Source organism: Enhydra lutris, unplaced genomic scaffold (assembly GCF_002288905.1).
Source record: "Enhydra lutris kenyoni isolate GAN:26980312 unplaced genomic scaffold, ASM228890v2 scaffoldscaffold35, whole genome shotgun sequence".
Taxonomy (NCBI): domain Eukaryota; kingdom Metazoa; phylum Chordata; class Mammalia; order Carnivora; family Mustelidae; genus Enhydra; species Enhydra lutris.
In genome coordinates this window covers 16,905,853-17,144,103 of record NW_019154119.1, presented here as the reverse complement: position 1 = coordinate 17,144,103, position 238,251 = coordinate 16,905,853, and the positions used below count along the sequence as shown (strand labels likewise).

General features: G+C 44.1%; 3 protein-coding genes across 3 annotated transcripts in view; 1 reads left to right on the top strand and 2 right to left on the bottom strand.

Moving 5' to 3' along the window:
- Window positions 1-39,012: 39,012 nt before the first annotated feature.
- On the top strand, window positions 39,013-41,423 carry LOC111154111 (inhibitor of DNA binding 2). The gene is made up of 3 exons (XM_022513503.1): window positions 39,013-39,465; window positions 39,784-39,847; window positions 40,661-41,423. The coding sequence occupies exons 1-2, from the start codon at window positions 39,118-39,120 to the stop codon at window positions 39,838-39,840; spliced, it is 405 nt and encodes a 134-aa protein (XP_022369211.1). The 5' UTR covers window positions 39,013-39,117; the 3' UTR covers window positions 39,841-39,847; window positions 40,661-41,423.
- A 26,679-nt stretch (window positions 41,424-68,102) lies between these two features.
- LOC111154043 (kinase D interacting substrate 220) lies at window positions 68,103-177,522 on the bottom strand. Its single transcript, XM_022513397.1, has 32 exons — window positions 177,387-177,522; window positions 170,604-170,747; window positions 163,040-163,138; window positions 162,154-162,252; window positions 157,397-157,495; window positions 156,338-156,439; window positions 153,408-153,506; window positions 151,266-151,463; window positions 149,148-149,246; window positions 147,145-147,243; window positions 145,519-145,617; window positions 142,597-142,774; window positions 139,112-139,276; window positions 137,699-137,878; window positions 136,506-136,671; window positions 134,343-134,494; window positions 133,867-134,156; window positions 132,991-133,131; window positions 132,008-132,251; window positions 131,755-131,843; window positions 130,189-130,333; window positions 112,238-112,400; window positions 92,480-92,658; window positions 91,122-91,348; window positions 88,544-88,657; window positions 87,710-87,766; window positions 83,455-83,490; window positions 81,762-81,794; window positions 77,008-77,139; window positions 74,975-75,073; window positions 73,725-73,961; window positions 68,103-71,095 (listed from the first exon to the last, which is right to left on the bottom strand). Exons 2-32 carry the CDS (start codon window positions 170,709-170,711, stop codon window positions 69,833-69,835), a joined length of 5,391 nt encoding a protein of 1,796 aa, XP_022369105.1. The 5' UTR covers window positions 170,712-170,747; window positions 177,387-177,522; the 3' UTR covers window positions 68,103-69,832.
- An 18,199-nt stretch (window positions 177,523-195,721) lies between these two features.
- The window catches only part of LOC111154110 (membrane bound O-acyltransferase domain containing 2), a 119,616-nt gene continuing 77,086 nt past the window's right edge, over window positions 195,722-238,251 (bottom strand). The window contains exons 4-13 of the mRNA XM_022513502.1: window positions 227,502-227,597; window positions 216,654-216,709; window positions 215,375-215,429; window positions 209,602-209,785; window positions 205,521-205,713; window positions 205,072-205,175; window positions 201,941-202,005; window positions 200,097-200,229; window positions 197,895-198,046; window positions 195,722-196,127 (exon numbers count right to left, since the gene is read on the bottom strand). Coding sequence (XP_022369210.1) covers window positions 195,902-196,127; window positions 197,895-198,046; window positions 200,097-200,229; window positions 201,941-202,005; window positions 205,072-205,175; window positions 205,521-205,713; window positions 209,602-209,785; window positions 215,375-215,429; window positions 216,654-216,709; window positions 227,502-227,597 — 1,264 coding nt within the window. The 3' untranslated portion in view covers window positions 195,722-195,901. The remainder of the gene's footprint in view (window positions 196,128-197,894; window positions 198,047-200,096; window positions 200,230-201,940; window positions 202,006-205,071; window positions 205,176-205,520; window positions 205,714-209,601; window positions 209,786-215,374; window positions 215,430-216,653; window positions 216,710-227,501; window positions 227,598-238,251) is intronic.

The following is a 238,251-nucleotide window of genomic DNA, read 5'->3' as shown; positions in this document are numbered from 1 at the left end:
GGGGGGGGGGGGGGGGGGGGGGGGGGGGGCGAGCTCGCTCCCCCGCCGGGTGCTGCTGGCCCGGAGCCCGCACCTGCCTGGGCCCCCTCGTGCCGCGTCTCCTCTGCCCTCAGAGCCACCGGGACTCCGCGGAGCCGTGAGAGAAAGAGTCTGAGCAGCTTTCTAGAAACCACCTGCCAGCACGCGGTCGGACGTGGCCGCGCCCCGGGCCGTGCCAGAGCCACCGCCCCCGCGTGGGGGAACCTCGCAAACCGGCCGTCGACCCGGGGAATCCTCCGCCGAGGGAGCCGCCGAAGGACAGTCGAAGGGCCGCGGCCGCCACCCCTCCGTGAACGCGACCGCTCGGGGCAGGAGACGGGCAGGCAGCTCCCGGGGGCCGGCGCCGGGCTGAGCCGCTCTCCCCGGAGCAGCCGGAGCGGGGGCGGATTCAGCTGTGTCCACGGCCAGGCCCCGCGAGGGGCGGTGGGCGTAGGGGCTCCCGCGGGGGTGGGGCAGGGGGACCCTCCCCGGGAGCGAGCACAGGACAGCAGCCCCAGACAGAAATCAGTAGAAGCAGGAAAGCGGGTGGGGGGGGAGTAACAGTTTCCTTAAAGATAGCAGGAGAGGGGTGGAGAAGTGACAAAGTGACATTCTCGTGAGCACCGACAGATGCCAGGCCCCGGGTCAGACGCCTAGCACCTTCCTAAGTGTCTTCTGAGCGAGACCCATGCACCCATTCGACAGATGAGGGAACGGAGGTCCAGACAGGTTAAGACACTTGCCTAGAGTTACCCAGCTCATACGTCCAACACTGGGACTGAACCCATGGAGACAATCAGTGGACCAGTTAGGGACACAGAAGACGGGCACAGAGCCACAAGGGCCTGTTCTTTGGGGCCCAGGTGTCCCACTGAGTCTGTGAAGACCTTGTTCCCCATGCGGGAGCTTCCCCGGCAGAGTGGGATGGAAAAGCACAGAGCTCCCTCAAAGGACACCCGAGATCATGCGGGCCAGAACCCAAGGTCTAAGAGTCATGGGGCCAAGGTCCCAGTGTCCAGGACACAGTGGGCCTCCACTCTGATAACATACTCTGTCCAGCAAAGGATTGCATCTGCCCACAGTTTTCCTGCTTTCGTTTTGTGATCATGAACTCACTGAGCTCCCGTCCAGTCGCGCTCGGAGAGCTGAACTTCGCACAGCCCTGCGACCTCACCCACGTCACACAGAATGTGCAGAGCGAGGGGACCAGAGAGCCGGCTGGCCAAGGCGAGGTCAAGACTGGTGCCCCAGGAGCTAGCGATCGGCCCCTGGGGGCCAGGAAGTGGACGGGCACCAAGACCCAGTCTAAAATCTCTACGACCGACTCAACATCAGCCCCTCACGGGGGTCTCAGAGCACTTATCGGAGGAACGGGGACACGGAGGTGGGCGGCTGGGCACTCGTCCCGTGGCCAAGCTGGCCATTCAAGGGCGATGAGTAAACCCTCCACAAAACCGTTATCTCTCATAGGGAATGACGTTTGGGAGACAAGTTCTTTTTGAAAAAGCCCTAGGGCTAATGCTTTGCATCTGATTTGAGAAAAAGACATTTTCCCCAAAGTGTTTCTGAAATAGAGACAAGACAAACACCTTGACTGAGATTCAGTCATGTTCTCTGTGCCTAATTAATGAGCACCTACCCCAAGAGGTTGAGAAGTGTCGCCTATCACCTCTAGATTTTTTAAAGTGTGAGAACATCAGACACCAGCGCGCTTCTGATTTCTGCTTTGACAAGTCGAGGCAGCAAATTTTTTTTTTTTTTTTATTTGACAGAGAGATCACAAGCAGGCAGAGAGGCAGGCAGAGAGAGAGGAAGGGAAGCAGGCTCCCTGCTGAGCAGAGAGCCCGATGCAGGACTCAATCCCAGGACCCTGAGATCATGACCCGAGCCGAAGGCAGCGGCTTAACCCACTGAGCCACCCAGGCGCCCCAGGGCAGCAAATTTTTAAAATGAAAAATGTGTCACAGTCAAACTGCCTTTCCCTCCCTCCACACTAACCACTGGTAGTCTTCATGAATCCGGAGTCCCACTCTCTCTGGGCACACACTGGGAGGTGCTGGGACAGCCCACCCATCAGACCACATTTTGCCACAGGCACAGCCATTGCCCGGCAGGGAGCCATTTGATAAATGTTGTTAGAAAGCCGGTTCTGGCCCAGGGTAAGCCCTTCACTGCCCTTGGCCTCCCTGCCACCTGCAGAAAGGGGACAGCCCAGCACAGGGACAACACAGGCCTGGATTCCTGCCCACCACACACTTGCTGTGTGAGAATAAAGACACCTAGCATAAAATGCTGATTTTATCTCTCATACCTTAATGGTCATTTTACGGGAATACAAAGGCAGGAGGCAAAGCATGTATAATTAGTGTCTCTGAACTTCATACTTCGGTTTAGAATTTATGTTAAAGGGTGCTGGACTGGGCACCTGGGTGGCTCAGTGGGTTAAGCCGCTGCCTTCGGCTCAGGTCATGATCTCAGGGTCCTGGGATCAAGTCCTGCATCTGGCTCTCTGCTCAGCACGGAGCCTGCTTCCCTCTCTCTCTCTCTCTGCCTGCCTCTCTGCCTACTTGTGATCTCTGTCTGTCAAATAAATAAATAAAATCTTTAAAAAAAAAAAAAAGGTGCTGGACTGTCCTTATCATGTATTAATAGCCTTATGGCGGGGGGCTATACTCCCCTTTAAGGATCCAGGGAGCAAGACTTGTACTCGTAATGGAGTAAGTGCGGACGACTGTGCTCTCTCGGGGACGCTGGGATGGGTTTTGCTGATTTCTCCACTAAAAAGTCTCAAAAGTTTATTTTCAAAAACCATTTACTTTTTGAAGTCCTCATCCTTGGCCATACCTAAAAAATGATCAACTTCATCCAAAATGATGTATTCGTTGTTCTGAAAAGCTGCAGGTGCCCAGGGACCCACTGTGAGATGCACGGAATAAGGCCCCTGAGAAAACAGGTAAAAACCCAGAGCAGGATCAGGAAACACTTGGGAGAAGCTTCCAAGAGTGCAAAGTGTTCTCCCAAGGCAGCCTTGCCGCACCGCACCGTGGCCACACTGCTCCGCCTCACTGGTCCGCGCCCCCACCCCCAACCGCGCCAACCCTGCGCCTGCTCCCTCCACCTCCCGCAGTACTAACCTGTCGTGTTCATGTTCTCCAGCCACACACAAGGCGCCTTCTCAAGACCACGGGGCTCTTTCTAAACCCCGGGGGATCCTACAGCGCAGGTGGTCAGGCCCAGAAAAGAAGGGAACCCAGGAATCTCGAGGCGGCACAAACCGAGGCCACACCTCGCTTACACCATGAGTCCACGGGGGGAGGGGCTGGCCACGCACGTTCCAGGTGTGGAACCCAGCCTTGTCAACACGTGGCTTCCGGGGAGTTCCGCTGGACGGGGAGAAGAAAGCAGCGACCACACGTCAGCGCTGCTCACGGCCTGCTTGCTGGCTGCCACTGCCCCATGTCCCACCTGCGACAGAAGACTCCCCGGGTCCCCAGGGAGAAGAGACAGCCGGGAAGCTGGCCCACGCCGCTCTGGTCCTGCCTGTGAAGACAAAGCTTCTGAGCTTCCCCTTCTAGGCCCTTCCCTCAGGTTGTCCACCATCGTGGCCTCTGTGCAGACCTGCCTTCTGCTCCTGCCTGCCCTCAGCCTCAGTGGGGCTTCTCCGTGTCCCAAATGCCCTCTGCCCACAGGCTGCACTCCACAGCCCACACCCCTGCCGCCAGCACACCCTGATGCGGGATCCTCTCAGCACCTCCCCGTCCCTGGCTGCACTGAAAACGCTTAGGACAGACACCAGACCTCCCTCCTGCCTCCTCCAGCCCCAAAGCACTCCTCCCACAGCCTGCAGGCCTATCTGTCCAGCTTCCGGAGCCCAGCAAACACGCACCTGCCGCATTTGTTCCCGAGAGCCTGGAAGGAATTGTCCCTAAGCCGGAGGGTCACGCGTTCACTGGACAGACAGGCACGAGAAAGCCCATGGCTCTACGTGGAGCTGCTGGAGTCCTGCCACCGGGCGCACCGGCATGAAGGTTCCAGGACCTGCCAGGCCACAGATCCTCCGCTTCCTGGACACGGGCACGTGGGGAACCATTCCCTGAGACATGTCACAAGAAAAGACATCACCCGGTATATTCATTTTCAGTTGCTGCTCTCACAAATTATCACAGACCAGACGGAGTCACACAATACAAATTTATCACCTTACAGTTCCGGAGCCAGAAGTAACAAAGGGGTCTCCCTGGGCTAAAAGCAAGATGTTTACAGGTCTCATTCTCTCGGGCACTTCCAGGGCACAATCTGTTTCCTCGTGTTTCCCAGTTTCTGGAGGCTGCCCACGCTCCTTGGCCTTTGGCCCCTTCCACTGTCAAAGCCAGCAGTGGCCATCAGAATCACATCCTCACTCCAATAGTGACTGTGACAAGCTTAGGGACCCTTGTGACTACACCAGGCCCATCTGAGTAATCCAGGATAATCTCCTCATCCCAGTATCCCTGACTCAACCGTATCTGGGCCATGTCCACGGACTCTTAAGTTCACGGAGCTTAGGGTGTGGGTGTCTTCATATCTGCCGACCTCGGTCCAAGGAAGGCGTTCCCCTGGGACATGCCGTGACTCAGGGGACTCCCACCGTTCCCGGCCAGTGGGGTGGCCTCTGGGCCCACCCTGTTTCATCTTTGTGAACACTGAGCAGCACCGCCTGGCAGCCGTGGGCTTAAGGCCCCAGGGAAGGACCTTCCCGGGAACTGGGGTCCCATGAGGCACAAGCAGAAAGACGGGACGGTCTTCTGGAGGCAGCATTTCTGCTGCTCTGTGAATCACATGAGGGAAAGAGCTGAAAGGGGTGGGTCTGAGGAGTGGCCACAGCTCCATGAGGGAGAGGAGGCTGGAGGCCCTGCGCGGCTCTGGTGGAGGGAAGCCACGGGCAGCAAGGACATTCTGGACATAGAGGAGGGTCTCAGAAGTGGAGGAGAGACTCAGAGTGGGGTGCTGAGCCCTGGGGGCCTCCAAGATGCCAGGCCTCTGTCAGATTGATGGTGGGACAGACTCTTGCCGAAAACCCTGGAGAGAGGGGTGGCAGGGGCGGGGCACTGTGGGGCGAGAAGCAGAGCGGCCCTCTGCAGGGTATGTGGGAACAGAATGGAGCTGGACGTGCCACAGTGGCGAGCAAGGGAGGCTCTCTGGGCGCTGAGTGGCACCGAGGCTCGGCCTCGCAGGACTAGCTCCTGGCCCAGAGTCCAGATCCTCTGAACGCAGAGACATTCTTTAACATTTCAAAACTCCAGGAATCCAGAGTCAGCAGTGCTGGGATGGGCCGGCTTCCTGCCACATCAACCAGGCTATCCCACCTGCCAGAGGAAAGCACCGTCCTCTCCTTCACAGAGCCCGCGAGGCCGTCCAAGGCCACACTGCCGGGTCACTGTGGTGTGGGCTGGCTCCCCTGCTCCTCCTTTGTCCCTGATGACCGCCTGAGAGGGGCAGAGCCAGAGGCGGGACCTGGGCCCCCTGTTTCTTGCCAGGGCCTGCGAGCCTCTTCTCCAGCAGCTTCAGGAGGCCGGGGGGAGGCATCAGGAGCCCCATGCCTGGCTCAGCCGCTATTTCTAGCAGCAAAGCGTCTGCCAGCCAGTCAACCTCCCTGAGCTGTGGCTCCCCCCGCCCCGCCCCCGAGGGTCGTGCTACTCCCACCTCACAGAGGAGGCAGGATGTCCCTGAGCCCTCCCTCCCCCTCACCTTTCTCCTTCTCCTCACCAAGTTCAAATCACGCCAAACTGATCTTCCTGATCAGCCCAACTAATTTCCCGTCCTGGCAGTTTCCAAAGCAAAATGCCTTGTTGTCTGGGGGCCGCGGTCTGAGTTTCCTGTGGTCTTCCCGTGTGGGCCGCATAGCAGCGGGGGCGGGTGAGGAGTGGGGTCAGCCCGAGGACCCTGGCTGGCCCAGCCCATTGCAGTGGCACAAACAGCGTAATGATTAACTCCCCGTCCAGTGCCGTCAGCCTCCCACGCACATTCATGAGATGCTAACCGCTCCGGCTCGCTCCGCAGAACTGGCCGCTCACATTACAAGAGGACCAACATACTTGGCTTCTGAGTCACTCACGGACACGATCTTTCATGCCTTTGCAGGGTGATCTCTCATCAGGAATCACGTATGATGTATGTGTCAACAACCCCTGTGCCAGCTTGACTTCCCTGGGCCTCCTGTGCACCGCTCCTGCCCCGGGGCTGTCTCTTCCTCTCCCCTCTCCCATCCTTGCCTCTAACCCAGATACCCTGGTTCTCCTTGGGCACCACAGCCCCCTCCTAGACAGCAGCCCGCAGCCACAGCCCTTGACACCAACATGGTCCTTTCCTTCCCCCACCGACCCCCTCTTAACACCTCTGAGTCCTAAAGGGACTCTGCATTTTCTCCCTCCTCCGGGGCGCCCGGCTGGTGTAACAGGGAAAGGCCGCTCGCTCACCCTCATTGATCCCTCGATGAAGCGCAAATACTCTAGACCCTCTCAGCTCACTCCTGTGCTTTTGCCTACATTTGGGCTTTGCAAGCTCCCCCTATGGATGGCCCCAAACTTCAATCCCTCCTCTGGTTCTCAAGACCTTGCAGCATCAGGGTCCAGCGGGATGCGGACAGCAGCCCACACCTCTTCAGCCTCCCCCGCGAACCTAATACAGAACTGTTCGAGGACACAGCCGAAACGAGGTGAAAACTTGGTGTATTCCATTTCCCATGGCTACCGCGGCAAGTTCCTACACACCGGGTGGCCAAAACAAGAGACTTACCTTCTCTACAGTTCTAGAAATCCGAAATCGAGGTGTCGGCAGGGCTGTGCTCCCTCAGAAGGATCTAGAGCAGGATCCCTCCTTGCCTCTTAGCTTCTCTGGTTGCCAAGAACCTTTGACGTGAAGGCCAATCCCTCCAGTCTCCGCCTCATCACCACATGAGGCTCTCCCGACCTTCCCTGTGGATGTGTCCAATGACCCCTCTTGTTATAAAGACGCCCACGGTTGGATTAGGACCACCACCACGACCTCCTCTTACTTCGGTTATATTTGCAAAAACTCTAGGCCCAAGGAAAGTCACATTCACAGGTACCAGGGGTTAGGACCTGAACTTACCTTTTTGAGGGACACAGTTTCTTCCCGCAACACTAGTCCCATATCTGCCTAAGCCTAGTTTTCTTACCTTTAAGATAACACCACCCCCGACCCCCCCCCCCGTCCCACTCCCTACCAGGAGGGGAGTGTGAAAGCAAGAAGGTAGAGCCCAGATACTTCCTGGCACAGATTTCTCAACCTTTTTCCGGCAAAAGCCACAAGACTATCTTGCAGGAATAGCTGCGGGTCCACCAGCTGCTTCTCCTTCTTCCGTCTTTCTCTCTTCTGAAAATGTGTCAGAGTGAGAGTACACACTAGACAAAGCCTGGAATTGGTGCTTACTTATACACTTTTTTAAATTAAGGAATCATTGACAAACTTGGCCACTTTACAAGGAATATCAACTTGCTTTGAAACATGGATTGTCCTGAAACAATCCAGGACCATCCGTTGGGGTAGAGCACAGAGTTACTCAACAAGCGTCCGGCCGCCCCACCTTCCACAGGGCCCACGGCAGCAGAGCGGTTCCTTGAGGACTCAGGTTTGGGGTTGGACGGTCGGGCCGAATCCCAACTCCCCGTGAGTTGGCAGGCCGGTCCCGTCAGCCATCTGAGCCTCGGTCTCTCGCCCATGAAACACGAGCACCCACGTCGTGGCGTGGAGTCTGCTTGGGAGACAGGATGCACCTGCAGACACTGGGCGCCGACCCGTTTGCTGCTGGAGTTGGGCAATCCCTTCCCTGCCTGGTGGAGACCCCTGCACGGAGACCGAGGTCGAGGCCAGAGGTCTTCTGTTCAGTACTTGAAAGCCTTGCTCAACTCAACAAGAGGCCATTGGCTGAGTGTTTGCCGGGCCCTTGGGGGCTCCAAAAAGCCACCTGGGGTCAAGTCTCTGCAGAAGCTGGAGATCAGGGACTGGGATCTCAGAAGACTCTGAGCTGTGGTCAGAGCCGACACCCGGCTAAACAGAGGAAATGGCTCCCTGAGGGCGCCTCGTCTCCCAGACATGCCTCCCTCCCCCACCACTGCTCAGGTCTGAGATTTCGGGGAGCTCTACAGTAGAAACTGTGTCCTGGGATTCCTAGTCAGGCCATGACTGCAAACATGTTTCTAACTCCAGTGAATTCAAACTGATTTGTTCTGAAAATGCCACGGGAGGATTTGAGAATTCTAAGACTCCGGGTGGTTGGGAATTCAGACCAGCTGCCTTGGGCCCTCTGCGCCCTCCGCGGGTGCTCCCGCCTCACCCCCCAGGGTCTCTCTGTGCCCAGTTGGCCTCTGAGGGTCCCCCGGCCCCAAGGGTTCCTCTGCCCAGATTCCCTGTTTTTAAAGCATGTTAGAGACAAAGCTGCTAACTTCTTCCTTCCTTCACTGCATTCTCCTCCCTCGCATTCCTAAAATGCTCTCCGCATCTCCGTGGCCCGCATTGCTTCTGTTGACATTGCACGAAATGGGAGGCTTTGGGGAAAATTGATAAGAACAGACGCAGGGAGGAAAGAGGAGAACATCTTGATTGGACGTTGACGTGTGGCCGGTGGGAAATGGTCCTGGAGCACAGGGCGCGTGACGCAGAATCGAGGCTGCGCAGTTACCGACCTCCTCCTTCAGTACCATTCATTCGGCGTCTCAGTGTCCCGATCTTTCCCGCGTGGTCCGGTCCACTTCATTAGCCGCGTGTTGCTTTCTCCATGCGGGCAGAGCTGGGTCGTGTTTTGTTGGTGAAGGAGTTTGTTCCCTTTTATGAAAAAAAAGTTTTTCTCGCTCTGTAGATGGGAAAGTGAACAGACACAGTAAAAGCAGGTTTCTGAACACGGAGAGAGGCAGGAGCACATTTCAAGCTGGTTTCCCTACAGTGACCCCCCAACCCCACCCCATCCCGGACAGGGAGGCACAAGAGGAAACTTGTCCTCTCAGGAGGGGAACAGCTCGGCTGGCTTTTTGCACCTAAGAACATGGCCACTGCTGCTTTCTGCCTGGAGGTGTCTGGCCTGCTGAGCCCTGGTCAGTGACCAGGGAACTGACACAGGAGTCCCCCAAAGGCACAGGAAGGGCCTCTGCCTCTGAGTGCCCAAGTGCCCCCTTAGTGGGGTGGCGTCTCTCACAGCCACGGATTCCTAGCAGTAACAGGCACCTTCTAGGGGCCCAGGCAGGTTCTGGAAACTGATGGCCTTCTGCTCCTCACTGACCAGTGTTAAACCAGAGATGCTAATTTCTTGTCCCGTATTCCTGAATTCAGAATCAAAGAACTGACAGGCTAGAGCCTCAGGGTCTATGGGAAAAGGGATCCTCAGCTCGGGTACCCCCACACGCTACAGCTTCTCTGCCCCCCCTAAGACCGTGAAGTCCCCTCCTCAGTAAAGACTTTCCAGGGCTCAAGCAATCATGGGAAAACCTGACCCCACACCCCCTTTCCCTCCTCTCTGCACACTCCCGTTCTGTGGGTGCAGACGCACCTCCCTGAAGGGGTCCCCTAGAAAATGTCCCCCGGAAACAGACCCCTCTGAAGCCTCCAGGGGCTCCAAAGCCTGGCTTTTAAAGCTCTCCAAAAACTGGAGGCCGGTAATCTAACACTCCTTTCTGATAAGAGCCCCTGCCCTGTCCTTTGCCCAAATACAATGGTCCTCATTAGCTTTCAGTTGGGGCTTTGAACTCCACACAAAACCCTGGCCTCCCCGCCCTGCCCTGCCTGCCCGCTGGAGCCGGCCTGGGGCCCCCGCTGCCCAGTCAGCATTTCCTTTGTTGCCGCCTCTGAAGGTGTTTATAATGGAGCCTTTTTTCTGCCCCATGCGCAGCCCCGTAGGTGAAATCTCAGCCCTGTATGATGTTCTGCTTCCCAAACACCGATGTCTGAGCTGAGGGTAAGCTGCTTTCAAGCAGGACCAGGTTCCAGCGGTCGGGAGGGGACAGGTGAGCTGGAAGGAGGGCCCAGGAGCACTCTGAAAGGCCAGTGGGAAAGAGGCTGGGAAAGGGGGCCACCGGCACCGTTTCTCCCTCTGGCCCCAACCCACCTACAAGCTACAGGCCGTGTTCCAAAAAATCACCAGGAAGTTGCATGACTCCAGGTAAAATACCCTTGTCCCTCAGAAGCCGGGCGTAGACGTCCTGGGGGTCCCATTCAGCCACAGAATTGGATTTGTCCTTGGACTTGCTGGCCTCTCTCACACATGATGTCATCGTGCCTGCCAAGTCCCAGAAAGGGGGTGGTGTGGCTCCAGGGGGAAGAGGGGCCAGACAGAGTACCCCCTCCCCTCTAGACTCGGGGAACCTGGGAAGGGGTGCAGGGCGGGGACCCGCTTTCAGTTAAGGCTCACCCCTCCCTGCCTGGGCCCCTCCACCCGCAGGCCTCCGCTTTCCCTCCGCTCTCCCTCCTGCTCTCTCCTCGCTCCCTGAGGCCTGGCCCCGGGGCCGGTTTGTTCAGTGCGGGAGAGGAGTAGCAGGTGCATGGACGATGGCCCTGCCCCAGGCGGCCGAGGGACAGCAGGCACTACGAGCGTTGCCTCCGTGGGAGCGTTGCCTCCATGGACATTTCTTCCTCGGTGAGACGCAGCACTGAGGCCCTAGGCCAGCTCAAAAGGTCTCCTGTGCACGCGTGTGCATTTTTTTAAAGAAATTCTTGAGAACCCAAATGAATACCTACCCGATAGACTCTCAGACCGCTCCGTGGGGCGTGATGACGTCACGTGCGAGCATGATGACGTCATGTGGGGCTTGATGCGGTCGGGTAAGGGGCGCGATGACATCGCACAGTTTCGAAGAAGATACTCTGAGGCCCGCCGCTCCATAACACGCCCTCCTCAGCTGTCCCTGGGTTTCCCCGCCGCTCCCCCCTCCCCCCACCCCCCCCCCCCCCCCACACACCCCCACCCCCCACGCCCATCCCCCCGCCACCGCACCCATTGCAAAGCCCCAGGCCTTACCTGATGCTTCTTAGGTCGGCGCTGCTCCAGCTTCCTCGGCAGAGGAGGCGAGAGCGGCCGGAGTGGCTGCCTGTAAGTCCGTGCGCTGTCCCAGCTGGGACCGCCGGGTTCTGCGAACCCCCGGATTCCCAAGCCCCAGATCCGCACACAGCTGAGGAGGCACCCCTCCCCGTGGCCTCAGTTGGGGGGCACCACGTACTGGTCTAATCAGTGCAAACAGCCCAACGAAGAACTGTTCAGAACTCGCAGAGTCCCCCTCCACCCATCGAGCTCCTGTCCAAGCTCCTGTCCAAGCCAGTAAGCGTCCTGTAGCATCATCCCAGCAGGGCCGTGCTACCTGCGGGAGGCCGCTAGGACATCCCTGGGTCTCCTCCAGAGCCGCACATGCTGTAGTGACGGCAAACCCGGGCCGGGGAGGAAGACCTGGGCCGGGGAGGAAGACCTGAGCCACGACCCAATTAAATTCTCCACAGCAGACTTTCTCTAGGTTTTTTTAGTAGAAAAGTACATACAATGTGTGTATAACACGTATTTCCTAAGTGAAGGCTTATCCTCCTATATACGGGCAACTTTTCAGCAAGTCCTTATCCCAAAACGCAAGGGGTCCCTGCAGGGATCGTGGAGCATAATTTAAAGCAGGGCAGGGCCTCACCGGGACATCTTACGAGAGGTCAGACCAGGCAGCCGCCGTCCTCTATCAGCAGGGCCCGATCTGCCCACAGAGCTAAGCACACCCAAGCCTCGCCCTAGAGCCTGGCACGTGGGCGTCCGGCGCTGAGCTGGTCCTTCCAGCTACAGATTGTTCCAGCTTTTTCCTCCTCCTCTCCCTGCCCCCCCACAGCCCAATAGCCTGAACTCGAGAACGTCACAGGGAAAGACCCTGAGAGCAACAGCCTTGCCCATCATCTCCCAAGTCCTCAGCACCATCACCGGAGCAGCAGGCGGTCCCCGGAGGCCCCGTGCCCCACGAGCCTGCACCCTGGGCAGCTCCCATCGCCCCAGGGCTGGTGACTCGTCTGGTTCAGTGCTTCTCAGCCAGCGCGATTCTGGCCATCCCAGGGGAAGAAGGCTGCTCTTGGCATTTGAGAGGAGGCGGGGATGCTGCTGAGGGTCCCACAGCACAGAGGCTAGCCCCCTGCAGCCCAAAATGATCTGTTCTGGCCGTGGAGATGAGGCGAGGTGGACACACTCGATCCCAAAGGGAACCACGTCAGGCGTCGGGCTCAGACCGTGGATCCGGGACTCTGAGAGCCCCCATGCCCGGGGGGTTGGGGACAGACCCTCCCAGCCGCTGGTCTGCCGGAGAGGTGAGAAGCTTGGGCTACCGCTGCAGTTGGCAGGGCTCTTTCCACCCCTTCCTCTCTTAGACAGAAAACCTCCTGCTTCCACAGCTTTAAATTAGGAATATTTGGTGGCATGATCATGTATGTTTAAAACCAAACAGAAATTTCCTGTTCCCCAGCGCAAAATAAAATTCAACTTTATAAAAGGGCCTGTAAAATCTCATAATCAAGCCCATTAGCCAAGCAAAATGCTTCAGTTTGATTCTGTGGTGTTTAGCTTTCTTTTCTTAGCACTGCCTCATTAGCCCGCTTCTCCAGCCTGCTTCTCAAAATTGCTTAAAAAGAAAACATACGACTTGAAAGGACAAGATACGAGGGAAACACCCCTCCCCCTTCCAACGTGGAGACTTTGGGGGAGCGGGAAGGTGGGGGCACCGGGAAAGGCCGCACGGCCCCAGACTCCGCGCCTTGCTCCGGCGCGGGGGATCTTCTCCTGCATTTTTACTCCCTGGCCTCATGGCCGGCCTCACTAATTTCCAGCTCTTTGCTGCTTCAGAAGACCAGATTTTCTTGATTAATAACAAAAGGTTTTGTTGGGCTCGGAGCTGCTTCCCACCATCTCTATGCAAACCCGGGCAACACAAACTGTGTACATTAGCATTTCAAGGCACTTCCTACTACTGACGTCCAGAAAAGCCCCTCTTGGTGGGTAAAATCCATTTTGTCCTCTCTTGTGACATCTGTTCGAACTTTTAAAGCCAGAAAGGAAACTAGATAATGCCAGAGGCTTTGATTTACAGCCCCGGCCCTTCGCACGCCGCGCGCTCTCTAAGCATCAACCCTTCCCGGCCTCGCGCGTGTTCCCTGCACTGGGGGGGGCGGGGGGGAACCTCCGGAAGACCTTCTGGGCTTCTTCAGACTTTTCGATGTCTTTTTCCCGATTTCTTAATGACCCCACCAACGACTCCCAAAACTCCCAAAGCCGCCAATCTTAAAACGCCACGTTTTTTCCAAAGAAAATGTAAATGTTGATGGGCGCCCTGCCCCTGAGCTCCTTGTCTCTCCCCCCCCCCCCACCGACACTGCGCAGGCTTTAGGGGCACGAGGAAATGGAGACACTCGCTCAGGCGGTTGAAATACGGCCACCGAGGTGGAGGAAAAGCCCCACAAGCCATGGGATAAAAAGGGAAAGACAGAAGCCCATCAGATGGCCGCCGCCTCCTCCCATCTGCGCCGTGAGCTCTGGGGTCCCTCACACTGGTCAGCCCCGAAACAAAGCTGAAGGCAGATTCCAGCCGGTTTCCCATTCACTATTCATTCAGGGGTCCGTCCGCTCCACATGCATTCAGCCAACTGCTGTGTTAAATCGGGGCCTTCTCCCAGGATTGGCATGATAATGAAGCCACGGCGCTGCTCTCTGAAAAGACCGCCTTTTCACCCTATTGAGGTCCGAAAATTATCTCATAACATCACAACATCTGTGCACAGGGCTCCTGCCTTTTGGAGCTGGGCATCCTCGTGCATTCCAGCCTCCCAGGGGCTCCCCGTCCCGCTCCTTCCCCCGGCCTGAACTGCGGTCTGGATGCTGAGTGCCCCCAAAATTGCCGTTTGATCATTTCTGGGATATTCAAGGTGGGCTTCAGAGGTAAAGTCTAGCCCTGGAAGTTGCTGTCCGAGAGCCTTATAATTACCCGGGTAAGGAAGTCACACCAATAGCAGGGGTGCTTGGTGGGGGGACAGGGAGGAAGGAGAAGTTAGGAATGCATTTTGTTGAGTCTCTAGCAAATGACATTTGCTCAACTAATAAGTATATCTGAACTTTATTTAAACTGGCCCAGGTCAATAAAATCTAAGGGGACTGGTGAGGTTGGGGGGATTATAGACAGACTAGACCATCTGCAACTTATATGTGTTCTGCCTGATACAATGATTTCATTTAATTTGATTTGACATTTAAGAGGCTTTTTTGGAAGAGAAAATGAATATTTCTATATTCTATTTGCAATAACCTCACCTGACTCCACACACAGCCAAGAAGAATAAATGTCACATTTGTGGCAGACGGTCGTGGGCCCTCTTGGAGGCGGCGCCTTGAGGCGGCAAGCCGAGGGCCCTCAGTGAATGTTCCAGGGGCCGATCTGAGGGCCCACGCAGGCTCTGAGTGCTCGGGTTGATTTTGTTTTGTTTTTTCCCTGTGTCCAAATTCAAGTGATGTCCTGGGTAGAATGTTCCTGGCCACGTATGAGAGAGACAGAGGGCGGCTTGTGCAAACAGGCATCCAGGAAGCCAGACTCGCAGAGACACCAGGCCAACGTGACCCCAGCCCCTCACTGATGCCCCGTTCTCTCTTCAATACTTTTCAAAAGCCCTTAGGTCAAGTTCGAACTGTTCTGACATCACAAGACCTGGAAATGCAACTGTGGCAGATAATTTTCTTTCGGCCATCCTTGAAAGAAAAAAGCTATCTGCTTGCTGACCTCTCGGGGTCACAGGCTCAGGAGACAAGAAAACAGGAGGCAGAGGCCCCTGGTGGTGACAGTACTCCTCTGGGCCTCTGCCCAGAACACGGGGATGAGATCCACAGGACGCATCTCGGAAACATCTCCGAACCGGGCCCCCACTCATACCCTAGTCACCAGCTGGGCTCACCTGGGAAACCACACCGGCCCCCTAAAACCAGATTTCCTGAACCAGCCGTCTCCTGATTCAGCCTCCACTGGGCAGCCCAGCCAGACCCCTGAAGTCGTGCCCGGCATACTCACAGCCTGACCGGCACCTGGATCTCACACCTCTAGGCCCCAGAACTGTCCAAGATTCCTCGCTGTTACACAAGCCCAGTCAGTAGTTACTTACAACAGACCCAGCAACCCCATACAGGGTCTGCAGGGCCGAGGGGATCTGCCTATGGGGGCCCATGCCCGAACTTCAAAACCATGTCCTGAGCACTTGGGACCCCAGAAATCCCACTGCAAGTGGCCCAGCAGGCCTCCCCACTGGGTGTGTCCCAGGCAGGAGGACCCCAAGACCAGAGGATCTGTAGTGGGCTGTAGGTCTGGAGTTTGGTTCGAGGACTGCTTGTCAGGCCCTTCATGACTACACAGACCCAAGGCCAGCAGAAGAAGGGTCGGGGGGGACTGTGGGCCAAGGGCCTCTGCTACCCCCTGGCCCTGGACCCCAGGAGCATCAGAGGTGGGTCTGCCCCTGTTAGTGGTTTGCCCTTCTCCTCAGGGCAAGAGTATCAGGGCCGAGGGAGGGTCCGTGGCAGCCTGTCCTGGGCCTCAGACGTTCTTCCCAGGGTGACAGGGACCTGCAGATCCAGAGGAATGTTCTCATTCCCTGCTTCCCTAACTCTCTCCCCCTGTGTATTACTTAACCAGGACTTGCTTTCCCTCACAATGGAGCTGTGCCCTCAGGCAAACAAGCTATTGTGGTCATGGCCTGCCAAAGGCCTTCTGGACACCACCTGATAGTCAGCAGCCCGGGGCCGAGCTGCCTTCCTTGAGAAAGCCCGGCAAGCATGAGCCTCATTGTGGGGATGGGGGCACCCCCACAGGGCCTTCCACACAGCACCCTCCTTGCCCGAGTCCAGTACCTTCCACAGCCTCCACAGACCGCAGCCGCCGGGAGCTGAGATCTGTCTTCTCACCAGAGCCCACCCCAGGCAGACTCTGCCTGCCAAGGCCATGCCCATGGCAGCCACGTGGCAGGTCACGCAGGACCGGTGGCAGCCTCCTATGAGGCCATGAATGGTACGGGGGTTCACCAGAACCCAGAACCCGCAGCTGCCCTGCCTCATCATGCCAGCGAACCCCTCTTCCCCTGCATGCCCCCCGCGGGCTTCCAGGCCCCCAAACCACCTGGCAGGAGCCGCAGAACTGACCACGGCAGGGTTGATCGCCTGGGGCGGGGCCAGGGCTCCACAGGTGGGGCCCCTCCGGGTCATCCCAGTGCAACCATATCACCTTAAGCAGGAGAGCTGGAGCTGCTCGGGCACCAGCTCCGTCCCCCTCCTTCCCGGGCCTGACGGCTCACTCCCACGGCTTGCCCTCCTAACGGAACCTCGCCCGCGACCACCTCCACCAGTGCGAGAAACTCACGGGCCCGCGCCACCGCAGGCAGCCTGTGGAGAAGCGCGGGGGACCCGAGCAGGCAGTGGGGACTGCAGCCCCGGTCGGGCCATCCCGGTTCCAGACTCTGAGCCCCCGGCCTCGAGGAGGGCGTTTGCTGTGGGGTCGGCATTACGGGGGAGCACTTTGCTGCAGAGTCCTCCGTAACCAACGCGTCGCGGCGCAGACCTGAGTCATTCTTGGATGCCAACTGACCAGTGTTTTTGTTTTCGTTTTTTGCTTTCCCATTTTATGACCTTCTGAAATCATTGCTCACTACTTCTCCGGAAGTCCAGCTTATAATAGCCAAATGATCCGTGCCCTGTAGTCTCATTATGAAACCTATTTATCGTCCTTAAATATCCCAGAGCAATAAAACTAAAAATATGATCCAGTTATTTTGGCTGGAATTGACAATGGACTTTCCACAGCATTTAACTTCCTCACTCCTCTGAGCTGAGTTTAAAGGAAAAAACATATGTACAGATCACCCCGAAGTTGTACTTTCTGAGAAAATGTCAGATAATCATTATTTCCCCGCTTTCTGTCCGTATCTTCCCTGGTCCGGGGCATTCTCGTACCCGAGTCCCCTTCCCAAAAGTCCCCTGCCTTTCCTTACAGAGCGCTCCCTCCCAGTGCAACTCTACCTGTGGTTTGCAACCACTTATCTCCCCACCAGCCAAACCCAGTCATCGGTTGGCAAGTATTTGATGAACGGGCCGTCCATGGTCTGTGCCCTCCAGAACGCCTCCTGCACCCCCGCCCCCGACCCTTTCCATCCAGCCGCAAGACTTCCTGTTATGACATTCCCAATTTTCCGAATTCCTGCACTCCCAGGCACTACCACCTCTCCCAGCCTGGTCTGCTCCACAAGCCGCCCATCGCTCACCCCCTGCAATGGTCCCCTGGTCACAGGAACAGGGGAAAGGACTCAAACATGGCCAGTTTCTTTTTTCAAACTCACAGTGTATTAATACTTAGCAAAACCATGTTGGCAACCAGCAACTCCATTTTAAGCATTCACTGCGTGTCCACCAACCACGCACTAGGAAGACCATGCAAGACATGAATGAAAAAGCCTGGCGCCCGACTTCAACGAGCTCCCCACCTGGTGAGGAGGACAGATGTGGGTGTGGGGAGAATTCACACTCGGGGAGAACAGGGTTGAGCACACGTGCTGTGGGGGTGTGGCTGGGAAGAAGATTCTCCAAAGGTGGGAAGAACTATAAAGGCTTCATAGTGAAGGACACTTCTGAGCTGGCCCTTGAGGGATGGGGAAATGGCACCAGAGGAGGGAGCAGGGGGACAAGGCAGAGGGGTCAGGGGAGGCCTAAGTGAGGCTATTTCCTTTCCCTCCATCAGGACATCTTTGCTAAGGTAACAGTAACAGTTAAGGGCACAGTGGCTCAGCCTCCGGTCAGGACTAGGGGGAGGGTTTGGGAGGCATTGAGTCCAAAATTGAAAGGGATGTCCAAAAACCCAGCAGTCAAGAGAAGCCATACTTAATGTAGTATTTAAGAAATCAAAAGTAATGCAAAATCCAGGGTGAGCAAAACATTTTTTATGTAAAGACAGGATCAGTACTGCCGATGTCTCTCCCCTGTTTCTGGCTAATTTTCACTACAAAAATGCAACTGTGTTAGTGTCCACAGGTATGGCTCTCAGTGCACCTGCTTCCACCGAGAATTCCCTTCATTGTATTTCTGGGGAAATAAGAGAAAGGGGAAAAAAAATACAAGAAGACAGTTGGAACTAAAAACTCATTCTTTTCTGTCTTGGTCTCCAGCAAACTCTTCTGTCCACAGATTCCCTCCACCTTTCGTAAAATCAAAGTACTTTTAACTACATACTTCAGTTCAAGAGCTGGGAGCTTTCCTTCACATGGAATACTGTTCAACTCCCTCTTCCTCTGTTACCCAAGGAACCAGTAAATGCACACGCCAGAGGCTTCAAGCTGGCCTGGGACCCAGCGGATGCGTGTGCATCCTGCCGGAAGCTGCAAGCTGGGCAGGAAACTGCAATCACCAAGACGACTGGGCTTCTGTAGAAGCTTCTAGAAGCAAACCAGGCCTTATCAAAGGGAGGTGCATGGGGGTGAATCTGGTAATTAATTGCATTGTAGGTTTCAAAGGAAAAGGAGGAGGCCACCCAGCTCTGTTAGTGCCTCAACCTTTTCCCTAAAGGCACAGACAGAAATCCGAGAAGCAGCCACTGGGCAGGTCCACCAAAGCCCATCCCTTTGGGAAAGGAGGACACCACAGAAAGCCTGCTCAGCACTTACTCCTGACAAGTTACGGTCAAAACCCTTCCTCCCTTCCCCCGGGACTTCTTCCTCGCTTTTCCAGAGAATTATCATCTTGGATGAAGTTTCTCACTCTTGGATCCTAGCCAAAAAGTGTACTTATTTTCAGAGTTTAAGGAAGATTTTTACATTTTTCTCTCATAGGTTCCAGTTTCAACTCACTCTAAACAAAACTTAGCAGAAGCAACTAAATATTTAAAATGCGCGTTTCAGTCAAAAGTGAATCAATGCCATTCTGCAAGCCTGACAGTGCCGCACAGGAGAGAATGGTTGGTGGGGCGGGGGAGGCTGCTGAGAGCCACGCTGCCTCGAGCTCTGCCCTGAGGGAAGACAGGGACGCACCTGTTTACCAGATAGTTCTCTTGGGACCCTGGCAGCAGCCGCCGTGGCTGGCCACACACATGAGCTGATTTGCTTTCTGGACCGCTGGTTAACTCGTGTGAGCCAGGAGCCTGGGCTCTCTCCATTCAAAGCCCACAAATGCCCACTGAAGCAGAACATAAAGGGAAAAGCTCAGAGGAAAAGGTTTCTCCCTTCCGTGACCCTGAAAGAGACCCCATCTTAACCCGCGGCGCTGGATGGAAAGATTTAGACAAAAATCACAGAACCGGGGGGACAGAAGGTCATGCTCAGTTTCCGTGGCGTGATGGAGAGCCCGTTCCTCGCGAAGTCAGGAGAGCTGCACTAGAATCCTGCAATGTACCTGCCGTATTTCTGAGGTCCACTGGGACCCTCAGTGTCCTTGTTGGAACAAGCACTGGGGCTGAAGGAGTGCACTACGTGCCCTCCCTCCTGCCTCCGGCTCACAGCATCCCCCATTCCCGGGCCAATGCCTCTTCTTCGACTCCTTCCAGGCAACCCCTCCATCCAGGCCGCATGGATCTCTCTGAAGAGCCAATCTTCCCTTGTTCCTCACCTGCTTCAGAATCACCCCCGAGCACATCCGTCGGTGCCAACCTGCACGGAGCACTGGAGCCCAAGGGGCAGGATCCACACTCCGAGCCCTGGAGGACGCCGGTGGGAGCGGCAGGCTCTGCGACGCCCTCCCCGCTTTCCTCTGCTTGAATTCCCCTCCCAAAGCTCAAACCACCCCAGGGAAAATGACAGTGCTCCCCTGCGGAGCAAGGAGCACATTAGGTATTTCCGACAGGCCCCTGGCAGGGGCCGTGTCACCCAGGACCTCTGCTCCTGCTCATTGTCACGGCTGCCCTCCACGCCCGCCGTCTTGGAAGGCCCACCTTCTGGGGAAGTCTCGTCTCCCACCCCACCCACCCTTCTCCGGGGTCCCCGGCCCCCAGCAAGCCTCTGTCCCAGAACTTAGCACCTGCATCCCAGCTTACACCTCTGCTCAGCCGCCTCTACCACGAATCTGCATCTTCCTCTCTTCTCCCATCCCAGTAGTCGCCACAGCGCTGATGCTCACACCCTATGAGTGAGTGAGTGAATGAATGAAAACATCTGTCCCACGTGGGCGCTCAGTGGTTGGTTTATTGTTGAGTCTCTTCTTAACAATACCCGACAACGAAGTAACTTTTGGCTGCTCCTGTGGCTTGGGGACTCGGAGTTCCCTCCGGGATGACTTGTCCAACCATGTCTTCCCGCCACAGCTCTCGCTCACGCTCCTCCGACCACAAACACAGCGGAGGGGTGAATCTGGGTGCTCCCGCTTTCGACTCTCTCCATCCGCCCCGGAACCCCAACCTTCTCACCACATCTTAGCGCTGACACTTCCCACCAGCTTGTTCAGAAAACGGGAGGCCTGATGTTCTCTGCAGGTAACGTCTTACGCATCCCCATCAGAAAGGAGGCTTGCGCCTGACTTCCCAGTGGCCCTGCACGACCCCTCTGCTTCGGGACCAGCTGGCACGGAGGTCTCCCAAGGCCGCACACCCCCCACATGTCCTCCCCTGGATGGAAGCAGAGTAGCTCCGTGCAGAACAGGAGACAGGCAGGTGGGTGCCTTTTGTGATCCTTGATGTTTCCCGATCACTCCTGACCGTTCCCCTATTACATAGCCTCAATTCTTCATCTTCAAAAGGGTCATGAACTAAGCAGGAGGAGCACGGAGAAGGCGAGGAGGGAACCGGCCTGGTCCTGACTCAAGGAAGAACCCACAGGATGTGTGAGCAGAGCTGCTTTACCGGGGAGAGGAGAAGCCAAACATGAAGATTCAGTGCAAACATCATTTGAGTGCACATGTCAGGGGCGCGGTGTCCTCCCGGGGCGAGTTCCCAACTTGCTGATCAATCATGGACCAGCTCTGAAAATGCTGACTTCTGTTAGGAGATAAATCAGAAATTTCAGAGCATCGACAGAGAGTTCCCTGGGAATAAACTTCTGAAGGAGTGACATTAAAACTAACAAAAAAGGAAATGTGTTTTCTCCCTCCCTTTTGAAATGACAGCGATAACGCTCAAAATTTAATGAGATTTCCAGCAGCATAGCAGGTATGGGCCGTAGGACGAGAGCAGACACACGGTCACCCAGGCGCTCTCGCTGTACCTGCTTCCCTGCCCGGCGATGCTGTCCTCTTGGGATGTGAGTAAGTCGAGAGCCCCAGCAACAAGCTCACTTTGACCCCCTGTGGCCTTATAAAATCAGCTGCTTAAAGCAACGAAAGGGGCACCTGGGGGGCTCAGTTGTTAAGCCTCTGCCTTCAGCTCAGGTCATGATCCCCAGGGTCCTAGGATCGAGCCCCGCATTGGGCTCTCTGCTCAGCGGAGACCCTGCTTCTCCCTCTCCCTCTGTCTGCCGCTTCCCCTGCTTGTGTGCATGCACTCGCTCTCTCTCTCTCTCTCTCTCTGACAAATGAATAAATAAAATCTTTAAAAAAAAAAAACCTCTTTAAAAATTAAAAAATAATAATAAAGCAACGAATTACCAGCCAACCTTTACACTTTTCTATCCCTGCTTTCTGGGTACCACGAATCCAGAGAGGACATGTGTCTCCCCAGTCAGGCCCTCCAATGGTCCAAAGGTGCCACATGGCCAGCAAACCTGGTGGCTCTGGACCTCTCCAGGCCAAGGTAGAATATTCTGGAGGTAAAAGATTTGTGTCAATTAAATAAGTCAATCAACGTTTGACATCATTCTTCATTCCAGAGAAGGAAGTAGACACATCTGGGTCTTTCTGTTTCTTATGATGGATACTGGCGAGTGGGTGATGTTGTCTTTCATTTGTTATCATTTTATTTCTACAGAGAATGAAGTAAAGTCTTTCCTTTGTTCATTCGATGAACACTCATTGAGGACGTTTCTGTGTTTGGCTGGGCTAGGTGCCGGGGCACAGCAGTGAACCAGAAGTAGCGAGCAGATCTGGAAGGAGCTCACTGTGTCTGCTGTGTGCCGACTGCTCGCCCAGAGGGTTCTTCACCCTGTGGGGGCACCCCACATGGGGGGGCGCGTGACGCGGGAAATGGCCTCTTCTGACAGAAGGCTGAGGACACAAAAGGTTTTGCAGATCTCAGTCTGAAATGGGAGATCTTCCCATGAGGCTGGGGAGTGGCTGAGATCGGGGGATATGCAGGAACTCCAGTGTTCTGAGCAGCACACTTGGGCCTGCAGGGGAGGCCTGGAGACACTTGTGAGGGACTGAGGGACTAAGGACTGAGCTTTGAGAGGCACAGATGGTGCTTGGAAGTCAGGCTGAAGAGGTGACCAGTGGGCCACTGTCCATCCTCCGCCATCCCTCCCGACACTGAGATTTCTTAATGTCCCCCTCCCTGTCCCTGGAGGCCACTGGGGGAGTGGGAAAGATCTCCCCCCTGGAGATACGTAGGAATAGAAAAGTTAACCAGTTCAGTAGCTAATCTGGAAGCATCTAGTCTGTGATGGTCCCTGAGGGGGACAGGAGATGAATAAGAAATGGGTCTCTCGCCAGGGAGTCACTGTGGTCTAGCCAGGTGGATGAGACCCCCGGAGGTGTAGGCGCAAAAGAGGGTACGGCCCCTGCCTGAGGACAACCGGAGGGGCCTCTCAGAGGAGAGGATTTGAGAAGTAGCTCAAAGGCCTCCTGTGAACCGTCGGGGAAGAGGCATTCCAGGACCTTCGAGCAGAGGTGCAGGGTCACGGAACCCAGTGACAGAGACCGGAGGTGACAGCAGGATGGGGGCTTCCAGAGGAAGTTCTGCGTCTTTCTGTCAGCTGGGGGGAGCTGTGGAGAGGCTCAGGGCAGGAGAATGGCCAGATCCCAGTTTTGCTAGAAGAAAATGACACCCTGATGACCCCATCTGACACTAAGCAGATCCCAGCCTCCCAATACCATTGCTTTGGAGCTTCGGGCTTCAACACCCGAATCTGGGAGGACACGAACATTCCATCTGTAGCAGGAGAGATGCAGGAAAGCTCGGAGCTGACATTTGTTTACATTTCCAAAGGGCTGCAGGAGGAAAGAAAACACTGATTTAGGAAAGATCATGACTTCATAGAGAAGTCCCATGCTGTCTGTCCCCATCTATCAGTGATGCTCCTTCTGGTAAAGCCGGACATCACCCCTAAATACGATTTTCTCTCCAGAAGCACACGCAAGGGAGTTGCTGCCCGTTAAAAATTAAACAACAAAACGGAACACAGACCCTGTGAGTGTCACCGTTTTTCTGAAAAGCAATCAATTACTGGTTTTCTCTTGATCTCTACGGGATCGAATCACACTTGGTATCATTCCCTGATGGTCAATATCCACTCGTGAACGGTTACACTCGTCTGTGCCTGGCTCTGATGTCCTGCCTTTCTGTACTAGCTTCAGATTCTCCAACCTTCCTTTTCGCTCGGGATTCCTCGCTCTGCCAGACATCTTCCAATACACCCTCCGCCCTTCTCACTGCCCCTTTCCCTGTGATATGGGACCAGCTGGAGCCACTGATCTCTCATTTTAAAATGAGAGTCGCTGGGGCACCTGGGTGGCTCAGTCGGTTAAGCATCTAACTCTTGGTTTTGGCTCAGGTCATGATCTTGGAGTTCTGGGATCGAGCCCCACGTAGGCTCTCTGATCAGCGAGGCGTCTGCTGGAGATTCTCTCTCTGCCTCTCCCTCTGTCCCTTCCCGCCCTCCTCTTCTCTAAAATAAATAAACAAACAAATCTTTAAAAAGGTAAAACAAGAATTACTGAACAGAGAATGGAGAATTTTCATGATGCCAACTTTTGACGTCATCCCTGTGTGTGAACCCTTGAGCTCTGTGCCACACACAGCATACATAGCTGGGTACAGGGTACAGGGGACATGCGGGGACCTGCTTTCCCGGCACTCGTTAGAGGAGAACATTCCGAGGGTGTGGGCTGTACAGAGAACCAGAAAGGTTGGCAGGAGGGAGAATGAGTGTGTGAAGGCCTCAGCGCTGACCCTGAGCCTGAGGTGGAACCTTCCTTGCCCGCCCCTCATGACAGGTCCAACGCCCCTGGGGACCCCTCCGCTCGCAGACCTGTCGCTCTCATCCCTTACTCCCAGACCCTTCGGACAATCAGCACACAGTCAAGACATTCAAACAAAACCAAACCAAAAAACCCTTTTCCAGTTTTCAAGCTCCACTTTATGACCTAAAAAGCAAAATCTTTCTGAAGCACAACAAGCCACTTCAGCTAGGAATAAAAAAATAAAAAATAAATAAAACTTTAAAAGGCAAGGAATCCAGTGTGAGTTCTACGTCACATGAAGACCAAACACGGAGAAACCATCCTGGGCCGAGGAGGCCGGCGCTGACAGGCTTCCGAGAGGCGGTCCTTTCCCTGAAGGCTTAACTCGATGGCCCCAGGAAGGCTGAGGGGGAACCAGCAGCGAGCTCCCCTGGACTTCCCGGGAACCGATGCCAGCGTGACCCTGTGACCCTCCTCGAAGGGTCTGAAGCACTAATGTCCCCTTGCAGAGATGGCCCCACGTCAGAGCCTCCGCGTCCTTCTTAAATCGCCATACTGTCGTGCCACCGACAAAGAGAAAGGACAGAAGCTGAAGGTTTGCTGAGCTTAAAAAAAATTGGGATAAACTGTACCTTTCCCCCCAAATAAATGAAGCTGATATGACCACCGAGGCAGCTGCACCAAAAGCGTTTTGGGCTGTTTTCCCCCTCCCCAGCAGGCTGCTGGTTTCCAGCCAAGGAGGACATACCTCCCTCACCCCCTTTCTGGGGACACGGAGGCCGCTTGTCCCACTTCTCTGCTCTCCGGGCCCCAGACCGCCTCGGAGCCGCAGCTCCCGGCCTCGGCCTCAGGGAAACAAGGGCTGTCTGCAGCCTCTAGTCCGGGTGTGAGGAGATCTGGGCCTTTTTTTCCTGGTGCGCTGGATTTACAATGATTTTGCTCAGCAGAGTGGAGGTTTACTGTATACTGGCTGTGAGCTCTCCTGAAAAGTCAGGCTGCTGAGGCCGACCCGGCCCGCAGAAATCCTGGGGAGGTCAGGGTCACAGCTGGCAGGGCCAGAAAAGGCAGACCAGGGCCCCACAAGTGGCTGACGCACCCAACTCTTACAAAACAGCGAAGACTGTATTTGCCAGCACTTCGCCTGCAGAGAACAGCAGGAGGAACCGAAGTGTGGCTAGAAAGTGTAGGAGATGAAAACGAAAAGCAGAACATGATCACCATCCGAACACAGAGATCAGCTCAATTTGTTTTATTTTGTTTTGTTTTTATTAATTATGTATTTAATTTACAGAGAGAGACCCAGCGAGGGAGGGAACACAAGCAGGGGGAGTGGGAGAGGGAGAAGCAGGCTTCTCCCGCGCAGCATGGAGCCCAAAGTGGGACTCGATCCCAGGACCCCAGGACCAGGACCAGAGCCAGAGGCAGACGTTCAACCACTGAGCCACCCGGGCACCCCTCAATTTGGTTTTTTAAAATTTCATTGTTTGATCTGTCTAGTACTGTGTGGTTTGCACTCAAAAGTGAATGAACGAATTGATTTTGATGCTGAGCGGCGGTGTTTTTCAATGGGACATGCGTGAGCTTGAGTGGTTATTTCCTGGAGTACTTTCGATGTCCCCAAACACCAGAACCTTCCTTACATGACCAGATGGCCACTTCTCGTCACCATATGGTTAGAACGATCACCCGGGGGATCGTATCTAAAATGTGGGTTCTGGAGTCACATTTTTCACCTCTGCTGAGAAGCTGGGGGCCTGGGGAGCTTAAAGCCCAACCCCAGGATTGTCTAGGAATCTTGTAAAAAAAAAAAAAAAAAGAAAGTAAGTAAGTAAATCCTGGCTTTATTCCTCATCCCAGCCCCAGATTCTTATGGAATAGTTAGGGGTGGAAAAGTCTACAAACCCATGTTTTCCAGAAGCTTCCAGATCATTCTAGTCAGGTCTTCTCTGGCAGTGCTTTCAAGAACAAAATGGCAAGGTCTCATTACCACCAGCATGACTCTCAACCAGACATGGACATGTGGCCTGTGGGGTCTGTCAACCTCCTCTACTTGGGAATCATCCTCCTCACTGTTTGGCTGAGAGAAGTAGGACAGCACATCCATCACCCCTGGCTTTGCTCCCCGATCCCACATTTAGTGGCTCTGTGACCTCAGACATGTTACTTAACCTCTCTGAGCCTCGGCTTCTTACTCATGTTAAAATGGAACTGCTAAAGCTGAAGGCACTTCTCTCAGGTTGTAGTTAGAATTTGGTACACGCCCAGGTTTTGCTCATGGGCGGTCCCTACGTCCCTAGGAAAGTGCCTGGAGCATACTAGGTGCTCAGAGAACATTTACTGGATGGACAGATGGACGGACGGATGGATGGATGGATGCCCCTGAGCTCCCCTTCCTCTGCGCTTCCACTCACACTGGCTGCAGGTCCTGAGCTTGGAAAACCTGTCTCCTTTCCAGCCTGAGGTCAGATCTGATTGCTCACATGCCAGCGACGTCCTTCTTTAAAACCAACTTTGTTGTTTTATTACCGACATGTTTTCATCAGATCTGTTTGCATGTTCATTAACTCATGTAAACATTAATAAAAGAAGCAAGAAAACACCTTCCTACATGTTTCCTTTTGCTTTCTTTCAGGTGTAAATTATAGGAACGCACAAACGTGATACAGGCCGACGGACCATCCTCTCTACGGGGCTTCTAGAGGACAAGAGAGGACACACAGATGCCAGACTCCCACGTCTCCCCTTCTCCCCCCGGGCTGCTCTGCCTTCTGCAGAATTCAGGGGACCTCAGGTAAGACAAAGCTACCAAAGTCCCTTCCTGAGACAGGGCTGTGGGCCGCAGAAAGTGCTCGTGAACTGTAAGGGGATGTTCCAAATCGTCCATTTCCTCCTTCTCTGCACCTTCTCTCCAACCTCGCCTGATCACCTGCCTTCCTCCCCCGGTGGGCCACGGTTCTGTGACAGCCCATGTGTCCACAACAAGAAAGTCTTCCCCGCACTAAAGATCATCGCGAAAGAGATAGGCCAGCAGACCCCAAACCACTTTATTTTCTCCCTGATCGTCCAACCAGACTTGGGTTTCCGGCCTCCCCGTAGTTAGGTGTGGCCGCGCCACTGAGTTCCAACCCAGGGCTTCTCAGCCAGGGTGATTCTGCTCCCCAGGGGACATTTAGCAATGTCTGCAGACATCGTCGGTTGTCACAACCAGAGGAGGGGGCAGAGGCCAGGGAACATCCCGCTCAGGGCAGCCCCACAACAAAGAACGGTCAGCCCGAAAGGTCAGGAGGACGGAGCCTGAGAAACCCCGATGGAGCAACGGTGTTGTGAGCCGGCTCCAGGCCTGATCCATAAAAACCACCCAAGTCGCTCTCCGTGGGCTTCTCCACGCTCTGTCTCGTCTTCAGGCTGGGCGTGGATGAACCCAGACACCCGGGAAGCTCATTGCCAGGGGGCGGAGCCACGAGGATGGGGAGGGCCTGCATCCCCCAGTGGCGGCTTGGAGCAGAGCTGCCTGCCCACCAGGAACGCCCACTCTGGCCTGGAGTGAGAAACTTCCAGCATGTGGAAGAGATTACGCTTTTCTGGGCGTGTTTGCTGCAGCTGTGGTATTGCCTTAGCTCAGTCACAGACACATTTGCAGTTTCTCTGAGACATTCTCCAACGCTGTAGACCAGCAGACATCCCCTGGGGGATTTCTGGAAGCCTGAGTCCCTCCACCTGGGAGAGGGGCACGGGGTAGGGGGGTGCATTTCCTTGGAAATCAATTTACAACTGACACTCCGAGCTCCCCTGTAGAGAGAAATGGGGCTGGGGTGTCTGTGGACCTAGGGAAGCCTGGTGAGGGACTTTTGAAATTGTGTCTTCGAAAGAAGCCCTCTAAGGGTCATGTTTGGCCATTCTGGTCCCAGAAGGACTTCAGATTAGAAGTTTCACACTCCACATTTTCAAGTTTAGTTAAGGATGTTTTCTCTCATTCAGTTATCTTAACTCGCCAAAACGGAGCAAAAAAGAAATGCAAATTCCTGTTTTTTTTTTTTTTTTTCAGATTCGTTAACTCTGTCAAGAGGCGTGTTTGCTGCTGTCCCAGTGATCGTTTATAAAGTATAGGTTGTATACCAAAACCAGTATTCTTATTTCCCTGGAACGACCGCTTCCGTGGAGGCCCCGCGTGTCCTCTGGCCCAACTTATGAGCCTTCGGACTCCTCCAGGTGGCCAGTGGGACATGCAATAAATGTTCAAAAAATCAGTTAGGGGGAATGCCGGCCAGTCGCGGCTTCAAACTGGGAAGGGATATCAGAAGGGCCAGGCGCTCTCCCTGGGTCACAGGCCACCCACAGCGCACTCAGAAGGCTGCTGCCCACAGGGTGAGCTCGGGGACACTCCAGCCCAACACAGCATGACCTTCTCCCCGAGGGCCATCCTCAGGGCACAGAAGCCCATAAGAGAAGCCGAAGACACAGCGAAGAAGGTATCATTAGGAATATTTTACTTCCAAGTGCCATGTTTCAACCTGTCATGAAATGCCCGTGGTAAAGATTTCCTTCTTTCAAGCAAGCATGTCTCCCAGGGGCAGAGTGGATCTGAGCCGCCTGCAGAAAGCTTTAAGAAGGAACTGGGCACACAGATGCGCATTGAAGTCAGACGGGCATGGGGGCCAGACCCTGGCTTCCCCATTCCCCACTCCCCAGGTTACGAAGCAGTTTCCTGGCCTGTGACAGGGAAAGCCGGGGGGGTCCCCCCTCTGGGGGTCTCCAAGGGTACAGCAGGGTCAGGCCAGACCAGTGCTTACTCCAGGCCTGAGGCAGAGTGAGAGGGTGCCCCAGGAGGCCCACCACGGGGTGCAGTCCGGGGCCTGGTGGGGAGCTCCATCCCACAGCTCCCAGGCCCTGCGTGCTCAGCCCCGTCACGCCCCCACCCCTGCATCCGTGTCAGGGAATGAGCCCTAACAGCCCCCCAGCAGTTGCAAGGCCACATACAACATCCAGACTCGCTCCCCGCATGAGTCCCCTCGCCTGTCCTCCCTCCAGAGGCGTTCCCTGGTCCACGGTGGTTTGACAGCGACGAGAAAAGCACCCTGAGCCTCACTCTGACTCCCAGGTGACGCCTGGGCCCTGTGGCGGTGGGCTCACCTCGGCACTCGGTCACTTCTGCAAAATGGGAATGATGATCTCTGCCCTGCTGGGCCACGTGAGAGTCACAGGTAGGGTCCTTGTGTCTGCATGTGCTTCAGAGGCAAGCTGTTGCTCAGAAAGATGCCATTTCATTAAATAATTTTTTAAAGATTTTATTTATTTATTTGAGAAAGAGAAAGAGCTCAAGCAGGGGGAGGGGCAGAGGGAGAGGGAGAAAGAGACTCCCCACTGAGCAGGAAGCTCAATGTGGGGCTCCAACACAGGACCCTGGGACCATGACCTGAACCGAAGGCAGATGCTTAACCCACTGAGCCAGCCAGGCTCCCGGAAAAGATGTCATTTCAAAGGTAACTGCGGGAAACTTCACTCTAGCTTGCTCTTTCCGCAGCTACGGGGAGAACTTCAGCTCCCCGAGCCTCGGGCTTTGCGGGGCTGGAACGGCTCTGCTTCAGTAGGTCTGGACTGGAGCCTGAGACTCTGCATTTCTCAGCGTGCCCACGCGGCTTACTCTCAGAGCACACTTCGCTGAGTGCAGCTTGGAGTTTAAATGTTCTATCCCGTCTGCCATTGGATTTAACCGTCAGCGCACTGGTGCAGGAGACAGGAACCCTGGGCTCCCGGTGACCCACCTGAGGACACACTGCAGCCAGTGGGGACAGATACTCGATGAGCATAAATAAATAAAGGGCTGGGGCAAAGCCACCCCCTCAAGGCCAAGGGCTCAAACTCAGGGAGGGGCAAGCGGCCAGAGCCCTCAGGGCCCTGAGCCCCACCTCAACCTCCCTCTGGGTGATCCCCTAACAGACACACACACACACACACACACAGAGCACGGGCAGCAACCAGAAGAGCCTCATCCCTTTACAGCCAGCGAGCATTCTGCTCTTCTGCATTTCCGCAGGGGCGCCTCCCCGGGAATATGGGCTCCCGACTTCAAAGCAAGACTTAATGAATTGTAATAGTACCAACAACTCCTGGCTCCTTTCTCAGGATCCAAAATGGCCACACTGGTATAGTGTCTCGGGGAGAAGACGGAAGCTTTTGGGCCATTGCCAACAGCTGCTGCCTGCAGGGCTCTCCCTATCCCCCCTCTTGGTACCAGAGTTAGAGTCTTTGTCCCAAAGTGTCTTCTGAAAGGTAAACAGTATCCCAGGGGTCCCTGGAAGCTAAATCAACAAGACGGTGGGACAGACAGACTCGTCCTAACTAGGGCGACTGATCGCTCCACACTCAAAGTCTTCATGTTGTATGGAGAAAAAAAGTGAAAATCTCCTTAAAATCTTGGTGATGAGCAGTGATACTGGTGAGATGCTTCAGCCATACAGTTTCTGGTATGTCTGGAGGCACGGATTCTTACTCTGTAGTCTGCTCCCAGTCACCCTCCACTACCACTCAGCTCTCCCAACCTCCCCAGGGCCCTAGAGTCAGTTGGACCACTTATCCTACTCGGTTTGGGTTCAGAACATATAGTTATCACATGTGGTTATAGAGTCTATAACTTAGGGAAAAGTTGGTAGGGATTCTGATTACTTAAGAAAAGACCTACAAGGGGGCCCCTGTGTGGCTCAGCTGGCTAAGCAGCTGACTCTTGACTTTGGCTCAGGTCATGATCTCGGGGTCATGGGATCGATCTCCGTGTTGGGCTCTGCACTCAGCAGGGAGTCTGCTTGAGAATTTCTCTCTCCCTCTCCCTCTGCCCCTCTCCCAACTCACACATGCACGTGAGTACTCTTGTGCAAATAAATAAATAAATCTTTTTTTCTTAATTTAGAAGATAAAAAATAAAAAGACCCACACTATATACCTGAATATATACTGGACACCAAAATGTCAAATAAAACATCACTCAAGTCTTTTAAAAGTAACACTCTTGTTGGATGTGGGATACATAATTTTATTATTTTATGCACTGTAAGTAATTTGTTGTTATAAAACTTCTTGGGGAAGAAGCCTGAATAATCATAAGTAATTACAGTTACAATACATATGCAAAATTATACTTAGAAACTTTGATCCCCGCTCCCCCCCACCCCCAAATGGCCCCATTTCTCTTTTGGTAGCCATATAGTCATCAGTGTGACAAACCACTCGAAAAGTTAGTAGCTTCAGACAACACTTTCTTCTCTCCTAATCTTCTTGCTTGGGCCCTAGGGAGCAGTCTCACTTGGGGTATCTTGGATTGGGGCAGTCAAGTAACAGCGGGGGTGAGTCAGCTCAATGCTTCTCCGAGCATCAGAAAGGTCTTTCAATGATCAATTACGAACATGCTCCCAAAAAGGGGGGAGAAAGGAGAAAAAGAAAATATCAAGAAAGAAATAGAAGATATAAAGAACCAAATCAAAGTTTTGGAGCTGAAAAATACAACAGGCAAAACAAAAACTCATTGGATGAGCTCAAAAGTGAAATGGAGTGGGCAGAAGAATCAATACACCTGAAAATAGAACAACAGAAACCTCCTGACCTGAACAACAGAGAGAAAATAGACTTAAAAAAAATTTAAAATTTAAAATTTAAAAAAATTTAAAAAGCATAGTCTCAAAGATCCCAGAGGGACTATAGCCAAAGATCTAACAATCATGTCAACAGGATCCCAAGAGAGAAGAAGGTGGGGGTGAAAAAAAATATGTCAAGAAATAGTGGCTGAAATTTTTCCAAATTTGGCAAAAGATTTAAACCTACAGATTCAAGAAACTGAGAGAACCCCAAACTGGAAAAGCACAAAGAAATCCACACCAAGATACATCATAAGCACACTTCTAGAAACTAAGGACAAAGGAAACAGGCAGAGACAAACGCCACATTATCTACAAGAGAAAACGCAATTTGAATGACAGCAGATTTCTCATCAGAAACCATAGCAGCCAGAAAGAAGTGTCAGGACATATCAAACGTTAAAAAAAAAGAAAAAAAAAAATGTCAACCCACAAGTTGAGATACAACAAATATATCCTTCAGAAATCAAAGGGCAAGCAAGACCTTCTCAGAGGCAGGAAATCTAAAAGAACATACCCTAAAAAACAGACTTACCCTAAAAAAATGTCTAAAGGACACTTTTGAAACACACACACACAAAAAAAAAACTGATAAAAGAAAGACTATTGGAACATCAAGAAGGAAGAAAGAACAAAGTAAAAAAGTAAAAATGTGGGTGAATGTACAGACTTTCTTGTCCTCTTGGGTTTTCAAAAAACAAATGTAGCGGTCCTCAACAGGTCCAAGATGGCTCATTCCCACCTAGTAGACAAACTGCACCAGCTGCAAGCTTAATCTGTGAGGCCAGACGACCAGAAGCTTCTCAGAATGTGTACAGTTCACCACTTCCATCAGCAGCTCCTTAGGACGCTTGCTGAAAAAGCTGTTCCCTAGGCTGCTCAACAAGCCCACTGAGTCGGAATTTCTAGAGTTCTGGGCTCCAGGACTCTGTGTGTAAAGATGATTCTTTCATACACTAAAGTTCGAAAAGTCTTCAGATCATTTGTCAATAAAGGGTCAAGCTCAGTCACTCAGAGTTAAACTCTTGAGGAAGGTGAGAACAAAGTTCTTTACAAAGTCCTAGCTGTGGGCAATCAAGCCTTGCAGGACTGGAACAAAATTCAAGGTAAAAAAGTAAAAAAATGAATCAATAGCCCCGCCGTGGGGTCAAGGTCACACACTTCTGCATAGTCACAGGGTGATGTCCTAGGGAGTGTGGGCCCACAGTGGGATCTGTCACCATCTGTGCCTCGGTTTCTCCTTCTGTAAAACCTGGACAGCATCTACCTTTCCTAACTCATGGGATCAGGATGAAGAGCAAAACAGGTGAGCTGTGAATGGCTTGTAAATTATTAGTTATTCTACCCAATGTGAATGTTTAACCTCCCCTTAAAGAGGGCCATTGTGTTGCCCTTTTTTCTTTGAAATGGAATGTTGGTGTTCTTCAGACTCCGGAAAGACAGGCATGGTTAAATAAAATGTACGACTTAATTCACCCAGTCTTTCCTCCAGTGTCCAGCACAGATGGCCAAGGCCAGCACTGAGACAGATGAGGTCCCACCTGCCACAGGGTCAGCGGTGTTGGGAAGATGGCAGGACCCCCAAGAGCCGAGGACAAGAACCCAGGGGCTGCTCCTCCAGGGGTCTGCAGGTCCCCGCAGGCCTTGGGGTCCCCAGCACTCACCTCCCAGAGGAAATGGGAGATGACCCTCCAGCAGCCAGCCGTAGCAGTGACAGGGGACAGGTGTGCATGGGGGAGTGGGGCGGGTTGCAGAGCCTCTGCTAGATTTCACTTTAGCCTAGAAGGAGGAGGTCTGTAAATTGACCTTTGGAGGGTCGGGGGTGGGGGCAGAATCTGGGAGTGAAAGCTTCAAGGTCATGGGTGGGGGTGGGGGAGAGAAGGGTGGCCTATTTTATAAACAGAAATTTCTCCACCAGCCAACCTGAGAGGGTTAGAATCACCCGAGCTGGCGCCGCCTGGGTGCCACCAGGCCCTCGGGCGATGGACAGCGCCGGCCTCCCGTCACAAAGGGGCTGCGCTGGGCCCCAGTCCCGGTCCCCGCGGCCGGCCAGAACCTCGGGGAGCAGCGGGGAGGCCGGGGGAGCCGAGCGCGCACGTGGTGCGGGGCGGGCGGGTTCCTCCCCACTGAAGTCATGGACTTGGCGCGCTGCGTCCGGGCGGGCGCGCGAATGCGGCTTTGGCCAAAAAGGGGTTGGGGTGGGGGTGGCGAACGCACAATGTGTTTCTTGTTAGGGACCCACAAGCCGGGGCTCGGGTGTTGCTTTTGGTGCCGCATTATAATAGGAAGATGGAGCCGGACCAGCCCTCCCTTGTCGCCGGCTGCAGAGGGCTGCTGCGGGTTCCCACGGACGCCGCTGAGTTCAGGCGCCGAGGGCGCGCGGCGGGCGGCCGCCGGGGATCCCCGCGGTGACCAGAGCTCCCCGCCGGGACCGGACCCCGCTACGCGCGCCTCGTGGCGCAGACTCGGCGACGCCTGCCCCGCGCCCGCCAGATCGCGGGCAGTCCGGGATTGTTTTCTAAGACCTTATCTCTTGCTCAAGTTAATTTTCTTTTTTAATTTGGTGACCGGAACAAAAGTCACAGGACGATCCTCTGTGAAAGCCAAAGCAGCCACCAGTCGGGGCACTTCACAGCATTTGTAACTAAATATTTGCTGGGCCGGTCGCTAAACAGGCCCCTCCGCCAACTTCCAACTCCTAAACTCTGCCTTTTTTTTTTTTTTTTTTCTTTTTCTTCTTTTTTTTTGAACGGATCTGAAAGGTGATCTCCCTTCTCCCTACAAAGAGATCAGACGGTGGAAAGCAATTGGATTTAGCACGGCGTTTTCCCCCGTGCTCTCGGGATCTCTGGGCAAACAGGACCGCGCGCCAGATCGTAGAAGGAATTAGGGCAGGATCCTGGCGGGCTGGGATGTGTGTTAAGCCACGGTGGTAGCTGAAGTGCTTTGTTAATGCAATTCATTAGCTGCCTGCGACAAGAAGTAGAAGAGGCTAGGCAGGTCTTCAAAAATACCCAAAGGGAGAAAAATAAACATCCTCTTGTTTGCTTTTTGTGGCTTTACTCATTTTCTTCCCCTCCCATTGCCCCTCATCTAAGGCTGTTTTAAACCCAAATTCGGTTATCTGGTTTCAGGGTAAGGGCTCCCTCTTGCCAAGGTATTAAATAAACAAGTAAAGCCAAAAACTTGAATCCTTATGTAATCCAGATGCTGTTTCCTCGAAAACCACAACAAACTCTGCGAAACCAGATAACAGGATCAGAACAGTCGTGCCCCCCCCCCCCCCCCCCCCCGTTTTAGGGCCAGCGGCAGACATCCTAGTTCAGGAGCTCCTGTCCAGGACAGCGATAAATAATTGCTGCTAACACTCTGAACTGCAGATGAGCACCCTTGAGGGATCCGGATGCCGTAAACTGTCCCGGAATGTTGGCATCTGGTTCTTAAAATGGAACTTTCCCTAGAGATAAAGCCGGGACAAAGCCGGGACTGAGCCGGCGTCTGCGTCCGCGGGCTGGCTTGGAAGTTTCTGGCCTCTCGATGCTCCCAGTTGAAAACGCCGCACTGGAATGGGGCTGAGGGAGCCGGCTTTGTAGTGGTAATGAGGGCGCAGACGCGGGTCGGCCGGCGCGTAACCGCTCGGAGCCGCGGACCCGGCTGCACATCCTTCCCCTCCCCCGGGGCGGAGGGCTGGTGGGGGCTGTTCTTGAAAAAGCGGATGGTTTTTCAGTGCAACCTCCAAGGGTTCCGCGGAGCCAGGCGGGGGGAGCGGGGACAGTGGGGCGGGGTGGGGGTCCTTCAAATGTATTTTTAGGAGTCCAGCATCGAGGTCATCCCCGCGAAGATCCAAAGGAATAAATAAACCTCGCCGTCCGCTAAGACGGTCACCTTCTCCCCATCCGTTCCTCCCTCGCGCCAGCCCCACCCTGAACGCCTCGGTTGCAAAAACAAACAAAATCAAGCAAAACCTCTTGCTTTGGCAACCTCTAAGCCACGTTATGCCTCTGTCGGCAAAAGATTTCTTTCTTCTCCCTCTCTCGGCTTTTTTCTTCTCCCCGGACTCCCATCCCGCCCCCCCTTTCCTGTTCTTCTCGGTCCTCTTTCCTTGCCCCAAATCGCTCGAAACTTAAGACGTGCTGCGGCTGCAGGTGCGCGCGGGCCGGGGGGCCGGGCGGTCGGGCCGGGGCGAGCCTGGGACGGCCGGGCCTCGCAGGCATTGATCAGCTGGGCGCGCGCGCTGAGTGACGGCGCCGTTGCCATGGCAGCCGCCTGAGCGGCGCCGCGAGGACAAGGCTGCAGGGCGGCGTGAATGGGCGGCGTCACGCGCCTGGCGCCAGAGAGTCTGCTCCGGGGCTCCGGCTCCGGCCCCGCCGCGGCCTGGCCCGCGCGCCGCCGCCGCCGCCGCCGCTGCCAATTCATCACCTGTCAGGGATCACTCGGGGGGGTCACGGGCCGGAATGGACACAGCTGTGAGAACAAAACCAGGGGGAAGAAAGGCGAGCGCTCCCGATTGCGCCAGATGTGCGGGGAGGACCTGGAGCCCCCCCCGCCCCCCGCCCCCCGCAGGCTCCTCCCGCCCCCCGTTGCATCACGCGGGGATTGCAAAGGCGGCCCGGAGGCCCGGCGCGCCCGGCCCGGAGCTGCTTCTGATTACGGCGAGGGGCTGGACGCGCCGGGAGCCGGCTGCCGGGCCGGGAAGGAGGCTGAGCGAGCGAGTCCGGAACCCGGTCAGGGGAACTTCCAGGGTAGGCGTGCGGCTTGAAACGGGGGGCGCCCCGGTGAGTAAGCCGAGGGGACGGTATCTCCACCCCCACCGGAAGCCCTTCACACCTTCCCGCCACCCACGGATCGAGCAAATCCAGGGCCCTTTCTGCAGCTGGGACCATGTGAACTTTAGAGGCCTCAACTGCGAACCCACAGAGACACCAATGGACAGATTTTTTAATGCCTTGTACCCCCACCCCGAAAATGCTCCAACACCATTTTCTCCAGGGAAGCATCATCTTAAAGGTAAATTCGTCTTCGGCTTGCAGACACAGATGCCCTAGGAACTCAGGCCTTTTTTTAATCATTAACTTATGCGACCTCCTAATCCCCTTAAAATGATCTTTAAATGAACGTCGAACCGGGCAGCGTGCCGTTCGAATCCAACACGATCAGGCCGACCGGACTCTGACATGGCCGCTAAAGAAAGAAACCACAAAACTTTCACCATGTTGAGCAGTCTCACGGCATCAGGCTACAGAAAGCGATCATGGGAGAAGACACTGCCTTCATCAACTTTGCGAGTGTGCAAAGTAATACCGTACAACGCTCATTACGAACCAGCCCGGAGCCTGGCTGCTGGGGTAATGAGGCTGGCACGGCTGTTAACATACGGTGTCCTTGGAAAAAGCTAGGAATGCGTCAGTATGGCAGAGCTGCAATGTCCAAGAATCACAAGTAATAATTTGAGAATCCCAAAGATGTTTGTTTACATTGGCTATTATTGTAAAATAGTCAAAGTATAACATCATGAACCAAAATAGTGTCAAAACAAAATCTGTTCCACTGTGGCACGTATGTGACAGAAACACATGCACACAAAGTACATCAAAAGGCTCGAACTGTGGGGGACTCGGGATTAAATCATTTCCAGACTTAATATCAGAAGAGAGGCTGTTCATCGAACACTCGGGAACAGGGTAGCCAGCAGCTTTTGCCACAGGACAGTCCCTCAGCCGAATCCTATGCTGGTCAGGAAGCTGTCCACCTCCATCCTCCAAAATGAGGTGGCTTGGTTTTCTCAAAGTGACAGGCACCTCAGCAGGACCCACTGCCTCCCTAAAGAGAAACCCTGGGGCAGGCACGCGGTTGCAGTTGGTGTCAGAGACTGACCCACCGGCTGAGAAATTAATCATTAATTGAAGGACAAACTACAGGTTCCCCATGATCAAGCTTTGCTTTTTCTCCTCTTCTGCCCCCTTCATCTTTCCTAAATGCAAAGAAGGTGACGACTAAAAAGCCTAGTAAACAAGATGCTGACAGCAATGACGTTTTTCCTTGGGTTTTCGAGCTTTTTGTATTCTGGGGAAATAGGATTTTCAGAACACAGCTCATGTACTGTAGTCTTCAGTGAGACTAGAATTGTGTGAATTAACTGAAAAGGCCTTAAGTAAGTGGCTGCAAACTTTAGACAGCAGGAATAGCTTCTTCAGGATTTACAGAGGGAAAACAAGGGAAAAAAACCAAACGTGAAACTGCGCCCAGGACGAGGGCTGAAAAGATTTCCAGCGTCACCCATGACAGGATTTTTATTTTTGATAGTGTGAAGATGTCGGTCACTGGCTGGGGCCACCTGCCTTTCACAAAACTTTAAAAATACTGTTTAAATGCTGGAATGCGACACCAGAAATCAGGATTTGTGCATAATTAATCACCTCACTTTGCCACCCACACTGCAAGTTCACAGACCCGCAGCCTCTCAAGGGCAACGTATATAAATACAGCTTCGGTATGCAAATTTCCCTAATGATTTCCGATTAATAGGATCATTACAGTAGCCCTGCCTGTTCTAGAAGAGGAACCCTGGAAAATGTCTGGCCTCTCCGAGCTCCTCAGCGATCGGCCCGATTCCAACGAGCACCCATTTTACTGAGTTTACCAGCAGCGCCTCCCGTGTGGCTCCGGGTCGCACGATCCCACACTAAACCTTGTCGTTGAGGGCTCGCGTGGGCGTCTCGTGTTTTGTTGTGTTTTGACATGGCTCAGTCTTATCTTCGGAGACCGAACGCTACACACGTCTCTTGCCGACGGCAAACGTCTCTGCGTTTTTACTTTCTTCAGAAATGCTTCCTATCTGATGACATCCCGTGGGTCGCGGGAACCGTGACTTTCCCTCTGCTGTGCGGAACTCGCCCGCGTCGCTGTGGTTTTAGGGTTCCTGAAACCTCCAGGGCGGGGAAGGCTTCGTCGGGGGACACCCTCGGGCAAGGGTACTGCTCACCACTGGCATTAAAATAAAGATGCCCATTTGGATTCCTGGGGTCTCCCCGCCGTCCCTCCCCCACCGGCCTCCCGGGCCTCTCCGCTCCCCTCCCGCCCCGCGCTTACTGTACTCTATTTACCACCCCAGCTGGGCTGCCGCCCGCCCCGCCCACCCCACGGGGATTGGCTGCGAACGCGGAAGGACCGAGCGCTAGCCCCGCGCTCGCGTCCGCCAATGGGGGCGCCCGCGCGGCCTGATGGACGCGCCGCCTTCCACCAATGGGGACGCAGGGAAGCCGGATCGTGTGCCCCCGGCGAGTGCGGATAAAAGCCGCCCCGCCAGGCGCCCGGCTTCATTCTGAGCCGAGCCCGGTGCCGAGCGCAGGAAGCTCCGCAGGCGGCGGCGGCCTGAGCTCCTAGGCAGCCCGCTCCCTCCCGGTCTCTCCTTCCCCGCGCGCGGTCAGCATGAAAGCCTTCAGTCCGGTGAGGTCCGTTAGGAAAAACAGCCTTTCGGACCACAGCCTGGGCATCTCCCGGAGCAAAACCCCCGTGGACGACCCGATGAGCCTGCTGTACAACATGAACGACTGCTACTCCAAGCTCAAGGAGCTGGTGCCCAGCATCCCCCAGAACAAGAAGGTGAGCAAGATGGAAATCCTGCAGCACGTCATCGACTACATCTTGGACCTGCAGATCGCCCTGGACTCGCACCCCACTATTGTCAGCCTGCACCACCAGCGACCTGGGCAGAGCCAGGCGTCCAGGACGCCGCTGACCACCCTAAACACGGACATCAGCATCCTGTCCTTGCAGGTAAGACCTGCTCCCGGTGCCCCCGCCCGCTGCCACCGGCCGACCCATTGTCGAGACGGCCGCAGTCCGGGACTTACAGATGAGCTAATTAACTTTTGAAAAAAAAAAAAAAAAACCAAAAAAAAAAAATCTGCTATAGATTGAGTCGTGCGTGAAATCGCTGATAAGTTCTGACACGTTAATGCAACTGTGATTCTGAATCTTAGCATAAACGTGTTTAATGAAAGTTGCTGTTCTGTGGGCTCCTTAAAAAAAAAAAAAAAGGCCCTTTCTCCTTAAGATTGTCTAACACCGCCTTTTATCCCCTTTCTCTCGCAGGCTTCTGAATTCCCTTCCGAGTTAATGTCAAATGACAGCAAAGCGCTCTGTGGCTGAATAAATGGTGAGTGTTTGCTCGTGCCTCCCGTTGGTAAACTGCCTCTTGGAGTGTGTGTGCGCGCCCGCGTGTGTTTTTATTTGTGTGGGGAGGTGCTTTGTGTATCTGCAAAACTGGGGGGTTAGTAAATGAATGTGTACTTAGGGGTATTACACGTAGCCCGCTGTCTTCGTAAACCGCGCCTGAAGGGGCTTCTGGCTCTGGTCACTCAAGATCACAGCACATTTTCCTTTAAAATGAAAAAGAAACGAAAAATACCCAGTTAACTTCCTAGGAAGGCGGCTGAGGAAAATGTGTCCTGGCTTCTGCCACACACGTAATGGCCTGGCCCTACTCCGCTGTTGCTCTGGTACTATGAGGTACTAACCTCCATCTAATTAATCTTATTGCCACAAATTCCATAGAGATCCTCCTTCCCTAAAACCGGAGCCCGTGGAGATTGGGCTGGCCAGAGCATTGCCTCCCTGCGCCTGACCCTGTGATGTGGGATTCCGACTTCCCTATCTGTTAACTAAAGGGCTGTTTTCAATCAAATAATTGTTACAAGAAGCAGACTGGCGCCTGTGAGCACAGGCTGTTGGAGATCCAAATAGGAGATTGCGTTGGGAAGTTTTTCCCTTGAGTCTCTGCTATTTTCATGTTTAATTTTCGCTGTCGAGGCCGAGAGTGTGTGTTGCATCTGGACGCCAGGGTTTGCCCAATCTTCGAGTGTTTGGTGGTTAAATGTTCAAACTGCGGCTTCCTCCTGGCGCCAGTCTGCCCGCCTCTGCCCTTAGGTTCCATTCGCCTAAAACGTGCCTCTCCCCCAATCTTTTGCAGGTGTTCATGACTTTTCTTTTTCTTTGCACAACAACGGATCCACAGGATCTTTTCAGGCGCTGAACTTCTTATTTTTCAACCATTTCACAAGGAGAACAACAAGTTGAATGGACCTTTAAAAAAAAAAATGGAAGGAAAACTAAGAATGATCATCTTCCCCAGGGTGTTCTCTGACCTGGACTGTGATATTAGTTATTTATGAAAAAGACTTTTAAATGCCCTTTCTGCAGTTGGAAGGTTTTCTTTATATACTATTCCCACCATGGGGAGCGAAAACGTTAAAATCACAAGGAATTTCCCAATTTAAGCAGACTTTGCCTTTTTTCAAAGGTGGAGCGTGAATACCAGAAGGATCCAGTATTCAGTTACTTAAATGAAGTCTTTTGGTCAGAAATTACCTTTTTGACGCAAGCCTACTGAATGCTGTGTATATATTTATATATATATATATATATATATAGAGTGAAACCTTGTGAACTCTTTAATTAGAGTTTTCTTGTATAGTGGCAGAGATGTGTATTTCTGCATACAAAGTGTAATGATGTACTTATTCATGCTAAACTTTTTATAAAAGTTTAGTTGTAAACTTAACCCTTTTATACAAAATAAATCGTGTGTTTATTGAATGGTGATTGCCTGCTTTATTTCAGAGGACCAGTGCTTTGATTTTTATTATGCTATGTTATAACTGAACAACCCAAATAAATACAAGTTCAAATTTATGTAGACTGTATAAGATTATAATAAACATGTCTGAAGTCAATACCTGAATTCTGAATGGTTTTTAAGATCTCTCTCTCTCTAGTTAATTTAACCCCTTCTCCATCCCTCCCGCCACCCCGGAAGCCTTAGAACTTGGGTGCAGAGAAACTGTTTATCTGATGTGTCGTCTGAGCCAGCACTTGGAGGCAAAGGCCTGCTTCGGGCATTTCAAGAGAGCTGACCCAGTTGGGAAGGCTGTAAACACAAGTTTCTCTTAGTCTGCAGGGAAATATTAGTTCTAAGGCTTGGGGCTGTGTTTCAAACCAAGAAATTGCTGTGGCCTGGACCTCTAGGGGTTAGATCACCCAAAATAAATGTGGAGTCTGGAAGGACCACCTGTCTGAGTAGGTGTTCAGACACTTTTGGAGGATATGAAACTGCTTGTGAATCGGAAGGAAAAAGTCCACAGGAGTTCAGGACATGATTTAAAAGATTTCCTTTCCGGGAAGGGCAGAAAAGACCCCTGGGTGTTCCCTCACTGTTGGCTGCCAGCGACCCTGCGCCAGTGGGAAGTAAAGCTGTAACAGGGCTCTGCACTCTCCCAGCCTCCCAAGTTTCCCCTGTACCTCTTCCACCTGTGGCGCACGCAGCCTGCGCAGACAGGGCTGGGGTGGGGCCCACTTTCCAAGACAGGTGGCTGTTAAATCGCCCTTCACCCTTGACTGCACCCCTGGACTGCTGAGGAAGGAAAAGAGGGAGGGAAAGGAGAAAGGCCTTCTGAGTCCCAGAAAGAACCTGCGGGCTCTTTCCACTGCGGTCCTCACCTGGCAGCTCTGGGACCCCGCTTTAAAACACGCAGTTAACATGAATAGGTGCTTACAATTCCTGTGTAGACACATGTTCCCAGATTGGAAGACACTTCCTTAGGTGTGAGAGGGTGGGGAGGGAGGTTCTGGAAGGCCGGGCCGAGGTGGGTGGGAACCGGAGAAGGAAGGCGGGAGGCCGGGCGGGTGGGGACGGGCGTCTCACCTGGGGCCGCGCTCGCAGGCCCGGCCCAGCAGGTGTTTGGGTGGCGCCGCCGTGTCTGCCCTGGCGGCGGTGGCGTTTCCGGCCCTGACACGGAATCCGTCCAGGGGAGCGCGGGGCCAGGTGTGGAGGGGCGGCCTCGGGCCCGCTGCCCAGCCTCGCCGGCCTCCCGCCTCCCCCGCGGCGGTGGCGCCCGAGACCCTCCCTCCTCCCCGCCGGGCGTCGCCGAGCCGGGCGGGGCGGCCTTGCTCGGCGCCCCCCGCGCCCTGTTCCGCGTCCACGCCGCCGGGGAGCACGTGCTTGGAGCCGCGCCGTCGCGGTGGTTGACAGTCATACCACCGGGGACGCCGCTCGGCCTGCCGCACGGGGGGGGGGGCACCCGCGGCGGCCGCCTTTCAGACCGGGCACCTGAGGTCGGCCTCCTGTCGTCGGGCCGCGCCGCGGCGGGAAGCGCGAGGACCGGTCGCTGCCCGCCCGCCCCCACCCCGTCCTTTTCTTCGGGCGCAGCCCCCCGACCTCCCGTCACCCCCAGCCTCAGAGGCCGGTGCTCGGCTCGCCGCGGCGAGGGGCTCAGACTCGGACCGAGGGGCTTCTGCAGGGGCTCGTGGGCTTCCCGGAGGAAGCGGTGCCGGCGAGGCCCTTTCCAGCACCTGCGCGGTCACCGGGCGCCGGGGGCCGCTTGCCACGTTTGGACGACGACCCCGAGCAGCAGCGGCGTCCAGGAAAAGGGGCGCCTTTCGGAGGAGACTTTCCGCGGCGGAGCGCGGGCCGCCCTTCGGGGTTCGGCCGGTGGAGGCCGGGCGCCACCTGCTGGCCGGCGCGGGGAAGGCGGCTCGCGGGCGGGGGTCCCTGGGCCCCAGCGATGGGGGAGAAATCGCAGGGGAAATCCGGCCTTTTGATAATGAACGTTGGTGAAAGACTGCCTCTCTGATATGTGTACAGTCGTTTCCACGTGTGACTCTTAGGTCGTCTCTACCGCGTCCTAACTTAGGATCCCCTTTTGCAAACGAGTGTCTACTACTAATTCTACACTCCCTGCTGTCTTGGATTTTAAAGCAAGTATCAGACATCACCCCCAGACTCAAAGAGATTATGACTGGATTGTGGAGAGAAATGAATTGGGAGATCAAATGAAAGCCAGAGAGTTTTCCCTTCTCTTTTCCTTACATTTATTTTATTTTATTTTTCCTGAAGTGCTTAATAACATTAACCAGGAGCCCCACTGTTGCATTAAAGGAATATGGGGTGAAACCCAGCATCCTTGTCTTAGTCCAGATCTTGATGAAAATAAGTCAGGCTTTCTCCTCATGCATGACCTGACTCTAGGATGTTGTTGTAATAGAGAGTTTTGATCCATTTTGGGCAGAACCCTTTAATTGTTAGATGGTTTTTTGGGGGGGGTGGATTTTGAATCACAATTTGGGAGCATATTTGGTAAAACATTTTATTCTATTTATTGATTCTACTTTTCTCTAGTGATTACACTGATTTTTCTGACATGAGTGAGCCTTACATTTCTGTACTTAATCCTACTTGAACATGATGTATGATTACTTCACACACACACTGTCGGATTCTGTTAGCCAACATTTTACTTGGAATTTTTTAGAATAAAATACAGCCTTTGGTTTCTTTTCTTGTGCTGTCCTTATCAGGTTTTGGAATCAAGGTCACACTGACCTCAAACAATAAATGTGCAGGTCAGTTTTCATTTAATTGTAATTCTCAAAGCCATGGATAAATCCTCGAAGGTAGGCAAACACGTGGTCTCTCCGCTCTATAGAAACTGGACTCACAGATATGAAGGGCGTAACCAAGGACATACAGCAGTCAGTGCACAGACCCTGACCAGGGTTTTACTTGAATGGTGAAGGGGCTTCTGAGGACAAAGATGTGGAAGTTAATAGGGAAGAGCGTTCTTATCAATAAAGCATTTGTTGTTGTTCAAGGATAATTATTTACGGGCCTTCCACATTGTGGTTGTGCAGCTCCAGAACTCTCCAAAGCCCTGCGAGACTGACTCACCACATACCCTTCCAATTTCCGACACCCTCTGCTCCTGGAAGGGGGCCTCCCAGCCCAGACTGTCTTTCTGGGTGATGGTTTTGCTCAGGTTTTGAACGTCTGTTTCCTCATAAAGATCATCTGAGACAGAGATGAGATTTGTGGAGAAGCCCAACAGGTATTTTGTTTAGTGCTGATACTGAGAGCGAACAGAACATCAGTGTGAGGACCTGCGCCGGGGGGCCTTCCTGAAGGAGGGTGCCGACTCCAGCGTGTGGACATTGACCCAGCAGGAACTGGAGACAAGGTTTCGCTCCCCTGTGAAGCAGGGCGTTTGGAAGTGAGACTGTTCTCGAAGGCCTGTGATCGGAGTTACAGTGTGGACTGAAAAGAAAATTATCCTTCATCCAGGGGCATCATGGTGAGGCCCATCTCTCCCCTGGAACTCAGGAGGGAAAAGAAACATCTCCCTTGAGAATCCATAGCCACAGACCTGCCCTCCTGGGGAATGGAGATTTAAATGTATACTGCCCTGTTCATTTGAGAAATTCTAATGCTGATAAATTAACATAAAAATCGTTCCTGGTTGGTGATACCCACGGGGTGTTTGGAAGGAGCGAATGCAAAACTTATCCAAAGAGAGACAGAAGCCCTAGATACCAACCACACAAAATCCTCATATTCGATGACTTGCTGAAAGTAGGTTTACAATTAAAAATTTTATAACCTACTGAAAACCAGTTTACAGTGAAAAAAATTGGTAGATACGATGAAGAGAAAGATTAGAAACCAAAGAACTGTAGGCTCTAAGGTAAGGGTAACTAAAACGGTTCAAGGGAAGAAATCAAAGAGCTAATTAAAAACATAAGAAAATCGCAAGGTACAATCACTGAAATTGAAAACCCAATGGAAGGTTAAAACACAGATTTAAAACTACTAGAGCATTTCTAGATGGTAACAATGAACATCTGAAAAGGAAATTAAGAAAAGGATTCCAGGGGTGGGGGGCCTGGCTGACTCAGTCTGGAGAACAAAGGACTCTTGATCTCTGGGTCCTGAGTTCGAGCCCCACACTGGGCATGGAGCCTATTTTAAAAAAGTAAAAGTAAGAAAACAATTCCATTTACAATACCATCAAAATAAATAAAATACGTAGGAATTAATCTAGCCAAGGATGTGAAGACTTGCACACTGAAAACTGTGAAATGTTGCAGAAAGAAATTAAAGAAGACATAAATAAACGGGAAAACATCCCATGCTCATGAATTGGAGATTTTAATGCTGTTAAAATGTCAATTCCACCGAAAGCAATCTGCAGATTCAGTGCAATCCCTGTGAAAATCCCAGTGCCATTTTTTGCAGAAATAGAAAAATTCATCCTAAAATTCATATGGAATTTTAAGGGACCCTGAAGAGCAGAAGCGATCTTGAAAAAAGAAGAACAAAGTTGGAGAACGCACAGTCCCTGGCTTCAAAACTTACTATAAAGCTACGGCAGTCCAAGCAGTGTGGTACGGTATAAGGACAAACACACTGACCCATGGAATAGACAACAGAACCCAGAAATAAAGCCTCATATATGTGGCCAAATGATTTTCAACAAGGATGCCCAGACCATTTAATAGAGAAGGGCCAGTCTTTTCAACAAACGGGAGATCTACATGCAGAAAAACAAAGTCAGATCCTTCTCTATCACCACATACAAAAAATTAACTCAAAATGCATCCAAGACCTACACGTAATGGCTTAAACGATAAAAGTCTTAGAAGAAAACATATGGCACAAGCTTCACTACATTGGAATCGACGATGCTTTCTTCGATATGACACCAAAGGCACAGGCAACAAAAATAAAAATTGGACTTCAGGAAAATTTACAACCGTGCCTCACTGGACACCATCAACAGGGCAGAAAGGTAACCCACGGAATGTGAGAAAATCTTTGCAAATCGTAGATCTGATAAGGGATTAATTGCCGGCATATATGGAGGCCTCCTAAAACTCAACAACAAAAAAGCAAACAACCCAATTCAAAAATAGACAAAGGACTCGAATAAATATTTCTCCAAAGGATATATGTGAATGGCCAATAAAACATGAATAGAAGATCAGCATCACTAATCACTAGGGAAATGCAAATCCAAACCGTAAGGACATTTCACATTCATTAGGATGGCTACTATAAAAACAAACAAAACAAAACAGAAAATAACGAGCATTGGGGGGATGTGTAGGAGTTGGAAGTCTTGCGCACTCCTAGAAAGAATGTAAAATAATAAAGTCTTTGTGGAGAACAGTATGGCATCACCTCAAGAAAATTAAAAAGTAGAATAACCATATGCTCCAACAATTCCATTTCTGGTATATATCCAAAAGAACTGAGGCAGGGTCTCAAAGAAATATTTACGTCCATGTTCACAGCAGCGTTATGCACAATAGCTAAAACACGGAAGCACCCCATGTGTCCATCAACAGTTGAGAGGCTAAGCCCCACGTGGTATAGACAGACAATGAAATACTAGCCTTAATCAGGAAGGAAATTCCAACATCTGCTGTAAGACGAACCTTGAGGACACGATGCGAAGTGAAGTAAGCCAGTCACAGAAAGACAAGTATCATGTGATTCCATTTCTCTGAGTGTCAAAATCACAGGGACAGAAAATATAAGAGTAGGTGCCAGGTGGAGGGGAGAAGGGGGAGCTTAATGGGTGTAGAGTTTCAGTGTGGCAAGATGAAAGAAATCTGGAGATGGATGGCAGTGGTGATCGCACCACAATATGAATGTACTTAAAACCATGGACTCGTACACTTAAAAATAATTCAGATGGCTCATTTTATGTTATGTGTATTTTACCAGAGAAAAAAATTTTAAGCTACTATAGAGAGAATTAAAGAACTTGGAAGATGGATCAGGGGAAATAACCCAAAATACAGCACAGAGAGATAAAGGTATCACAGAGGTGAAATCAAGGTAGGACACAGAGTGTGGGATGAGAAAGTCAGACACGCAAGGCAGACTTTACTGAAGGTCGTGCAACAGAGGGGAGTGCATGACAGCAAACAGGCGATTTGAACTTGAACATGAGACATGTCTAAGTGTCAGACAAGCTAATGTGCCACACATACATATGTCCTGAAAATTGAAGAGAACAAGTCCAACGGCACAAGAGAAAGAATTCACAGGTGAAGTAATACGATGGCCTTTACACACAGGAACAGTTGGTATGTTTTGTTTGTACTAAGTTCGTGGAAATGACGTCAGATACCAGCTCTCACTCAGCAGACAGACAGCGGCCCAAAAGCGTCCAGACACTCTGTTGACAAGACTGCGGGGGAACAATCTCATCCATGATAAAATGGCACCACCCATATGTGGAGGAACTGGACACCAGCCAGCAGAACTGTGTATGCGTTTACTCCTTCACCCAGTGGGCAAATGATCGGAAACAACGTAATTGTCCACCAGGGCAGCAGGGGCGGGTCGGAAAATCGGTGGAACATCCTGACGCTGCCTTGTGAAGAGGAAGGGCTCTCTCTACCCTGATGTGGGCCTTCCAGGGTGTAATGTCAAGTGCAGGACAGTGTACGTAGCAGGCTAACTTTTGTGTCAGAGGCAAGTCATAGGGGCACCTGGGTGGCTTCGTCAGCTAAGCAACCAACTCTTGATTTCAGCCCAGATCATCTCAGGGTGTGAGATCGATCCCCGCGTCGGGCTCTGTGCTGAGCGCGGGGCCTGCTTGGTATTCTCTCTCTCCCTCTCCCTCTGCTCCTCCTCCTCCACTCCTGCACTTTCTCTCTCTCCTTAAAAAGAAGAAGAAGAAAACCATAATATATACATAGAGATTCATATCTGTTTGTATTTGCAGAGAAATAAAGTGGGAGGATAAACCAACTGACATGGCTGTTGATGGAGGAAGGCAGAGGGATAAAACAGAGAAATGCGACATCTCTAAAGGAATCTCATTATGTATTTTTGATCATAATATAAAGTTTTTTTAAAATTAAAGAAAAAAGCAACACGTAAATTTTTAAAAATAATAGAACAAATGGATGTAATTGCATCTCAAGTTGGTGGTACACCTGTGACAAGCCATCGGTCACCCCAGCTGGCTGTGGAACACGGCAATTTTACTCACTGTGCCTGCTGGGGATGTTCTAAGGACAAGAAGAGCTGCAAAGAAATCGTAAAGTTCATTCAGTTGTCATATCATCCGTAATAATCTTGCTATTGTTCTTTTTCAACTGGTAAATGTATGTTGTAAGGTAAGTGAAGAAGTAATTACACTTCATGGTTTAGGGACCAAGATTTTCATGTAAGAGAAAGTAGTTACAAGGAACAGTTAAAGAAGAAAAAGCCCCAAAACCTTAGATTTGAACTGAAAATATCAATTTAAACTCACTGTTTCTCTTAAAAAATATTTTTCTAATGTTCCACTGAAAAAACCTAGAAGCAAAGGTGACTTGGCCACGATAAGCAGCCCCCTATACCAGTTTGCGTTCCCCAGGACCATCTACCCCTAGAAGTAAGCAGTTTCTTGGAGAAATGGCTGATTCCCCATCTAGGGCAGGAAGTAAAAATAAAAACAAAAATAAAGAGGAGACGAAAATAGAATAAAACTCTCTGGGTCCCAGGGAAGGTTTCTAGAGCACTGACTCATTTAAAAAAATGGACAATTAAAGGGAAATGAAAAGTGTTTGTCCTGAGAGCGCCTGAGTGGCTCAGTACATTAAGAGTCCAACTCTTGATTTCAGCCCAGCTCGTGATCTCAGGGTCGTGAGATTGAGCCCCGCCCTGGGTTCATGCACTGCGCGTGGAACCTGCTTAAGATTCTCTCTCTCTCCCTCTCTCTCTCTCTTTAAAAATAAAAAGATAAATAAAATTAAACATAAAAAGCGTTTGTCCTACCTTCCCAGTATAAGCTGTATATCAGAAAACCACAAGAGAAGGACAAAATTAGCAAAGCACCATGTGCAGCCCCTCACATCACAATGAACGTAAGAACTAAATCCCTAGCAAAATCACTAGGTGACAGATTGATGGGGGACTCTATGATGACATGATCAGGCTGTTTATGAGGAAATGCTTACTTGAACCTCCGCATCGGTCACTACTAATCCAGACAAAGGATCGTGAGATGTGTCCCATTAGAAGGACATGACATCACTCGTGAAATATTTTTAGGAAAACATGTTTTCTAATAACCCAATTTGAAATAACATAAAGCCTTTCCATCTAACTTCTTGTCTGTGGGAAGTGAGCAGAAGGCCAGAATGGGGCCTTCCTCACGACAAGTGGCCCGGCTTGGTCAACACATCAGTGACACTAAGGGAGGGGGCTTGGGGAGGATAGGGGAAGAGCTGTCCTTGACAACGTAAGAAATATAACAGGCAAATGCAAGGAACGGGTCTTGTTCAGCTTCCTAAACTCTCAACCAGCAAGCGTTCGAGGCAGCTGGAGACGTTGGCACGAACACCGGGCATTACGTGATGTTACAGAATTAGCTCCACGATGTGAAGTCGGTTTTATGTCACACCGCAGAGCGGCCCTGCCTTTTTAAGATGCGCACTTGAGTATTTACAGGTAAGGTGGCATGAGTCGAAGAATCGCTTTAAAATATTCCAGAAGTGGTCATGATTGGTAGGTCAGAAAGTCCTTTCTCCAAAGGTTCTGGCCTCCTGCCATGTGGCTTGGCATCCTTGTTCCCTCCCTCAAGGTTGACCTTGACCTATAGCGCAGGTGAACTCTCCTTCCTCACCTGGCTCAGCTGCCTTGCACCGCCCCCGCCCCGCAAGAAGAGACGCTGCTCTGTGAGCCCAGGGACACCAACGTCTCACCAACAGGCAGCAAAGACAATCTCTACGAGGCCCACCCACATCTTCCCGTCCTTGTCCTCTCTCTCTTCCCCCCTGTCTGAGCAGAGAACCGTACGTGTGTTTCCACATATATGCTGATGCCTTCCTCTCAGAATACCATCCTCGTTTTAAGTAAGCGTCCGGCTACAGACAATGCTGCGGGACGCACTTTGCACAGACAGTGTTCTAACCAAGTTCCATCGGATCTGGAAGAAAGTTCCCAAAACCTCCCACATTCCTTCAAACTTCTACGTCTCAGAAAATCCTACAGAAGCACTGCAAACAAGCGAAAAGGAAGGGCCATCCTTAATGCTCTCATTTCACCAGAATTTGCCAAAGCCTACCAGGGAGGGGAGAAATATTCCAAAAATGCTAACTGAAACTTTAATCCCCTAAAGTAAAATATTTAAAGGAGAAAAACAACAACAACAACAACAACAACAAAAACCCCTCAAATTTAAATTTAATCCATACGGGTTCAGCCAATCCAACTTAAAACTGTCTTGACGAAGACAGAAATCTCGGGGCGAGTTTGTCAGGCCCTGGATTTGCGGCTGACAGTGACTTTGGAGAATCGTCCGGAAACTCGATGCAGCCTGGAGTGTGATCGCTGCAAACTCCAGCTGATGAAGAAACAGTCGCAAATCACCCAGGGACGCGGGAACGTGTCCTGCTGATTTTCCCCCGCGTGCTGTCGTGCGTGAGAACCAGCGCTCCCGCCCGCAGCCGCTCCCGCTGCCCAAGGAGACTCTTCTTTCCAGGGCTCGGGTCCGAGGTGTCCGACGGGTCACGTTTACTGTTCCGTTTCCTTGTGCATTTGCTCCACAAACACTGACCGATGCTGTCTCTGTGCCACACACTGTCGTAGGTGCTGCAGACACAGCAAAACGAGGGTCCCTGCCCTGGTCGGGGGGAGGACGCTCATTCCAGCAGTGAGACCGAGATGCTATACAAGAAAATTCTAGCACATTTATGGGGTAAGTGCTATGAAGGAACTTAAAGTAAGGAAAGCCAACAGGGGCGGCAAGATGAGCCACGGGCTGACTGACTCTTGCTTGGCTCCCGCCCGCCCCGCCATCGGCAACCGTGTGCGCTGGTGGCTCTGCGGAAGGAGAGCCTCGGGGCGGGAGAGGGAGGGCAGGGGCGGGTGTGGGGCAGCAGGACTGGAGCTGCTCCTGGCACTCCGGGAAGCCACACCCAACACGTCTGCCCCCAGCCTTCCTGCAGCAGCCCCCCGCCCGCCCCAGATCCTGTCTGCGGCTCCAGCTCCCAGGCAGACCACTGACCCACTCCCCTCCGAGGCTCCAGCACCGGCAAGCAGCACCTGCTCCCCGTGGGATGTGGGGCCCAGGCCCGGGGCACCCCTCCGGCTCGGAGACCCCTGCACAGTGAGTGGCACCCCTTCCTCAGAGCTTCTGAGAGTGAATTATTCCAGCCCCCCTCTTCGTGTCCTCAGCCCAAGGGTGGAAATGCTCCCTGCGGTAACCACCTCTGGGATACCCGAGAGCTCTCCTCTTGCTTTTTCCATTACCTCGTCGGTGCTTGAAACCTCACTCACAGTTTTTTTTCTCTCTGCTGAAGTTTGCGACCGGACCCTGACTGGTGCACTGGACTCGTGGACCCCCGTGTCCTCTCCTGCATGACGTGAAACCCGCACTGCTCAGAGAACAGATGCACAGGCTCACCAAGTCTTGGATTTAAAATAGAATTCTAGTTATGGGTTAGTTCTACACTACTGCGTAACAAAGTACCCCAAAACCTAGAATCTTAACACAATAAACATTTATTTCCTTGCACAGCTTCTGAGGGTCAGAAATTGGGAGTGACTTACTTGGGGGCCCTGGCCAAGGCTTAGCCACGCTGGGGGGTCAGCTTCAGACTCACTCACACGGTTATGACAAGTCTCTCTTCCTCACAGCTGTTAGCCAACGATCTTAAGTTCCTTGACACCTGGGCTTCTCCACAAGGCTGAGCATGACGTGGCAGCTGGCTTTCCCCAGAGTTAGACAGAGAGAGAATGCCAGAAGTGACATACCACCATGGTGGGTCACAGACCAACTCTGGTACAGTGGGAGGGACCACAAGGGTGTGGGATGTAGGGTGGGGGCACCAGGAGTGGGTGATTCCTGATGCCATCTTGGAAGTTGGCTACACAGGCTGTTTTCACTAGGAACTTTGGGCCCTGGGGTGAGGTGGGATCAGAGCCAGCCTGGGTGTCCCAATTCCTGCGCTGCTGGGGAAAATCAAGAGACTTCTAGACCTGGGCAGGAGCTATAACCCATAGGTCCTACAAGTGGGATATGGCTAAGTCCTCACTGCAGGCACCATTTTAGAAGCTTTTTGGAAACATTTGTTGGAAATGGCAGGGATAATTTTGGCTGTGTGACTCCTCCAGGCATATCTTGCTTTGTCACTAAAACTCTCGATTTAGGAATTATGCTGGCATTTTCTCCAGCTGCTGAGATGTCTAGATGTCAATGGCTTATATGTGTCTTCTGTAGTTATAGCCAATATATTTCAAACTTATTAACCAGACTACAATTAACTTGGCTTTTTAAACCCAAGAAGTAAATAGCATAGAATTAACCACACATCACAGAACATCGTAACTCCTTAAATCATTTTCCTTTTCCCAAATATTACTCCCAGTTGATTAAACACCCAGTCATAAATAGAACCTTAAAGTGAGGCAAATAATATTTCCACTTTCGCAATGACAGGGATAATAATGGCAAATCTGAAAGATTAGATACATCGATACAAATCTGAATGATTAGATACATCAATATAAAGATATATTAGATACTCTTAAATATTTTGGACTTGAAATGATTACTCTACTAATACATGAAATTGCAAGGTGTAATAGCCCAGGATAAAATCCAGGCAATCCTTCCCTCCACCTGCCCCGCCCGGCGAGAATATATATACAGTCTGTCTCGGGGGAAATACTTTAATTACTGGAAAGATTACACACAATCGATAATGTTCTTCAGATCCACCAAAGAAAGTGACACCCTTCAAGTAGTTAAGGAGATAAAAAGATCGAAGTTCTGGAAATGTTGAAAATGCCTCTTGGGCCATTTCCACACATTTATACATAGGATCGTGGTAGCTCTGGTGTAATGTCTATAGAGATAAAGATAGGCGACTTGAATCCTAAATGTTATGTTGATATGCAATCTGAAAATAGTATATATTGAAGATTTTTTATACACTTCCACATTTTCTGTGTAAGGCCTTTACATTCTTAGTTACAGGCAAAGGCCCAAGTTCTCTGAGATTCCATAGCCAAATCATCAGTGAAATAGAAGGAAAGGGGAAAAAAAAAAAGAAAAAAAACCATACAAACCTCTTGCTGGAAGCCATATGCAAGAAAGAAATGGTGACAGTGTCTGAAAAGAAAGCCATTTCTATTTTTTACATCTTTTTTTTTCACTATAGTAAGGGTGTAAATTTTCACTGACATTTTCCAACTCAGTGGAAATCATTCTGGGGGGATGTGAGTGGACGCGATTGGCCACCAAAAGTACATTGAGGGCTTTGGTGGTGAGGGATCAGCTCTGCTTGACTTCACAGGTGTTCCTCCCAGACCGTTTCCTGCCCCAGGCCACCCTCACGGGCACCCCGTGGAACCCAGAGCTGGGGTCGAGCCCGCAGGGAGCGGCAGGCAGCAGGCGGTTCTCCCGGGGGCCCCACGGGCAAGCGACTGCACTCACTCACTGTCAGGCCCGCGGAAGCAAAGCCTCGGGTCCTTTCAGCTCCAGCGCACTATCTGGAATTCTCCTGTCCCGGAAGAAGATCAGGTCTCAAAAATCAGGCCAGAGTGCGTGCTGCATGGAGCAGAGCTGGTTTTCCATCCGTGTTCTGCCACGATGGTACCACAGGGGAGAGTTTGCCTTCCTGATCTCCATACGGATCTGTGGCAGTCTGTGCTTTCCAAAAAGGCTGCAGAAATATTTCTGGTCCCACATCCTCTTCTGGAACCTTGCTTACTCCCACAGCAAGGGGTGGAATCTGTCTCCTGCCCTTGAACCTGGGCTGGACTTTGTGAATGCAAAGGAAGGGATGCTCTGTGAATTCCAAGGCTGGTTCATAAAAGGTCATACAACTTGGCATGGTTCTCTCTCTCTCTCCCTCCCTCCCTCATCACCCTTGGTATGTAGCTGCCATTTCGTGAGGAAGCCCAAGCTGCAGAGAGACCACATGTAGCTGTTGCCACCAACACCTGCCATCCCAGCTCACACCTCATCTGTCACCCACTGGGCACGGGAGTGGGAAAACCCTCATGAGGCCTCCAGACCCTCCCACCATCTGACCACCATCGCCTGCGAGGGTCCTGGGTTCGAGCCCCACCGGGCTCTCTGCTCAGCGGGGAGCCTGCTTCTCTCTCTCCCTCTACCCCTCCCCCTGCTTGTGCTCTCTCTCTCAAATAAATATACAAAATCTAAACAAAATAAAATGATAAATTAAAATACAAGAACCATTTCTTCTTTCAGAGTCAGAAATTTCACACTGCTTCTTCTTCTCTCTGGCCTAGTGCTTCTAGTCCAAGCCCCCCACAGAGTTTTATTCTCATAGATGTTTGCATTTGAAAATTATTTCTCATCCTATTATGCTTTTCTGCAAAAAAGAATATGTGCACTTACATATTGAAATTATAAGTGTTTTTGTTTCCGTTACCACAAAACATTCCTCAACCCTTAAACATTTTTATAAACATTAAGATAATATTTTACAGAAAATAAGATGTGCAAAATTGTTTTGGTTTTTTTTTTTTCAGTGATTTTCAGTATCCACGGATGAGTATTCCTACCGTATAGAATGAGCCAGGGTTCAACATGAATTTTGATCCGTTTGTAATCGTGTAGGTTTCAGTGCCGAGAAGCCCCACTCACACGACGAAGTAGCTGGAGTTGGAAGCAGTTTCCGTAGACCAATGTCTATGCAAGGGACTTGTCCAAGTCACGTGCTAGGAATGGCATAGCAGTCCAGTCTCAGGCGTTATTGTTAGTGTTCTATAACATGGCAACTCGGCTACATCTAGCTTCCATTTTATTGGTAGCAAACAACTGGAAATCACTTGGCTTGAACATCTCCTGGGCAAACGTTCTGGGGACTGACAGGAGGAGGAGAGGGCTTCAGAGGGGGGTGATGGGAAAACGGTCAGCCAGCCTTCCGGTTCTCAACCACTTTCACCTCTGCCTCTAGGGGGCAACCCTGGGCTTCCCCGGGGCGGGAGGTCCGGGGTGGCGGCTGGGACGGGTTCGGCTGGAGGCTCTCTGAGGCCCCCTGCACACCCAACTCAACTCGCATCTCTTCAGGGACCCGCTGGTAAACACAGGATACAGCCCGTGTCTCTGCTTTCCAGACTTGCGTATGTGTCGGCCCCACTCACTGCTGTCACCCCCCCTTCCTCGGATCCTTGTCCTTGCAGGCTGACACGTCAGGATGGGACGGAAGAGCTTCATGTGATCTTCTCCCATTCTTAACTGGTACTGAAGTCACTACGTAGCAGGAAGGGCAAGTTCTTAGACTTACCCAAACTGACATCTTACACTCTAAAGACGAGCCTTGGGTGGCAACCATTTACACAGGGACAGCAAGATTGTTTGAATAGACTCAGTGACACATTTTCTTTATTGAAATTTCCAAAAGTCATTTGGAGGAAAGGCCTCAATTAATCAAGGCTCTTTACAGGAAGTTCTATGGAATACTGTCCTGCTCGATGCTCAAGGGAAATGGGGCTTGGGGTCAGCTCTGTTTGGAAGAGATTGCACACCATTCTCTCTCCTTGGAATTTCCGAATATACATTGAAAGTGTTAATACATTATGTAACAAAGAAACCCATTTGAATGGACTTTCCAAACTCATCAGAGCACGAATCCAGTTTTTTGTGTAATACTTACTAATATCCTCACATAACCAGCCTTCCACGAATGTTCAAGGGAAAGGCTAAAGTCCATGACAAATCTGGTGAAAGATTTTGGTCAGAAACAGCTCAGCTGGGCCCTGGATGTGCTGAAGCCAAAAGACCCCATTCAGCTCTCCGCCTTGTAAGGCAACCTGTGGACCCTGAGCATGTGTGCATGACGGGACGGATGGATTTTTGACTTCCGGTTTGAACCATGCCACAGATGGCAGAGAGACAAAGCAATGTGCTCTTTATTTGGGATCTTGACATGTGTGCTTCGGGGGATATTGGGAATGTTGTAATTTTCCAGGGCAAACTTTGACATTTTGTTTCTGGGTCACAGAGAAAACACCACCTCTCATCACCAATTACTGTTTTCCTCAAATCCATGCTATTTTTGTCCAGTTTCCTTTGAAACACCAGAACAAATGCTAAGCCTTTGAATTCTCCTCTTGTCATTCAAACTCATGGTACAGATTTTTTTTTTAAGTCTTACCTTGTGTTCAAGTCGTCCTTCAGGACACGTGAGTTGCTCTCGAAAATCAGCTCGTCTCCCAGCACTTGTCCCGTTGCTAGAGTCACAGCTCTTACCTCTTGCCCGCTGATGTCACTGACTGACTGTTTACTCGGATTGTCTTTGATATTTTCTGTATTTTGTTTAATCTTCAGGGTCACACTCTCACTTTTGATGTCAGTTATGTCCAATCACATCTCTTTTTATGTATTTACAATTACGTGAAAAATTGACTTTCGAACATGTTCGTTGATGTTCTTCACTCTAACTACTGGTCGACAATTTCTAGTCTAGTCCATAGTAATGCATTCCTCTGTCTCTAAGGCTATTGGAACAAGATTAGTTTGACAACACCGAGGTTAGTGCTGTCGCAGGTCAAAACAAGTTGCAACGTGCTGGAAAACACTCGGACTCTGACTTTTTTAATTTACAAATTAAAGGTGTTAGACTCAAATCTTGTTAGGTCTCTTTGGAGAATTTTATGCTTCTGTATGTTGCTAAGCTCAGGACACTTCTATTTCCATAAATAATATGATAACATTTTTTAAAATATTTTATTTATTTGTCAGAGAGAGAGCACAAGCAGGGGGAGTGGCAGGCACAGGGAGAAGCAGGCTCCCTGCTGAGCAAGGAGCCCAAGGCCGGATTCGATCCCACCTAAGCCAAAAGCAGATGCTTAACTGACTGAGCCACCCAGGCATCCCAGTATGATTGCATTCTATAATTTTTTTAATTCTAAAATTTTTGAGATTCAATTATTTTTCAATTTACTGCAGCTCTTTCTGTAATAAATTCTGTTCACTTGCTACCCACCAAGTTCCAGTTTGACTCTTGCCCCAATGCCTTGCCTGTGGTGGTGGCCGGCTGTGAGAAGGCACGAATGAACACTCCCTTGGTTTGTGAAAAGTTTCTAGGCTTTAAGGGAAACCCAGACAACTGCATTTCAACAGGAGATATTGTGTCAAGAAGGTAGAGCGCTCAGCATGTGAGGAAGAGAAAGCGTGCACCTGAGCACGGACAAAGTGAGGACAAACCCACAAAAAATAAGGATCATCTCTGAGTTTAGTTTTCTGAAGATCTTTGTAATACTCAGGAAAATAGACGTGAGTGGACAACTTTAACCTAGAAATCGATGTGAACAGGAGTAAATTGGGGCCATAATGTGAAGGGTCTCGAGCATCCACGGAAGGTCACTAGATTGGATACTTGGGGTGGCAGGAGAGACATCACCATTTGGGGGCAGGAAATGATGAACTCCGTGATTTTGGAGGTTTCAATGGTATTTGTGGGCAGATAAGGAAGAAGGGAAGAGGTGGGAGGCTGGTGGTAGTGGGTGCTAGTGGCAAGGTGAAGGGACCCTACAGGGACAGCCTAGGGAGACACTGCAGAGAATAGCTAAGAGCTTAGTGACAGATGGGCTGAGAGGATGGGAGAGAGAAGAGGCAAAGATAACTCAGTTCTGAGCCTGAGTAAGGAAATCATTATGGCACCAGTGAGAAGGAGGAAAACATGGCAGGGAGAGTTGATTTGGGGGACATGGAGGATAGTTCCATGTTAGACCAACACGGGAGATGACCACCCATATCTGGGTGGAAAGTTCCGCCGGTGTTGGAGGAAGGGGAGATCTGGAATTCTAGGGGTTGCTGGGCACACACGCGACCTCCTGGCCACACCTGTCACAAGGCCAATGCCTTGGATCACAGCTCTTTTCTCCTGGCATCATTCCAAAATGAAAGGCCCCAGTTTTGGTCTGTTTCCAGATGGCAATTTCTTGTGCTGTCACTCACTGTTGACACTTGCTCCCAGTTCTTGTTACGTTTAAGATTTCAGGATCGTCACAGCAGTCTAGACATAGATATACCCTGGGGGGGCTTTAGAGATATAATAAATCAAGGAGAGTCTGTGCTGTTTGCACTATTCTTCTGAACTACAAAAATACATGTTTTTTTCTAGAAATAACTCAAACCCAGAAATGTGTACATAAAAAGTCCAAACTCTTACACCGGTAAACCAGGAGACATGTAAAACGCCTTCATACAAACACTGCAATAAAAATCGGAAACAACCCAACATCCAATAAAGTAAATAGGGAAGTTATACATATTTATGTAAGAGAATACTATTCTTCAATGACAATGAATTATAACTATGTACAGCAGTACTGATAAACAGTGTTCAATGAAAAAAGGCAGTCAGGGGTAAATATTAAATGATTTTATTTATATGAGATCAAACGCAGGTAAAATTTTTCCAGGAGACATACACAGGTGGTAAAGTCATAAAGGTAAGCAAGGAGAGGATGCTTCAAGCAAGGGAATGGTACTCTGGCTATACTTCCAGAAGAGACACCCAAAAGACTTCTAAGATATCGGCAGTTCCTAATTCTTGACCTTGCTGTAGTTACATTGATATTATTGATATTTGCTTTATTGTTGTGGCACAATGAGAGAGAGAGAGAGATTTGATCTTTGATCCAAGTTCCTGACAGAGCTTCTAAATCCCCTGAATTTCCTGGAGGAGAGGTACATCTTGTTCTAGAGAGATGGCTCTCAGTGGGCTCCTGGATGGCTTCAGGATGGCGGATCTTGGGTCACCAAGACCAAGCAATGATTAGAAGCATGGAACCTCCAGCCCTATTCCCCATCCTCCAGGGAGACACGAGGGGCTGGAGATCTGGAAGATCTCTGGAACTTCTGGAAGAAACAGTGGCTGCTTTGAAGTTTGGATAGTGTCTACAGGTCCTAGAGGAAAGATCACCTTGCTTCCAGCAGTGAGGGACCATCTGCAAGAGGGGTGCTGATTGGTGAGCAGGTCCAGGATGAGCCATTTTCTTGTCCTAATGCTGAAGCCGAGTCTGGCTGGAAGCCGCGCCCTGTGACCACCGTCTTCCCTGTGCTCGGCCAGGCCTCCGGGGGTGGCAGATCAATGCACGAGCCTGACTGAGAGGCTGGCCTTCCATCTCCATGCAGAGCCACGGTCCTGGAAGCCCCCCAGCAGCAGATTGATGGTGCAGCACTTCCGGCAGACTGGAAGTCAGTGGGACCCGAAGAGCAAACAGGTAGGAGACAGTTTCTATTCGAGCTGAACGTTAGCGCTTACGAGGTCTAATAACAAAGAGCTGGTTTCCGCTAGCCAGAAAATGATCCAGAGGAGGAAGGTTGTTAGGAACCGAATGTTCGTATCACCTCAAAATTCATTCGATGGAGGGGCGCCTGGGTGGCTCAGTGGGCTAAAGCGTCTGCCTTTGGCTCGGGTTATGATCTCAGGGTCCTGGGGTCAAGCCTCGCATCAGGCTCTCTGCTCAGCGGGGAGCCTGCTTCCTCCTCTCTCTCTGCCTGCCTCTCTGCCTACTTGTGATCTCTGTCTGTCAAATAAATAAATAAAAAGTCTTAAAAAAAAAATTCATTCGATGGGATTAGTGCCCACATGCAAGTCACAGGAGAGCTTGTTTCCACCCGCTGTCACCCGCGCGAGGATGAGAGCGCGGTGGGCGTCTGCAGGCCGGAATAGCGCTCTGCCAGAACCTGGCCGGGCTGACTCCCCGATCCCGGACTTCCCACCCCAGAACTGACACATAAACTCTGTTGTTTCTAAGCCACCAGTCTGTGGTACGTGCTTACAGTAGCCTGAGCTAAGACAAAGGTAAAGGAAGCTGAAATTCAGTGGAAACAAACCATTCTGGGCAGCCCGAAACACTCGTAATGGTATGACCACTGTGTAATGTCCCCGTGGGTAAACCCGAGGGGGCTGCCTGGGTGACCACAGTGTTTCCACTCTGCGTGCTCAGTGCCTGTAAGCAGAGTTCATGGACATCCTTGCCGAGGCATGGGGATAGCTGGGGATACATTCATGGCTTTGGTGTCAGACCTGAGTTCAAATCCCTGCTCTAACACATAATGGCAAGACCCTGAGCAAGGTTTTTAACTTCTCTCAGCTTTAGTTCCCCTGTTCATAAGACAGGAGAAGCGTCTGCCCCTCCATATTATTGCAAAGAGCAGAGAACTAATGCGTGCAAGGGGCCAACACGTAATCAACTCTGGGGAGGTAGCCCAGTTACCATGGGAGGGAGTCCTCTTTCCTCCATCGTTTCATGTTTCTCTGAAGAAACCAAAGCGGACAAGTAAATGGCATCTGATGAACGGGTCGCAGAGCCAGGGCCACCACTCAAGCCTCGCGACTCTGTTCTGCATTCCTTCATCAGTGGCCGACTGAGCAGCTGACCCCCTAATTCAGTGGTGGGCTCAGTCAGAACGGCTATCTGGCAAGGGAAAATTTTAACACGTGCACGTGCAAGTGTCCACACACACACACACACACACACACACACACACCACTGTAAGAATTTCACCTTGGTCATCTGTACCAAACGAACAGAGTTCAGCTCGGGCGATCCCGTCAGCGAGGATGGGGCAGCCAGACAGGGGACTCCTTCGGAGATTCGCAAGGATCCGCAGTGCCGGGGTCACCTGCACATCTGGCCCACCGTACTGCCCAGCATCAGGGCGGCCGGGGTTCGGGGGAACGGCACAGAGGAAGAACACGAGAGCTTCTCTGGGACACGTGACATTCGTTCAGCTGAGTGTGAGGACTCAGGCGTGTTTACTACTCTCCACTAACATTTTCTCTGACGAGGGAATGGAGAGCAGAAGCATCACAGACCCATGCAGCGCCCAGGGAGGGGTGCTGGGGGAAGAGAGGCGGGCAGTGTGGTGTCTGATGGGAAAATTACAAAATTTAGAGGCAGAAAACAGGGTTGGTGTCTTTCTTCTGTTTACTTGCTGGGTGACCCTGAGGGTAGGGTCGAGGGCAGGATGGGCCTCGCACCCCCAAATCTTCAGTTTTCTCAAAAACAAAGAACACTAATGATGCCAATGTTTTAGGAAACAGTTATAAAAATATAATGCATGTAAAATTATGTAAAAGTTATAACTTCCTGCATTGCAGTTTCCACATCTGTAAAATAGGGCTGCTAACAGCATCTACTTCCTTGGCAGGTTAGAATGTAGCGAGTTAGGCCCATGTGAGCACTTGCAACAGTGTCTGGCTCCAGTGAGCAGCACATTATTGGGCAAATGATCATACGAAACTAGACGGTCACCCAACCGCCGTCTCAGTGCACTGTCTATCCACTATTATCGACACATCTCTTGGCTTCTCGCCACTAGTGACTAGTTGTCATCATGAGATACGGAGTCCAGTTTTGCCCATTTTCCCTTCCTTTCTGAGGAGGCAGTGACCAGAATCATTAAAAAAAAACCAACTCTACTGCAGTAGTGATTTTTAAATAGATACATATTACTTCTCTATGAACAATATTAAGCCATAATTCTGATCAACAATAGGATATGAAGAAAAATGCAGAATGGTGTTTAGGATTATAATCTAACACAGCACGTTGGTAATAGACACACAGAAGAGCAAGTGTCTGACAGCCATGCAACAGTAAGACTACAAATAAAATTATTTTCAACATAATGTGCAAGCTTTAATGTAGTGGTCTAATTCATGAGTAATAATTATAAGACCGTTTTTAAAAAGTCAATAAATGTTTAACCTAAAATCCAACGTTGTTCCAAAATAATTAGTAGGAGCAAAGATGTTGGATGATAAATAATTTTTTCTCTATAAATTTAAACATGGCTATAGACTTTTTAAAAGATCTTTATCTTTCTAAAACAAACAGAAAGCTACTTGAGAGACCCCAGATCCTATCTTAAAAGGAATAGACAATGATGACGATACAGCAAAGAGAGCTAAAATTAAAATCTATCTTGGAAAATGTAAGAATGGACTCCGCTCTAATTAGCTAAAGAACAATAGTGATAAACGTGGCACAAAGAGTGGATATTCTGGAGCCGCACTGCCTGGGCCTGAATCGTGGCTTCACCGCTCAGTAGTCATGTGACCTTGGGACTTTCTGAAACTCAGTTTCTCATTTGCAAATTGAGAGTAATAGTAATTACTTCATGAAGTTATTGTGAAGATTAAATTAGTTAATACATGTAGAGGTCTTAGAACATCGTCGGGTGCAGGTTTGCTCAATAAATCTAAGCTATTTTTATTATAACAAATGCGTGACAATATTTTAAATATCCAAAATGCACGCAGGAGGCGTAGTCACCGAGAACACAAATATTCAGCACAGGCTGACTTTTGGAGGTCGGTGAAACGTCCATCACCGCCAGCTCGCGGCCGTTGCGGGCGCTGCGGTGCGGCATGACCGCGCCACGCACTACAGTAGCATCGCGCCACATCGATCCAAACGTCTCCATCAACTGTGAGACGGGGCCTTACTTCCTTACTTTAGGAAACGTTAGAGAAAAACGCTGCCGGTTGTCAAAACATTTCAGAAAAGTCAAACGTGGAAACAAAACATGCGTCTCGGAACGGAGGAAGTGCGGGTAGAAAACGCCGGCAAGTGGTCCACAGAGCTCGACTACGACGAGTTCGTTTCAAGACAAAGCCGCGGCCGTGGGGTCTAATGTCCCGCCGACCTCTGGGGCGGGGCGCTCTTTCCCGGGGAGCAGTGGTCCCGGGGGGGGGGGGTCCTGTACCCGAACCAGCAGCCCCCGGCCTGGGGCCAGGCGCGCCCCGGGACCCCGCGCCGCCCCGTCTCACCGCGAGGAGAAGCGACCGAGAGCCGCCGGTCCCGCTGCAGGAGGAAGAGGCCTCGCCGAGCCGGGGGCGGCCGCGCGGCAGGCGGGCTCCGGACGGACCGAAGAGCGCTCCGGGGCAGTGAGACGCGGCCCGCGGCGCCCGTGCTTACCTGGCGGATCCCTCCCGCGGCCCGCGCCGCGCCCGAAGCCCGTTTCGGCGGCGCGGGGAAGCGCGGGCTCGCCGGAAGCCGCCTGCCCGAGAAGCGCTCCTCTCGCGGGCGTCCGGCCGTGACGGGCGCCCGCGGAGAAACCCGCACGGGGTAAGACGTGAGACCGACGCGGCCGGAGCAGGGGCCGCTGTGGTGGAAAACAGACCGTCGCGGCGCGGAGTCCGCCGCAGGGAAGCCCGGCAGGTGTCCCCGCCGCGAGGGCTCCCGCGCGCCCCGGAACGCTCGCTCTTCCCGCAGGGCGGCCGGGTGCCAGCGCCGCAGCCGCCCCCGCCGCTCGGCGCCGCCGCGGGGCCCACAGGGTCGGAGCGAGGGGCCTGGGCCACCCCCTGGCGCGCTCCCCCGCCCCGGCCGCTCCCGCCCGCCCGGAACGCGCGCGGCGGCGCCCGCTGAGGCGGCGGAGGAAGGCGCGCGGGCCCGAGTCCTCACGTCGGCTCGGACGGCGGCGACCCGGCCGGGAGCCAGGAGCGAACTCGCCCCGCGCTGAGCGGCGAGGCGGGCCCGTCGGCGAGCTCGGGCCGCCTCACGAACGACACTTCGGAGCGGCCCGCGGCGGCCCAGCCGCGCCGCAGACCCTCGGGGCCGAGCGCGGAGCCACACGCTCGCTCCCGGCGGACTCGGGGGACACGCCGCGACAGAAGCGACAGAGCCGTGAGGCGGTCGGCGGGAAGAGCGAGCGCGGCTCCCGGACGGAAGAGGCTGGAGACGGAGCCCGACCGGCCGAGCCTGCACAGCGGCCTGTCGCGCGGCCCGCAGCGGGCGTCCCCCTGGCCACGCCGCAGCCCGGGCCCGAGGAGACGCGCTCGCGCTCCGTCCGACCCGCAGATACTTTCAACGCCCTGAGGTGAACATAGACGAAGCATCTGCGTTGACGCCGCAGTTCCGCTAACTTGGACGACGGGCGTCCCCACAAGGTTCCGACGGGCTTCGAGCGCAGGAGGGGGTGACAGACACCCCCGAGCGACACAGGGCCTGGCACTTGGAAGCGACGGCGCGTCTCGGGACGGGCTGGGGAGACCCTGCCCCGGGGGGTCGTTGTAAGTGTCCGGACAGACTCCCGGCGCCCCAGACCGAAAAGCTTCCGGGGGCCAGACAGGGAGGGGGGCGGGCGTGACGCGACAGCCGGAGCGCGGGCCGGACCCGCCGCGCAGAGGCAGAGCCGCGGCGTCCGGGCGACCCAGGCCCGCAGCCATGGCCGCGGCGCAGGCTCCGCGCGCCCCGGTCCGCCGCGGCCTCGGCCCCTCGCCTGACGAGGACGGCCCCGAGGTCCCCGCGCTAACCGAGTCCGAGGTTCGCTCTAAAAGCTGCTGGAGCTTCCGTCCCGTTCTGCCGTCTGAAGAAGGCTTCGAGGCAAAGGCGGATGAATACATGACAATAGAAGAAAACGTAAGATGAAAAGGAGCCAAAGAAGTCAGGTTAAAGGTAGAGGAAGAAAAACACAAAGAACTCAAAAAGAAAGTAACGTTTTTAGGAACACAGAGAGTTTAATGTGCATTAACGAGAACAATATACAGCGTGTGCCTTCTCAGAAACATGCTGGCCGAAACACATGCTAGCAGCGGGAGCTGGAATTTTTAAATAACAATCTAACTTTTTATCAGATATTTGACCAAGAAGATGCTAGAAGATACAAATGCCGGGTTATGCGGAGTTCATTGACATGCTTTTTGCTATGCATTTGGGCTTTCATCTAGAATTTCATAAACAGAAAACTTCATTAAAACCAATTCAAACTTTGCAACCACTAGGAAAGGAAACTGGCAGAGGTGAACATTTCTCTTCTCCAGCAACTGGCAGCAGGTTACCGAGTGGTAGGTAGTATCTTCTTGACCCCCTTAGGTTTGGTGAGGAAGCCGAGCGTGAGAAGCTAACCAAACTGTCACGAGAAATGGTCTAGTGGGCAGGGTACTACGACCTAGCGCCCTTGTTGCCTTGAAAGAAAACAAGGTAAAGAAGTATAAAATATATATTAAAATTAGAAAATGATAGTGGGTAATCAAGACCATCTTAGTTATTTCAAACAGCTTCTTAATTTGAAGAATATGGCGCATGTAACTCTTAAGAGTAAAATGTCATTTATTCAAATTTTAATAATTCGGTTTGATATATTATTTCACATTTTGTTAAGTCCTGGCAAAACTAAGCAAGGGCTCCTGATGTCTATCGCTGGTGTAAATAGCACTACAAAAACCATACTCAGCCTCAGAAAGTTCGGGACTTAAGCGCGTTCTCGTAACCAGATGACAGCTGATGACACCGCCCGGACACATTCAGGATACCGCGTGCTCGGGAACAGTCACACCGCCTTTACCCCACGGCACTGTGTAACTCACGTTTCTGCCAACTTTGTTCCTCACTCCAGTGAGATCAAGTCATCGACATTTCCGTGGGCTTTTTAAAGAGTTGTACTACTAAGAGCCAATTGTTCTTTCTTCTCCAGGACCCTTTTATATTCTTAAAAATCCTTTATTTTCTTAATGCCTCACTGTAATGGGAAATTCAGGGTGGAGCTAATCATACAAGACACCCACGTCCCATTTAGGAAGTTCTCTGCTCTGAGTTCAAGTAAGGCCAAGTCAGTGAAACCTTTCGGCCACCCCAGGGACCAGGGCACAGCAGACTCAGGACGGTGTAAACCAAGACTGTGCTTTACTAGTAATTTTACTTACAAAGCTTTGGCTGTGAAGTGGTTCATTTCCAGCGACGGTTTTAGATGTTCTTACTTAACTCTGTTTCTTAAAGCGGTAAGAATACAAATTCTCTAATTGGTGAAAATTGTGTCCAACAACTGGCTTAAAAACTAGTTGACTTTGAAAACTAATTTTTTACATACCTTAGTTTAAATTGGATCCTCTGAAGATGTATCTATTTCAAAGGCCGCATTTTCTTCCTAGACATGAAAGGGTTTAAAATTATGTAAGATTTTAACTTCTCTTTCTAGTTAATCAGTCTCAACCAAGGATTCTCAACCTTTCTGAAGTGCTGAACCATTAAAAGACCATCCAGTGTGGGCTCACTGTTATATATAAATTTCTATTTTTCAATTAATTTTCATAATTATGGCCTATGCTTGAAATTATGGGGTAGGGAAGGGTAGGCGCACCACCACCTGGAAATTAAAAATACCATCATTTCAAATAGCCCGCCCCAGGCTAGATAGCCCTCACCAGTAACCCCAAGCAAGAAGTTTCCCCGCCTGCTTCTTCCCTTCTGCCAAGTGTCAGCGTAAGTCTAGAAGGGCAGGTAGGGAATAAGGGAACCAAGATGTTCAGTCTCAAGTGTTTGCCTAAGTTAATTTTATCGCACCTTCCCTTTTACCTGCTTTTCCCTCAATGTCACTCATCCACAAAGTGAAGGGGACAGTGACCTCTTTTCTGGGCAGTTGTGTTGATTTACTCAAGAGTGAGCCAGGAATTCAGAGATTTTTGACCTCGGGGATACTTCTAAATAGGCTGAGAATTCCTGGTGCAACCAAAAATTAAGTAGTCTTAAAACCTTTTAAGTTTAGTATTTTAGCCAGAAGAATAAAGAATTTAATTTCATTCAAACAGTATTTTCTAATGGTTAGTATTTGTAAGAAAAAAAATCATGATTAAAATGTATGTTACTGCAGCACTACAGCATGCAAATGATCTAAGGAGTTCTCAAGTTGAGAATTTTAGCAAATAAATTTCTAAAATTACTTGGTTAGGCAATTAAAATTATTGACTGCTAAAACTTACATAATAAAATATAACACAAAAACAGATTTTCCCATCAATTTTGGAAATGTTGATTTCAGTTACAAATGGTTAAATTTCCCAGAATTTGGGCGCTGACCTTACACCCTCAGCACTGTGAAAATTGTATCAATTGAGAGATGTCAATAGCTTCCTTCCATTTCCAGTCTCCCCTGCAGGAGGGCTGTACTCCTACCCACCACTCCACATGTCCAAGGTGAATGACTGGGCTTAATGTTCTGCTACGTGAACAGAACTACCCACGGCTTACGGTGAAGGCAGAACGGTTTATAAAATATGGTAAAACTCTAAGCGACACAGAAGTGAAGGGACTGGCAAGATTAAAGCACCGATTTTCTTTTCTATCATGTTCCACCCAGCTTAAAGCAGAGTTTCGTATATGTGAGGACCAGACTGAGCTATACAGTATAAATAGATACACACACACACACACACACACACACACATAGACGTACAGATTCAAAGGGATGACGGTATGACTCAATATGCCATCTGGCTTGTCGATTTCTGTAACAGTATGAGAAGGAAAACTTTTCCATACTGCTCATATAATAATTAAGTTGATATCCTCCCAGGATCTGGACGAGCTACTTCCTGCAGCTACAGAAATGCCTGGTGGAGTGTCGTGCTGTCGGGCACTAATACCCCACCACAGCACTGTTCAGGCTCGGGGACCGAGGAGCCAAGTTCCCTCCAAAGGACTAGTGGGGCAGCTCAGCACACGTCTGCCAGTTGTGCGACTGCTCCATGAACCTGAACATCTTTCACAAACTGTACACACATACGACAAAACAAACACACAAATTACTCTTTTATTTGTACTCAAATGTGAATCACTGTAGTGAATAAAAATTCATGAGTCAGAATAACATGCAATTTTTTTATTGTTCTCTAAATCTATTTGTACACTTAATACTCTAGTATTAACTTCACAAACAGCGTAAAGAATGTACGACAATGATATTAAGCTGCATCTACTCACCGGAAAAAGAACAAAATATTGCCTCTGAAATAATTACTAATTATACAATACTGTGAACTAAACCACTATAAATACTAAAATGTTAACATTTCAATATATAATGTCAATAACATCCTGCCTTAAATTGGTTAAAAACATTTGTTAAAGTCATGCAAAATAAACACTTTAAGGAAATGTTAGATTATACTCAAACATCAAGACAATGAAACCCCAAACAGCAACTATTCAGCGCAATGACTGGTCAACTAAATAATTTATTCAGTGTATTAATAAAAATCTATTAAGTAAAAACTATCACAAATGTAACACTAACTTTGGGTAATTGCACATTCTACGATCTCACCATCTACGATCTTATCTGTGACTGAGGATATATTGCCAAAATTAATTCTACATAAATAGGCTATGTTAAAACAACAACAAAAAAATTCAATGCATGATGACAGGGTCCACTTCTAGTCCATATGATACTTAAATGTGGTCATTCTCTTAACCCTGCTAAGAATAAATGCAAAGTCTCACCAGTTGTATCTGCTTTTTACCCTTGCTTTGTGACATCTTAAAACTTCTTAAAGTATATCCTTTTCTACGGTCCTCCCCTGGGGTTAGCATGCTAGTTTTGGAAAAGATGAAGTAGATAGATATACTCTACACTGGTATAGAAGGCATAATTTAATTTTACTTGATTAAATATTTCCTTGTCTTTGTCAAGTGACACTGACCTTTCTGATGTAATTATCTCCTCATTCTCTTGACCCATGAGTATCAGAGCCTATTATTACCTGTGTCTCCCTGATTGTCCAGAGAAAGAATTCATGTTTTTCCCTCTCACTGCTAGGCTAAGAAAAGTTGGGTACATGACTTAAAAGAGTCACAGAAGAGACCAGCGTGGGTTCTCAAGCTAGTGGATGGGGTGAGAGCCACGTCTGGGACGTGGAGGCCAGTATCCAGGTCCCAGGCAGGTTCTCAGCCCCTCCCCACGGGCCACTCCCCTAGCAGCTCGGAAAGGTCTCATCACTGGGTCTCTATTTTGAGCACTGTTCATTCACCTTCTTATCAATTTTTAAAGCCCTTGTTAAACAATGTGTCTATTATATACAACACTGGTCCTCTATTTATACAGTAGTCTCTGGGCTACTCCATAACATATAAGTTCTTATATTTTACCCTCGAAGAGCAAAATCTGCTTCTGGTTCATCTAATACCATGTCTTTCTTTGAATATTTGATGAGTGAATGTTGTCCAAAAGGGGTCTCTAGCTTTCCATTTTCTTTGGCAAATCATGCCCTTTCTATCTAATAAGATATTTCTAACCTATTTTTATACTTAGATCTTGTCTCAAAAAATTTTATGAGGTTGTGTGCCAATGCAAGTTCCAATAACAATAGTGAGTTTTAAAGCTTCTAATTACAAAGACAGTGGAGGCTGACTGATCCATCGCCCCTTCTTACACTTTCCTCTGTGTATAGTGTATGCTTCTTTTACCAAAGACCTTCCCATTCATTATTTGTGAATGAAGCGTACAAAGACGGCATGCATGGATGGATTCACTATAAATGTGGGTCAATTTTGTCCCAGGGGTAGGGTAATACTATTCTGCTTTGCTCATTTCTCTTAAAGAATGCTTTCTCTTTCCTCTCCAAAGCCTGTACTATCAGAAGAGGCCACTGCATGGAGCTCTGAAGAATCCTTGGAGAGCCTTGTGTAACTTGAACGCTGGCTTCGCTTATGCGTCATGCTTTTGAGGTTTTCATTCTGAATTGCAGTTGGGTTGGAACTGGAGCCAGGCCTCAGAAGGACTTGGGAAGTCTCCCTCGTTCCTTCCATTTCATCAAAATTTTGATTGGATCTGTTAGCTGGCGCACTGTTGTTGTTCAGAGTCACGGTACTGGGTGTTCGGTTCAGGTTGTAGGCTTTCTGACACGCTGGCCAGTTTTCTTCAGGACTGCTGGCTATCAAGCTACATTCGGAAGGGCTTTTCTTGTCTTCAGAACAAATGGACATCCGAGCTATAATTGGATCTTGCAGGCCGCTCAGGCTATGTGGTATCCCCCGTTTTCCACTGTGGCTATCATCTTCGAGCTCAATGAGATTCGCCTTTTCAAGCTGGGAATCATCAGCCCCTTCATTGTGAAGAGAATGATTGGGAGAACTTTCACTGGATCTCACTCCTGAATCAGATGAGTCTTTTTTGTCAAGGAGGGCATCTGACAAATACTCTTTGGCTTTAATGAAGGTTCTGATCGGCTCAGCACTGTGTTCTGGAGACTTTGATACTCTCTCTACCTTCCCTTCCACTTTTTTATCTTTATCATCTTTGAGCAGTGGAGTATTATCTGACTCTTCTGTCCCAGATTCATCCTCATCACTTGGAAGTTTTTGATAGCGCAGCCCACCTCCCTTAAGCTTCAACTCTGTCTGGAAGAGGCTGGACCTTTCTGAGGACTTCTTGCCGGGGAGCAGCTTACTGCCTGACTGGTCAGACTTCTCATCTTCTTCCGTGATGGGATCCAGGGGTGAGGCATCATTAGTGGAAACCCCTGATGACGAATAATCTATAACATCTCCCCTCTTCATTAAGAACGACTTCCTTCCATCATCTTGCTTTGGTTCACTATCCTTCCCTTTCTCTGGTTCTAGATTAGAGTGAATGGAGCCCCCTGATGAACTCTGACCCATATAGTACGTGCTATGTGGAGAAGATCTGCCGCTAATTGTTGTGGAACCTGCACCCCCTTCTAACTGAGACATCTGAGCAATATATTCTCTATAGGCATCTCTATACTCGGCCTGCACCTTATCAGTAAGCTTTGAAATTTCAATACTGGAATCCTGGGAATTGAGACTCGAAAGACTTGGGGTTCTGCGAGTTTGTGACTGTGAAGACAGAAAAAAATAAATTTAAGATTTCAAATAAGCAAAAAAAAAAAAAAAAAGGCATAATAAATATCAACTTAGGAAATATATATGTACACTCGGAATTTTTAAAGTCCTCAAAATACCAAATTCTTTTAAAAGAATTCTACATAACACAGTTTAATAAAAAGCTGTGATCTTATGGATAATTTCACTGTTATTAGAAAGCTTTATATAAATTTTAATAATGTTAGTTTATTATTAATATTTAAAGGTATAATTAAAGGTTATATTAACAAATAATCTTAGCACCTATTTTTATAATTTTAAACTTTTAGCTTTTATTTAAGGCAAAAGTCACCTTCATTGATAAAATACAAAAACTCCTCTTAGAAAAGACAAAGAAAACTAAAGGTATATCTCAAAAACAAAATACTCAAGTCTTCAATGTATGTTAAAAAGAACCTTTCTCCGATGAGCACTGGTTATTGTATGGATGTGCTGAATCACTATATTGTGCACCTGAAACTAAATTACACTGTATGTTAACTAACTGGAATTTTAAAAAAGTTTAAATAAAAAAAAAGAATTATTCACTAAATATCCTTGAAATTTAAAAAAAGGAACCTTTCTCAACTTGTAGGACATGTTTCTGTCAAATTTTAACAGTATGAAAATGTACTCTAAATGCCAAAAATAATAATTGTAAAGGAATAAAGTATAGGGAGCAACAGAAAAGACAAATACAGGATCCAAATGAACAGAAATGGAAGCCATGAGGCCAGCAGTTAGGTCCCAGTAAACAGAGAAATGAAGTATTCTTAAAAGTTTGATTTCCAATGTGAAGTTTTAGGATTTGAATTGCTTTAGATCTCAGAAAAGCTAATAAGGGAGGAGTAAAGAATACAGATTAGGAAAAAGAGAAGGGAAATGGAAGAAAAACAACAAAGGAATTCTACAAAGGGATAATAGTGAAGGCTGAAGCAAAGAAGCAGAAATAAGGCCCAGAGTCTTCCTCCCACGGGGAGAAAATGGCCCATCTCCTTGAGAAGGTCTCCTGCGAGTGGGTTCGGACTTTTCAGAGAGCGACCTCTCCGCTCTCAAATGCAGTGTGTACACACCACTTCGGGTACCCCAGAGGTCTCAACAATTCTCATCATGAGACCCCAGAGGTCTCATCTCTCATCAGAGAATCACAGGACGATGCCAGTGCCTCTCACTCTCGTTCCCACCAGTGTGTCCAGCAGGGCTTCCAGAGGCTCCATGATGTGTGAGGTCACAAGAGATTTAATGCAGAAGCAGATATGGGGGGAGGGGGGAGTCTGATTGCCTTCTATTAAGCCAGGCATCAAAGAGATTTGCAAAGCAATCCCATTTTCACTAAAGTTTGTCTTGTTTTGGAAGATATTCCCATTTCTCATAAAAATGCTATTTATGTTAACATGTAAGTGGTTTATTTTTAAATAAACTAGTAAGTATTTTTAAAGTTTCTCAGTTTTTATTTCTAATGTAATATACAGAATAAAATTTACATAAGCAAAAGCCCTCTGGGGTCTTCAGTCATTTTTAAAAGTACAAGGGGACTGAGATTACAAGACCATTGCAGAGCTGTTGCATGAATGGGAAGGCTAGGAGTTCCCAGGTCACGGGAGGAGATACAAGTGTGGAAAAGCAGAGAAGAGATTTCTTATGGAATGCTAAAAGGAATCCCAGGGAAAAGAAGGGAAGCACTACTGCAGAAACACAGGGACAAAAGGGTCAAGTGTGAACTTATCTTCTTATAAAAGAAGGGAATTTTTTCTCAGTCAGTACCCAATTATAAAATAGTTTCCCAACATAAAGAAAAAGGCACCTGATAATATAAAAACATAATGACAATGACAAAAAAATGTTTTTAGTACCAAACCAAACCCAACTGCCTTAAAAACGGTAGACCTGCCAGGGGCTGCTTTCCCTAAACACGGCTCCCGTCAGCACCACTTCTCTGGAGCTACTAACTGCGTTTCCTCCCTGGCTTATCTCCTCTCTTTTCTGCATCCTACTCCATTTTCCCCTAGTTTATTTTTCTTATTCCCTCCTTATTCTTTCTCATGTGTCTCTCACTTTCCTCTTTATTCCTGATCCTCCTCTGGCTCTTGTCTGCTAAGAACATCCAAAGAAGAAACTCACCCACACCTGGTATCAGTCAACAGAAAGAAAATGAATATCCACGAACACGGGGTATTGGTACTGCTCAGATTACAGATTACACTGCTCAAAGGGATAACGTATGTGGCAATTTTCCAGTACAGATGTATCTTAGCCACTGATGAATGAATTTAACAAGAAAACAGCAAGTGAAGCCTGAACTCTCACCAGCCTAACCAAACCAGTCCAGTTCCCATTTCCTCTCCATGCCATTACCCTAGTTTACTGCTTTGACAGTTCTTGCCCATTTCCAAAATTATCTTTTGTTTTGTTTTGTTTTACTCACTGTCCTCTTCAGAAAAATACAGTTCCTTAAGAATAGGTTTGGAACCCTCTGTCTTGTTCCCTGAAGTACTCATTAAGTATTTTCCGAATGACTACATAAACGCACCAACATATTCTCAGCGAATTAAAATTGCCCTACTTCTCTTCGGTAATATGAAAAACGACATTTAATAAATACCTGCCAACTTAGATTACTGTGACGTGGGGCACCTTCATCTAGGCCAAGTGTATTTAGTTCTTCGAAGCTGAAGTTCAGTGTGTAGGGAGTTTGACTGGAAAGCTCCGTATGCGGCAATTCATTGTGTGAAGAGCGACGAGCGGATTCGCCGTGAGGAACTGGGCCACTGTTGTTTTCACTAAGTAAACGTGGGTCTTCAGGGACCACTTGGTTTTCCGCATTTCTCATTTCTAGTACCTTTAACAGAAGAAAAAAAATAACGTTAATATCCACACTGACAAATCACATTTTAGAAGTTTTAGAAATCATTTTTAAAAATAAAACATTATAAAGTTATTATAATGAAAATGAGAAAGCAGACTTCTGAGTTTCTAATGAATCTGAAATGTATCTGCTTATCTTTCATTTCAATTATACTAAAAGAAGTAATGGTAAAACCATCATATACATAGCACACTCTAATTTGACCATTACGTTATTATTACTTTAGTTTAAAATTTAATTGGAGAACGAAACAGGATGCAACTGTAGTGTGTCAAAGAGAACCAAAGCTGGAGAGTAGCTAATGTGGTAAAAGCAGATTCTGATCAGAAACTACTGCAGTGGGGGGAAAGAGACGTCAGGATAGAACGGGCCTCAATCCAGAAAGCAGCATGGACGAGAGGGCATTTATAGCAAGCTTTGGGGTGGGAGTCTCTGGGTAGAAAATTGCTAGGAGGAAACATCAAGGTTAAGGGGGAATTCTGGCTGAACCAACTTGACAGGATTCTCGCTGAAGGCAGGCCAGGGTGATCAGATATCAACTCCGGGGTGGTGGGGAATGAAGAGTTTGATCAGGGACCAAGGATGATCAGACAGTGAGGGCGGGGGGTTGTTTCTAAACTGACTTAACATGATCTTTGTTAAAACTGGGTGATGCAGGCCTGACAAGGACAGACACCAAAGTCGAGGCCTAGAGGCCTGGGGAGGCTACTAGAGGCAGTTCAAAGAGAAAGCCTTCATCAATGAAAGCATGGAGAATTGGCAGGTCACCTCTTTACCAAGGTTCCAGGTGAAATACCCAAAGAAAAGGTTGCCACGTGCTGCTGTGTACATTGTGCATAACATAATATACAAGGGCTGTACTTAAGTATAAAATGCACTTGTTACAGGTTTTTTAAAAATACAGAAAAATAGCAGTTTGGACCAGTAATGATAGCATTTGCCTCATACAATATTATAAATAATTCTATAAACATAAAATATCTTACTGTGCTTCTAAAAAGGTGCCAGTCCCCAAAGTTCATACTCATCTCTTTCTTCAGTTCATCGATGTTACACTGAGCTAACACACGGCCATTTATGTTTGCCTGAATAAAAATAAAGGCAAGTATAAAGACAAACATAACAGGAGATATCTCAATTATTAGTGATTAAAAAGTACATTTACATTTAGTACTAAGAAAGTCATTACAGACTAGAAAATACTGACCTAAACAAGGTTACTATCCTATGTATTAAAATAATAAGCCAACTTACTTTGAACATCAGCTACTCTTCAGCTACTCTGTATTTTTCCAAGTGTCTTAGTCACGCAAGTAAAACAAGTCACTCTTCAGGAACAACCCCAGAGCTAGCCCTCCCAACTATTTCCAAAACTACCTATACTCTGTCATGAGCAATAAACAAAACCATTAGTTTTTCTCCTCTAGTCTCGTAAAATATGAACAGGAACGAAGCTCCTGGGAGGGGACAAAGACATCTGTCCTTATAAGTCTGTCAGTCACAGACAAAGTTCTAAATGAAGTAAACTCCGACAAGCCTCTTTATCAATTCCATTAGATAACTTCGGCCATAAAGAATGTCCACCCACTCAGTCCCCAATTTATTAAATTCACCAAAAATTACTGTGTCACTATTGGGTCTAATTCTAATTTCTGCCAAAGGAGAAGAGATGGAATTTTATTTATTAATAATAGGTGGCTTGCTGATTTTACACAATACAAAACCTGGCTTTGTTAACTGTGGTAAAATGATAGAATACTTGTGCTTAAAACTGATGCAATGTTCAGTCTCCGGGATAATTCTGAAGACATGAGTGTACACAGCAGGCCTGTGACAGAGGTCCTGCTGCAGAAACGCAAGGCAGTTCGCCGCACTTAAGAGACCAGGTGCTAAGATGGGCCTCCAAAGCCAGGGCGCAGGCAGAACTGAGTGGGAAGAAGACGCTGTCATAATGGAAACAAAATTGCCCAGGATTCAAACTGGAGGCCTCACCCTTTCCTGACACTACCCCAACTGCCTGGAGGAGTCAGGTTTGCACCTTGGAAAGGCAGTGCTTGATGCTTTCGCAAACAGGGCTAAGCACTAACCACATCTGTAAGGAAACTGACATAAACGTTCTTTTGTTTCCTAAACGTAGGTTGAGATTAGTAAAATGGTATCTATACATGCTCATAATTCTTTTCAAAACTTATCGGATGCCATTCTTTAAAGTATGCGAACATTAGAGGCTTGTTATTAATGTTCACTGTAGTTCTCTGCTAGGAAAAGCATAAAAAGCATACATAGTAGAAGTATCTACTATAACAGGGACACAGCCTTGTACAATATGGGAAGCCTTCCCGAATCCCGGGCAACACTGTCCAACTTTGCGGTAGCTACTAGAAGGGCAAGAACAGGACCTAGGAAGAAAGAAACTTCCTCCAATGTGTTCGTCTTACAAAGCAGACCAGTGAGTTTCATCAGATGGAACATACTCGTAAGTCCTATTAAGACATGAAAGTAACAGTCTGGGGAAAATGAAGCAAGTGTGGCTTATTCTGATAATTATTGAGTCACAAATAAATAATGCAATAAACAAATACACCATAAAAAGCCTTGAAGGGTTCTGTGCTGTGCTCCGGAGACATGAGTTGCCGTGTCTCTAACTGCGAAGCTCCGCCGAGCTCTGTTCTTCCCACCATGGCATTTTGACTTACATTAGGTCATTTAAAAAATAACATTGTTTTTTCAACTTTGTGGTTTCAAGGCATATAAAAGTTCTTTTAAAATAAATATCTCTGTTAAAAAAAATAACATTGTGATACAGCTACTTTATTTTCTTTTATCCATTTATAAACTCAGGAATAATAGGGCAATTTTAGGGTACAAAATAGTAAGAATCATGTTTCCATTTGGAGCGTTCCTATTCCAACAGAGAATCCAACTTTCAGAAGCTAAAACTGCAGCATTCATTGTCCATGGAGCCCACCCCGCACACGCTCAGGCCCACTTTGAGTTGGCAGGTAAATGTGTACATCACCTTTTTGATGGTTGCGCAATACTGAGGCAGCATACTCTGGTCCAGACCTTCTATTTGTTTCAGTTTCTCGCATACTGCATCCACATTCATTGAATTCAGTGATACCGCTGCTCCTGAGGCTGGGCCTGACCCCTAGATGAGCCACGGAAGAGTACAGCATTTAGTGCCAGATGCACGAAGCACATGAGAGAGAAACACTCGCGGAGTTGCACAGTGAAGTACTCTGATTAATAACACACTTTCAGACTAAAGCTAAAAACAGCAAATGTGTGTAGTATGGGAAATGCCATTAAGGGATAGATTTAGCTACTGTTTTACTTTAAGGAGTAGCTTGTATTATAGCAAATACAGCCTGATCACAACCATTTTTCTAAGAAGACAAAACATTCCATGAATCAAGCACAGGCTAACTTATCAAATGTTCACAGCCTGACTACAGAAGAATAGGGTACAGCCCTTAAGGAGGGGTTTAAAAAAAAAGGAACAAAGAGGGAAAATTACTGATGCCTATATTACAAAAATACAAAATGCAAAAATAAAATCTATGAAATAATTTTTAAGTGCCTATAGTAAACAGTTTTTTTTTTAAAGATTTTATTTATTTGACAGACAGAGATTACAAGTAGGCAGAGAGGCAGGCAGAGAGAGGAGGAAGCAGACTCTCTGCTGAGCAGAGAGCCCGATGTGGGGCTCGATCCCAGGACCCTGGGATCACGACCTGACCCGAAGGCAGAGGCTTTAACCCACTGAGCCACCCAGGCGCCCCTATAGTAAACAACTTTAAATGTCTCTAAGTACTACCTGAATAATCAATGACAGCTAAAGTTTTCAGATCCTGATCATATTTTATATCCAAGGAATTTAAAACTTCCCTTTAAGAATATATACAATAGGGGCACCTGGGTGATCTCTGTCAAATAAATAAATAAAATCTTTAAAAAAAAAAGAATCTATACAATAAACATATAAATATAAAACAATATTACTTCTTAACACATGTAAAAGTAAATACAATCCATTAAAATTTGGTCTCATTTAAAAGAAAAATCACAACAATAAATAATCTAGTATTTACTTAGAAGAAAAATGTTTTCTGAATGTGGTGACATACTACAGAAGTATTTGCCCCGTGGTCCATTACATATGGACCACCTCATTCACGGATGTGGACACTGAGGTCTAAAGAGGTTAAATTTTGGGTTCAAAGTCACAGAATAAATAGTTGGTTAGTAGAAGATTTGGGCCAGAAGCCTAACTTAGCAGTTCTTAACAACTTCCTACTTTCCTTGTTCTAACAGTCTATTCTTGAAAAGTGTAAAGAAACTAGAGCCACAATGGACAGAAGACAAGCCAACCAGCGTAGCAGGTAATGACAACGTTCCAAATGATCTGCCCTGTTCACCGTTCAATCTGATCTTAAAATAAGTAAAACTTATCCTATCCTCAAGGATGTGTACATTTGTATTTTCTACCTTTTACCATTAACAGGACAAAAGTACACCATAACACACCCAAAATGGCCTCGGGGCACCTGGGTGGCTCAGTGGGTTAAGCCGCTGCCTTCGGCTCAGGTGATGATCTCAGGGTCCTGGGATGGAGTCCCGCATCAGGAGCTCTGCTTCTCTCTCTCTCTTTCTCTCTCTGCCTGCCTCTCTGCCTACTTGTGATGTCCTTGTCAAATAAATAAATAAAATCTTAAAAAAAAAAATGGCTAGAAGCCAGTTGTTAAACTTTATTTGTAATGTGAAAGCATAAATGATGCTGTCTTAAGAACTGATAAATAAATATATACACAAATAGTACATACAGAATGTACATCAGTATTACATATAGATGCAGCTAGGGAACGGACCATATTGAACAGGGACTGTAGCATCAATTTTATGACAGGGAATCTCAGCAAGTTCACAAGTATGAGACGGACCCAGAAAAGTATAGAAATTAATGACTTGGAATATCCTGTACCAAACATCTTTAGTCATAGTTTGTTTTTAATGAAATATAAATTTTAAATATGCCATATATTATATGGTCCAAGCTACACTGCTTCAAAAATACTAAGAGCAAAACATTAGTATTTCCATAATTTAGTTTTCATATCCCTAATCATAGTTCGATTTTCTGACTAAATGATATAGCCAATATTCAAGGTATAATTCCTCAGTATCTACAATGGAAATTTAAAATCCTTTGTAAGAATTTTTAATAACCAAACTTGTTTTATCTTCCTTTCCTTTAAACAGCTTTATTGAGTTATAATTCACATACCCTACAATTCTCTCTTTTAAAGTGTATGATTCAATAGTTTTTACTATATTTGCAGAGTTATAAAACCATCACCCCAATTCATTTTATGACATTTTCACATCCCTAAAACGAAATGCCTGTCTCCATTAGCAGTCATTCTCCATCCCTCCAACATCCACTCCCAGCCCCTGTCAACTAGGGAATCCTTCTGTCTCCAGACTTGCCTGTTCTGGACATTTTCTATAAATGGAGCCATACAACATGTGACATTTTATGTCTGGCTTCCTTCATGTAGGATAATGTCAAGGTTCAGCCATGTGATAGCATGTACAAGCACTTCATCCTTTGTATTGCTGAATAATATTTATCTTTTAAATGATCTTTAATACTGCCTTCCAAATATTCTTATTCCTCAACCTGTCTCTTCTCTCTGGATACATTTCTACTTAAGATATTCTTCATTCAAAAACAACAAATGAACAGTTTGATCACCAAAATAATTATCATACTGGATTATAACTTATCCTATATAGAACGAGTCCATAATGATGTAAAGAAATATCTGAATAAGTGAAAACAGATAATTGAATAAATGAAGAATGAAAGACAGCTTTTCCTTATAGAGTTGGATTCATAAATGTGGAAGGAAACAGAAAATTACCATGAAGAAACCACCACAGTCATAGCGGTTGTACATAAGATACCTCAACGTGTACTGAAATTAATGCGTAAAAGTATAAGCAGAAACAAGTTATTTGCAGAGTGTCAAAGTATCTCTCCCAAGATATTTATTCATTACAAAGGAGAAAGTAAAACTTCACAGTGTTGAAATCTGGCAGACGCCACCTTAACCAAGTGATTAAGGTCAGCATTACCAGCATTACCAGCGGTAAGAAGCGGCCCAGCACTAATAAGGACGTGCGGAGAAGGGCATCACATCATTCCTGTGGGTCTCTTATGAGAGGTACTATAACCTCCAAAGACAAACCCAAGTAGAGGAACAGTCTGCAAAACATCTGACCAGTATTCTTCAAGAGTGGTAATTAAGGTCACAAAAGACAAGGAAGGACCAAGGGATTGTCACAGACCAGAGAACTCTAAGAAGTAATTAGCACCAAACACAACTGGATTGGATCTTGGATCAGAAAAATTACATTAGTGGAAAAAATGGGTGAAATTCAAGTAAAATCTATAGTTAGTCAACACAATCGTACCACTTTAATTTCTGCTCTTGAACAGTATACTAGTTATGAAAGATGTTAACATCAAGAGAGTACTATTTTCGTACCTTTTCTAAGTCTAAAATTATTTTAAAGTTTTTTTTTTTTTAATCCCCAAAAAACTCTATTTCTGACAGCGCTGAAAAGGAAAAGTATAATAGGCGTAGAATAAATTAACTCTGCCAGCTTAGGAGAAATGTAAACTTTTAGAGTATCTTATTTCCACAGGGAATCTGGGAACTCAGCAAGAGAGACCTGCTGACTGATACTTCTCTCGTCCTTCGAAAGGGAAAGCTCCATATAACTTTAAAACACTTGTACTTTATCAATTATTTGAAAACATAACTTCTCAAAAAAAAAAAAAACCCACAACTTATTGTTGGGGATTATGTAGAAAATATATATTCCCCGAATGACTTAAAGTTTTATAAGATAGACAAACAGGAACATAAGATCCCTGTAATTCCATCAAAGCTATCATCTGACTCTTGACTAGATTTAAGTAGGGCTATACCAAGATAAAGAGTAAATTATCAATAAATTAAAATATGTGATAATATGCTTCTTTGAGTAGGAGAACTGGTAATTATCTGCCAGGTCTTTCCTCAAGTAATCACATATAATACAACTATTCTGAAACCAAATCAATCTCAGTAACCAAAATAATGATTTTTGGGTGGAAATCTCATCAAAGGAAGGTGAAAAAGTAAAGTGATACAAAAAAAAAGCATACTTAATAATTCAACAGGTAAATTACTAGAAAACTAATTATATTACTTTGACAATACAAAGACTGGTAATACATTCAAGTTTATCATGCATTCTTACTTGAAATATACCTGCTCTAAGCCTAGAACAGATCATCTCAGCAAATAACACAATTTATTTTTAAAAAATTTCTAATGCAGATATTTGAAAACAGAAGATGTTAGTTTGTTTAAACTGTTAAATATAAACTTCAAAATGCATACAAATCAGAATTTCTTCAGGAAAAAGCAAAGATAACAAAACAGACTAGAATTACCTTGATGTAAGTGTATTGTTTCATATTGTAAGTAGATTATAACTACGCTCTGAAACATTACCATGTCGGTAAATTTATGAAATAAGCTTAGCATTGGTTAGCCAGAATGCATGCCGTGCAAAGGCTGAAAGCAGCTATGAACATAAACCCAAGGCACTGAAATAAGCACCGATTTTATCAACAGCCCAGCGTGAAAGTGCCAATGATTGCTTCTAATAGTCTAATAAGAAACGTGAGTAAGATTTCACTGAAAATTTCTGTACCTGTCTTTGTTTGTTAAACCCAGAGTCACACGGCTTTAAGGAAGGAATAAAACAGAATGAAGGAAACGAGCTTAAGTAAAACATCAAACAGGCACATGTAATAAACACAGGCGCCACGCTTGTCACTCCTCAGACTTTCTGTAGCTTTGAACACACCACTTCTGCAGCAGCACAGGGCAAGGAACACACGCAGCTGTGCACGTGCGCGCACACACACACATACAGTAGTTTAATGTCATTAACACGTGCTTGGTAACTTTATCATTGTACTCTCAAAATTCATAGTCTTCCCATTAAACGAATGACGCATGGGCCATACATTCAACAAGAAAACGGAGTAAATAAAACTTGCTCTAAAAGTCAGTTTTTCTACCACATACCAACATAAAATTAACATTTAAATATTCTGATTAAAACACTACAGCTAAAGTTAACCAATTTAATAAGAATACAAGCACTTGGAATTCACATGATCACTTCATAAAATGAACTGTTATCTAGCCACCCTACACTTAATGCTCAGAAACCTACTTTTCACACTTGGGTTTTGTTTCATTGGGCATTTGGCACATGAGAGATACATTAAAACAGCATCTGAAAAGAAAGGCCTTAACAGCCTTATGGCTTTACGCTATATCGGCGAAAAATATCTGCATACCATGATTAACATAACTAATTTTAGTGATGGAGATTTTTAAAAAGCTCCAATTCAAAGCAGATGCCATTTTTCTGTACCCATTAGGCACGGAATTAGGTACCCATTAGGCTGGTGGCAAAAACTGTTAAATAGTTAAACTAATCTACAGAGGACTGACAATATTGATTCAAAATTAGTTTCCAATATTGGGTTTTTTTAATCAATACGACTATTTTTATTTTATTTTCTTATTGTTATGTAAGTCACCATACAGTACATCAGTTTTTGATGCAGTGTTCCATGAGTCATAGTTTCAGTAAAGGACAGGGCTTTGCTGTTTGCTAGCCTAATGTCAGATGTTCTCCTTCTGACCTACTCAGTATCTGCTGTACCTAATGGAAACCTTGCTTTCTAATTTACCTCATAAATAGGATTTGCAGAAAGTTACCACGTATCTCTCTATATATTTGTGAAGACTTGAAAAAAATATCAAAAAGGAGTCCTAATGAAATGCCAGCTTAGTCTAAGATACTAGAAACACAAAAGAAAGCTACTGTCAACCTAGTTAGAAAATATAACTTATTCTTCAAATTACAAGAGAAATAATAATGAGGTCAAAGTTAACAGATGAGGCTTAACCTACCTTTTAGGGCAATCTTAAAAAAAAAAGTACTAAAACTGCAATGAATGTGATTGCTATTTTTTAACTTCTAATTGTACTCTAGGATGTCTGTGATCTCGTTACTGCAATATATTTCTGTGGAAATCTCTCCCATCAATTTTGTGCCAGTTTATTAATTGCTTAGGGAGAAAAGTTTTCTTGAGTTTGAGGCTGGCACAAAGACTTTCAAGCCCAAAGTGCACACAATTTTTCACTATATCATGGAAGTAAAAATAAGTTAATACTTTTCCATACTGAAACAGAATAATAAAAACACATTTCTAATATACTTTAGAAAGTGTGAATGACGCTGAGAAAAGCCACTGAGAGGAGGCCGCGAGTGTGTGTCCAAATCCTACACCCTGAACAAAACCTAGAACGAGCCCATTTCTTACCCAAGGCATCTTTAACTTTCTCGTCCAACTCTGCTCCTGAACAATGAGAAACAGCTTGATTTGGATATACATTTGTTTGCAAACAGGTTAAAAGTTCTAAGCCAGTGGTGGAAATAAAAATTATCTACAGTTCAGCCCCATCTTTTTTTACTTTACTTTTTCTTCTTCTTTTTGCTTACTTATAGCTACTCTGCCAACTGCATCCAGTTTCATGAAAACCAAGACCTTCATTTTTAATACCTTTATTAATTCATCAATTTTCATTGATCTCTAACGGCACGCGGGAAATAAGGATACTGTCATTAATTCTGTCTTTGCACTTCTGAAGTTCTTCACAATAATACTGAGTACTAATTCTTTTCATGCCTTTTTAAAAAATTAATTAATTCTTTAAAGATTTTATTTACTTATTTGCCAGAGAGAGAGAGCACAAGCAGGGGAAGCAGCAGGCAGAGGGAGAAGCAGGCTCCCCGCTGAGCAGACAGCCCAATGTGAGGCTCAATCCCAGGACCCTGAGATCAGGACCTGAGCCGAAGGCAGACGCTTAACCGACTAAGCCACCCAGGCACCCCAATTTTTCATGACTTTTCAGTGCGGTATGTAAGTCATCTAAATACAGCTGCCTGAAGGTATCGAGTAAATCTGTGGCACAGAAGCCTGAGAATGACTGACTTCGGAGCCCAGAGAATTCCCTTGGCAGCCTCTGAACTCAAAGGCTCGATGTGGGCAGGAGTTTCATCAGTGTTGTCCACTGCTGTGTGCCACCAGGATGGTGCCCGGTAGACACTCAACAGATCTGTTGAGCCAGTAAGCGATCACACAGGGACCTGTAGAACTCAGCGCTAAGTAATTCAAGGAAGGATAAGAAGGAAAGAAATGCTGTATCGTTCCTACTTTTGAAGGACTGCTTTTCAGTGAAATACGGTTTCCACCATGAGCAGCAGAACTTAGATAAAAACCGACTCCAGTACTGCTAAGAGCAACTCTGGAAGACCATACCAGAATGCCACAGAGGCTCCCTGGCCTGAGAGAAGCCCTCCCCACTGGTCCTCCCCTTCATGGTCACAGATGCTCGGATGCCATTATTTCTAGCGGGACCTGGACTGAAAGAAAGCACAGGCACCACGTACATTCCCTGGAAAGCAGTCACAACTTTAAAGTATTTGGAGCACTCAAATAGCCCAGAAATCCTTCTAAATTCTAAGAAAGCAAACCAACAGAAGCATCAGCAGATGAAAGGCAGAGTTAACCTACACTGACTGGTGTATCTGTACACTACTCCTACTACTGAGACAGGTAATTTAACATGAAACACTTTTAGTTCGAGTCTTTAAAGCTCCATAAAATTTGGCCTTGGTGTAGTAATAATAATAATAATTAAGTCTTGAAAGTGTCCTAAAGTTGAGTAATCCTTACATCAGACCTATGTGGTAGGTCTGCTTTTTCCAGATGAGGAAGTTGGGCATCGAGGAGGTTAAGTAATTTGTCCAAGGCAAAGCGCTAGCCACCAGGGTAGGGTCTATGGGACTTCAGATCGAACACCTGGCTAAGGCATGCTGAGTGTTAACAGGGGCGAAGAAAGCAGCACGGTCTGAGGAATGGGCTGTGACACGGGCAAGTAGCTCTGGCCCCACATCGGGCACTCCCCTCCTGTGCACCTCAGACGAGTCTCTCAGACCCAGTCCTGAAAGTTCTGCACTGTGGAGCCGAATGAGGCCACGGGTCCTAGTGCTCCTGCGGCCCCTCAAAAGGGAAGGCAAGTCCAGGGTGGGGGCCACACCTGCACTTTTACTGGTTTTATGAACTAGAGTTCTAATTAGTATTTCATTTCTGAAAAAAACTTCTCTGCTTTAAAAGTTTGAAAACCACAGTCCATTCGAGCTCTGATTTCTGGGGAACATATCTTGGGTCCAGTGTTAATCTTCCTCCCCAGTTTTATAAGATTTGGCATGTATTTTCTCTACATAAAATTGTTTTTTAAAGTTAGCATAGAGTCTTGTATTTTACCTCTTCACTGTTGTGAAACACCTGGACATACCTATAACTTATCTGGAAGTCCTTGGCTGGCCTTCACAAGCTATACTCATGACAATGTTCCTTAATGTGAGAAAACCCAATTGTTTCATTAGAATCTACTTTTTAAAGGTTTATCAGAATTCCCTGTGGTAAAAAAAGATGGGACCACTTATGTTGAAAATAACAGTTGGTTAACTCGTTATGGTCTTCTTCTTATTGGTGGTATTGTTTATTTATTTTTACTCATTACTTTGTGTCTGTAATGACAATTTATCCAAAAGCGTTCGTGTAGCTCCTGACTTATCTATAAGCAGCTCTTATCATCAGCTGTTGCATATGGGGGGACAGCTGAATGAGCAAACAGACCTGACCCAGAATCCTATTATCTCAGAAATACAAAACTTTCTACCACAGGACTGGAAAGCCATATGAGCTCCGAAGGGTTAAATAATTTTTATATTAACTACTTCTGTGTTGGTTCAGCTATAAAAATCCTAGACAATGTTTCCAAGTACAGATACTTCACATTTCCACCACTGCTTTTGATCTGGGTTTGAACTAAGTGTCTATTTTTACTAGTCTTCTACCAAACAAATTTTACATGCTACTGTCAGTGTTAATTTCTTAAAAGCAAAGAAAGCTTGGTAAGCACTTATTATTCACTAAGCCAATCACAAAACTATCTTTTAATATTAAAAAGAGAGCAAATAGTACGGTTATTTCACTAAACAAAGGCACTAATATATGCAGAGCACCTTTATCCTTTGTTATTGGGTTTCTAAACACATCACAAGAATTGCATTATTTCCCCTTCCCCAAAAACTCATTTCAAATTTGCTTAATGCTCCTTCACTGGTCCCTGAAAGAAACTACAGATATCTTCTAATTACAAGTGTTTGTCCACATACTCAAGCATAGGAATAGCTACTATTCTAGCATGTCTGTGTCATTAAGACCAATCAAATTCTTCACAGTATCTGATTTTCATCAAAAGTTTGCTAAGGAATTTTAGCTTAGAGAATTGCATTACATGCATGAATGTATGTATGAAGGGCTGACTAAACTAAAAGTCATTCTTGCATATAGTGGCAATGATCCACGCATTAAAGATTCCCCCAACACCCAAATAGAATTATTATGGTTTATTGTGTCTATTATTCCTGGATAATTGGAGTCACTCAAACACTTCAGCTGAAATGTTAATGACTTAAAAGGAATCATCAACTCCTCAATGAAAACACCAAAATGGTTCTCTTTCCTCTCTTACTAACATTAACTCAAAGAAAATTAAAATTTAAAAACTACTGCCTACCCAAATGCATGTTTTAAGTTCAAAGTTACAGATAAGCTCAGGATGTAGTATTTCCCCCACGTTAATTCTGTCAAGCCACACTTTAGCAGAGCTCTAGATTAAACTGATCATGTCCACATGGGCATAACATTCTGCAAATAAATCAAAAGAAGGTAAAATACAAACTGGGTTCCTAAATTCCATATTGAGTAAATGAAGATTTTAAGGCTCAACACAGTAAACATATTTCTTATTAAATACAAAGTCCTGAATAACAAATATACGGAATGATTTCCCGTACAATTTTTTTTAAGAAACTCCACTTTAAGGTGTTGGCCCAAAAAGGTTTAAATAATTCCCTTTACATAATAAACTACCTCTGTTTACCTAGCAATTTTATTTTAATAAAAATACAGGTCAAGAAAAATAGCACTACATTCACACTGGGGTTTCACTAACTGTGGACACCCAGATTAAGGCTGCGTCACTACAGATGCATTCTGGTCTACACCACCGAGCTTCTAATGTCCTTCTGTGGTCTTGAGGGTGATTTTGGATACTTTCAAAAGTATTCCACATGTGCAGTACCAACTGTCGGCTTAAGAAAAATAATCAAAGGTGAAAATATTGCTCAACACTAAGGAACATATGCCACCTACTGACTGCTCCTGAAGGCTGCTAGAAAAATCCTGCCCTTGGACAATAAAAAAAGAGCCCATCCCACGTCATTGAAAAAGGGGAAAAACTGGAGGAAATAAAGTGTAAAGTTAAACATTAGCTTTTAAATTAATCCATGAACTATAACGATTAGTATCAGCTACTCTACGCTAGTGGCCACAACAGCACAGACGCAGAGTTAGGGGACTGCTGTCACCACAACTAGGACAGTTGTTAAGGCTGCAGAAGCGATGACAGGCTCGTGTTCCCACCACAAGACTACTCCGTTACCCGCAAGGAGTCTGTGGGTGAAGGAAGCCCCTCAGCAGCATCCTCCTTGATAACCTCCTAACAACACAAAACAAGAGCATGGGTGAAAGGTGAGGGGGGCAAACTAGGATGACGAATGAACACGATGCTGACATGATCACAGACGACACTGAAACCTGGCTATGAGTCGATTCCCCTAGTGACATTTAAATTTGAAATAACAGTTTAAGTTCTATAGCTTTTACCTTCTAATGTGTAAAAATATATTAACAAGAAATTTCTTTTTGTGAATTGTTAAACTAAGCTGACCATCAGGAACACATAATATTTTACAATGTATTTTGTTTTGGATTAGAGTCAATCATACGTTTAAGTAATTCCCTAATTCTATTTAATTTCTGCTTTAAATTAAAATGCTCTTCCAATATACCCTCGAATTTTTATACCATAGGGCTAACATACATACATATATATAAATACACACACACACACACACACACACACACACACACACAGATACCATGTATGTATATTTTTGTAAAAAGATATTAGAAATTAACAAATGTAAAGGTTTAGTTTTTAGAGTTTTGGTAACAGACACTGAACTCTAAGCCAGAAACTCTGGTTGTAAACAGCTCAACATTTATTCACTGAGGCCGCTAGTCATTTTCCTTCCATAGACATTTGCCAGAAATGAAAACAAAATACATTTTATGTTAGTAAGAGCTTATCTGTCTTAAGACTATTTATAAAGTAAGTTGCATTCTTTTGTTACAGAAAGGAAATAACCAAACTTCTACTGCTGTCTGTGTGTCTTATTAGATTAATACTTTAGTTACCCTTTTTTATACTTACTAGGCCATTGCTCTGATCTCTGGGCAAATTCGTTTTTACTGATGGACGTGAGATGAGGTGTTGGGAGCTGCCAGGGTAATACCTTGGCGTGTAAAGGTAGGGGGCAAAGAATGGCTATGGAAAAAACACGTAACAAAAGAAGGGGATAAACAATTACAGAAATCAAAGTGTGATGAGATTTATCAAATGAAACTAACCAATAAAACACAACTCCAAATTTTTAATAATGCAAGTGACAAAACAAAAGAAAAAGAGCCTTACTTATAGTCTCTAAGATATCAAACCCAAATTTGAGACCCAGTATTTAAATTTTCATATTGTTGATTTAATATAAGGTTTTTTAAGCAACTAAAGTTTCATACCTTACAGTCTGACAAGAGTTTTTCCTTAACATTTTTATGGGCTTACCATGTATCAGTTCCTAAGTGACTTACAAATATTAACTCACAATTTATTTAACAACAACAACAAAAATAAGCAAAATGGACTCTTAATACCATTCTTTTCAAAAAAAGATTAGCCTTAAGAAAGTCAAAAAAAGTCTTAATATATATGAGAACACCCTAGCATGGATTCCAGGAATATTATTACTCTAAGTTCCCAGAGCTCACTTTATATCCTATGCCCTAGAGTGTATCTCCTAAATAAGGTGTGTTTTTTTAATGGGGAATCCATTGTTGAGCGAGATTTATAACTCCGGCATTTATTTGTAGCCAACTTCACATAAACAGGAGGTATGAGATTATATGTGCTAAACATAAAGATTAAAACTCATTAAGCTTCATTACACTGAAATAACATCTTCCCATACCTTTTTACTGCTGCCATTTAAGAAAATTATTCCCCTTTTAACTTTCAGACTAAGAACCTCAAATAACTAGAACAAAAAAATAACTAGATCTAAAAACATGAGAAAATGTTAAGTGTTTTTAAAATGATAAAATACTCTTAAAGCATCACATCAGCCTGATGGTATGGTAAATTAAAAAAATAAGTAATTTTTTGGTTTCAAAACCTCAACTGTCATCTACCGATCAATGAGCCATTTTATGTAAAATTACAGCAGATTTTAAGACTGCTAAATAAAACCCTGCATTTCAACACTGTCTACCACATAGTTAAATTTTACAAGGATGGAATACATTATAAAATGCTATTGTTCCACCTTTTTCTCCTTGTCTGAATAAAAGAATAGAATAACATTCATACGACCTCTATGAAGAGTGCCCCTAATTACAGTTGAGCTTGAACAACACAGGGGTGAGGAGTTCTGATCCCCACCACCCCCCACCCCCAAAACTGTGTAGTCGAAAATCTGTCAAAATAACTTTTGACTTCCCCAAAACTTAATTACTAACGGCCTACTGGCGACGGGAAGCCTTACCGACAATAGTAACAGTCAAATGCACATATTTTATAGGGTTTATGCACTATATGCTGTATTCTTACAATAAAGTAAGCTATAGAACAGCAAATATTAAGAAAAGCATAAGGAAAACACATTTATAATACTGTACTGTAATTGTTTTAAAAATGCTGTGTAAAAGTGGACCCACACAGCTCAAACCTGTGTTGTTCAAGGGTCAACTGTACTTATATGGCCAACACTTTTCAAAACCTGAAAATTTAATTTAAATTCTGGAATTTCTTCATTGCCACATTTACTCTAAACTTTGCTTTCTTCCTAGCTCGCGTGACATTTCCTTAGGCGTGCAGTTGGCTTCTGTGAACACTAACCCCTACGTTTTTCTCAAATTAGACTAAAGAGGGAGACAACAAAAATAAGAAACAGTAATGGACCTTAGCGTACCGTTCCAGAAAGTATAATACTAGGGCTCATACTCCAATATCCTGTAGGAAATATTAGTGCTTAAGATCAGTAGGATGGGTATAGCTCAGGCCACTAAACTTGATAGGGTCTGTATATTACCGATCACTGTACTTCCACCCTTTGCAGTAGAAAATGATCACATTTATACTAAGTAAATAATTATGCACGACTGCACATAACCTGAAATATAACTCCAGAAATGGCTACAGTGCTATTACTTGGCAATAACATCTGAATCCTACAAGTGGTATCTTCTATCATAATCTCACATTTAAAAGCTGTAACACATATTAAATAGATTTACTGAATACAGTGGAAATTTAAGTTTGAAGTTAAATCATTGTTCTAAATGCCAATATAATTATGCAAAATATAACAAATGGAACACTGTTTATGAACAAATAGAGAAACAGCTCCCTTTGTGGCACAGGATAGTCACTGATGACCCGTGGAGTTCACTTCCTTAAAAAAGCAAAAAGCATCTCTAACATTCGAGACTCAGCTGAGATTTAGACCCCATTAAAGTTAAAAGTTCTTTTTATTTTTAAAAAAATCATGTATTTTTTTTCAGCATAACAGTATTCATTATTTTTGCACAAAATCATGTATTTTAAATTCAAACTTAACATTTTTCCTATTTTAAAACTAATGTGCAGTTTCAAAACAATAACAGACTCCACAGCAGAAAACTTCTGGTATTTCCCCCAAACAAATTCTTAGAACGAAAGATTCCTCGCACTTCCTTACCCTGTTGTAGAACGGATGCTGAGGTCCTGTCATCCCACTGTAATAGCTGCTGTGAGGCTGTGGTGACACAACCCCACCTCCAAACGGTCCATTGAAGGAAGTGGAAGAAGAGCAGACAGATGGGGGCTGGCTATAGCCTGACGGGGGTCTAGGTGGAGCTTCGTGAAGAGGCAGTGGAGGATAGGCGAGCCCCCCAATATTAATCTGGTCTCTCGCAGCACGAACATCTGAAAGATTAAACGGTACCCCAGAAGACAAAAGAAAAGAGGACTTCAGTCATCAGTCCAGCTATCACGTCCTCCTTTAGTTATCAAATAGAAACATGCTTTTTTTCCACTCTTGCCAAGGATTCCAACTGACTTAAAGGAGACAGGAAATCTTGACTCATAAAAATCTTGTTCATAGACATTCTAGTGAGAAAAAACTCAACTACTTTGCATAAAAGCTTTTTTCACCATTTGAAAAGTCACCAACATCTGGATTCTTCTCTTCAGTTACCAGAACAGTAATATTTTTTCTCTAACTATTTAAGGTATTTGTGCTATTCTAACAGTGGTTATGATCCATAAGGTGTTATTATTCATAACGATTATTAAATAATCGTTATGAATAATAACTACTAATAACTCACAGTGGTCTAATACTAATAAATACAGTGATTGCTAAACTGTGGGTGTGCAAACTGTATGATTTATCCTTCTCTGAACAAAACAATTCCATAGCCACAAAATACACCTTGATATCAGCCTTAAAACTGGTACCTAAAAAAGAAAGCAGAAGTAGACTGAAACTCTCTCTTCATAACTCTCAGGAAACTCAAGGAAACTCAACGGCGGGTCAGCAGTGCCACACGGCAGATAGTGTGTTTCAGGAACGGTTGTGTGTGTGTGTGCGTGCGCATACAGCAGTGGTTCAAGAACAAAAGAAATGATTCCAGAACTTTAATGTCACCATCCTTAAGTTCCAGTCCACAAGTTTAAGTTAAAATTTATCAAGTAATATAAGGATATCTGTGCCCTTTCAGATAGAGACCCCTATTAAGATTAGTCACAGAAAAATTATAATGGACTGACATCTTACAGTGCTGACTGTTTCTTAAAAGGAATCTGATTGCAAAGAAGTCAGGTATGTGGGTTGAGAAACATTACGATAAGGTGGTTTTACAAGTGACATTTTCTTAGCAGTCTCTAAAGGAGGTCAAGATTCCTAATCCTCAGTTTCATTAACTGTCCTGTGTAGTGCTTGGTTCGGTACTTCTTGGTTTTTCATGGAGCAAGACAAACTCACATAGCTAAGTTAGAAATGCAAAACATCCTGAAGACCAGAGAAGACAAATCACATTCACTACGACTACCCACCTGCAATAATTTCCCGTAGCTTGGGGTCTAGGTTGACAGTACATGGCAAAAAGGTTTTTACATCTCGAGCCACAAGAACTGGGGTCCTTGAAGACAAAAACACTTCAAAGTTTCTTATATCTCCATCTATTTCTAGCAGTGGCTCAACATCTTTAGTTGTTGGAATATTCTTTGATATTCTTCAAACAGGAAACAAATGAAAAAAGGTCATTACTGTCCGTATCAGAAAGGAAAATTCCACATGTACCTTAAAATTTATATATGAAAATAAATAACACATTATACATCTTGTTTTCATTAAAAATTTTCTTAAGAAAAAAAAACTGGTACATACACTACAAAATTACTAAGATAATAAGTGTGAGGTCAGCCTTTGGCCTAAGGCAGGACTGGAGCTAGGAAACAGGAAGGAGAGCAATATATCCTAGGCACTCACATGTTGGTGAGAACCACTCTGTGCAAATTAAATGAGTTGCCATTTTACACACGAGGAGAGTGAGCCTCACACAAACGAGGCAGCCTGCCTAGAGCCACGCAAGCACGCAAGACAAGCTGACTGGTTCTGACTCCGTGCTTATTATGGGATACCACATTTCTTTCTTTGCAAAGAAGAGAAGAAATAAACAATAATTTTTAAATAAATTACATAAAGTAGAAAAAAGTTAGTACAGGTTTTTCCTTTTTCAAAAAAGGTCTTATTCTCTATTTCTTCACTGCTCAGACCCAATCCTGGGCTGGTAGCCAAATATTAAAAGCCATCTGAGGGAAAATCCAGAGAACAAAATTAGCAAACAAGAAGAGAAGAGCATGCTGGTGAGAAGATAAGAAGAGCAATTTTGTCTTCATGAATTTCAGGGAGTCCCTCTCACAGACTCACTCACATATATACAAAACAGAAAAGCCCTCCGAAATAGGATTACTCTTATAGATTAGAATGGCATTCAAACCGATTATTAATATGGTTTAAATGATATGAAAACCTTGGAGAATGGTTACAAAGAATCATTTGCGGAAGTGGCCAAAATTTCAGAACTTGAACAGTTAAAAAGGTAGTTCATCTGTTTGAGGAGTTTAACATGAAATACTAAGAAGAGAGGCTACAAAGATTTAGATAAAAACACACAGCTGACAAGTCACATGAAACAAATTAACTGAATTTCAATGCCAGCTCTGCTTAAACTTGAATGTGAACAGTGTTCTCAGTATGATGAACAATACTGCTGTTCACAAGCCAACAGTCTACTGCTGGTTTCCAGATTGAAGGCTCGATTTTAACCTTTTGAGCTCAATACATTAAGCTCTTCTACTGAAAGAGATATTTATGTAAATGATAATCTTTTGGCAGCGGGCCACTAAAATCATATGTGTCTTTATTTTTCAGATATTTTTCCAAAGGTTAGTATTTAAAGAATTTAAGTAACTTCACTTTTCAATTAAGAGTGAATTTAAATTTTTAGTATTATGAATCATGTGAATTAAAGTTGCCAGCAGTTAAATGGCCCACAGAAAGCATTATAAAACCTCAGGCATCAATGAGCTCCTAGTAAGTTTAAATGCAATTTCTTTCTATGCTACCAATCTAGCAGTACTTGTTAATGCCAACATCAATGTAAGTTAAAAGCATTTTGATTATAAATGACAGTGGTTTAGAGAAAGTCCATATTAATTCCTTGGCAGAAATTACCTAAGCCATTCAAATCACTTCCATTCAAAATGAGGTCTTAAATTACTGGGAAAAAAACTTCCTATTTTAAATCAAAATATAAACAGATTCGAAAAGCATAATTTATGAAGGCATTATTTATCATACTTTATCTAAAAGTAGCCACCTAACAATGTCATTATTTAATCATTGAAGGTTAAAAATAAGACAGATTTTCTTTAAAAACTTAAACAGGGAAAACTCTTAACTGTCTCAGAATTTTTTACCTTAAAACCAATTTAACCCCTAGTAGACTCAAATACTTCCTACCACAGTGAATGCCCAATTATTAAATAATATTCTAATGCACTCTGGAAAGAGATGGAACATACAGACAGAAAACAGCTACTCTGCACTGTAGCCAATGGGTGAGGAACAAAAGAGGAAGTGAAGTGCACATCTGTGGAAACACAACCAAACACCCCGAACACCTTCGGAGCTAACTGTGCTCTCCTGTTCTGTCTTGACCCAGTTAATTCCTACTCATCATTAGTCTCAGTCCAACTTCCCCTCTTCCGGGAAGTCTTCTCCAAGCGCAGGCCCTCATAGCACATACCCTTTCTTGCACACCACCTATCACAACTGGAATTTTATAATCTATTAGTGGAATTATTTTATTAATGTCTACTCCCCCTCTAGACTAGAAGTTCCTTTAAAGCTGGGACCAAGTTTGGTGGTGGTCACTATTCTATCTCTAGCGCCTTGAAGCAGAGCACTGTCACGTCACTCTTGCTTAAATATCTGTAGAGTGAAAAAAATATTTATCTGTAGAGTGAATACACACAAAAAATGCATTATTCCCTAAGAACTCTATTCTTTTATAATAATGTTCACTTTAATTTCCCTTTCTGATATTGGAAACAAATTTATGCTTGGGAAAGTGTAGGTCGATCCACTTTTAGTTAATTTTCATACATGGTGTGAGATAGGGGTCCAACTTCATTCTTTCACATGTGGAAATCTAGTTGGCCCAGCACCATTTGGGGAAGAGACTATTCTTTTCCCCATGAAATGGACTTGGCACCCTTCTCAAAGCTCAATTGGCCAGATGTATGACTTTCCTAGTGTAGTTATTGAATAGGATGCCTTTAAAACACAAGATTACTTTTGCAAGTTTTGAAAGTATTTCTGAACTCTCATCTCTTCCACTGGACTATATGCCTATCTTTAGGCCAGTACCTCATTGTTTTGATTACTGCGATTTTGTAGTTAGTTTTTAAAACTGAGAAACGCGAGCCCTCCGACTTCATTGTTCTTTTTCGAGATTGTTTTGGCTACTCATATTTATATTCAATTTCATATGAATCTGAGGATCAGGTTTCTATTTCTGCAAAAGGCTACTGGAATTCGGACAGGGACTGCACTGAATCTGTAGATCACTTTGGGTAGTACTGACATCTTAATATTTAGTCTTCCTGTTGATGAACATGAAATATATTTCCATATATTTAGATTTTTTTTTTTTAGATCTTTTATTTAGCAATTCACAGTTTTCAATGTATAATTCTTTAACCTCATTGGTTAAATTCATTCCTGGGCGTTTCATTCTTTTCTATGCTATAGTAAATAGAATTGCTTTCTGAATTTCTTTTCAGATAACAATCTGCAGAGGTACAGAAACATAACTGATTTTTGTGTTGATCAGGAACCCGCAACTCTGCTGAATTTATCAGCTCTAGCAGCTTTCTTGTGGATTCCTTAGGGATTTTCCATATATAGGATCATGTCATTTGCGATGGGAGATAGTTTTTCTTCTTCCTTTCCAATTTGGATCCTTTTACTTCTGTTTCTTGTCTAAGTGCACTCACTAGAACTCCACTATAACAGTGAACAGCAGTGGTGGAAGTGGGTGTCTCAGTCAACTCGGGCTGCTGTAACAAACACCACAGACTGTGCAGCTTAAACAACATTTATTTCTCACATTTCATGGAGTCTGGAAGTCTGAGCTCAGAGTGCCAGCTCAGACAGGTTCTGATGAGAACCCTCTCCCTGGTTTGCAGCTAGCTCTCTGGTCCTTCTTACAAGGACACTAATCCCATCATGAGGACTCTACCCTCATGACTTCTTCTGAACCTACTTACCTCCCAAAGTCCTCATCTCTAATATGATCACATTGAGCTAAAACTGCCCCCATGCAGAAGACTGTGCTGAGTGTAAGACAACACTCAATGGAGCAGAGAACTTGTTAGAAAGCAAAGAGTGGTCATGCAGTGGTCAGAGCTGATTCTCAAGACAAGAGTGCACAGCGTCAAGTGTTCTAAGTAATGCCACTTTTCAAAGCTTACAAAAGTAATCTTGCATTCTAAAGGCATCCTATTTCAGTAACTACACTAGGAAACAACAAAGTACTGTATATGTGGCCCAGTGAATACAGATCTAGGCCAAACCTTCAGGTTTGTTTCTGGTTTCAAGTATTTAATGTGTTTGATTTATGGTGCTTAAGGATGGTCCAATTAGGGTTCTATAATACAATCACAAAAGTGCTTGCCTGTTTCCAAATAAACCATTGGCAAAGCTAAAAATGTATTCTTTTCCCAGAGAGCTTATTCTACACATAAAAAAAGTTATTTCCCCCTGAATGTGTACATATCCAAGATGTATATTTCCTACTTGGTCAAAATATTAAGGCAAAGATTACTTTTCTACATTGGAGGAAACATGTAGTCATGTAATAAAAAAATTTTTTAAATGCTCAATACACAAACTCAGTGGACTATCATTAAGACCACAATTTGTGTGCGAGCAGCTGGGCTTCAGCCAGACCTCGCATGGACAGCACAAGATATGACCCTGGTGGCAGAGATACCACTACATCCAGGACCCCAAGCGACATGGCTCCCCGTTCCTCAGTTACGTGCACCCTTCTGAACTGCAAGGCAGTGCTGCTGGCCATGTCTTGTTCATATGTTTCAGTGTTCTTGCTTCTTGCTTTGTGCATGAATAACAGAGTCAGAAACTGAAAAACTAGGACTAGAAATAATGGGAAAATTTTATGACCAAAAAAATCTCCTTCTTGGGATTAAGAGTACACTTACTGCGATGAGCACTGAGTAATGGAGAGAGTCGCATCACTATATTGTACACCGAAACTAATGTAACATTGTACGCTAGTTATATGGGAATTTTTTAAAAATCTCCTTTATATATATTTTCTAAAGCACTGAATTATTTTGACACAGAAGCATTTATACTCAAAAAGAAATGCACCTTAATAATCTCTAGTTATGATTCAGTTCAATCCAGTGGTGAACAACAGTGTGTTCAACTGCTGAGGAAACTTAGTACACACCGAAGTTGGGGGTAAAAGTCTCCCTCTGAAGCTACGTATGAACTTATTACAGATTTACATGTTAGACACTTTCCATTAAAAGCAGTCATTTCTAGGAATACAATACCTACACTGCAATTTGAAATGCAACTTGACTCTGAAAGGACAGAACAGAGGCAATGGCTTTCCTTACATCCAGATTTGATCATCTCACATAAGTCAGAATAAAGCTGTAATATTTAAAAATAAAAATTTAAAGCAATGTGGGGCGCTTGGGTGGCCCAGTCAGTTAAGTGCCTGTCTTAGGCTCAGATCATGATCTCAGGGTGCTGGGATCCAGCCTAGCACCAGGCTCCCTGCTCACCGGGGAGTCTGCTTCTCCCTCTACCCCTCCCCTCTGCTCATGATCTCTCTCTCTGTCTCTCTCTCTCTCAAATAAATAAATAAAATCTTAAAAAAAAAATTAAAAAGTAGTAAAAATAAAGAACTCCTCAAACTCAACACACACAAAACAGACAATCATATAAAAAAAATGGGAAGAAGATATGAACAGACACTTCTCCAATGAAGACATACAAATGGCTATCAGATACATGAAAAATGTTCATCATCACTAGCCATCAGGGAGATTCAAATTAAAACCACATTGAGATACCACCTTACACCAGTTAGAATGGCCAAAATTAGCAAGACAGGAAACAACGTGTGTTGGAGGGGATGTGGAGAAAGGGGAACCCTCTTACACTGTTGGTGGGAATGCAAGTTGGTGCAGCCACTTTGGAGAACAGGGTGGAGATTCCTCAAGAAATTAAAAATAGAGCTTCCCTATGACCCTGCAATTGCACTACTGGGTATTTACCCCAAAGATACAGATGTAGTGAAAAGAAGGGCCATCTGTACCCCAATGTTTATAGCAGCAATGGCCACGGTCGCCAGACTGTGGAAAGAACCAAGATGCCCTTCAACGGACGAATGGATAAGGAAGATGTGGTCCATATACACTATGGAGTATGATGCCTCCATCAGAAAGGATGAATACCCAACTTTTGTAGCAACATGGACGGGGCTGGAAGAGATTATGCTGAGTGAAATAAGTCAAGCAGAGAGAGTCAGTTATCATATGGTTTCGCTTACTTGTGGAGCATAACAAATAGCATGGAGGACATGGGGAGATGGAGAGGAGAAGGGAGTTGGGGGAAATTGGAAGGGGAGGTGAACCACGAGAGACTATGGACTCTGAAAAACTATCTGAGGGTTTTGAAGGGGCGGGGGGTGGGAGGTTGGGGGAACCAGGTGGTGGGTATTGGAGAGGGCATGGATTGCATGGCGCACTGGGTGTGGTGCATAAACAATGAATACTCTTCCGCTGAAAAGAAATAAAAAATTAAAATAATAATAATAAAGTAAAAAATAATTTTAAAAAATAAATAAAATCTTTAAAAAAAAAAAAGGTGGGTCACTTGTTAACTGTGTGATTTGGGACAAATCACGTGAGCTCTCTTGCTGCCAGTCTCCTTATTTCAGGGGGCTGAAGCAGGTCTCTTGGATCCTCCCATAGTCCTGTGGGTGCTCCCCACACCCCGCCATGTGGGAGATGCTGGTTCTTTCAAAGTGATGAAGGAAAGCACTGGCCTACACAGTCCCCTCCACATCTCAGCTCCCTTGGTTTTGGTGTAAAAATGACACCAAAAGCGTAACTTCATCTGGCTTAAAGGTTGCAATTTTGGTAACTACAGGGATGAGACAGGATCAACAGACAGGAAGGGTAAATCACGAAAGCACAAAGAGGTACGTGCCTAGGCTTGTTACTGATAAGGCACTGCCTTCTATTCATGTGTGTTGTGGAAAATGCTTTGAGGAACATGTCCCTTTTCTTATGTACAATCTGATAGGAAAAACATATTTGAAGGTTAAAAAGAGTTAAGAAGAAAATTTTAAAAAGAACTAGCATTTGTAGAATACCTACTATGGCCTGCCATTCTCTGGGCCAGGTGTTTGAGCTAGTTTATCTCATTTCTATCTCCCAACATTCCATGACGTATCATTTCAATTTTTAAAACAAGAAAGCGGAGGCTCAGAGATGTTAAGCTCCCCGCCTGACATTACCGCAAATATAAGTGGCCCAGCTGGAACCTATCTGGCCTGATGCAAAAGCCTGAGCCTTGTTCCCTGCACCGGTTCAAACTGGGTGCCACAGACCTGGTTCAAAGTTCTTAATTAATGATTTACATATTTTTAGCTCCTTAAAATATAACAAAATAGAACACTGTTACATATCAAATCTTACACTCAAGATCAACATATAAGCTTAATATAACAGGTCATCCTGGTTTTTAATCTTTTGCAGACTTTGGAAAAATGGTTTTTTCTCCATCTTCAGGTGCACATTTAAATTCTTTCATTTTCTTAACCCAGTTTTTCTGTTCATAAAATTAGGCAAGCAAGTGCACTACTCCACCCTATGTGCCTGAGTGCAGAGTGTAATAAATAACTAGAAAATCACAATGTTAATTCACGACATGACCCACGTGCCAGGACCTTGTCAGTCAGAGAAGCAGCACCCAACAAACACTTCAACCAATTATAAGAAATGCGAACAACTGTAAGATAATACTGGTGACTGACCTATGAACCCAAATTAATTAAAAACATCCTGCCACTGCAAAACATTTAAAATGTTTTTTTAAAAACATTTAAAAAAAATTTGTATCTACTTAAGATTTAGAATTTTCTTTTTTTCTTTTCTAATTTTATTTGAGAGCGAGCGAGAGAGAGCGCACGTGCGCACAAGCAGGAGGAACAGCAAAGGGAGAGGGAGGAAAAGCAGGCTCTAAGCTGAGCAGGGAGCCAAACATGGGGCTCGGATCCCAGGACCCTGAGATCACGACCTGAGCCAAAGGCAGATGCTTAACCACTGAGCCACCCAGGCTTCCAGGATTTACAATATTCTTTTCTTTTTTTAAAGATTTTATTTATTTATTTGACAGAGATCACAAGAAGGCAGAGAGGTAGGCAGAGAGAGAGGGGGAAGCAGGCTCCCTGCTGAGCAGAGAGCCCCATGTGGGGCTCGATCATGACCTGAGCCGAAGGCAGAGGCTTTAACCCACTGAGCCACCCAGGCACCCCACAATATTCTTGATATTATATTACCAAAACTAAGTAGAGAAAGAGATGTTTAAACCAATGTGAGATTGCAAGGATCACCCACATATTTAAAATTTAATATTCTTCAGCACAGCTCATTTTTCTTATTAAGTGAATTTATTAGGAAATGTTACAATTTGAATCAATTAATTTATATTCATTCTGCTTTATTTACTAGGATTGTGCATAAGATTTGATTTGCAAAAAGGTTTCCACTAGGGGGAAAAGCCTGAAAAACAATACTAAATACTAAATACTAAATACTAAATACTAAATACTAAAGCATGCCTACCCAGTCGCTGCCATGCAAGTGATCAGACAACACCTCAGATGGGAAAATAATAACTTCAAGGTAGAGTAATGAGAGAAGACTGCAGTAAAAAGGTTAAGAGAGGCAAAATAATTCACAACTGACTCAATATGAAAATAGTATCTATCATTAAAAAGTAAAGACCATTGTTTTATATCAAGTTTGTACTATGATATATTAACAAATATTCTGATGAAAGTAAGAGATCCAAGTTCCATAGCTACTGGAGGTACTCACAGTATTGTGAAGTCCTACCAAGCAGGAAGAGATACTCATGTTGTTTCCTTTTAGAAATTTTAAAAATTGTTCCATTAACTATACAGAAGCAGCAAATGTGTTACAATAAAACTCTGAAAGGCAGGCACAGAGAATGGAGGCTCTGAAATCAAAGCCTGCCTATGAATATGTCTCAGATGAAAGCAAAACCTTGATTAGATAAGCTGTCTTGAGAATTTAATTTCGAATAGGTACAGAACCCAAGATCTACAGTAATTAGAATTTAATATTTTTTCATCCAAATACAAATTTTTAAGCAGATCAATTTTAAACACTCCTTTTTCATGTCTACCTTCTTCCCAAAAGCTAATTTAAAAGCATTTTAGCAGGAAAAGGTACTATTTAACTTAATAAAGACTACGCCATATGGTCAGATAACCATTCATTTGCCTATGATCATGATTCTCAGTGCTTATGAATGTCCTGTGAAGCCATTAAAAAATAGGAATGGAAATTAAACTTTAAAGTTTAAAATATTCATATTTAAACTCCGTGTTTTCCTTGTTTTTCTGTTATGGAAAGGGAAAAGCAGAAATGCATTAGATCTTATTTCTTGGCTGAAAATATTAATCATGTCTCTAGTGAAATACCCCCATCTCGTGGACTTCTTGGGTATTGCCAACAGAAGCCGCTAGTAGCATGGGTTTACAGCAGCATCTCCCCTTACTTTACTGTTTCATTTACACAGCATTTTTTGTTGTTTATTCTCATATTTTGAGAAGTCTTAAAAATATTTTGATTTGAAATTCTGAAATCAGAAATCTTTGCTGTAAAAAATAATTTCAGGTAAAAAAAACCCTGATCTCTGAAAGTCTCTATATACAGAATAAATATAAATATTTATAGTTTGGTGGCAAATCTGAATTCTTCAGTAACCGGAGTGCGGTTTTTAAAATATAAATGTGCATAACAGTCTCACTGTATCATAAAATAAACTGTAAACCTTCATAGGTAAGACTTTTTGTTTCACATATTAAAACATACACTTTAGAGAAATCAATTTTTCTATTTCTGTGTTTCCAAATAACCTTAGTAATATACTTCAATTTTGCATGTTGGAGTTAGAAACACACAACTTTGGAATATTTGAAATTCTTTCTTTATTCTACATTACCATAAAATTACTGAATATGGCATCATGAGTTTAAATGAGAAAATATTTTAAAAACCAGTTTTACCCTATTTAAACCAAAAGAAAAGTTACTAAAAAGCTACCTTAAAAAAAATTACAGCCTCTTAGTGCATATAAAAATAGTATAAAGTTAAACAGATGTACCAGCTGTTTAAGTGCCAAATATCAAAAGTGATTTTTTTAAGCATTCCCTACAAAACCTACTGCAGTTACTAGATACAATTAGAACTGAATAAAGCATTTATTTGAGGTTTTACATAAGTTGTTAAGAAGTCTGCATCTTTTTAATAGAGAAAATATTCAATCCTCTGGAAAAATTTCTATCTGCCACTGACACATAACATACCCATTGACTATAATAAAAAAATTCTAAGTATTTATTTGAAAAATGAATAAAACATACCTGGAAATAATAAAATTACTATAGTTCTGTTTTTCTAGTGTCAGACCTACTGCCCCATTGTGTAATCACAGACCATCTCCTGGCTTCCAGAAATAGGCCTGGAGAAGGTCCAAGAGTTATAGCTGTGTGATCTTAGGTAACTGGCATTCTTTTCCTCCCAGAGTTAGTATTAAATAAAACCATCTATGTAAAGTGCTTAATCCAATGTGTGACATATATCGAGGGCTCAACTAATACTAACTAGTGCTTTCATTAGCATGCACCCAGTACATAAAACTCTATAAATATTTGCTTAATGAATGAACCCAACGGCAGTTTAGCATGACAAAAATGGAGCGCACTTAGTTCATAAGGCCTTTTTTTTTTTTTTAAAGATTTTATTTATTTAACAGATAGAGACCACAAGTAGGCAGAGAGAGAGAGAGGAGGAGGAAGGAGGCTCCCCGCTGAGCAGAGAGCCCGATGCGGGGCTCGATCCCAGGACCCTGGGATCATGACCTGAGCTGAAGGCAGAGGCTTCACCCACTGAGCCACCCAGGCGCCCCCATAAGGCCTTTTTAAACAGTACCGACAACAGCCAGCAAGCAGGACCTGGCGTGGGAGGAGCCTGTCTAAAAGTGTGTCAGTACGAGTAATTCCAAACCATGGCATCCATAAAAGGATTATAAATGCAAGAAGCCTTAGAAATGTAGCTGAACGCAAGAGTTTACGGAAACATCTAACAAAAACACTGCTTTCATTTCAGTATCACCCAAAAAAGGTGGAAACTAGTAGGTGTTAACTGAAATATGTAATCACCATTCAATTGTGTACCCTGAGAACTTACTTAGTGCCTGACCCAGGGATATATCCGTGTAGTGACAAGGAAACATTTACCCACATTTAGAACCAAGAACAAGGGTCTATATGAACAGTATTCTCAAGATAAAATGTGGCTTCTCATTCACCACCGGCCCCCAGTCCATGCTTTCCTCAACCCAAATGTCACCATCATATTTCTTTACTGTCTCAGAAGTAATCACAACTGCCTACTCCATACCAAAAATGTCTAGAAGCGAGGAACTCAGCAAGGTTTAAGGAAGGTCCAGTCCATGGAGTGAAGAGTCTAGTTCAGAAAACTAGTATTAAAGAAAGAGCAATGCAAATATTTAAAGAAGGGTAACTATGACAAGCACTATGACGGAAAATACCAGCATACAGTGAACATATCTAGTAAAATCTCGGAGAATGGGGTATGCCTGGTCACAAAAGGCTTCTTGAGGTTGTGGTATGTAAGATGTGAATGAGGTGGGGGAGGGGAGGATGGGCCACAGAGAAATGCAGGTGGAAAGGAGAAAAGCAAGCGGCGGGGGGTGGGGGGGACAAAAGGGAGAAGGCATGAGAATGGGCTGGAGAGCCAGGCTAGGACTGCTCAGAACTCCAGATAAACCTGATCCTTATACACCAAATTTTGACCAATTACTTCTCTTTATCCTCAGAGCCCAAGTTGACACACAATGACCATCATTTCCATCTTATAGTACTCATAAGTCAAATTCAGTATGACTGTACAAGCAACCCACTAATTGTTCTCTACACCTATCAGTCAATGCTATGGAAACCACCTTTCATTCACTCTCAACCGGGGGCTGAAATGTGGGGATTAGAGGACAAGCCATGCAACTGGCAAGTCTAAGGAAAAGGCGGCATTTAAAAAACAATTCAAAAAGCAGCCTTCTAAATCCAACATTTTACTAGAAAATAAAGAATGCAATGATCTTAAGAAACAAGAATCTAATACAACAGGAAAGACATACAGGGAAATCAGTCATACAAATTACTGCAGTTGTTCATTTTAACTAGCTTTCTTCAGTACACTGCAACAAGACTGTAGAGAACACTGTTCGTTTCTTAGCTTTTCCACATTCATCTCTATGGCCATTCTCTATCACTCATTTTATCTTTACTTTATCTTCCCTAGCCCAGGCCAAGTTACACTGATGCAACCAAATACCTAGGCACCGTAGAGCATATAGGGTAGGGATCCTTTTTTTTCAAGACTCCAAACAGATCTCCTTTTTACTCAGGATAAAAAGCCAAAACCCTTACAATGATCCTCCATGTACCATACTCCCCTGACCTCCCTGACCTCATCTCCTGCCTCCTGCCCTTTACTGAGTCCTCTCTAGCCACATCACATCCCTTGTTGTTGCTATTACTGGTACATTCCAGCTACTTTCAGGAGTAGCTGAGGACCTTTGTCCGTACTGTTCCCCTCTGCCTAGAAATGCCTCCCCTAGATATCTGCTTGGGTTAATTCTCTCACTTCCTTTAATTCTTCGCTCAATTTTTACCTTCCCAACAAGAACTACCATGAATGCAGCACTGACATTCTATATAGTAAGGAACAATGTGTTCTGGGAAAAAAGATGGAAACAATAATTATATACAAGACAGTAATTTAATAAATGTGGAATGGTGACAATCCAATACATACAGAGGTCACATCATACCAAAATGATAGAATTTCATCAAGGTTCTAAACAACATATAAAAAGCACCGAAACAACACATATGAAACAGTGTTTGGAATGAGTATTTCTAGTATCTCAAATCTAAGTTAGAAGAAATATCCTTAGTACAAAGGATGTATTTTGTACTACAAAGGAGATGAGACAACTTCTTCACAAATCTAAACTAACTGGTATCCACCTTTTCATGCTACTGAAATCCATGACTTACATCCACATGCAACAGAAACAAACCTGTTCCTAATGCAGGTCAGGTGATGGGGGAGGGGCAACAAATCATAGCCCAGAACATGAAGGAGAGAGAAGGAGGAGGCCAGTGAGAGCCAAGGGAAACAGGAGATAACAAGAAATGAGCGACTTAAACTTAGGAAAATTTTGGCTGAGTATCAAGGAAGAACATCATAAGATAGGAGGTTTTATTATGAAAAATGTCAAGTACAGAAATACCACTACTTAAAAAATTTAAGGATACTGAATTGAGCATAAACGTTTTAAGTTAGATGCCTAGAGTGCCTACTCAGCAAACAGCTATTTCAGCGAAGTGGAACATGGTTACCATTCTAAGGCACTCTCAAAACTTATTCAACTGTTTTAAACAATCAAAATAAAGTATGGCATTATCCTTATCACAAAACTATTCTGACCATATCATCCTGAGTAAATGACTGCTTGAGTCATGTCAAAACAGAAATTTAAAACATTATCTTCACGAAAACTACTTAAATTGATCCTTTAAAAACCTCTATCATTGCTTAAAATGCATACTGAAAAATTCCAGAAATAAAGTTTTATACTAAAATATTTCAATGGTTCTCTAAAACGTCATAATAAAAAGTAGACAGAAAATCTTTATCTATAGTTTTTATTTTACTCCCTTTCTTCTTACTAAATGTATGTTAACAAAAAAAAAAAACCCTCAAATGATCTAGACAAAAGCTTTTAGCTCAACACATAATTGCAAGAAAATTACAATAATTGTACCAATTAAAATAATCTTGAATGAACAGTATGTCATCTTAATGTTCCAATGGTTTATAGAGGGATCTACTTAATTAGCTGAAATTGCTTTCCAGTGTTAGTATCAAATGTCATTTGTTAAAAGTTGAACAATTTAGAAAATAATTTAACAAAGCAATTTTACCAAACACCAAGAACCAACATTTTCTTTTTCAGCTGAATAAAGCAAGCAGATGTGTCATCAAGTTGCTATAAAAATAAATGAGGCTTTTTATGGATTAAAAAATAAATTTTACTACTAGCGTTAAAAATACTATTTTCTGATTGTTTTTATCAAATCAGATTTCTTTAATAAAATAAATGAATATCAATTATATACTGCTGTTTTTGTCTGCTGTAAATAAAAGTTTTTATTATTCAAATGACAAGCAATGGAATCAAAGAACTCAACTATGGTTAGCTAGAAATAGTCATCTAAATTATTCTAAAATATTCCAATATATGTTCTTTCAATATGCTGATCAAATTGTCTTGCCATAGTTTTTCATTCCAAATCATCTTAAATTCAATTACTAAGTCAATTCCTTAATGAATTCTTGAAGATTCTTACTCCATTGTCTTTTTCTCTCTTCCTTAGAGTATCTACAAAATAGACTTTATAAGTATTTGTAGGCATATAAATCACACTTTTTTCTTAAAAAAAAAAAAAAAAAAAAAAAAAAGCTACAGGCACCTGGGTGGCTCAGTCAGTTAAGTGTCTGCCTTCAGCTCAGGTCATGATCCTGGGTTCCTGGGATGGAGGCCTGCATCAACTCCCTGCTCAGCGGGGAATCTGCTTCTCCCTCTGCCCTTACCCTGACCATGCTTTCTCTCTCATTCTCTCTCTCTCTATCTCAAATAAATAAAATCTTTTTTAAAAATCTAAAAATCCCCCAAATCCAATGCATAAATGGATGGCAGGCCCAGCAAGTGCCAAAGTCTAAAATAATGATTAACTTAATGGCAAAACAAAGTTCTGATTATCTCACTTTATCTCCAATATAGAATATTCTCTATCTCCTACTCATCTTGGTTTCTTCAAGAAAAGAAAAGAAAGAAAAGAAGAGGCAAGACTTTAGGAAAACATGTTATGTTCAAATGATAGTATCTAAAATGAGATCAAATTGCTCCTCTCCTTTTTGTATCTTTCGTCTTCCTGCCACTATCCCAGCAAAGATTAAACAGGAAACTCCAAAACTAGTACTTTCTAATTTAAAGTACTACCCAACAATAAATTAAAAGCTCTGTCTCACACAAACATGCTCAGCATCTTCTATCTGGTGTAACATGCAGGAATAAGAAATTCTCTACAAAGAAATTGGACACTGTGGACTTTTTAGGATCTATGTGATTTCACCTGAAAAATTTACTAACCCCAGAATTGCATATTCTGATCATACTTGACCTCCTTGATGGACTGTCCATCTTATTTCCTTCCTGTAGGGTCTGAGATAGCTAACTTGGCCTCCTAGCAATTTCTAGATCTCACTTCTTAACACACTAGTGAGCGCTGCCCCTCCTGCATCCATTTGCTTCATATGTTTTAAAGTTACTGGTACTGACATTAGAATGGATCAATGAACCAAGCGTGGTTTGTGATTCACTCTGCCACCATGAAACAAAACATTGTTTTTTTTTAAGCCTTCAATAAAGCTATGTTTATATACATAATGATTCTCAACTACATGAAGCATGTGCGTAAAGGTTATTGAAATTAGATGAGTTTACTAAGAAGTACAGTTCTTGGATACATTTAATTTAAACTATATCCTTAAGTTAAAATGTTAACAAAGCAACAAATAATTATTATTCAATATTTGCATCTCCTTTCTCCCAAGGGAAAAATACTAGTTCCCCAAAACATCTATTTATTTATTCACTTACTCTTATAATATGCTCAAAAGGATTTCAAAGGTATAATCGCAATACTATTACCAACAACAAGCTCAAGATTTCTTTGCAGTTAATTCTGTCCTTAGGATATATTCTACTAAGAATAAAGAGTCAGAATACTAAGTTCAAAGGTGATTGAATTAATTATTTTCTCTGTGTGGTTATGTTATCAATGTCATATACAGTTAGGATCATTTCTTTCTGTTTTCATTTGATACTAGGATTTGCTTTTATCCATCCTCTTTATTTTGGAATAAAGAGGAGAGTCCAACCACATGAAAACGAAGAGAGGCCTCATCTCCTATCTGTGCATCCACGACAGACAAGGATTCTCACCAGGATCTGGTTTACCCTTCCTCAGAGTTTGTTTTCTATTTTTACAATAAAAGAATACCTACCTATTTATATACAAATGTTCTTATTCCTCCTTCTTTCTTATATAAACACTATCATGTTGTACGTTCTTTCACACTTTGCTATTTTCACTTAACGCATCCTGAAAATTCCTCCATATCAATCACAGAGTTTCTCCTCATTCTTTTCTACAGTTATAAGGTATTAGGGTGCATGTGCTAAAATCCACTCAACCAACGTTCCTATACATGTATGCTTAAGCCGCAGGGTTTTGTTATTTGTGGTGTACACTCAGAGTAAATTTCTGCAAGTGGGATCGCTGGACTGAAAGCAAATATACATGTACCTATTCAGCACTGTATCTCCAGCAACCAGCAGCAGACCCACAAACAATAAACACTTAATATATTTTTGTTGGATTGAACTGAAATATGAATTTCTTTGAGGACTTTAAAAACCTTTTATTTGGGGCGCCTGGGTGGCTCAGTGGGTTAAAGCCTCTGCCTTCGGCTTGGGTCATGATCCCAGGGTCCTGGGATCGAGCCCTGCGTCGGGCTCTCTCCTCAGCGGGGAGCCTGGTTCTGCCTGGTTCTGCCTCTCTCTCTCTGCCTGCCTCTCTGCCTACTTGTGATCTCTGTCTGTCAAATAAATAAATAAAAGCTTAAAAAAAAAAAAAACTTTTATTTATTGTCACAACTCTCCTGCTTCTGTCTCCTGGGGACCCAGACTTTCACCACTTCCCACTTTCTTCATAGAACATGTAGAAGGCCCAGCACCTGAGACTTCAAGCACACGGCCCTTGACATGTAAAAAGTTGATTAGTGTTTCTGTAATCCTGAGACACAGTGTACTTCTAAGCAATATACTCGACTAAAGGAAGGTAAAAAGCCTGACCGGAGTCCCTTCTTTACCCAAACCACAGACTGACATGGACTATATTTATTTGGTTAAAGGTGGGGGGGAAGGGGGATGGAAGAACAACGGAAAAATGTAATACTTATTAGGTTATCTTAGAGAAAGCTGATGTTTTTACGAAGGCAAAGAAAAACTGTAGAAAAAAATAATATAGCAATGCCTGCTTAATAGGTGAGTTGTCACTGGAGTAAGACCATTTATATTAAACATCTTGTGTCTTACACAGAGTATTACTATCTTCTAATATTCTAGAAGGAAATGGAGAACACAGAAATGTAAAAACTTCAGACACTTCATTTTCATCATAAACTTTCAGTGTCTCAAGTATCCCAGACGGGGCTACTGCTAAAGAAAATTCCGACGCTTTGCAGGGCTGTGAGCGGCAGCGCCCTCTGCAGGTGGCCTCTGCAGCCAGCTACTCGGCTCTCCCGCTCAGCGGCTGTGAGACGTTCAGGAAGGGACTCACCTTGTCTGGGCTTCGATTCGCTCAGGTGTAAAATAAGAACCACAACACGGCTTCACAGATTGTGAGAATAAAAGGTGTTAACGCGTAGAGAACAGTGACAGGCACGAAAGTAGTTTACGGTCTCTGAGAGGCCTGGGTGGAAAGAGCTCTGCTACTTACGAGCTAAGCGACTTTGGGAAGCGACCTCAACTTTCTGAAGCACAATCCTTGTTAGTAAGGAACTGCTCTAACCACCGAGCCTTCTCAAGCTGCGAGAGAACTAAGGCCCCGGCAGAGAACCTGGTGCCTGAGGAAGAGAGCTAGAGACACACGCGCCAGAAGGAGAAAACGCGGGTGAGGAGCGACCCCTCCTCCTTACGGAGGACCCCTGTGAGAGAAGCCGCTCTCCTGCTGCCCGCATTTCAAATTTCCTGAACCCGACTGCACTACTCTAGCAACAATACCGATTCACAGACTCTAAGAATCCCCTTTATAGTTCCTAAATGAACGCTCAGTCCTTTCTCAGACATATTTTTATTTACACACAAATAATTTCTCAAGGATAAGCTGAAGTGCCAAAGGACCACCTGTCCATGCTACTTAGCACTTTGTGTAAAAAATACACCATGTGAAGAATAAATCCCATTATATTGGTATGAATTATAATTAAGAAGTTAAAACATTAAAAAAGTTCAATTTTAACTGCTGAATAATAACTGTACTCATCTAGCAAACAATCATAACTACACAACACGTTATGATGTAAAACTTATTCACGAAATAAAACAATATTTTTCTACACAACCAAGAGAAAAACCAATCGTATATCTTATAAGAAAAAGACAATTTCTAAAATATCAAAGAGCAGAAGCAACTCAGTGCCACTTATCTACAGCATGTGGCCATTATGTATCACTGCCATCTGCTGGAACACTTACTGGATAGAGCACACGGTTTAAACAACTTTAGTATAAATTAAACAGCAAAACCAAGAAGAGTTCTTATCTGTAGACTATTACCACACCATTCTCTGTAATCCTAAAGCTAGTTATTTACCTAGGATTTAAAAAAATACATATATGAAAAATGGGGAGGGGCCCCTCCATGGTCCACTTGGTTAAGCAACCAACTCTTGATTTCAGCTCGTCATGATCTCAGGGTCCTGAAGTGGAGCCCCGCATTGGGCCCTGCACTCAGCATGGAGTCTGTTTGAGTGTCCTCTCCCTCCCCCTCTGCCCTTCCCTCATTCTCTTGCCCTCCCCCTTCTCTAAAGTAAATAAAAGCTTTAAAAAATATGGGGATTGGGGCGCCTGGGTGGCTCAGTGGTTTAAGCCACTGCCTTCAGCTCAGGTCATGATCTCAGGGTCCTGGGATCAAGTCCCGCATCAGGGGTCTCTGCTCGGCAGGGAGCCTGCTTCCCTCTCACTCTCTCTGCCTGCCTCTCTGCCTACTTGTGATCTCTCTCTGTCAAAGAAATAAATAAAAAAAAAAATATATATATATATATATAAAATATGGGTATTGAAAAATCAGGAAAAACCATATGTTGACGGTACTTTAAGAAAAAACTTTTGTAATCTCAGAAGTTTTAATATAGGAACTATATACTAAATGCTTTGTTAGAGTTAGCATTTCATTTATATGTTAAAATAATTGTTTCAGTGACACCAAGTTTTATAAAATTGTCTAATTTCTTGGTACTATTTGTTTTCTAAGGGAAATTTATTTCAAGCAGCAGTTGAACACTGAAGGTATTAAGTATTCTGACAAAAAGGATTTTAACTTCATTTCTGAATTGGTAAATTGTCAACTCTTAAAACTTCACATACCTGACATTTCACTGAACCTTAACTGCATGTTATTTAAGAAAAATTTATCAATTTTAGAAGTACTTCAAATCACTGAGCTTAAAGTAACAATAAATTACTGTTTAATGCAAAGAATGTTTTCCAGCTTATATTCAGTTTCAAAAATCCTCCAGATACAAAACTGAAAATATCTGCACTAATGACTTAAAAAATTTAACCTCCTTAATATTCAATGAAGACACTTAGAATAAAAAATAAAATGGAAATAATATTTCAAGATTTGCATTTTGTATGTACAAATACACAAAACTAATAGAACTATTAACTTTTTTTTACCATGTAAGTTACACTGAAAAGGAAAGACTATGTCCAACTGAAGATGTAAATTTTACATTAGATATTTACCTGTGCTAACATGACTCCAAAATTATAATGGAATTAATGAGAATGGTTGAATCCATCCAGAAGTATACATTTCATGCATATTATTTTGTATTCACTTTGCTTTATATGCATTAACTTATAACTGTAAGTTATAAATTATAACTTATAACTAACTCAATCTAAAATAAAGTGAAATATCAAGAGGCCAGACAAAGTACCTTTCATAGATGGTTTTTAATGTCATTTGATCTGGAATACCTTCAGTCTCTTCCAAATATAATATGAGCCATGAAGTTCGGTAAGGCCATTGCTCAGTAAGGTTGATCCAGCTAGCAAGCCTGTCCCAGTTGAAACTAATCTGATTGGCTCTCAGTAATCGTCCTGTAAAAAAAATATAAAAACATTCTAAAATTAATAGATGTGTACTATTATACTAAGTGAAACATTTAGCATGTTGACAATTAATTTAAATATTTAAAAGTTGCAACTTAATTTACATTGCAAATTCAAATCTACTATTTCCAGGGCTTCTATAATCCAAAGAGCTGTACTGGAAAAATTCTAGGGACTAAACACAATTCTGTTTAATTCTAAAGTAATTTTTTGGTGTCATTTGCCACTAGTGTTATAATCTGCTTTGACCATGCACATGCAGGCAAAAATCTTTCAGAACTATGTGTCAGACAGTCTCAACACTGCCCACAATCAGACAGCAGAACATCGATGCACCCGTGACAGACCCCATCCCCTAAAGTGCCATCTCAGCTGCTAGGCAAATGGTACAGTGCATTAGAAGGTGATCGGTTCTATGGAACAAATGAATAAAGCAAGGTATACGTATAGAAGGAGGAAGTATAATTTATATAAGATAACAAAGGAAGTTCCCGATGAAAAGCTGACTTTTAAGCAAAAACTTCAAAGGAGATGAGAAGGCCAGTATACATCTCTCCAAAGAAAGATCATTACAGGCAGAAGCAGAAGCCCTTGGGCAGAAACACGCCTGGCATTTTCAGGACACAGCAAAGAGGTCAGTAAGGGATCGAAGAGCAGGGTAGGAGAAGATGAGGTCAGAGATAGGAAAAGAGGTAGAGAGAAAGACATCAAAAAGGGCCCTGTAATAAACTGTAAGGACTTAATATTTTTATCTTTAGCAAAATGGGAAAATAAGAGAGTTCTGAGCAGAGAAATAACATGACTGGCTTCTGTTTCAAAAGGACACTGTAGCTGCCGCATGGAGAACAGACCACAGAGGAAAGAGGAGGAGCAGGCAACTGCTGTAATGAATACAGATGAGACACAATGATGCGGAGGACAAGCATAGTATGTTACAAACCACAACAAGTGGTTAGATTCTGGATCTGGTCTGAAAACAGAACTCACTGATGTACTACAGATTGGAAGGGGTATATGTAAACATAGTATCAAGGTTCTCCCCCCCCCCCCCCCCCCCCCCCGCCCAGGGAACTGGAAAAAGAGTTGCATTAACTGAGATGGGAGACGATGGATGGATTCAGTTTGGGGCAGGGGATCCGGAGTTCACTTTTGGACATGGTATGGTCTCAGACATGTATTAGACCCCATTAGGTATCAAGCAGGCAGCTGGAGAACAACAAGGCTGAAGATATACATCTGAGAATCTTTTGCATGTAAATGGTATGTAACCCTTTGGGACTAAATGAGATCACCAAAGGAGCTGGTTCAGATAAAAAAGAGAAGAAACAATGACAGCACCAGGGGCATCCTGACACTAAGGGTAAGGGTAGATGAGGTTTTTATGGTACTTATTATTACATGACTTTATATGTTCTGTCTTTACCAACAGGGCAAGAACTTTATCTTGTTCACTGCCTATCTCCACAATACCCAGACTGATACCTGGCATATCAAGATACTCACGATATATTTATTAAATACGTACAAAGATACTGATAACATACTAGAACATTTCCATTGTAGAACATAATCAATTTAATAAAGTTTGAGACCTCACTTAAAGGGATTTAATAACCAAAAATATTGCACATATATTAGACACAACCTCACTTGCAGTTTAGTTTATAGCATGCACCCCAACCTTATTCTAAAAGCAAATTCCAGTATAACTATCGTAACAGTGTTAACACTAGTCAATATTACTAAGTACCATTCAATATCATGCAAAGGAACATATACTTACATATTAAATTTATATTTATGTTTATATGTATTTAAATTTATATGTAAGCATTAACATGGTGAAGAGCAGAATTCTATGCATGGAATCCAGTCACAGGGCACTAATCTCCAATTTTATTGTTAGCATTATTTATTTATTTATTTATTTATTTTTAAGATTTTTTTTTTTTTTTTTTTTTATTTGACAAAGAGAAATCACAAGTAGGCAGAGAGGCAGGAGGAGAGAGAGTGGGAAGCAGGCTCCCTGCTGAGCAGAGAGCCCGACACGGGACTTGATCCCAGGACCCCGAGATCATGACCTGAGCTGAAGGCAGAGGCTTAACCCACTCAGCCACCCAGGTGCCCCAGCATTTTTATTTAAAATGTCATTTGAAAACTGAAACAACTGCAGCATATAAAATGTGAATTTCAACTTTAAAATTTTATTTACTTATTTATTTTATTTGAGAGAGAGAGAGCGAGCGAGCGAGCATGGGCATATCAGTAAGAGTGCAAGGGCAGAGGGAGGTAGATACAGATTCCCTGCCAAGCAGGGAGCCTGAGGATCCTAGGATGATCCTAGGACACTAGGACATGACCTGAACCGAAAACAGATGCTTAACCAACTGAGCCACCCAGGCTTCCCTGAATTTCAACATTTTAAATTATAAGTTAATTAAGATCCATGTTCATGGATTGGAAGACTCAATATTGATATTTTAACCCAAGTCATCTAAAATTCAATGAAATCTGTCAAAATTCCCATGACCTTTTTCACAGAAATAGAAAAACCCATCCTAAAATTCATATGGAATCTGTGACAATGAATAGCCAAAATAATCCTGAAAAAGAAGAACAAAACCGGAGGACTCATACTTCCTTATCTCAAAACTGACTACAAAGCCACAGCAATCAAAACAGTACAGAATGGCATAAACACAGGCATACAGGTCAATAGAATAGAACAGAACAGGAGAGCCCAGAAATAAATCCCCATGTATATGGTCAAATGATTTTGACAAGGGTGCCAAGACCATTAGATGGGAAAAGGACGGTCTCTTCAATAAATGGTGCTGGGGAAACTGGAGATCCACATGCTTAAGAATGAAGTTGAACCCCTACTTAACACCATATAAAAATTAACTCAAAATAGATCAGGTTACCTAAATGTAACTTAAAACAATAAAATGCTTAGAATAAAACATAGGACAAAAACTTCTCAACACCGGATTTGGCAGTGCTTTCTCGAATAGAACACCAAAGGCATATAAACAACAACAACAACAACAACAAAAACAGACAAACGGAACTTCATGAAAATTTTAAAATTCTGTACACCAAAAGGCACTATCCACAAAGTAAAAATGCAACCCACAGAATGGGAGAAAACATCTGCAAATCATGTATATGGCAAGGAATTAATACCCACAATAGAGGGAACTTCTAAAACTCAACAATAAAAAACCCAAACAACTCTATCCAAAAATGGACAAAGGACTTAGATAAACATTTCTCCAAAGAAGATACAGGAATGGCCAATAAGTATATGAAAAGATGCTCAACAGCACCAATCACTAGGAAAACGCAAATCCAATCGACAATGAGATACTACCTCTCACCTAATAGGATGGCTACTATCAAAAAAATAGAAAGAAACAAGTGTTGGCGAGGATGTAGAGAAAATGGAACCTTTGTGCATGGTTGGTAGGAATGTAAAATGGTGGAGCCATGGAAAACAGAATTAAGGTTCCTCAAAAAATTCAAAAATAGAAATACCCAGCAACTCCATTTCTGAGTATATATCCAAAAGAACTGAAATCATGGTCATGGAAAATATTAAGATGCACTCATGTTCACTGCAGCATTATTCACAAGATCTAAAATATGGAAGCAACCCACATGTCCATCAACAAATGAATGGTTAAGCCAAAATGTGATATATGCATACAACAGAATACTACTCATTCTTTAAAAGGAAAGAAATTCTGCATGCTACAACATGAACCTTGAACACATTATGTTAAGTGAAATAAGCCAGTCACAAAAAGATAAATACTATATGGTTCCACTTATATGAGGTACTTAGCATAGTAATATTCTGTAGAGACAGAAAATAAAACAGTGGTTGCAAGGCATTGAGGGAGGGGAGAAAGGGGAATTATGATATAATGGGTACAGAGTTTCAGTTTTACAAGACAGAGAGAATTATGGGGATAGGTGGTAGTGATGGCCACACAACAGTGTGAATCCATTTAATCCTACCAGACTGTGCCCTTGAATATGGTTAAGACAGTAAATTTTGTTGTGTATTTTACTTAACCCAATAAAAAAGAAAAAAATCTGTCATTTGAAAACTGAAACAATAGCGGTGTATAAAATCTGAATGTCAACATTTTAAATTATAAGTTAATTATACTCAGTCATACAAATTAGCATAAAATTATCTTTATACAAAGAGAAAAACCTGAGGTGAAATAAAAGATTTTTTAAGTCATCGAGTTTTAAAAATAATAGTGTACAACCGATGGTTGATTTTCATCGTCAAAACTAATGTAGGTTTTATTAGATATACTTAATGCAAATAAAAGTGGTACACAGCAGTACAAACGTTACGAACACAGTACATCCTTTTGTTTCTGAAACTGAATTGCTTTCCTAATGTGATCAAGTTTATTATCTACTATAAGAAGTTACCTGTCACAGAAACAATATTAAGTAACCTTCTCATGGTCTGAGGACTTATGTCACTGAACCAGTCCTCGGTAACCAGCAGTTTTGTAAGATCAAAGGACATCTGCCGAGTAATGGTCCGCTGCATCTGCCTTCTCCGGTAAGTATCCTGAAAGAGTTTAAGAACAATGAGAATGAACCAATACTTCAAGTCTGAGAACTTAGGGCTTTTTGAGAAGTTATGGTATGTTTATGATGACAACAAAAACAATCCAAAATGTTAGTCAAAGAGGAAGATTATATAACAATAATAGGCATTATTACTGTTATTCCCGGAGGCAGATCTTTACAGAGCAGTTATAAGGTAGTATTAGCAGCAACTGCATCCAATGGTGTGGTTTAACTTCAGATGTATTTTGATTTATTGCTGTACAGGTAGAGAAAGCTAAATGCCTTGAGGATTATAAATAAGCAAAATTTGGTAGAGAATTCAGGTCAAACTCTTATAGGAGTTCCAATATCAGAGGGACCCTGAAATAATAGAGTACATAAACTCTTTATTTCAAGGATTCAGCATTTTGATGTTTAGGTGATTTTTAAATGTATGACAACTACGCTTACATATGGGTAAGAATTAGAGGCACCCCTTCTAGTCGGAAGAAGAACAGGCACAACAAAGGCGAGTTCTCCTCTGAAGTCATGGTGGATGCAAGCACAGGGAGCCCAAGAGGCCAGACTACTAAGAGACAAATTCGAAATGGGAAATGATACCCTCCTAATTTAGTATTATCAATTGTCTTTCATAATAATTTTGCATTCATACTTGTGCACGTTAGAGACATAAAATCAAAACATCAAAATGTCACTGAAAACACGTATAAAATGTCTCAAACGTAATGGTAGCAAACCAGAAAAAGAAAAGAGTGCCAGTGCCAGCCCAGCGTTAAGTGGCACTCTCACCGTCCCGTACCGTCAAGTGGATATCTCCCTATCTTGTAACATGCCCTCGATCTATGTACAAAACAGGGTTCTAAGAGTGGGGTAGGGCAGGGAAAACCTGAGTGTTCGAGGAGAAACTCAGATGGCCGGGCAGGACACAAAATCACTGCGTGGGTGTAAAAGAAAGGGACGGAGCTCACAGACATCAGGGAGGGACGAAGGTCAGCAGGAAGCGCACGGAGCTCTTCTCATACCATGAGCCTCTTTCCCCGCTATAGTCTGGTGGCAATGGGCACCTGGAATGGGTACAACCTGACCTGGAATGGATATGGGGCTTCTCCACCCTGGATGACATCCTCTGGAGAGCTTTAAAATCTCACTCGCAGAGAGCCTAATTCGGCTGCTCTGAGGCAGGGTGCCCGGGAACAGGCCAGGAGAGGAGGGGGACAACCGTGCAATCCACAGTTGCTATGGGCTCCAGGCTCACGTAGTTCCTAAAAAGCCATCTGAAGCCAAAAGTAAATTCAGTAATAAAATATATTGGATGAACTTAATGCAGCATCTACAGCAGCTTATATTTAAGTAGCATCACCTTCGCTCTACTTGAACAGCAGCACAAGAACACGTGGCTCAGAACAAGGGGCAGCTTACCCGTCTGTTCAGGGCTGTTCTGCTACCGAGTTTAGTCATCTCTCCAAGGCTGTTCTGTGAAACTCTTCTGTCAGCATCTTCCTGGGTCCCTTAAAGAATTTGTCGAGAGAGCACCACTGTATTAAAATTCTGTCGTACATGACATATAAAGAGAAGTGAAATACCAACAGTATTTTTCAAGGTAAAAGGTGAGTCACCGTAAAACATTACATAACTATTTCAAACCGAAGTGCCCGCGGAACTGACTCTTTACCTGCAGTATCTGGGCACGGAATGTCCCCATTTGTCGTTGAAGTCACAAGAAATTTTCTTGCATTGCTGAGTCCACGACTATTAAGAAAAACAGGTAAGTGAACTATATTGCGCATATAGTCGTGTCCGTTTATATTTGAATCACGAAGCACACTGTTGAGGTTCTGGTTAATTGCCTTTATGATAATATGTGGATCACTTGCAAAAATGGCAATGAAGGGGCCTTTTGAAAACAGAACTCGGACCTGTGGTAGAAAAAATGTGTACTTATGATACAAAGTTCAAATTATCCAAAACAACAAAGAGCCTCTCAAAATCCATATTATCCTTTGGCGACTATATTTTTTAAATATTACTTTTTTCAAAATATATTTCATATGAAAATAAATTTCATTAAGGTCTCAATCTGGTTGTTCACCATCTGACAATTTTTCATCACCTAACTGTGATAAAACCTAACTGTGATTAAAACTGTGATAAAACCTCCACAGAAAACAATTAACCCTGTCCTATTCTGAGATATTTGTAGCCTACATAAAAGGAAAGATCAACACACACAGACATATTTGTGAGCAGACATGAGGCGCTGGGCACACTGGTGTCTCTCCACAGCTACACACTACTGCTTTACCATGCCTCACAGAGAGCCACTGATGTACCCCGACTTCAACAAAAACTACAGATTCTGGGGGTTCCCTACCGTTGCCTCTGATTCTAACCATAATCATCTGCAAAAGAAAGCTGGAGTCACACCATGGACTTTAGAGCTACTCTGTTCATTTGCTCACACAGCCATTGGGCTAAAATTGTTTAAATCTGTTTGTGATGAGACATTTACTCCTGTTATGCTTTTGCACTTAAAAAAAAAATGGTTGGTTTTACGAAAGAAAAAGTACTATTCAAATTCCACTTGAGAAATTCACAAGTCATTCCTCTCGGCTGCCACATGTGACAAATGTAAGTTTCAGGATGGCTAAGACATACAGTGTCCAGCATCTGGAGTACTTTGTCCTGCTCGCAGGCGTCCAGTCCATCAATGATCACCACCAGCCTTGTCTGATTCTGAGTGAAACTGTCAATGGTTTTTGCCATCCTGGCCATCAACTCTACTTCACACTTAAGAACCTGCACAACAGAAAGGACAGAAGCACTGAAGATGTAAGAAATTGAAGCACATTTCTTAAAAAGCCTGACAGAATCTCATCTAACGGGAAGAAAAGAAATCCCAAGTCCTCACAGCCAGTTCTGGTCCCATGTAAAACTGCGGTGAGTGCTTCACAATTTATAAAGTGACTTTACATAAATTAGAGCCCTTTACCCTTATAATGAGGTAGCCACAGTCATAACCACTTCAAAAGGACACACTAGGCTGAGTGACTTATTTGCCGAGATCACATGCTCTGAAAGTCACTGAATGCAAATTCAAACACCACTTTACAGTTGGCTCCCGATGGCCTGTGACCTTGATCAAAGGAAAGGGGCTATAGATATTCTATGAAGTCCCTTTTGAATCTAAAAGTACAGTCCTATTTTATATGTTTTAGTGGTTTAATGTGCCATCTCTACTGAGGAGCCTATCTTATCAGGCAGGAAACCCAGTGTTATTAGGTAGGTGGTGATGACCTGTGGAACAATCTCCTAACTCCTAGGAATACCTTATAAAAGTCTATTTTATAAAAACCTGTATTGTTTTAATTTTTCCCACTTCAAACATACATTTCCAAAGGGCAAATGTGGTCTAAAACTAAAAACAAATGCAACACTGTAACATTGACAGAGTCCACGCCCTAAAGCCCCACCATCAAGGTCATGGTGGCATACTCACATTCAGTTACTTCCTAATGATCCGTGAGTGCTTACCTTCATGAATCCTTCACTTTTTAGTTTGTGCAGTTTGGAGGCAGCATTATGGAGGCGTTTCCTCTGAGAATTCAGGAGAGAGTCCAGCACCTGCCACCACGTACGGCAGTTCAGCACGAAGGCCAATCCCACTATTGATGCGATTGATATGAGGACAGCATTCACCGTCAGATGTTTCGGGTCGACTCTGAAGATAGCCAGGAGAGTAATTCCAGCAATAATGCAGCCGAAGATAAAAAGGAAGATGACAAAGGATGGCAGGCAACAGGTCTTTTTCCATTTCTTTTTGCCTGTAAGACAGAAAATGGTTTTACCAATTACTTACATACCAAGTATCTAGAAGACCATAAACATGACAGTCATGGCATATGAATTTCTAACACTCAATTCATGTTTTCACAGAAGTGCACTGAATATCCATCCCATCCTCATCCCCTACACATGCACACAGAGGAGGAGGAGTAAGGAAGGCCTACCCTGCGAATCTTCAGTCTTGAATACTCGAAAGAGCCTGGTCGCCAAAAAGCCAAACTCTCTCTCACAGGCATCCGAGAGAGTCGCGATCATTTCAGCCATCGATGTTTCTCCACCTACACTGGACAGCCTGTTGTAATCGGTGAACAAAAACCTTGGGGGGAAAGGGGGGATAAAGTGTTACTCAGATATCTAAAGAAATAAGTAATTTCCACTTATGTCATCTCTGTATCATGTGACTACATTTTCTTAAAGTCTCTTTTAAAATATTGTCATTGAAGTTCTGAAGAGGGAAAAGAATTTGTAACTAGGTTCCTCCCACTTCTAGTATCAGACATACTTGTCTTAGGAAAAGGCAATAACACAAGTGAAATGCAGCAGAGTTGTATGAAGTTAACTGATGAAAAGCAGAGTGGTAAAACATGGCGGCAGAGCTCAGGCAAGGCATCGGCCACCTGCAGTGGCCGATGGCACAGTGACTGAAAGAGCCACGCAGCGAAGTGTGTGAGGCACCAACCAAGAGATCAGAACGCTGACAGGATACTACAGTCATTAAGAATTTAAGGCCATTTGAAAACTCAAGTTTTAGAATGTTTTATTTATAGCTTAAACATTTAGTAAGGATTTAGAAATGAGGTGTAAAAGATTCTTTTCAGGTTATCTTTGAGATAACTGAATCATTTGTATCCTGATTCTCTGAATGGGTAGGACTTCTGCATTTGCTCCTTTCTCCCCTTCCATCCGTAAACTAAATGCTCATCTCAATGGTATGTAAAAGCACTGTTTTCAAAATACAGTCCAGGACCACACTATACTCTGTTGTGTGACCTTGACTTATGCTATTTTTTTTTTTAGATTTTATTTATTTATTTGACAGACAGAGATCACAAGTAGGCAGAGAGGCAGGTACAGAGAGAGGAGGAAGTAGGCTCCCTGCTGAGCAGACAGCCTGATGCAGGGCTCGATCCCAGGACTCTGGGATCATGACCTGAGCCAAAGGCAGAGGCTTTAATCCACTGAGCCACCCAGGCACAATTTATGCTATTTTAATTGTTCTTTTTTTGAAATACCGTGTCATTAATTTAAAATAAATTTTCTGTGAAAATATTTCCCTCAATTATTTTATTCTACTCTGCATGTTTTCTTAACTTTTTCATTTTATCTTTTCACTTGTAAATCCTTCTAATATTTAATCATATATGCTAATTATTTAAGTTTTTATTTTTATTTTTATCTCTTATATTCATAGTTTTGATGTTTCATCTGGTTTGGCTTATTTATTTTCAACTTAAGTTACACATTTTATCTTTAATAATTTTAAAATTCTTAATCATTAGTATGCATTTAACTATCTTGCTAATTTCTACTGAATTCCTCTTGCTTTCAATTGTTTTTCACTTGATGTTCCTCTGGAGCCCTCTACCTTTCCTTTATTCTTGACATATATGTTTTTCACCTTTTCTGAACTATTTTCTCATACATTTCCTATTTGACATTAATGATAATTTTAGATAGGCAAGTCAATTTATTTCCACGGGCGAGGAAAAAGCATCTCAGAGGGCATGCTCAGTAGCCAAGATTACAGGCTAATGCAAGGGGATGCCAGGACCCCATTCTATATCCTGTGTTCTCTTCAAAGTGTTCCCAAAGGATGGAAAAGGTGTCGTGTCATGGCAGGGTGGGATATGCTCAGATCAAATTTGGTAAATCAAAGTTAACCAGAATTTTTTAGGGAGAGGTGTCTTTGTTCCTTTTACGTACAAGAGGAAGATATAATATAAAGTGATTTCTCAAATCTATTTAACCAGGATATGTTATTTTATTTCTCATATATGAAGTTTAAGAAAAATGCCTTGGGATGCCTGGGTGGCTCAGTCGGTTAAGCATCTGCCTTTGGCTTGGGTCATGATCCCAGGGTCTTGGGATTGAGTCCCATGAGAAGCTCATGGGACTCTTGCTTGATGGGAATGTGCTTCTCCCTCTCCCTCTGCCTGCCGTTCCCCCTGCTTGTGTGCGCGTGCTATCTCTCTCTCTCTCTGACAAATAAATAAAATCTAAAAAAAAAGAAACCAATATTTTTCTGGAACGTACACTGAGAAAGCATTATAAACTTTATTTTTGCTTCATCTTACAAAAAGCTACTTCTGTCAAAGGGACCAACTTACCTCACAGGTAAAGCTTTAGTGGTCTGCTCTGGCAGTTCAGGTGGGTTTACAAACATCAATTTGAGGAGGAGTTCCAAATATCCAATATGTCTTGCCAATCTAGTGCTGAGGACCCAGGCCCAATTCCAACTCTCTCCTTCCCTTCGTCCACCAAAGTAAATGACAACTGAAATGCACAGTTTAAAAAAATTATTCAAAACAATCATGACCCAAGCAGCCTCTTTTCTCACACTGGCAAATATTAAGTACTGAGAGGCAGGCTTGAATGACTTTCCCTGGTTCCATGCTATTTCCTAGCTATTCCTCAAAGAATTCCTCAGCTTATTCACCAACACGGAGAATGCGTGTAGAAAGTAAACTAACGGGCGCCTGGGTGGCTCAGTGGGTTAAGGCCTCTGCCTTCAGCTCAGATCACGATCTCGGGGCCTGGGATCGAGCCCCACATCGGGCTCTCTCTGCTCAGTGGGAGCCTGCCCCCACCCCCGCCTGCCTCTCTGCCTACTTGTGATCTCTCTCTGTCAAATAAATAAGTAAAATCTTTAAAAAAAAAAGAAAGTAAACTAACTAAAATGTGATGTAAGAAACACAATGAGAAAGATAATGCCTTAAACAGAAACATATGACTTAGTTCAGGCTCAAATATAAATAAATAATTTTGGGTTTGTCACTTTTTGCACCTGTTGAAGTCACCAGTTCCTCCAATAGTGAATCTATTTCCTCTGCTATGACTGAAGATATCCTCTAAGAACGGGACTATAACTGATGTTTTTTACTTTGCTTTTAAGTAAAATGAAGATCATAGGGATGATCAAAATGCCCAACAGCATCCCACTGACGGCTATGAAGACTTACTTTCAAAAAAGACCTAAATATAGTAAATCATTAACATATAAAAAAGTGAGTATAATAAATTAGAGTTCTATTTCAATATTAACGAGCAGTACGCCAGTGTTTAAAGCTATTCTAGCCAGACTGTGAACAATGTTCCTCTAGGCCAACTTACAAAATAGCAAAAAGATTATGAAACTCTTGTAATAAAATATGAAAATCACTTACGGGAGAGATATAGATAATATTTTATATTTTATAAATATAGATACATAAATATAAAATATTAAGATAATATTTTAAATAAAACAAGAAGTATTTAACATCGTCTTTATTTTTTGAAAAAAATAAAAAGCAAAACTTACCAAAAAATATGTATAAGAGCGCCAAGAAGCTCAATGATACTGCTATTCCAAGATTCAGGTCGACAGTGAAAGCAAACAGTAAACCAAGCCCCCCACAAAGCAGCAAGGTCAGAAACACTATGAGCCAGGAGAACTGAAAAAGAGGCTCAATCTGTTGTCCTGCAAAAGTCTTCATTTCATCTGAAAGAGAAACGGGAAAACCTTAATCCTTTTTTTTTTTTTTTAAGCAATACAACAACTTTTTTTCCCCCTCCAAGTTTTTATTTAAATTCCAGTTAGTTAACATACAATGTAATATTAGTTTCAGGTGTAGTTTTGGTTTTCTTCTCCCAAGTCTTTGAGAATACAACTTCTAACTCAATCTGAAACTTTCAACATAAACATTTACTGAGCACTTACTGAGGCCCTAGATGGAATGTTGCTACTTCATCATTTTAGCCAATGTTCTCTTTAGACAAACATCCCAACTTCGTTCTCTAGGGGTTCACCCACCCGTTTTACTCACTCTCTTGCTTCATACCGAGGACACACAAATCCTTTTCCATATCTTCCCATCTGTCAAGATGCTGTTATTTTTTGTGGTTTGTATTATATAAACAACAAGGTATTGTTTCCACACACAAACTGGAACACATGACTTTGCTATGTGTCTTCAACCTACACATGACCACCCTGCCTCTGTAGCATGCCTCCTCACCCCTTCTCCCTGCAATCACATTTGAGAATCACGGCTCTTAAACGTGTGGGCTGAGCCCAGATGAGCCCTGAACAAGTCATTCTTTCAACAAAACTTGGTTAAAACTTTACAGGCAATATTGAAACCTGTCCCTTTAGAACGAATAAGATTTTGCCAATCAAAGTGGCAGTGGGAGGTGCTGTCTAGGAAGTTCCTAACAAAGGGAGCAACTCAGGAAAAGGACCTAGTCTGTTCTCGCAGGAGCCAAGAGCCCTCTGGAACTGCAGCACGGGGCACACCCGGGAGGCGGTGCTGCTGGGTATGCCATACAAAGTGACAGGTTTCGGAAGGGCTCTGGACAGGATGATTATAAACAGCAAATGCGGGGAGCCTGGTGGCTCAGTCAGTGGAGCATGCAACTCTTGATCTTGGGGTCCTGAGTTCAAACCCCCTGTTGGGTGTGGAGTCTACTTAAAATTTAAAAGTAACAACAAACAGCACATGCAGAAAATCTGCTACCAAGGGGTCTTGAGAGTGTTCTAACACAACTGGATCTTTGTTGTAGGAGGAGAACTCAAATGACTGTGAGGAGGATCAACAGGAAGGAGTAGCACATCCCATTTAGTCAACCATGCAACACACACTCATACATGAAAATCTATCCTGCTTCACTTCAGAAAAAAACACCAGAGGAAGCCTTGTTATATATACAGACTTTGCACAAACATGCCCTTCACCTTCTAGTTTCTTGAGTAAGAAGGATTTCCCACTTCCCCACTGTGCGTACAGCCCCACACAGATGGGCGGCTGCATGGTCGGCTCGCTGAGGATATCCGCTAGCGCGCTGCTATACAAATCGTAACCGAGCATGTCCCCGTCTGTTTCCGTAGGAGACAAGTGTCCTGTAATTATAAACACGCCATATCCTCACATTAAAAACAGACATTACCACTAAAAAGGAACATCAATTCTCAGTTATCAATTGGTCATTTAATTAGAAAAAAAACCCTTACATTAAACGGTTACGCGTGTGAAAAAATAGGTTAAAAGATTCTTGATTCTTAAACACCATATTTCACTGAACTTAAGATGCCTACTTATTGCAAGATGCATCGTTATTATGTATAACCAAGAGAGAAAAAACATGTTGCCAAATTGTGACCCAATGCTCTCCTATCCATCAGCTGTAAGACACATTCCAATTTCAGAAAGTTTAAAATGTGAAACAATGTACATTTTAGAATCAATAAAATATGATTAAAACATAAACCAGTACATAGGAATGATATTAATACATGTAATACTTTCTTACTACGTAAAATACTATGCAATATACTTACTATGTATACTACTATATGTGTATTACTATAATATACTTACTATGTAAAATACTTTCTTACTATGTAAAACTTTCTTCACTACATAAAGAAAGCTATTAAATGTTACCGAAGAATAAAATATAGTAAATGGAGAAAAAGAGACTCCAGGCAGAAAGGTTCAATGGCTTTGAGACAGTAATTCTCACCAAATCAATTTATCACTTTAAGACAACTCCAGTCAAAATCTATGGGAAATTTTCCAACACTGAAAAGCAGAAGAACACATAAGAATATCTAAGAGAGGGGGGCGCCTGGGTGGCTCAGTGGGTTAAAGCCTCTGCCTTCGGCTCAGGTCATGATCCCAGGGTCCTGGGATCGAGCCCCGCATCGGGCTCTCTGCTCACCCCCCCCCCCCCCCCCCCGCCCAGGGAACTGGAAAAAGAGTTGCATTAACTGAGATGGGAGACGATGGATGGATTCAGTTTGGGGCAGGGGATCCGGAGTTCACTTTTGGACATGGTATGGTCTCAGACATGTATTAGACCCCATTAGGTATCAAGCAGGCAGCTGGAGAACAACAAGGCTGAAGATATACATCTGAGAATCTTTTGCATGTAAATGGTATGTAACCCTTTGGGACTAAATGAGATCACCAAAGGAGCTGGTTCAGATAAAAAAGAGAAGAAACAATGACAGCACCAGGGGCATCCTGACACTAAGGGTAAGGGTAGATGAGGTTTTTATGGTACTTATTATTACATGACTTTATATGTTCTGTCTTTACCAACAGGGCAAGAACTTTATCTTGTTCACTGCCTATCTCCACAATACCCAGACTGATACCTGGCATATCAAGATACTCACGATATATTTATTAAATACGTACAAAGATACTGATAACATACTAGAACATTTCCATTGTAGAACATAATCAATTTAATAAAGTTTGAGACCTCACTTAAAGGGATTTAATAACCAAAAATATTGCACATATATTAGACACAACCTCACTTGCAGTTTAGTTTATAGCATGCACCCCAACCTTATTCTAAAAGCAAATTCCAGTATAACTATCGTAACAGTGTTAACACTAGTCAATATTACTAAGTACCATTCAATATCATGCAAAGGAACATATACTTACATATTAAATTTATATTTATGTTTATATGTATTTAAATTTATATGTAAGCATTAACATGGTGAAGAGCAGAATTCTATGCATGGAATCCAGTCACAGGGCACTAATCTCCAATTTTATTGTTAGCATTATTTATTTATTTATTTATTTATTTTTAAGATTTTTTTTTTTTTTTTTTTTTATTTGACAAAGAGAAATCACAAGTAGGCAGAGAGGCAGGAGGAGAGAGAGTGGGAAGCAGGCTCCCTGCTGAGCAGAGAGCCCGACACGGGACTTGATCCCAGGACCCCGAGATCATGACCTGAGCTGAAGGCAGAGGCTTAACCCACTCAGCCACCCAGGTGCCCCAGCATTTTTATTTAAAATGTCATTTGAAAACTGAAACAACTGCAGCATATAAAATGTGAATTTCAACTTTAAAATTTTATTTACTTATTTATTTTATTTGAGAGAGAGAGAGCGAGCGAGCGAGCATGGGCATATCAGTAAGAGTGCAAGGGCAGAGGGAGGTAGATACAGATTCCCTGCCAAGCAGGGAGCCTGAGGATCCTAGGATGATCCTAGGACACTAGGACATGACCTGAACCGAAAACAGATGCTTAACCAACTGAGCCACCCAGGCTTCCCTGAATTTCAACATTTTAAATTATAAGTTAATTAAGATCCATGTTCATGGATTGGAAGACTCAATATTGATATTTTAACCCAAGTCATCTAAAATTCAATGAAATCTGTCAAAATTCCCATGACCTTTTTCACAGAAATAGAAAAACCCATCCTAAAATTCATATGGAATCTGTGACAATGAATAGCCAAAATAATCCTGAAAAAGAAGAACAAAACCGGAGGACTCATACTTCCTTATCTCAAAACTGACTACAAAGCCACAGCAATCAAAACAGTACAGAATGGCATAAACACAGGCATACAGGTCAATAGAATAGAACAGAACAGGAGAGCCCAGAAATAAATCCCCATGTATATGGTCAAATGATTTTGACAAGGGTGCCAAGACCATTAGATGGGAAAAGGACGGTCTCTTCAATAAATGGTGCTGGGGAAACTGGAGATCCACATGCTTAAGAATGAAGTTGAACCCCTACTTAACACCATATAAAAATTAACTCAAAATAGATCAGGTTACCTAAATGTAACTTAAAACAATAAAATGCTTAGAATAAAACATAGGACAAAAACTTCTCAACACCGGATTTGGCAGTGCTTTCTCGAATAGAACACCAAAGGCATATAAACAACAACAACAACAACAACAAAAACAGACAAACGGAACTTCATGAAAATTTTAAAATTCTGTACACCAAAAGGCACTATCCACAAAGTAAAAATGCAACCCACAGAATGGGAGAAAACATCTGCAAATCATGTATATGGCAAGGAATTAATACCCACAATAGAGGGAACTTCTAAAACTCAACAATAAAAAACCCAAACAACTCTATCCAAAAATGGACAAAGGACTTAGATAAACATTTCTCCAAAGAAGATACAGGAATGGCCAATAAGTATATGAAAAGATGCTCAACAGCACCAATCACTAGGAAAACGCAAATCCAATCGACAATGAGATACTACCTCTCACCTAATAGGATGGCTACTATCAAAAAAATAGAAAGAAACAAGTGTTGGCGAGGATGTAGAGAAAATGGAACCTTTGTGCATGGTTGGTAGGAATGTAAAATGGTGGAGCCATGGAAAACAGAATTAAGGTTCCTCAAAAAATTCAAAAATAGAAATACCCAGCAACTCCATTTCTGAGTATATATCCAAAAGAACTGAAATCATGGTCATGGAAAATATTAAGATGCACTCATGTTCACTGCAGCATTATTCACAAGATCTAAAATATGGAAGCAACCCACATGTCCATCAACAAATGAATGGTTAAGCCAAAATGTGATATATGCATACAACAGAATACTACTCATTCTTTAAAAGGAAAGAAATTCTGCATGCTACAACATGAACCTTGAACACATTATGTTAAGTGAAATAAGCCAGTCACAAAAAGATAAATACTATATGGTTCCACTTATATGAGGTACTTAGCATAGTAATATTCTGTAGAGACAGAAAATAAAACAGTGGTTGCAAGGCATTGAGGGAGGGGAGAAAGGGGAATTATGATATAATGGGTACAGAGTTTCAGTTTTACAAGACAGAGAGAATTATGGGGATAGGTGGTAGTGATGGCCACACAACAGTGTGAATCCATTTAATCCTACCAGACTGTGCCCTTGAATATGGTTAAGACAGTAAATTTTGTTGTGTATTTTACTTAACCCAATAAAAAAGAAAAAAATCTGTCATTTGAAAACTGAAACAATAGCGGTGTATAAAATCTGAATGTCAACATTTTAAATTATAAGTTAATTATACTCAGTCATACAAATTAGCATAAAATTATCTTTATACAAAGAGAAAAACCTGAGGTGAAATAAAAGATTTTTTAAGTCATCGAGTTTTAAAAATAATAGTGTACAACCGATGGTTGATTTTCATCGTCAAAACTAATGTAGGTTTTATTAGATATACTTAATGCAAATAAAAGTGGTACACAGCAGTACAAACGTTACGAACACAGTACATCCTTTTGTTTCTGAAACTGAATTGCTTTCCTAATGTGATCAAGTTTATTATCTACTATAAGAAGTTACCTGTCACAGAAACAATATTAAGTAACCTTCTCATGGTCTGAGGACTTATGTCACTGAACCAGTCCTCGGTAACCAGCAGTTTTGTAAGATCAAAGGACATCTGCCGAGTAATGGTCCGCTGCATCTGCCTTCTCCGGTAAGTATCCTGAAAGAGTTTAAGAACAATGAGAATGAACCAATACTTCAAGTCTGAGAACTTAGGGCTTTTTGAGAAGTTATGGTATGTTTATGATGACAACAAAAACAATCCAAAATGTTAGTCAAAGAGGAAGATTATATAACAATAATAGGCATTATTACTGTTATTCCCGGAGGCAGATCTTTACAGAGCAGTTATAAGGTAGTATTAGCAGCAACTGCATCCAATGGTGTGGTTTAACTTCAGATGTATTTTGATTTATTGCTGTACAGGTAGAGAAAGCTAAATGCCTTGAGGATTATAAATAAGCAAAATTTGGTAGAGAATTCAGGTCAAACTCTTATAGGAGTTCCAATATCAGAGGGACCCTGAAATAATAGAGTACATAAACTCTTTATTTCAAGGATTCAGCATTTTGATGTTTAGGTGATTTTTAAATGTATGACAACTACGCTTACATATGGGTAAGAATTAGAGGCACCCCTTCTAGTCGGAAGAAGAACAGGCACAACAAAGGCGAGTTCTCCTCTGAAGTCATGGTGGATGCAAGCACAGGGAGCCCAAGAGGCCAGACTACTAAGAGACAAATTCGAAATGGGAAATGATACCCTCCTAATTTAGTATTATCAATTGTCTTTCATAATAATTTTGCATTCATACTTGTGCACGTTAGAGACATAAAATCAAAACATCAAAATGTCACTGAAAACACGTATAAAATGTCTCAAACGTAATGGTAGCAAACCAGAAAAAGAAAAGAGTGCCAGTGCCAGCCCAGCGTTAAGTGGCACTCTCACCGTCCCGTACCGTCAAGTGGATATCTCCCTATCTTGTAACATGCCCTCGATCTATGTACAAAACAGGGTTCTAAGAGTGGGGTAGGGCAGGGAAAACCTGAGTGTTCGAGGAGAAACTCAGATGGCCGGGCAGGACACAAAATCACTGCGTGGGTGTAAAAGAAAGGGACGGAGCTCACAGACATCAGGGAGGGACGAAGGTCAGCAGGAAGCGCACGGAGCTCTTCTCATACCATGAGCCTCTTTCCCCGCTATAGTCTGGTGGCAATGGGCACCTGGAATGGGTACAACCTGACCTGGAATGGATATGGGGCTTCTCCACCCTGGATGACATCCTCTGGAGAGCTTTAAAATCTCACTCGCAGAGAGCCTAATTCGGCTGCTCTGAGGCAGGGTGCCCGGGAACAGGCCAGGAGAGGAGGGGGACAACCGTGCAATCCACAGTTGCTATGGGCTCCAGGCTCACGTAGTTCCTAAAAAGCCATCTGAAGCCAAAAGTAAATTCAGTAATAAAATATATTGGATGAACTTAATGCAGCATCTACAGCAGCTTATATTTAAGTAGCATCACCTTCGCTCTACTTGAACAGCAGCACAAGAACACGTGGCTCAGAACAAGGGGCAGCTTACCCGTCTGTTCAGGGCTGTTCTGCTACCGAGTTTAGTCATCTCTCCAAGGCTGTTCTGTGAAACTCTTCTGTCAGCATCTTCCTGGGTCCCTTAAAGAATTTGTCGAGAGAGCACCACTGTATTAAAATTCTGTCGTACATGACATATAAAGAGAAGTGAAATACCAACAGTATTTTTCAAGGTAAAAGGTGAGTCACCGTAAAACATTACATAACTATTTCAAACCGAAGTGCCCGCGGAACTGACTCTTTACCTGCAGTATCTGGGCACGGAATGTCCCCATTTGTCGTTGAAGTCACAAGAAATTTTCTTGCATTGCTGAGTCCACGACTATTAAGAAAAACAGGTAAGTGAACTATATTGCGCATATAGTCGTGTCCGTTTATATTTGAATCACGAAGCACACTGTTGAGGTTCTGGTTAATTGCCTTTATGATAATATGTGGATCACTTGCAAAAATGGCAATGAAGGGGCCTTTTGAAAACAGAACTCGGACCTGTGGTAGAAAAAATGTGTACTTATGATACAAAGTTCAAATTATCCAAAACAACAAAGAGCCTCTCAAAATCCATATTATCCTTTGGCGACTATATTTTTTAAATATTACTTTTTTCAAAATATATTTCATATGAAAATAAATTTCATTAAGGTCTCAATCTGGTTGTTCACCATCTGACAATTTTTCATCACCTAACTGTGATAAAACCTAACTGTGATTAAAACTGTGATAAAACCTCCACAGAAAACAATTAACCCTGTCCTATTCTGAGATATTTGTAGCCTACATAAAAGGAAAGATCAACACACACAGACATATTTGTGAGCAGACATGAGGCGCTGGGCACACTGGTGTCTCTCCACAGCTACACACTACTGCTTTACCATGCCTCACAGAGAGCCACTGATGTACCCCGACTTCAACAAAAACTACAGATTCTGGGGGTTCCCTACCGTTGCCTCTGATTCTAACCATAATCATCTGCAAAAGAAAGCTGGAGTCACACCATGGACTTTAGAGCTACTCTGTTCATTTGCTCACACAGCCATTGGGCTAAAATTGTTTAAATCTGTTTGTGATGAGACATTTACTCCTGTTATGCTTTTGCACTTAAAAAAAAAATGGTTGGTTTTACGAAAGAAAAAGTACTATTCAAATTCCACTTGAGAAATTCACAAGTCATTCCTCTCGGCTGCCACATGTGACAAATGTAAGTTTCAGGATGGCTAAGACATACAGTGTCCAGCATCTGGAGTACTTTGTCCTGCTCGCAGGCGTCCAGTCCATCAATGATCACCACCAGCCTTGTCTGATTCTGAGTGAAACTGTCAATGGTTTTTGCCATCCTGGCCATCAACTCTACTTCACACTTAAGAACCTGCACAACAGAAAGGACAGAAGCACTGAAGATGTAAGAAATTGAAGCACATTTCTTAAAAAGCCTGACAGAATCTCATCTAACGGGAAGAAAAGAAATCCCAAGTCCTCACAGCCAGTTCTGGTCCCATGTAAAACTGCGGTGAGTGCTTCACAATTTATAAAGTGACTTTACATAAATTAGAGCCCTTTACCCTTATAATGAGGTAGCCACAGTCATAACCACTTCAAAAGGACACACTAGGCTGAGTGACTTATTTGCCGAGATCACATGCTCTGAAAGTCACTGAATGCAAATTCAAACACCACTTTACAGTTGGCTCCCGATGGCCTGTGACCTTGATCAAAGGAAAGGGGCTATAGATATTCTATGAAGTCCCTTTTGAATCTAAAAGTACAGTCCTATTTTATATGTTTTAGTGGTTTAATGTGCCATCTCTACTGAGGAGCCTATCTTATCAGGCAGGAAACCCAGTGTTATTAGGTAGGTGGTGATGACCTGTGGAACAATCTCCTAACTCCTAGGAATACCTTATAAAAGTCTATTTTATAAAAACCTGTATTGTTTTAATTTTTCCCACTTCAAACATACATTTCCAAAGGGCAAATGTGGTCTAAAACTAAAAACAAATGCAACACTGTAACATTGACAGAGTCCACGCCCTAAAGCCCCACCATCAAGGTCATGGTGGCATACTCACATTCAGTTACTTCCTAATGATCCGTGAGTGCTTACCTTCATGAATCCTTCACTTTTTAGTTTGTGCAGTTTGGAGGCAGCATTATGGAGGCGTTTCCTCTGAGAATTCAGGAGAGAGTCCAGCACCTGCCACCACGTACGGCAGTTCAGCACGAAGGCCAATCCCACTATTGATGCGATTGATATGAGGACAGCATTCACCGTCAGATGTTTCGGGTCGACTCTGAAGATAGCCAGGAGAGTAATTCCAGCAATAATGCAGCCGAAGATAAAAAGGAAGATGACAAAGGATGGCAGGCAACAGGTCTTTTTCCATTTCTTTTTGCCTGTAAGACAGAAAATGGTTTTACCAATTACTTACATACCAAGTATCTAGAAGACCATAAACATGACAGTCATGGCATATGAATTTCTAACACTCAATTCATGTTTTCACAGAAGTGCACTGAATATCCATCCCATCCTCATCCCCTACACATGCACACAGAGGAGGAGGAGTAAGGAAGGCCTACCCTGCGAATCTTCAGTCTTGAATACTCGAAAGAGCCTGGTCGCCAAAAAGCCAAACTCTCTCTCACAGGCATCCGAGAGAGTCGCGATCATTTCAGCCATCGATGTTTCTCCACCTACACTGGACAGCCTGTTGTAATCGGTGAACAAAAACCTTGGGGGGAAAGGGGGGATAAAGTGTTACTCAGATATCTAAAGAAATAAGTAATTTCCACTTATGTCATCTCTGTATCATGTGACTACATTTTCTTAAAGTCTCTTTTAAAATATTGTCATTGAAGTTCTGAAGAGGGAAAAGAATTTGTAACTAGGTTCCTCCCACTTCTAGTATCAGACATACTTGTCTTAGGAAAAGGCAATAACACAAGTGAAATGCAGCAGAGTTGTATGAAGTTAACTGATGAAAAGCAGAGTGGTAAAACATGGCGGCAGAGCTCAGGCAAGGCATCGGCCACCTGCAGTGGCCGATGGCACAGTGACTGAAAGAGCCACGCAGCGAAGTGTGTGAGGCACCAACCAAGAGATCAGAACGCTGACAGGATACTACAGTCATTAAGAATTTAAGGCCATTTGAAAACTCAAGTTTTAGAATGTTTTATTTATAGCTTAAACATTTAGTAAGGATTTAGAAATGAGGTGTAAAAGATTCTTTTCAGGTTATCTTTGAGATAACTGAATCATTTGTATCCTGATTCTCTGAATGGGTAGGACTTCTGCATTTGCTCCTTTCTCCCCTTCCATCCGTAAACTAAATGCTCATCTCAATGGTATGTAAAAGCACTGTTTTCAAAATACAGTCCAGGACCACACTATACTCTGTTGTGTGACCTTGACTTATGCTATTTTTTTTTTTAGATTTTATTTATTTATTTGACAGACAGAGATCACAAGTAGGCAGAGAGGCAGGTACAGAGAGAGGAGGAAGTAGGCTCCCTGCTGAGCAGACAGCCTGATGCAGGGCTCGATCCCAGGACTCTGGGATCATGACCTGAGCCAAAGGCAGAGGCTTTAATCCACTGAGCCACCCAGGCACAATTTATGCTATTTTAATTGTTCTTTTTTTGAAATACCGTGTCATTAATTTAAAATAAATTTTCTGTGAAAATATTTCCCTCAATTATTTTATTCTACTCTGCATGTTTTCTTAACTTTTTCATTTTATCTTTTCACTTGTAAATCCTTCTAATATTTAATCATATATGCTAATTATTTAAGTTTTTATTTTTATTTTTATCTCTTATATTCATAGTTTTGATGTTTCATCTGGTTTGGCTTATTTATTTTCAACTTAAGTTACACATTTTATCTTTAATAATTTTAAAATTCTTAATCATTAGTATGCATTTAACTATCTTGCTAATTTCTACTGAATTCCTCTTGCTTTCAATTGTTTTTCACTTGATGTTCCTCTGGAGCCCTCTACCTTTCCTTTATTCTTGACATATATGTTTTTCACCTTTTCTGAACTATTTTCTCATACATTTCCTATTTGACATTAATGATAATTTTAGATAGGCAAGTCAATTTATTTCCACGGGCGAGGAAAAAGCATCTCAGAGGGCATGCTCAGTAGCCAAGATTACAGGCTAATGCAAGGGGATGCCAGGACCCCATTCTATATCCTGTGTTCTCTTCAAAGTGTTCCCAAAGGATGGAAAAGGTGTCGTGTCATGGCAGGGTGGGATATGCTCAGATCAAATTTGGTAAATCAAAGTTAACCAGAATTTTTTAGGGAGAGGTGTCTTTGTTCCTTTTACGTACAAGAGGAAGATATAATATAAAGTGATTTCTCAAATCTATTTAACCAGGATATGTTATTTTATTTCTCATATATGAAGTTTAAGAAAAATGCCTTGGGATGCCTGGGTGGCTCAGTCGGTTAAGCATCTGCCTTTGGCTTGGGTCATGATCCCAGGGTCTTGGGATTGAGTCCCATGAGAAGCTCATGGGACTCTTGCTTGATGGGAATGTGCTTCTCCCTCTCCCTCTGCCTGCCGTTCCCCCTGCTTGTGTGCGCGTGCTATCTCTCTCTCTCTCTGACAAATAAATAAAATCTAAAAAAAAAGAAACCAATATTTTTCTGGAACGTACACTGAGAAAGCATTATAAACTTTATTTTTGCTTCATCTTACAAAAAGCTACTTCTGTCAAAGGGACCAACTTACCTCACAGGTAAAGCTTTAGTGGTCTGCTCTGGCAGTTCAGGTGGGTTTACAAACATCAATTTGAGGAGGAGTTCCAAATATCCAATATGTCTTGCCAATCTAGTGCTGAGGACCCAGGCCCAATTCCAACTCTCTCCTTCCCTTCGTCCACCAAAGTAAATGACAACTGAAATGCACAGTTTAAAAAAATTATTCAAAACAATCATGACCCAAGCAGCCTCTTTTCTCACACTGGCAAATATTAAGTACTGAGAGGCAGGCTTGAATGACTTTCCCTGGTTCCATGCTATTTCCTAGCTATTCCTCAAAGAATTCCTCAGCTTATTCACCAACACGGAGAATGCGTGTAGAAAGTAAACTAACGGGCGCCTGGGTGGCTCAGTGGGTTAAGGCCTCTGCCTTCAGCTCAGATCACGATCTCGGGGCCTGGGATCGAGCCCCACATCGGGCTCTCTCTGCTCAGTGGGAGCCTGCCCCCACCCCCGCCTGCCTCTCTGCCTACTTGTGATCTCTCTCTGTCAAATAAATAAGTAAAATCTTTAAAAAAAAAAGAAAGTAAACTAACTAAAATGTGATGTAAGAAACACAATGAGAAAGATAATGCCTTAAACAGAAACATATGACTTAGTTCAGGCTCAAATATAAATAAATAATTTTGGGTTTGTCACTTTTTGCACCTGTTGAAGTCACCAGTTCCTCCAATAGTGAATCTATTTCCTCTGCTATGACTGAAGATATCCTCTAAGAACGGGACTATAACTGATGTTTTTTACTTTGCTTTTAAGTAAAATGAAGATCATAGGGATGATCAAAATGCCCAACAGCATCCCACTGACGGCTATGAAGACTTACTTTCAAAAAAGACCTAAATATAGTAAATCATTAACATATAAAAAAGTGAGTATAATAAATTAGAGTTCTATTTCAATATTAACGAGCAGTACGCCAGTGTTTAAAGCTATTCTAGCCAGACTGTGAACAATGTTCCTCTAGGCCAACTTACAAAATAGCAAAAAGATTATGAAACTCTTGTAATAAAATATGAAAATCACTTACGGGAGAGATATAGATAATATTTTATATTTTATAAATATAGATACATAAATATAAAATATTAAGATAATATTTTAAATAAAACAAGAAGTATTTAACATCGTCTTTATTTTTTGAAAAAAATAAAAAGCAAAACTTACCAAAAAATATGTATAAGAGCGCCAAGAAGCTCAATGATACTGCTATTCCAAGATTCAGGTCGACAGTGAAAGCAAACAGTAAACCAAGCCCCCCACAAAGCAGCAAGGTCAGAAACACTATGAGCCAGGAGAACTGAAAAAGAGGCTCAATCTGTTGTCCTGCAAAAGTCTTCATTTCATCTGAAAGAGAAACGGGAAAACCTTAATCCTTTTTTTTTTTTTTTAAGCAATACAACAACTTTTTTTCCCCCTCCAAGTTTTTATTTAAATTCCAGTTAGTTAACATACAATGTAATATTAGTTTCAGGTGTAGTTTTGGTTTTCTTCTCCCAAGTCTTTGAGAATACAACTTCTAACTCAATCTGAAACTTTCAACATAAACATTTACTGAGCACTTACTGAGGCCCTAGATGGAATGTTGCTACTTCATCATTTTAGCCAATGTTCTCTTTAGACAAACATCCCAACTTCGTTCTCTAGGGGTTCACCCACCCGTTTTACTCACTCTCTTGCTTCATACCGAGGACACACAAATCCTTTTCCATATCTTCCCATCTGTCAAGATGCTGTTATTTTTTGTGGTTTGTATTATATAAACAACAAGGTATTGTTTCCACACACAAACTGGAACACATGACTTTGCTATGTGTCTTCAACCTACACATGACCACCCTGCCTCTGTAGCATGCCTCCTCACCCCTTCTCCCTGCAATCACATTTGAGAATCACGGCTCTTAAACGTGTGGGCTGAGCCCAGATGAGCCCTGAACAAGTCATTCTTTCAACAAAACTTGGTTAAAACTTTACAGGCAATATTGAAACCTGTCCCTTTAGAACGAATAAGATTTTGCCAATCAAAGTGGCAGTGGGAGGTGCTGTCTAGGAAGTTCCTAACAAAGGGAGCAACTCAGGAAAAGGACCTAGTCTGTTCTCGCAGGAGCCAAGAGCCCTCTGGAACTGCAGCACGGGGCACACCCGGGAGGCGGTGCTGCTGGGTATGCCATACAAAGTGACAGGTTTCGGAAGGGCTCTGGACAGGATGATTATAAACAGCAAATGCGGGGAGCCTGGTGGCTCAGTCAGTGGAGCATGCAACTCTTGATCTTGGGGTCCTGAGTTCAAACCCCCTGTTGGGTGTGGAGTCTACTTAAAATTTAAAAGTAACAACAAACAGCACATGCAGAAAATCTGCTACCAAGGGGTCTTGAGAGTGTTCTAACACAACTGGATCTTTGTTGTAGGAGGAGAACTCAAATGACTGTGAGGAGGATCAACAGGAAGGAGTAGCACATCCCATTTAGTCAACCATGCAACACACACTCATACATGAAAATCTATCCTGCTTCACTTCAGAAAAAAACACCAGAGGAAGCCTTGTTATATATACAGACTTTGCACAAACATGCCCTTCACCTTCTAGTTTCTTGAGTAAGAAGGATTTCCCACTTCCCCACTGTGCGTACAGCCCCACACAGATGGGCGGCTGCATGGTCGGCTCGCTGAGGATATCCGCTAGCGCGCTGCTATACAAATCGTAACCGAGCATGTCCCCGTCTGTTTCCGTAGGAGACAAGTGTCCTGTAATTATAAACACGCCATATCCTCACATTAAAAACAGACATTACCACTAAAAAGGAACATCAATTCTCAGTTATCAATTGGTCATTTAATTAGAAAAAAAACCCTTACATTAAACGGTTACGCGTGTGAAAAAATAGGTTAAAAGATTCTTGATTCTTAAACACCATATTTCACTGAACTTAAGATGCCTACTTATTGCAAGATGCATCGTTATTATGTATAACCAAGAGAGAAAAAACATGTTGCCAAATTGTGACCCAATGCTCTCCTATCCATCAGCTGTAAGACACATTCCAATTTCAGAAAGTTTAAAATGTGAAACAATGTACATTTTAGAATCAATAAAATATGATTAAAACATAAACCAGTACATAGGAATGATATTAATACATGTAATACTTTCTTACTACGTAAAATACTATGCAATATACTTACTATGTATACTACTATATGTGTATTACTATAATATACTTACTATGTAAAATACTTTCTTACTATGTAAAACTTTCTTCACTACATAAAGAAAGCTATTAAATGTTACCGAAGAATAAAATATAGTAAATGGAGAAAAAGAGACTCCAGGCAGAAAGGTTCAATGGCTTTGAGACAGTAATTCTCACCAAATCAATTTATCACTTTAAGACAACTCCAGTCAAAATCTATGGGAAATTTTCCAACACTGAAAAGCAGAAGAACACATAAGAATATCTAAGAGAGGGGGGCGCCTGGGTGGCTCAGTGGGTTAAAGCCTCTGCCTTCGGCTCAGGTCATGATCCCAGGGTCCTGGGATCGAGCCCCGCATCGGGCTCTCTGCTCAGCAGGGAGCCTGCTTCCTCCTCTCTCTCTGCCTGCCTCTCTGCCTACTTGTGATCTCTGTCTGTCTAATAAATAAATAAAATCTTAAAAAAAAAAAAGAATATCTGAGAGAAAATTTTAAAAGACTACAGAGAAAGAGTCATTGTCATTGTACGAAAATCAAAACATACTATAAAGCTACGATAATGAAAGCACTGTAGGACTAACACGAGATATTAGTGCAAGTGGCATTCCACACCAGTCAGCAAGGGAGGAGTTAGTTAAGTGGTGCTGGGAGGGGCAAACCACCCATTTTAAAAAAAAATAACATGAAAACTCTATATATCTTTTACCTTAAAAAAATGTTTCTGAAACATTAAAAAATTAAATGTAAAAAAACCCTATAAAAATACTAGATGAAAATACTAGGGAGGGGCACCGGGGTGGCTCAGTGGGTTGAAGCCTCTGCCCTTGGCTCAGGTCACGATCCCAGGGTCCTGGGATGGAGACCCGCATCAGGGTCTCTGCTCAGCGGGGAGCCTGCTTCCCTTCCTCTCTCTCTCTCTGCCTGCCTCTCTGCCTACTTGTTATCCCTCTCTCTCTGTCAAATAAGTAAATAAAAACTTTAAAAAAAAAAAAAAAAGAAAGAAAAGAAAAGAAAATACTAGGGAAAAAACTTTTTAATCTTTGTGTGGAGAAGGCCCTTCTTTCTCAATATAATACTAAGGCCAGAACTGCAGGAAAAGACCAACAAATTACTACAAAGTGGCATAACTTTTAGATAGGGAATAAAAAAACCCACCACCATAAACAAAGAAGAAGCTGGGGGGGAGGGGTGCAACATATAGGATGGACCCAGGATCCATATCCCTAACATATAAAGACACTTAAAATTAATTTTTAAAAAAATATCAAAAACTCAAGAGAAAAATGGGCAAAGAATACAAAGAGAAAAATGGCAAAAATATAAATATCATGTGAACATATATGAAAAGATCTCAAACTAACAATTTTATAATGCAAATTACATGAGATTTTTTTCTCGTATTGATCTGATTAGCAAAGTTTAAGGAGGCTACAGCACCCAGTATTCACATCATGGGGAGCTGCACAATAGCATGTGGTCTGAGGCAGAAGAAACTGGTGGAGCCGTTGGGAAAGTCTCCCAAAACTATGAGCATCCACTGACTTGCCTATTCTACTTCTGGGAATTCCAAGAAATAATCCTAAAAACAAGAGTTAATGAATACATTTACAAAGATGCTTAACTGTACCACTAGCTTTTAAGTATAGTTCATTATTAAAAACTTTTACAGTATGGTATGACCTGATTATTAATTTTTAAAGCTGTATATACAGTATAAAACATTTTAAGAAATGTACAGAAAATCCTGTAGGGTCATTCAAACAGTTACGAATTAAGAGATAGGGGACAATGGAAAATTTGCGCTTTCTACTACAGTCATGTCTTCATTTCTGAAATTTGAGTGTGCACTAATATTATAATTAGAAAAAATATTTTAAAATACAAAAACTCATAATACAATAGAAGCATACTTAATCCTACAAAACAAAGGGTTTGTGAGCATTGCTGCGGGGGTGGCAGGGTAGGGATACGGTGGTTGGGTTGTGGACATGGGGGAGGGTATGTGCTATGGTGAGTGCTGTGAAATGTGTTAAGCCTGAAGATTCACAGACCTGTACCCCTGGTGCAAATAATACATTATATGTTAATAAAAAAATTAAAATTAAAAATTAAAAAAAAGAAACATACTTAAAAACCACCTGTAAGGAAGAAGCTCAACTGGAAGGTGGTGGGATTCTACCTCCTGTTGGTAGTTGTATGTGAGACTCACATAACTCTTTTTCAATCTAGCAGAAAATTGTTCCGTATTTCAAAACACCCCATATAATTATATACTCATGCACATTCTTCTCAATCAAAAACTCTTTGAGTACAGTATTCAAAGCATTATGCTAGACGTTAGAGAGGACATAAAGAAGAGTCCCTGATCTGAAGAACTTGGAATTGGGAGAAAAATTCTACAAGAAATAAAATAAAAGGTCAAGTAAAAGAAGTATTTAAAAAAAGAAATGTAAACACAAGTGCTTAGGTATTCAAAGGAGGCAAAAATTTTATCTGGTTTAGGTGGCTGCCTTCGGCTCAAGTCATGATCCCAGGGGCCTGGGATCAAGCCCCACATTGGGCTCCCTGCTCAGTGGACAGCCTGCTTCTCCCTCTCCCTCTGCCTGCCGCTCTGCCTACTTGCGCTCTCTATCTCTGTCAAATTAAAAAAAAAAAAAAAAAAGTTGATGGATAACTCTGGACGTACCTCATTCAGATGCTACAGGACAATGCAGAAGGGATCGAGACAGGAAGGAATATTTTTCCACAGCAAAACAATAACTTTCTCAACATCCATAATCCCCAGTTAAGTGATAAATGCAAAAACTGGCTTCTTAGTTTTTCATATAACATTCATTTTTTAAAAGCTCAGTCAGGAACAAAACCCAATACTTACTGGCTCCAAATATTTGAGTTAAAATACTTTTTTGATGGCTACAGTCAATGTTGTAAGGAGTCTCGCCTGCTTTATTGGGCCTATATAGTAACCTCCCGTCTTTGGGATTTCTTAAAAGAAGTTCTGCCAGTTTCCGACTCCTGCCACGAATAGCAATATGCAAAGGAGTGTCTCCTTTCTGTAAAACAGACAGAAAAATGGAACTTTCATATACTCTACATATAGTATATACAGAATAGTAATTTTCAAGTTTCTGTAAAATAATGAAAAAATCTGAACTTTTCATATTTTTCATGAAAGTAGAGTGAAAATAGAGTGAATAAATAATCTGAATTTTTATTTCTACTTCTCTGCAATCTTTTTCTCAAGTTCCTCACCTAGCCTTTCTTAGGTATTAAGGAAAGGAATTCTTTCTCTAGAATGAATGAAAGGAATTCTTCACTAAAGGAGAAGCAGCAGGCTTTCTCCTTGCAGCACCTCCCAGGCCACGGATCTACCTCTACTTGTCACCCAAGTATTTATTGTCCACAATGTCCCTCCACTTTCCTCAACTAATTTAAATTCTACTGTACAACTTTCTTCTGCATTTGCCTAGAAGGCGTCACAATCCAAACTGCCGTCCCACCTAGCATGAATGATCTCCTCCGCTCCCACACCCTCTGCCAATCAGCCACCATCATATGAAGCCCTTAAACTTCGCCCTACACTTTTCTCCTTGGAGTCCCTCGTATCATATCTATCCATCTCTTGCCAATACAACCTCTTCTGCCCTCCTCAACTTCCACTTCTCCCCTCATCGACCTACCTTCTTCCCTAATTCGAATCCCCAATCACATTAGTAATAACATCCAACACTAATGAAAACATGTAAAAACAAACAAACAAAAAAAGACCTTGGGTCTGCAATGTGTCCTTCACTTTTTACTTCAAAAATATCTCTCTTGAAGACAATGACCCAAAAAGTTAACAAATTCTCAGTTGTCACCTACCCTGATCTCTCTAAAACACTAAATGAAAATGACCTGCAGTATTCTTCCTATAGCTTTGATGGCACAACCTTACCTTGATTTTGACTCTCCTCTTCTGCTTTGGGTCTACTTCTTCCTTTTCTAGATTCTCTTTCCCCATCCTGAGCACATGGCACAATAACTACATATTGAGCTCATTCTATATAATGCACTGTGCGGGGTGCGTAAAGATGGAAGACAAAACAGTCCCTGACCTTACACAGCTTACAGTATAAGAGGAAGAAATTAGAGAAACATGCAAATTTAAAAAGTAGAATGTGATATGTGCCATAAGAAAATTAAGTTCTGATCTCAGCTTTCTTCCCACTGATGACCGTAGTTGCACCATGCAATCCTTATCTCTTGGTAACTTAAGTGCCAAATTCTCATCACTAGGCTTGATTTCTTGCCCAAAGTCTAGTCCCACACTTCCCGATGCCTCCTGAATGTCTCATCAGCCTTCAAACAAAACACATCTTAACCAGATTTCATCATTTCCCCACCTGAACCCCATCTCTTATCCCCAAACCTGCGAGAAGGTAGAAATACCACCTGTGAAATTTCTGCCAGACACAAGGTTTCTGAAATTGCAGGGTAGACATTAATACACTCAGTCAGTGTGCAGAACTGAGATCAGGGAGAGGCCAGGTGAAAATAGCATTAATGCTCATTATGAAATGTATCTGGATGAAATCCTCCATGAAGAGCTAGGATCAAGACCTTTGCAGGTTTGTATTCCAAATTCTATCACGACAGCACCTCACCCGTCCTCACGAAGTATGTGCTGAATGAATGAACAAATGCTCCAAGTATCATGTGCGCTTGTCAGCAAGTATGTGCTGATGAGGCAAAGCAATACACAAAAGGATATGGAGACAGAGAACTCCAGGAAATTTATTAATGAGTATGAAACGAATATTTGTTAATGGCATGTTACCGAATTAACGAGGCCATGCGGAATCTTCAAGGGCACTTAGTCCAGTGGTTTCTTATTTGCAAATTAGGAGACCAGAGCCAGAAATGAGTCAATGGCAGAATGAAAAAAAAAGGCAATGCAGGAAGTTTTCTATAAAGCCAAATATATTCAACTGCAAAATCTCCCGACTTTATGTCATTCCTCGTTTCCTTCCTTTTATATGAAATTATACAAACATGGTAATAATAGGTGAGAGATTTTTTGGTTGTTTTTTTCTTAAATAACATTGTTTCTTGATAAATGCAAATACATATTGATTCTGTGGTTTGTTTAATTGCCTCGTAAATAACAGAAGGACAAACTTCAATCTATTATGAATTAGGAGAGCCCAAATCTTACATGTTCAGATGGAAAAAGTTTTATTTCTTACTTCACATGTCAATCAATTCACTCCTTTTATGGGAGGAAATCAATTGGAAGTAGAGAAAGAATTCTGTTTAAAATGAAAACATCAAGCCAGGAATCACTTCTATATGACGTATTAAGCAACTGAGAGTTAAATTTACCATGGAAAATATGAACATTTCTCTAAGAGGATTATGGCAAGGACATGGCAGAACATTTTATCTCCTGTTAGCGGATATTAGCGCTAGTCTGCTCTGAGTCTATCTCTCCCAGCCCCTTGGAGTCTTTCCTCCTATTTGTCTGCAAGGAGCTGGGCATCTGGCGGCGTCCTCCTCAGACGGTGGTCACCGGCGGCGCACCGTACTGGTACGAGCAACAGAAGGAAAATTTGATGCAGCCTAAGCCCGCCCACTCCTCAGCACGCTGTCAGAAGAGCCAAGAAGACATCACAGGACCAAACTCCCACACAGATAGCCCCAGCAAGTCATTTCTCCCTCCACAAAATAAAACCAGACTCCCTTAAGTCCAGTGAATATACAGGTCAGTCTACCAACAGCCTTTCCAAAAGTGTTCTCTCCACACAGATGTTTTTACCTTATCTACAGCAGACACTTTAGCTCCTTTATCCAGCAGCAGTTCTACTACTTCAATATTTCTCATCTTGGTAGCTTTTATAAGTGGTGTTTCACCATCCTGCGGGCAGAGATAAGAAGGTTTGCCAGATTAATAGCTTTACTCATAAATGCTGGAAGTCACATCAGTGCACATGTAAGAATTCAAGTATCTGGCTCTGGCACAAGTCTATATTGAAAATGTTCTCAGGAAGACATAGCTGTAAAAACTAACAAGAAAATGCTTTCCCTTTCCCAACCAATCATTTGTACCAAAGTAATTTTCTATCACTCAGCCAAAAATGGATATGCCCAGCTACCTATCAGCCATTCCTGGCAACAGTCCCCTGCCCCTCACTGATCTGACCATCCCCCAGGTTCTACCATTGGCACATGGGAGGCTACTTCCCATTCACACCACCTCCCACCCACCAACCCACAGCTCGGCCAGTAAATGTCCAGGCAAGCCAGTGCCTAGATTTGTCAGAGATCTTTACCAACATCACTTCAGTGCTTTGTGCAGCCGAGCACCTGTGTGTAACATAGGAAACAATTTGATACAAAAAGCGTGCCTCTGGAAAACCTCAAAGTTCATGACTGCTTTTCAAAATCAAATTAAGGGATATAGGAAGAGACCATAGCTCAGCACTGAATTAGAAGACAGAAACCTGCTCAGAACCCCCAAATGGTCACAGTGGCTGACACATCGGTTTAAAAAAAAAAAAAAAAAAAAAAAAAATTTTTTATTATCAACGAGTCACCCTCACACGAAAAAGTATCCCAGAAAACTTTCTGCCTTAGGGCACTAAAGCTACCATAGTATAGAAAGATGCTGGTAACCATTTCCAGCAGATAAAACAGGAGTATCTTAGCAGTGACTCCACAAGTCTGTTTATTCATTGAGAATTCCTGCCAATTCTGGGCGCCTGGGTGGCTCAGGGGATTAAGCCTCTGCCTTGACTCGGGTCATGGTCTCAGGGTCTTGGGATCGAGCCCCACTTCAGGCTCTCTGCTCAGCAGGGAGCCTGCTTCCCCCTCTCTCTCTGCCTGCCTCTCTGACCACTCGTGATCTCTCTGTCAAATAAATAAATAAAATCTTAAAAAAAAAAAAAAAAGCATTCCTGCCAATTCAATCCAAATATACTTATTCCAAGTACACTTTCCCCACAGAAAACTATCACACATAAGGCCAAAATACAATTACTAAAGTCTTATGTAAGTTTTATATTTTTCACATGATTTGAGCAAAACAGACTAAAGGGATGGGTTTGGATAACCAAGAACCACTCACATTGGTCTTTTAAAAGGAAATGTATTCTGCATTCCAAATAAAAGTATCAAAGATCTGAAAAAATGACCTGTCCACAATTTACGAATAGGTGATACTATATTTTTAGAAAGTATTTAATCACCATAACAAATTACACACTATATTTTCCTGTGAATAACTAACTTTTGAAAGGATACAAAATTATTACTCAATTTAATACAGATCATTACCAGTAAAATCAGTATAATTCTAATATCAAACAAAAAACAACTGAAAAAAATAAGCAGTACTAATATTCGGCACTGGATATTGCTAGGAGAACAGAAATGTTCTTGATACCTTTGTGCACATCTCGGTGTCAGGACTGCACTGTAAGATATCTCTCACCATTGTTGCATTTCCTTTCTCTACAGCCCAATACAAAGCAGTTTTGTTGTCCTACACAATAGAAAAAATCAACAATCACTTCATTTCAAATACAATATTGGAAACTGCTATTTGTAAACATAAAACGTGATTTTTAACATTTCTGCCAGAAAGTATTAATAGATCTTACCAAAAAACAGGAAATAGTATTAACCCTTATTCTATCTTGGATTTACTCTTGAGAAATTCTTTATGAAAGAAGCCTAAGAAAACATATTACTTGATATATAAAGCAGCAGCCTCACGCACTTGATAAAGTGTGCTTTTGTTAATGTGGTCAGATTTCTGGGCCGTGCACTGGAAGTTGTCAATACCTGAGCTCATCCTTGAACAAGTCAAATATTCTGACCCTTGGCTTTTCATCTGCCCAATCGTTCCAAAAGATAATGCATGAGAATGTACTACACAAACAGACGGTGAACTGGTGAACTATTTTTACCACATTTTGCTTTCTTAATCCCCCTACTCTGCATCCATACACCAATCCTGATTGATCCTTTAAAATCCCATCTAGTTCAAAAACCAATAGATCCAACAGACCCTGAAAGGAGAGCTAGAGAACCAAATAAAGTGACTCCAACATAGGAAAACAGGACTGACAGACAAAAAAGGAATTAGGTAAACTCTAAATAGGGGATCCAGTAACCATCTTTCAGTGAAACTACGATTTTAATGCCAAAGACAGTCACTGACTTTCTGGGGCTGCCCCACCAAGTCTCTCACACCAGATTTTCCCTGGCGGAGTTCCCCACCTCAACAACGTGCAGCAGCTTCCCAACGTTCCAAGCCTGGCCCTCAGACCTCCCCAGCCCTGCCCCTTTCTACTCCATCTCTGTCTCCCACGCCATGCTCCCTGCCGCCCCCCACCACCCCACCAGCCTGACCTTTTCGCCAGCTGAGGAGTACAGTCTTTCACATGTCTGTTTTCTTGAATTTCCTCATCTTATTATTCCACTACCCTTGCCTGAAATACCAGCCTTCCTTTTTCTCTGTCTAAATCCAACCAGTCTTTCAGACTTTGCTCAAATTCGACCTTCTCTCAAAAGCATTCCTAAATGCCTTCTTTTCCCACCTCAAGACTCTTACATTGGTAAGTTCACTAGGCAATCAATCATATACCATCTCATACCTAAAGGCATCACTCTTTGTTTACGTAAAAACACAAAAATAAATATAAAACAAAGTAAAAACTCCCTAACTAAAATACATATTTCTTACAGGCAAGGGTTTCATGTTAAGTCCCTCACAGCATCTGGCATAATATTTATTAGTTTGATTCAAAAATAGATTTGGATACAAGCTAAATTCAAGGGAAAACTAAGTTAGAAATGTAGGCTGTCCAACAACAAAATGGACTATTAAGTACAGATTTTTTTTTAACCTAAAGCTGCTGAAATATTGGATATATTCACAAGTTTAGGGGAGGTCTACCTAATCTTAGTAAGCTTTGTAGCTCTGTGAGCTATGACTGCCTTAAGCAAAGTCCACAGTCACTATCAAGGTGTCCTTGGAAAGGTAAGCAGAACAGGGAAGAAGAAGAAAGATAAAATGGCAAGGATGGAAAAACAACATCTGGACGAAGAAGACAAAATAGAGGAAAAATATTAAAGAAAATAAATAAATTGTATACATTCAAAGTATCCGCAACTGTCTCAGTAGCATGAACTACTCATTTCGGGACTGAATGTATTTATACACTAGTAAGAGAGGCATATTCGAAAACTATGAGCTTTGAACATGCTCTACTGTCATCTAACATGACAGTAACAGAGAAATTCTGTAATAATGGCAGTGAAAATTCATATAGGCGGGATCTACTAAATCGTCTCCAGAGAACAATCAGAAGACTGGTACTGTCGTCAGTCATCGTGTAACTGACTGTGCGCAAAGAGGACCACAGCACGGGAGGCACACACCTGTCCTCTAATGTCTATATCAGCGTACTTCTGGAGAAGTGCTCGGACAATTTCCACGTGACCACCTCTGACAGCGCCGATCAACACAGTATCCCCACTCTAAAAAGACAAAAGAGAAAAAAAAAGGATAAACTGATAATAAGAACAAATAAACGCTGTTTTGAAGTTAATCGTATATTAATAGATACTTCTCTGCAAATTTTTTGGGAAAAAAAGTATCTCAAAATAACAGAAAAGTTTTAGTTAACTAACATTAATACCAGACATTATTAGCCTTAGAGTAAGAGACAGGTTATACCTCAAAATGAGGAATTTCTGAAATTCCACGACAAAAGTTTAGAAAAGAGGAGTTACCCAGAACAATAAGCCATACTATTTGAAGGTGACCGACCTCCCATTATAAATGTAAATTAAATTAAATGACACCAGAGCTGTCGATGAACCAAATGAACATTCAGAAATCACATAATACAAAACCACTAGAATAATCCTATCTGACAAAAGCCATTGATTGTAAAAAAGGGAGTTGTAGGGGTAGGGCTGTCAGTGAGTTTATAACCACATTTTACTAAGGGAGAGGGTAGTTCTCAGACCAGTATCCATAGTCTAGGCAATCTGGCATTTTAAGCTAGTAGTGCATAAGACTGGCTCATTCCCCCAGACAAGGATTAGATGAAGTTTATTACCTCATAAAGACATCTCTTTGCCCTAAAACTGTATTTACCAAGTAACAATCATTATTAAATGTATCTTCCTGCTATTTCAAATGTAAAATGCCTATTTTGGCAATGGGCATAACTTATTTTTACTCTAAATTACAAATCAGTTGTAGGAATTTGAGTGGGTAAGTCCATGAGATACGGCTCATCTCAATCCTTAGTGGGCCTCAATGGGTTATAAATCAAGAGGCAAGTCCTTGAGGATTAATGAATTCAGCACCCTGTGTAGTATCTTAACTACTACATTAAAAACAGAAACAAAACCAAAGCAAACCAATTTTATTTGAGAATGTTAGCATTAATGCGGTGCCAGAGTAGTAAGTTAATAAAAGGTTATAAATCTCATTGCTTACTATGTGCCACGTACCGTTCTAGGTACTAGGAAACAAGACAGACATGTTCTCAGCTCTAGAAGAACTGACAGTCTAAGGGAGACAGACAAACGACATACAATAAACACAAGCAAAAAAATTAGACAAACGGCATGCAAATAAATTAAAATATAGTGATATCAGAGAAAGTGACTGGACAGTGACTTTTGATTGGGTCACTGGAGATCTTTCTGAAGAGCTCACACTTAAGCTGAGGTCAGAATGACAATGAGGAGAGAGCCACATAGTGATTATGCAGATCAGCATTCCCAATAGAGCACAGCTGGTGCTGAGGTCCCAAAGCAGCAACCAGATCAGTATGTTCTAGAAAGGAAAAAAGTTAATATGGCAACAACCTATTAAAACAGGGGAAGGGAAGTAGACAGATACAAGATGTGTTCTGGAGGTAGAGCCAATGGCACCTGCTGAAGAATTAGATGTGGCAGGTAGGGAAAATAAATCAAGGCCAATGTGTAGAACTTAGGGCTTTAACGATTGGGTGAATGGTGATGCCAACCACTCAGATGGAGAAGACTGAAGGAAAAGCAGGGTTGGGATGAACCAAACAAGATTTCAGCTTTGCTGTATCTCTTAGAGCCCATCAGACATTCAAGCAGACAGTTCAAGTAAAGTTGGAAATACAAGTATAGAGCTCTGAGAAACGATTAGAGCAAAAGGCACAATTCTGAAAATTTTAAGTGTAGCTGAAGCCTTAGGAAAGTGAGTAACACCAGCCATGAACAACAAACACTACAGTCACAGATATCAAGGACAGTTACAGACTAATAGTACAATATTTTCAGTAGCAATATTATTTTCAGTAGCAATATTATTTGACAAAGATTAAAAAGAGCACCCTTCACAAAGATTGAATACATTGTAACTTCTTAGTTTTAGAGATAGAAATAAAATTCATCTTTTACTAAAACAAATGTAGGGCATACACAAAGAATCCTGAAAGGTGTGCGAAGTTAATGTAATCTTCCATCCTGTTACCACCAGAAGATGAACTCAAATAAGTAACCTACCCTATCAGGTATGTTCACGTATGTTCCAGCATCAAGGAGATCCTGTACAATCTCTGTATGTCCCTCCTTTGATGCAATCATCAAAGCTGTATTTCCATCCTTATCTGTTAAATTTACATTTGGATTCCTCTTCAAAATTTCTTTTACTGACTGTGTGTAGCCTCCTTTCACTGCCACAATCAGTGCAGTCATTGAATTCTAAAAAACAAAAACAAGCCCAAGAAATCAGTATAATCTAGAAAATATATGATTTATGCCACAGTCATAAAACTGATGTTTTCAAAAAGGCGACCTATTATTAATAGTGATTTTTTAATCATGAAATGCCAATATAAATAACCAGTCATATACCAAAACCAGCTAGGAAACCTATTTTCTGTTTCTGAAGATATATTAATTTTCTTGAGTCAAGAGGACAGTTAAGACTCTTCAACTCTTCAAACGATAATCTGAAATTGGATTCGCTGACAGCCAGCAGACCCTCTCACTAATATGATGAGATGAGATGGGATGATTCAAAATGAAACCCATTCTAAGTTAAATAATCCATAATAAGGTCAATCAAACAAAGAATTGTTTATAATAAAAATCTGTAGGAAAAACTGAAGTAAAACAATGTATTAACAGCTATAGGATATTTCAATAAAGTATAATATAGTGTTCTTTCACAGTGATCTAGAAACTACATTTTCAAAAATGATCTCATTTTTAGTGGTTCCTTTAAGAGATGCACGGGTACTTGGGCGGCTCAGTTGGCTAAGTGGCCAACTCTTGATTTCAGTTCAGGTCATGATCTCAGGATCCAGAGAGTCTGGTTGAGGATTTTTTTTTTTCTCTCTCTCCCCCTCTGCCCCTCCTCTGCTTACATGCTCTCTCTAAAATAAATAAAATCTTTAAAAAAAAAAAAAAAGCTACACATCTAATTTATAACAATAAATCACCCAACAGAAGAACCTGACTCATTACCAAAAGAAGTATTAAAGTCTCTTCCTAAGAAACTGATCTACGTTGAGATGTCATATAGTTTTCTTATTGAAATATCCCAGTCATTAGATCAGCCCCCCAAACTGAGTCATAATTCTCTGACATATTAAAATAATATAACTTTTTAAAATCCTGAGAGAGTCAAAAATCATAGAAATAAGCCACTTATCCTCTTGATAAACTGTCCAGTAAAAAGGAAAGTGAAAGGTATGAATTTCATGGCTATCTAAAAATCATACTCTTCCTCCACAAAACACTAAAAATATTATATACTCCATAAAGGTCAGCAATTAGGAGCTGACCAAATAGGAGGAACAGCTGATATTAAGCCAAGTGTGATTCAGAGTCCACTTTTGTTACAAAGCAGCCAGAGGTCTGGTAGTACCCTACTCAATACTTCATGATCCATCTCACATAATATTTAATTTTACAAAGAATACTCTGTATTAATAATTTCTTATGCATAAATATTATTTCCTTTAACTATACTTTTACAAGTTCAAGGGAAAAGCCATCCACTAGGCTTCTCCAGTACCAGCACATTTGGCACAGGGCTGCGTGCACAGTGCGTGCTCAATAAGGAATTAGTAACTGCTGCTTGGTAGGATGTAGTGAACCAATTTTTAAGCTTTCTAGGTTTTGACTGCTGATTTTTGAAAATTTTAAATCTATTGGAGAGGAAAATAAGTCACAGCTAAAAATATCCAAAAAATTACAATATTATTTTAAAATCTTAAGGAAACGGTATTTTCACTAGATCTTAGCCAAAAGACCAAGAAGCGATTTAAGGAAAAGGTATTTTAACAGAGCATAACTTTTTCCCATAATTAATAGTATTTCAAACTATTTGATTTAAGGAGTATTTCAATACTGATTCAATCAATAGTAAGATGACTGTAAGATATTCTTTATAGTTTTAGCCTCCCAAAATTTACATGCACTAGCAATAGATCCTTAAAAGCATATATTTATAGTACATACTATCTAGAACATAATATATTTTTCAGGATAATAGAAAGAAAATGCTTGTTTTTCTAAGTATCACTTAAGAACTTTAGGGAAAATGTTCTAGACATATACTAAGAAAGAATATTCCCTCCCTTAAAACTAAAAACATATCTCTATTATGAGGGTTTATTAAATAGAAAAGATACTTACAGCTCCTTCTTGATCAACATCAGCTCCCATGGCCAATAAATGTTTAACACACTCCAAATGACCCTTCCGTGCAGCCCAAACAAGAGGGGTAGTTCCATACTACAAAAATACAATTAAAAATGTAAAATTATTATCAGAACTATGGTAAAAGAAACTTTCTCAACATAAATTCAATAAAAATCATATTGAGTATTCTTAAATTACTATTTATACAAATTATAACTTTAATCCTAGATAAGCCATATTTTCCCCAGTTTTTTTCTCCTGAAGCGATGATTAACCAGTATATGAAACTTCTTTTAACCAACTTTAGCTTTTATAATTAGTGGCAATTTTTCCATCATAAAGTCATACAGCCTCTAATCTTCAACAAGCTTTCAATGCTTCCTGCACCTTGTGAAATAAATTTAAAGTCCAACAGTCTGACTACAGGCAAAAACATTAAGAACCAAATGACAAATATAATTCTAACTACTTTACATGGGTTAACTCATGTAATCCTTATCGTAAGAATAAGGATAATTTGAAATATCACATTTTGACAGATAGCAAATGATGCCCTGAGAAATTAATTACAGGCTTAAAGTCACAAAGGTACCAAGAGGTAGAGTAAGACCATGACCCCAACAGGCCTGCTTCAGTCTGTGCTCTTAACGACCACCCCCAAATCAGCCTCTAAACTTGACAAAATAAACTTCCCTAGAAACTGCACTTAAAAGCACCGTCGCCTGGAATGTGATCCAAAAAACATGAGAGAATGCACTTTATGCATAATAGCAATGTTGTGTCTTTGGGGAGTCTGGCAATCAAGAGATGTATGAATACCCATGGTGATCTTTAACTACATGAGACTACAGACTGAAATAAACATGTAATAAATGCCTCCTTTCTGTAACAGCTTTAACAAAACTTTCTATGCTGATGGAAATGCTCTCTAATTCTGCACTGGCCAATACAGTAGCCACTGGTCTCATATGGCTGTTGAGCACTTGAAATGTGGCAAGTATGACCGAGGAACTTTTTCTATCTTGTGTTTAGTACAGATACAGAGTACTGCACACAGCAGGTACTAAACTTTTCTCGAAATGTCAGAGTGACAGACTAGGTAGCATAATACCTGATTCTGGAGGGGACGTGAATGCCAGGTCACATAAAGCATTTTTCAGTAGGCCAGAAAGAGAAATCAAAGATTTCACCATCATACTAAAGTGTCAAATCAGAAACATCAACAGAGAGAACCATATCCACTTTGGACATAAAATAAAACCTCACTAATCTGAAAGAAAAGACAGCCAATCTTGATGAGCACAGGTGCTGTATATTGTGATGAATCACTGAATTCTACTCCTGAAACCAACATTGCATTGTATGTTAACTAACTAGAATTTAAACAAGAATGTGAAAAGAAAAAAAAAAAAAGAAGACAGCCATTCTGGATTAACGAACAGTCCCAAATACAGTATTTTTTTTTTAAGATTTTATTTATTTGACAGACAGAGATCACAAGTAGGCAGAGAGGCAGGCAGAGAGAGAGGAGGAAGCAGGCTCCCCGCTGAGCAGAGAGCCCGATGCGGGGCTCGATCCCAGGACCCTGGGATCATGACCTGAGCCGAAGGCAGAGGCTTTAAAACACTGAGCCACCCAGGCGCCCCCAAATACAGTATTTTTAAATGCCATATGATAAATATTTGTAATAGTCTCTTTACAGTCCTTGTTAACCTATTATTTTAGGTAATGCTTTTTTTTTTAAATGAGCATAGCCTACATAAAGTATATAAAATACATCAATCTAGGGGCACCTGGGTGTTTCAGCTGGTTAACCACCTAACTTTGGCTCAGGTCATGATCTCAGCGTCCTGGGACTGAGCCCTGTGGGTGAGGCTCCACGCTTGGCGGGAGTCTGCTTCTTCCTCTTCCTCTGCCCCTCCCCCACCACCACTTTCAAATAAATAAAATCTAAAATATAAATAAATAAAAAACATCTATCTTAAATGTACTACTTGGGTTTTCTACATATGTATATATCCATACAAGCACCAACCAGATTAACATAAGGATGATTCCCAACATTCCCATCAGATTAAGCAATATTATTTTACTTAAATTTATGCCAAGAATATATTCCAATTATCAAAAATGTCTTATTATTGGCTATTTTCCTATATTTCACTGAACTGTTATTAATTGGAAAAGATTACAGTTACCCACAGTGTGTCAAGTTCTAATTATATACTCATTAAGTGTTTAGGATGAATATTAAGGATTTAAAAAGTGAAAAGAACAAAATTCTGGGAAATTTTCTGAAGCGAATGGAAATGAGCTCAGTGTGAAGGACGAACAGAAAGTAAAGCAGATGAGGAGGAGAGGCTCTCCGCACTGAAAGAGCACATGCAAAGGCATGAAGGGCTAAAACCAGCTGGATCTAGGCACCCACATCCTTTAGCAGTCTAGCAGCAAAGCAGTTTTAGGATTCAGAAGGCAGAAGAAAGGGCAGAAAGGGAGCCAAGGGCTGTCTTCACACATCATACCAGGGATTGATGTCTCCAGCCTTTTGAGCATGAGAGAGAGAGAACTAAACCTGAATTTCAGAAAGATCAATCTAGCAAGCATCCAGAGAAAGCAGCTACCTTCCTCCTGAAGGTAGGAATAAGAGTTACAAAAGAAAACTTCAAATAATGAAAATAGATGGAATCTTCCCTATTCTCCAGAGAATGATGAATGTGATGTTAAAAAAAAAAAAAAAAAAGGAGGGACATCCAGTAGGTAATACGTGTAAGGGATCTACCCATCTGTCTATATAAAATACATTAATATGTATCAATAGAAGATTAGCCAGCACAGTCTCATGAGATCACATGAAAAACCTTGCATTTAGACACACTGAGTGCACATAATGCGGACTGGAACCTGGAAAGATCCTGCCGACCTACCTTATCAGAGCAGTTGACTTTAGCCCCATTTTGCAGCAAAAGATGCACTATATCTGCATGGCCTCTCCCTGCTGCCCAAATGATTGGGTAAACACTGTACTGCTGGGAGACAGGTAGGGGGAAGTAGGCACACAGAACAGGAGATGAGAAGGGAAGACGCAAGGGAGGGAGGGAAAGAAAAATCTTTTAGGTGGATATTTACAACAAACATTTGCTAAGAAAAGTAAGTAATAAAGGGAGTAACACAAAGTAATATTTTAAAAAATTGTTACAGATCATTCTGCACTTTAAAAAAACACGTAATACTCATAAGACATAATCAGCTAATAAGATGCACTCAACCTTAAATATATATATATTATGAACACATTTATTTTTACAGATTAAAACATTTAATATGATTAACTAGCCAACAGGAAAGACTAGTAAGTGAAAGGTACAATATAATCCTTCCATTAACTTACATAATCCTTCTATTAACCTGAATTAAGTTTCTCCTTTTTTCAGCTTTATTGAATATAACTGACAAATAAAATCACAAGATATTTAAAGTTTACAACATGATTATCTGACATATGTATACAGTATAAAAGGATATCCCCTATCAGAAGTATAATCTCTCAACCTGCCGTCTGAGATCGAGTCTCAAGCAGAGTAGTAACGCATGTATTATCACGTAAAGAGATGTAGAGAAAAATGGCACGGATATTTGGTAAACACCCCTTTTCCTTAAATAAGTTTAGAGTAAGAATGCATACCCACAGAAAACAGGCAATATGACATAGAGATTTCAAAATCTCTTTCTGAAAGGTTATATAGTTATAATTAACATTTAAGCTCTAAGAGTTACCGTTTTGTTGATAAAAACTGAGAAATAAGCTTATCTTGAGAAAAAAAATTCTCATTGTTATTTGAAATCATATCCTGCATTATTATTTTTAATAAGACCTAGCTAATTTCTATCTAATATCTAATATGGTTATAAAACATAACCAGCCTTAAGTATTACCTAAGAGAACTTACCACTTATATTAGAGTGAAATTTCTGTAAACGCTTACCAAACCAGTGACACTCGGATTGGCACCATGAGAAAGAAGCAACTCCACCACGTCAGTACGGCCTTTATAACATGCCCACATAAGTGCTGTCCATCCTCCCTAAGGACAAAAGAGTTGGGGGAAGAGAAAACTTTTTATCATTTTGTGCCAAGCACAAAAATGCCATTAATAAAGTTCCTTCTTCGAATATTTCTATATAAACCATTGTGTATTAAGACACTACTATATAGTTTTAAATCCCAAACTCCCCAAATACACAATAGTATCTGAAATAAGTCAAATCTCTTAATTCCACAAGTGATTACTCCAAATTTTGACTATATCATGGAAACTAAAATAGAGACCATTCATGTTAGATTTTTCAAATTTCCAAGATTTATTTTGGCTGTTTAAAAATTTTTTCTTTGAAACACTTTCTATGTCCCTAGATATTCTTGCATGAGTCTAGATTTTTTTCTAGAGAGGATTTCTAGCAATTATATTCAACTCCTGCATTTAAACACATCCTATAAATCCCAGACCAGTACAGCACGTCTGCTAAAAAAGAGAGGATGCTGAGGCAGACATCTGCAGATCACGATTTCCAGGGTGAATTCACCAAGTGTGAATGATCAGGATGATATTTTATTTTCTAAACTACAGGAGCAATTTTCTTTTCTTTTTTATTTTAAGCAATTTTCTCTTCAGCTATAATGCAATTCAGTAAAAAAGACCAATGTCATCAAATTATATGAAGAAATAAATGTTTTGGTTTTTTTAAAACCAGCATTTAAATCCACATTCCTTTTTGACAATATAAATCACTTAATCCTTCTCAGTCTCTTTCATCATCACTAAAAAGGAGATTAAAAAAATACTTGCCCTGATCTGAAAAAGGCACAACTGTAGAAAGAGAAAACAGATCAGTGGTCCCCAACGGTTGAGAAGTGGGTAGACGCGACAATTATAAAGAAGCAGGTGGGAGTGCCGCTGAGGGGTAGAACCGCTCCGTACAGAACGTGGCGGGAGACAAGACATTATGCGCTTGTCAAAAGCCACAGAGCTATACACCATAGGAGTGAACTTAACTGTATGCAAATGTAAAAATCAACCAGAATACGGAAAGAAAAAATTGAATACAGACTGGGCCAAATGCATCTAACTATATCACAAACGAATCACATAATCACAGAACTACTTAGACGCTAACCCTAGGTAACTTTGGAAAGCAGTATTTTGACTGGATACTGTAATGTTAAAGAAAGAACTGAACACAAACACTGTACTTAGTAGTAGATAAACCTGTTTCTCTCAGAGTATTGATTAGCAATTCTGGAACTGCTTTATTTGTATACTAAAGTTAAACAAATAAGTAAATATGTTGTGTAGATAATAGAGCCCGATTTCTCACCATCAGAAAAGAGTTACAAATTAAGGAAAGGGAAAAGGTGATAACAAATTGGTTTGGCAGTATCAACCTGGTCTCTTTAAAAAAAAAATACACACACAAATACAGAAATAGATGCATGTATATGCAAGAGTTAGTATACAGACATGTATTTCTATGTCTAACCATTGCGAAGGACGACAGGTAGTGACTCCCCCGTAACAATAAGCTCGCCTAACACCTAAACCAAGATACTGGTTTCTCAATACCATTTTCCAATAAAAGAAACCATGGTTCCTTGGAAAACTGATTGATTCCAGAGCTGATAATTAGGAAAATAAGACAGAAAAAATACAAGATAAACCTGGGCCTGAAGTATGTGATGCCAGAAAATAAGGAAGGGCTTAAAAAAAAGGATAGGGCAGGACATCTCAAAAGGGCACAGAAGCTCCCAATGGCCAAAGCTGGAACAACCCGAGCAGAAAAGTAAGCACAGAACTAAATTATAACCCAAATAATAAAATAAATCTTCATCAGAGTACATGTATCTATAGATATCTAACATACAGATCCATAGAGACATGGAAAGAGAAAGAACTCTTCCTCACAGAAGAATTCAAATTAATCAATGTATAGGGAATGAGGGAAGTAGAAAAATCACCATTATAACACCACAGTGATAACTCTGCATGCAAGATACATGGTAGATGTTAAAACAAGTGAAAGTTCAATCAAAAGCAGGACATCTGTATAGTTTCAAAGTATCTTCTCCAAAATGCTTAGTAATTACAAAGGGGGAAATAGTAAGCTTACAGTGAAGAAATCTGGCAGCTACTACCTTAACCAAGAGATCAGGGTTAACATCACCAGTGACAGGCCTGCTATTATGTACCTACATGTGGTACGCTGAGAAGAGAACACCATCTCTGTGCTATCCTATCCAGCAGAGCACAATCTCAACCTAATCACGAGAAACATCAAACAATCTAAATTGAGAGCCACCCTAAAAATGCCAGAGGAGGGGTCCCTGGGTGGCTCAGGTCTTGATCTTAGGGTCCTGGGATCAAGTCCCACATCGGGCTCCCTGCTCAGTGGACAGTCTGCTTCTCCCTCTCCCTGTGCCCCTCCCCCCGCTCTCATGCATGCACTCCTCTCTCTCTAATAAATAAAATCTAAATAAAATAAAATAAAATAGTAAAAAATAAAAAATAGGGGCGCCTGGGTGGCTCAGTGGGTTAAAGCCTCTGCCTTCGGCTCGGGTCATGATCCCAGGGTCCTGGGATCAAGCCCCGTATCGGGCTCTCTGCTCAGCGGGGAGCCTGCTTCCCCTTCTCTCTCTCTCTGCCTGCCTCTCTGCCTACTTGTGATCTCTGTCTGTCAAATAAATAAATAAAATCTTTAAAAAAATTAAAAAATAAAAAATAAAATGCCAAAGGAGTAATCTTCAAAAGGGTTAAGGTCATCAAAGACTAGGAAAGGCTGACAATTTATTTAGGTCAAATTATAGAGCTTGGCATTTGTTATAAAGTCTTACATACACCAACATTTTAATCTTTAAAATGCCTGCCCAGAATTGTTTGAATATCATGCTTTCCTTTTAATTTGTATAATGTCACCCTATGCAAGAATCTAGGAGAAAACTATACCCGAATTTGCAAAATGAAAAGATTAGAATTTAATACCTTTAGTTTAGCACCCACAAAGGTCCTCTTAAGAAAAAATCCTTACATGAAAAAATAATTCCCACTAGACTTCGAGATGTTATATCCTGGTTCTTCCTGGACCAAAGACAACCCCTGGTGGTCACTCTCCTCTCCTGCACAGGTCCCAGGGACTCTGCCTTCCCTCACAGCTCAGCCATTACTACCACCCACTCAATCCTATGAGGTTAGGGTCCCTAAACACTAACTATTCAGGGAGACACAGCCCTCAGTTTCCCCAATTTTGGTGTTTTAAAGCCAAACATAAAGACTCCATAAATATGTTAAAAGAGGCTGTGGTAATTACTTAGGGGAAATAAACATATTAAAAACTAAAAAAGCTTAAGATCATTTTGTACAAATCTTACTAAGTTTGACACATTCATAATGTGTACTTTATGGTTCCTAACTCCCCATTAATACATGTGGAAAAGCAATAGAGAAAAACCTTTGGAGTAAGGCAGACCTGGGTTCAACACTCAGCCTGACTGCTTTGGGCAAAGGGTACTTCTTTCAGTTTCAATTTCCTGAACTATATGCGCTGAGAACAAGATGAATCCCTAGCCCAGAGGATTGTTCTGAGAAGTCAGCTAACCACAGAGAAGCTAAAAAGCACATAAAGAGACCAGGCATAGAATAGGCACTTAATATTAATTCACCTGATTAACTGGTTTGGTGCCTTTAATAAAATATTGAGAACTAGGTAACCCCCCCCCCACTTCCCTTCTACTTTATATACCAGTAAGATGAGAACACCACATTTTATTCTCACCTGCCACAACGACCCATCCTCTGCCTAGGTTACTGACATCATGATCTTTTCTCCCTCAACTTTTATAGCAATATACTTTAACTTCTTTTCAGAAATAAGTAGGATATAAATGATTCTGTATTTTCCTATAAAATAAGTATACCACCTACTTCATTCAGTTTGAGAATACATAAAAGATTATAGAGGGAAGCACACTGTATAAATTATAATAGTAAGTACAAGATGGTAGAACACTGCAGTTTCTTACAAACTCAGACTGCCTGCACTTCATAAAGCATTATCAGCGGAGTAGTACACATTTTATACATCAAGGCAGATCAATTCCTTCCTCTCTTCCACTGTTAAAATTAATTTTGGAAAAGGCTGAACATTTTGTAGAAAAAATGAGCTGGAAATGATCTCTTTCTTCATCTTTACATTTAAGGAGATGCCAGGAACACATAAGAACTAAGATAATTAAGAATCATTTCTTGTTAAACCTGTAATGTGTATAGATGGCATGTCTGAACACAATCACATTTTTAAAATAGATTTATAAATATTACTCTGAAAGTTATAACTTTAAACAACTGAAAATATTTTTAAACTATACTGTCCCTCTTAAAGTTCCTCTTAAAGGAAACCATTCTCTCATAAAGTTTTAAAACATTGGTACATTGAAAGTTAATGAGTTGTTTTTAATAATATTTCTGAATTTTAAACTCTGAAATAAACTCAAAATGATGACTAAGAGTATTCTAAAAGATGATCATTATATCACCTGGGTTTTCACACATTCTTGTGAGTCGTCAATGCACAGCCCCAAAACCTAAAAGCATTATTATAATATAACCTCACACACAAAAATACAATGTTCCAGACATATCTATTACGTAAGATTCCAGCTAATTAAACAACATATCATAACTGACATACATACCATGTCGCGGTGCTCCAGGTTGACCCCACATTTAAGCAGTTCCTCCACGATGTGCACGTGCCCTTCCTTTGATGCCGATATAAGCGCTGTCCAGTTATCCTTGAACACAGTCACCAATGTCACCATTTCAATACCAAAAATAACAATCCAAAGTGAGGAGCACTAAATTCAGGTTTACGTACCAAATGATCATACCAAACTGACATGATCTGACCCACTCTGAACCACTCTAAAATAACACTGCAGCACGGGCTCTGTTAAGAACGTCTCTGTGCATCAGGCCGCGGGGCCCAAGCGCTCGGGCAGTCTTTTCACGGCCCGTCTAATCACATACTGCGTTTTTTTAAAAAAAGAAAAGATGACTACCGAAACCTTAAAGCTAATCCTTGTGGCTGGCAACCATTACTATAAATTGAAATAAAGAGGCTGACATCATATTTAAGAGCACGTTCCCTGGCTATCAAACTAAGGTGATCCCATATGATACATTTAGAAACGATGTGGTAAAGAAAAAACTACTGCCCTTGATTTTTAAAGAAAGGCCACAAGTACTCAAGCATATGTGCTCCTATTCAGCCAGAGCCATCTATACTTACAAAACATGAAGAGTTGAAACTTTTCATTTAAAGTAAAAACGTCTTATTTCTTTTCATTTTTTATTATGTTCAGTTAGCCAACATATAGTAAAAAAATAATAATAATAAAAATAAAAATTTCTCTCCTGCATCACCCCTTTAAAAACTGACTTAGTATATTATTAGGCAAAGTTAAGCTAGATCTGAAAGAGTAACTGTAATCTACTAATTCTGAGTCACTTCTTAAAAACAAAGAACAAAGTTAAGGAAAAGAAAAAGACAACAAATAAGTAGATATTTTTAATATATACCAAATCTTCCAGATTGCAATTAGCTCCATTCTTAATTAATTCTTTCACTATTTCCAGATTGCCTTGCTCAGCGGCTATCATCAGTGGGGTCTGGCCACACTAGAGAATAAAAAAGACACACAGGGCTTTATGGAACACAGCAGTTAGATAGACCGCACTTATGTTTTCACAACAGTATGTTAAACGTTGTTTACAGAATTTCTTAAATTTAGAAACACCTTTGAAATCTTTTCAGTCACCTAATAATATAGAAGTCAAAGAGAAAACGAAATTTTTTTAAAGATTTTATTTATTTGTCAGAGAGAGAGCATAGGCAGGGGGAGCAGCAGGCAGAGGGAGAAGCAGGTTCCCCGTTGAGCAGGGAGCCCAATGTGGGACTCCGTCCCAGGACCCTGGCATCATGACCTGAGCAGAAGGCAGTCGCTTAACCGACTGAACCACCCAGGCGTCCCTGAAACATGTTTTCACTACAGCAGTAGTAGTCTGGTTTTGGCACTACAATTTCATTCAAAATAAGTAAAACATGAACACTACGCTCTGAAAAGTAGTTCCTACAATGTGTATAAAAATCTTAGCAAATCTATGGTAACCAAATTTTCTAACAATACCAGATAGAATATGATATAGAATGTGATTTTAACTGTATATATAAGATGTTCATCAGGGCAAGAGGCAGGAAAATAAAACAATAAACAGAAACAATACAGGTGTTATATATAATATGTATATCGTTTTTTAAGATCTCCCTTAAAACCTTAACTCAAACTAAAGCTTCTTCTCATTACACCACGATTGCCCAGCCTGGGTGCCTAGAATGAGCCACAGAAGTAAGAGACAGTAATTCCTGAGCTCTGAGACAGTGCAGCAGGGCCTGGGCGGCCAGGTCCTGGGATGGGTTCCCTCCAGCAGCAAGACTCACCTACCCCAAGTACGATACACACACGGTCATCTTCCATAAGTGCCGTCGATGAAACAGAGGAGGAGCACTGGGCTCACAGTGATAGTACTGAAGGTGTTAAAACATACTAAGGTATATAAGACAAAATGTACACCAAAAATTAAGTTCAATTAGACAAATTATTCTTTTAAGCATCTACTTACTATGTGTTTATCAGTGTAGGGGAAAATATCTGTGATTTTTTTAAATTGCTAATATGGCATCGTTTCTCTGCATAAAATCCTCGGGGTTTTCTAGTGCTTTTTTGGATCAGAACCAAAATACTTACAGTGGCCATGGCAGGACTACCTTAGAACTTACTCTGTGCCATTCCCTCCTCACCAACATACCCTTAAACTCTTTCCCACTTCTGAACCCTCACACAAAGTTTTCCCTCTGTCTCACCCAATTAACTACCACCTATCTCTCAGCTTTTGGGTCAAACATCAACCCCTCAAGGAACCTTAACTAACGCACTCTAATTTTCTTTACTATACTAATCCTCGTTTGTAATTACTTTTATTTATGTGATTAGCAACTGATCATTGTCCATTTTTCCTAAAGGCTCTGAGGGTGAGAAGCATGTCTGTTTTCTTTTATTTAATACTGTATTTCTCAAAAAAGAGAGGCAAACTTTTGAGAAAAAGACTCCAAAATATAGAGAACAGGGGCGCCTGAGTGGCTCAGTCATTAAATGTCTGCCTTCAGCTCAAGTCATGATCCCAGTGTCCTGGGATCAAGCCCGGGATCAGGCTCCCTGCTCAGCCGGAAGCCTGCTTCTCCCTCTCCCACTCCCCCTGCGTGTGTTTCGTCTCTCGCTGTTGTCTCTCTCTCTCTAATAAATAAATAAATAAAATCTTTTAAAAAAATAAAATGAAGAGAACAAATTGATGGTTTACAGAGGGTAGATGAGTGGGGGATGGGCTAAACAGGTGATGGGGATTAAGGAGCACACTTGCCATGAGCCCCGGGTATTGTATGGAAGTGCTGAATCACTAAATTGTACGCCTGAAAATAATATCACACTGTACGGAAAAAACCAACATAAGTGTAGATGCAAAAATAATAATATTGTATCGCCAGTGCGAAGGACAGTGACTGTCACACAGGTACTCAAATACTAGTTAAGTAAATGAGCAAGTAAAGTCTCAAAGAATTAAAAAATCTGTCAGTGGCAACATACAAAAAAAGCAAATTATAATAACTGACAAAATAAAACAGAGGCTATTATAAGAGTAATACAGGTAAAGAGTTAAACACAAATACTCCTTTAAACAAAGTACAAAAATAAACAGATTAAATACAGACATTCTTATATAACAATGGATACTAAATTATATGTCATTCAACCAAGGTCATTATGGAATGAGGTATTATGCACAAATAGATTTTCCAGATGAAAAAGTTTATCCCTTAAACATTAAATTTGATTATATATTGTATGATAACCATTATTTTCAAAAGCAATGCACATATTACTTACTACTTGTTGAACAGATTACCTTAAACATCATGTTCACAACTGAGTCATAACTACAGACATCAATTATTACATCAAGCTTGCCTCTGCCAGCTCTAACACCTCTCTGACAAACTTTCTATAGCATCCTTCTCCCTTCTAATCACCTGAGATAAAAAATGATGTAACTAAGTCATCGGTATAATACATAAATTAAAGCAAATTATTCTGAATCCATGGCCCTAAGGATGTATGAATTTTATATTAGAGTTTTCAGATTAGTAATTGCAGAGACTCAGAAGCTTTCTGTTTACTTTCTGGGGTCACAGTCACATTTCAGATTGTTCAACAGAGACAGGTGCTTCTAGAACTATAAGGGGAAAAAATAACATAAATGTGCATAAATACCTATAACTCAAATAAGAAAGATGGTATAAATCTGGTAACTAGAAACAAGCCAGACAAAAGACTTGAGTAGTTATCAGTTTCTCTTGCAAAAACTAAATATTAGTTGTCTCTCCAGTATCCAGAATGATGGGATTTTGTTGAGGGGATTTTGTTTAACAATGTGCTCAGCTAAAAAAAAAAAAAACATAAAACAAACAAACAAAAAAAAACCCACATTGTTCAGCTTCCCTTGCAGCTGGAAATAATCCCATGATACTGCTCTAGCCAAGTCGCCAGGACAGCTCAGTAGTTAGACTAGCTCAACCAGCACGTCTTTTTCCTTCTTCTTGCCCCATATGCAACGCTGGAGTTATAGCAAGACGGCGGATATGCAGTGACCAGCATGCAGTGAGGAGTGGAGCGATGGGCAGAAAGAGCCTGAGAAGAAATCCTGAAGCTATCCTATCAGCCTTGGAATGCTTCCTCCAGTTTGCCATCATATGAGAAAAATCAGACCTTACTTTGATTAAGACACTGTTTTAGGAGCTATTACATGCAGTCCAAGGAATTCTCAACTGATACACCTTTTACAGCTACACTAATCAAAGAGAAAAGTAATTTTCAAAAAAGGTTACCATGAAGTTTTATTAGATTCTCAAAGATAGAAGAAAAGTTACCTTATAAGCTAGGTCTTATAACAAAACATTTATTTATTCTATTAATTCTTGCTTAACCAATCTGATAACTATACTTGCGGAGACAGAGTACTTAAAAACAGCCATGACAACTTTATTCTTCCACTTCAAAATGAATCACTAAAGGCCCCTTCCATACCTAATCCCACACATCTCAGTAAACCCCAAGTCCACTGCTTCCCAAAATACACAGAACCACGTAACTGATTTAACCCCTATTTTATAAAAATCTCAAGCCAAAACACATTAAATAAACACTGCACCAACCAAAGATCCCCCAACAGGTCTCATACTTATCTCAGCTTCCCAGAAGACTACAATGCAAAAATATTTCCTATTCAGCATCTCTTTGCTCTTCCCAAGTCCTAGGCAGTCCTACTTCTCTTTATTCAGATGTCCTAGACCTCATTAACCATGACCCTTGGCAGCATATATACTTCTTCTAATAATTGTACTGAAACTAAAACATTTTTAAATTCTCCTTTGAAATTTCCCTTAGAGCCTATTTCTAAGCACATAACAAAGTGCACCCCTTGAATTTTAAGTCCCATTTCATCTTCCTAGGAGAATACTGTCCAACCTCAGCACTATAATCTTGTACCAAGAACAGCTGAGAGTAACTTTGTTCTTTTTGAGGAGAGGAAAGGAGAGGAGAGGAGAGGAGAAGGAAAAAAGGAAAGGAAAGGAAAGTAGAGAGACAAAGGGCAAAGATCCATCATCATCGAGAATATTCACAGGCCAAGAGCTACCTAGTTTACAAATAAAGCAGAGAGAAAAGAAGGCAAGAAATTAGCATTTACTGATGGCAGCCAATTGTATGCTAAAACACAGTATGGCAATTTTCCCCACATTATTTTATTTTATTGATGTAATCTTTAAGAGACTTTTTCAATATTGATAAAACACATTAATATAATTTAATTAAATACTTTAAAGGGCAAGAAAGAAAAAAATCCATACAACTTTACAGAATTCTAAAAAATTTACATTTTATCCGTAGTTATAGACGCAAAATACCAAAAAAGGCCTTGAGAAAGCTACCTTCTCTCCAACCCTCACACTGAGCCATAACTAAACAATCCAGGTTGTTTCCAATCACTATTTTAAAACTCCAATTTCAACCAATGCAATACTAAACTTAAATATAAATACCATTAAAATCAGGGGTGCTGGGGTGCCTGGGTGGCTCAGTGGGTTAAAGCCTCTGCTTTTGGCTCAGGTCATGATCCCAACAGGGTCCTGGGATCGAGCCCCACATTGGGCTCTCTGCTCAGCGGGGAGCCTGCTTCCCTTCCTCTCTCTCTACCTGCCTCTCTGCCTACGTGTGATCTCTGTCAAACAAAATCTGTAAAAAAAAGAAAAAAAAGTTTAAAAAAAAAAATCAGGGGTGCCTGGGTGGCTCATTCAGTTGAGCAGCTGACTCTTGATTTCACCTCAGGTCATGATCTCAGGGTTGTGAGCTCGAGCCCCAAATCAGGCTCCACACTAGTCTGCTTGAGATGATCCCTCTCCCTCTGCACCTCCCTCCTCTTGTGTGCTCTCTAAATAAATAAATAAATATTAAAAATTTTAAAAATAAATACTATTAGTATCAGTTAAATGCTAATAAAACAACTACTCTTATAAGCAGCTCTTTATAACAACAAACAATCTCCAGCTACAAATTTTCTCTCTTATTTATGTAGAACAATTATTGACAACGCATAATCACAGAAGAGTTACCTAACCAAAACATACTGTGCTCTAACCAAAACATACAGGAACATATAGGAACACAAAATATCGGCACATCATTAGATGAACTTATTCTGAAAATGCAAAGAATGGCAATAGAGCATAAACAGATTACAGTCTGAAATAGAACAGAGTTCAAATTTGGGTTCTACCAGACAGTATCTGGAATAGGAAGCTAAGGAATTAAGCCATTTACCTGTAAATCAAGATAAATAACAGCACTATTCTTTATAGAGTCGCTATGCAAATTAAAGGAGCTGATTCAATAAAATCATTAACTCTCATAAGGTTATTCACAATAACAAATTGTGCTATGCATTAACAAAATTCTATGTTAATATTTCTTTATGACAGTTAATGTTTAATGAAATCAGGTATCCTATGTCAAAAATAATAATCATAATCATAAGTAATAACTGCTGATTCCACAACTTTAAAAACATTTGCAATATTTGCATATTCATGTTCATAGCAGCACTATTCACAATAGACAAGAGGAAGAAAAAACCCAAATGTCCATCAGTAGATAAATGCATAAGCAAAATTCAATGGAATAGTATTCAGCTTTAAAAAGGAAAGAAATCAGGATGTGTGGGTGGCTCAGTCGGTTAAGTGTCTACCTTTGGCTCAGGTCATGATCCCAGGGTCCTGGGATCAAGTCCCACATCAGGCTCCCTGCTACTCCCTCTGCTTCTGCCCTCCTCACTGCTCCTTTGTTGTTTTTTCCCTCTCTCTCTCACATAAATAAAATAAAATCTTTTAAAAAATAAAATTAAAAAATAAGAAGGAAAGAAATCTTGTCATATGCCACAACATGATTGAACTTTAAGGATATTATGCTAAGTGAAATCCGCCATCACATAAACAAATATTGTATGATTCCACTTTTATGAAGTACTGAGAGGAGTCAAACTCCTAGGAACAGAAAGTGGAAGAGCAGTTACCCAGGGCTGGCGAGAGAAAGAACTAGGCAGGTGCTGTTTTATAGGTATGGAGTTTTAGATTTGAAGTTCTGGAGATATTTCACAACATTATGCACCAGTTGCATGAATGAACACAAATGAAATGGTTCAGATGATAAATTTTATGTTTTTCCCCCACAGAAAAAAAAAATGAAACTCTTTACATGCATACACAGACACATATATGTATACACATACAGACATACATATATATGTATCACTCCTCATTCACCTTATCCACTGGCAAAAAAAATCACGTTACATTGAAAATACAGTTTTAAGAAAGTTTTGGGGTTTTTTCTTAAGTTTATTCATTCACTCATTCATGCATTCATTTGTTTTTAAGTAAGCTCTGCACCCAATGTGAGGCTCAAACTCACAATCACAAGATAAACAGTCACATGCTCTTCAAGCTGAGCCAGTCAGGTGCCCCTAAAGTTTCATTTTTCTTAAATTTTTAAAATACAAACTTTGACACTTAAAAATTTCATACAAAAAGTTTCTTAGTCCCTAAAATGCTGTACTATGGTGCTTCATGATAAAATACAGTCAACAGCTTACTTAATTGTTGAATAGAAATACCTAATAGAAGTTAATGAAAATGGTAAATATATACTTCCCTATCTTTAACAAAACACATGACCTATTTAACTGTCTTAAAGATGTAGGCTCTTTAAAATCCCTAAGTGTGTGGAATGAATAAGTCAGAAAGAGAACTAAGATTCCATTAAAGAAAATATTTGAAATATTTTGTCTAGTTAATCTATTTCTAAAAAAACTGGGTCTAGAAGTTCTCTAAAACTTCCTAGAAACACTTCAGACTTTAGTAATCAAACTTCCCAAGTACTGATTATTTCATCTAAAAGAAAAGAGTCAATCATAAATCTAAATTCCATATTCAATCATTTAAGTTCAAATGTATTCCAAAAGTATGGAATTTGAGGTACTTTTTTTTTTTAAGGTTTTACTTATTTATCTGACAGAGAGAGAGAGAGATCACAAGTAGGCAGAGCAGCAGGCAGGAAGAGAGGGAGAAGCAGGCTCCAGGCTGAGCAGATAGTCCGATGTGGGGCTTGATCCCAGGACCTGAGCTGAAGGTAGAGGCTTAACCCTCTGAGCCACGCAGGTGCCCCTTTGAAGTCCTTTTAACAATCTGACCAAGCTTAACTTTATATTTCATACTCACCTGTATTCTTAGCACAATGCCTTGTACACAGTAGTCGATAGTCAACAAATATTTGTGAAAAGAATTTAACTTTAGAAACTTGGTCTTGGGGGTGCCTGGCTGGCTTAGTCAGTAGAGCATTTAACTCCTTATTCCAGGGTTATGAGTTCAAGCCCCACACTAGGCGTGAAAAAAAAGGGGGGGGGAGGGGGGACGTGGTCTTACCTCATTTCTCTCATCTACATCTTTGCATTTTTCAAGAAGAGCTTTCAGGGCAGGAATGTTTTCTTCTTCTACATAATTTATTACACTCTGTGATATCAGAACTGACATTTTCACAGAAAGCTGTAGTTAACTTTATTCCAATACCTGTTAAAGGCAGATTAGATAAAATACACATAATTTGCGATTAGGAAAAAAACTAATTTACTATTAACTATATAATCATTTTTAACCTTAACTTGTATAAACACACCTCCACTGTCAGGAATAAAAGCAAGGCCCCACAGCTCAGCTGTCAAAATGCCCACCCCTCCCTTCCCAAGACTCTCACACATCTCAGTCTTAACTCATCCAAATCCCAGATGTGTCTCCCACGCCATCCTCATCACCGCCCCTAAACAGAAGAAAGTCCCCACTGCTCCTGCATCTCCACAAATGGCAGCTCCAGCTCCATTCTTCCATGGAATTATCCATGAACTTACCTTGTCCTCTACACTCTGCATTCAATCCATTAGCAAGTCCTTTCAGCTTCACCTATAAAACATATTTCACATCCAACTGCTTCTCACCACCTCCATCACAACCACCCTGGTCCAAGCCACTGTGACCTCCGTCTAGATCCCAACTGCTTCCTGCGTGCATCTGCCTTCCCCACAGCCCATGCTCCACAAGCCCCAGCGATCTTCTAAAAACATAGTCTGACCAGAGCTTCTAAAACCGTAATATGCATCAGAATCACCTACAGAGCTTGTAAAACCCTGATGCCCGGCCCGAACCGTCAGAGATTCTGATCTGACGGGTGTGGGTGCAGCCCGAGTCCGCATCTTTGACAAGCTCCCAGGAGAGGCTACTGCCTCGGCTGCTCACTGAAGAGCCCCTCCTGTAAGAGCACCAAGTCGGACTCCATCCTGCCTTGCTCAAAGCCCTCCAACAGCTTCTCAAAGAACTCAAATCCCATGTGTTACCTTGGTCTCGACTCTAAGTGACCTCATCTCCAACCACTCCTCCTTACCCATTTCACAGCTTCAACACACCAAGCACTCTGCCACCTCAGGGATTCTGTCTGCCTAAATCTCTTCCACCAGAAATGCACATGGCTTTCTCCCTCTCTTCCTTCAATCCCTGATTAGGAAATTCTAACCTGACCCTGTGATGTAGCACAGTAACAACCTCACATATCCTCCACAGCGGTCCCCACTCCCACCCCTTTGCCCTGCTTTATATTCTCCGTGGCACTTACCACCATTGCAAATATATCATATTGTGTGTTTATTGCCCATCTACTGCTACTGAATGTAAATTCAAAAAAAGAAGGCATGTTGTTTTACCCAACTGGGACATCCAAATGCAAATAAGCAGATTTCAATGCATACCTTGAACGAAATACATATGCTAAAATTGACCTAAATATCTAAAAGCACAAAACTTCTGGAAGATAACATAAGACTATTTTGGATTAAGCAACGATTTCTCTGATATAATACTAAAAGCATGGTCCTCAAAGAAAAGAAAAGTGATAAATCAGAGTTCACCAAAATTAAAAATGTTGTCCTTCCATTTTCCCTTTTCTTGAGCAATGTCAATTACTGGTATCCCATGTTTGTCCCTGCATTGTATTTGATAACACGTGACTTATTTCTCGAGTTTCAGAGGTTCACAGAGGGACAGGAATCATGCCTCAAGATGGACTCTACCCAGAGCCTCACTCATACCTGATCTAGATAATCAGATTTAGAACTTGAGAGCTGACAAGATTCAAATGAGATTTTTGAACTCTTGAGTTAATACTGTAATGAGCTGAGACTTTGGGGGCCTTGGGATAGGGTGATGTGCTTTGCACATGGATTAGAAGTCTATCTCTGGGGACTAGAAGACAGAAACTATTCCACTATATGATTCCATTTATATGATATTCTGGAAAAGAAAAACTATAGGGACAGAAAATAGATCAGAGGTTGTCAGTCTAAAGGAGGAGAAAGAGGGGACTACACTGGGGTTTAAGAGAGTTTGGGGAGTTCTTGGACTATTCTATTTTCTGCTTGTGGTGGTAGTTACAAGCTTACGTGCATTTGTCAAAACTCACAACTGGACAGTAAAAAGGATAAACAATTTGATGTAAATTGTATCTCAATAATACTTTACTTTTCAAAAATCATCAAAAAAGTTATGTAACTTCACCCCTACGTATCAATTCTAAAAACACAGGAAACATGGACAAAGATTTTTATGTACAACACAATTTTATTCATAACGAGAAACTTAGGATGGGAGATTACATAAATTATAATGTGTTCACACAGTGGAATAATATACAGTCACCAAATGTTGCTAAAAAATATATTGACAAAAAAATGCTTGTGATATATTCAGTGGCAGAAAAAATTAACTAAAAAAACTATATTCACAGCATCTCAACTATTGTAAATATATACATTATTAAATACTGAAATGAAACAGATCAAATGTTGATGGCATTAATGTAATTTTTATTTTTTTAGAAAGTTTATTTCCTAATTTTCCAGAATATGATACTTTTTTCCCTGAACTATAATGGACATACAATATCCTATTAATTTCAGGTGCCATCCGTCACCACACAAAGTTATTACAATACTACTGACTGTACTCCCTATGCTGTACATCACATATCTAAGAATATGATACTTCTGTCATTGCAAACCAGTAAGAGATTTTTATTAACAGTTGTCACCATGTCTTCATGTGTTCTCACATCTTGTAAGATGAAGTCTAACTCCTCAGTAATGCATCCAGGATCTGGCTCTAACTACCACTCTTACCTCTTGATATCTGCGCCACACCCTCCCACAGCCCAGCCACGGTCAAAGTTGTCCCTACCTGCAGGTTGCTCCGCACACCTGCCTTTGCTCAATTCACTCCTTCCATTTTGAACACCATCCTCACATCCACTGTTTCAAAGCATCAACCACTCTCTCCAGAGTACAACCATTACCATTTTCTGTCTACCGCATTTCCTAACATCTGACATCAGCCAACCAGACTCTCAGTGCCCTAGTTTAGGGCATTCACCATCTATGCGAATCAAGACTCCTTCGGGTACAAGAAACAAATTTAAACTAGCTTAAGGAAGACAGGAAATAAGGATACTGATTTATTTCCCATAACCACATTGTGGGAAGGGTGGGTGCCACTGGACGGCAAATGTCAGTGGAATTCTCATTCTCTGTTGGCTTAATCTACTTTTGTTATAGATCAACTTCTTCTACACAAATGGGAATTTGGCTGCCAACAGCTATCTAGTCCAAGTCAGACAGTTTCTCAGAGAAAGCAGATTATTCTTTGTCCCCAGATTCAAAAGTCCCACATTGGGCCAAGTGCCACTGGAACCAATGAACTATAGTCACAGGACTGGGAAGGGGTGAAAGGTCACATAGTATTGGCAATGTTTCCAGAAAAGAGGAAACTGTTGTAATCTAGGAACCTGTCCTAAGAATTTCTACCATACCATCTCTCACCTGGATCGATGTGATAGCCCCCAACTTATGTCTCCTCTCTCCAATCAAGCTGCCACACTGAACCAAGAGTGACCTAAAATACACTTCTTTAAAATTCTTCTTAGTTCCCCATAAATTCATGCTGGGAGAACAAATGATGATTGCTTTATTACCCAAAAGTTTATTCAAAGGACTGAAACCCTCAAATCCTTTGAAAGCTGCTGTAAAGATTCAACTCTATAATTCCTATGAAAAGCTATGCTCTGTGTAGAGCAGTGAGGATTCATAAACACAGTTCTGGATTATGATTATGAAGACTTGTAGACCCTTCGCAATCTGGCCCCATCTCACCATTCTAGCTTCACCTCTGTCTCCCCTCCCCAGCCCCATCCCTCCCACCCTTGACCCAAAGCTGCTTCCCTACTCACTTCCACTCTTCCAGGTCCAGGCTGACTAATCTGCTTGCAACCCTTGGCTGACCCACACTTTTTTTTTCCAGGCCTCTGCATTTACTTCTCCCTCAGCTTAGAAAGCCCATCCTCCACAGATATGCCTGGACAGTTTCTACTCATCCTTATGGACTGGCTCTAACATTATCTTCTTCTGGAAGCCTCCACCGACTGGCTGCTTGCTCTAAGCAGGGCCAGTGCCCTGAACTCAGTCTCTATAACCTGTGGATATGCCTCGGCTTTGACGGCTCATATACCATTTTATTCATTCTTGTTCACAACTCTAAACTCCAAGTTCTTGAGGAAAGACCCACCTTATATCTGGCATAATGCCTACAAAATTGGAGCTGAGCAAGAGAAAAGCAGCCCCAACTGTCAGGAACTGGCCTGGCATGCACAGTTAGACCTTGGTATTGTCAGGTGAAGATAAACATGGACAGCCAAGTGCCTATGTAGCGTACACCCAAGAAACAATGAATAGCATGAATGGAATGTTTAAGTAAAAAGTAAGCGCTAGGACCGGAAGTGAAGGTGATTGGTTAGATCTGTAACTTCTTCAAGGATAAGGCCTGTCTCTCCTTTGTCCTTATATCCCTAGAACCTGTTACAGGAATATACCAAATAGAATCACAGCAACTATCAAGCTGAATAACTGCACAGGTGAACTAAACGTGCCTCTTCCATAGGTCTTTGCCTGCCCACAGGCTCTGCTACCCTCGACAGCCCTGTTTTCTACCATCAGCCATTATCAGGGATGGGCACATGATCTGGGACACATGAGTGCTCAAAAACATAAGCCGGGCCAATGAGATTCCTCTCTTCAGAACTGGGAATCAGAAACCAAAGACTCAGTCATTATGGGCCATGTGCCAAATGATACAGTTCTGAGATAACCAGTCGGCAGAGAGAACCTAACAGATATGAATAGAGGCGTAAGAAAACAAATGCAGCCCCTGAGAGAGAGGCAGAAGGTGAAGCTGCCTTGGATCCTGATTTCTTGCTGATTCTCATTAAGTCCCATAAATCTCCTTTTCCCTGAGGTAAAAGAGTAAGTCTCTGTTCCGTACCTTCCAAACAGCCCTGACTAATATACGGCAGATAAAGCTGAGAAACTGACAGTTTTTGAGCAAAAGCAGGAAGAGGGAGATGGCACACTGGCATGATTCTAGGAAAGTTAATCTCTCAGCAGTGTATGTAGCCCAGGAAAGAAAAATTAGAACTCTGGACACCAGTCAGGGAACCACCAAAATAACCCACAGGAAATGAAGAAGAAATGAGAGATATGAGCTTGAACAATATAAAATCCCCCATATTTGACCTTTTAACCTATCAAAATACCCAGAAGAGAGATTCTGGATGTAAAATCAAAGAAACTATGTGACTGGAGATTAAAAAAAAAAAAAGTCAAGGATGACTAGATGCCACACATCAGTGACTGGAGGAGGGTTGTACCCATTAACCAAAAGGCAAGTTAGGAGGAAGTGAGGACTTTTTTCTGCAGGGTCATGGCCCCCTACCACCTCCCTACTCTGGCTATGGGGTGCTTTGGCCAGGCTGAATTTGACGTGCTCCAAAAAGGATGGGTTGGTTAATCCACCAGTATTTGTAAAAACCATCTGGATATCATTCACACAAAGAACGCAGAATGAGGATTCTCAAACTTGTGTACACCAGAGCTACTCGGCAAGTCTGTCAAATACAAATATTCCTTGGCTTCTACCCGAAAGAATCCCACCCGGTAGATCTGGGATGGGCCCAGAATTGACATTTTAACAAGCAGCCCAAAATGATTCTGATGACCAGTCTTCATGCGACTAAAGCTAGAGAACAAAGAACACTCCGCGGCCGCAGCCACTTCTCCCCCTTGGCTCTCCATCAGCTCTCGAAGGTGCTTTAAACATTTTTAGATGTTCAGTCCTCAGTGTTGTCAAAGTGTGGGCAATGACAAAACATCAGAATCGCCCGGTGGAATCGGAAGGCGTGACTCCAGAGCCACACCCCGGCCAGCTGAACAGCGATTTCTGAAGGTAAGGCTCGGAAAACTGCATTTTTAGCCGGCGCCCCTAGCGGCTGGCAGAGATGGATCCATCAACAGTTATTAACAAGAAAACGTTCTTCATTGGTTTAAAGCTTTCTCTATGTCAAAACAACTTGAAAGAAAAATAATCCAATATTGCTGGCGGACAAAGAAATCGTTTCCCTCTAAGTAAATCATGGAAGCATCGCAATCAACGCCTTGCTGCTGTTTTTCCAGGCACTCAAAGGCCTGCACAGGACAACGGAGGAAGGAAGCCCGATAAGAAAGCAAAGGAAGAAAACGAACCACCTGGCCCTCGGAAGCCCGGAGAAAGAAGCCTGAACACCTGCCTTAACGGTACCAGCTAAGGCGGGTCCCGAGACTCGAAGGTGTGCCAGCGGCTGCTGCACAAAAGAAAACAGTTTCACTAAGGCCCCTCCCCCATGCTCCCTCCCCCCCTGCCCCAGACAAGCACCTCTCCGCGGGCTGCCAGACTGACCACCCGAGACACCAAGTGCGAGACCTTCGCCGCGCTCCAGCTAGCGCGGGCTCCCGGGGAAAGCCAGACCTCGAGCTCCCCGGGCGCCCAGCCGCGGACCCCACACCCGGCCTCGCCCCCTCCCCCGCCGGCCGCGGCCCTGCCACACCGGGCCTCACCCCCTCCCACTCCGGACGCGGCCTCGCCCCCTCCCCACCCACCCCCTCACCAGACCGCGGACCCCCACACCCGGCCTCGTCCCCTCCTCACCAGGCCGCGGTCCGCCGCACCGGGCCTCGCCCCCTCCCCGCGGGGCCTCGCCCCCACCTCCTCTGCCCGTCCTGCCGCGGAGCCGACCATCGCACTGACCGTCTCACAGTCCGGCCTGAGGACCGCGCCCACAGCTCGAACGGAAAGGGCCTGCTCTGCCGCAGGCGCCGTCAGAAGACGGGAATGGGAGAGGCGGCGGCTTCCAGCGCTTCGCCCTCACCAAACCCGGCGGCCATTTTCGTCCCTCTCCGCAAACTGACAGGTCACGTGGCCGCGGGCGGCGGGGCGGGGCTGCAGGTGGCCACGCCCCCCGGAGGGCGGAGGAGCCCGAAAGCCCCAGGGAGCCGGCGGGCGAGGTGGGTGTGGGGCAGGATCAGCGGACCCCCGGACTCGGTGGCCCTCCGCCCCCTCCTTCTGACCTCCAAATGGGTGTATTTTTGCAAGTGCGCCGGGCAATATTTTCTTCCTTGTCAGTGTAACTCTTTTTATGATAATTTATAGTCCCTATTCACCATTGTAATCAAAATTTAGGCGGAGAAATAAACCCAATTATAGCTTCAGAAAACATTTCTAATACATTGCAAACTAAAGCCCGCTCAAGTCTCTCCTCCGGAACCCGGAAGCCAGGTGTCCACCCTGTCCGAGCGCCTGTGGAATTATATCTATCCTGGTCTTCCTTGAGCCCACCTCCTCCCTGCCGGCTTGCCAGGCCCCTTGGCAGCCCAGGGTCTCTGCGAAAGGTACCTCGGGCTTGCCTGAGGCCGAAAGCAATTGAGAGCTTTCAACTCGGGTCCTACTGTGGACTCCTTTCAAGACTCCCTCCTGGAAATGTTCAGCTTCCTGGGTGTCTGTGACTCTCATTCTCCTATTTCCGCTCCCATTTACCTGGCCGCTGCTCTCAGATTCCATTTCCCTTCAACTGCTTGTTTCTAGAGTCTTCACCGTCCGCACCCAGTGTGGTGATCCTCCTGTACTGCTGCGGTGTGGGAAAGGGCTACTGCCCGCATCCACCGAGAGCGGAGCTGGGAAGTCATTTCATATGGCTCAGCCCCCATCCTCCCCGACCTCCCCAAGGTCATCCCATCAGCCACTTCAACTCAGATCCAATGGCTGCAGAAACTCCCACCGGGATTATCCTAAGAGCCCCCAACCCCCACCCTGCCTCTGCTGGTGCCCCACTCACTGGTTCAACAGGAGATTGCTCCCTCGGGTCACTTCTTTGATTAAATTTCTCAGCAGCCTTCCATTTCCATAGAATAAATTCCCAAAAAGTACTTAGCATGCAGGCCTCCTAAGGAGCTGGCCCCTTGCCAGACTTCCTGCCATCGCTCTGGCCATTAAGCTCCTCCTATCCTGTCCCCACCCCAAATGCTTGTAAATGGCAAGCATTTACAGTTTGTGGAACATTGGGCTATATTCAGTCTCATCTCCGTTCTTTCCCAATGTTGTTTCCAACCCTAGACGTTCTGCCCTGTCTCTTGTCCAGCTGATTCCAAGGGATGCAATTGCAGTGGTCCCCAATTTTGTGTAGCTTACTGGATGACCTCAAGCAGATCTGGCCAGTCCATCTACTGTATCCACCTTCTTACTCCGTAGCGCCTAGAGGTACCCAGAGAGCTTGTGTTAAAGCATATTTACCCTGTTTACCTGTCTTCCCCATGCTATGAGGTTCACTCCATCCTTATTCCACACCCACGCCCTTACCCTGTTTGGAACAGTGTCTGGCCTCAGTAAGCCAATAAGGAAGAAACCACAAGATATACCATCCTGTCATATGATCTGGGGTACCACCTCCTTGTCTTGTGCATGTCTCGCCAACATCTGTTGGAGCCATGACTACTCATTGGCTTTTTCCAGGAGTTGCCAGATTGATCCACTGGGAAATACTTTTCAACGGTCCCCAACCTTGGCACATCAGAACCGTTCACGGGCCTTCATATAAACTAAGACCTCCAGTGGGGATTTAAAAATAGCTCCCCAGCTGATTCCAATGACATACCATTCTCGGACTTGGGTTTGAGTCCCACCGGGCCTAAATCAGTGATTTCAAGATGAACATACTATTTTTATGTCAAATAACTTTTGACAGCCCACACAGGACAGCCGGTGATGTTTTAGTGACCACTGGTTGTGAAATTGGCATGGGAATTGGAACTTGTGGATTCATAGAGATCTGTAGCCCCAGACGGGCAGCCTGCACTCTCAACAAAAAGAGCGGCCTGAGCGGTGAGCAAGGCAGTAGACAGGTTTTCTTGATGAGTGTGTGGACACAAAGAGAAAACGCGGATTGGGTCAAAATGCACTGACGGTCTCGCAGAAGTGTGTTGGCTAAGGAAATGGTGGCTTAGGGAGATGGGGTTCTTCAATCCTTGCATGCCTTCGCCTGGGGGACACCACTATGAGAGGAGCTGCCCCCAGGATAATCCCTCCTCACACCATTCCCCCCAGCCCCTGCACCCCATAATTTTTGCAAGTGCAGCAGCATTGCCTGCCTAGTGCAACTGCCCCTCCACGGCAAGGCCAGGGGCTCCGGCATCAGCACGTGAGCCATGCAGCGTGACAGTGAGTCAGCATACCAGAAAGCTTTTCCCGGGGGGAACTGGAATATACAGCAGAAAGCAAGACAGGGGAGGTGGGGCAGGAAGCTGTCGTTTACCAGCGTCGGTGGTCCCAAGCCCCTCTCTGGGGAGTTCTCATTTAAAAGCCTTGCAAACCCCCTTCTAGAAGTGGGACATTCAGTCCCAGATGTTGAAAAGACAATTGCCTCTGCTGAGTGAATGTCCCCCCTACACACACACCTTTCCCCAAATGAAAATCCCTGAAGATACTCCGTGTACGAGCTGTTCTTTTAGGAGTAATTTTTAAAAAAAAAACAAGCCAGATAACTACCTGGAAAGAAGCTACTGGAAACAGGCTTTGCTCCAGCCCACATTTTGATGGAGGATGAGAGGAAGGTGAGGAGGGTCAGATTCCAAGGATGGCAGAGTGGTAGGAAAGAGAAGCAACGAAGGAGAGAAAAGATTCACCAGGTAGGGTTCCCCCTCCATGGCAGGTCTGACCTGGGGAGGGAGGAGACTTGAGGAAGGGTTTTAGTGCTATACCACGCCAAACATTTAGTAACCAAAATGAGAACTTTTACTGACTAAAAGTGACTAGATACGATTGAAGAGTGAGGAGAAAAGTTATGAAATGATGAGTCCTACTGGAAATTTCATCCAGGGGTGGGAAGCAAGAAGTAGACAGAGAGCATTTGCAGGTGCAGCCCCAAGGGACAAGAAAGTGACTTTATAATCCCACTGTGGCTCATTCTCTTCCACCAACATAACGGGGACCTTTAGGAAATTCTGTCTATTTTGATAATGAATATTCCCTAACTTGTGCCAAATGCTGTTTATCCCTTTCAGACTCAAGGACTCTAACACTCCCATCTTGCCCCACTGTAACTGTTGCAAGATAGAAGTGAAATGCCTTCTCTTCAGCTTTCTTCCAAACATCTCTCTTTCCACCTTCCTTGGTCTTCTTGCGGTTTGTACAGCTTGCCTAAATCTTTCTGGCAAACCCATCCTAAGGGCTTTCTTGCTTCAGCAGAAACGCTTAAATCACTCCGGGAGTCTGGCTTTTCTACTTGTCATGTGCTATTATGTGGCGGGAAAACTAGGAGTTATCTTTCCATCCCTCACCGCTCTCCCCATCGACACTGTAATTTTAATCACCCTTTCATCTTTTTAACAATATCAGCATATTGGGATGAGGGTTTCAGCAGTCCAAGCTCCTCACATGGCTTCAATTTCCTTGTATATCAGATTTTCCATAGAAATCTTAAAAAGTTATGGAGCTCCTGGGTGGCTCGGTCAGTTAAATATCTGACTCTTGGTTTCCACTCAGGTCATGATCTTAGGGTCCTGGGATCAAGCCCCCCTCGGGCTCTGAGCTCAGCGGGGAGTCTGCTTGTCCCTCTCCCTCCCTCCCCCTTCTGCTCCTCCCCCTACTCAGTCTCATGGTCTCTCTCTCTCTCTCTCTTTAAAAGAAATAAATGAATAAAAATCTTTTTTAAAACAAAATCTTGAGGCACCTGGGTGGCTCAGATGGTTAAGCATCTGCCTTTCGGCTCAGGTCATGATCCCAGGGTTCTGGGCTCAAGCCCTTCATCAGGCTCCCTGCTCAGCAGGGAGCCTGCTTTCCCTCTCCCACTCCTCCTGCTTGTGTTCCTGCTCTCACTGTCTCTCTCTCTGTGTCAAATAAATAAAATCTTAAAAAAAAAAAGGGGGGGGGCGCCTGGGTGGCTCAGTGGGTTAAGCCGCTGCCTTCGGCTCAGGTCATGATCTCAGGGTCCTGGGATCGAGCCCCGCGTCGGGCTCTCTGCTCAGCAGGGAGCCTGCTTCCTCCTCTCTCTCTGCCTGCCTCTCTGCCTGCTTGTGATCTCTCTCTGTCAAATAAATAAATAAAATCTTTAAAAAAAAAAAAGAAATCTTAAGAGGTTATACACTATCTTGCTTTTGAAACAGCTTTCCTCTGATTATAAAAAGGAACATATGTTCATTATGAAGAATTGGTAAAACAAAAAATTCGAAGAGGTATCTCCCCTAATCTCATCACATAGAATTCTCTAACTTTTGAACAGATTTGAAGCAAAAACTTTATTGATCCAAGTTATTCCTTTAAACATCTATCACTGGAAAGCAGCAGGGGAACAGGGATGTTCATGAGATGTCATTTCATCCTTAATTGATGATGGCATTGCTAGCACTTCTCAAGGTATCTATGCCAGTGTCCTCCCTGACCAGTTTAATTAGTATGTTCCTTCTGCATTAAAACACACACACACACACACACACACACACACACACACAGAAGGAAGGAAGTTTCTTCACCCTGGGATGGCACCAGAAAGAGAAGGAATCTAAAACCCTGTGCTCAGCTGGGGTGGGGAGAGAGAGGGAGAGACAGACAGAGTGAGAGAGCTGGAGGAAAGAAAGTTATAACAGAGTTAATTATCAGTCCACAAGAAAAAGACTGATTTTTTTTACATAAACATATAATATATTTTTATCCCCAGGGGTACAGGTCTGTGAATCACCAAGTGTACACACCTCACAGCACTCACCATAGCACATACCCTCCCCAATGTCCATAACCCCACCCCCTTCTCCCTCCCCCACTCCCCCCAGCAACCCTCAGTTTGTTTTGTGAGATTAAGAGTCACTTATGGTTTGTCTCCCTCCCAATCTCGTTTCATTTATTCTTCTCCTACCCCCTTAACCCCCCATGTTGCATCTCCACTTCCTCATATCAGGGAGATCATATGATAGTTGTCTTTCTCCAATTGACTTATTTTGCTAAGCACGATACCCTCTAGTTCCATCCAAGTCGTCACAAATGGCAAGATTTCATTTCTTTTGATGGCTGCATAGTATTCCATTGTGTATATATACCACATCTTCTTTATCCATTCATCTGTTGATGGACATCTAGGTTCTTTCCATAGTTTGGCCATTGTGGACATTGCTGCTATAAACATTCTGGTGCATGTGCCCCTTCAGATCACTACGTTTGTATCTTTAGGGTAAATACCCAGTAGTGCAATTGCTGGGTCATGGGGTAGTTCTATTTTCAACATTTTGAGGAACCTCCATGCTGTTTTCCAGAGTGGTTGCACCAGCTTGCATTCCCACCAACAGTGTAGGAAGGTTCCCCTTTCTCCGCATCCTTGCCAGCATCTGTCATTTCCTGACTTGTTAATTTGAGCCATTCTGACTGGTGTGAGGTGGGATCTCATTGTGGTTTTGATTTGTATTTCCCTGATGCCGAGTGATATGGAGCACTTTTTCATGTGTCTGTTGGCCATCTGGATGAAAAAGACTGATTTTTAGTTGTTTGCACCTCTACTTAAGTCAAACAAGGCTACCAGCAGGCCAGACACATTTTCACGTGGCCAACCTAAGAGGCTGACTTAAAGAGACAACAGGAATAAGGAACAAAAGACTTTTTTAAATTCTTTTTTAAGATTTTATTTATTTATTTGATAGCGCGCACAAGCAGGGGGAGCGGGAGGCAGAAGGAAAAGGAGAAGCAGACTGCCCCGCTGAGCAGGAAGCCTGACTCGGGGCTCCATCCCAGGACCCCGAGATCATGACCTAAGCCCAAGGCAGACGCTTAACTGACTAGGCCATGCAGGTGTCCCAGAAAGAGAAATTAAGGATGCAGTTAATATGCAGATCAAATAAGCTGCGTGTTCGCTGAACCTCACTCCAACCCACAAAAACAGAAAATATGGTACATTTGTATGTGTATTTGAGGCGGTAATGAGTAAGTCACATGGACTTCTCCTTTATACTGGGGCACAGGCTTTTCCTGAAAGTAATTTTCCTTCAGGGGCACAGGTAGGCCATAAACAGATAAAATTAATAAAAACTTTTATTAACTTTTATCAAGAATAACAGAAAAGTAGACAAGAGGATGATTCAAAATACATCCAATGTAAGGAAACAGCCCGAATGACTCTCATCTGACTTTCTGAATCAGTTCGCTCAGGGAGAAACTGACTAACGATGGAGAACTACGGAATTTTATTCTGATAATCATGTGCTCCTGACGTTTTGTTCCATTAGGAATTTGGACCCATAAACCAGTATGAATACGTATTTTTAGTCTATGATGGTGGTGCCTTTTGGTGGAAATTCCTGTACTAATGGCTAAGCCATCCAGACTTCACGCTGCCACAGTGACTGCATGGAAGTTTCTTTTCTCTAGAGCATAGCATTTCAATATATTTATGTTCTCCAGATCATCTCTGTTTTCATCAGTATTAAAAGTGGGAAACTTGCAACCCCGTGCAGCTCAGTACTGCTTCTCTTCCACACCCTCCCCCACTCCCCCAAACCTGCCACTGTCCCAGGAATTTATGTCACTTTGTTAGTAAAATACCCCATGCCTCCTCAACTACTCTCCTTCTGTGTTCGCTCTGATGAAAACCCAGATCTCTCGTGGGGTCATACCTTTCCTTGCAGACCCCTTAACTGTTAGCTGGTTTCCCTCTCTCATCACTGGGCCTGGAGGTGAAGAAGATCCCCTGCTTCCTTCTCATTGTCACACGCAAAAAATTTTCCCTGCTTCCTTCCTAAAACAGTAGACTTGCTGTCCCCCCTTGCTGCCGACACCTGGGTCACTCCCCACTAGAAAATACTGGAACCTGGTTAGCATTATTCTTTCCGGGGCATGATCCCTGATGATTTCAACATCCTTACAGAAGAACCTGCCAGCACTCCGGCCTCCCGGGTCCCGGACCTGCCTTCCAGGGATGATCTTGTCGCCGTTCTAAGTCAGGCCACCGGCTGGCGTGCTTCAGACCTAGTCGTCCACCAGAAGTTTCCATTTCAAACACTGTGTTCTCAGCCACCCCTCCAGCTTCCATCCGCCCCCCCCCCCCCCCCCCCTCCCCCCCCCCCCCCCCCCCCAGGTACACAGGCTCCATCTGTCCTGGCGGCACTGGGTGCCGATCCCAGGACCTCAGTCCACGGTCTTAGTCATTTCCCTCACTTGCTTAGCCCCTGGTCTGGAATCAGGACTGGACGATCGCTACAGTTAGAGCGCTGTTCTTTAAAAGCACAGGGATTCAACAACAACAAAGTATGGTGTGTTGGTAATTGTATGTGCTAGATCCCTTAAATCTATCTACCTATAAATGGATAGAGATACATATGCTTTTTCTTTTAGAATAGTTTTAGATTTACAGAAACTGTGGTAAAGATAGCAGTGTTCCCACATACCCCATGTTCCCCAGGTTTTTTTTTGAGGATTTATTTATTTATTGAGAGACACATGGAGAGTGTGCACGGAGTGGAGGGGCAGAGGGAGGAGGAGAGAGAAACTCTAAGCGGATCCCACGCTCAGCTCCAACACAGGCTTGATCCCACGACCCAGAATCAGACCTGGAGACCAAGACCTGAGCAGAAGCTAAGAGTTGGATGCTTGAGCGGTTATACCACCTGAGGCTCTCCTTCCCAAACTGCCAGAATCTTACCTTAGATGGTACATTTGTTTTAACTTTTAACCAGCGCTGATACATGACTGAGTACCGCCCACACTTTATTTAGATTTCCTTAGCCTTTCTTTTAGCCTAATGGCCTTTGCAGAACCCCAAGTAGGATCTAGTGCCTATTTAGTCGTTATGTCTCCTTGGGCTCCCTTGACAGTGACAATTTCTTAGACCTTATTTTTAAAACAAAACAAAACAAAACAGTCTTTTGCTCTTTAAAGTTTTGTTTTTTCTTTTTAGATTTTATTTATTTATTTGACAGACAGAGATCACAAATAGGCAGAGAGAGAGGAGAAAGCAGGCTCCCCACTGAGCAGAATGCCCGATGCGGAACTCGATCCCAGGACCCTGGGATCATGACCTGAGCCGAAGGCAGAGGCTTTAACCCACTGAGCCACCCAGGCGCCCCTCTTAGACCTTATTTTTGATGACCTTGACAGTTTTGAGTTGTACCAGTCAGGTTATTTCCCAGAACTCCTCTCCATTGCGATGTGCTCGCTGTTTTTCTCTTGAATTAACTTTGGCAGGAGAGAACTTCCTTTTTGACAGCTTTATGCATCTAATGACTGAAAGAGTTTCAAATGCTAGCACAATGAGCCCAGGGGGCTGGCCTAAGGCAGGGCCAGGCTCATGCCTCGGCCCCAGAGAGAAGTAGGTCATGTTTGAATGCTCAGCATTCATCATTATTCCTGGCACATAGTATAAGCTCACTGAACAGTCCCTGAGTAGCGACAGTGAGGAGGCCGTATCCTGACGATGAAGCCAGCGTTAGCTAGGTGGGAAAGGTCGGCGGGGATGTGGTATGGAGGAGAATTCTGGGTAAAGGAACAGCAGATACAAAGGCTGGGAGGCAGGAGAGAGAGATTGGAGGAAGCATAATTATCCAACAGGACTGGAGCATAATAAGTGGGGGTGCCTTAGTCCATTCAGGCTTTTTAACAAAGAACCATAGACTGGGTGGCTTATAACAGACGGAAACTTATTTTTCACAGTTCAGTAGGTTGGAAGTCTAAGATCAGGGTGCCAGCTTGGTCAAGTCCGGGTGAGAGGCCCTCTTGGAGGTTGCAGTCTGCCCATGTTTACACTGTGCCCTCCGTGGTGGAAGCAGCAAGGTCGCTCTCTGGGTTCTCTTTTACAAGGGCACGAATCCCATTTTGAGGCCCCACCCTCATGACCTTAGCACCTCCCAGAGGCCCCACCTCCTCACACCCTTACCCTGGGGTTAGGATTCTGACATAAATTTCAGGCTAAGTGTAGTGCACGGGTTTCCTTCTTTCTTTTTTTTTTTTTTTAAGATTTTATTTATTTGACAGAGAGATCACAAGTAAGCAGAGAGGCAGGCAGAGAGAGAGAGGGGGAAGCAGGCTCCCCGCTGAGCAGAGAGCCCGATGCGGGGCTCGATCCCAGGACCCTGAGATCATGACCTGAGCCGAAGGCAGAGGCTTAACCCGCTGAGCCACCAAGGCGCCCCAGTGCATGGGTTTCTGACCTGGGTAACCAGAGAACTATTCACGAGAGCTCATGAGACAGTCACTCCGAGAGCAATCACAGGTTCTGGGGTGATGAAACTAGATGATGAGTTTGCTGTCCTAAATTTGGGATGCCTGTGGCTTTTAGGTGCGGAGGGTAGGCTGGACACTGAGGAAGTAGAACAGATAGGCGTGCGGACGGGGAATCCGGTGTGACGGTTCTGCAGACAGTGATCCCCCAAAGGCAGCAGGAGAAGCAAAGGACAGGTTAACAGAAGCAGAGAAAAGATCTCAAGAAGGCAGTGGTCGACAGAGCCAAATGCTGCAAAGGGCACATGACACGAACAAGGAAAACCAAGCACCACGATTCAGCAACAGAGGCCAAAAATGACCTTATGCGGTGTTCGGTAGAGGCTGGGTGGAGTAGGGAAGCGGAGGCCTGTGTCCACTTCTCTTTCAAGCAGGTTTATTGTACAGGCTGTGGACTGTAGGATGGTTTTCCAGTACTTGTCTGTTTCGGGGGGTTTGGGGGGGGGTTTTCTTTTTGGATGGGAGAAGCTCAAACCCAAGGCAGTGTTTATAACATTCTTCCTCAGAAGGATGATTCACAAATTTAAAAGTTGTGACCAATAGGAACTCATCTTTCTTGAGGGGTTGGTGGCCCCTCGGCCAGCCGAGGGGACCTCATCTTAGCAGCTCTCGGTCTCTGGGCGCTGGGCAGCTGCCTTTCCCGTTGATGGTATGAATATCCGGCACTTCAGCTCAGATCCTAGGATCTCACACTCACCCTGCCAGAAGCGATGCCACCAGTGACGGCACCCCCCTACTGGATGCAGGGCACCCCATTCCGCCCTGGCCGGCAGATCAGGACCTGCCTTCCTCCGGACCGTGGGTCTCAGCCTGTGCTAATGGACGCCATCGGTATTGCTCTGAAGGGTGGGACACGAAGAGATCACACAAGCACAAAACAAAAGCATATTTGAAAAATAAAAGACACGTCATAGGAAAATAGAAAAGATTTTACCAGGAGGGAGAACTGCAGTATTTTAATGACATTACCAGTCTGAGCTGGCATCTGGCCCTAGGAGCAGCCTGAGCCAACACAGGCCATCTTGCTAGAGATACCTAGAGCAGCTACACGAAACAGAACACAAAATTATTTTTAAAGTCACACAGCTAAGTTTAAAAGAAAGGCAACCAAATGAAAAGCTGACCAAAAGAGGTTCATACGGACACAGTTGTTACTTCCGAGACAGGGAGGAGGGAAAGGGATGCTGGCCTTATGGGCAGTGCGCTTTTTATTAAAAAAAGAGAAAAAAAGGCACATTTTGAATCTACTGTGGTGGAAGCACCTGTTCGATCCGAGCTGCTCTGTAGTGGACTATACACTTGAAATATTTCGCAAAGTTTTTTTTTTTTTAAAAATTGTCTAAATTCCATTTTTCCCATTATGCCTTTTTCTGATTGGAGGGAAGATGTGTTATTGTTGGACAGTTGGCACACAGTGGGTCTAAACTGCTCTTTCTCCTATTTGTGTGCAATACTGTGACATTCCTGACCCGCGCTTTTCTTCTTCCTCTCATCAGAGCCCCTCCCAGCGCTCTCCCAGCCAGCAGAAGGCTTCCTCACAAACCGAGAGCCCGGCTTTTTGCCCCACGATCCCCGCCTCGCCCCCCGCCCCCCACCCCCTCCCGATTCCAAAGGCCCTTTGTGAACGCCTGGAATAAAGCACTTACTGTACTCTGTGGTGATCATTGATTAGCTTCCCGAAGCCAAGGCCAGTTGTTTATTTTGTAGCTACCAGCACGTGGGTGGGAAGTCATTAAATAATTGTGGAATGAACAGCTCAAAGAAAAAGATAAAATACATTACGATGTCCATCTGTATGAAATAGGGGGTCTTCCATACCGTGAAGTCAGTTCAGTGACCCACGCTGTCGCGCTTGTCAGGATATACATGGGGAACGGATGGGCCGGCAGGCAGCTCTGGCTGCTGTGTCCCTACTGCCCTCGGTCATGGCCCAATTTCAGCACAGCCCTGAATCTCAAAATGGGGTCATTAAAACTGCCATCACAGTCTAAGTTCTTCCAGCGAGAAAGCACCAAGATGGGATTGTCTTGGACATGTTCAGCCTAGTGTCTTTGTACAACGGTCCACATTAACAGAGGTTTCCTCCACAGCAGTCATGGCAGAGCCCAGAAGAGCCTCTGGAAACACATTCCAGGTTGGAATCACGGCACAGGAACCTCATGGGGCTGACTCCTTGTGCTCTGCTATAGATAGCCTATATGGATGTAAGAGTTTGGTTTGGTTTTTTATTTTTATTTAAGATTTTATTTATTTATTTGGGAGAGAGAGAGAGAAAGAGAGAGAGCATGGGAGGGGGAAGGTGGGAGGGGGAAGGTCAGAGGGAGAAGCAGACCTGCTGAGCAGGGAGCCTGATGCGGGACTCGATCCCAAGACTCCAGGATCATGACCTGAGCCGAAAGCAGACACTTAAACAACTGAGCCACCCAGGCGCCCTGGTTTTTTTGTTTGTTTGTTTGTTTGTTTTAAAGATTTTATTTATTTATTTGACAGACAAAGATCACAAGTAGGCAGAGAGGCAGGCAGAGAGAGAGGAGGGAAGCAGGCTCCCTCCTGAGCAGAAAGAGACCCCGATGCGGGGCTCTGGGATCACGACCTGAGCTGAAGACAGAGGCTTTAACCCACTGAGCCACCCAGGTGCCCCCGGTTTTGTTTTTTAAAGTAAGTTCTACGCCCAATGTGGGGCTTGAACTCATGACCCTGAGATCAAGAGTCCCACCTTCTATCGACTGAGCCAGCTGGCACCCCTAATTTGAGGTTGTTTGAATTGCCTCCGCAAGTGCTTACAGTGTGACTACAGTTTGTTTTAAATAATTTTTAAGCAGTTAAAGAGTCAACAACGCCTTAGAAAATTATCATATTGAAGAATCCTTTAGTAAAAACAGAGCATCTCACCTCTCATGATGGGACAGGCCCAGTATTCAGTCCTACAGGCGGAATTTAAAGCCTCTGGAATTAGGAAACACACATGCACGCACACGTATTTTTAAACTACAGTTTTAATCATCTTTAAAGACACACAGATTAGAAAAGAACATTTATGTGTAAGTTAAAAACATCTTTAAAACCCAGCAATAAGCCCGCAGTGCGGCGCTGAGGACACAGCTTGGAAACGAGCGGTCATGGAACCATCACATCACCAGCTAACAGACAACGGGGGTGGTTTAAACTGAGAACCATACAACAAGTGCTAATTTATGGGTCTGTTGAAAAACAGCACTTCTTTAAAAAAATATTTTGGAATAATGACAGCAAAGAAGCACAGAACACCACGTGCTGGTCTCACCCAGGGAGGGCCGACAGGCGCGGTCAAGGCCGGCTGCGGGAACCGGGGCCCTCCTCGCGCTGGGGGGACTGTCGCAGCACTCCTGGGCAGAGACCACGACAGGGCTCTCAGAGGGCAGGCAGGAATGAGCTCACGCCATCTCACTCTGCATGTGGAAGGGCTTCTCTTGGGTCACCCGAATTAGGTTTTACTTTCATCCCTATTGTTTTCTAGGGTACCCTCCTGGTTCTGAGAGGCGGTCGCGCCCAGGGGACAGAGATGGAGACCGGCTTGGGACATGTTTGGGCGGGATGTTGGATTCCTTTCTCCTTGTGACCAAAGGTCAGGGGAAGGTGTACTTTGTGGACAAAATCTGCAGCTACAGAACCAAAACTACTTCAAATTGGGAAGAGGCCTATTTTATAAAGTCTGTCAAACTCTTCTCATGTGTTTGTCCTTTAGCAGGCAAGGACAAAAAGGGATATTACCAAATTAATTTCTCAAAGAAGTTACCCCAAAATAGAGACAGGGCAGGCTACAGTCATTTACGCCTCCCGCCAAAGGCAGCCTGTCACTTTTTCCATCTCAAACGTGTTATTAGGAAAATGGTCAGTCATCCTGCTGCTGTCGCTCTGTGTCTTTCAGTTTCTCATTATATTTCCGCTTCTTCTTACAGTAGCGAAATCTGATAAACCAGGAGTGGAGGGGTGGCTTTGCACCATTGAGTAAGCTTTACACGGGGACTTTGCATGGACCTTTATACCATTCTTCATAGAACTATATAGTCTTGGGGTTGTTCTGTTTTTGCTTTATAAAAGCTTTACTAGAAAGATGAGTATAGTCAGTTTAAAAGGCAAGACAAACTAGTCAGCATGTAAGTGTGTCTTCAGGCTCCATTCCAGAAAGTCTTCCCAATCAATGACCTACAGAGCTTGTCAGTTCTTTACTGGGGTTTCCATAATAAAAATCTATTAAAATAAATATTATTTGAAAACATATAAAAAACATTAATAAGCAGCCCACCGATTAAAATGTCATTGGCTGCACCCTCTGTACAACGAGAGCCTCAAAAAGCAGCTTAGTCGTTGATTTTAAGAGCATTCCTACAAAACACCAACGTGGAAAATTTCATTTTAAATTTTCTTCTATAAGGAGAGTTGCTACAAATTGATTTGACCACACAGGGCTGCAGAGACGCACTGAGCAGGCCCTCAACAGGCTGATCTTTTTTTTTTTTTTTTAAAGATTTTATTTATTTATTTGACAGAGAGAAATCACAAGTAGGCAGAGAGGCAGGCAGAGAGAGAGGAGGAAGCAGGCTCCCCGCTGAGCAGAGAGCCCGATGTGGGGCCTGAACTCAGGACCTGGGATCATGACCTGAGCCGAAGGCAGCGGCTTAACCGACTGAGCCACCCAGGCGCCCCAGGCTGATCTTCTAAACCCAAAGTTCTGGTGTGACTTAGCAAACCTTTTCCTTGAGCGTGCACTGATACTGACCCACTTTTACAAGGACGGCTGCGGAAAGCAGAATTTTCTGCATCTCAGAATCTTGTAGAAATCATCAGCCATTCACTAAATGTACACCGGGTTCAGAGTAAGCGTTTAATAAGGTACTTGAGGGCAGTTAAGATTACATTTCACAGTGTTATGTAGAACTCCGCACCTATGTTAAATCTGATGTACTCAATTTTAGCCAGGACCGACAACTGCTGGTTGAATAAAACTCCATAAAATACTGGTTTATATTCAAAATTCTGGACAAATCCTTCCTTGACACAATAACAGGTGCCATTCCAAAACAATTATTCTCTCCAGTCATTTTTTTCTTTCAGTTATAATGTAGAACTCTTACAGTCAATTATCTAACAATTTTGAAGTTTATAGCAAGGGAACACAAAAGTATAAATGTCCAGAGCTGTCCATGAGTACACAAATTAAAATTTACAAGGGATGAATCTTAAATAGGATGATTTTTTTGGTCCTAAATGTAATCTAGTCCTTGAATTAAAAAAAGTATAAGTTCTATAATTATTTTCATGGCAAATTTTTAATGTAATTTCTTTTGTAGTTTAAAATGGGTAACTAAATTGAATGTGCCTTAATGATCTTTGAATGAAATAATATTTGAGAAGTTATAGAAGTTAAACCCTGCCCAGTAAACTTGGTGATTTGTACTAATATTTTCTAACCCTTCAATTTCACCTACAGCACAAGCAACCAACCAAGCAGGGAAAGCACAAGGAAAACATGTTTCCTTCAATAGAGACTGTTTCACCACCAAAGATTCACTTTAAGGGCTATCCTCAGTGGAAACGGGTGCTGCCGTGCCTTCTGATTTAACGGATTGGAAGGTTTTCCTCTGTAGCCAAGAAAACCTTTGGAAAAGTCAGGGCTTTGAGCTTAAGTAATAAAAGTAAATGACCACAACTGTTCTGACGACGAATCTGCCTCTGCCCACAACTCTTACAGATCTTGCTAATGGTTCCCACTCATTACAAACACAACTGGTCATACACTTTTGGAACTGATCCTTTAACTTATTAAGGAACTTCTGTCTAGAGGACAGGTGACTTGCCCAAATCTGAACGCATTAATAACAGAGCCAGATGAACAACTGGTCTCCTCCCAGGACAATCAGAGCTTCAATGAGGTTAACTTCACTGTCCAGAACCATCCTTTGACTGTTCATTTTTCTGAAAACTGGGAACTGTGGAAATGTCACACATGGTGGGGGTCAATGACAAAAATACTCTTTAACCAAAAATCTGGTAGTGGCTGGACACTGTGGAAGCCAAATAAACCTTCCTGATTAGGCTGGACATTTGAGAAGTCAAGTAAATTTCCCCAATTACCCTGAGTTCCAAGAAAAATGCTTATTTTCAAAACTGAGAACAAATGACTTATAAAATGGTGATCGCTAAGATGCATCAAATTAACTGCAACTGTTTCAAGAAAATGAATCTGAGGGAAGAATAATTATATTTGTTCAATTTTTTTTCCCTGAGTAGTATAATAATGAACCAAGAGTGTAAGTATGATGGTCACCGATCATCTCTAGAGTGGTTTCAGACAACTGAAGAGTGGAGAAATGAGAGAAACATGTACTGAATCTTGTTCTGTTGAATAAAAAAGAAGAAACACACAGTACAACGACTCCCTTTATCCTTAACAGTACGTGGAGACAGGCCAGTTTTCAAATCTCCTGCTGTAAGAAGAAGTGGAACAGTAACCCTTACCACACTCCGAGCAGATTCGTTTCATAGAGCACAAAGAGTTTCTTCCCAAGAAGAAAAGTCAAGCTGAGAATTGGAATTATTTCTTTAGTTTTTCTTCTGGATGACACACTCATGATTAGAATTTCTCCAAAATTAGAGAAAAGCTATCCAAAACTCCTTTCATACAAAACACAAAACAACAACAACAACAAAACACTTAGCTGATCAAAGGGGATGAAAGTCAGTCAAACTGTACAGATAATGTATCATCTTCAAAGCAACTGGAGAATTCTTAGCCATTTTGCTGTCTGCACGACGGCTCTAGGAGTACATTCACCGAGCAAGAAACAGGTAACCATGATTTTAGGTTTACAGGCTGAGAAATGACATAGGTAGTAGAAATAAACAGGGATTATTTATAATGGCCAGATGGGCTGAAAAAAAGTTTTATTAAGCTTTCTTGTTTTCACTTATGACATGCCTAGACTTGTCCTTGAAACTCTAAATTTACCTTTTTTTTTTTTTTAATAGTCATCAAATTCTCTGCAGCATTAATTAAACTGAAGAGACCTTTTGGGGGCAGATACTTTCCACGATTATTCTTTTCTGACCTCTCACATTACACAGCCAGCCTTATTTCAATGCATGGGAAAAATAGAGAAAATCTATTTAGCTCTCCATCCTTTTCTGGGAAGTAATGGAGCATGGCTAACCTCAGCAGGTGGAAAAAATTTTCCTTTAGAAAAATAAAAACATTTTATGTAATCAAAGACTAGGATATTTCTAACGTTCTACAAAGATACACCAATATTTTTGCTGATTAAGATCTCAAAAGCCCCAAGTACATTTGCTGTTCCTTTCTCCTTTGAAAGAAAAACTACACAGCTTAAGCCAGAGAGTTGTTCTGCCATAACTTCATGTGCAAACTTATTTATGACAAAGTTAAAATTAAAAAAACTCACCAGACTCACCAGAAACAGACAATTTACATTTCATTAAAAATTTAAGGCAAAAAGAAAATAAACTGGCCAAATAAAGGGGAAGTCCAATAAAAGATTGGTCAAATGAAGGCGGGGTAAGAAGACCCTGCCCACTCTCCTCTCTCCCAGCCCGTGACCCTGGGATTTACCACGTTCGGCTGAAGCCCTCACGCCAGGCGGCCTCACATCCCAAGACTGTGGGATTAAAGGAGACATTTAGTAACCGGAGGGGAGATTAATTGTGGAGAAAATGGCCTAGAGGATAAAAGCACATTTTTCTACTTTCAGAATCTAAAACTCATTAAAGAGAGTTAACAGCAAAATTTCAATGTGAGAATTTAATAAGAGTTTGGAAACTAATTTCTTTTAGTCTCTAAAAATGAGGGTCAGACCCAATGATTGTAAGCTTTCATTTCCCTAAGACTTTCCCGATTCCGAGTTATGCTGTCAAGGACAAGGAAGTGATTAGACAGATGGTCACCTTACTCCGTGATTTTTCCTTCACGACCTCATGCAATCTACCAAGGCTATTTTCATAATCCCTCCATAATTCTATATAATTTACGTGTGCTAAGTTTCACTTAAAGTCCAGCATATTAAAAAGTCATTTACATGTTTATGTCTTCACAGAATCACAAAAAACTCAGAGAAAGAAAGGGGGAGAGCACTTCTGCGGAGCACCTGTGCCCTGTCCCAGCCCTGTCGCCAGCTCCCGCCCCGGTCAACGTGGGGCTTCCTTCATTCATGCCTTCCTTCCTTCCTCTGTCATCTTCTCTTGCTCAGTTTTCTTTTCTCTTTCTTTCTTTCTTTTTTTTTTTTAAAGAAAATAAGCTTAAAATATCGCATTACCAACCTTTAATTATGTTGAAGAAATTCTCCCTTGATGGGCTCGGACTGACACAAAGTAATTAAACTCTCCAGGACAGTAAGCTGCCCATAATTTGGCTCCGTCACTGTTGACGGTTTCGCTATGTACTGTAGTCATTTGAGATACTTTAAGAAAACCCTTCAAATACTGAGATGTTTATTGCATTTTTAAAGTGTCCACAATCTTAAATATCCTGTTCCAAATTCCTCCAGAATTCCTTTACAGAACATGACATCAAATATTGAAATAGTGTTCTCACAATATTACACTTGAAAATACCATTTAGGAACAATATTTTAAGAAATAGAGGGTTTAAGGCAAGACATTCATTTGGAAAAGGTAACTTCTCTCAATCACCCAGATCGACACGTTAGTTTTCCACCTCTTCAGTGCCTTGGGATACGCAACGTACATTCAGCAACAGGGCACACATATGACCCTACGGATACCTGCTGAGGTCCTGAGTGCCCATTGGAATAATGGAAATATTTTTAGATAAGGCGTGGCCCACAGGGACATGGCATGGGAGGGGTTGTTCACTCCACTCCCACCCCAGCCAACGGGAAATTCCCCATCTAGCTCCGTCCCATTCGCCCCCCACGTCATCCCTTTGCAAACAAACACAAACCCCTCGAGAAGGTGCTAAGGTTGGTTTCTGTTAACAGAGACAAGATAGCCATCAGACTGTTTCCCCTTCATTGCTTTAATGATGAATGTCTAGAGGCTATTTCTTGATTCTGATTGCAAACATTGTTTGTTGTGGAAAAACTATTCTGTCCCAAAGAATTTCCTCTTTCGTCACACTTTTCGGATCGCGACAGCGGCACATTTTCATGTGTGGCCTTTCCTCTCTGAGTTTTTTTCACCGGCAACAACAATACTACTAAGACGCCAGCAATGTGGAGACAGTAATACCAGGAGCTAAAAGAAAAAGGACAGAGTTTACTTTATTAAATTCTCAGAATGAATCCTTAGCAACGGCATCCTGGTGGAAATGTCACAGCCCCACGTCCCACATGCACGTCCACCCGCTTCCCGTGCACTCCGGCCCCTCGCGCCCACTGCCCCCAGGCGGAGCGCTCCAGCTGGGCCAGTGCGCGTTTATAAAGCCCCTATAAACCCAGGCCACTTAAAAGCACGATGCGAGGGATCGTGTTACGTTCCTCTGCAAGGGTCATAAGTCCATGGCTACACAGAACAAAAACAAAAAGGTACTTATTAGCAGCTGCAGCAACCTGAAAAATCATCTCTCAAATCCACAGAAGCGAACAGGGCGAGCAAACAAAGAGAAGGTGGAGCTCGTGGGGACCTGAATGCTCTGGCCTCTGGGGCTGTACCCGGTCCCTAATTAAGTTACAGACCTCCCCAGCCCCGCCCCCCCCACCAACCCCGCTATGTGAGTAAGGGAGGAGATTGCCGCTTGAGGGCTGCCGTCACATGGTAAAGAAAGGCTATGATATTACAGATATTACCAGAAGCATTATTCCTGAGGTCAGACAGCAATCAGGTACGACAGGGGCTGTTTTTAGAGTTGGAAACACAAGTGATTGTGACCAAAGTTCCTGGGACAGAAAAGCAAACCAACTGCTCAAACACACGTAAATATATGGGACAAGTTTGTGAAAAGGAGAATTTCAGCTGGAGTTACATGAGGTCTTTCTGTACGAGTATTGCCATAATTACGGCAGTAATTTTTGACCATATGCTCTGTGCCATCGTTCTGAAGGCTAGGGTAATGGAGACTCTACGAGAGGCAGAATTTTTGATCTCAAAAATATCACTAACACAGCCAGAGCGGGATCTGGTGGGCGAGGGAGAGAAGAGAAGGTAAGACAGGGAATTCAAAACAAGAATTTCTCTAATACAGAGAAGACATAAAACATATGTAAAACATAAAAGGGTAAGAAACATAAAAGGGTAAAAAGGGAAAAATTCATGAAATAGAAGTGATTCTTCTTTTTTTTTTGACTACAGCAATTAAGAGAACAATTCCTCGTAAGGAACAAGCTACATTTTTTTCCTCTTTTTTTAAACTGCTCTGTCATATTCTCTATCGCTCATCTTATTTTAAGTTCTCCTATCCTTTCCTTTTCATAGTTAACAGTCTGGCAGCCTGAACTCCTGGCATACAGACTCTACAGGACCCACTCGTGACCATCACAAGATCTACCTTGCTTCCGCTCCCAGAATATCCCCAGTGCCACGTGAGCCTCTGCTTGGACACATGAACTCCTACACCCGGACCCCCGGTGTAGAGAGCAGGGCTGAGCATACTCCAGTCCGCAGGCCGCATCCAGCCCAATGTCGCTGCCCTTACTGGGGGTACAGCTGACCGATGACGTTGCATTAGTCCTGGGTGTACAGCGCAATGACTCGATGTACGTGCATGTGTTGCAAAATGATCACCGTGTTAAGCCTAGTTAACGTCCAAGTGTAAAAAGAACAGCCACACCTTCCTGTTAAACCTCTGAGAGATCCGAGGTGGGCTTGCCCTGCTGAGACTCCTCTAAGTCACCCTCCTCTGAGGGCGTTCATTCCACCGGAAGCTTGGGACTTGCTGGTTTATGATGAAAAGGCTACGGAAAGTAAGGCTGCGGCGCTGTTTCTCCACACCACCCCGCCGGAGCAGAGAGCTCGCTCTTTGCCACAAAGCGATTCCCCCTGCGTCTCGGCAAGAGTGACACTTACCTGTAGAACATGAACGAAGGTTTTACAGAAAGAAGGACGAATGGCACGACTGTGTAGCTTATCGCCACCTGAGTCACTACCCACGTGAGAATGTCATACAGTAATTTCAGCTGCGGAGGCTCGAGGAAATAATGTCTGAAGTTGTTTCTCATCTGAAATAGAGGAACACAAACATGTGCTCTTTTATGTTGTTTATAAAATCACACTGATGGCGTCTGCTGCTCCAGGGATGAGGAGTGGCTGCAAATCCCACGCATGGCTGGAGGAGGGACGTCAACCACGGGGCCACCCTGGGAGAGGTCAGTTCAGGAAAAATGAATCCGCACGTGTATAAAAGACAGGGAGAGAGCAGAACACAGGAATCCGGGCAGAGGACACGCGGGAGTGCTTTGCAACTTTTCTGCAGATTTGAAGCTGCATTAATAGTTTCTAAAAAAGTTAAAAATAATAACCTTAGAGCTGCTTCAATCATATTTGGTGAAGTACAGAAAGTAAATAAAGTGCTGTTTTCACTTTTCCTGCCATGACAGAATGAGACACCCTCCCTCTCCTCTAGGCTCCACCTTTGTGCAAGACAGATGGGCACCATGCCCTGAGCTATCGAAACATACTCATCAGAATAAAGGGCCACAACGCACATTAGTCTCAAGATACATGCTTCCTAATCACTACTATTTAAACATTTTTTCTCACTTCAAAAAAGTCAGAACATGTCAGTTTTGAAATACACAAACTTAACCAAACATGATGTCCTCTCTTCCGCTGTGCTCCCTGCTCTTTCTGCCTAATGCACTCCGAGGTGAAGCATGGCCCCGCTGCGAGGATGCCACCAGGTTTTTCAGAAGTGACCCGCTGCACGGTTCGTGGAGCTCCCACAGAGAGACCATGATCCCTAGCAGCTGGATGGGATCCCGGCGCCCACCAAGCCCTGCTCGGTTCACGGCCGCAGCAGTTGCCCACCCTCTCCCATCCACCGAAGGCAAATCAGTCCTGAAGCGTGGCTTTCAGCGCTCTCTCCCCTGCTTAAAAACCTCCCGTGGCTCCCAGGTACGCAGACAGAATGCGGATCAGGCCCTTTCCCGGTCTGGTGTCCAAGTTCTTCTAAGACAACCCTCCCCACCCTCGCCCCTACATTCCTTTGCCTTTCCAGAATTATTCACCCCTTAGGTATTCATGATGTCTCTGCTTCAGCCAGATTTACTTGTCATTTCCAAACACACCGGGCACTTTCAAACTTGGTTCTGCTAATATCATTTCCACACCTAGAATGTTGTGTTCCACGCCCATCACAACTTCCCTCACTTTTGAAATAATGTTCTTTCAAAGCCCAAATCCAACCAAACTTTCCTAATGAGGCCACCTCGGGTCAACCCAACCAAAAGGATTTCTTTCGCCTCGAAACAACTATGTTACTTATGATAAAACCCACGGATGTCTCACACATGCCCCGTGGTGGGCACGCGCACACGTGGGTACATACATGGGTACATACACTTGGTGCCCTAATTAGACCACCAACAACCAGAAGGTACAGCCCTTAGTTAATATTTCTCTGAGCTTCCCCTCATCTCCCCCTCAATGGAACCTGAAAATTGCATATATACCTGCTGGTTTGTTAAATGAAGGCTTCTCACCTGTACGTGCTGTAGGAAGCCTGTTGAAACACCGTTTCTGTCATGTTATTTTTCTCTTTCGAGGACTTACGCTACATTGTCCTCCTTCCTTGTCCACCCATATCACCAACCTAATTTCTCAACTATTTCCCAAAATATTACTCCAGGTTCCACCCAGGCCAACACGCTAAAGAACTGTGTCCGCCGCCCCGCGAACGGCCCATCCACTCCGTCCACACTGTCCGTACTCCACTCTCCGTCTAAAAGAGGACTCAGAGGTGACAGCTTTCAGGAAACCTTTCTAAAATAAACCTACTCTCCTGACCCCCTTCACTGAACTCTGCTTTTAGCTCTCGTGCAGAAGATTCTGTCAAGACAATGAACGCTTTGTGGGTACCTCCCACACACCAAGTCTTCTCAGATGAACCAAGTGGGGAGGCCCGGGAGCCCTCGACAAACACGCTAGGCACACACCTCACTGTGGGCCGGGGCCCCAGGCACAAGGCCCGTCTGTAGAAGGGGCCGCAGCCTCCTCCACCAGGGCAAGGGGACCGCCACCGCAGCATGAAGTGGAATTCTGGATACTCACAGCTCGTGCTGCCAACGTCACCACGACTCCTGTGAGAAACGTCAGGTAATATCCTGGATACACCCCATGCCAAATGGCAGACAGGACGAACGTCTGGATAGTCGGACTCCAGGAGGCTCGTTCGTAACAAACCCTAGAAGCCAGAAAACCACAGAGCGGGTTTAGATAGTCCACGGAGATCATTCTTTTCGTACCCGACAGGACAGAGGGGCACAAGGAAAGCAGCTGCCGCTTAACATCAGCAATAACTTGACCTGTGACGTCAGGGAAGTGACAGCTACTAAAAACTCCTATGTACCTAGGAAAATAAGTTTGATTTTCATCTTTTTATGGTATACGTAATAGCTCAAATTAGCACTGCCAGTGTCTAGAAATCTACATGAGTCACCAAAAAATCTTTAATGTTAAAGATCTTTTACTTTACATTATTTTAAAAATTTTCTTTAATGACTGTCGTTTAATTAAGCACTTTCAACCGACCTAATGCTTCTTTCTGACAAGTCCGGCTGTGCTTAGTCTAAACCTTCTCTGAAAGGGTAGAGAGCTCAGAAGAAAGTAAGATACTCCAACAGTACCAAATTTATTTTTTTAAGGCATCTCTACACATGGGGCTCAAATTCATGAGTCAAGATCAAGAGTCATGTGCTCCACTGACCAAGCCAGACAGGTGTCCCAATGGGTGTCGAATTTAAAATACAACAGTAGGGGCGCCTGGGTGGCTCAGTGGGTTAAGCCTCTGCCTCCGGCTCAGGTCATGATCTCAGGGTCCTGCATCGGGCTCTCTGCTCAGTGGGGATCCTGCTTCCCCCCGCTCTTTCTCTGCCTGCCTCTCTGCCTACTTGTGATCTCTCTGTCAAATAAATAAAAAATATTTTAAAAATACAACAATAACAAAAATCACACAATGGGAGTTAGGGTGGTCTCCGGCCCATGGGGAGACTACACGGTACCAACAAGTGACACTATCCTACGGTGGGTATTTCCAGGGATAAAGATGCTGAACTTGACACAAAATAAAGGACATTCCCCCAAAAAGACAGCTTGATGCAGATCAGTGCTTAGAGCTATACCATCACAGTGCAAGATTTCATAAAAAAAACTTGAGGCAGAGTAACAGGTCTCACTGGGAATAAGGAGGCAGTCACTGGGAGTTTCTGTATAAATTCCTAACTTTGTTCTTGACAGATGTTGCTCTGCGTGGGCTGCCTGTCTCTCCCCCCATGGCCATGTGACAAACACCTATCATAGATCCCAGCAACCATAATCCCTCCCCTACCCCCTGCCCGCGCCACCCCGACTCAAGCTCCCTGCTCTTCCTCCCTACAGGGAAGGGCACATGTAGGTGATGCTGCCCTGTTTTCAACAAAAGCATGGACTCTCTGGCTACAGGAGCTGGGTCCTTCTGTCAGACTCATCCTTGTATCCTGTACCTAACATGCAGAAGCGTCTGTCAAACTGAAATATCTTAACACTGGAACTGTTCCAGAAAAAATCTAGGGCATCTGTAGCACGGTTGTGTAGATACTTTGTTTTTACTTAACCACATCTCCGGGGAATGAGAGTAGGAGGACACTGGTGATCCCAGACCCCAGAGAGATGGCGGGGAGGATGGACCGAGAGGCCAGCGAGAGCTACGTTCACTGCTCAGGCGGAAAAGTTCTCATATTTGATAGATTCTCGCTTTAGAACACTGTTAGCACTGTTAGCAGCGCTTCCTGGTTAACACCAAGGTCACAATATCACTCAACACACCATAAATTTAATCAAGAATTGGAGCTCAGTGAAGCCTGACCTCAAATACCAGACGCCATAGCACAGCTAATGCTGTTCCTGAAGGAACATACCTTTTGAGCCAAAGAGCTGTCTGAATATTCCAATTATCAAGAAACATCTTGAAACTTGTTGACATCTGAAAAACAAAAGAACGTTTTTCTTTGGCCCACGAAATGATGAAGCTTGAAATATAAGTAAAAACATTTTATTGTGCTAAAATTAAGTTACTTGACATTGATGGTAGGGTACTGATTTCTTTCCTTAACACTGCTTTTCTAACACAGTAACATCATGTGTGAGTGGAATTCGTTTATTGTAAAAGCCATCTATGAGATAAATTTTTCCTATATGTTCACATTTCCTCCTATACGTTAACAGTTATCGGGGTTGTCGTTGAATTATCCCAGACATTCCTGATATGCAAATGACCTTTTAGTGACCCTTCAGTGACTCTTTCACTGGGGACTGGATGTCCCATCAAGCCACAGTCTCTCAATCCCTTCACCTCCGTGTCTCTTTGGCCACCACCTGTGGCCACCTGGAACCTTGGCCCCACCTTAACTACCATCTTCCCAGCTTTCTAGCCTCTCCATGCAAGCCTCTCCCAAAAAAGCTTCCCCTTGACCTCAGAGGGAATTTCCGGTCCCCTACCTCTCCTCTTCCCTCTGTAACCATGTCCACCTTGCATCTTAAGTTCTTTCCCACCATTTAAAGCCCATGGTCCATTTCCTACTCTCACCAAAATCCTTGATTCCTCACCCTCTACCATATTTTCACACTGTCTTCAAATACTCTGACTGGTAAACCTATGTTAATCTCTCCATTTTAAAACAAAATTAAAACAAAACAAAAACTCCTCCTTCAATCACCTGTATCCCACAGCTACGTCCTTACTGTCTCCTTCCCTGTGTAGGTAATAGATGCCTAAGAGTTGTATAATCTGGCTTTTATGCCTATCCCTCCCTGGAAACTGTTACCAGAATCATCAGTAAACTCCCCTGTTGTCACAGCTGAGGGCACTCGTGAGTCCTCCTCGCTCCCCACGTCTCAGCAGCATTTAACATGGATCACCATTCCCTCCTTCAGCAAAACGAACTCCTTTACTCTTCACTTTCTCTCACACCGTGCATTCTCAACAAGGGCAATATTGCTCCCAAGACGATAAAACCCGGTTCTTGGGGGCAAAAAGTCTTCCTCTTTTCACGTATAAACACATGTGTACATATAAGCACATACACCGATATATGGTACATGCAGTACTGAGTTTCATGGAGGCTTGATTAGGAAGAACATGTCTCAAAGTGTCCACAGGGCAGCCATGATGAACAGGAAGTTAGAAACCTGCTGTGTATCTGTCACTCAGTTTCCACACTTACCCGCTTTTCCTTCCCCTTCCCCATTTTATTACTGACATTGTTCAGAGAATTTCAAAGCACATACCAGACACCTTATTTCACCTATAAATAGCTCAGAATTTATTGGACTTTTAAAAAACCAAGATTAGACCTAACAGAACTAATTCTTACTCCTTAATATAATCACCTAATACCCCTTTTGTGTTCAAATAGCGCTGAGTATTTGAAAACACGTTTTTCCAGTTGGTCTGTTCACTGGGATCCCAAGAAGGTGCACACAGTGCGTCTGACTAAAGCTTCCTTGAAGCCGTAACAGCCCCTCTCTGCCCCCCACTTTCCCATGTCATTTATTCATTGGGGGAAAATGGGTCATTTCTCTTACAGAGTCCCCCACTTCTGGACCTGGTGTTTAACTCACTTCTGCGTGCTCTACCTCCCTCTAAACTGAGCAAGATCGAGGACCCAGTCAGGTCTAACCGTCTCGGCAAGCACCGAGGGACGGTGCTGTATTTCTTGGGGTGTCACATCCACAGGCACTGACTGACTGTCCCACTTCGAGTGACGAGCCTTCAAGGATGCGAAGGTGCCCGACACACCTGTCTCTCGACCTTCCACCTCAAGTTCTGGTCTTTTTTCTTGTTGGAATAAGTCTCTCAGGCTGGCAAACCTTCTTCTGGTTTTGCTGCTCTCTCTCTGGATTCTCCTCACCTGCCTGCCTCTGCTTGGCCTGCAAGCCCAGGTGCTCTGGGGAGCTCGGTGGGGGTGGGAGGCGGCTCCCAGCCCTTCTCGCTCTCTCGGTGCTCTCGTGGCTACTCTCATGGTTTCTCATTTCAAAGCCCGAAATGCTACGTGCTCACAGTTCCCCGATTAGGATCTCCAGCTCGCCGGCTGTGTGTTGGCTCATTTACTTGCTTGCTGGACAACTTAGTGAAGTCTGAAACCTGAACACATAGCAACTTTCCCTTCAAACCTGTGTCCGTTCTTTGTTCCTTCTCCCAGTGAAAGGCGTCACCCATAAAACTGGCTCAGGCCCGGTCTCTGGACCTGATTCCTCACTCTCTCTCTCTTGCTGAGGCCAGTGTAACAGCGAGTTGTGCTGAGTCTCTGGAACGGCGCTCCCAGATGTTTACGACTCTCCAGCCTCACTGGCACTACCCTGGTTCAGGTCACCAGCACCTTGGATTAACACAACACCCTCCTAACAGACCACTGTGTCCCACAAGGGCAACTCCTTCTATCTGATGCAGGCAGATCCTACCAGACCACAGCCGTGATCATCTCACTCGTCTGCATAAAACCCACCCACAATACTCCATCGCTCTTATAAGACCTCCAGACTGTTAATACGGCCTCGGAAAGTGTCTGGGCCTGCCCTGGATTTCTGCAGGCTCATCTGTCACCACTCCCCACATGAGCCACACGCCATTTCTCCCCCACTCAGGACGTTCCCCTCTCCTCAGAGTACCTGGCAATCTGGTTCTTATCTTTTGAGACTCAGCTTAAGACCTTAGTTGCTGCAGGAGCCCTCCCGGAGCTATCTCATCTGTGCTGGAGCCCATCTTGTAGCACACACACACCCTACACCTCTCTGATTACAACCCATCCTTCTGTGCCCCGTCGGCCCCCTCTAGATTACAGCCATGAGGGCCCAGATCATGCGGATCTTACTCAATGGACCCTGGTGCCTGGTGCACGGGCTGATTGATGATCGATAGATATTGGCTGAATGGAAGAATGACTATTAGTAATAAAAAGCCTTAAGTATCTCTTGGGACATCACATCATAACCCATAAAAGCAAAGTATGGTACGTAAAGTATCACAAGGCAACTGTGATGATTGACTAACCTCTATTTGTTGAATTCTCAAATTGGAAATTAAGTCCCAGCGAGCTGTTCCATTTTCATCATATCCTCTGAAACCAAAGCCTGCAGCATTATTAATAGCATCAGCTGCAGTAAACAAAGTGAAGAGAGAGTTTTAAGAATCCACACAACAATACACCATGCTCTCCCAGAAGGTACAGGTTATTATATACTAGGATCTTTTTAAACAGTGGATTTATTCATTCTCATTGTTATCTGATATAATAGTTTGTAGCATACCCTAACGGTTTCTAGGCTATTCCCTTGTATTTAGGATATGAGCTATAAAGTTTGTTTCTTCTGAGGGCTCTGGTTTTTCCAATCTGTCTTTAACCACAAATCCTCAAGAGGGCGCTCTCCCCGCTAGCTACCGGGTAAGACGTGCCTCATAGGATCACGGTCCAGGGTCCAGTCCATTCCTGGGCAACTCACCTAACGTCCATGCAAAATAGTATTTGGGTCTGGCAGCCAGAAGAGAGATATAGAGATAGATGACTTTTGTCGGCCATGAAGCTGTAGCTTGAAAATGCTCGTCAATGTTATACTCCACGGGTAACGTTTTAGAGATGGTCAAGTGAAAGAACAAGGAGAGACCACAGACGAAGAGCTTCTGAATGACCGCGACCTCAAAGAAAAAGACAAGGTTTCGTAAGCCTTATCTGAAATCCATCTGACACACCACAGCCAGATTAACCTGCATGAACTCCGTAGCTCTCCTCAACCAAGCTGCTCTCAGTGTCCCACACCCTCAGGCTCTCCCGGCAGGAACATGTCCAGCCTTCTAACTGCTCCCTCTGGATGAGGGCTCAAGTCACACTAGAAACCTCAATCCGTGTTTTCAAAGCTTTCAGTTAAAAAATACCTGAAAGCAAACCCAGGCATACAGGTGTGAATACACAAAAATGATCACGTGAATAACTTATGGCAGATTTCATATTCACACACACACACACACACACACACACACAGCATATTTTTCCATTGTGCTTTTCCCTATATTTTCCAAATGCCATGTATATTTCATGGACATTATTTTTACAAAAAGCAATTTAAGGCATCTCTTGAAATCTGACAGTTCTCTAATGCAATTTTGTTCACAAATGATAAAACCAAAAGAACTACACACCTAAGAAAACAAAAAGATTTACATAAAAGACTCTGGTGGAGGGGGGAGAAGGGCCATTCTTTCCAATATCCTGGTAAGGTTAAATCACCTGAAAAGAATCCAACTCATGGTGTTCTTGTATTTTTAGAAGCCCAGAATATTTCAGTCTCAGTATAGAGGAGATCACAGCCCCAGCCAAGGGAAAGAAACAGGTGGAAGGAGGGAAAGGCTGCATCCAGGTAATGGAACGTAACAGAACACAGGATGTTGAGTGTCCCGCCTGGTAGTCAAATAGTATTCAAATGAACTAATCTGCAAATGAATATTCATATTTCCACACTTTCTATAACAATACCAAAAGAAAGGGCTCAAAGGCAAGAGTCAAAGCACATGCCAGATTCACCGCATTTCTGAGAAAGCTGTCTGCTTTCAGGCTGCTCTTAGGAAGTACCGAGCACCTGAGGCCTCTTTGCGGCGGCCCTCATTCTTGCTTTCCTCCATGTTTTTTCTAAGCTTTCTCCAGTCCAGTAAGGCTAACTCTTCTTCACCCTTCCCCCCAGATACCTAAGCTTTACATGTGAGGTTTAAAACAGGCAGAGAAAAACTGTAATTGTCAAGGCAGTGAGATGAAAAAAAATGGCCTCACAGGGTAATCGAAAAATTGGGTGTATCATGTTAATGACACAATGGGCAATACAGTGACCATCAGACTAGACACGCAAGTTTCTAGGGTATCCATTTAAAAACAAAAATTAAAGTAGCGTGGACCTAATCTCAGCTACCAGGTGGCGCCCAAAGGCTGAGGCAATGTGGGAGCAGGTAGCTCGGGAGGCAGGAGTGGGGACCTAAACCTGGGAGGCCAGGTGGGCCCCCTGGTTCCCACGGCCTCCCTGCATACTAAGGGGGCACCCTTCCACCCTTCCGGCAGGAGGCTGGATGTTAACACTCAGGGAAACTGAACCAGAGAAGATCCAGGCTTAGGGACACGGGTCCAGAGTAGGGGGCTGGCTAAGAGCGGGAATGAAAAAGGGGAGACTCTGGAGGAAGTCTGCAGCCTGAGAGGTGGGATCCTCAGCCCCCAGGCGCAAGCCAGCTCCAGAAACCTGCAGTCAAGTCTGTGCCCCCTTGTAAGACGGCAGAAGACTGCAGGATCCTCCACTAAGAGGCTATGCAGCTCCAGAGAAAAGTCCTACCGACATCACGGCAGAGACTGACAGGTGCTCCCCAGGAGCCCCCCTGCCCCTTCCTGCAAATGATGGGAATTTTTATTTGGGCACGTCTAGCTAAAGACCACATGTGACTGCCCCCTTCACAGCTGAGTGTGGCCACGTGGTCCATGCAACATGGACAGCTCCTGTGGTGAACCAGCTTCTGCCGTGGGAATGGGGGAATCACCCAAAGGAGGGCAAAAACAGGGGAGATCCTGGATGCCCAACACATGCAGCCGCACGTTACCCACGGGTCACTGACACTGCAGAGGCCCTGGCAGAGACCTTGTGTAAGCCCTGGTGATTTGGGTCCTTGTTTTGGCACCCAAACCTGTATCTGATTTAAAGACAATCAGGAGGTCCCCAACAAAAGGGCCACTGGGGATCCGACTGTCCTACTTTGGATCTGAAGAGACCACACACTCCAGTGATGCACAAAGAGCTCGAAATGTCTTGAGTGGTTTGTAAGTCACCACCATTTCTACTGCACGAACCTTACACGTAGGGAATTTAAACCAAATATATGACGAGACAGGGAAATAATAGATTAAGAGTATTTGCCATTGCCAACAACCTCTGATTTATGAGGCCTACAACCCAAAAGAGGAAAAGCCACGTTTCCTAAGACTGGATCACATACAAATTCAGAGTGAGGCAAGAGAATATATAAATTTGTATTATGCTTTCTTGGATTTGACTCAGAAGTTTATACCACCTGAAATTCTCCAATTATTTTACAACATTGATTCCTAGCTTTTACTCCTCTTTCCAGTATTCCAGAATAAGATTCTAGAATATTGAAGCTATCTATATTAATGCTTTCTTTCTCCTGTGGCAGCGAGATCTCTAAAGGGTTAAGTGGTCATCCTGGAGACACAAAACCGTCAATGGAAGAGATCTGAATGTACTCGATTTCAAGTCTGAAATTTAAGCCCACATGACATGGCATTTACCAATGAACATTTAACCAGTAATAGAAACTATGAAGACAAAAGCACCTTTTTGGTACAAAACACAATGAGTCACATGGCAGCAAAGAGATAAAATAAGAGCTTTTGTGAATGAGTGCACATTTCCTCATTCACGCTTCATTTTGTAATAACTTAGAAAGGAAGGTGGTCCTCTGCTCTAAGCCCCACATTCAGAAAGAACATACCAGCCCCCGTTTTTGACTCAGAGACTTTCTGATTGGCCCAGTTGTCGAAGGACTTTCGGAGTCTACCAGATCACGTCCGCCAGAAACTCAGCCTCCACAGAGCCTCAGAGCCTTTCTTGATAAAGGAGCGTCTACCCAACAGCTCAGAGGAAGTAAAGCTGACCTTCTCCTGTGAGGCCACCCGGTGCGGGCCCGGGACTCAGACCGCCTGGGTCTCAACTAGAGCCCGGGACATCTGGGCCAAATCCCGAAGGCCGATTTCCCACCTGTTAAGCGGGGCAGGTAACAGCCCTCCCTCATGTTGTGAGGCCGAGAGAGGGTGACTGCAGGGTGTCCCCAGCAGGGTCCGGCCCATGGGAAGTGCCATCAAAGTGTCAGCCACTGTTAATTGTGTCACTGGGGGGAACCAGGAAAACTTTTACAGACAAGGTGCTATTTGATGTATGGCCTTTAAAGAGTGAGATGTTAACTGGCAGTGCCAGGAGGCGGAGGGAGGTCAGGACAGGAGGACAGAACACTCAGAAGTGCTGGGACATGAAAGGCGGGGAAGGAGGAGGCCTAGGAGACCAGGCTGGGTCAGTTGCGGGCAAACCGCTCTCTTGTAAAACACTCCAGAACCGTAAAACATCGTTCTCACTCAAGAACTCTGCACTGCTTCTCCTATTTTTTTTCCTAAGATTTTTATTTATTTGAGGGAGAGAGAGAGAGGGAGAGAGGAGGCACGCACAGGGGGAGGGGCAGAGGGAGAAGCAGCCGCTCCCCACCCCCGTGCCGCTGAGCAGAGAGCCTGATGCCGGACTCCATCCCAGGACCCTGAGATCACAACCAGAGCCAAAGGCAGACACTTAAGCGACTGCTGCCCTCAGCACCGCTGGAGTAACCTCAGTTTTGTTCTCCCGTGAGGAGCGTGCTGCTGCTGGCGCCGGGGGCGGTGTGAAGTCACCCTCTTACGACCAGTTTCAAAGACACAGCGCGTGCACACCGCGAAGACGTCCCGGTCTTGTAACCAACACCCCCTGGCGCCCGCGGCTGCGGGGAGCTTACGTTGGGAGACGGCTCGGCTCTGTCGCCTGGCAGGCCCTCCTTCCCGGCAGTGCCCGGCGGCGTACGCGGGTGCGCCCGGCCCTCGATGAAGGTGATGTAGTCCCTGTAGGAGCACAGCGGGCCGGCCAGGATGCCCATGAAGTTGCAGTTGTAGCTCAGGTACTCCAGGAGGCTGGGCATGCGCCTGCGGGGAGAGCACAGCGGCTCAGCCGGGCGAGCGCGACCGAGAACGCGGGGACCGGGCACCCCCCCAACCCCCCACGCCGCTCCTCCAAGAGCCTCTGTCCAGTCTCTGAGCCACTGCAAAGGGGCCCCACCGAAGCTCTCATCCCAAACTGACCTGAGGCAGACAAGCCCGGGCCTGGAGAACTCGGGGGCCGGCCAGTCACTCGCCCCACAACGACCCGCGCGTGCGCAGACTGTGCGCCCACGGGCCCCGCAGCCTAGCGACCCCCGCAGTGGACAAAGCAGAGCAACGATCTGCGTCCAGAGCTCACACAGCAGGTGCAGAGCAAGTAATTAAAATGTGTACAGTATTTCAGAGGCGCAGAGTACTACAAAGACAAGGGGTGGTGATCATTATTATTATTACAATCAAAAGCCAAAGTCCTCCTATAAGGTAACATCCGAGCAGAGACGGGAAGGGAGGGAGCTGCCTGAGTGACCGGGACAAGACTTCTGGGCAGAGGGAACGGTGAGTGCAAATCCCTGAGCTGGGGCGCGTCCAGCAGCAGGGAGGCCGGTGTTGCTGAACCAGGGAAAGAGACGAGAAAAATCAGAGCGAACGGATGTGAGATCATCTAGGGCTCTCTCAGAAGCTATGGAAGGAACTTTGGCCTTTATTCTGAATGCAGTGAAAAAGTCCAGCAGGGTTTTTTTTAAAGACCTATGTTTCCGAAGAATCCCTCTACCCGAGTTTGGACAGGACAAGGGTGGACGTTGGGAGGCCAGCCAGGAGGCCACTGGGATCTCCCAGCAGGAGGCGACAGCGCACGGTAGCAGCGGGCGGAGGCAGCCCTTGTGTACGTCCTGGCAGGGCAGCCTGGGGGCTTTGCGCAGAGACTGGATGTGGGGGCAAGACAGAAACGAATGAAGGATACCCTGCAGCATTTGTCATTCAACTGCTCTGAGGTCTGTCCAGATGGCACATGGCATCTCACGGTTATGGAGCTTTCTAGTTCTTAATGCAGGGAACCGGGTAAAAAATACTTAGTAACACAGGAACTTCCGTAGACTGTATACATCATCATATAGATGAATTAGCAGTCTACATCTTCATTTTCTTTTTCTCTTCTTTTTTTTCCGAGCATGTGAGATAGCCAGCAGGGGAGGGGCAGGAGGAGAGAATTTTTTTTTTTAGAGATTTTATTTATTTTTTTGACAGAGGGAGATACCACAAGAGAGGGAACACAAGCAGGGGGAGTGGGAGAGGGAGAACAGGCTTCCCGCTGAGCAGGGAGCCCTACGTGGGGCTCGATCCCAGGACCCTGGGATCATGACCTGAGCTGAAGGCAGATGCTTAATGTACTGAGCCACTCAGGCGCCCAGAGAGAGAATCTTAAGCAGGCTCCATGCTGAGCACAGAGCCCACCAAGGGTCTCAAACTCACGACCCTGAGATCGTGACCTGAGCTAAAATCGAGTTGGACACTTAACCGACAGAGGCACCCAGGCGCCCCTTATTTATTTTCTACCAGCCGCTCCATTTACTAGTAAGTCTGCTTCCCACCGACAATTATAAACTATCATAACTAGAAGAACAACTCCACCTGAGGACAGGAAGCAGGCTTCTAGAAGATGTTACAGTCCTTCCTTCCTCTCTGAGAAGTGGTTTCCTTAAAAAGCACAAACCCACTCTGGGGCCAAGAGAAGCTGACAGACCCCCCTCACATGTAGTTTTATAAAAAACAACAAAAAAGAAAACACTGCTTCCTGCCCATCTGATACTAGCGACATCACCACTTAGCCAACACTCCTTTTTTAGATTTTTCCAGAATTACCCTTCTACATTTAAAAGCGTTTTGAGCCTTACATATTTTCTCTTCATGGCTCAAAACTGAGGAGAGAAAATGTTGCTGGCAGAGCTTCCTCTCGCATGTGTTTCTGGAATGCTGCAACAGAATGCCTTCTCACTGCCTCGAAGGCTGGGGAAGCGCCTTCACGCAAAAGCCACAGAAGAACTTCCTGTGCTCCCGGGACAGAGCTCCCGCTCGGCACCAACTATTTCAAGCCCCCAGACAGTGTCAGGCGATCACGGCACAGCCCAGTGCTACCGAGTCAAACTATGTATCAGAGTTTGCAAGGACAGGAGGTAAGTCTGAACCATGAGAGTTGGCGGAAGTAATTTCTGGCTCAACTGTCATATCAAACGACAAGTCACTGTAGGTACTAAGTAGATAATTATAATGTTTGCAGTTAAAATGAGAACGAAGTATAACCATAATATTTCATTTATGACATTAAAGGAAAGAATCATCCTTTCATTCCATAAGTATTTATTTGGAATCAACTCCACATTGTCCCAGGTTCGAGCTTCTCAGCACTACGGACTTTCTGGGACAATACTTCCTTGTTGTAGGGGCTGTCCTGAGCACCGCGACATGTTTAGGACATCCTGGCCTCCACCCACCAGATATCCGCAGCCCCTCCCCCTCCTCCATGACAACCAAAAATGGCTCCTGCAGGGGCAGAGGCACCCTCTTTGGTGAGCCGCTGTTGAGGTGATGAGGACAGAATGATACATGGGCCAAAGTTCTCTCCTCACAGAGTTTGTACTAGAAAGATAGAGAGAAAGACAATCCAAATACCAGACAATACCAGACAACAATATATATTGTGAAGAAAAATCAAGCATGGCCAAGAACAGAGAGTGACGGCGGGAAAGGGGGTTTCTGACGAGGATCTCTGTGTAGTTACGAGCAGTAGAGATACTAGTTCTCATCAGGCCTTGTACCTGGTGGTCCTAAGTGCTGCTCCCAGTCAGCTACACAAGGAGCCGCTGTGGGGTTTCCCTCAGAGGAGAATAACCTAACCCAACACACATTACAAAGACCTCTGGCCGCTGAGTGGAAGGTAGACAGTGGGGGGCAAGGAGACAGAACTCTGGGGCACCTGGATGGCTCAGTGGGTTAAAGCCTCTGCCTTTGGTCATGATCTCAGGGTCTTGGGATTGAGCCCCGCATCAGGCTCTCTGCTCAGCAAGGAGCCTGCTTCCCTGCCTACTTGTGCTCTCTGTCTGTCAAATAAATAAATGAAATCTTAAAAAAAAGAAAGAAGACAGAACTTTGAGTCCTGCCGGGGAGGCTATTCCAGGAAACCAAGTAGAGAGTGAGGGCCCCGCTGGGCTGATCTTGGTGGGAGTGGTGAAAAGCCGGTCAGATCAGGGACAGTCCGATGTCATGGTCACATGAGAGACAGATCTCCAAGGAAGAGTGACCTTGTCAGTGAAGAGGATTTGCAGTAAGAACACGTGTTCGCACAAGTGTTCACCCTAAGGCCCTAGTGACAAATGGTGCCGCTGTGAACTTGGTGGGTGGCGGGCTGGGGAGAGGGAAGGGGGAGGCAGAACTCGGGAGTTCTGTCTGGAATGTGTTCTATCTGAGACGCTAGTTCGGATCCCCGTGGGGATACTGAAATGGCAGCTGCCCAGGAGCTGGAGCTCAGGGGACAGGTGGGAGGACAGTTACGAGACCGCAAATACGTGGACAGCAGTTAAGGCCAGTGGACGGCACATGGTCCCGAGAAGACAGAGCCATCCAAGGCTGTGCCTCGCAACCCACGAATACTTAATGGTGAGCCTCAGAGGGGCGGGATTCCGCAAAGACAGCAGGAAACAGCCAGGGAGGGGGGTTTCCAGAAGACGAGAGAGGAAGATACTCCACGGACAGCGCGGAGAGGCTGAGCTGCCGCACACTGAGGCCGCCCATTACACCCACCGAGACTGAGGGTCCCCCTGAAGCACGCTGTCTGAGCAGCGGTGGGGACGGACCCAACTGCGGGGGGCTGAGGAGGGAAGGGGGGTGAGGATGGGGAGAGGGACATGCATCTCTCACAGTCTCGCGCTACAGGCTGCAGAGCAATGCGGAAGGAGCTCAAAGGGAAAGCAAGGTAAAGGCGTGTCTCCTCTCAGCACGAAATGACAGAGAAACGATGAGCGACCATGCAAGGGACGGGACAATGGAAGAAGCAAAATCCTCGAGAAGCGGCTGGATTCATCATGAAGTGAGAAGCTGGCCCTGAGCAGGCCAGTGAGTCCTTGGTGTGGGGCAGAAAGCGGAGTGTTTGTCACAGACGCAGGCAGTCTGGCAGGTTCAGTGGCAGCAAAATGAAGCGGAGCTGCCTTTCTTTTCTCCAAGAAGCAAACTTCGCTCCAGCCCGAGTGAGTGCGGGGGAAGGGGTGCTGGGAGTCAGAGGAAGGAGCACACAGAAGCTGGGGGGGGGGGGGCAAGAGGGACAGGGGTGGGAGTGGACAGGACGCAGCTGAACTCCTGGCAACACTAAGGCCCTGACTCTAAACTTGCGGTAACACACTCAAAGCAGGTCCAATCGGCAATGAATGTTTTTCCACTCTGCTTTCTTCCACTGTGTCGGTGGGCAGAGAGTCAAATTTTTTTTTTTAAAGATTTTATTTATTTATTTGACAGAGAGATCACAAGCAGGCAGAGAGGCAGGCAGAGAGAGAGGAGGAAGCAGGCTCCCCTAGAGAGCAGAGAGCCCGATGCGGGGCCCGATCCCAGGACTCTGAGATCATGACCTGAGCCGAAGGCAGCGGCTCAACCCACTGAACCACCCAGGCGCCCCCAGAGAGTCGAATTTAATCGGGCTTGGGGTTTTGTCAGCTGGGCGTGTGGGAGGGCAAGGCAGAAACGGGGGCTGAGTGTCTCCTAATGAGAGGTTATAGGGATGGACGAAGGATGCCTGAAGATCACAGAACCCAGATCAAGGTCATCTCTCACTGACTACGTATATTCAAGTGCACATTTACTGGTATGTATATACTGACTGCAGACAATATCAAAGTAAAATAATCTTAAAGATGGGGAAAGTATAAGAATATTCCCAAGACATGCCACCAAAAGTGAACACTCAGGTCAGGGTCCGTCTGCTATCACACACTTAACCTCATTCTTCTGACCGCCATGATCTGTTAGTTCTAGATTCACAGAGAACAAGGCGCTTCCTAGGAATTTTTCTTTAGGTAAAATGAGTATTCAATCTCTAATTAGATTAAGATAGAGCCTTCCAAGAAATCAAGCTATTCCTTCAGTTCGTCAACAGAGGACTGTCATAAATGAAGTAGAAACCTACCCAGAATGAATTCCTCAAACAATACTGAGAAGCTCTTACTGGTTCTTCATTATCTCAAAGCAACACATCTCTGTGCTGTATTACCATGTCTTAGCCAAGTTCCTGCCATCAAGTTGTCGGTCTATAAACAGAAGCAGCGATTATCACTCATTACCTCGTGGCAGACACGAGGACTGTCTTCAGGGAACTCAGAAAATCACAGAAGAGACAGAAAATTTAGTGATATCCATGGTACATAAGAGGCACATGCAGGATGATATGTCCAATGCGCCATGAGAGCCTGAGAAGGCACAGGCAGCCTAACCTAGCAAGATCTGGTGGCAGGGCGGTGTGCAGAGGGAGGAAGGTTTGGTTTTCAAAGTCGGTACCTCCAGCAGGATGAGTCAGCCTTAGTAGCCAGGAGAGTAAAGCACATCCCAGGCAGAGACCGCGTGAACCAAGGCAGGACACAGTAAGAGGACACGTACCTTACAGCTAGACCCCTCTGTGAGGATGTCAGCTCTTCATCCTTCCGAAACATCCCTGAAAAATAAAAACAGGTACTTTTATCAATTATGGTTTCCAAGAAAAGAATGGCATTTTTCCCCATTCACACTTCCACCACTTTTATCAATGGAAATTCAAGCTATAATCCCAATTTTTGAATAACTGGTTCCTTTCTTTCTCATTGCAACACAGGTTCAGTCATATCAAAGGAGCACCATGTAACCCAACACATCTAGGTCCGTAGGAGATAAATAACACACATCAGGGCACAAACCTGACCCTTCTCTAGAGGAAATTATTATTAACTTAAAAATTCCAAAATGCTAGCATATTTAATAGCAAACACTATGACTTTCAAAAGGGGGCATTAAGATCTTTCTATTAGTAGATGGCTTCAATGACTAATCAGTATTAAGGGCTAGAAGCTCAACATGAAGCAAGGAATGATCTCCTTACCTCTGCATGACTCTAAGGAATGAAAACTGTACTCATACACCTTCTCCATCCATTTCTTTACCTTCTCTCCCCAAAGAGGGGATATGATTTGCAATTACACAACCACTTACTCGATTCTAAGCCCAATTTAAAGACCAAAGGAGGACTAAATTAAGAGGCAAACAATATCCTTAAAAATTATTTGTAGGTCTTCCGTACCAGAGGGTACAGAACAGGCGATGTATACAGCGGGGTTAAACACCCCATGCCAGAAGCTCCCTGGGCCACTACAAGTGACGGGTCTCATGGGGACGCTCCTCCAGTCTGTGAAGAAACCAGAGTCGAACTCGTGACTCATGGCCCAGACTGTTAGCATTTCCTATGGCAACGTGTCCATCCACAGAAGACATAAAATCCGAACTTACAAATATTTATGCTAATAACAGATGTCACTGTGTGTATACATTAAGGGCTAAGGGGCATGGGGGAAAACATTCAAATATTAATAAAAATGTGACACAAATGAAGCAAGGACTAATAACACTTGACTTAGATCAAACGTCTATTTCCTTTATATTTGCCACTAATGTGGGTCCTACGACGGGATCCCATCCCTTTACACTGTTTTTGTCACTGGATCAAGTGTGAAACTGAGATGAAACACTGCAGAAAAATAAGTACACTTTAGTGAACCTATGCAGAGTTAAAGACTCCCCTCTCTGACTTCCTCGAATACAGAGTGGAAAGTGAGGGTCGTTTCTCAGATGAAAGTACATTTGAATAGGATTTCTTTCAGTGACAAAAAGTTAATTTCTAAATTCTTACCATCATGAATTTCATAAGCCAAACTAGTGATCTTCTGGGTAATTATCATCATTGGGCTGTGACAAAATAAAAAACACGTATTTAAAAGCAGAAACTTAAAATAATACTTATGATGTATGAAAAAGAGTTTCTTCTGCTTATACAACTACAAAATGCTGACTTTTATAACACACAAAAAGACCTTGGAGGGATTTCAAAGAGATAATCCAGGGGCTGCTGTGTTTGGGGAAGGTATAGGAGCTGGCGGAAAGGGAGGAGGGAGGAAAGGAGGGAAGAAAAGAAAGGACAAGAGAAGGGGAGGGCACGGAAGGAGGCAGGCAGAAAGAGAGAGTGAGAGGGAGGAACGCCTGCTCAGGCTCCACCAGAGACCCCCCGGGTAAGCAGTGCCGCCCGCCCGCCCCTCTCTCGGGATAGAACAGAGGCTGGGGGGAAAGAGCCCCGGGCATCAGGCATGGCCCTGGCTTCTGGGTTTTGACTTTCCAATATACCATGCTGCCTTTTGCCTCAGCTGACCTGCAGGTGGAAAGTGAGTTGGGAAAAGGGGAAAAGGTAGAAAATTAAGAGGGTGGGTGAGAAATGTGGAAGAGAATGGGAGGGATGGGGGAGGAAGAAACAGGACAGCGTCCATCTCGCTGGTCTGGGACCCCCAGGACTAAAGGCCTGTTGAGAGCCGCCCTAGGAACAGTGCCTAAAGCACCCTTTAAAGATGGCTCTGAGTGATGTCAAGTTAAGGAAATGGCAATCTTTTCTCCATATTTTAGGATGTGTAATTGAATGGATAGCTTGGACAGGAAGAACACGTAAATCCACCTAAGAAAGCCACCAGCATACACATTTATCCTTTACTACATTAGGTTACAGACACTCATATTGCAGAACAATTAATCACAAGGGATTCATTTATATTTTTGGAATTTCACTAAAACCAGGAAATGCCGTGTTGCCTATAAGCAGAGCTTGCCTATGAGCTCCGCGTGCTCAGAGTCTGCACGGCCTCCATGGCACCGGGAAGGCAAGGCTGCAGGACGGGCCAACCACAGCACCAGCGGGCAGCGGGAGGAAGCCCAGACCCCACCATGGAGATCTGGTGCTCTCCCCGCTGCCCCACGCTCGGAGCACGAGGCTGGCCAGGGTCCACTCCACCTCTGGACAAACACGAGCATCCTTCAACGTGTGGAGCAAGGAGGATGCCCTGAGAGGCCATGAGATGCTCAGAGCCTGGCGCCTGAGAACTTACAGCTCCTTCTCTTCACCCAGCAGACAAGATCACACACACACACACACACACTCACACGTGTCAGAGGACAACTGCTCTAACTCAGTGCACAAAGGAGGAGAGTCCCCTTGGATTCCCTGAAAAGTCAGCTTTTCCTCCTACACCGCTCGCTCTCGGGAGACGAGCCCTTAGCCCACCGCCGCCCCAGGCTGCTAGGAGCACCCAGGAGCTGTGTCAGCTTGCAGGAGGTCTCACGGGCCTCCGAGGTTTGCAAAAACGAAGATTCCCACTTCCCTGGGGGCAGAAAAATCACTTTTGTCATCCTGCCTCATTCTCACCAAAGAATTATAAAATACTCTTCAGTTCTAAATTCTAATTCCCTCTTTTCCTCAAAACATAATACCAAAATGGCTGGTCAAATAAGGAAGCTTATCCGCACAGTGACATACTAAACTGTACAGACAGGTAAGATGTTCCCAAAATGCAAATATGTGCTTCCTGAGTGCAGGCCCTCCTTGCACCCCAGTGTCCCGGCCGCAGGCTGCCTCCCGGCATGGAGCTGGGCTAGGAGAACGGGTCGTGGGAGGCTGTGCTGCTCCATCTGGGAATCACGTCCCTAACAGGGATGGGAAGAAGGCAGGGAGCAGAGCTGAATGCTCCCAAGTCTTTCCAAATGTTGCTCCATCCACTTGGACCTCTCTTTCTGGAAACGTTCTGCAAGGACAGCTCCTTCTTCAAGTCCCAGCTGAGAGGTCACTTCGTACTAGAAGCCCACTGGACAGCTCGACCACACGTAGCTCCTCAGCCACGATGCCCACACCTGCCCTTCATTTAACCTTGGCTTGTTTGCTTCCAAATATTTTCAGGTTCATGGGTGTTTCATTTATCCAATTACAGTGGCTGTTTTAAAATCTCTCTTTTCTGGGGCACCTGGGTGGCTCAGTGGGTTAAACCTCTGCCTTTGGCTCAGGTCATGATCCCAGGGTCCTAGGATCGAGTCCCGCGTCAGGTTCTCTGCTCAGCAGGGAGCCTGCTTCCCCCTTCCCTTCTGCCTCCTCCCTGCCTACTTGTGATCTCTGTCAAATAAATAAATAAAATCTTTAAAAAATAAAAATAAATAAATAAAATCTCTCTTTCCTTTCTAGGAAGTCCATGAGGTAAGGAACCAACAGTCTTTTTCACTACTGAATCCCCGGTGCCTAGCTCAAGACATGTGCTAAATAAATATTTTTAAAATGCCAAATACACAGACTCTTCCAAGTGTCCAGTCACGATCTCTCACTCCTTCTACAGGTTGATCACACTCCCTCCCGCCTGTCCATTCTCATCCGTGCTTGAAAGCATTCATCATACTGTTTTGTAATTCTTTTGTTTACTTTCCTGTCACCACAAAAGTCATAGGCTACTGATCACCAGGAACAATGCCTTATTTATCTCTGCACCTTCGATAACTGGCATACACAAGGGCTCAAAGAACCAACTAGTTTGCAAAAATGTCCCAACATCATTTTATTTCCTTTATTGGTGATCATTAGCCCTGAATGTTCCCTTTGATTTTAAACAGCTGGCAGTCCTGCTGCCTCTGGTCCAACCAGTCATGGGATGGGAACAGGGGGTGGCAAATGTGAGAGTAAAATGCTAGAAGGCAGAATTACTACGGAGAGGCACTGCAGAAGTAAGTTCTAAATGAAAGTCAGACAGTACTACAGTAAAAGGTTTAGTAAGGCACGAACAGATTAATGAGAGCTCAGAAAAGTAAACCAGGGGAAAATGAACAGACGAGGCCAACACAGGCACGGGCAAGACCAGGAAACAACAGAGTGATAGGAAGGAGAACCAACCTCACCTCACTATGCCGAACCCAGGGTGCAAAGCCAACACTTCTAAATGAGAACAACTCCAATGTTCTCAAAGAGATCACCTGCCGTGGGTCTTCTCCACAGTGCACTTTGTTCATAAAAACTTGTTTTGGTGACAGACATTATTTCACTTATACCTTTACTGACATTTTAACTACCTGTTGACTTTGCATCTGGCAGAGCCTGCAATAGCTCATCACTTTCCGGGTTCCAGAAAGTCTGGGACCACTTGATGTGAGTCAGAAAGGCCCTCTGGCTTCCCGCAGGGTGGAGTCTGAGGGATGGAGGAGGGCGAGAAGGTGGATGGCTTCAGAACCTCCACCAAGTGAGCTCTGGGTCGTGGGTGGAGCCACCAGCACCATCTACATGACATCATTGTATCTGGGTGGACGTGTATTTACCCCTGCTGGCCCTCTTCTAAGAAAGTGGGAAAATATGGACTTGAACTGTTCAAAATAAATACTTCAACTGATGAAACAGCTTTAGGTAATATTTTTTTAAAAGCCCTCTCTTATATAAAGAACTAATAGTGCTATACTTCTTAAAACTTAGAAAAAAAAGGATGCAGAAGTTAACAATCATCTATACGCATCTCTTTTGTCTCTACAGATAATGAGAATAATAGGAGTTAGTTCTATCACACAGAATTCAACCACAGTTAATAGCTGAATTATTAGAAAATGAATACAGGGGCGGGCATTAAGGAGGGCACGTGACGTGATGAGCACTGGGTGTGACACGCAACTAATGACTCGTTGAACACTACATTGAAAACTAATGATGTTCTATATGTTGGCTAATTGAACATAATAAAAAAAAAAAAGAAAATGAATGCTACAAAGAATAGTCACTTTCTTAACTGTCCACCATCCCTAGAGGACGCCCGCCCTAAAGACCTGTGCCTACTAATGCGGCAAGCACCTGCCAGGTCAAAGGTCAGTTTGCCACCGCAGGGCGCGAGTCCCCTGACAACAGAGATGAACTGACAAGTCTCCCCCTTAGTCATCTCTTTCCTCCACAAACAGCAAACCCCTGCCGCCAAACATGCCCCACACCCTGGATCCCAGAATCCACCGGGAGAGGAGCCAGAAAGGGTGAGCCGCGCTCATTTGTTCCCCTTCCTCCCTCATGCAGAAACAGGTGTTCAACGAGCACCTACAATAAACCAGACGCTGGAGACAAAAGATGCAGGTCTCGCTGCCACCAGCCTCACAACGGACAGGACAGAGATAAGAAACAAACAGATCAATGCATTGAAGGCCAGGTGCCACCCAGTGCGGGGCACGGGAACGGAGCAGGGCAGGGGAAGAGGGAGTGACGGCACAGCCCTAATAACTGGCCTCACCCCGAAGGTGACATTTCAAGCGGGAACAAGCGGACAGCTTGTGGAGATAAGAATGTCCAGGAAGGGAGAAAAGCAGCTCAACAGTCCTCAGGCAGAAATGTGACTGGCCCAGGGGGAGACTGGACTGGAGCAGGTGCAGAGTGGGGACGGGGGCAGAAGCTGGAGACAGGGTGGGGCAGAGGTGGGACCCAGAGGGCTTCAGTAGGGGCAAGTGAGGATGGGCTCCGTCCTAACCGAGCGTTGCACGAACTGGAGGGTTTCTGGCACGGAGTCACCTGGTTTTAAATGGACGTGTTCCGGCTCTGGGCTGACGCAGACTGGGGAACCATGGCGGGATAAAAAGGCCAGGAGGGGATGGTGGCTAAGTAGGCAGGAGAGGGCGACGGCACGTGCAGTCTGAGGTGGAGCCCAGCTGTGGTCAGAAGATAAAGAGGCAGCGTCAGAGGACGATCTGACCATGGACTTGATGCAGCGCTGAGACCGAGGCCGCCAAGGTTTCTGGCCAGAGCAGCTCCCCAGGAGGATGGAGGCGGCTGAGAAGGAGCACAGGAGGGCAGGGAGGGGCCATCCGTTTCGGGCACGTCCATGTGAGGGGCCTCCCGGACCCCCGGGGGAGGAGCGGATGGGGCCCGGGCAGCCACACGAGTCAGAACAGTCACCCGAACCCCAGCACCGGAGGCGATCCCTGCAGGAGCCTGGAAGCCGTTTCCCTGCCCCACCCCCAAGTTATTACGTAAACCGTCGAGGTAATGATGCCACCGTGTAAATGAAACAAAGCAGCAGTGTGACAAATACTGCGAACGGTATCGCGACACAGCAAGTGTTTGCTGAGACCTTCCTTTAGCAAACATGGCGATCCGCCGGGAACGCGGCCTCCGCGGGGCTTTCTCGGTGCAACGGGAGATGACCAGGTACGCGAATAACCACGGAAAGAAGTGTCACGAGCCAAAGGAGACGCTGAAGGAACGCGCGCAGAGATGAGACAGGGCTTCAAACGGGGAACCTGGTGTCGGAGTCACGTGCCCTGCGCCCGCACGGGGCGCCCCAGGCACAGGGAACAGACTGCGCGACAGTCCCGAGCAGAGAGCAGGGCCCTGCGGCACAGCCCGTGGGGGGCTCAGAGCCTCGAGAAAGCCGCAGAACCCCGAGAAGGGTCATTAGAGCAGGCTGCTCCGCGAGCGCGTGGAAGAGCAGAGAAGGCTCAGGGAAGGAGGAAGCCCGACCTTCAAGCCACCTAGAAACCTGCCGCTCTCGGTGACTTGACCGACGGAAGCCGGACGGGAGGGTTCCTCTCACCAAGTGTAGGTCAAGGTGAGGGAGACGCTCCCTCGGGATGAAACAGGACCCACGGAACATTAAGTTTCAGCAGCTGAATAATTCACATCCGTCCCACTTACGACAGTTAGTGGGCGCCGTGTGACAGGAGGGTGAGGGGGACGAGTGCGGGGGTGGGGGGGCTTCTAGATTCAGCACAGGGCACAGAAAGATGCCTACAATTAAGACTCTCAGCTTGAGCAAGGCTTTCCAAAAGGCGTGCACGCAGGGCGTCTGTCTGGCTGCCCAGTCGGTTGAGTGTCCGACTCTTGATTTCAGCTCAGGTCACGATCTCAAGATTGTGAGATCGAGCCCCGCGTCAGGCTTCATGCTGGGCATGGAACCTGCTGAAGAGTCTCTCTCCCTCGGCCTCTGCCGCGCCCCCCCCCCACCCCAAATAAAAACAAAGCAAAACAAAAGGAGTCCATGTGACAATCCCACCTGTAACTTAGACCAAGGAGTCTGTCCCTTATGCTGGACAGGACTGTCACCTACGAAAAGTACTTCGCACCTAGTGAAATGTATAGCACATACTCAATAAATCCTAGCTGAGTAAGTGGTAATACAATGTTTGTTAAGCATCTGATACTACATGGTTCACTCTAAAATATATCCTTAATTTGAAGGGGAAATTATGTCATGTACCTCTTTTTTGGTGGATGCATGAAAGTACCCCTTCAGCACGACAAAAATCAACACACTGCAATCAGAACTCATTACCTTCCTGCCAGAAAAATCTGTTCTCGCTTCCGTCTACAAGCTGTCTACAAAGAATGCCAGCATTTGCCTTTCCTTCTTCTGTCTCAATACCATTTACTGAATAATCAAGAAGGGCTTTCCCCATCCCCACTGGATCTATAATCCCAACATTTCTATTCTGTACCTTTATTTCTTGGATCCCATGGGTCTGTTTCTCTCCTCTGGTTTCATGGTTTTGTCTAATCCTGTGTCAGTCCTGTAATATTTAAGTGACTGCTCCTTAACAGTAGTGTGTTTTATACTGAAATTGTTACTCTCAAGCACTTACACTTCTAGAAAAACTTTTCAGTTCATCTCGTTTCCCTCAAAACCCCACCTTGAGCTGCCTTACACCTACAGATTAATTTGAGAGGAATTACCATCTTTGTAATACTAAATTTTACCATCTGAATCACAAGATGTTTCTCCAGTTAGTGTTCTTTTATATCCTACCATAAAGTTTTATAGTTTTCTAGACAGAGGTCCTGTGCATTTCCTTTTACATGTACTCCTAGACATATCATAGTTTTTAATAATTGCTTGTGAAACTAGGATCCCTTCTCTATTGTATCTGCTAACTCGCTATTGCAGATATAAAGGGAAGCTATTAATTATTTTATACTTCTTTTGTATCTATTTTCTGAGGCTAGCATGAAAGTCAGCCTTCTATCAAGAAGTGAGTCCCTTAGGGGCGCCTGGGTGGCTCAGTGGGTTAAGCCTCTGCCTTCAGCTCAGGTCCTGATCTCAGGGTCCTGGGATCCAGGCCCGCACCAGGCTCCCTGCTCAGCAGAGAGTCAGCTTCTCCCTCTGCCCCTCCCCTAACCCCATCCCAGCTTGTGCTCTCTCTCCAATAAATATATTCTTAAAAAAAAAAAAAAAAAAAAAAGTAAGTCCCTTTTATCTGATCAACGTTTTAAACATATCTTGATCTCATGGCTAACTACACACACACACACACACACACACACACACACACACACAGAGTCACATGCACACACATACACAGAGTCACACGCAGTCACACACACACACACACGCACAGTCACACACATACAGTCACATGCACACACATACACAGTGTCACACTCAGTCACACACACACATGCACGCACAGTCTCTCTCACACACACACAGTCACATGCACACACATACAGAGTCACACGCAGTCACACACACACACACAGTCACACACACACACACAATCAGTTTCCTGTGCCTCATGCAAGTAAGATGCCCCATACAAAAGAGCTCCCACGTGATTCCCCAGCAAGAGCCCCGCCTCACTTCCTCTAGCTGCCAAATTCGGGGCCGCAGGAGAGCGTAGGACAAAGGACAGTTCACTGTATTCAACTCTACCTTCTGCAAACACCCAACATTTTGGATATTTACCCGAATCAGGATCAAGTTATGATCTTTTCTACTCATGTGTTAAACACACCCAAGACTTCTAAGTGCCTAAATATTTCATTAGGGGAAGAGTTTGCCTCTAGATGGCTTCTTTTCTGTCCTGTATCCAATAAAAACAAACAAACAAACAAACAAACAAACAAACAAACAAAAAAGTCCTCCCAACTTCGTTCTGCCAGATGGCCTCCTTCGGCTAATTTGTCTCTGCCTAATCTTTATCAGTCTACTGCTGATGGTCAAATGCTTCCTCCTGGGGATACACATTACACATTAAACTGGGAGTCTGATATCAGGCTATCCATCTTTAAGGTGCTCTGTTGTTTTTCTCCCACATACTTAAACATTTTAAGTGACATTTAAATGCTGAAATGAAATTTTAAATTTCAGCAAAATATTTCAAGCCATGTCACAGAAAAAGCTATTTTTAAACCTGCCTTTGGCTCTTACTGCAAACTACCCTCTAATTTGTGGGTCACGTAAGCGGTCCCTTCCAGTAGGATGTGGGCAGCAGCGGTGAGGAGGCCTGCCCTCGTCTGCTCGTGCACAGCACCTCCGTCAGCGTCACTGGGAGGATTCCAGGGATGCGAGGGGAGGTGAAGCCCTGGGAAAGAACCTTCCCTAAATCAGTGTGGGAAGCAAAGGGTCCCTCTTTAGAGGACTGCCACGTGACTGAGAAATAAACGTTTATCATTATCATGCCGAGTCACTGAAATTGGGCTGTTGCTTTAACAGCAGGGAGCCTATCCCCAGCTAGAGAGGCGTAGTGAACCAGAGTTTAGAACGTCAGGTGAGAGAAAGAAGAAAGGTAAAAGCCAGGATCAAATCAGAGGAGGGGTGGTGAGGGCCCAGCAAACACGGCATCGTGCCAATCTGTACTCACGCCAATCGCATTCGTGACCTCAATTTGGCGACATTAGATTACTTTGTCAATCTGGCCATTAAAAAATCCAAGCAGCATGCTATTTTTTAAATGAAGTAGAATGTGGGATCCCAAAATATAAGCTAGAGACACAGAGCAGTGGTGGCAGAGCCTGGCCTGCTTCACGCCATTGGCACGCGGCTACAGTGTCCAAGCACTCGAGAAGGCAAATGGGAAATTCATAACTTTACAGTATTAACTTCCAGTTGTTAATGCTAACATTTCTGTTATCTAAATGCATAAACTGAATTTGTCAGGAGGATGCTTTTTGCTTCTATTTCATACTAAATGCTTCATTCATTTCTAAATCATTATAAGGCAAACACTGAAGCTATAAATTTCTCTCTTAGATCACAGAGCTTTGCCCACACCGTGTTTGTTATTCCCCGCCCCCCCATTCTTCTTGCTGTATTTTCTACTTTCTTCTTTACTAAGGTATTACTATTACTGATTCAGTAAGTGTCTATTTAATGCCACCATGTGCTAAGCACTAAGGAGACCCCGATGAATGAGACCACCAAGGTAACGGCTCCCTGGAGGCTTAAACTAGGTGACCTTGACTCCTTTAAGTATTCAAAACTAGCTCCTACTTGCATTATACCCTAACGACAACATGCAACCTGGCTTACGTCTTCAAATTCCAAAGACTTTCAGTGGCCCAACATATTCACTGATACAGCCCATTAGCTCTTTTTCTGTAATATCTATTACTTACACACTAAATCACCAGCATCTCTTCTCCTTTTATGAATTCCAGGTATATTTCCTTATTATACTCAACATATCACTAATTTAACTAGTTTTTTAGTGTATTTAATTGGTTCGTTTTGGCTTGGTTTTGTTTGTTCTTTTGTATGCAAGAAATCGGTTTTAAAAAGTAAAATCTACTTGAATCCCATGAAGGAGAAAAGAATTTCAACTTCTAAAATTCTCTTGTTTCATAGCAGTAATTTTTCTCTAAGGTCATACAACTTTGGTCCATTCCTACTGTTGAATTTACTTTTTTTCATCGATCCCATGATATACTTTATTTTTTCCACTTTGCTTATCCTTAAGCAGAGGTCCCTTTATAAAGATGGTGAGCACGTTAGTCTTTAGGGACTTGGACTACATTTATCTTGAAGCAGACATTTAATCAGTTTTGTTACAGGACAACGAGTACCACAGAGGAACTACCTCCCTTTTGAAGGAACAAAAGGCAGAAGTTATTTCCATAACTCAGTGGAATACTAGACATAAGAATGTAGAACATTCCATAAAAGTGAAATGCGTACAAGTAAAATATACACTCAAGTGTCTGCTCTAGGAAATTCAGAAGTCAAGGCTAGGCCAAGGACCTTTGGTCCAAAGAAAAGTCTCGGGGGGTATTAAGAACCAAGAAGAAGTGACCAGATCTTAGACAGAAGCTGGTGAATGACTATACAAAAGAGGCTTAGGAGAACAAAGAAAGAAACAGATAGTCAAGGACAGATTCCAAGGCGCTGGTTTTCAACAGTTACACCTGATGGCAAAAATTTCCATAAAATTAGAGAATGCTTCTAATATCAATGCCATATAACAAATTTAATTGCTACATATTTAGAAATTATATATAAGTCAACTTAAAAGGACAAGTTCTTTTTGTGATTATACAGCACCATAAAAGACCACTTCACAAGAAGAAAACATCTAAATTTAGGGCACCTGGGTTGGCTCTCCCAGTTAAGCATCCAACTCTTGATTTCAGCTCAGGTCATGATCTCTGGGTTGTAAGATTGAGCCCCGTGTCAGGCTCCTCATTCAGTGGGGAGTCTGCTGGGTATTCTCCCTCCCTCTCTCTCTCTCTTTCCCTCTGCCCCACCCCTGCTCAGGCTCCCTTGTGTGCCTGCACTCACGTACTCTCTCTCTCAAATAATCTTCAAAAAAAGGTCTAAATTCATAAAACAATCTTCAACTAAAACGTCTGTCAATCACTTTTCATTTGAACTACTAAATGCAACTGTATGTTGTCCTTTCACCAATAAGTTAGAAGAGATAAAAACAGGCAACTGAGTTAAAGTGTTACTCTTACCCTGAAAAATCAGCAGAGTATTGTCCATAATCAAAGATATAGACTCTAGTAATTTGGCACACTGTGAGGTATCCCAAAGCAAACACAAAACAATATCTGGAAAACAAAAATAAACTAGATTAGTGAAAGTAAAAGATTCATTTTGTTAAAGAATACATTTTAAGGTAATTTATTAACCATATGATTCAAAATTTAAATGGTTCAAAAATTAAATATTTCTAGATCTACTTCACAAATAGCTTTCTTCAGTAAACCGTAAAAACTCTTTACTAGTTCTATTTCAGTTTACATTTGTGGATTTTGTACCATCTTCAATGGTGGATGCCTCTAATTAAGGCTTTTATTATTTTTTTCCTTCTGAAAGACCTCCCTAGACCAAATTATAGATTTGCAAGTCATAGTCACAAGTATAAAACTGTGAGTATTGGTATTTCTTCTATTTACTACTCCTTCTTTTTAGAAAACACAATTTGGCCCAAAAATATTTGGCTAAATTACACATTAAACAAATTCTTAATAGGATTTAAAAAACTTGTTCTCAAGTCTAAAATCACACATCCTTAGTGTGGATCAGGTGGCTTTTACTCATGTTTTATAGGTGTGAACATTTAGTGATTTTTCGGATTCTCGAGGTGCTTGGGACAGAGTTACAATAATTAAACACAGGGTATGGAAGACTTTACGTATCAGTATGAAGAGAACAGAAACAGGACTCTAGAACACACAAGACCACACGGCATGAAGGCTACAGTGCAAGTGAGCAGGGAGGACCATCACCTCAACAGCTCACGGCATCATCCTAGACGTCTGAAGAACTACTGTACCACGGAAGAAGCAGACACACAGGAAACATGGATAAACATCCAGACGTTTTCATGTTGGGGGAGGACTTCCTACACACTGAAGAAGAAATCAACAGGAAAAGCCCGACATATCTGGGGAAGTTAAAAATCTTAAGTTTCCTGTGTAGGCAAGTCAGGTGGTTTCATGAAAGATATCTTTTAAACTTGGGTGGCGGGGTGGCTCAGTCGGTTGAGTGTCTGACTCCTGATTTTGGCTCAGGTCATGACCTCAGGGTCCTGGGATCCAGTCTCACGTCGCTGCTGAGCAGGGAGCCTGCCTGAGGATTTGCTCCCGCTTTCCCTTTCCCTCTGCCCCTCCCCTGACTCACACGCACATGCACTTTCTCTCTCTCAAATAAATAAATACTGTTTTAAAAAAGAAATCTTTTTAACTTTAGACAAATAGGTAATTTCGATCTAGTTTAATTATTCCTGAGGGAGGGAAAAAAAGGAGGACAGCTCTTTCAAATGTTGTACAAAGCTGACAGACTCCCGATAAATCTATCTGGCCAAGTAGCACACATGCCTACTCACACACACAGGGTTGACATATCAATCTTAATGTAATTTCTAAAAACCATGTGGCTGATTGTGTTTCCCAAGGATGACCACAACAATGTTTCCCTTTCATAGGCTCTTCTACAACCCAATCTTCTGCTTCCCCCATTTAAACAAGAGTCTATTTCTCTATCCAATTTGAATCCAGATTGGCCTTCCAGCTCCTTTGACAGAAGATGACCGCACAAGTAACACTTCGGAGTTCCAGGCATAGCCGGTAACTGGCCTGGCACTTTCTACTTCTTGCCTTTTGGAAGCTGGCTGTCGTGAAAGAAGTGTGACTGTCCTGAGACCACCCCACGGAGAGGCTCTGGAGGATGAGACACCGTGTAGGAGAGAGAGTGAGACAGACACAAGATCATAAGATGTGAATGAAAAAACCGATGTCTATCCCTAAGAGACGATCTATCCAGTGGAGCCTTTCCTGAATTCCCAACCTACAAAATCACCAGCGGAAGAACATATGTATGTATTTTAGGCCACCACAGTTGAGCAGAGTGGGAGAATCAGAGCACAACTTGGTTAAGTGAAAATGGGGTACGATCACAATAAAAATCTGGAACACAGAGCATGGGCTTGAGGACTGGGTGCGGGTGGGAAGTGGAAAGGCCTGAAGGAGACGGCGAGTGAAGATCAGAAGGGCAGTCAGGAAACGGTCCCTGGAAGCTACAGAAGCTGGCTAACACTGCTGGTCACTCCAACATGGAACACAGAGCATATACTGCTAACAGTGCCAATGGGTTCCTTCTAGATGCGTACAACGAGGTATGGAGATAGAGCAATGAGCTAAAACTGAGCAGTATTCAGGTTTTCAGCAGAATTTAGACAAAAATAGAAAGGGCTCAGGACAAAAGCACTGAAAGTACTTTGTACTTTCCAGTCACAAAGTAGTCTCAAAGTAATCACTGTAAAGACGAAGTCAAGAGTAATCTTTAATGACACCTCAGGAAGACGTACGGGCACATCTTTAGAAAACCTTTCGGGAAAAGCAACAGTTCCCAAAATCTTCAGGATATGCATCTTAGACTCTCCGCCAGGCAAGAATGTTTTCTAGAACCAGGAAGGTGCTGTCACACAGCACTTTCAGACCACAGTGAAAGGAGATGGTCTACAAGAGGTCCGTGGGAGGAGCTTCTGTCTAATGCAGGAGATTTATAGACACGGGAAGCTCCAGTGAGCCTTTAAGAAAGACTGGACGGAAAGGGAGAAGCAGCTCAAAATGAAGACATCTTTCTGTCCCCAGTCGTCTACTGGTAGGTGGCAGGCAAAGAAAGCTGCTCAACCGCACAATCTGGCCGTTTCTTGTATAGAAAGAATGACAGCCCTGGGTGTGGAGAAAGAGCCACAGAGACCAACTGGCAGGGATGAGACGGGGCACCACTCAAGCAACAGGTAGCAGGTGTCCAACTGGACGTCCCCATCGCTCTGCTCCAGAGATTGCTAAGACACTTGCACTCCTGTCCTCTTTTCACAGAAGGACCCTACAAGCATCCTCTCACCGCTCGCCGCTGGGTACTGGGTACTGGGCACAGGGGACAAAGCCTGCCCCGTTAGCGCGCTGGGTCTCACGTGCAGAGCTGCTTCGGAGCATGTGCACGGAAGACGCCTCATCCACAGAGCAACGGGCTTGGCTGAGCAGACGGATGGGTCGAGCTTGACGCCATCAGGAGGCGACACCCTAAGGGTCTTAGGAGGTGAGATACCTCTTACGTAGGACGTATGTAAATCGTGGGGGCCAAAGGACGGTCTTCAAATTGTGCCTACCGGTGAAAACCCTACAGCGCACGCAGCCCCTCCCAGCAAGAGCTGGAGGACGGTCCTCTTCCCCGGGGAAGGCGCTAAGACAAGGACCTGGTTCACCAACAGAATGTCACAGAAACGACTTCCTGAGACTGCAAGGCCTGGTCACACGATGTCCTGCGGCTTCCTCTGTTTCATTCTCGAACCGCTCGTCCTCCGCGCTCTCTCACCCCAGCCGCCACCCGTGAGCAGACCAGACCGGCCCGGAGACGGCGCGGTCCCAGCCGGCAGCCCCCGCGGGCCTCCCGGCGCGCAGCCGACTTCGACGGCCGGAGGGAAGCACCTTGCGTGTCCAACAGTCAAGCTTTCGCATGACTCGGGTTCCAGCTGACACGAACGGCCCCTACCAACGTCCTCGAGCAAAGACTGTCCGGCCAAGTCTAGCCAACACACAGAACCACGAGAAACAGTAACACGCTGTCGTGAAGCCGCTGAGTCTGGTCTGGTGGCTTGTCACGCCAAAGAGAGAGCTGAAATAGTTCCGCAGTACACGCTCAGCGTTCTACAACTAACCGTGGTTTAAAATAAAGTATCTTGACCAGGCAGCGCTCTTTTGACAAATGCAGTTATGGTTCAGTATAAAAGGACTAGTTATGTCTTTATCATCACGATGATGAGCTAAAGGGAAAAGCAGGTATAGTCAATACAGAGAACGCCATTTAATAAAATTTAACAAATTTAACAATGTTTCCATGTAAGAATTAGAATTCTCAGCAAACTGAGAGAAAAGGATGCTTTCTTCACGCATAAAGGAAATTGTCAAAACACTCGGTACTTGGTCAGCCCTGAGACACTACTGATTCCTGGGGAAAGCATATGGAAGTGTCTGATATGGGAAAGAAGCAGAATATGTGTTAGTATCGATGAATTTAATTTTAGACTTATTTTGAAAATTCCAGTAAGATAAAGTCCACTCTTATCAAATTAATCTCTAAATTTAACATCATAACCCTAATCAAAATCCTGACAATACTTTCAGTGGGATCAGTGGGATCTGACCAGCTGACTTTCAAGGTCTTCTGGAAAACTAAACAAACATACGACAAGGAAGACTTGCCCGATCGCAGCAGATAAAAGAACATGTCACAGTGATTTATAATGTAGTACTGTTTCATAAACAGATCAAAAGATTAACCAAACAGAGAAAAAAGCTCAAAAAGGCCTTGTTCAACCGCAAGTTTTTGTTTATTATAAAGCTAGCACATGAAATTAGTGGGAGAAGGATGAATGAGGTAAAGGAGATTAAAAAGTTAGCTCTCCTTTCAGAAATAAAAATAGTTTCCAGGTTCACCCTACACACACACACAAATCCAGATTAATGTAAAAAGATAGGACAATAAAAAGTACCAAAACAATATACAGAGAAATACCCTCAAAATCTTGGCATGGGAAAATCTTCATAAGCATGACGAAAATCATAAATGCCATGAAGATAAAGTCCGACAAATATTTACTCTATAAACACTGGAAATTTCTATAGGACAGATGACAGAAAATTAAATAAGCAACAGAAATTGTTCACTAGATATAGATTAATATCTTTAATTAAAAAAATCCCACAGATCAACAAGAAAAAATTTAACAAATCAAGTGAAAATGGATGAGAATGTGAACAAATAAGTAATCGAGTTAAAAAAAAATTATAAAAAGTCAGTCCATTTAGAAAAATAAATGAGGCGCGCCTGGCTGGCTCGGCTGGAGGAGAGGATGACTCTCGATCTCAGGGTCCTGAGTTTGAGCCCCAAGTTGGGCATAGCGATTACAAAAAAATAAATAAATAAATAAATAAAATAAATAAATGAGATTCAAAATAAGGAATGATCAGGAAATCATAATAATCACTCAGAAATGCATATCAGAATTAGGGGGACCCAGGGTACCTGGTTGGCTCTGTCCGTTAATCAACTGCCTTTGGCTCAGGTCATGATCCTAGAGTTCTAGGATGGAGTCCTGCATTGGGTCCCTGCTCAGTGGGGAGTCTGCTTCTCCCTCTGACTCCTCCCCTCTCATGCTTTCTCTCTCTCAATTAAATAAAATCTTAAAAAAAAAAAAAGAATTAGGGGCACCTGGGGGACTCGGTCACTTGAGCATCCAACTCATGGTTTCAGCTCAGGTCATGATCTCAGGGTCATGAGACTGAGCCTTGTGTCAAGCTTTACGCTGGGTGTGGAGCCTGCTTGGGAGTCTCTCTCTCCCTCTGCCCCTTCCCCACCCACATTCTCTCACCCGATCAAGTGCTCTAAATAGAATAGAATAGAACTGAACAGAATGATAATATTTGCCCAGTATCACCGGCAAAAGCTTAAAAACAGGCACTATCCAGTTTGGGTAGGGAAAACAGGCATTCTCAAACTTGTCCTTCCCCCGATCCCTGGAAAGAGCCCCTTTTTTGTTTTTGATGAGTGATTTTGCAGTATACATCACAATTTGTACAGATTCTTTGAGCTGCCAATTTCACATTGTGGAGTCTATTTTAAAAAACAAAATTACTGGGGCACTTGGGTGGCTCAGTGGGTTAAAGCCTCTGCCTTCGGCTCAGGTCATGGTCTCAGGGTCCTGGGATCGAGCCCCGCATCGGGCTCTCTGCTCAGCGGGGAGTCTGCTTCCCCCCCCCCCATCTCTCTGCCTGCCTCTCTGCCTACTTGTGATCTCTGTCTGTCAAATAAATAAATAAAATCTTTTAAAAAATTACTTATATATCTTTTCAAGGAGGATCTACATATAGATACTCATTAAAGCACTAATGATATGCAGAGAACCAAATACATGTCTCCAATACAATATTGTTAAAATAAATGGAAATAATAAAATAAACAGAAAGCCCCGCTATGGAATTCAGTAATAGTGAGTAAGGGGACATCCATATATGCACACATACAATAAAGGTCAGTGAAGCAGAAAAAGTGAACTAAAGAATAATCCCGTTTTAGGTACTAAAAACCCCTACACACATTTGTGTGTATATAAAGACATACTGGTATATCATCGAAGAAGAAGTTCTAGAACACAACTGTAGTAGACACAACTGTGTGGCAGAACACAACTGTAGAGTGTAGGTGACTCACTCCATGTGCATTTCTGTCTCCATTGCCCCTGCTTTCCTCTACTCTAGAGGCCACAAGGCTAAATGTTCAATGCCCAGCCTCTTGCAGCTAGAGCGGCATGATACACAGATCTTTCTTTTTTTTTTAAGATTTAATTTATTTATTTGACAGAGAGAAAGAGAGCACACAAGCAGGGAGAGCAGCAGGCAGAGGGAGGGGGAGAAGCAGATTCCCTGCTCAGCAGGGAGCACGATGTGGGACTCCATCCCAGGACCCCGGGATCATGACCTGAGCCGAAGGTAGAGGCTTAACCCACTGAGCCACCCAGGCACGCCCATGATACACAAATCTTGTCTGTGATGTGTATTCTGCTGACGTTCCTGGAAAAGACTGAGATCTGTGCTGTCCAACATGGTCTCCCCTGGAAAGAGTGTTCTAGATCTGGTTCACACAAGCTCTTGGAAGCTGTTAGTTTAAGAATTTTTGTCAACTGGTATTTAAACACAGCCATTATTATAAACTAAATAAACAGTATTACAAAGGCATTAAATATTCAAAACACATCACGTCTCAATTCCTTCCTTCTTATCATCCTCAATTCTATTTGCATGTCCTGCACCTGCATGATGGAAATATCCAGAATGGTGCTACTGAGCATTTCTTCCCAACCCCAGTGAGGGACTTCAAGTGAGTCACTTCAAGGCTACAGGGGCAGAAGCATTTACACTATAAAAACGGGCAAACCTATAAAGCTTCGCAATCGTTTAAACCAAGATCAGCAAACTAAAGGCTGTAGACCAAGCCGCGCTCACTGCCTGGTTTCGTAAAGGACATTTTCCTTGGCCACACTCATGTCCGTTTGTGTACGTGTGTCCACGGCAGCATTGCTGAATGGCTGCAACAGCTGTAATGACCCTCGAGGCCTAAAATATTCATGGGAAATTTGACGGATCTGAATTATAGTTAAAATGCTGAACAAAAGGATGGGGGGAAAATGGTGAAGAAAATGCTAGTAAAAGCACATTCAACTTTTAAAAGGGCGTCATGACTACAGCCATTGTATTGTGAACAAGAAAGAAAGAGGAAATAGTCTCCCATCATGCAAAAGCTATTACTGAGGCAGCAAAGAAGTCGCTCATACGTGGACAGACGAGTGGACAGACGAGTGGAGTTCCGACATACATCCTCCTCGTCCAATTTTCACCGTATTCACTCACATACACAGAAATGACAACCGACATCCATATTAACTGCCTTTGTCGCCCACGACATAAGCAGCGTCCTCACTGAACCGGACAGCAACCAAGTATTTCCGTACAGTCCGATCTTGCCGCACCGGCGTTGAGCAGCTGAGAGCTCGGCAGGAGTCAGCGGAAGCGCCCTCCCAGAATCAAGCGGCCCCATGGAATTTACAACGAGGACTGCTGTGTACTCCATCATGACTTGTAAATCATGAACAATCTATCCGCTGTATTAGTAAAATGTGTAGCAAGTTTGTGTATGTGAACTTACGCATCTCGTTTCCCCAGAAAGCCTGGTAGTTACTAACACTCGGCGGCACACCGCGGCCGGGCTGCAGGTGCTCACGGGGCACCTGGACTGGGGCTAGTCCACATGGAGACAGCTACAGCTGCACGATCTGCTCTGCTTTTTGAAGGCTTCACAAAGAATTTGAGATCTCTCTTTAAGAATTTTTATACTGACTATACTTTGAAATGATACTATTTTGGCTGTATTGGATAAAATAAAATGTATTCTTTTTTCCTTTTGAAACTGCAAGTGTTGGAAAATGGCGAATTACATCTGTGGCTCACAATGTATTTCTAATGTATGGTGCTGGATAGTTTTCCTGAAAACAAAAAAGGGAAGAGACAGCTGGTGTGGCTTTTCACACTTTTGAATTCTTTCTGCCCAGAAAGCAGATCTAGTGCTTGTTGGAGCAACCATCTTGTCACCACGGGTGGCAAACAGGCTCGGAGAGCACCATGGAGCAAGAGAAGAACCCCGATTCTTTAATGACCCAATGAGCTGTTGCTTCGGCTCTGAACAACCTAATCCAGCAAGAATCCCAGGTGGTGAACCGCACCCCCCCCATCTGCAACTGAAACGCATTCCGATCTGATGGCAAAGCACATTAAATTTCTGTTGTTTTCTTTTAAGTGAGATCGCAGGGCAAGGTGATGGGACACATCTTTGACTTTTCCCTCTGCTGATGAGCGGAGAACAGCAGACGGACGAGCCAGCACGCATGTGCCTGGTCTGATCATAAGGGCCACGCTCAACGTCTGATTTTCACAGAGTGCCTTCAAACAGAAAAATACACGTGCAAATAAACTCCAGACAGAGCAGAACCAGATGTAAAGAATGGCCCTGTCACTTTTTATTCTTCCTACCTGTGACAATACAAGAGTTACTTTAAAAAGGCGACACCCAGGGATACTGACGACTCTAACTCAATCAACCATGATCTTGACCCTCTTGCAACTGCCTGGGTTATGGGTAGGCATAACACTTGGGTCTGGTCTATAAAACCTGACACAGAGCTTCCGGAAAGGCTTTGCTCCTTCTTGGAGTACGACCTTGCCTACTGGCATGTCTGTAAGCGCAGCAGCCACTTTTAGCTTATGAAAGGAGTTAGCCTATGGACAAAGCCAACACGCTAGGATGGCAAAATGGAAAAGTTAAGTAAGCTTCCTGATGCCCTGATTAAGACTGAGTTGCTGACTTAGCCAACATAAGCTGCCTTGCCTCATGACGTCTTGCTTTGAGACGTGAATCTTTCTATACTGTTCACACCGCTGTGCCACTGCGGGCTGGGATTTCTGCTCTCTGCAGCCAAAGCATCCTGACGTAATTATTACTTATAACAAAATCAAAGCAACAGCATCGGACGGGTTCTCAAGCAGAACATTTTCTTGTTTGTTAAATATAAATGTTCAATTACTGCCTCATTTCAAAAAGAGAAATCACATCTAAAATATTTATTCATTTACGCATCAGCTACAGAGTGGAAACTCTTTGGGAAAAAAACAGAGAGTTCAGGGACCATGGGATTAATGAACCAGAAATGCTGAGGGAAGAAAATGAAAAAGAATTCTTCCCGAATGAGGAAAACAGGTAACATCACCAAAAGGTTCAAAAATCCTAGTGGGAGCAAAGACAGAATCGAACGAGTAATTGTTTTAACATTAACATCAATTAAACTTCACCATCAAATTAAACTGTTAACGAAATGAAATTGAACTGCTGGTTTTCCAAGGCGCAAGATCTTGCATGACCTCAGCAGAAACACAGCTCCAGAAAAGGCTTACACCTCCATGTTCTAACTCCCCATCTTCTCCTCATTTTGCCTTTCCCTCTGTGTAGCTTTTCCCAGACTCTGCTTGCTTATACTTAGGTCCTGAAATCAGGTACTTACACTTAGTTGTGAAACCTTGAAATTTTGCTCTTCTCTTTCAAACACACTGTTGGCTTTGCATTTCTATATAGTATTTGAAACAACTCTAAAAATACATGGAACACTATAAAACAAAAAGCATATAAGCAAACAGGGTCTTAGGGAAGTATATACAGAGGGTTGGAAAGGCAAAATAAGGAGAAAGTAAAGTCAGTATTCTGATGTGAAAGTCTTGTGCAAAGTTAGTCACATGGACCAAAGAGCAGAAATAAAGCCACACAGAGAGATGAGTTGCAATCTAAGACAGAAAAGATGGTATTTGCAATTAACACTCCTGGGACAAATGGATATACGTATGGGAAAAAATTGATTTCAACCTTTAACTCATAACATACACAAAAATTAGCTCAGAATGGATCAGTGATCTAAGCCTAAACAATAAAATGTTTCTAAACATTTTAAGTGAAATCGAGGACTCCGATGTTTCTCCCAAGCCCGCAGGAACCGCCATTAAAACACTAACCGAAAAAGTTGAAAAGACGGTTTCAAATCACAGAAATGTGAATAAGCCAGCAGGTGGGATTAACGTTGCTGAGGCGTTCATCAAAAAAGAATTAAAAGAAGAACTAAAGTGCGCGGATGTGGATGATGACGACTGGGACCTGTCATCCTCAGAGGAGGAAGGATCTCTGGGCAAGAAAACGGGAGAGAACGGAAGGAACCTCTCCTTGTGAAGAATGAGGCAAATTCAACTCAAGTGCCAAGTGCCTGGGGCACATCTAATCTGAAGGGGCCACATGCAGAAGGACTTCAAGACGAATCCAGTACCCTGAAAAGCAGCTTAGTGACGGTGACTGACTGGAGCGACTCTTCAGATGTGTAACCACCGCCTCAGGGGGATCAAGGTGAAGACACCGGCAGGTTTCCAGCGACCTGCCCACAAGACCCCCCACTCCCCGCTCCTGCCTTACAGTATTTCCCACAAGGACACGGAAGCTGATTCCAAGAACAAGGATCTCTTTAACAGCACCTAATTCAGTATCAGAAAACAAAAATTGTCGGGGCGCCTGGGTGGCTCAGTGGGTTAAGCCGCTGCCTTCGGCTCAGTT

Bases quoted from the DNA above. Each gene is read 5' to 3' on its own strand.
- LOC111154043 (XM_022513397.1), bottom strand. From the start codon at position 170,711: ATGTCAGTTCTGATATCACAGAGTGTAATAAATTATGTAGAAGAAGAA. The intron at 151,464-153,407 runs GTAAGTATCTTT...TTTGTTTTTTAG, and splicing joins ATGTTGATCAAGAAGGAGCT to AATTCAATGACTGCACTGAT. The intron at 81,795-83,454 runs GTAAGAAATGGG...CCTTCCTTAAAG, and splicing joins GAAAGTTAAAGATGCCTTGG to CCGTGTGACTCTGGGTTTAA.
- LOC111154111 (XM_022513503.1), top strand. From the start codon at position 39,118: ATGAAAGCCTTCAGTCCGGTGAGGTCCGTTAGGAAAAACAGCCTTTCG. The intron at 39,466-39,783 runs GTAAGACCTGCT...TTTCTCTCGCAG, and splicing joins TCAGCATCCTGTCCTTGCAG to GCTTCTGAATTCCCTTCCGA.